Source organism: Phascolarctos cinereus, unplaced genomic scaffold (assembly GCF_003287225.1).
Source record: "Phascolarctos cinereus isolate Bilbo 61053 unplaced genomic scaffold, phaCin_HiC Scaffold_4;HRSCAF=312, whole genome shotgun sequence".
NCBI lineage: Eukaryota > Metazoa > Chordata > Mammalia > Diprotodontia > Phascolarctidae > Phascolarctos > Phascolarctos cinereus.
This window is the reverse complement of record NW_027555847.1, coordinates 614,477,870-614,766,227: the sequence shown is the minus strand read 5'-3', so window position 1 is coordinate 614,766,227 and position 288,358 is coordinate 614,477,870. Positions and strand designations below refer to the sequence as shown.

General features: G+C 38.1%; 2 protein-coding genes and 2 pseudogenes across 2 annotated transcripts; 1 reads left to right on the top strand and 3 right to left on the bottom strand.

The window, feature by feature from the left end:
* Positions 1 to 60,036: 60,036 nt before the first annotated feature.
* On the bottom strand, positions 60,037 to 70,308 carry UTP23 (UTP23 small subunit processome component). The gene is made up of 3 exons (XM_020965436.2): positions 69,891 to 70,308; positions 65,829 to 66,003; positions 60,037 to 64,012 (listed from the first exon to the last, which is right to left on the bottom strand). The coding sequence occupies exons 1-3, from the start codon at positions 70,076 to 70,078 to the stop codon at positions 63,602 to 63,604; spliced, it is 774 nt and encodes a 257-aa protein (XP_020821095.1). The 5' UTR covers positions 70,079 to 70,308; the 3' UTR covers positions 60,037 to 63,601.
* Positions 70,309 to 82,325: 12,017 nt separating this feature from the next.
* LOC144456582 (solute carrier family 2, facilitated glucose transporter member 8 pseudogene) lies at positions 82,326 to 88,748 on the bottom strand (annotated as a pseudogene).
* A 9,282-nt stretch (positions 88,749 to 98,030) lies between these two features.
* Positions 98,031 to 194,836, top strand: EIF3H (eukaryotic translation initiation factor 3 subunit H). Its single transcript, XM_020965433.2, has 8 exons — positions 98,031 to 98,195; positions 117,749 to 117,905; positions 174,700 to 174,867; positions 176,378 to 176,477; positions 177,788 to 177,937; positions 189,771 to 189,891; positions 192,865 to 192,997; positions 194,550 to 194,836. The coding sequence occupies exons 1-8, from the start codon at positions 98,061 to 98,063 to the stop codon at positions 194,645 to 194,647; spliced, it is 1,062 nt and encodes a 353-aa protein (XP_020821092.1). The 5' UTR covers positions 98,031 to 98,060; the 3' UTR covers positions 194,648 to 194,836.
* LOC110193571 (large ribosomal subunit protein eL28 pseudogene) lies at positions 158,888 to 159,289 on the bottom strand (annotated as a pseudogene).
* Positions 194,837 to 288,358: the final 93,522 nt, after the last annotated feature.

Here is a 288,358-nt window from a genome sequence, read left to right as displayed (position 1 = left end):
ATAGCAAGAACCAAAATATGAAAACATCTCTCTTGAAAAGGAGGTACTGTCTCCCTTCTATATACCCATTCAGTCCTTAGGGAGAGTAAAACTCAAAATTAAATGTTTGCTACAAAACATTCTCTCCATCTCTGCCACCCTTCCACTAATCCACAGAGGGGTGTACTTTCTGGCATTGAGAGTCCTTTTCTCCTTCAAGGTGTCCCCACCAAGTTCTTTGCTTGCAGCACATGGTATCTCAGTCAAGTCAGTTGTTTCTAATTAAACTATTGCTGCTACTGGCTCTGGTTTCTGAGACCTTTGACAGCTTTTCTGAGCTTTCAAAGCTCACAGAATCATAACTTAACCCATCTCAGCTCCACTCCTTACCCGCCAGACTTCTCTGCCACTTATGTATCTTCCTTGCCCCCATCCCCTACTTTCCAACTCCCTCTATGTGTTGTTTTTCCCCTCAGGATAGAAGTTCCTTAAGGGTAGGATGTCTTTTTCTTACTGAATTTGTATCCTAAGCACTTAGTGCAGTTTGGGACACATAGTAAATGCTTTAAAATGCTTTATCTAGTTATCTATCTCCAATACTCATTCACCCAAGGTGGGGAAAGAATAAACAAAACAGAGATAGAAGAAACAGAGGTGTCAAGAGTCCATGGCCACATGGTAGCCAGGTGGAGAGACTGGGCAGGCCATTGCCACACTCTTAGCTGTTACCTCTACCTGCTCAAAGGCCCACAACATTTCTTTCTCTTCACTCAAAAGTTGCCAGGGAAAAGAAGGATAATGCATCCATTCGATTTTGTATATGCACTCAGTTCTGGCTCTGTAACCGATGAAAAGGTTTTTAACATTATTGTACAGTAAGCCAACAGGTCACGGTTAAAGAATACATTTATGTGCTTTAATGTGGGAAAGGAATCCCCATCAATCTCTCATTTCCAGAAACAGACCTCACTAAGCCCCTTCCAATTACATTAAGGTTTGTTCTTGGGTCATCTTGGAAAAAGTTCAAAGAAGAGAGACTTGTGGTCAAGGTCAATCCAAGCTCAACATGACCTTTGTGCTTACAACTCATTTTCTTTTTTTATAAAATGGCAAAAGTTGATAGATGGCCACAATAGGGGGGCCTACAAGAATTGGATGATTAAATTCTTTAATCACTTGACACTTTCACCTGTCACAGCTAGAGAAAGCACCAAAGGAGTCAGAAAGAATAAGAGGAAGAACTAAGATGATACAAATCATATTCTCTAAGCATAAAAGCAGATGCGAAGGCAGGGGATTAAGCCAACCCTGCCAAAATGCAAAGACGCTTCAACAAGAAAGGAGGTAGTATTTAAAGCTATTTAACTGATACGAAAAGTCATTTTAGAGGCAGCTCCTAGGGAAGGATGGCTAAGAGGTGACTCTGTCCTCTACAAAGCCTTGAAAAGACAAGTTTAGTCCCCAAAGCCCAGTAAGATTTGTTCCTGGTGGGAGCTATCAAGTCAGAGTGAAACTTCAGGGTTTTTGACAGTTTATCAAGCCTGAAAGGAAGGCCCAATGTCTCTGGTGATCCAGGAGTTAAATTACATTCTCAGATCTGTCAAGTGGAGTCCCCACTGGGAAGGGGTGACATTTGCTCTTTTCTCTGAAGTACTTGTGGCTCTAGTGTTGGTGTTCTTTCTCTGTTCTCTGTGATCATGACAGATACTTACAGGAGATGTAACTTTAATGAAATGAAGCTATTGTTGTGTGACTACCTCGCAAGCCCCCAATACCAGAGATTATGCATGCAAATCAATCGACTTTAAGAGTAGGCATATTGGTCAACATCAAAGCACTGGCTTTTTGGGGATGGCTTTCAGAGCCCCACCACAAAACTAGCATTGGAGTCCTGGAGAAACAAGAAACAAATGGAAGAGGGGGAAGGAAGTGTGTCACATCTGATTCTTACAACAACCCTGAGACGTAGGTGCTATTATGATCCCCTTTGATAGACGGCAAGACTGAGATTCAGACTGATTAAGTGACTTCTGCAGGATTACATAGCTAAAGGCAACCATGTAGTGTAATGGTTAGAGCACCAGGACTAGAGTTAAGGAGGACCTGAGTTCAAATCTGGCCTCAGATATTGAACAGCTGTGTGACCCTGGGCAAGTCACTTAGCCTCTGTTTGCCACAGTTTCTTTATCTGCAAAATGGAGACAATAATAGCCCCTACCTCCCAGGTTTATTGTTAGGATCAAATGGCATGTAGCAAGTACTATACAGATGTTAGCTATCATTATTATTATCACTGTCTGAAACAAGATCACAAATACTGTCACAGCCCTTTAAATGATCGGTTCTGCAGGACAAAGTGCTAGTTTCCCTAACCTGCTAACAGTATTGTCTCTATGCTTCTCTATGCTGTGGGGTTGTTGTTTTCAGTTGCATCCAACTCTTCATGACCCCATTGTGGTTTTCTTGGCCAAGATACCACTGGAGTGGTTTGCCATTTCCTTCTCCAGCTCATTTTACAGATGAGCAAACTGAGGCTACCAGGGTTAAATGACTTGCTCAGGGTCACACAACTATTAAGTATCTGAGGCCGGATTTGAACTCAGGAAGATGAATCTTCCTGACCCCAGGCCCTGCACTCTATTCACTGCGCCATCTAGCTGCCATGCTGTGGGGAGAAAAGGAGAAATCCACAGTAATTCATTTTCTAGGGAAGATGAATATGTCACCGAGGGCACTGATGACTCATGTCAAGCCCATCCTAACTTCCACCCCCACATAGCTCCATATATGAGTGGAATATATATTCCACTGATTACACATGTACTCAGTGAGTACATAGTCACCTGGTTTTTGTTCTCCCATTTTTGACTACATACTTCCTGTTATGTAACTCTGTCCTTTAATGTTGTAACATTTGTCCCTCCTGAGCTGGGACTACTTGGAAAGCCCTGAAATGCCCATAAAAAAGTAGCGTTTTCATGCTACTTTTGGCACAATCTCTCCCATCACTGTCTCCTCACCCTACATATTCAAATTTTAATCCATCTGTTATCCACCCAGCCCCTCAACTTTTCCAATTTCAGACTGGATAATTGTCTGTGTCTGGGTTGGGTTTTTCCTATTAATTGAGGTGTACGGGGTATTAAGGGAGGAGTAGTACCTCTGGTGTGAGGGCTGCTGAGCCTTTTTCAGAGCTGCTTTGGTGCTGACCTGCTACTCTCCTCTCACCTGTGGCTCTAAGAAGCTGTAGCATATATACAGTGGCCACACCATGGTAAAATCATTTTGGCAAATGGGCTAAACCAGATTGAAGATAACCTATGGACTTCACACCTTGGTGAATTAGGGAGGGTGTCTACCCCAAGCATGTGAAAACTTCCTGCGTGTGATAGGTGGATGTAAACAGGTTATTCCAACAGGCCATGAAGGCAGCTGAAGCAGGCACTACGGAGTGCTTAGAGTTTGGTTAGAAAGAAGACCCTAAGGTTATCCACTGCCTTCAGAGCCATTGCCAGTCATCTTGACTTTGTCTTGCCACTGAACTCCAACAACTCTGGGGGACAGAATGAGGCCTATGGCTTCTCACAACTCTACTTCACTTAGATCCAATTTTTGCACAAGTCAAAAGATATCACCCACACCATTTTGCCGTTTTATCTACCTCAAAGTCCTGTGGTAATAGGCAAGTGACAAAGCAGGTGCGGATACCCTGGGAATTGTAGACACAACCCTGCACAAAGGTGGCCCAGGGCACAGGGTTGTCCTCTCACTGAAGTGAAGCAGCAGCAGGATTCAGCAGCCCTCTGGGTATCTGAGCAGCCTTTTTGGAGGACCACACTGCTCAACTCCTGGTGTGAGGAAGGGGCTAAGAAAGATGCCCTAAAAATTATCTGCTTTACCTAACCTAACCCTTGCCTGCTTAGCCTGGCAGATGGAGATTCTACCCTGTGGTTGAAACACAAAAGAATGTACAAAAACTTTTGCAAAGATGATTCCACTCATCATTGGTACATGGAATGTGCACACACTTGTGGACAACACAAAATCCAGTAGACCTGAAAGACAAAGAGCTCCTATTGTGAGAGAACGCAGCAAGTACCACATTTAAAAGCATTTCTGAGTGAAACAAGGCTGGCAAATGAAGGCCAGCCTATTAAAGTCAGAGCTGGATACGTGTTTTTCTGGAGTGGTCACTGAAACTGGCATAGGTTTTGCAGTCAAGTCTAATCTAGTCAACAAACCTGTACTCCTACCAAAAGGAGTGAATGATAGGCTTATGACGATGCAATCACCACTTGCAGGAAAATGACACATCACCATCATCAATGCATATGCTCTCACCATGACGAACCCTGGTGAGGTCAAAGAAAAATTTAATGAAGACCTGGAGACCCTCATCATCAATGTGGACAAGGACAAGCTTATAAATTCTGAGTGACTTTAATGCCAGAGTATTAGCAGTAACAAACTATCTATCAGATGTAGCAGGGAGTCCATGGGGGAAATGGAGTCAGAAACAGCAATAGCCATGGTCACTTACTGCTGAAGACTTGCGTGTTTCATGACCTTCTCATCACCAACATTGTCTTCCATTTGCCTAAATGCAATAAAACTTCATGGATGCATCCTTGAAGCAAACATTGGCGTTTAATAGACCATGCCATTATAAGGAGAAGAGACAGGATGTGAGAGTGACTAAGGCAGTGTGTGATGCAGAGTGCTGGACTGATCATAGACTTATCCTCTCTAAGCTAGACATTTCATTCCACAAAAGTGGCAGCTCCAAGGCCAGACAACTACCAGAAGACTTAATGTCAAGACATTAGAGCAGTTATCCATGCATGAACAATTTGTTGCTAAAACATTTGCTTGAAAGACTATTTTATGGAGAACTCACACAAGGCAAGTACTCACATGGAGGTCAGAAGAAGCATTACAAGAACACTTTCAAGGTCTCTCTGAAGAACTTTGGAATCAATTGTGAGACATATATATGCCCACATCAAAGAAGGTGCTGTGCTCTAAGAGCAAAGCAGAATTGCAATAGCTCAAAAGAAATGTAAGATGCACAAATTTAGAGACATCTCCATTCTAAATGTTCATATGGACTATTTGTGCCCCAACCTGTGGTAAAGCCTTCCAAGCTTGTATTGGTCCGAAGAGCCACAGTTGGACACACTATACATCAACCCCAATATAGTGATGTCATTTTGGTCCTCTTCAAGAACTAAGGACAAGAACCAACCATTAATCACCCTCAGTTCTTGCCTGTGAACTTCCTTCCATCCATTCAGTGTATGAGCTTTAGGGAAAAGTTGGTGTCCTCATCTCATCCAGTTTTGGATCCTGATATATCCTTGTTCCCCTTGGTCAGATCACCCTGGCATCAACCTCTACTTTGCATAGACAAGAGTTTTGTGATGAATGGAAAGTCTGAGATACATAATTTCTGGGTAATTAATAATCGATTTATGAATTATGGCTGGCAAATAATTAATAAAATGAGGTCAGTGGCACTCCTGGAAGCTGAAGAAAAACCTTGGGGGAGGGGGCCTTCTGAGAGTTTAAATACCCTTGGAAGAGTGGGTGTGCTCAGAAGGTAAAAGTCAAGTCTGATTGATTAACAATTAAAGAGGGGAAGAATATCATAATGAAAGTGGGCCTATTCTAATGAGGGGCTGGGTCTGTGACTCAGAGACTCATTTCTACACCCAGACTATAGCCACCTCGGACAGTCTAAACAAAAGGATCTGCCTCCACCCATGCCACAAATGAACAATGAGCCAGAATACATCTAGATTAGGCATGTCGCCTAATATCTCCTTACCCTTTAATCAGAACTAAGCTTTCCTAGTTGGGTGCAGAGAATGTCTCATTGCCAGCTCTGTCTTTCACAAGGACTGGGCTTTTAATGAAAAAATAGAAAGGGAAAAAAATCCCAGGATTTCCACACTGCCCCCCCATATTTGTAATTGATTATGAATAATTACTTCTCTCAGTTTGACCAAGCCCAGAATTAGTCAATTATAATACCTTCATTCTGGTCCCTCCATCTCAGCTGTGCTTTCTGCATCACCATTGGAGTTATGTAGATACTAGCAAATTATATCATCTCTCTGAGCCTGCATTTTTCCATCCATAAAGCAGAAACTATATTATCCATAGAAGCTACATTAGAGGGTTCTTGTGAGGATCAAATGAGATGATGTCTGTAAAACACTTTGTAAACCTTAAAGAATTACATAAGGTCAACTGGTCAAAAGTCGGTCAATAAGTATTTATGAAAACCTCTACTGCTGCCAGGAACTGGGCTAAGGGCTGTGGACACTGTTCTTATGCATTTGTTTCAGTCACATTTGACTTTGCAACCCCATTTAGGGTTTTCTTGGTAAAGATACCATTTCCTTCTTCTGCTCATTTTATAGATGAGGAACTGAGGTAAATGAGGTTAATTGACTTGCCCGGGGTCAAATGGCTAGTCAGTATCTGAGGCCAGATTTGAACTTAGGAAAATGAGTCTTCCTGACTCCAGGCCTAGTGCTCTATCCACTTCATTGCCTAGCTGCTGAGGATACAGAGTGGCAAAAGACAGACCCTACCCCTCAAGGAGCTCATAATCCAGTTGGAGAGGCAGTATGCAAGACACATACAGGATAAGCTGGAACTCCTATTTAACTCAGCTACTATTTAAGCTATTTTGGTCTGGATCTATGATTGTGTGGGTAGAGAATTCCAACTGCAAAAACTCTGCACCAATACGAACAGGCAACTTCTCTGTAGCTCATAGTCTAAGAGATTTGCCTGGGACCCTGGGAAATTATGTACCTTGTCCCTTGTCACGCAGCCTGCATGGATCAGAAGTGGGACTTGAACCTAGATCTTCCTGACTTAACATTCATCATAGTTCTCATCAGTCACTATCAATGTTATGATTATCACCACATGCTCTTCTGACCCGGTCTGTCTCTTCAGGAAAGTCCCAGGACTCCTCCTAGTCGAGCCTAAGTGATCCTGACCCAAATTCAGGCAACAAGTCTCATGGGTCGTGCCATTTTTGACCCAAAATACAGTAACACAACTTGGTTATCAATCGTAGTCACCAAAATTAGACTGGATTGTCCCTCGTATGGGCACCATCTGATCTAAGGCCTTTGCTACAGTGGCCCCATCTGACATTGTCAACATTATATCAATGATATAGTGTATCAATACCCTCAGGAAGGAGGTCTATGCCTACCGTGATGTGGCAATATGAATGAGAGTTCAGGTAGCCCCAGAGAGGCATGGTGAAGGTATATTGAACTACTTCCCAGCTGAAACCAAACTGTTCCTAACTAGTCTCCAACATAGAAATGGAAAAAAAAATAGCATGGCAAGGTACATAGCTTCATATCACTCACCCTGGGCCTGGGCTACCCACTGTACAACACTGATGAGGTCAGGAACAGCTATAGAGATAGGCATGGTGACATTGCTGGACACTATAAGCTACCAAGTGCCGTCTGCCTTCTTTACAGGTGACACAGGATTGTTGTAAAGGTAACTGGCATAATGAAGTACTCCAGCTTTCTTCATCTTCATCATTAAGAAAAGAAATATCCTTCACCCCTTCACAGACAGGATGTTGTATGGTGTTAATTACGAGGGAGGGGTCTGGTAACCCTAAGGGTTTCCACCCGGCCATCCTAAGGGCCCCCACAGTTACTGAGCCCATAAAATACCTTCGCTCCATGGACTTCTCCCTATAGGACCTAAATGGAGCAGGAGCTTTAGAGGAGATCTCAGGCTCGGCTGAGGGTAACGAGAACTTAGTGCCCTGAAGCTGAATTTCTCTGTACAGTTTTACTAGCACCCCACGGCGGTCTGGCCATCAATTTGCATCCTTAGCTAATCCACACTTAAGCCTCTCTCCTATCTAACAAGGCAGAGGGCTCTTTGTCTCTCCCTCACCCCACCCCCCATTCCCAGAATGCCTATTCAAACAGATGACAGTATTCACAACTTCATAGCTTCCAGCTCAAATTTTACCAATTTGATCAGCCCACACCTGTATGGAGACCCATAGCTAAAATCTGAAGCCGTTCAGGTGGGGCTCCTCCCAGAAGGCAAGATCTAATTGCCCCAGAGAAAGACTGGATATAGTGAGTGGCAGGTCATAGGGGCTGAGAAAGGAGGTGCTGCATAAATCCAATTTATCGTATTGATTTCCTTTAGGAACTTCAGGCCCTATCTGAGAGCTGGTGAGCTGGCTAGAAGAGGAATCCATTTCCACAAAGTTGGGTGAGAACAATTCCCCATCTCAACCACCTAAAAAGGGACAAAGAACACTTCCCCTCTGGAGCCTCTCATAAATATAGTTGACTCTATGAAAGTAAGATGTACTTTTATTCAGAGAATTCCTCCATGACAGAGAACTCCATTAGAACCATTCCTTCAGGGACCCCTCAGATTTCTGTCTGAACTTCCCCAACCACCTAGCCCCTGCTCCCTCAGTGCAAAGGGTCGCCCTTCTTGTCTTCTTGAGGATAGTGACAGGATAAGCTCGAAGCATTCCTACCCTGAGTGGGAATTTCTCAGTCTGCCCCAATTTTGCTCTCCTCTGGTCTCTTGGCTCCTATCACATTTTGAACCTGAATTTCTGGGTCAGAGATGATAGACAGTTTTTGCTTTATGTAAATTCACATTATGTAAATTCGACTTCAGTAAAGAATTCTGAAAGAAATCTGAATTCAAAAAAAAAAACTATGTTAACTTTTCTGTACGGTACTACGCTCTCCACTCCTGCCCCTCAGCTCCATGGCCTCCCACCATCCCCACCCCACACCCTCACCAAAAAAAAAAGATAAAGAAAATAAAACCACCCTCTGAGTGAAACCGAATAATGAGGGCTTGGCTTGAGACCTCCTGTGCAGAGAGGAGACCTTTGCCCCACTCTGCCTACCCACCCCAGTGTCCACTATGACGTGAATGTCTTCCACCCATCTGCCCTTGGGTGCCACGTGTCTGCCTCTAGCCCCCGTGTCGCCTGTTGCCTTGTGTCCTCTCGGGTCTGTGTCCACATCTGACCCCCACGACTGCCCTCCTCCCCGCCCCCCACCATCTTCCTCTATGTTCAAGCCCCAGGCCCTGTGTGGCTGGCCTTGACCCAACGTGTTCCTCCTCCTGCTCTCCCTCCTCTCTGTTCCTGACACAGTACTGCCTCTAAATATCACCTTCCTGAGAGGTCTGTGCAACTGTCCATTTATATGAAGCAGAAACTGTCTGTAAAAGGTGGGTTCCTGGATTGAACCCTTCAGTCCTCAGCCATATCAAGATATACACACTTCATCTGTATAATCACCTGCTCCACTGGATGCCCTCGGGTCCCTGAAAGCTGATAGCTTTATTTCTAGCTACTTAAGGGGCTTGTACAGGTCTTTGTATTATTATGCCCACATTCCAACTTATTCAGAAGTCAACAACCTGGAAATGCTGGTTGGTGTTTTTTTTTAACCTTTTCGGGCACCCTTTTCCAGTATATCCACTGAGCCAATTCCTTTGCCTGAGTAGGGGGCCTGTTTCCTGTGCCACAGAGAAGCCTCTGGAGGCCTGATATGGAAGGCTTTGGTGACAGGGAGACATACAGTGTCCTGTCATCTGACCATGCCACCCTCCTCTGTATTGATAAGGCTCTTCCCCCAACTCAACCATGACACGAGAGCCGCGAAGTTTATCTTGTCTCTGCTTGGCAAAATCATACCAAAGGTGGGCCCCATTTCTTCACCTCTAAAAAGACAGAGTTGAACTAGAAGGCCTTGAAGGTGTAGGTTTCTATGCCTCTGTAGAAAATGGGGTACTACTATGCCCTAGCTTTGAGGAAAACAAGGTTCTGCCACCTGAATCTTTTGAAAATAATTTGAAAAACATTAAGGCCTTAACCAATTTCTCTCTCTATAAAAACATGCTCACTTAAAATGGTCCCTGTTGGCATTCCCTTTCCACCCACAGTCTTGTTTTTATTAATGGTCTCACAGACAGCAATCACACTCTAATTAGGGTCCAACTCTGCCCTCCTGTCACTTTTACTGATTGCCTGCAAAAAAAGGGCAAACTTGGAAGGAAGCAAAGAGCAATCCCCCTACTGTATGACAGCAGCAAACTGCCATTTCACAGTCTGTGACAACATTTGTGGACAGCGGAATTATCCACAGTGGCTCACGTTGCAGAGAAATTTAGCAATAATCAGATTCTCTTTCACTATACCCCATTATGTTCTCTTTTCAATAATCACGTATAAATTGAAAGGAAGGCCCTTTGGTGAGATGAAATCATGACCCAGGACAGCCCCTGAAAAAGTGTTCCTGACAGGTTTCCACTGCTGCTTGGATTACTTTCTAGTTCTACCATCCAGGGGATGAGAGCTATAGGCCCTGGAGCTCAAAGGGCCTAGGGAAATAATCCAATCAAACCAAATAACTTTTACAGATGAAAAAACTTAAATTCAAAGAGAATCACATTTAATAACTGTCTTGATCCCCCCACCCTGCCCTGAACTATACCTCCTCCTGGAAATTACTAAAATGCAAATCTGACTATGTATCTCCTCCCCTCTTTTCTCCTCCCCCCCACCCCCCAACACTTCCCTACTAAGTGAACTCCAGTGGCTCCCTACTGCTCAGCTCATATCCTATTATCTGCAAGTGGCCTTCCCCAGTCCACCCACCCCAAACCCCTACCTCTCATTTAGACTGTGTATTCCTTGTATGTATAGAGTTGTTCACGGATTATCTCTTCCATTAGAATTTGAGCTCAATTTAATAATTTAGAAAGAGAAGAGAGATGAAGACAGAGCCTTGGAGTCAAGTGTTGAACTGTTCTTCCATTTGGTTTATTGCTTTGTTGATTGTCTGGACTTAAGAAAGTAATGGAGAAAATGTTAATAATAAGATCAAACTTTAAAATGTGTGAGTACTTTTTTTGAGATCTGGTTGTTAGACATTTGCCAGTACACTCCTCTTTGGGGTTGGAAGTGGGGAATACCTGGAGTTGTTAGATGAAAATCTAGTAAAGGAGTCTAGGAAGGAGCAGTCCAATAGGTAGGAAGAGAACCAGGAGAGACCAGTATCATGGAAACCCAGAGAGGAGAAAGTATCCAGAAAGAAATGAGGATTAACAATCTCAAATTCAGAAGAGAAGTTAAGAAGGTTGAGGATTGAAAAAAAGGTCATTCGATTTGGCAATTTAGATCATTGTGACTTTGGAGAGGGCAGTTTCAAATGAATAATGAAGCCAGATTGCAGAGGTTTTAAAGGTAAGATGAGAGGAAATGGAGGCATCTAGTGTAGATGACTTTCTCAAGAAATATAATCAAAATAGGAGGAGAAATGGGTTATAGCTAGCAGGAATAATCAAATCAAGAAAGAATGGAGGATGCTTGGATGTATTTGTAGCCAGCAGGGAAGGAGCAATAGATAATGAGAGACTGACTGAAGATTAGCAAAACAGGGCAGGCTGAGCCAATAAATAAATGACAACAACAATACTACCTTTATTTATTTATCCAAGGAAAAAAATGAAATTAATTTATTGGACCAAAATGTCAACAATCTCAAGGGAAAAAAAATTTTTTAAAGGGGAAGGAAGAAGGCCTAGCAGTCCTAGATCTCAAAATTTTCTACAAAGGAATAATAATCAAAATTATTTGGTACTGGTTAAAAAATAGTGAGGTTGATCAATGGTGTAGCTTAGGTATACGACATACGTAAGCAAATGAACAGAGTACCTTAGCATTCAATATGCCCCAAAGCCTCAGCCACTGAGTATGGATAACAAAATCTGCTGGGGAAACTGGAAAGCAGTCTGGCAGAAATTGGATTTAGATCACCAGTTCTCACCATATACAAGATTAGCTCCAGATGAATACATGGTTTAGATCAGGGGTGGGGAACCTGGGGCCTCAAGGCCACACGGGGCCTTCTACGTCCTCAAACATGGCCTTTGACTAAATCCAAACTTCACAGAACAAATCCCCTTAATGAAAGGATTTGTTCTGTAAAACTTGGACTCAGTCAAAAGGCCGAACCCAAGGACCTAAAAGGCCATATGTGGCCTCAAAGCCACAGGTTCCCCATCCCTGGTTTAGATAGAAAAGGTTACATCATAAACAAATTGGAGAAGCAAGGAAGAAATTACCTTTCAGATATATGGATAGGGGAAGAGTTCATGACCAAACTGGATATAAAAGATCACAAAAGATAAAGTGGACATTTTTGATAAAATAAAATTTAAAAGATTTTTGCAAAAACCAAATCAATACAGCTAAAATTAGAAGGGAAACAATTAACTGGAGGGAAATATCTACAGCCAGTTTCTCTGATAAAGAGCTCATTCCTAAGACATATAAGGAAATGATTAAAATTTATAAGAATAAGAGCCGTTCTCCAATTGATAAGAGATCAAAGAATATTAATAGGTAATTTTCAAAGAAAGAACTTCAAGCTATCAACAGCAATACTTAAAAAATGTTCCAGATCACTAATAATTACAAACAATGGAAATTAAAGCAACTTTGAGGTTCTCCTTCACACCCATCAGACTGGCAAAGATGACAAAAAAAGGAATATGGCAATTGTTGGAAGGACTTCGAAGGAAATGTACATATTAATGTATTGTTAACTGAGCTGTCAACTGGTCCCGCCACTCTGGAAAGCAATTGGGAACTATGCTCCAAAAGTTATTAAACTGCCCGTATTCTTTTGATGCTACTACTAGGTCTATACCCCCCAAAGAGGTCAAAGAAAGAGAAAAGGGTCCATATGCACAAAAATATTTATAATAGCTCCTTTGTGATGGTAAAGAATTGGAAGCAAAGGCTATACTCATCAACTGGGAATAACTGAACAAATTAAGTTACATGGATGTAATGAATGAAACTGTGCCATTAGAAATTATGAAAGAGATGATTTCAGGGAAACCTGGGAAGATGAGTACGAACTGATACAGAGTTAAATGAACAGAACCAGGAGAAAAACACACAAAACAACATTGTCAAGATAAATGATTTTGAAACATTTAAGAACTCTGATCAATGAAATGATGAACTGTGATTCCACGAGTCAGATTATGATACATGCTACCTATCTCCTGAGAGAGGTGATGGACTCAAGAAGCAGAATGAACTATATATTTTTGGATGTGGGCAACGGTGGGGGAGGGGAAAGGCCTATGGGAGAGTGGGAGGATTTGTTTTACTTGACTATGTATTTATGTTACAAAGATTTTTCTTTTTTTTTTCTTTTCCATGGGGGTGGGGGAGGCAGAGTGGAGGGGAAAGTAGTGAAGAAAGAGCCACGTGATTTTGCCAGTCCTTTAAGTCAGAGCCAGGCTAAGAAAACTGTTCTGCTAAAGAAAGAGAGAAAGCCAAGGTTGAGAAGGAAATGTATTCGTCTTCAGCAACAGACAAATTAAAAAATTAAACTTTGGCAGCCTAGAGAAAATCATCGGCAGTAGATTTTTGTTGTTTTTGCTGTTGTTGAACTAGGCCCTAAGAAATATGAACCATTTGCCCTGAGATTACAAACAATGACATGAGAGATGGCAAGGGTCTCTGATTTCATAGCCCTGCAAAACAACCCACATAAACAAGGCACCTGTAAATCCTCACCAGCTTAGCCTGCCATTGAAAGGGAGTGTAGAATTCATAATATTTCATCCTTTAATCTAACCTTCTTCTATCCCAGAATCTCTGTGGAGCAGCAAAAGTTTAATGAAATAGGGCCTCCTGTGTTCAGAACAACAACACAAAAAAAAATCTGCATTTGCAAGAACCTAATTGGAAGGCAAAAGGAATGATGAAGCCACGTGTTTACTGAGTTTCAGCAAGATATGAATGTGATATGGAAATTCATAGGCTGAGTACACAGGGTATGTGTACTCAAATCATTTTCTCTCCTAAGTGGCTTTTATGGTGCAGTTAAATACAGGCGAGGAAATTATCATTTAAAATAATCTCTTTGGGATCATAATTGCTGCAGTGTTTTGCAACCTGCTAAATTGGATCTTCAGTCTCAAGGCTTCAATAAGTAGATCCAAATCCCAGGGGTGGTGGTGGGGGAGGTTAGCAGGGGAGAAAGGTCGATTGTAGTGGGAAGGGTGCCAGGGAAAAGAGACAGAAACACAAGTCCTTTCTTACAGACTGAAGGACACCTATCAGGTCACACTCCATCATCATGTACTGGGCTTCCACAGCATGGTTGGTATCATTTGAGGTTTTTGCATCCAGAGAACCAGGAGCTGCTCTTTTCTTGGCATAGTGGGGTTCGTGTAAACTTTGTGAGGTCCACTACTCCTTATTTATACAGTGGAAGTGGCACTTCAGCTGAAAAGTCCGCTAACAACTACCAGCCAGAAGCAGAGTGGTAGGAAGCAGCAGAACCTGGCCCCCAGGGAGGAGGGGCCCTGCAGCACCAAAGGCCCGAGTTGTCCCTCCGTGCATGGGCACTAAGTACGTGTGTTCACCGGGGCCTGGGTGGCTCTCCTGTGTGATCTCTTTTCCAGTTCACGCTTCCAACAGATGGTGCATTTATTTGTGGAAGTGTGCCCCAGCTTGATGAGGGGAACGTTCTATAGCCACTTGTCTTATTTTTCATTAAAGGCTTTTGTTTGGAGCTAATTGTATCTTCTGACTAACGAGTAAAAGAAAGCACAACCAAGCAGCTGGAGAGCTCTGATTTTGAGTAGATACAGTCGCAGAATACCTTGAACGCTAGATAGCTTTATATTTTGGGGGGGAGGAGAGCATATGTAAGAAGAGAAGTTCCCTAGCTGGTATATTTGCACAACATATACGTACACATAACACAGCATCCTAGTACCACCTCTCTCTCTCCCCCTCTCCCTCATTCCTCTCTCCCTGCCTTGCTCTTTTGTCTGTGCCTCTGGGCACAGGGGAGAAGGGCAGCCGTTTTCCATTCTCTCCTCTGAGTGGGTTGGGATGTTTTCTTTCTGCTGAGTCCTAGGGCCAGGCACACAGGAGACAGGCCAGGAATGGGTTTCATACTATATGACATTTAAATCAGCTCTGGGGTTTGCTTTACTGCTTACCAGCATACCTCCCTTCCCTTGGTAAGCAGTTTGTGATCTGAGGGAGCCAGTTCTCCCTTCGTTCTCCCTTCCAGCTTCCTCTGCACTCCTCCTCCCCAGGTTGGTCCTCTCTTCTCTCATTCCTTATCCTTTCATCTTTCAGGCTATTTCTCTTTTCCCCTCCCACCTCCAAATTCAACTTCTCTACTCAGCTTTTCTCTTCTCATGGTCCATTTCTACCATATGGCTGAAGGAATAAGGAGCCAATCAGTAAGTCTCAAGACCTTGTTTTACTATTGAACTAACACAAAAGGCAATAACGGATAGGGGTTCTGGGGGACCTGGGTCAGGCATTTAGCTCATCTCATGGGTAGTGATAATAATGATGGCCCTTGCATAACACTTTACATACATCATCTCATTTTATCCTTACAACACCTTGGGGCAGGTAATGAAGGAAATTATTTTATAGGCCTACATATTTATTGGCATGGGGAACTCAGCAGAGAAAATAACCCTCCCAAAGCAGACTGACTTCTGTCTTAAACTTATAGCATTGGGAGATTAGGTAACATGTCTAGGGTGATACACTCAGTATGTGGAAGCAGGACCTGAACTCAGGTCATCTTGACTCTAAGTCTAGCTCTCTATCCATCACACTTCCTTTCTACTGCTAATGATATGACAACATATGATTATCACCATTTTTACAGATGAGGAAACTGAGCCTCAGAAAGATTAAATGACTTGCCCAGTCACACAGGAAGTCAGGAAGACCTGGGTCCAAATGCCACCTCTGGCAGCTAATAGCTATGTGACCACAGACAAGTTCCCCAACTTCTGTGGACCTCAAGCAACAATCGAGGACATTAAGTTACAGATGAACTGCAATCTGTATGGGTGGATGGAGTTCTCATACTGGGAGTTCCCAAACTGAAACAAACATATAGGTTCTTTATGTATTGATGTATTAAGCCAAGACACATTTCTTAGGCTTCTGACAAAGCTCAGGCTTCCTTTGGAGGCTTATGAGGCAAGGGTACCAGTAAGATGGCTGAAATTATCATCCAAATGCATCGTTCTTCCTTTACATCGTGCTCTTCTGGTGCCAGGTCTCCCTATACCACACTCCATCCCAACCAAGAAACCTCTCCTCTGCTCTGGACGTGAATGTCTGTGAATCTCGGCTCTGTTACTTACTTCTTGTGTGAATTCAGACAAACCACTAACCCTCTCAGGGCCTCATCATGATATTCAGAGTAGAGTTTGCAGGACAGATGGGAGATCTGCTCCTGTGGAGGGAGATTCCTAGCTAGGAATTCTCCACAACAATAAAATTACAGGCCTGGTCCAAAAAAGAAAACAAAAGAAAAGAAAGAAACCCTTTTTATAGAAGAGATACTACAGATGCTACAGGTATGTTTTCTGTAAAATAAGGGGATTGAATTAGATGATTTCTGAGGTCCTTTCTAGCTCTGAATACTTTGATCCTAACCTAGATTGTACTAAGGCAGGCAACTGAGCCAGCTTCCCTGGATTCTTCACGTGTCTTCACTCTAAGGGCTGACACAGATCTCTCTTTAGGTCAGAAAAGATCCCAGGTCTCACCCACCCACTGGCGTGAAGGTAAACATTTAGTAATTGGCTCTCAGGTGGGGGATTTTGCAACAGACACATTCAGTTTTGATCTGCAATATTAACATTCTCTCATCACTTTCTTAAGTCTAGATAATCAACAAGACAATAAATTAAGCCGTTTTTTGTAGATTGATCAGTTTCCAAGGTATAAAAGCTCACACTGAAACAGCAGCCACCTCAGTCTGGACCTGCTTCCTCACTAACAAAGAAATATTTGAGGGAAAAAAATCTGCCTCTGAGGTACAGGAAGGGAAGTCAATCCTGAGGCAGCCACCCACCCCTTTGCACTGCTCAGTTTTTTATCATTCTTATCTCATGTCAACCACACAGAACCCTTTTGGCCCCTGCACACCCACTTCGCCTGGCTGCCTCTCTCTCTAGGACTCCAGCAGAACTGTCACATCTCGTCTTGAGCATCAATCCACACTGATGGACACCTATTTAAGTTCTTGCAGTTAAACATCCACACATTCCCTTGCCTGATCCCTGTTTTCCTCACTCCTTTATTTCCCCTCTTTTGTAACTGGCGCCAACTGAAAACAATGCCATCTTCCGCTCCCCATCCTCTCTCCATTAGCACAGCTCAGGACTTCTCTTTTGTCGTTGGTCGTCGGTACCAATCACGAGGCTGTCATCTCTTTTTCCCCAACTACAGCCCCCTAGTGGCTAGATTCGGAAATGCTGTACCATGACATTTTGCTCTTTCATTAACAGACTAACGTTTGGAGATGCTCCGGTAACCGCAAGATTCTTAACACCCTTTGCCTCTTTCCCCTCTACTCTGTCACTGTCACCAAGGAAGTAAAAGGGAGCTACACAGGACATACTCTCCCTCCTCATCTCTAGCTTCTAGCTACCCTGACTTCCTTCAAGATTCAGTTCTAATCTTACTTTCTCCCAGAAGCCCTTTCCCAGTCCCTCCTCAACCCCTCCCCAGCTAATACCTTACCTCTGAGATGACATTCTATTCATACTGAATATCTATTGTATGTGCATAGCTTTTGGCATGTTATCTCCCTGGTAGAATATAGGCCCATGGTTTTTCTTTTTCATTTAATATATTTTATTTTTTCCCCAATTACATATTAAAACAATTTTTAAACATTTTTTAAAATTTTGAATTCCAAATTCTATACCTCCCTCCCTCTCATCCTCTTACCCCTCCCTGAGACAGTAAGCAATCAGATATAGATTATACATGTATAATCATGTAAAACATTTCCATATTAGTCATTTCACATAAGAAGATTCAAATAAAAGAAAAAGAATGAAATAAAAGAAAGAGAAAATGGCATGCTTCAGTCTATATTCAAACAATATCAGTTCTTTCTCTGGAGGTGGATAGCATGCTTCATCATTAGTCCTTTGGGATTGTCTTGGATCATTGTATTAAGGCCTATGGTTTTTTGCCTTTCTTTATGTCCACAGTGCCTAGCACAAGGCCTGGAACATAGTAAAACTTCATGAATGCTTTCTGACTGACATATTTTTCTTTATTTCATGATATTAGAAGGCCAAAGTATTCATCACCTAATAATAATTGGCATTAAGCAAGGCATTCTATCCATGTGATCTCACTTGAGCCTCATAACAACCCTACAAACAGTATATAAGCCTCATTTTCCAGGTGAAGAAACTGAACCTCAGAGAGGCTATGATTTGCTCAAGGTCTCACCCAGTGAGGACATGCGACAGGCAACATTTGAACTGAGTTTTTCCTGACTTCAAATCCAACACTCTCTCCATGATACCACCCTGACTTAACTAACAGTGTCCACCCTTTTGGGTGATGAGCCTCTCATCACTAGTCAGGCTAGTCCTTGGCCAGGAAACACAGTCTGTCTATGGACCCATACATGAAGCCTTTCTGGCTCAGTAGGACCTGCTAGAGATTATATTCTGCTGGCCTTGACTTCAGGAATCAATGGTCACCCTCTCCCACCATGACAAGGCATCAGAGGATTCCTGGGGAAGCCTCATTTATTTATATTTGTTGAGTCTCTGATGCACCCAAGGCACACCTTGTTGGGGTCTGTGAGAGAGCCACATGAGAGGTATGGACTGTCCACAGTACAGACAGAGAGCCTCCCTCCTAAACACTCCATCAGATCCATGCTCCATTCGGGGAATCTATGGATGGGATTCATCATGATCACTTTCCCTGTTTAGTGATATGACCAAACTCTAGTGAATCCCTGCTCCTGGCAGGACTCTTAACAAAGGACCTAACCACAGCAGAATAAAATAAGATGAACACTTCCCTCACTCTATCTGTGATCATCGCTGAATACTAGAGGAATTGGTATATGGAAGTGGGAATAGACTTATATTGTTTGGTCCAAAAAGGTGGAGGTAGAACCAGTGGCTGAAAGTTACAGAGATACAGATTTTGTCTCAATACAAGGAAAAATTTCCTGAAAATTAGAGCAGTCTAAAAATGGAATGAGCTTACTCTGGAGGAGTTCAAGAAGGGGGTAGATAAACCTTGTCAAGTACATGTTGAGGCGAAGGATAGGCCTGGAATGAGGACCACTGAGATCCTTGCTAATTCTGAGATTCTGTAATTCTATGATTCAGAGACAACATCCAGCTCGGTCACTTTGAGATACTCCCGAGCATTGCGACTAAATGGTGCAGTAGATAGAATATTGTACTCAGAGGCAGGAAGCCCTCTTGCCTCAGCTTTGTGATCCTAAGCAAGTCACTTAACTGCTGTCTGCCTCAGTTTCCTTATCTGGAAAAAAAATCTGATTGTAACATTAGAATATTAATAGCATCTACCTCCCTGTGTTATTGCGAGGATTAAATAAGGCAGTGTTTATAAAGCTATATAAACGCTAGTTATTATTATTACTATTCTCATTCTCATTCCATTCAGTAATGGAATTATAGGGACAGAAGGGCTATCCAATTTAATTTTATTAACAAGTACTTGTTGACCTTCTGACATAACACTACAGATTACAACTGTGACCAGAAAGGGATAAGTGCACAAATATTCCTGAAGAGTGAAAAAGTAATCATAACAATAACTAAAAAAAATAGCCTAGTGTATAATAATCTAGACATTTATACAGCAAAGTCCTTCCAGACATCATTTCATTTGAGCTTCACGACAATCCTGTGAGACAGGTGTCACAGGCCTTACTAATGCCACCTAGGCAGTTAGTGGTACAGTGGACAGAGTCAGAAAGATCTGAATTCAAGTCACTTAACCTCTGCTTGCCTCAGTTTCCTCATTTGTAATGTGGGGGATGATAATAGCACCCACCTGTGAGGGTTATTGTGAGGATAAAATGAAATAGTATTTGCAAAGCACAGTGCCTGGCAAACAGAAGGTGCTTAATAAATGTATGTTTTTAAAAATATATATATATTTTTTGCAGATGAGAAAATTTTTTTTGCAGACTTTTTTTTGCAAAATTTTTTTTTCAAAGAATTTTGCAGATGAGAAAATTGAAAGCCAGAGAGGTTTGGTGATTTGTCCATGGTCACCCAACTAAGAAGCATCAGTGGTGGGATTTGAGGGGAGCTCTTCTTGACTCTAAGTCAACCTTCTCTCCACTAATGTAGCCTCACTCTATGAGGCATGAGATAATGGTCCAAGGAGCCACATCTCAGACTACTTGGCTATTTCTACAACCTCAAATAACCCTTCCCCTCCTTCCTCTGTTGAAAAAGGAGCCACAGTAATCATTCCCATTCTGTGCTTGTGTCATCGTCCTCTTTCTTGTCTCCTTAGAAATCAGTCAACACATTTCTACTCAAATCAAAACTCCTAGGGAGTTCACATTAGATTTATCCAATTTTAAGGTCACCAAGGACTGGGTCACTGCTGGTTTCTGTGCCTCAGGGAGGAGTCATCCCCCTGTTCTTGGAAGGTAAGGAGAGCAGAAGGTCAATGCTGACCAGAACCGCTACCTTTCAAGGCAGGGGTTGTGATAAATTGTTGCATTGATCCATGGCCAGTGTGCTAATCAAACACATTGCAATAAAAGCATAGCAGGAAACATCCTGTCTCCTTGCCAAGGTATCCCTTGGCCTTTCTGTCGCCATTTGAAATACTCTTCTAAAATTAATCAGCTCTTCTTTTTCATCTGCAACTTGAGTATTACTTTTGGTTCCTTAGAGCAATCAAACTCTCCTGCTCCTGGAATTGGGCCTGTGTATCTAGTCCGGAGACTGCCAAATCAACGGGGGAAAAAAATGGACTCAATTGCTGTCCTCCAACAACCTAGGGTTATGGGGAAGTGAGAGTGGTGATGGGCTAAATATGGAAAACTAACGCCATTGTTGTACTGGGAAAGCCAAAAGTTTTCATGTAGATGGAAAGGAAATGTTTCAACTTTTCCCTCTCCTTTGTCTTGGTTACAAAAAGGGACTCACTAGGATTATTCACTCTGAGGGCAACCAGCAAATATAAAGTACAGCTTAAAGGACACCTTCTGGGTTCTCTCCTCACTTCTCAAACTGCTTCTGGTACAGGTTAGTGCAGGGGAATGATTTGAAGCCAGAGGACCTTGTTCTGAAAATCTGTGTGACCTTGGGAAAGTCATTAACCTCTCTGGGCCTCAGTTTTCTCACCTGCAAAACTGTGCAGTGTATTGCTTGACCTTCATGCTCAACCAGGACCTGCTAATGGTGAAACATAAAAATTAGGTTCTTGCTTAACATCCCCGGGTCTTAATTTCCACATCTACAAATGGATGACGTCTGAGTTCCCTGAAAGCTCTAACGACCATGATCCTACAATCTTCTTGGTCATGGTTTCCAAACTTTTTGAACCACTTTATCTAAGGCAAAGATCCAGCACACTGGCGAGCTTTATCTCACACTCAGTTGTCGTGGAGAAAAAAGGCAACAAAATTATCTTTCCGCAGCAGGAGGGCTAGAAGGTAAGAGATGGATAGTGGGTATCAGGGCTTAGGGTTATAGGATAATAGAATTTAGCACTGAAAGAGGTTTTAGGGATTGCAATGAAACCAGATTCTGCTCAGTGCAGTTAGGATACCATTGATGAATTCCCATCAGAAAACTTCCTTGTTCCTCAGTAAGTGAACATTTGGTAAGCACCTACTTTGTTCAAGTCTCTGTGTCAGGCATGAGGGATAGAAGATAAATAAAATACAGTTGAGTTTTCAAGGATGAGCTATGAGGCCCAATATAAATAGTTCCCAACCCCCTCCTATTTTCTCCTATTCTCTCTCGTTTTCTGACCCTTAGCCTTCTCTGCCCCTATGAACCATGCTGAAGAACATACTTACAGAATCCCACTCAACCATCCTGACCCTCCTCACAATGAAAGTTATCCAAAAATGGAAGTAGCTCTTTCAAGAGAAGTATTACAGCCCCTGTCTTTGGAATTGCTCAATCAGAGAAGGGATGACAATTCGTTAGGGATGTGTTAGAAAGTGTGGTACAGAATAAATTAATTCAGCCTGAATGGGGAGCTCAGACCAACTGGAATTATTGAATCTTTTCAATCTTCTCTCTAGATGCTCCTTCTTGGTGATTTCATCAGCTTCCATCAGTTCAGCTATCATCACCAACCTTGTTCTTATTTTTGGGCTCCAGGCCCACATCACCAACTATCTCATAGACATTTCCAACTGGATGTCCCATAGGCTTTTGAAACTCCTCAAGTCCAAACAAAATGCATTATCTTTCCTCGATACTCTTCCCTCTTTCCAATTTTCCTCTTTCTGTTGAAGGCCTCACCATCCTTCCAGTAGCTTGGGTCTGCAACCTTGGAATTATGCTTGATTATTCACTCTCTCACACTCCCTCCCACCTGCTGCCATCCAAGCAGTTGCCAAATCTTATTGAATCTTTCACAATGCCTCTAGTACCTATCCTCTTTTCTCGGCCCACTCTGCTACCATTCTAGCTCAGACTCTCATCACATGTTGCCTGGGCTACTTGAAGTGCCTCCCAGTTGGCCTTTCTGCCTCATCTCTTCCCTCTTCAGTCTATTCTCCAGACAGCTGCTAAATGCATATTCCTAAAAGACAGGCCTGACAAGTTTCCTGCACTACACCAAAAGCTTCAGTGGCCTTCTGTTGTTTCTAGATAAAGTACCAGCACCTCTGTTTGCTATTAAAGCTCATAATAATCTGACCCTGGTCTGTCTTTCCAAGTTTTTTGCATCTTCATACTTCATATGCTCAGTGTTTCAGCCAGGCTGGGCTGCTAGCTGTTTCTCACACACAAAATCCAATCTCCCATTTCCATGCTTTTGCTCCAGCTGTCCTTTGTAACTGGAATGCTGTCCCTATTCACCCTCATCTCTTAGGTGCCTTAGCTTCTTTCATGGCTCAGCCTAACTGCTACCTCCTACGCAAAACCTCTCCTAATTTCACCTGTTGCTGCTAGTGGACTCCCCACACCTCCAAATTACTTTTATTTCTATTTTATGTCAAGGATGGCCATTTCAAATGTGGACAGATTTGCTGATGGAAACAGAGAGCTGCGGAAAAAAAAGCATCAGCACAGAGAAGAGGAACTTAGGATAAGGAGAGACAAAGTGTCCTATTTCTAGCGTCTAATTTGCATACAACTGGCATGAGGACTTTGAAGGTAATAAGTGAGAAGCCTTGCTTCCTAGAACTACTTGGTGACTAAGGAACAATTGCATATTAATTAGTTTTGGGGTAGGTGGTAAAAAATTAGTGTTTTTGTTTAGATAGAAGTGAATCATCTCACTAAAGATTTCCTGCTTTGAAGCCGCAGGGTTGCTAAGCAGAGCCCCTGTAGAAGAGCTCAGAGCTGAAAGCTGATCTCATCAGAGGCCTCTGGTCAGGTCTGGGAAGAGACTTTACACTAGTACCGCCACCTGCTGCTAGGTAGAGCTGACCAGAGGAGGAAAAGGAAAAAACTTCGGGTTTTGCTTTTCCCTGAATGGCCATCTACTTGAGAGGCGGGAAATCCTCAGAATCCAGCCAAGAAGCTGACCTTAAAAGTTCTGCAGATCACAGGCTTAGGGTTTTTGCTTTTTCTGAAAAGCATAGCACTACCTCTGTACTCTACAAGAGGAGCGTCCTAAGCAGAGCAGCCAACAGAGAAGGGTCCTTCCCCCCATCATTGAATTATTGTGCAGACATCGAGGCCCTTGGTCCAGTTGTGAGCTCCTTTAGACACATCTTTCCTGTATATATGTCTCTCTAATGGTTCTGAAATGCTGTGCCCATTGTTTTCTTCATGGACATGCTGCATGGCAGTGGGAGAGTGTTTACAAGTGCAATGCTATGCTGTGAGCCTTATTTTTGTCTTCTATTTAGTAAATATTTCTTATTAAGAAATAGAGTTATGGAACTTAATGGAGTTCGGCTAGATGTGCTGTCAAATAGAAAGCATATTAGTGGGGGCCCACTTTAAGGGTTGTAAAAAGCTTTATAAATATTATCTCATTTTATCCTCACAACAACCTTGAGAGATAGGTGCTATTCCTATTAATCCCTAATTTACAGATGAGGAAACTGAGACTGATAGAAATTAATTGACTTACCATGATTACACAGCTAAGCATCTGAAGCCAGATTTGAATTCAAATCTTACTGACTCCAACTCCAATGCTCTATCCACTGGGCAACCTATTAGCCCCGGAAAGCACAGTTATCAGTTAGGTAGAAGATCAGTTCCATGAAGCCAAGGCTTCTGGCATAGCTCCTAACATGTAAAGAAGACACTATAAATGTTTATAGAGTTCTGGAATTAACCCTAATGTAGCTAAAGAAAATACAGAAAACATTTACTTAGCTAAGATCAATCAAAAGTTTGAAGCGTTTATTTGTTGTTCAGTCATTCTAGTCGTGTCCAACTCTTCATGACCCTATTTGGGTTTTTCTTGGCAAAGATACTAGAGTGGTTTGTCATTTCGTTCTCCAGCTCATCTTACAGATGAGGAAATTGAGGTCAACAGGGTTAAGTGACTTGCCCAGGATCACACAGCTGGTAAGTGTCTGAGGCCAGATGTGAACTCAGGGAGAGGGGTCCTCCTGACTCCGGATCCAGCCATTTATCCACTGCACCACCACTAAAACAACTTTGTACATTTCCGCTTGTGCTCCTAAACCTCTCTGACTGGTTGGCTAATATTAGTACTTGTTTCACTTTGGGTGCCAATTATGACAATTTCTGTTAATCATTGTGCCTCATTAGTTTAAATTCTTTTGCTTTATTTGGTTCTTCACAGGCAAATCAATTCACATTGCAGTGGCCACAGCTGTTTGCAACTTTGATCTCTCCCAGTGCTACCCTGATACACCATTTCATCAGAAGAGTCCCAGTGGTAAGCTCTGTGAGGCCAGACATAGCTCATTCATCCGGGGTCCCCAGAGAACCAGAACAAGTCCTTTCAAGCATAATCGTTTATTTTTACATTATCTCATTTGATCTTCACAGCATTCTTGTGATGTATTGCTATTATCCCCACTTTACAGATAAACAAAATGAGGCTAAGGTTAAGAAACCAGCCCCTGGGTTACACAGCTAAAAAGAATTAGAGGGTAGACTTGACCCAGATCTTTCAGACTCCAAATTCAGTACTCTATATGCTATGTCACTTCAGTGCTCAATCAACATTTATTAAATTGAAATGAATCAAACTGCATACTTGTGTGAGACAGAGAGCTATAGCTAATCGGCACCCCTGGGCTTCTCTGCCAAACAAGCAGAGAAAGGGGGTGAGTGGATATGTTTGCAAATGAGGCCAGCACCTGGACAAACAGGGCTAGGGCTCCTCAGGTCCAAGGGCAATATTACTTTTCAGGATCATTTTACCATCTACAACCATTACCATCTAAATGAAGAAATTCCTTCCAAACCCAGCATTGGTGAATCCCAAGAATTTTTCCTCTTCCAAAACAAATGAAAAGCAACAGAGCTGGTAAAATAGACTTTGAAAAGGCTTTGTATGATTGAAAGCCACTCAAATGACAGTCTCCTCCAATAATTTCTCTATGTGCTTGGCTTCTAGAACCAGATCTCCACTTCTGCAAATCCCACAGAACTTATTCTCTATGGGTGGTTAATTAGAGCTCCGACCTTTCCCTTGAAATCCACCTCCTGGCTGCAAAATGATCAAGGAAGATACTTAAGAGCCTGAACCCACAAAGCTAGAGGGAAATCTTCCTCTCCTGTCCCCCACCTATATCCACAAAGCTAATGAGGCCCTAGTAGGAAATATAGACCTTATTTTTTTTTTTTAGGTGAAGCTTTGAATGAGAAGAAAGTCACAGAGAGGGCAAGAGATTATGGAAGTACAGTGACATCTTAATTAGCAAATTCTCAGGGAACAAAGGTCCTTTGAACAAACTCAGCCTAAGAGTAGAGCAGGGATTAGAGAAGTTATCCATCTTTAGGGCTATCTGGTGACTGAGAGAAAGTAAGCAGGCCTGCCTCAAGGATGGATGTCTAGTGGGTAAGACCAGGTCTGACTTGAGGGCAGGACCACCTCTGGGACTTACACTGCCCAGCCACCTGGCTGGGGTGACTGTCCTGGCTCTCTGGGGAAAGATGGGACTGAACCTCCATACTCTGAAAATGTTCGAGAGTCAGTCTCATTTGGAAGGAGATGTCTGGCTCCTACTTTCTGACAAATGGATCCCTTTTGCCAGAAGCTGAAAGTTGTCAAGGCATCGTATACTGGCCATCCTGATATACCAGATATAACCAGAGGACTTCACTTTCCACAATGCTCGGGACCAAGAAAACACTTCCTAGAGGTCTGTGCATAATGCCATAGCACAATAATATTCCCAGGCAAGGACTCTCTCTGATTGGTCAAGAAGATCTAAGGAAAGGGAGGTTTATAAAGTTTGTTTATGAACCCTAAGTGGATAAAAGTGGAAAGACATGGAGTTAACGTTAGGGTGGACAGAGAAGGGATGACTTCAAGAATCCTAGTGTTAGGAACCTCGATGACTTTTATGGACAATGATGATGACCTCAGAGCCAGGGTGTCAGCTTTTGGCTATCCTCCAGGTTGCCCCCAAAGGAAACCTAGGAAAAACTCCCCAAAATAGACTACACTAAAACTCTCTAAGTTTCTACCACTCCGACTCTAAATCTGAGGACACAGTCACTTTGTGACTCTCCAGACAATTTCCCAGTGACTTCCCCTAGTAGAGCTACTCTGAAAAGAGAGGTTTCTAGTTTACGGGGACTACATTTAAAAGAAATCTATGCCAAAACACACACTATTAGTAATAATAATAACTAGCATTTATATAGTGCCTACTATGTGCCAGGCCCGATGCTAAATGCTACAAATATCTCATTTTATCCTTACAACAACCTCAGGAGATTGATGTTATTATTATTCCATTTTATAATTGGAAATTGAGGCAGACAGTGGTGAAAAGACTTAACCAGGTTCACACAGACAATAAGTATCTGAGGCAGGATGGTTCTCATGATCTCAGACCAACTGCTCTATCTGTTGAACCACCTCATTGCTTTTGCTGTGTCCCACCTCCAGCACTGGAAGATCCAGCGATAATCCACATACCCCGTGATCAGAATGGTCTATAAAGACCACTTTGCTGGAATAAGCTGGGCGAGTATGAGGGAAACAATACCATGCAGCCCAAGGTGGCATTCTTATCCAAGGAAACGAACAGAACTGTAGGACGATAGAATGAGAGAGATGAAAGGGACTTTAGTGGTCCTCTAGTCCAAGAAGCCCCATTTTACCTGTAAGACACTGCCCCCTTTCTAACGCAGACATTTTATTTGCTGAAAGGGGCAGAAAAGAACATTTCATATGAAACCGAGAAAATTACCAGCTTGAACAGAAACAGACAGTGTTGAGAGAAAAGCACCCCTTCAAATAAAGGTTCTTAAGGACCTGAGAGAGAACAGCTCTTCAAAGGGAAAGTCAAAAATAATGATGACGATGATGATAATGGTGATAGTAATAATTATTATAACAACTAGTATTTATGTTTTGCTTTAATGTTTGCAAAGCACTTTACAAATATTTTCTCATTTGATCTTCACATTGACCCTGTAAGGTAGGTGCTATTATTATCCTCATTTTACAGATGGGGAAACTGAGGTTCAGAGAAGTTAAGTGACTTGCCCAGGTCACACAGCTAATAAATATCTGAGGCAAGATTTGAAATCAGGTCTCCCTGACTCTATCCAATACTCTATATAATAGTCCAACGCTCTATCCAGTACTGAGTGATTATAGAGATGGCCGCAGCAATTTTAGTGTGATTGAAGGACTTTGAAGTTTACTGCTGGTAATCCAAAATGTTGGGAAGGCTATGGAAAAAATTTGCATCCCATCTAACAACAAATGTGGATTTTTAGTTTTTCAACCTAAATTAGAGGTTGAGAATGTCCTAGTCTACACATGAAGTGGCCCTGACTTTAAGCATTAGATGCCAGATCAGAGTCAAGGGACTGAAGAAGCTCCATGCAGAAGAAATGTCAAAGGTAAAAGATACATCAGAAACAACCCCTGCACCTGGAGAGCTGGGAAGCTGCTGAGCCCAGGACCAACAAGCTGCTGATGGGCAGGCTCTGCTATTGACACAGGAGCTAACCTGATCGGAGGAGAGCTCTGCTGCTGGCAAGAGTAGTACGAATCCTTTTTAGTAGGGGAAGAGCTAGCTGGAGAAAGGTTGCCTTGCTCTCCAGGGCCATCAATAGCTCAAAAGAGGGGAGGCCCTTTGAAGGAGATCTGCACTGCTTTTACCGATCCCCTGGATGTGTGGATGTTCAGGAGGACTAGCACCTCTGATGTGAGGGCTTGCCAAGCCCTTGGTGTCCACCTGGTCATCCAGCTCTCACCTCCAACAAACTGTAGCATGCACAGTGGCCACACTCCAGTAAAACCATCTACCCGGTTGGGGTAACCAGCAGGCCTCAAATCCGTAGGTGAATTAGGGGAGTGTCTACCCCAACCATGCAAAGACTTCCCCCAGAGGAATGGGTGGATGAGAACAATTTCTTCCAATGGCCATGAAGGCAGCTGAAGCAGGCACTATCTCTGAGAACTTAGAGCTTGGTCATACATCAAAGATGCCAATCCTGGACTATTGCCAGTTATCTTTGTCTTGTCTTGCCCCTGGACTCTGATGACTCTGGAAGAGAGAGCGAGGCTAATGGCTTTGTGCAGCTCTACCTCACTTAAATCCAGTTCAGGCTGGACATCATCTGTGATGTCTTTGCTCCTTTTTTGAAAATGAAGGACAAAACAAAACAAAACTGCCCCTCTGTGGCTCAGAAAGGGAAAACCACTGGTGGTGTGCTGGTAAATGGTTAACAGCTGGCTCTCAGAGAAAATAAAATGCACCCACAACACACTTCAAAATTTGATCTTCATTATTAGCACTTTCTCCATCATTCTCTTAAGTCTAGACAATCAGCAATCTAATAAATCAAATCCTGATGAGTAACATTGACCAGTTTTCAAGATGTCAATGCTCACACTGAAAATGCAACAATCAGCATCACAAGCTGGGTGGAGCTGGCTCTGGCATGTCCTGGAAATTATTCAAAGCCTACTGAGATCAAGACCTGACTGGCACTGCAGATCTGAGGATTAAAGAGAATTGCTTTTCATTGTGTCATTGCCTCAGTGCCTGGCCAAGGGGACAAACTCCAGGCTTATGATTGCCATTAGCTACTTCAGTGGCCTAAGGATCACTGAAAAGCAGCTTCATTCAGCAAAAGGGTAGCACAGAGACTCACAAGTGGAGCAGTCTCAACCAGCAGGCGACACATGGTATGGACTATTCATAAAAAGACCATGGACATCCAAACTTACAGTCTAGAGTCTTGAGTGCCCCCAGGTACTTGGGTTTCACTACTCATATATATCATTGCTAGGTTTCTGTAAGTTCCCTTCCCTAGGCACACATACCTCTATGGACACTCTCCATTGGTGGGAAAGTATAATCAGGTATATGAATGGACTGTTATATTTTGATTATTCCTCCTTTGACTTTCTTTTTAGTATTCTAATTAGTCTGCTTAGTAAATATCATGTTATGATTATTCTTGCTTTTGTCTTCTCATTTAGTAAACGCTTTATGCTTAAGAGTTGATGAAGTCATTATTATTGACTTGTGTAAATGGGAAGCACGCTGGAGGGGGCTCATTAGCTACAGTCACGCATGTAGGCTTGTATTTCTCCCACACCAGGGTTATCTCTAGAACCCTGAGATTGAATTGTAACAGCATAACCACCTGTTCCTCCCCATAACTCCCAGAGAAAAACCCTGAAACCTACCAGAATGACTATAGATTGGGATGATTGAGCTGGCCCAAAAAGAGAAAAGGGAAGTGGGTCTTGTCATGTGGCCCACCCATTCTATACCCACTAAAAACAGGTGAGTAAACTGAGGCACAGAGAAGTGAAATAGCTTCACCAAGGTAATGGTGAGTAGTAAGTAGAAGAGCCAGGGTCAAACCTTTCTGACTCCAAACCCAGTGCTATTTCTTCCGTCGTGCATACTTCAAACTTAGACTGACCATGGCTTAATGTGATGTCTATTATGGTAACTGAAATTGACAATGGAGTTTCATGAACTGTGGCATCTCATAAACAACCCATGCTGGCCTACATTCTCTCTAGCCAGGGACACCCTTACACAAGGTCTCCGGATGGAAGGAGAGCCCTAGGGTTCCCCACACAGTTTTGGCTACTTAAAAGTTACCCTACCTCATCTGTGACACCTATGAAACAGAAACAGATCTGAGGAGGGTCTGTGCTTGTGTTCCAGCCAGCAGGGGTGTGCTGGGGCCAACTCTAACCGGCTTCTAAGAGCAGCTTATTGTTAAATTTTCAGTGTGGCCATTTATAACTCAAAAATTGCTAAAAATTGAGGCTTGTTTTATTCTTAAGTGTTAATAATATAGATTAAACAAGGGGGCATCAGTGGATAGAGCTCTGGCCTTGGAGTCAGGAGGACCTGAGTTCAAATCCGGCCTCAGACACTTGACACTAGCTGTGTGACCCTGGGCAAGTCACTTGACCCTGATCGCCTCACAAAAAAAAAGGCAAAAAAAATATATAGATAGATAGGTAGGTAGAGATAGATAGATAGATAGATCAAACTAAAAGTATATGTGCATGATTTTTTTTTATTCAAAGAGCCAGGTTGTTAACATTTACCTTCATGTCAGTGATTCCATGACTAATTGCCCCACTACAAGATTCAAGAAGGGCAAAATGGCCAGATTCCACACCTGCAGAACTGTTCTTCAGGATTCTGCTTATCAGTGTCTATTCAACAGGGTATCTCTTCCTGCCCATGCACTACAAACTCCCAGATCACCCTGTGCTCTAGGTTATATAGGTAATTATCTACCCTGGGGGCATGGGGAACATTATGATATAGGCCCTACGCTGACTCAAGGAGAACAACTTTAGGTATGTCCCCCCCAAGCAATTCCTATGGTGTTAATAATGAATGAATGCTACAGAGGTTTTGTTTTTCTTTTCCCAGTGAGGGAGGGGAAATGGGAGGCAGGAAAAAAATGCTTGATAACTGAAAAACAAATTTTAAAAAGATGAATGTTACTAATCATTCAGATTCATACGGGGCTTTAAGGTTTACAAAGCAATTTCTTTACAGTAACCGGTGAGGAAGGTATTAGAAGTATTATTCTCCCTTTTTTAAATAAGGAAATTCACATTTCATATGGTTAAGCAGCAAAGACTCAAACTCTAATCCAAGGCTCCTGATTCCAAGTCCAGTTCTCGCTTTGTACTATAATATACTGCAATGATTGGTGCTTCTGTTCAGCCAAACCAAGCCCTATAATCCATGAGACATGTATAACCATCGAGGGCCCAAACTGGCACTGTTAGTAATTAAAGGGGCATTCAAAGCCTCATGGCATATAGAAGGGGCCGGGCACCAATCATTATCAAAGGAGATCACTGGAACCTCTAATACTTCCAGCCTAGAAGGTCTTAAAAAAGAGTTGCTGCCTGCTGCGGAGACTTTTGTCCTCCTAATAAGTGTGTTAGCCTCTCAGTTATTTCTTTGGCACTCTGTGCTCTCCAGATTCCTTAGCTTTCCCTCTTACGTGTCTTTTAAGGTTGATTCTTTCTCTGTGTAACCATAGGATTAAAACTAAATGTTTGGACAAAGAAAGTTGTCAAATGAATCTAAAAGCTCACAAGGGCGTTGTGTTCCTGCTTCTCTGTATGACAGGGAAAAAACTCATGAGCAAGTCATAAAAGGCTGCCATTTTACCCTGGTGAAGCAATCATCTGCCATAGGCCTGTTTTAATTGCAAACACATGGAGACATAAGCTAGAAGCTTCCTGGGGTTGGTGGAGGAGGGCCCAGGCCTAACGCAGAGGGATCCCAGGGTCATTTGGCAAAGCCACCGCTTCCTGGAGTTCTTTAAACTGTTTCAGATGAAATGGCTGTAGCTCTTGGCTATTCTGGCTCAGCCAACCTGTGGTGAAAGAGGCTAAAAGGGGGCATAATCATGCCAATATTATCAAAGATCTCTGAAAAGCAGCTGCTTGTTTTTGTTCTTCCTGATCTGGCCACCCTCACCTGTTCCCTGTCACAGTGGTGACCCCCGATGGACTGCTCAAATAAGTATAGGCTAGGATGCATCCATGGAAGCGAAGAGGAAAACTGGGCCCATGGTTCAGATAATTTGGACCCGAAAAGTATCCTTACCTTATTTTTCACATATTACTATTACTGTTGTTGTTGTTGTTGTTGTTATAAAGAGCCTTAGCAAGTTAATAATCATTTGGGGAAAAGCATATGTTTAGCAAAGCAATTTGGAGGAATTCACATTCTAACAGAGCTTGTATCTGGGATGGGTCCACCTTCTGTTTATATCTTCTCTCTTTTGGCACAGGGCTTTGCAAGGCTTTGAAAGGTCAGTGGAACAGAGGTTCAGTGATGGGACCTGATACCAATCAATCAACATTTATTGTTGTACGTGGCACTCTGCTAAGCACAAAAAGAGGCAAAAGACAGCCCTTGCCTTCAAGGAATTCACAATCTAATGGAGAGAACATGCAAACAACTATGTATGTATGTATGTATGTGTATATATATATACACATATATATGGACAAATATGTGTGTATATGCATATGCATATATATCCTCACACACATATACCAATATATACACATGTAGACATAATCCAAATTATATTTTGAAGTTCGATTTGACAGGTGAGTGGAAGATAGACTAGAGTAAGAGAAGACCAACTAGAAGGCTATTACAATAGTCCAGATGTGAGGTAATGAGGGCTGCACCAGGATGGCAGTGTCAGAGGAGAGAAGGTGATATAGTCAAGAGATGTTACAAAGGTAGAGTCTACAGGACTTGGCAACAAATTAGAAATGGTGATGGGGTTTGAGATTGAGGAGTTAAGGATGATATCTAGATTGCCAATTATCTAGATATCTAGAGCCTAGGTGCCTGGGAGGATAGTGGTAATCTTAACAGTACTGGAGAAGTTAGGAAAAGGAGAGGGAATGATAATGAGTTCAGTCTGAGATACATTGTGTTTAAGATGTCCAATACATAGTCATAGAAGCAAGACAGGACATCAGAAGAGAGTTTAGGGATAGATAAGTCGATCTGAGAATCATCAGCATAGAAATAATAATTGATTCCATGAGATCTGATGAATGAAATAGCACAGAGAGGAAGAGAAGAAAGCCCAGGACAGAGACTTGGGAAATATCCATGATTATCTGTGGGCATGACCTGGATGAAGATTGAGCAAAGGTATCTAAGGAGTGGTGCAATAGGTAGGAAGAGACCCTGGAGAGAGTAGTGTCAAGGAAACCTAAAGAGAAGACGATAGCAGGAGAAGAGAATGATTGATAATATCAAAGGCTGCAGAGAGACAAAGAAGGATGAAGAATGAGAAAAGGCCATTAGATTTGGCAATTAAGAGATCATTGGTAATTTTGGAGAGAATGATTGCATGATGAGATCAGAAGCCAAACTGCTTTAAAAAAAAAAAAGAGAGGAAAGGAAGTGGAGGCATCAATTGTGGGATCTGAAGAAATTTAACCACAAAAGTAAGAGCAATATAGGGAGATAATTCTCACAGATGGACAGCTCAGGTGAGGGTATTTTGAGAATGAAGGGAACTGAGCATGTTTGTAGGCAAAAGAAGCAATCAAGGCAGAGACTGAATATTAGTGAGAAAGTAGGGGTAAAAAGGTTTGGAAAAGCCACTGTGGTGAGTAGGATAGTGAGGTTTTTTTTTTTGAGGCAATGGGGGTTAAGTAACTTGCCCAGGGTCACACAGCTAATAAGTGTCTGAGTTCAAATTTGAACTCAAGACCTCCTGATTCCAATGCTGGTGCTCTATTGCGCCTCCTAGTGACCCCCAGGATAGTGAATTAAGGAGATGTGAAAGGATTGCCTTTCTGCAGTAAGGAAGCTTCCGTTTGAAATCATGTAATATGAATTTGTAATGGGTATGGTCAGCAATCATAGTTTTATGATTTTCTCCATCATGATTTTCATTCACAATCAGGTGAGTAGGAGTGAAGGAAGCAGAAAGTGGGAGTAATTCAAAGCTAAGGCTTGTCAGGAGAAGATGTACAATAGGAAGGGAGCAAGGGATTTGAGTGTAGAGTTGATTTGATTCACCAAGGGGTCAAAATGGAAAAGGGAAGAGAGTGCAGCTAGCACAGGGGTGAAGGCCTGGGAAAGAACTGGCAGGTGAAAGAAATGGAGGTTGTGATGAATACAAAGAATAGGATTAAGGTTGCAAAGCCGAGGGAGAGGTAGAATGACAAGAGATTGTGATTAGATAAAGGAATTTTAGAGTTCATGTACACGGAATCATTTGTGGGTAATGGCAAAATCAAGGACATGACCATTCATGCATGTAGCTGAGGTAGAGCAGACGAGTAGGAAACAGGCAAATTGAGGAACTGGATGGTTAGGGTGTTCGAGAGCATTATTAATGTGTGTGTGGAAGTAGAGAGTAGAGTGCTTTGTCTCTTTCCTTTACTCGTCTCCTTCTATCTTGCATCATATTTGTCTATGTTATTGTCAGATTCCCCATATTAAGTTATAAATTCACTGGGAACAAGAACTGAGTCATTTTTTTATCTTTGTATCTCCAGCACCTAGCATAGTACCTTGAACATTGCATGAAGTAAGTTGAATAATTGCAGGGTCCGGACAAGAACCCAGATCTCCCAACTTTCAGGTTTAATGTTTTATTTTTAGAAAAATACTGATTTGTTTTGTTTTTACTATGATGTAAAAAAAAATTATAGAATATTCCCACTTTGCAAGAGGTATCTTGTAACAAAGTAAAATAGTTAAATGAAACTATTATTTTGGTGACCTCATCTCAAAGTGCATGAAATATTCCATGTCTGTCGCTCCCACCAACCACTTCCCTACTTAAAAAAAAAAAAACAGAAATCTATTTTATCTTCCTCTCATTCCCAACTCCATTGGAAAAAAATTTCTTGTAACAAAAATACATTGTCAAGCAAAATAAATTCCTTGATGGAGATACACACACACAATACATGTTTATGTGTATATGTATATAAATACAAAGATCCATATATATGTATGTGTGCATATATGTATACATACATTTCTCATCCTGCACCCTAAATCTATCCCATCTTTGTAATGGATAGCAAGTACATGAAGGGAGAAGGGGTAAAAAAAAATCTCAAAGGAAATAATGAAAAGAAATACAAAAGAAGGGGATCTTAGCAGTGCCAAATTTCAAGCTATACAAAAAAACAGCAATTATTAAAATAATTTGGCAGAGATCAATCAGATTAGGTACACAACATACAAAAGTAAACATATCTAGCACCCTAGTATTTGATAATTACTAAGACTTCAGTCACTGGGAGAGGAACTATTTGGCAAAAACTGCTTGTAAAATTAGCTGGTAGTATAGAAGAAATTAAATAGAGACCAATACTTCACATCTTATAAAAAGATAAATTTCACATGGGTACATGACCTAGAGACAAAAAGCTTATGATAAACAAATTAGAAAAACATTTTTAATTACCTATCAGAGATCTACAGATGGAAAAAAAGCTCATGACCAAACAGGGAATAGAGAGGGTCACAGAAGATAAAAGGGACACTTTTGATTGCATAAAATTTTAAACGTTTTACACAAACAAATTTAATAAACCTAAGATCATAAGGGAAACAATTAAATGGGAAAAAATTTTGTAGCAAGTTTCTCTGATAAAGGTCTCATTTCCGAGATAAATGAGAAACTGATTCTAATTTATAAGAAAAAAGAGCCATTCCCCAATTAATAAATAGTTTATAGAAATGAACAGAATTTCTTTAGGAAACAAACCCAGGCTATCTATAGCCATATGAAAAAATGTTCCAAATCACTACAAATTAGAGATATGTAAATTAAAGTAATTCTGAAATCCCATCTCCTACATGTAATATAAATTATGAGTTATGGGTTTCCAGAGTAAACTACTCAAAGATTAAGTAGATAGGAAAGGAACTCTAGGTATATCCCTATAAAGGATCCAACAGCACCTGTGTGATCCACATGACCAGCATTTCTCTCTCCCAGCTTCTTCTTGAGCTTTGGTTCATAAGAAATATCTATTCTGTAAACCCAGGGCAGGGTTGTTTTACTTGGGGTCTAGGAACTTTAAAAAAAAAATATTTTGATAACTGCATTTCAGTATAACTGGTTTCCTTCGTAATGCTATGTATTTTATTTAAGCATTTAAAAACATTCTGAAAAGGACTTCATAAGTTTCATGATACTCCTGAAAAAGGTTGAGAACCCCTGACCTAGATTATAATGATTCTCTTCAGGTTATATTTGTTCTTTGCTTACCAAGACCCCAACTAATCTCCTTGAAATGGCTAAAGAATATCACAGCACAATCACACTTGTGAATTACACGCCTCGGGTGGAGATTAGTACTGGGCCATTTTCTACCCAGTACCTCATACTTGGTGCTAGATAGATCCTCTACTTTCTCCTAGATTGCCCAATTTCTCAAACCTCTATCTCCTTGGCCAACATTAAGCATGAAACAAAGGTTAGTGGCCACTAATTTCTTTTATATAAAAGGGAGTAGACAATATAATAAAGGGGGAAAAGCGAAAGAACAAAAAGAAGACGGTTGGATAAATGGTAGCCAGCTCCAGGAACTTCTGACAGCAAAAGCAGAAATATCTTTTCTGCTTAGACACCTTCTTCCCCTTTTCCTCCCCCACTGCGGGGGGAAGGGAGGCGGGGAGGAGAGAGAGAGAGAGAGAGAGAGAGAGAGAGAGAGAGAGAGAGAGAGAGAGAGAGAGAGAGAGATAAACTTAAAAGATTTTCTCAGGTAGAGGAGTAGAGTTTTTTCCTTACTCCAAAGCAGGAATGATGGATAATATCTGTCAAGGTTGCTTACATTAGCTCACCAATTATTGTCCCTATCAATGCAACAAGCACCTTCATTGGCTTCAGCCTTGGAAAATTCCATGGCTGACCATAGTATTTTTGAAGGAAAAATCTGGGGGAAGGGAGAAGGGAAACTCCAGGACACCCCAGCATCTCCCACATGGTGCCAAGATGGAGGCCAATACATGTACTCCAAACCTGGTTCCTTGCTCCTTCCTTTAAGACATCTTTCTCCCAGAATTTTCCTTGAAGCAGCACTACCACCCACCTACCCCCATTCCACAATATCATTGCTATTGAATTCTGGGTGCAGCATCTGCATGGCAACACCAGGCTGCATTTTCACTTCATGATGGTCTAACCCTTAACAGAACTTAGAGGATAATAATAGCTTACATTGTAAGGTGTGCAAGGTGCTTTATAATCTGTGCATTATTTCATTTGATCCTTACAACCATCTTACGAGTTCAGTACTAATGCTATGCCCATTTTATAGAAGAACACATATTTCAGGTTAAGTGACTTGCTTACTGATAGTCAGCTGAGGCAAGAGTTAAGCCCAGGGCTTTCTAACTCTAAATCCAATACTATAACCACTATGGCACACTATTTTAGGAGGAATTAATGAATAATTCTGTTTTATATAAAAATATTTTACAAAATGTAAAACATGATATATACGTACATATGCATGATATGTGTGTATACATATACATATGTGTGTACATACAGGTATGAGTGTGTGTGTGTGTGTGTGTGTGTCTCTCTCTTCTCTAGGGTCATCAGGGCCAATTTGGAGCCTCTGTTACTTTTAATCATGGAAATTTGAAAGCATCCTTAGAATTCCCAGCAATTTATTTCCTACCCTGGAGAGGTAAACAATGGAAAGGATTCCCCTCTCACTTTTAATCCTGTAGTAAAGGGACATGCATTTGTCAAAGTATACCCCTGCACCATTCAGCTCTTCCCTGGGGACTGAAGCATAGATGAGAGAAAGGAAAATGATGAGCAACAGTGGAATCTAAAAGGGTCCATGAGGTGGAGCAGTGGGCCTAGACTTCTTTCACTGTACTAGGCACTGTAGATACAGAGACAAAATAAATTGGTCCCTACCCTCAGCCCTAGCCCAGAGAAAGGAAAGGATGTGTTGATCACAATGACGTTTAATACTACACACTGTGAAGAGACACATCAAATAAAGAGCCAGCTGAAAGCCCTGTCCTTTGGGCAAACTACAGGTGAAACATCTGTGAAAGACATTCAGACATGCAGAGCTTTAATAGAAAGTCCAGGCATGGAGACATTTGCTGAGAGATTGAAAACCCCACAGAGGTCATCTGAGCTTTGGCTATGCCCAGAGCAGCACAGCAGAGGTAAGGTTAGGCTTTTCTTTTGGCAAGTCCTGGGCTCATACTGCAGCTTTCCTATTGACTACTCGGGTGATCTTCATCAAATCACTTCTCCTCTTTGGGTCTCTCAATCTTCCCCTGAAAAAGGAGGGGGCTACAGGCAGCTAGGTGGTGCAGTGGATAGAGCACCAACCCTGGATTCAGAGGACCAGAGTTCCAATCCAGCCTCAGACACATAACACTTACTAGTTGTGTGACCCTGGGCAAGTCACTTAACCCTATGGCCTAGCCCCACCCCCCAAAATGAGGGGGCTGGACTAAAATGGCCTCTAATATCCCCTAAATTAAAGATCCCATGACTCTCAGGCTTGTCACTAAAATTCTTTGAGTTTCACTTTCCTATCTACAGACTAGGGAAGTGATATTATCCCTATGGAGTTGTTGTCAAGATCAAATAAGGCAATGTATATAAATGTTCTGGGGCTGTAAAGTACTAGACTGAAATCAGCTATTATCTCATGCCTGTGGTTCTTCTTGTACCAGGGGCCTGGCCAGTGAGACTGGGAACAACATGAAGTTTGTCTCTTTGCATCTGGGCCAAGGTCTGACCCCTTCTTTGCACAGTAGCCCTTCGATTATTCGAAGATGGTGATCATATCTCACTGAGTCTTCTTCTTCCCAGGCTTCCCAGGCTTCCCCATTTCCTTCAACAGGTCCTCATCTGACATGGACTCAAAGCATTCTGGTTGCCCTCCCCCAGACACTGTCCAGCTTATTAAAGTACTTAAATGGTAGCACCCAAAACTGAACCCAGTACTCCACATAAGGTCTGATGAAAGCAGAAGACAGGGGTAACCACACTGGGCCTCAATTCCCTCACTGTCAAAGGATGAGGTTGGACTAGATGATCGCTCAGGCCCTTTCGAGTTCTGAAATGTTCAGGACAACATTGTCCTGGTATTCACAAGTTGCCTAGAACTGAAAACCTTGCCTCACCTTCCCCCATAGGCTCCTCACTGTGGAAGCTCACTCTGCCCCCAAACTTGTCACACTGGAAGTACACTCCACCCTAAAGCTCCTACTGATGATTCCTTCCACAGCCTCCATTTCAAGGGCACAATTCAGTCATATCTTCTTTCTTCTCTGGCCACTTCTCCTGACTCTATAGACTTTCTTTTCTATGTCCCAGCTCAGGTACCTTCTTTGGCACCCTCCACCCCCACCCCCAATCAGCTTCCTTCTGTGTTCTATCTTCTGCCATTAGAAGGTAAGGTCCTCGAAGGAACAGATAATCTTTCTTTCTGCTTGTATTGGTATTCTCAGCACTTAGCACAGTACCTGGCACATAGCAGGCGCTTAATAAATGCTTGCTAGTCGACTTGGGAAAGAAAAAAAAACAGATTGGAATGACTTGGAATACTGAAGGATTACATCAGCTACACACTGGGGCCAACTTGTCACTGACCTGATATTGGAATGTCTGATGCATCCAGGGTCTGAGTTGGGAAGCTGATTGATGGAGCTGAGTTGAGCTCATTTTGGTTCCTTTGCTTCTTGGAAGCTACACGCCCCTGAAAATAAATACAGCAAGCTTGTCAAGGTCAGTGTGACAGCACCTATCCATCAAGATCGCTGCTGATGACAGCTAGGGATTAAATACTGTTATGGTCAAACAATGCATCTCAGACTGCAGCTGAATCCATTTTGAGGCAACAAATGGATGAAGATAGGTTCTCTATTCAATTCATCCTTCAGTTTGGCTTTGTCAGTAAATTTAATAGCACAAATCTTCAAAAAGGTGTCAGAGCAACACGAATACCCCAAATAGTTTATTTTCCCATCGCCTGCAGTTTTTCCAAAACCAAAATGAAATGAGGTTCTTGAATGACTGGACTTTTATAAAATTCAACTAAGATTGAAGTCCCAGGCTCCCCAGTGCATGCTGCCTGGTTTAAGATGATTCTATCACAGCCAGAAGGAGCTGTGCCTAAATCTATGTGCAGTTCAATACAATACCTTGTACATTATCCTCATTCTAGGTTTACTAATTCAAATGTCTCCGATGGAGGAGTCACTGTCAGATCTTTTCACCCATACTTAGCTCTAGCCAGGAGTTCATAATGGTCCAGGGGTGGGGAACCTGTGACCTAAGCTTTTGTGTGTGTGTCCTGGATCCTTCTGTCAGTCTAGTGAAGTCTATGGGCCCTTTCTCCAAATACTATTTTTTAATGTGCATAATATATAAGATTACAAAGGAAACCAATTATACTAAAATGCAGTTATCAATTTTTTTAAAACCTTTGTTTCATGCTTAATGTTGGCCAAGGAGATAGAGGTTTGAGAAATTGGGCAATCTAGGAGAAAGTAGAGGATCTATCTAGCACTCAACTTCTTCCAAACAACTTATTATGAATATAGACCAGCAACCAGTACATCTCTGCTTGTGATTTTTAGTAAAAACAGAATAGACCAAGAAAAATGTTTTTGTGTGTCTTTCATGTAGGTTTAGGATGTGAATTTTTAGGATGTAGATTTTCTTGAGGCCAGAAATTGTCTTTAAAGCCATGGTTGTTTGATGGACAAGCCAATCAGAATTTCAATTCAAATTAAGTGATGCATGGAGTGATGGCTACATAAAAGACTTACAACTGTGGAATGACAGAAGGTTCATTGCAGGCATAAATAGCAACAATTGTCAACCATCAGCATCATTGCAGTTAGTGCAATTCCATGCAAAGCTTGGAATGGTATCACCCCAGATCCTGGATCCCAGATTCCCAATTACTAGGCACATGATGGACCAGTCAATAGACAACTGGGATTGCAATAGGGACAAACACTGAGTGACTCCAACACCAGGGGCAAGGTTTTTATACCCCTCAGGGTCTATATAGAAAAGTCCTGGGTAGAAAAGAGTTTGATGAGTTTTCTTATTTTTCAATGGCACTTGTTTCCACAGGGTAGGTGCTGCTAAACCTATGATTTGGGGTTTGGGGGTTTGTGATGGTTTAAGCATGAAGTCCTTCCTAGCTAGCCACATGCAAAGTGAAGGCCAGGGAGAATCAGAAGAGCTGGGAGCAAGCTGTACTGCTTTCTCTCTCTCTAGGTGGGGAAAGCTAAGATCTGAGATAACGCTAATTCTTGTAAAAGAGAAATTTGAGCAGAAAAGGAAAACTCAAGACAGGAAAATGTAATGATCTCACAAAATATTGCTGGAGACAAGGAATTAGCAGAAGGTTGTATACCAAAGAAAGAAAAAGCAAAGGATCTCTTATGGGTCCAGCTAAAATAGTAACTGGTGTCTGACCTTGGCCATTGGAATTATGTTCCCCTACTCAGCCAGATAGTGCTTTGAACCTGCTCAGATAAACTTCCTGATCCGTAACTGCCTAGAGATCTACAGGAATTTCATCTAGACAGGTGGTCTAATAAAAGGCACCACCCCAATTCTCCTCCTTGAAGCAGTTATTCTTACGAGCCAGGCTTGCTGGGAGGTTTCCACAGCAATTGTGCGGGTCTTTCCTAGGTCTTCCCCTTACTACTGGAAATTGGAACTTATCCCTAAGTAAATCTTTTGGTAACTCTCAAAAGGGCTACGAGCCAAAGTGTGCTGGAGCCAGCTTGAACTAGCTCAAGAGAGTCAATTGTTAAATATTCAGGGTGAGCATTTACACCTCAGAAATCAGTAAATGTTACAAATCAGGGTTTGGTTGTTTTCTTGATTGTCTGCTTAAGAAAGTGACAGAGAAGGGCAGCTAGGAGGCACAGGGGACAGAGCACTGGCCCTGGAATCACGAGGACCTGAGTTTAAATCTGATCTTGGACACTTGACACTTACTAGCTGTGTGACCCTGGGCAAGTCATTTAACCCTGATTGTCTCAAAAAAAAAAGTGATGAAGCATATGTTAATAACGCTGATTTAACTTGTAAATATGTCATTTGTACTTTTTTTTTTCTTTCTGGAGAGTCAATTGTTAAGTATTCACTAGCACACCTCTGACTATAAATGTCTTATTTCATATCAGTCTCAGGTCTGACCTACACATGTTGTAGTTCTTGCTGAACTGGTGTCCCATGATTCCAACTTACTCTCCAAGAATCATGTAAGTAAATAGAGTTAATATGGGGCTTTCAAGTTGATTTGTGGACCATTTTTAAAAGTGCTGTCTTCTGCCATGGCATGGTATCATGGATTAATTTATGGTGCCTCAATAAATGTGACCTTCAAAATGACTTTATGAAACTCTGCCCAATACTGCCATAAGGGAGGAGGGGGTGCGATCTCACCCTTCTGTGTATTTCCAAAAGACTTTGTGCAATGTTATTTATTTGTTTTTATTTTGAATTTACCCAAAAAAGCATCCTCATATGCTTTTTGTGTTATGAACAGACTGGGAATCTTTGCACCACTTGATTTTTTTTAAGAAGCATGTAATAAATAGTATATAACTAAGTATATAATAAAATATAAAAATACATTTCAAAATGGTCCTGCTTTATCTGTGCTTACTTCTGAACTTCCTTCTGTTTCCTTGTGGTTTGGCTCCTCTCTTAGAGCACTCATAATCTGCTTTATTTTTATAACAGGGTGATGTCTGTCCTGGCTGTTCTGGCCCCTTTCCATGGCCTGATTAGTCTCCATGTATCTCTGAAACAGGGATTATGTCAAAGAAGGCTGGTAATTGAGTAAGGAAGAGCTGCCCAATTTGTGGGCTATAAGAAATGAAGGGAAACTTCAAGGCAAGCTCTTGATTGAGATGCAGCCAATGACAGTTCTTCCTTAGACCCACAACAAGGTAAGGGGAAGCAATCTCTCTCCCATTCTCACCCCTTCTCCTCCCCATCTGCAACCCAGGGACAAGAAGCAGTGACATTTATTGTCACACACATGGCAGCAAGAACGCCTGCTTGAGAAAACATTAGTAAAGAGTACTTTGCAAAACCTTAGCCTCTTCATAATAGCTGGCATTTATTTAGCACCTTCTATGTGCCAGGTGCTTTATAAATGTTGTTTCATTTGATCCTTACAACCACCCTAGGATGTAGGTGCTATTAGTATCCTCATTGTACAAATGAGGTAATCGAGGCAAACAGCATTAAAGGAACTTACCCAGGGTCACAGAGATCATTTCTAAGGCCAGATTTGAACTCATGTCTTCCTGACAGCAGGCCCAGCACTTTATTAGCTGTGCCACCTCACTGTCTACTGTGACACCTACCTGCCCACTGTGCCACTTAGCTATATAACAGAACTATAACATGCTACATAGATGCTACCTGTTATAATTACTCATATCAGGTGAGCCTAAGACTTCACCTCAAGGCCCTGGCTGCTTGTTTTGTTTTGTGTTTCTTTCTTTGAGGTCCCTAAACAATGTTCCTTAGAAACAGATGTTTCTGGCCCTATTGGTAGCCTCATGAGTTTGAGAGGTCTGAGACGGTTACCTATCAGGAGACATTTTCTCAGAAGAGAAGGGCACTCCCACTAGAAGTTTCCTGAATGGAAAGAACATGTGTGACCAGAAGATCTGTGAGTTGCTAATATAGTACAGATACAAGATCAATTTGAATTATGTATTGAGCAGTCCTGCAAAGTAGTCTTTACTTTACTAGGAGAGTGGAATAAAAATATAAGGTTACTATTTAATGTTTTATCTTTTTGTTAACATGTACTTATTGGTATTTTGTGTATGAGTTTCAACCCAAGCCACAGACACCCAGGGCAGCCCAAGTTGCAGAGATACTTTTAAATAGTAAGATCTGGAACATTTTACTCCATATCTCCAAGGTAAGCTGATTTCTACCTTATGAAGAAGGCCTTGACTGGGTTCTCATTGCTTCATTCTCCTCTCTCCAAGAGGGGCCTTGGGTTAGATCTGTATCTACCACACACCAGATATTTGGAGTCTAGGTGTAGGATGCTCTTTTAGGGCTTGCTGTTCACTTTGAATGCAAAGTGGTCCCATCCAACACTGGGAGGATGATGGTGAACTTACCCTCAGCCAGCTAAGCTCTTTGTTACACAAAAGACAATAACAGAGAGCAGGCAAACATTTGTCCAAGGAAGTAGTAAAACAGAAACCAGGGGAGATACACAGATTAATTGATACAAGCAAATACATAAAAGAAAAAGGAATCTTCAATTCAGGATTGAGATAAAATCTCATCTCGAACAAGGAGAAAACAATTTCACCAAACAAATCTGCTCTTAGTGATCTCTGGGGATGCAAATGCTAGGAATCAAGGGACCTGTTAGGGTGCTGGCTTTCTTCACATGCCTGTGGCACTGGGAACTCCTTTTATCTATTTAAAAGTTGAGATACATGTATCTCTTGCCCAGTCTCTCTCTGATTCTTCTCAGAAGTTATCTCCACATTATCACAGGCTCAGAGGTCTCAGCCAATCTGAAAGTAAGTCTCCCTCCATATACACAGCACACAGCGTCACAGAATAGTACTTCAGGGAACTGCCCCTAATCCCTCTTCCAATGGTATGTCAAGTGTTTTAAGCATTTTTTTCTGATGAAGGAAATAAGTAACTGTCCCATACATGATATCTACTTTGTATATTGAGAATTTTTTCTATAAGGGGGATACTCATACCCTTTTAGAAACAATCGTTGGAGTGAGCCATTATCTAACCTTTGCTTTAAAAGATAATTCCTTGAATTATAGGCTAGGGGTAATGAATGTGTGAGAAAAGTCTTTTCCCCTCTCTTTGGGTTCAGGTTCCCCACCCCTAACCCCTGCCAAAGAATGAACCTAGTCCACTTAAGCCCAGAGCTGGAGCTCTGAGGGAGAGATGACACATAAGGATATATAAAAATTTAACACATGAGCAAATCTATCCTCAGCAGATAAAGCAAGCAGGGTCAAACCTGTTTAAGAGGCTCTGGACTTTAACCAAACTTTTAGGGTTTATGGTATTGGTGATATTGTCATGCAGAATCTTTGTGGCTGTTCTTCAGAGGCTGGAAAGGACTCTGGAATTAAAATTTCAGAGTAAGAAGTCTCAGAGGTGCTCACAGAAACACATAAAACCAATGAGCTTTCCCTCTTAGAATCAGGTGACTTACCCCAAGTTTCACTCTAAGTAGTGATATCAAGCTCCTCAAATTCTCTTTGAAGGTTTTTAATGAATTTAATGAACTTTAAGCATTCTATCAAGAGTTGCCCTCTCTGTTGATATAAAAGGTGATATGTTGTCCCATTCTACATTAATTAGTAGATAACACAGTCCCTAATAGTTTCTGGTAAGAATTTCTACTAATAATATAGAGGACTATATCTTTATGAACATATAATTGTTTAACATCAATAAAATATGAGAGACAGTATGGGTAGAAGGCTAGCCTTAAGAGTTAGAAAGACCTAGATTCAAATCCTGCCTCTTGCACATATTAGCTGTGTGACCATCGACAAGTCGCTTAACCACTCAGTGCCTTAGGCTATTCAGATGAAGTTATAGACAAATTGCTTGCATCGATAGACAGAGTTTACATATAAAGGTGCTACCCATAAAGTTGGTCAACTATATAGTCATTTAAGTTTCCCCCAAGTGCTTTCCTGGGTTGGTAGCCTATCTTACTTTGCCTTTTTCCATGCTTAAGAGCTGTCTTCTTACTCTAGATCCAAACAATCATATGACTGAAATTCTGGTAGCCTCTGGTAGTCTGATTTTGTCACTGAGTGTTAGGAAGGTACCAGCAATGAAACTGTCTCCTGCTTTTTCACCTCATTATATCTGCTGGAAATTCAGTAATAACTTTGGTATCTAGACTGGATGGTAATTAATAAAATGGATCATGTCTGTTGAAGTCACTAAGAGTCCTACTAATCTATTTCCCCTCAATATAGAACAAATACTTTCAGAGAATTTGCTTAGATTATCATCCTGACTGCAGGATTAGTCATTCTGCATTATAAATGCTGTTTCATTTAGCTTTTCAGTTCTCAGTGGACTGTAACCTGTCTGAGCCGGTCAGATAATGGCAAGAGATAGACATTTCCCCCAAATAGAGTTATTTCTTCAATATTGTATGATTATATGAAATGCACTAAGATGCAGACTATAAATGCAATTAATTCTTCAGGCCTAGATTTGATATTGTCTTATAAGTGAATCTTCAGTGACAGAAATAATTGACTTCTCTTTTTTTCTTGGTTAAACCCTTGGAAGTACCCATTTAAAACATAATCACTATTTTTCCCAGTGACTAAAAAGAATTTCCATTACACTTAACCCCTTGATTCAGTTCAGAAGTCACTGACTCTGTTCTGGAGCCCCAGGTACATTATTTTTTTTTCTTCTTTGCTCTATTTGTACAGAGTTTGTGAGTAATGTGAAAAACACCTGAAAAAACATGCCACTGAAAAGCATTAAAATAATTTGGATTAATGAGTTCTTTTCTGTTCTTTTCAATCAAATCAATAAATATTTGCTGAGTTCCTCCTGTGTATCAGCAAAATGGCAAGTGCTTTGGGGGATACCTAAGAGGACTAAAGGACCGTTTCTAACATCCCAGGAAGCTTATGACATAGGTAGGAGATAAGGCATAAACAGGTGGAAGCTTAAATAACAACAAACAATCTTTTAATAAGTTAAAGCTAAAATGGTCAAGGCCTAACTAGGCAACACGTGATATATTTCCAAATGAATGCAAACTGTATTTGCTATTTCCAACTAATTTGATTAATCCTACTGTTATTTTCTCTCCTAATATTTTAGTAGTCAGGTGTTACTAGCCTTTAATCTGGTGTTTTGCTCATATTTTCTATGAATTTTTTTATGATTTTTTGATGAAAAATATGTTTTAACTTTTAGTGAATTTCCTTGTGATAGCTCACAAACTATACTTCATAATTATTGTGTCAATCAGATCCAGAACCTGTCAATAGAGACCAGGATTCACCTTGGGAGTATCTCTAACAAATTTCTTTTGGCTCATACCCCCAAAGTTTCCCCTGGTAACATTGGAAGTTAGTGCATACATTTCTAAAAGAAGACCCTTAGCTCACATGCAAGCATTCAGGTTAACAAAACATAAAATACAGAACAGGTTTTCTTTAACATGACAGAAAACACAAAGAATAATAGAAGTAGTCAGTCCAGCTATCTACTCTGGAAAACCCTACCTCTCTCAGGAACCTATACAGTAACTCAGACTTACAAAAGCTTAGATTCATAGATTCGTAGAATGCTGGAACTGAGTCTGGAGGGGGTAGGGTAAGGAAAGGAATAAGCATTTATATAGTACCTACTATTTGCTGTGCACTATGGTAAGTGCTTTACAAATACCTCATTTCATCCTCACAACAACCCTGCAAAATAAGTGCTGTTTTTATCCTCTATTTAAGATGATGGAACTGAGAGTCACACAACTAATAAATGTCTGAGGCCAGATTTGAACTCAGGTCTTCCTGACTTCGAGCCCTACTTTATTACTTGGATGAAGGTCCAGCAAAGGAGCAGTCAGATAAGTAAGAGGGGAACCAGGACAGAGCAGGGAGAAAAGAGTATCAAGGAGAAGAGGACGGTCAACAGTGTCAGAGCCTGCAGGGAGGTCGAGGATGAAGACCCTCTTATTAGAGATCAAGCGCCTCTGAAATGAACCTGGTCCAAATATCATGCTCATAGAACAGGGAGTGCTGATATTGCCCCAGGCCTTGTAGACCACCAGCACTTCCTCAGGATTAAAGTTTAACGGTACTACTTTGTTGCAAGGAAAAGATTCTGCGGGAGGATGGAAGGAGGGTTACTGGAAAACTTCGATGACACTGAAAAACCATCAATAGAGCATTTTTAAAAGTAAAAAATTAATCAGAGATTTAGATCTGGAAGGGATCTTAAAGGTTCTCTAGCCTAACCTCCTTACTTTAATACTCTAATTTTTAAAAAAAAGAAATTATTTTAGTAGTGCTGTAATTAAATTTTATAAAATCTATTTTTTTTAACCATTTATAAGAATCAGAAAGCTATGATTATGGAAATTATCGCATTGAATTCAAATTTTTTACTTTCTCTTTCGCTCTCTGATCACTCTGCCTCCTTTGTCTAGATCTTTTTTTTTTCCTATGTCTGTCCTCTCTCTGTCTCTTCTCCATCTCTCTGTGTCTGTCTTTTGTCGGTTTCTCCCTCTTCTCTATCTGTCCTTTCAATCTGTCTGTTTTCATCTCTCTCATCTTCTCATCACCATTTCTGTCTTTATATTTGTCTTTCTGTGTTTCTTGCTCTATGTCTCTGTCTGACTCTTTCCCTGTTTCTGGCTGTCCCTGTTTCTGTCCCTGTTCTTATATATCTAGAGATATATTAATAAATTATATATTCAGTGACTTTAATTATATGTAATTATATATCTCTAGAGATATGTAGCTTTATCTCTAGAGGTATATATTTATAAATCCCTTAATCTCTTAGAATTAAATGACTATTAAAGCTACTAAATATATATTTATTAATAATTAAAAACAATAACAAATTTATTATTTACAATGTTTTACCTGTGAGAATGATCATGGTCAAAATCACTTCAAACCTTTACTACAAAGCAGATGATTTCTCTTCCATTGTGAAAACACAGTACCAACTCCTTTTAGCTTTACATGGGATAACCAAGGTACTATTGCCATTAGATTCCTCTTTATCCTCTTCACAAGATGAAAGTTACATCGGTATCATAAAGGAAGAAGATAGCCAACTTCTTTCTCTCTGTTTTCCTTCATTCAGTTCTGCTCTCAGAAGTGCCTCTCCAGACTCCCTCCATATAAAATTGTCTTTATGATGTTTCTTTAGAAAATAACAGTTAGGACAACTCTAACAATACGCAAGTTTCTCCTCACCTTCTTTTCCTCTTTTCACATAGATCCTCAAAGATCAAAATTAAGCCCCACCCTTACCATTAACTCGACTAGGAGTCATTTCACTGAATGACAGTTACAATGGTAATTCCTTGCTTCTATGATCTTAAAGAGATAGTAACAGCTACTCTAACTTCTGTAGAGCAAGCTTTTGAATGACGTTTTATATCTCAGTCAATCAATCAATATTTACTAAGCATCTACTATGTGAAAAGCATTGTGCTAAGCATGCTGGAGATACAAAGAGAGGCAAAAGACAGTTCCTGCCCTCAAGGAGCTTGAAATCTAATAGAGGGGAAAACATGCAAACAAATGTATACAAAGCAAGCTATATACAGGATAAATAGTTAATCATTAAAAGAGGAAAGGCATTAGAATTAATCCAGATTGGATTAATCCAGTAGAAGGTGGGATTTTATTTGGGACTTAATGGAAGCCAGGGAGGTCAGTAGTTGGAACAGAGGTAGGAGTACATTCCAGATAAGAGGGAGAGCCAGAGAAAATGCCCAGAGCTGAGAGATGGGAGTTACTTGTTCATGGAACAGTCAGGAGGCCAGTGTCTGGGGAGGTAGAAGGGGGCTAGGTTATAAAGGGCTATGAATGTCCCCCCCCCAAAGAAAAAGCATTTTGTATTTGATCCTGGAGAAGATCAGGAGCCACTGGAGTTTACTGAGTAGAGGGGTGGCATGATCAGGCTGGACCTTTAGGAAAATCACTTTAGTGGCTGAGTGGAATGGATTGGAGCGCGGAGACTTGAGACAGACAGACTCACCAGCAGTAATTGCAATAATTGCAATAATCCAGACAGGAAGTATGGACAGTGTCAGAGGAAATAAGGGGACACATTCAAGAGATGTTGCAAAGGTGAAATCAACAGGCCTTGGCAACAGATCAGATGTAGGAGGTGAGAGATAATGGATGACTCCTAGGTTGTGACTCAGAATGACTGGGAGAATGGTGTAGTAATAAGGAGAGTGGAGAAGGTGGTGGAGAGAGTATGGGGGAAAGATCACAGTTCTATTTTGGACATATTCCATTTAAGATGTCTATAGGACATCCAATACAAGATGTCTGAAAAGCCCTTGAAGATGTGAGATTAGAGATGAGAAGAGTTTGGGGCTAGATAGGTAGATTTGAGACTCAGCAGAGAGATGGTAATTAAATTCATGGGAGCTGATGAAATCACCAAGTAAAGTAGTTAAAGCAGTACAGAGGGTGAAGAGAATGGGGCCCAGGACAGAACTCTTGTGTTTAACAACTATGATTAGCAGGCATGTTCTGGATGAAGATCCAGCAGAGGATACTAAGAAAGAAGAAGAGATAAGTAGGATAAGAAAGGGGAAGACCAGGAGAAAGTGGTGACCCCAAACCCTAGAAATCTGTGTGAATCTTTATGTTTCAAATGCATTTCCTATAAACAATGTGTGTTGGATACTGGTTTCTTATCCATTTTGCTACCCTCATTCCTTTTACAGATGAATTTTTCCCATTCCCATTCCTAGTTATGATCATACATTCTGTTTTTCCCATCATCACATACTCTTATACTTTTTTCCTTTCCTTGCTCTTAATCCCTCTTTAAAAAAAAAAAGAAAGAAAAAAGGTGGTGAAACAAAAGAAATGTGATCAACACTAATAATTTGAAATGAAAGTGATCAAATCCCATACCTCTTCCCCTCCTGTCTTCACCTAGTCTGTGTCCTAATCACTGATTGTTACACTATCTTGCTCTACTTTTTAGGTCAAAATGGTTTAAGTAGTTACAGATTTCTTCTAGGAGGCTCTGTAGGAGGGACAATCTTGGATCTTGAGATTGTCTTCTAGTGAACTTACTACCCCTCTCAGCTTTGTGGAACCTGCAGATTTGAGAAGCATGCTGTTGATGTCATTGTCCAAGTCACTAAGAAAATGTTAATAAGTTCAGGGTCAAGATGGATCTCTGAAGCATTCCAAAAAGACTTTCCAAGTTGCCACAGGGCCATTAATAATGACTATTCTTTGGATCCATCCCTTCAACCAGTTCCAAATTTATCTAATTGCTCTATTGTCCTGCTCACATGTATTTCTCTCTTTCGCAAAAAAATAGTATAAGAAACCTTATCTGTCACACAAAGAATAAATACTAACAAAAATACCTATACCATTATAAAAGAGCTGGTCCTTGAAAGCTCAGGGCCTACTGACAGAGAAGGGGTCTAAAGCAAGGAGATAAGCTAATTGTAAAAATGTGTCCAGACCTAGTGATCCGTGTATTGGGAGCAAACAAATCCCCTTAAGTGGATTAAAAAGGATGCAAATCAAGTCAGCCATTCCAAGTGGCAGTCACATTTGAAGAGAATCCCAGTTTTCATCCACATCTTCAGAAGATTTATAGAATGGAATGCCCATGTCTGGAGGTGGCATCTGGAGCTGAGAGAGCAGAATCGCAAGTAGAGGCAGGTGTCCCAAAGAAAGGGCCTGGACTCTATGAGTGACATTTCTTCTGCTGATTGTCACCAAACAACTTCATTCCTGGAGTTGGAGGGCTTTCTGCTTTACCTGCTCCATATGATTTTTCATGACCTCCCCTTCTTCAGCACCTATATTTTCTGCATGTCTCATCAGGAACTGGGTTCCTTTTGTATTTTGTTTCTGAACTGACTAAACTGACTTTTGAATGTCAGTGCCCAATCATTGTTCATCCTATGCCTTGTTTCTTCCTTTCCTGGGATTTGTTCACACTTCATAAATGGATCAAATTTTCATGATTAGTTGAACACCTCTTTATCCCCCTTTTCTGGGATTTGGTACTGGTCTTTCAAGGACCAAGTCCCTTATGCCATGATATACATATCCCAGAACTTGAGATTCCAATCAGTCATACTTGGAACACCATAGAGAGTGGAAAGAGCATTGGCTTGAGAATCAGAAAATCTAAGCTCAAATCTTTATGACCTTGGATTCTTAATTTCTCTTTGATTCACTCAGTCAGTAAATATTTATTAAAGGTTCACTATGTGCCAGGCACTATGCTAAGTGCTGGGGACACAAACAGAGGCTAAAGACATTCTCTGCACTCAAGGAGCTCACAGTCTAATGAGGGAAACAACGTACAAGCCAGTAGGTACAAATAAGCTATATACAGGATAAATTAGAAATAAACAACAGAGGGAAGACACTAGCACTAAGGAGGACTTGGTTTCTTCACCTCTAAAATGTGAGTTAGACTATATGATGTCTGAGGTATCTTCCAGCTCTAAATCTATGAACCTTGTAATTTGTTTTTCTAAGCTTTATTCACTTCTCTGCTAATAATTATATATATTTATTGATTTAACTTATGAAAGATGAGAATTGAAGTATTATTTTGAATGTTATTACTTCAGTAAACTACATAGTACCAGAGCAGCTTAAATTAATTCATTTCCCAATGAACCTGACATCCTTCTGACCTATCATTTCCAACATTTGAATTCATCTAATATATAAGGGCAGCTAGGTGGTGCAGTGGATAGAATGCCAGGGCCTGGAGTCAAGAAGACCTAAGCTCAAATCTGGCCTCAGACATTTACCAGCTATGTGACCCTGGGCAAGTCACTTAACACTGTTTGCCTCTGTTTCCTCATCTGTAAAATTATCTGGAGAAGGGAATGGCAAACTACTGCAGTATATTTGCCAAAAAAAAAACCCAAATGAAGTCATGAAGAATCAGACAAGACTGAAAACAACTTAATAACAAATATATGAGGATTATAAGGACCATAGATTTAAAGCTGAAAGGAATCTTAGAGGCTATCTCATCCATTCTTTAGAGATTGAGGTACTTTATAAAAATATTGACTTTTAAACAGAGATAGCAACAGCTACAAAATGTTACTCCAAAGATAGTTTTTAAGCAAAGCAAGTTAACATCCTGAATAGGTACCACCTGTAGAAAGACACACTGTAATAGACTGGCTGGCAAAAGATGACAGATAGCATCTTTCTGACATTATCACGGACTGGACAGTTAACACTAGCAAAGGGCCACTGGCATTTACTTCGTGGAGAAAAGTAAACTGAGATATTGGTACTTGAACTGCTTACCAGCAGCAAAATATTACTCATTTCTTAAAATTTTGTTCAAAATACAAAGATATTTTCTTTAGGTATTTTTCAGGCATTCATTAATTTTAGGCATTAAACTACCTCTAAAGACCTGATCTGTGTTTTGATCCAACTGCTCAGTTACATGATTTGAATCAATTAGTAAGTACTTATTTTATATTTGTTATGTGCCTGGTACCATATTAACCACTTTTGGAAGTGAGGACCTTCCCTTAAAGGGTGCCAAAAGATTATAAATTAATTCTCAAGGGAGTAAAGTCAAAGAGGAAAAAAAAAAATTACACACACACACACACACACACACACACACACACACACACATTTGGTTTACAATCTCAAAGCAAAATCTGAACAAGGACATAAAATAAGTGCTAAGTTGTTACCCAGTAGCTGACTGGGAGTGTGATGGAGGTAGTATTGAAAGACAATTAAACAGTGTAGACTAAGCTGGCACAATTTGGAAGTTGAGTTCTCCAAGGATCTCTACTTCACCTTGTGCTTTTTCATATTTTTATCATTTATTTAAATGAAGCATAGATGGCATGCTTCTCAAATTTACATGTTGCACAAAGTTGGGAGGAATGTTGTTGCTGTCATTTAGTTGTTCAGTCACATCTGACTGTGACCCCATTTGGGGTTTTCTTGGCAATGATACTGGAGTGGCTTGCCATTTCCTTCTCTGGCTCATTTTACAAATGAGAAAATTGAGGCAAACAGGGTTAAGTGACTTTCCCAGTGTCACACAGCTAGTAAGTATCTGAGACAGGATTTGAATTCACAAAGACAAGCTTTCCTGACTCCAGGCCCAGCACTCTATCCACTGCCTTTTGGGAGGAATACTTAATGCATTGGATAATATAGAGTCAGAATTCTAAAAGCCCGGGCTAGAACAGTGGGCTGAACCAAATGATATGAAAGACTGGACTGAGTGATACAGCTTCAAGAAATAAAAAGGCAATAGCCCTCATATACTTAGTTCTGTTCAGACATATCAAGATTGTTGTGTTTAGCGCTGGGTTCCATAGCCAAGGAAGCTTGGCTTGGCTATGGAAAAGCTTAAGAGTGGTCCAGAGGAAGTGGACTCACCAGCTAGCATAGTGGGTGGCCTTGAGATCTTGGCATATGAGGACTGGTTAAAGGAATTGGACATGTTTGACCTGGAGAAGAATAGACTTAAGCAAGACATTATATTACTAACTCTCTCATTGGACTGTGAGGGCAGGGACCATATTTTGTCTTTCTAACACCAGAACTTAGCACAGTGACTGGCACATAGTGGGTGCTTAATAAATGCTTGTTAACTTATTGACTTATCTGTCTTCAAGTATTTAAAAGGCTGGAAGATGGATAAAACTTATCCTGCTTGGTCCCAAAAAACAGATGGAGAAATGGGAGAAATTGCTAAGTTGCTAAGAGGAAAATTTAGGCTTAATGAAAAACAGTGAAAACTATTACAAAGCTAAGTGGGCTGCTTCAGGAGACAGTTGGTTCCCCTCCTCCCCCATTGGAGGTCTTCAAGCAAATGCTGCATGACTACTTAAAAAAAAAAATTCAACATTTTAATTTAAAGTTTTGAGTTCCAAATTCTATACCTTCCTGCCTCCCTTCTCTCCACCCTCCCTAAGACAGTAAGCTATCAGATACAGGTTATACATGTGCAGTTATGTAAAACATTCCTATATTAGTCATTTGGTACAAGAAGACTCAAAAGAAAAAAATAAAATAAAGTGAAAAATAGCATGCTTCAGTCTATATTCAAACAACATCAGTTCTTTCTCTGGAGGCAGATAGTATGCTTCATCATTAGTTCTTTGGGATTGTCTTGGATCATTGTATTGCTGAGAATAGATAAGTCATTCACAGGTCTTCATTGAATAATATTGCTGTTACTGTATACAATGTTCTCCTGGTTTTGTTCACTTCACTTTGTATCAGTTCATGTAAGTCTTTACAGGTTATTCTGAAATGTCATTTCTTATAGCACAATAATATTCCATTACAATCATATATCACAACATGTTCAGCCATTCCCCAATTGATGAGTATCCCTTTGATTTGCAATTCTTAGTCACCACAAAAAGAGTTGCTATAAATATTTTTGTATGAATAGGTCCTTCCCCCCCCCTTTTTTTAAGATGACATGACAACTTTTTAAAGTATGTTGTAGAGAGAATTATTTTCAGGTATGTGTTGGACTAGATGGACACTGAGTTCTCTTCTAACTCTGAAATTCTGTGATTTTATAACTCAGTAGAGTGTGAAAGACAGACAAAGGAACTTGCTACTTGGATTGCTGCAAGTATAATGAGTTCAATATTGGTACACTGTCATCAACTTTTGTTCTTCCTGATTTCCAAAGAAGTGTCAGATGGATACCATTGGAGATAAGAGTAGGAAAGGAGACTCGTCCTCCCCTTTCTCTCTCCTCAGTATACCTGGACCCTGAAGTGATCCATTCAATTACTGAGTGAGAACCTCATTGCCACCTGACTCGGGGACCACAGAGCACCCAACAGTAGGGAAATTGCTGGTCCAAATTCTGAGAGAGCGACAAGGGAAATCCAACTGTTCTCCACAGAGTAGCAAGATGAGCTAGGAGAGAGTGTGGCAGCCCTCAGGCAGGACAGAGTAGTTCAGCTTCTGTCCCCACTATTTTCCAAGTAGTCTCTGTAGTTATATATGAATAAAAATGGTAATGCATCATTTTGCAGTTGGACCTTCCAGTGAGGACGAGGAGGTCAGTTCCCATCTTCTCCTTCTTGTATCAGTGGGTACAGATCTTCGTTTGGTGCCACAGAGAAATGACTCCTGGGAGGTGGAGCAGGTTGATAGCAATTATAAAAACCTTGCCTTCCTAGCCCCAATACCATTCAGCACCTGTTGCTGTCAAAGAGTAATAGAATTTCAGAGGAGGAAGGGAAATTTAAATCTCATGTAATCAAACACCTCATTTTAAAGACAGAAAGTTCCATGCTCAGAACTGTATCTAAGAATTTTTGCACCTGTGCCAAATGCTCATGGTAAGTGGCATGAAGATCAGGTGTTGAAGATACGAAGAGACTTCAACCCAGCCCACCATAGAGGTGCTACTATCAAGGCTTTTGGTTCTATGATATGTAAGTCCCAGACAAAATCCAGACCTCCACAGATCCAGACTAGCAGAACATCAAAAAGTGCTGATAGCTTTGAGATGACTTGGATATTAATGAACTAACTTAGATAGGAATTGGTTGTTTCCAAAAAAAAAACACTATAAAAGTGAGACATCAAACCCCTGCCCCTCCCATCCTACCCCAGCACTCTTCCATTGGGTCCATGCTGCCTCCAGCTCCCATCTACGGGCACCAAACAGAAAAGCCTCAGGTAAGATGGAGCAACTGAGAAGTTCCTTGAGGTCAAGGTGGGGAGAGAATGAGTTCCATAAATGAGACATCACTTATGAAAAGGCCCAAAGGAAACAGTTGGAATGTCAGGCTGGAAACAGAGGTAGCAGTCATATTGTTAATGGCTTTAAATGACAAACTGAACATTTTGTGTTTCTTCCTAAAGGCAATAGGAAGCCATTGAAGATTTTTGAATGACCTGGGTGACATAGCCAGATTTGTGTTTTACGATTATCAATTTGGCAGCTGTGAGAAAGAGGTACTATTAGAAAACAAAGAAACTGGGGCAAAGAATACCAATTAGCAAGCTATTGCAGTAGTCCAGGCAAGAGATAATATTGGTAGGTTTTGTTTATAACATAAATCATTCCCTGAACATCTGCTGGCAGCATTAAGTAGATGAGCTAATCAAGGGCCACTATAATTTGTGATTATGACTCACTCAAGGCATTGTGAGAAAAAGATAAATATATCTTTTAAATTCTTCCCACAAAGATGTTTCTCTGCCAATCTATCAAAACTTTTTCATTATGCTTATGCTTGTATTGGAAGATTAGAAGACTCAACATTTTGTTATCTATTGCAATTTGTGTGGCTTTCTGAACCAGTCTGAGAGTGCAGAAGTGATGCTCATGAATACAATGTGACTTGTCAGCTGATTTGGTGAATTTGGGGCATTTAAGTAGGTAAGGAACATACTGAGGAAAAAAAAATAGTTCAGTACAATTGTCTACAGAAAGCATAAGACACAGATTAACCACCATTGTGGTATGGTGTGACTGGACTAGATCAATTGTTGAAACATCTAAGGGCACTCTGCAGCATCACCAAAAACAAACAAACAAATAAACAAAAAACCTCAGCTCAGAAACCAGAAATCCAACAGAGAGTAAAACAGCATTTAATAGTCATAACCATTGTTCCTCCTACCTAAGAAGTAATGTGTTCATAGTTAGTGTAAGCCAGCATTCCAAGCTTCTAAAAGTTGATATGTAGCTGCCTAGAGAAATTATACTTTTGGTTTTGTGACATTTTTATACATTGGAATATACTATTGCCCCTGTGTGTGAAGTGTTAACCACAACTACATCCTAAGTAGTTGGTTCAAATTTATTTCTTGACTGCCTTGTAATGGTAGGCAAGGACAGGGGTGGGATGTCAGCTGGCCAAGAATGCTAAGTTCATCACACCATGAGAGACGTGATAAGAGAACTGTGCTGAACATTAAGGTCACGTTGCCATGGGAGAGAGAAAAGAGAGAAGACACATGAGAATAATCACCTTCACATGAAAGAGGTCAAGGAGAAAGGTCAAAGGATTCTGGTGATTATTGGAAATTAGTTGTATTGATAGTATTATATGTGTGAGCTGGCATACACACTTATTAGTGATTAGTGATTAGCAAATGAACATCGAAGCATAGCCAACTAGAAACTAAAAGCAAATCATGATCCCATATGTTATGCTTATATCCAGTCAGCCGTATAGAAGGTTGCTTTGGGGGAGGTAAGATAAGCCTCATTCAGGGCTCTCGCACACTCTCTCTCTCTCTCTCTCTCTCTCTCTCTCTCTCAGATAAGATAGTGAACTTTGAATGAACAGGAGCAATAAGCCATGGCAATCATGGAATCTTAAAGCTGGAAAGATTAACTAGTTCACCTTTCCACCCAATACATGGATCTCCTCTACGACATTCCCAATAAGGGGTCAGTTAATGCTTAAAGAATTTCAATGATGGAGAATTCAGTACCTTATGAGTCTGCCTATAATTTTGGATAGTACCAATTGTTAGGAAGTTCTACCACACATTGAGCTGAAAGTTGCCTCCTTGTCGCTTCTACTCATTTGTCCCATTTCTCTTCCCTCTTTGGAGCTACATAAATCTAATCCTTCTTATTGAGACAATTAGGTGGCACAGTGGGTAGAGGACTGGGCTCAGAGTCAGAAAGACTTGAGTTTGCATCCAGCCTCAAAAACTATTAGCTGTGTGATCCTCAGCAAGTCACTCAACCTCTCTCTAACTCAGTTTCCTCCACTGTAAAGTAGGGATAATAATAGCACCTACCTCACAAGGTTGTTGGATGACTCAGATATTTGTAAAGTGCTTAGCACAGTGCCTGGCACATAGTATGTGCTTTTAAAATGCTTATTCCCTGCCCTTTCCCTTTCTTATTTATTTTTCAAACATCTGTAGAGAGCTATTAATAATGAACAGCTAATTTTACATAGCGCTTTAAGGTTTACAAAGAACTTTAAACACTTCATCTCATTTAATCCTCATGACTCTAGAAGATGGATGCTATTATTATACCCATTTTACAGATGAGGAGACTGAGGGAGGTCTCCCTGACTCCAAGCTTAGTGCTCTAATCATTAGGCACTGCTCTTCCTCCTAGGTCTTTACATAGTAATCATAGTAATTCAAATTCGTGTAACACTTCAAAGTTTTCAAAGTATTCATCTCATGTAACCGATAGCCTTAAGGCTGACGTGTATACAACTCTCCCCTTTTCCTGTGCTCTGCTTGTGTAGATGGTGGGAAGTTTTCTGGCCTTTGATGTGCAAGGACACTTTCAACCTCTAATTTCTCCCCCACCCCACACTGAGCATCAGGAGGCAGCTACTGGGCAAGTGCAATAGTTCCTAAGGCAAATTAAGTTGGATATGGCAGGGAGATAGTACAACCTGGAGCCATAGGGGAGAAAAGCTAATTGCACACTGACTTGTCACACAGACATGAATAGGGAAAGCAGGCCATTTGATCTAGAGAAAAACTAAGCTCACGCCTCCACTACAGCAATCATGAATTTGAAGAAGCCTATGTCCCAAAACATTTGCTGGGCAATGATACTTCACCTATTTTGGAACATTGCTAAATTGCTTTTGTTGCCATACTATTTTACTTCTCTGATTAAATACTTCACTTTTTCAGTGCTATTCCTTGACTGGGTCTGTTATCACAATGAACAAATGAATATGTAGAAGTTTCCAGTTTTTTCTCACCAGTGGAGACAAAACAAGCCAAATTACTATTGAAGCCCCCTTGACTCAAACCTACCACATTGAACAATTTTTACAACTCCTATGCACACCTAAAATCCTTTCATATTTAATGTAACCATACAAGTCAAAATGACAAAATCACTCATAATGTTACTTTTTAAGATTGGTAGCTGCTTAAATTTTCACAAATCGGGGTTTCTCAATTTTCTTAAGAATTTTTTCTCATAATTCTCAAGAAATTTCTCAAATTCTTATTTGTTGTTAGGTAATAGCTAAAAGAGTGCATGAGTTCCATGAACTTGTTTTAATATTTTGACAACTGCATTTTAATATGGTTTCCTTTATTTTATACATTTCAGATCATTATTCTGAGAAAGATTCCATAAGCTCTACCAGATTGCCAAAGGGGTCCACAACACACAAAAAAGTTAATAACCCCTGATCTAAAAGGATTGATTTGCACCTAGGCTAAAACACTAGATAAAACAACAGTACAATTAAATGAAGAGTGAATTTGTACCAGGAATTCAAGATTGGCTCAATATTAAAATCATAAACATAATGCCATATAAAAATAATAAAAACCATGATTGTATCAATAGATGCTGAAAAAGCTTTTGATAAAATACACCTCATTTAAAAAACAAAAACCAAACTGAACTTTTGGAATAAATGTACTTTTTCTTCAGATGTTAGGGAAAAGGAACAAGCATTTAAGCATCTACAATGTGCCAAGCCCTGTGCTAAGCCCTTTATAAATATCTCATTTGATTATGATTGACAATTCTATTAATATCATATTAGTACAGAAGCAGCATAATGTAGTAGATAGCAAGCTGGCCTTGTAATCAGAAGACCTGGGTTCAGATCCTGCCTCTGACTATGGGCACTTTTAATATCCCCAGAACTTTTTAAAAAGTTTTTTATTTATTGTTTTTAAGAATGGAGGGTTGGGAAGTAGGATACATTAGGAAGTGTAGGTGATTTTTTTTAAAAGGCTATCAATACTTATTAAAGTTTTATATATATAGTATATATATATATATATATATATATATATATATATACATACATGCGTATATATATACACATGTATGTGTATGTATATATATAATGTATATATACATGTGTATGTATATATAATGTATATATGTATGTATATACATGTATATATACATATATACATGTATATATGTATGTGTGTATATGTATATGTATATATATGTGTGTATATACACACATATATATACATATACATATATATATATATAGGCTAGGCAAGGGGTTAAATGCCTTGCTCAGGGTCACACAGCTAGTGTTATGTGTCTGAGGCCGCATTTGAACTCAGGTCCTCTTGAATTCAGGGCCGGCGCTTTATCCACTGTGCCGCCTAGCTGCCCCCAATAAAATATATTTTTTAAAATTTAGTGCTGTAAGGAGTTCTCTAAGACTAGAAGTAAGAGAAAAGTTGCTGTTTTGCATACTGGAGGGCTTCCCAATGGGCAATGAAATCAAAGATTAGCACTCCTCTAAAATTCACTTATTCATTCAATAAACATGCATTAAGCACCTGCTATGTACCAAGCACTGTGCTAAACACTGGGGTCACATGTAATATAATATAGCTTTTCCACAGCCGCATTTGAATTTAAGGCTGACAAACTCTGATTAAGATAACCTTTAAGAAACAAACATAAACACAATTTGTCTGCAAAAGCAAGAGAAAAGGTACAAGTTTGATCTGATACTCATCTTCATTACGTAAAGGTACTTCAGTGTTAATTAGTGTTATAGTATTAAAAATACTTAGTGTATGAATAAGAGAAACAAAAGGAGTCTGAGCCATTTTTCAAACATTTATGGCAGACTCAGGCACTTTGACAGTTCTTGATGAAAAGGATCATTACATCATCCTCTCCATCTCCACTCCCCCTAATAGTCTAGTTATCAGCAAATTTAAAGTAAAAATGGGTGATGGGAACATTTTTCAGCTTCTAAAAAGAAGAGCAAAAAATTTTAAGTAAATAAAACTGGTGACTGATCTATTAGACTCACCAAGAACAAATTATTGGAAGAACTCTATCTGAAAATAGCTCAAAAAACTGGAAAGCATTTTGGCACAAATTAGAGCAACATTTTATATCACATACCACAACAAGCTCTAAATGGATGAGTTGAATATAAGATTACATCATTTTAGAAAAAAATTATCGAGCATGAGTAATTTTTCACAATCAGCAAAAGGGAGAGAATAATCATAAAAGACAAAGTAAACTGTTATTTACTTAAAATCAAAAAGCTTTTGCACAATTTTAATGTAAATTGAATAAAAAGTCAAACTGTTGAGCAAGCTAAATCTTTGCATTTGATATCCCCGATAACCAAAGTCTAAGATCCAGGATAGATAGGGAACTGATACTAACATATAAAACCACAGCCATTCCGCAATAGGCAAGTGACCAAAGAATATGAAGTTTTCAAAACTGCAAATGATAAACCTTCTGAAAACAGGATCTAAATCACTGAAAAATGCAAAATAAAACAATTCTGAGGTTTCACTTCACAACCTGCAAACTGGCAGGTAAGATATAAATGGTAATGGTTAATATTCCTGAGCATGGGAAAAAATGGCATGCTAATACTCTGTTGATGCAGCTGTAAACTGGCCCAACTGCTCTGGAAAAAAAGTTGAAAATGATACAAGTGACTAAGGGGCTCACAGGTGCTTTGACCCAGCAATTCTATCCTTAAGCAGGAGGTGAAAAAACAAATAAAATATAAATCAAAAAAAAGTTTTAAAACAAAGTGGGTATCCATTGATTTAGGAAACAGCTGAAAAACTGGCACATAAATATAATTGATCATAGTGAAGAAATGACAAATTCAATGAAATCTGGAACAACACATATGAACTGATGGAGAGTAAGATAAGCAAACTCAGTATAACAAATATGACTCTAACAATGTAAGTGAATAAATCACTAAGAGGAAGTCAAAGACCTTTCTAATTCAGAAACCAGTAATAAGCCAGGTGAACACACAATGAAACCTGCCCCTCTTGACTGAGAAAAAGGGGATCACAATGGCAGTATGTTGCATACATTGTCTGATATGATCCCTTAACTGTTTTTCTTTGCTATAAGGGCTAAATTTGAGGGTGGATAGGATGAGGGTAAAGGTAAATCCAGAGACAATGGTGATGTAAAATGAAAAGGCATCATTTGAACTCATTTAGGAAAAACAAAACTATCATTAAATTGAGGGCTATCGTGTATAAAATTATTATGAAATATTTTCATGCTATGAAATTTTAAGACTATTTTTAGAGGAAACCAATAAAACAATACAAAATAATTATGTACACATATTAAATCTGACATCTCATTTTTCCAAAGTCAGTCATTTAACCCAACTCCCAATCTAAGGGTAAATGAAGAACAATGACTTAATTTAATAGGTATAAATGTTACTAATCTGGTGCACCAGGCATGAGGTAAAATCTCTATTACCTATTTATTTTTAAGTCATATTTGTGTTTTGAACTTCCAACTCACAATAAACTCTTAACATTTCCAATACACTGGTTCAGAGATGCTAATTCCACAGCAACAATGAATCAAAGGAAATACTAATAACTTAACAAGAATGAGTAGGGGAGCTAAGGAGGTAAGAAAAAAGGAGGCCAGGGTAGAACTGTCATTAACTACTGTATTCAATTCTTGTTCATTCTTTGATTTTTCAGGTAACAATCAACAGACCCAGGCAAATCTATGGAGATGTCTTTAAATTTTCATCACATACACTGACACAAATCATAAACACAAATAAAGAGTTTAGTCAGTCTCTAAAAACTTTTCAGTTCAATTAATCCATAGGGTTGCATTGTACTTCTTCACTCTGTTTCACTGATGGCACAGAAAGTGCTTCCGTTCTATTTCTGTTACGAATTCTTTTCCTTCTTTTCTTTTCAGGGGCAGAAGACTGGTTTGAATCTTGCACCTTCTTCTTTTTCTTCAGACAGCTAAGAGGATTGGGACCACTCACACCTTTGCGTTTCCTCTTCTTCTTCTGTTGAGGGGTTTTCACTAGACCTTGTTCTTCTTTGAGTTTCTTGATGCTCTGTTTCTGATGAACAGAGACAAGATGCTCTGATTCTGTTGCTTTGACAAAGGCAGTTGTTTTGGAAGAAGGTTTGTCCAAAACAACAGTGTTCTGAATGATAAACAAGAGAGGAACTCCAGGTGTTTTCTTTACTTGAAGGGATAAATTCTGGTCCTATGAAAAACACAAACATTAATCAGGTATTATTCAGGAGCACACTACAACCTACCAATACAACTGACGACCTCTGAAGGAAATTCTTTCTAAATACTTAATATCATTAAAACTGAAAGAGTCTTAGTTTTATTTCTCAGATTATTATGTGCCAGCGCAGAAGGCACTTATCAAACATCTAAAACAAAGATGAGGATGACAATGGGATTAATGGATGCTTTAAGGTTGGGAAAAGTAGATGGAAGTAAATGCTAGACAGGATAAATATCTTGTTTCAGTCAGCTGAATTGCTGAAGCTATTGAAAAGCAAAAATGTTTAACAAAAGCAGCATAAAACAATGTAAAAGAATATTTTAAATGAATTACGAGGAATTCAGAGGAACAAGGAAAGATGAATGCAGAGTGATGTAGGTGAAATTTGATAAACTTCAATGACCAATCTCATTCCCAAAGAACAGATTTGCCTCCTATCAGTACAGAGATAGTAAAGAGGTAAGAAGGCCACATGGCCATAGCTTCAGCTCGGGGGCCTCAGCGTGGAGCTGCTCTGACTGCAGGGACTCCAGGCACTGAAACTGCCCCAGCTGAAGGGGCTGTAGAGCCCAGGAGGGGGACAGGGCCATGCAGAGCCCCGCAACTCCCAAGGGAGGAAGAAGTCTGCAGCATGGTCCACTTCTGTTAAGTGTCTGGCTGTATAAGAATGTATAAGGCTGTATAAGAGCACTTGCTATCAGATGGAATGATTCTGTCAGCTGGTTGGACAGGTAAAAACTGGTTTGAGCAGTGTGGCTTCAACCCCCTAGGATGCATAAAGGCCCCCTAGGATGCACTAAAGCTAATCAACCCAGAGACTGGGTATTACTTCCATATCCCTCTCCCACCCAAATCTCTTGTTGGATGACACAGTTAAATTATTCCTTGCATCCTTATTCCTCATCAGGCAATTTAGAAAATCCCTCATTTCATCAGTGCAGCTATATTATTCTCTCTCTCTTTCTCTTTGGGTGAGGCAATTGAGGTTAAGTGCCTTGCCCAGAGTCACCCAACTAGTAAGTGTTATGTGTCTGAGGCTGCATTTGAACTCAGGTACTCCTGAATCCAGAGCTCTATTCACTGTGACACCTAACTGCCCCTATATTACTCTCTTGCCCTGAAGATGACAGAGCAGTCTCCTACTTGTGCTTTGCTGGCTCTTTTTCTAAAACTCTACATAGTTTGGGCCCTGAGGGCTTTGAGCCTTCAACCACAGTACAAAAGCCTAAATGGTGCTACATCCAGAAACCATCCTTCCATGAGTGAGAGCAGTGGAGGCTGCACATTGAGACTGTTCCCCGTTGACATATACTCCTGTTCCCCTTCTGAGTAGTAATAAAGTTGTGTTAACTGCTATTCCTATGCAGAGGGGCTAGGTAGTACAGTGGATAAAGTGCTGGGCCTAGGGTCAAAAAGACTTATCTTTCGAGTTCAAATCTCGCCTCAGACATTTACTAGCTGTGAAACCCTGGGCAAGTCACTTAATTCTGTTTGCCTCAGTTTCTTCATCTAGAAATGGAAATGGAAAACCACTCCAGTTATCTTTGCCAAGAAAACCCCAAATGGGTTCACGAAGAGTTGGAGGCAGTTGAAAAAAAAGACTGAACAACCAATTCCTATGTACCAATCCTGCTCTTCATCCAAAGTCTCTGGCACTATAGCTGGTCTTGCTTAATTGTTTTATTTTAAGGGAGGTTTCAATGGGAAGATGCATATTTGGAAGTTACTGTGGTATTTTTTTAAAAAAAGCAAAGCATCGATTATTTTTTATAGGCAATATTACCTGTGTTGCAACAAAAAAATGGTGAGGATTTCCATCTTCAATCATGGATAACAGACATTCAGCACCACTGACTGCATCTTTGAAATGGGAACAACTTCGAAGCTGACATCTTTGTGCAATTAGTTTTGCACCATATAACTCCTTCCCCAATGATTCTAATTCCTTTAACACACATCTGAAAAAAAAATTTGACTTTTAAATATTGGTAAGCATTTATAAGAGAAAGTTCTTTTAGACATATGACATTTTCAGGTCATATTTAGAATGTATTTTTTTTTCAAATAAAAGGTGTTAAAATTATACTTTTAGTCATAAATGCTATATGGTAAATCCAAACAAAAAATGAACTTAAAATGTTAACTTCCACCACCCCCATCCAAAAGAGAAAACCCTAGTTAAAAAAAAGTCAATCAACAAGGATTTATTAAACACCTACTTATTATGTGCCAGGAACTATGCTAGGCACTGTGGATACAAAGAAAAAAAGGAAAGTCACTACCTCAAAATACAGTCTATCAAGGAAAATAACAAGTACATCAAAGCAGACACAAAATAACCTTGGATGGGAAGGCATTAGCAGCTGCCAGGACCCAGCAGAGGATAGGGCTTGAACTGAAAAGCCTGGGACTACAGGAAGCTAGAAGACAAGGCACTGGATGTGTAGGGAACAGTAAGTAGCCAGTTACGGCTATACGTGGGGGTGGGAGGGAAGTTTTAAATATCAATCAGAGGAGTTTATATTTGATCCCATTAGTAAGAGGAAAGTACCAAAGTTTGTTGAGTGGGGGAGGGGAGGGAGAATGACAGATCAACATTCCACAAAAATTACTTTAGTGGTTGTGTGACAGGATGGACTGGAGTAGCAAGAAGCTCGAGGCAGAGAGACAAATCAATCAAACTCAAAAGCATTTATTAAGCACCTACTATATTCTGGGCATTGTGCTTGCAGCTAAAAATGTAAATACAAAGAATAAATAATCCATACTCACAAGAAGCTAAGTAATTAGTAGGCTATGCAACAGTCTGGAGACAGTTGACTAGAGTTTGAAGCAAAGCGGTGGTAGTGTGAATGGAGAGAAGGGGATGATTGCAAAAGATGTCACATAATTAGAAATGGTAAGATCTGATAACTGATTAGATATGTGGAGTGTCTAACAGTTAGAAGTCAAGGATGATAAAAAGTTTGTGAATGTGGTTGACTAGGATAGCAGTATACTGGGCCAAAAATATGGAAATTAGTTCAAAAGACAAGAGAGTAGGAGAGGATATGTAAGTTCTGTTTTGGACGCATTAAGTTTGAGATGATTATGAGATATCCAAGTTGAAATATCCAATAGATAGTTAGTAATGAGTGATTGGAGGTCAGAACTGAGACTTACTCGCAAAGAAATCATCTTTGAAACCATGTAAGCTAATTGGTCACTAAGTGAGAGAGTACAGAAAGACACCCCCCCCCGAAAAAAGAGTGCCTTGAGATACATCTACAATTAATGGATATGACATAAACAATGAACCAGTTAAAGTGTACTGAGAAGGTACAGTCAGGTAGGAGAACAAAGAGTGTGATAAAAAACCCAGTGAGAAGAGATCTAAGAGGTAAGGTGGAATAGTGTCAAATGCCAAAAAGAAATCAGAACAAATGAGAAAAACCTTGGATTTGGCAAATAGGTAACTAGTAATTTGAGCATAATAGTTTTAAATAAGTGACAGGGTTGGAAGCCAGAATGCATGGGGGAAAAACGTATCAAACAGAAAGATGAACATGAATACAAATTAGGTGAAACTAAATGCTTATATATTTTATATGTAATGTATATGTTAGATATACATATATAGATATACAAGAACATTCTATGAAAACATGAGATAGGAACAAGCAGGCTTTCAAACAGACCACATCTTTACCATTTCATAGTTATGTCAAAGATGTGGGGACTACAAGATCTCATTGTGCTTATTATTTGTCAATTACAAAACACTGCCTTTATAGGCTCTTTTACAAGGTGTCACTCATCTATAAATGATAAATTACCTTATTCAATGACTCTGATAAGGCAAGGCATACAAAAGGGAGATTTATAATTGTCCAAGGTGTTATTAACACTGTGTTGGAGAAGATCTAGTGCAGAGTATAAGTCAAGGAGGGATTCCCTAGATAGTAAAGTTCTCCAGATGCTCCTGTAGAGGGAAACATTGTGTTGGATTGCCAATACGATATCATCCTTGATCAAATTCTTATTTTCTTCAAATTTGATATTGTTCTTGTCTTTGCTCTAATAGGAATATATGTATGTGTGTGTAAGATAAGAAGTTCAAATGGAAAATGAGTTGAGCCCACAACTAAACAGGAGGAGGAAAACAGAATGGATTGAAAAGCTTCTTTAATGACCTCAAACTTCCCCTAGAAATAAAGGCTCTCCTTTTAAATAATATTCTACCCATAACTAATGCTATGAGTAACATTACAGTTTCTGGAGATTCATAAATGGTTATCACACAAAAGGTAATGGAAAGGCAAATGATGGGTGAGGATAGGTAATTTATACTAAAACTTTAAGTCACTAAATCTAACTGGACCTATTTTCCTCTCTAAAATGAAGTGGGTAGACTACATGCTCTTTGGAATGTTATTTTTCTCATTCCAACTCTAACGGTAAGACAGTGTACCCTCATATACAGATAAGGAACAATAAAACTCAAATTACATGTGAGTTCATTTGAGAGAAGGGAAATAAAGTGCTTTGTGAGATACAAGGAGAAAAAAAATTATCACCACAAAGAAACCTATTGGAAGGCTTCATCAAGAAGGGTCACTTGAGTTGGGATTTAAAGAATGGGTAGAAATACAAGCTAATTGGAAGAAGAACATTCCAGGAATAAGGTCCACGAAAGCAGAAACCTCTTATCTAAAGTATGTATATTTCCAATTGTCTAGTAGAGTCCTCAGAAAGTGTCTAATGAATGTGCAAAATGAATGCAAGAAATGATCTGTCCCTAACCACAAACAGCTTAATTTCCTATGCTACAAATATTACAGAATAGTCAACAAGACCTGAAATTTCATCTCTTTTCAGACTGTCATTTATATGCCTCAGTAGGCTGTTTCTATAGCAAAAATAAACTCTTAGATTATCTCACTTTAAGAAATGCCTGTTGATCAACTGACTCATGGCTAAACTTCTGGCGATATGCCTCTTTGCACTCAAGTAAGCCCATCCTAAGAAAAAAACTTTTTAAAGGGAGCTAAGTGGAGCAATACATGGAGTGCTAGATTTGGAGTCAGAAAGATCCAAGTTCAAATCCTGCCTCACTTAGTAGAAATGTGATGCTGGGCAAGTCCCTTAACCTCTCTTGGTTCCAGTGTTACCAACTCTAAAGTGCAAACAGTAACAGCCTTGCCTCACTGGGTCGCTGAGGCACTTCGGTTTCTCTGCCTCAGTTTCCCAATCAGTAAAAGGATAAAAAGATAAAAAAGATAAAAAGGATCAAAAATCAGTAAAAGCATGGGGGGGTAGTGAGGATCAAATGAGATAACGTCTCCCTTCGAAGATATGAAAGCGCTACACAAACACTAGGTTTGGGTTCCTCCGTCAGAGTCTTTACAGAATTCGATGTAAACTCTGAGCCAAAATGAGATAACGGGGGAGACTTCGGTGGATGCATGGATTAGGCCAGAGAGATGGCTCTCTGGGCTGGAGGAGGATGCTGTCAATTCAAATACACGCCCCGCCCCCCTCCCCATTCCCGGCCCCAACCTTCCTACCACTTAAGTTAGAGGACAACTGTCCTCCAGCACAGTAAATAACACTTCAACGTTTCCAGTTGGTACAGCTCTTTATGGTTGACAAAGCCCCATCCTCACACAGAGCCTGGTAATATCGTCATCCCCATTTTAGAGATGAGGAAACTGAGGCTGGGAGAGGAGGGCGACTCGCGCAGCGTCACACACAGAGGCAGGCGAGCCCGGAACCCCGGGTGCTGACCTTCCCCCACACCCGCACGCCCCCCCCCCGGCGCCTCCCCGCTGCCCCGCGGCCTCCAGGGCCCGCCGCCCGGGCCGACCTGGTGGTGCAGAGCTGCGTCTCCCCCATGAGGTAGCGGGGCAGCTGCTCACGGAGCTGGATGCGGCCCCGCAGCGCCGCCTGACAGAACGTGCCGTCCAGCAGCAGCTGGTACGGCTCCCGGACGCCGAAGTTGTAGCGGAAGAAGCCGAGGTGCTTCTTCGCGTGCTTCTGCCGCGTGATCTTCATGGCTGCTCGGCCGCGCGCTCACAGGAGAGAGGCAGAGACGGCCGCCCCGCCTCAGGAGCCGAGAGCCGGGAGTCGCCACACCAACAACGGCCAGACCCGGCTTCAGCAGGAAGCGAAGCTCGTGCCTCACGTTTCCGGCCGGCCGGAAGCTCCGCGAGAAAACTTGCCATACACTAGCCCTCATCCCGAAGCGCGCTTCTTTTGCGACTGCGCGCTGCCGAAAGGACGGGGCGTCTAGGAGGGCGGAGCTTGAATCTTGAAGCGCCGCGCGCTGATTGCGCAAGCGCAGTCTTTTTACATCCTTCCCTTCTGCGGGGGCAGGGCGTCACTGGTCCTGGCTTTGGCTCTGACCCTGGGGTATTAGTGAGTTAATAGTAACTGGGGTGTGAGTGCTTCCACCGCCAAACAACGTACTCATGTGCAAACGTACATTAGGGTTAGAGATCATAGGATCATAGGTCTAGAACTGGAAAAGGAGTTTAGAATCAAGTTAAGTCAACAAGTATTTATTGCTTGTGGGTAGACACTTAAATGCTTGTTGATCATCTGATTGATGGCCAAACTTCAGGTGTTGTGCCTCTTTGCTCTCAAGCTCTCAAGATCCTAAGAAAAAAAGAAGTCCTTTAAAGCCAGCTAGGTGGAGTAGTGCATGAAGTGCTAGATTTGTAGTAAGAAAGACCTGGGTTCAAATCCTGTCTGCCGGACACTGTTAAGGGGTGAGGATACAAAGAATGAAATGGTTCCTACTCCCAAGAAGTTCCCTAATGATAGACAACATGCAGCAACTATGTTCTGTCTGTCTGTCTATCTATCTATCTATCTATCTATCTATATCTACAGGATAAATTGGAGATAATTTCAGATCTAGCATAAAGGGAGACGGGAAAGATTTCTTGCACAAGATTGGTTTTTAGCAGAGATTTATAGGAAGCCAGGAAAGCTGGGAGGCAGAGATGCAGAGGGACAGAATTCCAGGCAGGGGGGACACCCGGTGAAAATAATCTGCATCTGGAGATAGAGTGTCTTGTGTGAGGAACAGCAAGGAGGGACAATGTCACTGGTGGAGGGCAGGGAGGAGAGTGAAGTGTAAGATGATTGGAAGTGTAGGAAGGCTTTAAATACCAAATAGAATATTTTATATTTGATCCTGAGAGAGCCAATAGAGTTTATTGATTAGGAAGGTGACATGGCCAGACCTTCTTTTTAGAAGGTCAGTTTGACAGGTGAGCATGGACCAGAGGGAGAGAAACTTCGGACAGGGAGTACAATTAGAAGGCTATTCTAATAGTCCAGATATGAGGTAAGGAGGACCTGCCCCAGGGTGACAGATGTGTGAGAAGGGTGTATATAAGGAGAGATGTCAAGGCATAAATAAAGAGATTTGGCAAACCATTGGCTGTATGGGGGGAGTAAGACTGAGAAGTCAAGGATGACACCTATGCTGTGAGCTTACATCATTGGGACATTTGATGGTGGTAAGTTAGGAAGAGGAGAAGGTTTTGGAGGAAAGATGAGTTCAGTTTTGGACTCGTTGAATTTAAGATCTATAAGACATCCAGCTTGAGATGTCCAATGGGTATATGTATATGAGTGCATATATGCACATGTATGTGTGTATATGTATCTATACACACATACATATTTGCAAACATATAAATAAATCATAAGATTAGAGCTGGAGAGGTTAATAAGGTCAGAGATCTAGCTTGAAAGGGAGTTTAGAGATCATTTAACAAAAGCCTCTCATTTTATAAATAAAGTAACTAAGGCACGGAGATGCTGAGAGATTTGCCCAATGTGGGCAAAGTACTTAGTAAGCTGGTAGTAAGTGGCAAAATTAGTAATGAGAACCCAGAATCAGCGTTTAAACCCAAGTCAGATGATTTTCCAAATATAGGGCTCTTTCTACTTCAAATAAGAATATGTTTGTAAAGCACTTAGTACAATGTCTAGCATGTAATAGGCACTGTACAAGTGCATGTTCCCTTCTCTTCTCCCCACTTCACCAAGTTGCCTCCATCATACAATATGAATGGAATAGAATGTCAGCTTATTTAATATTTTGGGTTTTGTCCTTGCATCTCCTGCACTTAAAACATTCCTGGCATATAGAAGGAGGCACCTAATAATGCTTATTGGATTGGATTAAATTAAATATAAATTAAATTATATGAATTAAGTATGAATACCTGTTCTTCCACTTCTACTACGCATAAAGGTTTGATTTTTAATAATGAAAGCTGACATTTATTTAGTACTTTGTATTCATTGTCTCATTTGTTCCATATAACAACCCTGCCAGGTGGGCGCTGTTGTTGTCTCCAGTTTGCAAGTAAAGAAACTGAGACTGAAAGGTTAATTGATTAGCCAGGGTCATATAGTTACTAGGTATCTGAGGCAGAATTCAAACCATGCTTTTATAATCCTAAATCTTATTCTCTATCCAGTATGCAACACTGCCTTTTTAAAGACATGCAGTTGTGGTATAATGAAAAAAACTTTAGAATGACAGGCAAACGTCCTCTGCTTCAATCTGGACTGCCAGATATACTCTGCGTCTGTCTGTCTATCTGTCTGTCTGTCTCAGGGGGTAGGGGATGGGAATTGTGACCAGGAACTTGGGCAGGTTATCTTTCTGAACCTCACTTTCCTCACTTGTAAATGATGCAGTTGGGTTACTCTATAACAATTCATCCTTCAAAAGGAAGTATGGGGCTCCTCCAAATTTAAGAATTTGTTTTTTACATACACACACATACACACACACACACGTGTATATACATACACTTATGTATATTCACACGTATATACACACACATATATATGCAGGTGTATATATATGTGTGTGCGCGTGTGTGTGTGTGTGTGTGTGTGTGTGTGTATACATGCACATACATATAAAAATATAAATACACACATTTACTAGACCTGATATTTTATCAGTATACAGAAGATGCCCTTATGGAAATTCCTCTACCTATTCAGATTAATACCTGCAGTTTAATTGTCTTAGAATTTACTATAGTTAGTGAGAAGTTATGTTACTTGACTATGCTCACCTGACCAGTATTTGCTAAATGTAGAACTTGAACCCAGGGCTTTCTGACTCCAGGGAAACCTTTCTAGTCCCTGTACCATAATGCCTCTCAGAAATAATAAGAATTTATATGGAACTTTATAGTTTACAAAATGATTTTCTTAACAGCAATACTCTGAAATAAATGGTACAAGTAATAATTATTGCACTTATAAAAATTGTTACAGATCTATTTACTGCCGCCCTGGCAGTCACACCATTACCACTTGTTTCATTCACACCCCAGATTCTGGGTCTACTTGTATCTCCTAAAGCATTCTTTCCTTATCCAAAATCACAGAGGTCTCAAAAGTATGGCATTTACAAAGGGAAATCTTGTCTAGATAAGAGGATAGAGAGAGACAGAGAGAGGAAGAAGAAGGTGAAGGAGGAGGAAGAAGAGGGGAGAGGGAGAGAAGGAAGGAAAAGAGGAAAGAAGGCAGGAAGAAAGGGAGGAAGGGAGGGAGGAAGGAAGGGAAGAATGGAAGATCAAAAGTACAGAGGCTGTACTGACTTTCTCATTCATTATTGCTCCTCAAAATTATTACTCTTTTATGAAGGTGGCTACGACCTAGAGTCTGTAAACAATTTCTCAAGTCATTATGAGCCAGTAGTCTTAATACTTAACTGGAATATTCAGACTTCGTTGTTATTATTTCCCAAATATGATATGGCCATGAAGGAAGAGAGTAGGACCCAGAACCTGCATACTGTCCCTCAGGCCTTTGGTGCATAGAGGGCTAGGTGTGTCTGTATTCACTAGTAATATAAAGGTCTCATAACATTGTGACTGTCACTCTCTAGTAAGAGAAGGACAGTGTGGTATAATGTGTATCATAGTGAACTTGGGAAAAGCTGGGTTCAAACTACAGCTCTGACATTTCCTAGCTGTGCCTAGCTGTGTAACCATATTCAAGTTATTTCACCTGTCTAAGCCTCAGTTCTCTGATTTCTAGAATGAGGGAACTGGGTCCAAATAACCCCTAAAATCCCTTCCAGCTCTAAACCTGCGATCCTAGTACTGCCCTCAAGTCCAGGTTTAGCTCCCCTATTGGAGACTCACATGATTCAACCTCTCTGACCTGTTTTCACCTCACCCCAGACTCATTCCTTTCCAGATGGCACCCTGGATTTCCTCACCTCCTTTTCCCACTTATTTTGAAGCCTGGCTGAAACCCTAGAATTTACACATGAGAGAAACTCACCCCCACTCCTGCAGATGCTCTTTCCCTCTCTTTCATTGGATGCCTCCTCCTCTTAAGGACTTCCACTTAAGGTGGGTGCCCAGACCAGCCATGTCTCATTCCTCTGCAGGCTCCCCAATCTCCAGACTTTCTCCACTCAAAGCACCCAAGTACCTTCTCCTACTGTTACCATTGTCAACTTCCTTTTCTATGCTGTCTTCCCTCACTAGAATGTATGCTTCTGATGGCTGGGACTTGTTATTTTTCTGTTTGTAAGTGTATTTCCAACAGTTAGCAAAGTTCTTGGCACATAGTAAGCGTTTAATAAATGCTTGCTGACTTGACTAGTGGAAAGAATCATGGATTCTTATTGGTGGAGATGAATCCCTTGCCCTGAATGAGGAGTGGGGCAGTGTTGACAACAGCAAGAAAGCTCCAGCCTTCTTCAGTTCTTTTTGTGACTCTTCAAGCTTTGAGTCACTTCAGGTGTTTCTGGCTTCCAGCTTTGAGAAGGAAGATGGAATAGGTCAACCCCATTCCAGGTTGCTGAAGGAAAAGACTCAGGGAAGACATGTGAGGAGCTGACATGTTGGCCCTGTCCCCAGATTGCTTTTCCTCTTGAATGAGATCAAGAACAGTCTCTCTTGGTTGAGTTATCTCATTCCCAATAGAAAAGCTCTTACATTCTGTATTATCTGATATGTATCTTCTCTGTTTTGCTATGATTTGGATCAGGGGTAGGGAACCTGAGGCCTCAAGGCCGTATGTGGCCTTCTAGGTCCTTGGGTGTGGCCTTTTGACTGAGTCCAAGTTTTACAGAACAAATCCTTTTATTAAGGATTAATTATAAGATGTCGCAAGTTCCCCACTCCTGACTTAGAGAAATGGGTTTCTTTGCTATTTGCTATATGTATTTGTTGTGGAAAAGGTCATAGGAAGAGAAGGGGTCAAGCCTTGGATATAGAGCTTGGGATAATGATGACAGAGAATTCAGAAGTCAGATTGAACCAAATCATACTCCCTAGACTAATAATATTTAAGGAAACAGATAGATATAATTCTAGTCTAGTACCTCCTCTCTCTGAGGAGAGCAGAGTGGCCTCTGACCCCAACTCCCTGCTTCCCCTCCTGGCAAAAATTAAAGTCTCCCTTAGAGAGGGGTGTGTCAGTAAAAAGCTGGAGATGTCTATTCTGCCTCCCTTTGCGCTACAGGTATGACAACCCTCACTACCAGTGGACCTCTCTACACTTAATGGCCTTTCCCTACAGAAATATTTCCCTATTACATTTTAATCTACTTCAGGGACACTCAGAAGTGTTGTGGGCTGTATGTAGCCAACAGGCTACTGTGAGTTTGACACCTCTGAGCTAAGAGTCCTAGGTACTAGTACCAGCCTTGCCTGGTACTAGTGTACAGGGTACTAGTACCATTTCCTATGTGACTTTGGACACACTTAAAATCTCTGAGTCTCAGGGTTTACTGAAATGGGGGGAGAAGAGTCATGTGCCAGGTCCAGGGTCAGAAATGGAGAATAAACAGAAATCCAGAGAAAAGTAGGTACTATAGCCAAATCAGAGTGATCATTGCCCATTTCAGTAAGGAGTGGAGTGCCCCAGAACTGAGGTAGAGGAAGAATACTATTAGTAGGAGCCAATCAGAGTCTTCAGTGTCTAGCCTAGACAGGGGACTCCAGGAGTGCCATGAGTCCTCCCGTCCTTGCAGGAGGTGGAAAGGGATGTTTGGGAATTGGAGCACCTCAACTTTGTTTCCTTGAACTTGAGGGTTTTGATTCACTTACAGAGTGGGGGTTGGTGATGCCTGGTCTATGAAGAAATCACAGACTCCCTGCCCATAGGAGTTTCTTAGATGTATTTGGCTTTATTTCTTTCTAGTATTGTGATTAAAAAACCACGTACAATTTATACCTTTGCATATGATTTAAGCTGAAGTATAACAAGGACAGCAAAAGGGTATGGTTTTCCAAAGTGTAAAGTAGAAACAAGGAGCCAAGAGCCTGTTGAATAAATCTACATTAAACCTTTAGTCCAGAGTTCTCAACCTAGAGTCTATGGCCTGGGATATGGGGATAGATTTCAGGAGTTCCATGAATTTGGAGAGGAAAAAAATCGTATCTTTAGTTTCACTAACCTTTAACTGAAATTTACCATGTCCCTCCATTATTTAATTTTTAAAAAAAATTATTCTGAGAAGAGGTCCACAGGCTTCACTAGACTGCCAAAGGGTCCATGACAAAAAAACAAAACAAAACACCAAAAAAAAAAAAACCCAATAAACCTATCTGTTTTAGACTAACAAGCTTAACACTGCCAAACCCCAAAAAAGTACAGCAAGGAGTGAGAAAACTAGCTCTTAGCTACAAAGAGCTTGATTTTACCTTAGGGAGCCCTCTGGCATTAGATGAAGCAGAGAACGATTAAGGTGAGGATTAAGTTGAAAACTTTTGGTCCTTATCACTGAGAAAGATCAGGCAACTAGTCATCAGTGGTCTTTAATGATTAAATTTTTTTAAGCCCTAAGCCTGTATTAGTAATATATGTGACTTTCCTGTGTTAAAGAAATAGTTGGAGAGGCAATTGAGTAGTGAGTGATTTTCTAGATATATCTGAAATAGGTTATTTACTGATCTAACCATTTTCAGCATTATCATTTCCAGAATTACTTAATTTTTTTTTCTTTGTGGGTTGTCATGACCAGAGGATTCACCACTAAGTGAATTCCAAGTCATTGAAGGGGCATGGGAGAAAACTATGGTGGGCACTGAGTAGGTTACAACAGTAGGTTGCAACAATGAATTGCATAGCTGAAGCAGGGTAGAGGATGCCATCAGAAGGTTGTACAACCAAAAAAGGAGGTAATAAGTGTTATACCGAGAAATTAGTGAGTTGACCCAGACTAATTTAAATTGTGGACTTTATTATATTAGTGCGCGGCTGCCAGGGGTATTCACATCCAAATCAAGCAGCCCCCATCAGGGGTCGAGCTAGGGTTTATATAGGGAGTATCCAGGACAGGCAGGGGGATGGATCTTTGAAGTCTGGCAAGAGGAAGAGTTTTTGGGCTGGTCAAGGACACCCCTCTCCCTCTGTCTACACATGATAATGCTCTGCAACAAAGGAAAAAACTTTCTCACAATGGAGGCTTCCAGAGATATGATCTGAGGGCTGGGGCCTGAGCAGCCAGATAAGGGTCGTGCTGAGGCCCATGCATGAATACTGCTAGGCACAGTGTCCTTGGGCTGGGGAGTGGTTGTCAGAGACAGTGTTTCTGAGACTAGGGAGGCATTTTGGGGGCAAAAGTATAAGCACAAGCACCCGAGCACCCCATCATTACAGGTCAGGGATCACACAAACCAGACCAGGTGTCCTGGTCTCTGGTGTAAACATAATTATCTAAAGCCATTATGTTGCAAGTTTTCTTATCCATTTGCGTTGGAGGTATGGGCTATGCTTAAGCTATGCAAGAGTACATTTCACTATTGTTTAGATTTAGGAGGAAAGAGGTCTGGGGCAAGATTAAGCAGCAACTTCTGCTTTCCATGGCCTAAAGGGTCCTACTACCTAAATGGTAAAATAGTGTTCTGCATTACAGTAAGAGCAAGGGATAACCAGTGACCAATCTCTAGGCTCCATTGGTATCCATGCAATGCCAAGATATTTAGAAAAATGCCCCCGTATTGAGCAGCATCTTGTGACTGTTTTATAGGAAGACATGAATAAGATTTTCAAAGGATAAGAAGGCTTGGATATATTTCAATGTGTACTATTGAAAGGAGAACCCATATCTATGTGGGATCACAGATCAATAGTACTTAGTAGTAGATAAGTTTAAGACAATCCTTCCTTCTATTAAGAGATTGAAATTTAGTGACTTTTATTGATTCACTCCTTTTAAGCTTTGCTTTAGGCACTGGCAATAATCATCCCTATTGCTTTGTAGGTTATTAATTTGTATAGAAAATTAATAATCTATGAAGCACATGAATTTATTTTTAATGGCACTGGGGATAAAATTGTGGAGAGAGTTGTGTGGACACCCGAGTCACTCCTAAGCCAAATTATGTATCTGAATATTGTTATTGGAATCCCTTTATCTCCTCCTACTTCCAATGATATCTTCTCCAAATTCCCTTCTGTCTCTTCTCCCCACATCCTCTATTCTATCCTGCCTCGTCTTTCTACTTATCCCTACTAATTTGTTGAGTTGTGGCTAACAGTGAATAAAATCTGGCCCTTCCTTGTGGTATTTTGAATAGGAGCTCTACCAGTTTATTGCCCAAACTCAGTTTATAAGGCAGTTAGTTCTATAAAGAGTTCTTTATTGTTTTTCCTTGAATAGGGTCCAAGGTGAACAAATTTTGACCTATATTGAATAAGGTTTTCAAGGAAGATATAATCTAGATATTGAGCATTCATTCTTATCACAAAATCACCAAACATTTAACACAGTTCATTATGCTTGGCTAAAGCAAAAGGCCAGAAAGCAGACTTGAGTTTTATTGGTAAATGTGTTTGGAAAAAAATGCCCGTGGTCCTGGAGAAGGGGCGTCTGGAGACCTGGGCTCCAAGCCTGGCTTTTTTACTTTCTACCTGTGGTTCTTTATCAAATCACTTCAGTGCTGTGGGTCTCCATTTTCTCATTTATAAAATGAGAGGCTTGAACTGCATAACTTCCATTGTCCCTTCTAGCTCTAAATTTATAAATACTATATTTTCCATTTCTCAGAGCCTTATTCTATGTACTTTCTCACAAAGATAGTGGGGAATGGGAACTCAAATCATTTTCAAGGTAAAGCTAACCAAATCCTCTTTATATTCTATAAGAATTCTTTTGACATTTAAGCTTTTCTTTCTTTTGAAAATATAAAAGATAAGACTGATTTCAGGATGACAGTTGGAGACATCTATTGGAAAAGGCTAGTTAACAACTGGGCTCCCAGCTCCATGGCCAAAAAACAACAAGGACATGTTCATGTCAGCCAGTTGTCAATTAAGGAAAGTGAGTTGAGTATCTGCATATTGGTGAGACGAATATAAAAGATGTTTTTCCCCCAAGGCAAATGACAACTACTAAGAAATGCCTTTCTGAGAAGAGGATTCAAGGGATTTCTGTTTGCCAAAGACACCTCTAACCCAGACAGGAATGAAAGCAATACTTGCCAGTTAGGACATAGTCAATAAGTTGCCTGGCTATAAATTCAGGCTAGCAAATCTGTTTGGCACGATGGATGGGTGAAACAGTAAGTGCAGAGAACATCTGTTGTTATCAGGTTAGTTGAACAGTATTCAGTACACTGTAACTAATTTGAACAATGTTTTGCATTGGAACTGTATTGCAGGATACTTAGTGGAGTTAATTAATGTGGTGAAAATAAAAAAAATGGTAGCATAGGGAGAGGAAAATTAAGAAATGGAAGCAACAGGGGAAATATGCCTTAATATGTTGTTTGGGATGTGATTGAGCATCGTAGATAAAATTGGCATAAAGGTTCATTCTGTGCAAAGTCTTTAATTTAGAGATCATTAAAACATTTCAGAGACACTAAGTCATTAGCTGACTCCTATTGGATAAACAAATATTTTTGTTTGGTTATTTTGAATAGGTAAAAAAAAGTTTAAGATGGTAGAATAGGTTTAAAATGGATTTTCTGAAAAGAAAACTTTTTGAGGCAAGGGAATCAGATCGATGTTTTTATTGGTATAGGGAATTCCTGATGAGGAAAGTCCATCTACCGTTGCAGTAATATCTGCTATGCAATTTACTGTCTTAAGTAGTAGCTTGCAGCACCAAAAGGTTAAGTGATTTGCCTAAGGTCACACAGTCAGTATGTGTCAGAGTTCCTGTCTCTAAGGATAGCTCTTTATCCACTGGGCCTCACTGCTTCTCAGCTACTTAATGAGGGGGGCGGATGAGGGAATCTCAAAAACCAATTTCTTTATGCATTATTTTACCCTTTTAAAAGTAGTTGGCATATTCCAGTTTTTGTCTGCAAAAATTGGGATTCCTAGATGCAAGAAGTTTTACATATTTTTTAATAATCTAGCTGAATATAATTTTTAAGTCTATTTTTTGTAATTGGATCACACAGCAGCATTAGATACATGATTTTATGCAAAATAAAAGTGCAAGTTAATACCTTCACAAATGTTTCTGATGCAAAATCATTTTAATGCTATTTTGAAATCCATAAATCAAAAGATCTGTAGGAAAATGTCATCTGCTTTATTTTATGTGTTACAGCAAATGTAAGGACTTTGCAGTGGTTGATACTTTATCCTTTCTCCTTTCATCTAGCTCTACAAAATGAAATTTCTAATAGCCTCCTTTTGCACCTATACCTTGACTGTAACCTTGTGGTACCTTGGTTATATCTTAAGTTGTTGTTCTTGTTGTTTGTCCTTAGTTCTTGAAGAGGACCATGACATCAGGGAGGTGATGCCATGACATGCAAGTGAATTGGATTTAAATGAGGGAGGGCTGTATAAGTAAACAGAATTCATAAAAGTAAATGAAAAATAGTTATGCTATGGCATAGAGATGTTATGAGGATCAAATGTGATATTTGCACAGTGCCTGGTACACAGTAGACATTTACTAAGTGTCCCTTCTCCCTTCCCCATCCAAGAGATTAGTGCTGTCCAAGAGTTTCCTTCTTTTGCTAGAAGTCTGGGTTCCAGAACTCTTAAAATTTAGAATTGTTAGTGAGAAAACTCAGAGGACAGTGTGGCCCAAGAAATCTCACTTTTCTTGCTAGAAGGCTGGATTTGGGGATTGAACTGCTCAGGAACCCTCCCCTATTTTACCCAGGAACCTGTTGTTCCTAATCTCTAGATGAGTCTTTGTTAAACTGGTGTTCAGGACCTCTTATCACTAATACCATGTGATTACTCTCTCCATTTGGCTGCCAAATGGTTGAGATCATGTGGGCCTCTGCCACTGCCTCTAATGGACTCATTCCTGGCATTTAGAATTCGGGAACTTTGGGTCTCCTCTAAGGCCATAGATATAAGAGCACATGCAACTCTTGTACTTTTCTGCCCATAGCCATTAGTGGATCCCAGGGGAGAACTGTTCCACTTACCCTCACTGCCAGTCCAGGGCTCAGTTCTTCTCTTAGCTCTGTTACTCACTTAGGCTCTTACAAAGAGCACAAGGAGAAAAGGACAACCCTATAATTGATTCCCCCCTAACCCCCACCAACCCTAGCACCTTGTAAAAAGCCTCATCTCCTTCCACAAGTATAAGTGGGTATACTTGGATATACAACAACAGTATAAGACAACCAATTTCATCTTCAAATAATTGACACGGTGGGTAAAATGCGCAACTTCACACTTTTTTCTTTTATTTTCAACATCAAATCTTTATTTGAAGGAAACAAATATATTTTTATTCTTGATTAGACTGTTGTCCCAGATAAAAGTCATCTGGACAGGAATCAATTCCTAAAATCCTTTGCTAGTCTGAAGAGGAGGAAATAGAAGCAATATTTGAGTCCCACTTCTTTCATTCCACAAAAGAAAATGGATGGATGCATGAAGAGACTAATGTTGAGACCTCAAGGTTCTTGTAGTTTTTTTTTCTTATAACAAGTCAATCCAGAATTGATTAGGAATAGATTCCAACTGGATCCCTGTATCCAACACAATTGTACTGACAGCTACCCAAGAATCAGGACATATGGGGTCTTATGGAGATGGTCTGGGGAGGGGGAGGAATACCTACCTGGACTAGACTTAGCAGCATATAAAATTTTGTTTTCACAGATATTCTATATTGACTCTCTCAGTTCCAAATAAGGCCTAGAATTCCAGATAGAGATTTATTTATTCCAGATAGATTCCAGAGATTATTCCAGATAGAGTTTATTGGGAGATACAGAAGGACTCCATTTTTAATCACCATTCTCCTTTCATTATTGTCAGATAGTCTATCCTTGCCAGGGCAAGGAAACTCTCAATCAGGTTATCACCTCCTTTGAACATCATCTTCAATTTGCTCCAAAGTCTTTCCCTTTGTTTCATGAACACAGAGTAATATGAAAATCACACCAAAGACGCCAGAAAGTCAGAAAGTTTCATGTGGAGTAAGAACATCCATGAAACTGTTGAATTCTCTTTAAAAAAAACAAACAAACAAAAAAACAAACAAAACACCATAATCCTGCTGGTCAGAACATAGACTCTACTGGCTACACCCTTAACTTGGAGAGAGAATATTTCTGACATCCCTAGCCAAGGGATGGGACCTAAGCCTAAAGAAAACCTATGAGGAAGAATCCCATGCTAAACCCCTCTGGTCACAGCAGTCCGGAGTTGACTCCTACAGACTCTGTGTTCAAGTATATGAGGAGATCAGGATGTGAAGAGTTGTTAGGAATATGAAGATTAATTTTAAAGTAGACACCAAACATCATGGAGCTGAGATCCATGATAACTTCTGACAGCACCAGGAGTAGCTTCCAGCCAGCTCTGTCCATGCAGCTAAGTCAATGAAGACCACCTAGAGGATCTCCACATTGACTGAGACAAAGATACTCTCCTTAAAGTTGGCTTCTTCAAAAGTGGTCTCTGTATAAAACAACATTGCACTGATACCTGAGAATTGCTGGAAAGCCATTAGTAACATATTGATGAGAAATGATTTGCAAGTAGCTGGGTTCTTCAAATCTGCCAAAGGAAATCTGTGGTCCATGTGACTATACTTCTGTTTCACTTCCTGCTTATGTTGTCCTTCCTGTCCTGATCTAGCCCCTTCTGAATCATTGTTGCAACCATTACTTCCTGTTTCTTAGGCATAGTCAGCAGGAACCTTGCTTGGGGGTTTAGGCATGAAACACATGAACAGTAGCATAAAGAAAGGTGGGAGGCAGTCAAGCATGGCCAGAGAACATCATTCCAGGCTTAGCTCTGCAACTGAGGTCACAGTGGTGGCTATCAGCTGTACACATGAGCCAAGCATTCCTTCCTTAGATTTCTGGTAGGATATTTTAGATGTATGCCAGAAAAACAAGGGACGTGACCCCTCCCTGGCTATGCCTGTGAGAAGGCAACCCCTGTATGGAATCCATATATATTCTGGGCCCCAACCACCATGTTGAAGACACCAACAAAAGACACTATTCAGAACATCAGGGTCAACTTCTTTTCAGCCTTGTCTATTAGCCAGCCACCTAGTATACCTCCTACAGCAGCTCTCTGAGTCCCTATGAACCCAAACCAGGAGGCCTTGGCATCCAGGTAGAGGGCTGGGTCCTGACAACTGTAGGCTTGAGATGTCTGAAGAGCTATAGCCTAGGGCTAAGGTGAAGTTGACAGGACCCAGGGAAGTAGCAAAGATGGCCAGGAAGAAGCCCCACAACCAAGGGATCTCAGGCCTTGCTCCCCTGTCCTGAATCCAGGGCACGTAACCATCCAGCACATCCAGCAGCCCACCAGACTGGCTGCTACATTTAGGAACCCAGGGGCCAGATGGAGCTTCTGTAGGAGAAGACCTAGTCCATACTTTTTACAGAGTGATTTCTTTTCCTTCCTTCCTTCCTCTTCCTTCCTTCCTTCCTTCCTTCCTTCCTTCCTTTTCCTTCCTTCTTCCTTCCTCTTCCTTCCTTCCTTCCTTCCTCTCTGTCTCTCTTTCTCTCCTCCTCCTCCTCTTTCTCCTCCTCCTCTTCCTCCTCCTCCTCCTCCTCCTCTTTCTTCTTCTTCTCTCTGTTTCTGTAAAATCATGTTAACTCTGAAACTCATACCTACTCAATATCGCTGGCCCTGTGACTCCACAGTGGTGGACATTGGAGTTTCCTCTCAGATCAGTCATTTAAGGAGGGAGCCCATCTCATAACTGCCCATCCAGCTGCAAGATTCCATAGCCCTACATACCCTCCTGCCATTCCCCCCACCTCTTTTTATGTGGTCTCCCTCATTAGATCGTGAGCTCCCTGAGGGAAAGGACTGGATTTTTCTTTTTGTTTGTCTTTTGTTTTTTTGTTTGTTTTGCTTATGTATCCTTAGCACTTAGCACAGAGCCTGGCATGTGTAGACACTTAATAAATGTTGATTGACTGATTGAATAATTCCTACATTTTTCAGTCACTGTAGTTCTTTGTCAATAGAGTGCTAGATATCAACCTAATATACTTGTGTTTTTAATTTTGTGTTTTTAAGAATGTATATTGCTCCCAAGGAAATATGTGAAAGTTGTAATTCCTTGAGAGCCCATTTCAATGACTGTTAGAAATTGCAATGGCTGTAGGTATGGGGACGTCAAGTATTTCAAGAATCATTTATGCCCACAGAATCAGATACATCGAATCATAAAAGTGTGTTAAAAAAAAAAGTTTAAAACATGCCAAGAACTCACAAATGATTGGTACAAAACAGCATAATTAATTCTCAGGAAAAAACAGCAAAGTCCCTTCAGAAGGACATGGCAACCAGAGTGATCACTGCTAGTTCTTCTACAATATAGCATAAATTTCTAGAAGTTGGAAGAACGGTGAAAACCAGCAAAAAGGATAGCTGCTAACTGTTGCTGTGCAAAAAAAAAGAAAAGAAAAGAAAGAAAATATGGGTAAGGAAACACAAAGACTGAAGAATGAAGATTGGGAAAAAGGTAATTTTTACCAATGAAACCCACTTTTTTTCATTCGGGGCTGTACAGGAAACTTGTCAAAAGTCCAGTTGAACCTATACTATCTGGGCATTTTCATCACATTGTTAAAATACCCACACCCAAAAATGTGTAACCCAGTATTTTCCTGCAGAAGCCACCCTATAAGGCAACAGCATTGATATTATTGAACGGGAATGGGGTTGGGAGGAATGTGGGACTGTTTTATGGAGAATTCTGGGGAAAGATGCTGGAATGAAAAGCAAGTGAGAGGCTGGAGTTTTGTTCTCCATCTTGACACCATGTGTAGTTATTTTCAGATTTGAGCAATTAGCCTGCCACTGATTTGTGCTCCTTTAGGCTTCCCTGCAAAGACTGAGAGGCAGCTGTGGTTACTGCTCCCATTAATAATGCTGCTGACACTGGGTTGAGAGGAACAGGTTTGATGAGATGACCTTAACTGCCCCTTAGAGACAATGTCCATCCCCTGTGACTGAGAGAAGAAAGCAGCAGTCAGTTCTCTGTTGTGGCTGGCAGTGTTCCTTCTGTGAATCTATCTGATTTAAGTCACATTGAAATGGGCTATAATCAAGGCTAGACCTGGAAAAATGAACTTTCTATAAAAGGGGTGTGTGTGTATGTGTATGTGTATACATATATATGTATATATATATATATATACATATATGTATGTATATATGATGTCAAGTGTGATGAGTGGTTTCATAGTGAAAAATTAAATAATGTGTCATAATCTTGTGAACTCAATACTGATTTGTATAAAGCACATGGTTGCAGCCAAAAAAAAGCATGGTACATATTAAAAGTTTTAAAAGATAAAAAATTTAGAAGATTTACTGTATAAGTCAATATAATTATTTTACTTTGTTTCTATTAATTCATCATAAAGAGGGTTTATCCAAGCCTATTTTATTCAATTAGTATTTCAGGTGGTAGTTGGAATAGAGGGCCTCTGAAATCTTTTCCAACTCTAAGATTCGATTGTATGATTCCATGAGTCAGTTTGATAAAACTCAGCCAAAATTATGTGCAAGGTACTATGCCAGGTGCTATAGGGTGTACAAAGTTACCTCATATCCCTGTCCTGAGGGGACATGTGCATATAAAAATAATGTAAGGCAGAATACAAGTGCTATTAGAGAACACAGAAGGAGGAAGAGATATTCTTCCAGGGGCTGAGAAAAAAGCATAAATGGAAAGCCTTTATTATTAGGGGTTTTTTTTGTTCCAAAGATAATAAAGTATTGGGCATACAAATGGAAAAATCAAGATATTCCCTGTTCTCAGGGTGCTTACTTTCTGAGTGAGACAACAAGAAGAGGAAGGTTCTGTTTCATGGAACATGAAATCTTCAATGGAAGATTGAAAGATCGAACGATATTTAGAGTTTAGCAGCTGAAGCACTGGTTCAAATGGCAAAGCCAAGGTTTGGGGGAAGTAATTATGGAGCAGATTCCAATGACTGTTGGAAAGATGATAGTAGGTCCAAAGATCAGAGTGGAGTGTGGATCTCCTTAAAACTGGCAGAGGTGGGGATGATAAAATAAGCATTTGAACAAGAACTAGTGCTTAACACCTAATAGGACCTGGACAATGGATGTTGGATTAGGGAAGGGGAAAATCCTTGGCACCTTTTGCTTTACCTCTACATTCCTCCAAAAGGTTGCTGGGCTGTTCATCAATGGCAGACTAGGCTGAAGGAGGGAAAGGAATAGAGCTCCCTATTGGTATTGGTTTGTTGGTGGCAGCTTATTGGGGAAATATGACAAATAGGATTAGGGCTAGGCTTTGAAGGAGAGGAAAGGAAGCATCCTAGAACGCTAGGAAGAAACATGGTTCTTAAGTCAAAGGATTTGTATGAAGATTCTGCCTCCAGCACTTACTTCCTATATGACTTGATACAGGTCACTTTGAGATTTAGTTTATTTATTTGCAGAATAAGGTAGAAGGATTTCTGCTCATCTTGACCCATTGGTGAACCAATTCAACTCTACATTGTCCTCCTCTCTTGAATCCTTAGTTTCCTTATAATATCACCAGTTCTCATCCAAGCCTCACCCTTGGATTACTCCAACCAAATGCTGCCTTTGCTTCTACACATGTGTTGCTGAACAAAGGTGGAGAAAATCATGTGACCATTCTGACTGGGTCCACTAGTCATTTTGCCTTGGGGTTGCTGCTTTTCTTGTATATGAATATTTAGTTTGGAGAGGATGTCTTTGATCAGTCCAGCACTCTGTGCCACACATCACCTTTGACACTCTCACATCCTGTCTGTCTCTTCTCCTTACAATGACATAGTCTATTAAATGTCAGTGTTCGCTGCAAGGGTGCATCCATGAAATTTTGTTGTGTTTAGCAAATGGATGTGACATATAAAAGGTTTGAGAGATGTCGTTTCTGGGTAATTAATCATTTTATTAATGGTGCTAGCATATAATTAATAAAAGAGGATCAGTGACATTCTTAAATGCCAAAGACCCTTCATGGAACCCACTCAAGACTTATATGCCCTTGAAAGAGTTGGTGTTCCTCAGGATGGCAATCAACTCTGATTAGCTACAATTTATGAGTAGAATGAATATTATAATGAGAGGTGGACCTATTCTAATGAGGGGCTGATGATATCATTTATTTTCCAGCCACACCCAGCCTTGGCCAATCTAGGCAAAGGATCTACACTCCCTGCCCCCCCCAATCTGTCTGAGTGAACACAATGGGTCAGAATTCACCTTAGATTAAATTCTTCTTAAGGTTTTCTAGTTGGGTGGTGCAACAGCTCCATCTAGATAAGGTAGTTTATGTGGGAAAAAATTTTGGGAGAGGTCAAGGATCTTCCCAATAATTTATTATTTAATAATAATTTCTCTTATGGAAGACAGTGTTGATGATGAGAAGGTCATGAGACATACAAATCTTTAGTAGTAAGTGACCACGGCTGTTGCTGTTTCCAACTCCATTTCTCTCAAAGATTCCCTGCCATATCTGATAGTCTATGCCTACTCTGGCATTAAAGTCACCTAGAATTACAAGCTTGTTTTCTTTTGGCATATTGATGATAAGAGTCTCCAGGTCATCATAAAATTTTTCTTTGACCTCATTAGGTGGGAGCACATGCACTGATAATGGTAGTGTGGTGCTCTCCTGCAGGCGGCAATCATATTGCCTTGAGCCTGTCCTTCACTCCTTTTGGTAGGCATACAAACTTGTTGACTAGATTAGTTTAGATTATGAAACCTGCACAAGCTTCACAGTGCTCCTCTTCACTGTGGCCGCTCCAGAAAAATGTGTATCTAGTTTCGACTTTGATAAGTTGGACTTCCTTTGCCAGCTTTGTTTCACTCAGGGATGCTGTTTGGATGTGATATGTACTGAGTTCTTTTACAACAAGAGCTGTTTGTCTTTCAGGTCTACTGGATTTCATGTTGTCTATGAGTGTGCTCACATTCCACGTCCTGATGATCAGTGAATCATCTTTGCAAAAGTTTTTGTACATTTCTTTTGTGTTTCAATTTCAAGGTGGGATCCCTGCTTGCCAAGCTAAGCAGGCCAGGTTTGGGTGAAGCAGAGAATTTTTAGGGCACTTCTTCTAGCTCCTTCCTCACCAGGAGGTGAGCAGTGTGGTCCTTCAAAAAAGTGGTTCAGACACCCTGGGGGCTGCTGAATTCCACCACTGCTGCAGTCCAGTGACCGTATGACTTGGGCCATCTGTGTGCAGGGTTGTGACAGCTCCCAGTGTATCCACATCTTCTCCTTTGTCACTTGCATGTTACCACAGTGATGAGGGTCAGATTGTGTTGTGGCAGGGTTGTCTCAAAAGAATTCACAGACTCAGACTGTCTCCAAACCAAGCAAAGGCATTTATTGTGGTTTTGAGGTTTCACACTTTGGTAAGTGGGCTAAGTTCCTCATTGGAGCTAGTGATTTCAGTAAGGCAAGACAGGCAATTTTATAGACTATATGATGCTAATTATACAACAGAAAATATGAATATGAACATAGAAGATATTAATATTACAAGGCAGGAGGGGTTTGTTAAAGGATTAGGCAATGGGGGAGGAGTCCCAACCGTGGTGAAACTGTATGTGTGATTTCCCATAATGCATTCAGAAAAACCCAAACTGTATTGGGGGCATTATATATGATAATGATATTATAATAAGCCTCTCTATGTCATAAGTTTACTTTAGGCTAGTTCTTTACTATTACTGTGCAAGTGCCATCTTAGGAAACCATTCTTGGTTTAGTGGTAAAGCATCCTGATCTGCATCCTGGGGGTGCTGATTTCTGATTGGCTGGCTCTTGTGGTCCTGTTTGGGCAAGACATTGCTGGATATTGTGGTCCTGTCAGGGGCTAAATGGATGATGTGGTCAGGTGATGTGGGGCATGTGAGGAAGTTAGAGTATTTAGTCTGGGGTTAGAATTCCATCAATAAGACTTTGAGGTAGTTAAAAATGGTAAAATGGTATGGATGATGTGTTTTGATTCTCACATAAATTGGATTTAATTGATACAGAATTGCACAAAGACTTCACTCTTTCTTCCAGAGTCACTGGATTCCATTGACAAGACAGACACAAGAAAAATGGTGGTAGCTCAGGATACAGTGGGTGACCTTGGCATTTTTGATGTCTAACCAAGCTCTAAGCACTCTACAGCATCTGATTCAGGGACCTTCATGGACATTGGAATAAATTATTCTCATCTGCCATTCCACTAGGGGGAAATCTTCATAATCTCAGGGTAGACACCCCTCTCACTCACCAAAGGGTTTGACCTTTCAGTTGCCCTCAACATGGTTTAGCCTGTCTGCCAACATGGTTTACCAGGGTGTGGCCCCTGCACAAGCTAAAGCTTCTTGGAGCCACAGTTGAGAGTTTGGTGAATCAGGTGGACACCAAAGATGTAAAGCAGCCCCGAAAAGGGCTTGGCAGCCCTCACACCAGAGGGACCAGTCTTCCCTGAATGCACCCTATGCTCCAGGGAAACTATATTATGATAAAAAGTATCATAGATAATGAAGTAATATCAATACTAAACTTATGCACCAAATGCTATAGCATCTAGATTTTTAAAGGAAAAGTTAAATGAATTACAGATGGAAATAGATAGTAAAATTGTAATACTGGCAGACTTCAATCTTTTCCTCTCAGAACTAGATAAATCTAACCAAAAAAGAAATAACTAAAAAGTCAAAGACATGAATAGAATCTTAGATAAGCTAGATATGATAGATGTCTGGAGAGAATGTAATAGGAATAGAAAGGAATACACCTTTTGCTCAGCAGTACATGGCACTTTACAAAAATTGACCATATATTAAGGCATAAAAATTTCACAGTTAAATGCAGAAAAGCAGAAATACTAAATGCATCCTTTTCAGAGCATGATGCAATAAAATTATATTTAATAGGGGGCCATGGAAACACAGATTAAAAATTAATCAGAGACTAAATAACCTAATCTTAAAGAATGAGTAGGTTAAAGAACAACAAATAACTTTATTAAAGAGAATGACAACAATATCATATCATATCAAAACCTATGGGATACATTAAAAGCAGTAATCAGAAGAAAATTCATATCTCTAAATGCTTACATCAACAAAATAGAGAAAGAGCAGACCAATGATTTGAGTATGCAATTTAAAAAAATAGAAAAAGAACAAAGTAAAAATTCTAAATTAAACACCAAATTGGAAAGCCTAAAAATTAAAAATGAAATTAATAAAATTGAATGTAAGAAAACCATTGAATTAATGAATAAAACAAGAAGTTGGTTTTGTAAAAAGAAATTGATAAACCATTAGTTAATATGATTTTTAAAAAAGAGAAGAAAACCAAATTACTAGAATCAAAAATGAAAAGGGTAAATATGTTGCTAATGAAGATGAAATCAAGGCAATTATTAGGATTTATTTTCCTCAATTATATGCCAATAAATTTAACAATTAAGTGACATGGAAGAATATTCACAAAATATAAACTACCTAAATTAACAGAAGAGAAAGCATATGTATTGTGATGTTTAAAAAATTTGCAAGACATAATTTCTGGGTAATCAATCATTTTATTAATAATGCTAGCATATTACCAATAAAATGAGTCAGTGATACTCTCAAATGCCAAAGATAAATTATTGCAGTGGGTTCACAGTTTAAAAGGCCTTTGAAGAATGGGTGTTCCTGAGGGTGACAACCAACTCTTATTGGTTAACAATGAGAGAGAATGAATATTACAATGACAGGTTGACCTATTGTAATGAGGGGGCTAGGGGTGGAAAATGTAACTTCCATATGTCATTTACTTCTAAATTGTCCAGTCTTGGGCAATCTAATCAAAGAATTTATTACCACCCATACCTATGTAGAACATCTTTGATTAAATTCCTTATGAGGTTGGATGAGGTCTGAACAAGATTGAGAAGAAAGTTAATTCAATCTCATTATCAGCAGTGTCCTTCAGAGACTGAACACCCTACAGGCTTCTGAAAAAACCCTGGTGCTAATTCAGTAATTAATAATCAATTATTAATAGGAGGGAGAAATAATCATTTCTCTCAATATAAATAAATTTTTCCTTAAAATGATAAGAACCATCTACCTAAAACTGTCAGCAAGCATTATTTTTAATGGGGGTAGGCTAAAAGCTTTCCCAATAAGATCAAGAGTGAAACAAAGATGCCCATTATCACCAAGATTAATTAATATTGTAGTGGAAATGTTACCAATAACAGTAAGAGAAGAAAAAGAAATTGAAGGAATTAAAATGAGCAATGAAGTAATAACACTATCTCTTTATAGATGATATGATGATATACTTGGAAAATACTAGAGATTTAACTGAACAGTTAGTTGAAACAATAATTTTAGCAAAGTAATAGGATATAAAATAAACCTACATAAATCATTAGCATTTCTACATATCACCAACAAAACCCTGAAAGAAGGGATATTAAGAGATATCTCATTTAAAATAACTGTAGACTGTATAAAATACCTGGGAGCATATCTGCCAAGACAAACCCAGGAAGTATATGAACATAATTATAAAACACTTTTTATACAAATAAAGCCAGATTTAATAATTGGAGAAATATTCATTTTTTTTGGCAGGGGCGGGGCTAGGCAATAGTGTCAAGTGACTTGCCCAAGGTCACACAGCTAGGAAGTGGTATATGTCTGAGGCCAGATTTGAACTCAGGTCCTCCTGAATCTAGGGCCAGTGCTCTATCCACTGCACCACTTAGCTGCCTCCTGAGAAATAGTCATTGTTTATGGGTGGATAGAGCCAATAAACTAAAAATGACAGTTCTACCTGATCTACCTACTCAATGCCATCCCAATTAAATTATGAAAAAATTATTTTATTGAGCTAGGAAAAAAATCATTTGGAAGAACAAAAGATCAAGAATATCAAAGGAATTGATAAAAAAAATATAAAGGAAGGAGGTTTAACAGTACCAGATCTTAAACTATATTATAAGGTAATAATTATTAAAGTTATCTGGTACTGGCCTTGAAATAGAAAGGTGGATTAGTGGAAGAGAGTAGACATAACATACACAGTAGTAAATGATTATGGTAACCTTGTGTTTGACAAATATAAAGATTTAAACTTTGTGGATAAGAATAAATTATTTGGTTAAAAAAATGTTGAGAAAATTGTAAAGAAGTCTGGCAGAAATTGGGTATAGATCAATATCTTATACCATTTAAGATAAGGTCAAAATGGGTAAATGACCTAGATATAAAAGGAAATATCACAAGAAGACTAGAACAACTTGGAACACATTACCTATCAGACTTATGGATAGAAGAATTTATGAACAAGAAATACAGAGTATTATGAGATGTAAAATGGATAATTTTGAGTACATTAAATTAAAAAGTTTTTGCACAAATAAAATAGATGTAGCCAAGATTAGAAGGAAAGCAGAAAGCTGGGGGAAATTTTGTAGACAGTTTGTCAGATAAAGGTCTCATATCTCAAATCTATAGAGAACTATGTAAAATTTATAAGAAAATGAGTCATTCTCCAATTGATAAATGGTCAAAGGATATGGTCAGGCAGTTTTTCTATGAGGAAATAAAAACTATATATAGTCATATGAAAAATGCTCTAAATTGTTATTGATTAGAGAAATGCAAATTAAAATAACTTTGAGATATCATCTCACACCTACCAGATTGGCTAAAATGATAGAAGGAGAAATGACAAATGTTGGAGGGGATGTGGAAGAACTGGGACATTAATATACTGTTGGTGAAACTGTGAACTGATCTAATCATCTTGAAGAACAATCTGGAATTATGCCCAAAGAGTTATAAAACTGTATATCTTTTGACCCAGAAATACTACTATTACATGTGTTTTCCAAGGTGATCACGGAAAAAGGAAAAGAACCTATATGTTCTAACATGCTTATAGTAGCTCTCTTTGTGGTGGCAAAGAACTGAAAAATGAGAAGCTGCCCATCAATTGGGGAATGGCTAAACAAGTTGTGATATATGATTGGGATGGCACATCACTGTGTTGTAAAAAATGATGAGCTGGTTGATTTTAGAAAAACATGGAAAAAGTTGCATGAAATAATAAAAAGTGAAGTGAGCAGAACCAAGAGAATGTTGTATACAGTCATAGCAATATAGTTTGAAGAATAATTGTGAACAAACAAGTTATTCTTAAGTACTATAAATATTCAAATCAACTATAAAGGACCTACAAAGGAGGATGCTATTTACCTCCAGAGAAAGAATTGATAAATATAAGTATGCATAGTTTGGTTTCATATATATTTATAAATCTGTTTCAAATGGTGGTTTTTCTCTCTAGTGCGGGGAGGGAGGGAGACATTTTGGAATTTAAAATAAAACAATGAATAAATAAATAAGTAAATAAATAAAATTCATAGCTCATGGCTACTAGAACTCTCTCTCTCTCTCTCTCTCTCTCTCTCTCTCTCTCTCTCTCTCTCTCTCTGGAGTCATCACGGACGTTTCCTTTAGGTTGAAATATAGAAGATGATATCAACAACTGCTGATCCCCGGGGTACTGATAACATTGCTGCTGATGCCACTAGGAACTACAGATATTTCAATCTTGAAGGTTCAGGTCATCACCTTCTCCATAGGGGTTGGGAGTAGAAATAAAGAGAGAAACTTTATGTTGCCCCCACTCCAGTGGGCAGGTACCACTTAGGACTCCTTTACCATTGGATTTAACCTTTACTAGACTCATTATTGCTTGAAACTATGTATTGGCTTGATTTGTTATATATTTTATTTATTTATTGGCAATTGGGGTTAAGTGACTTGCCTAGGGTCACACAGCTAGTAAGTGTCAAATGTTTGGTCTGAGGCTGGATTTGAACTCAGGTACTCCTGACTTCAGGGCTGGTGCTCTATCCACTGCACCACCTAGCTTACCCCTTGATGTGTTATAGATAGGACCAGAGATGGAACTGATTCTTTCAGTCAAGCACAAAGTATTTTCTGTCTAACTGTCCTCTCTTTTTATCCAATGATCAAAGAAATTTATTCCTCCTAAAATGAACAAGGACTAGTTCACACCTTTGATTGATTGATTCAATTAAAACAAAGAGCAGGGCCTTCTATGTTTACATCAGTGGGGATATGTGTGTGTGTGTGTGTGTGTGTGTGTGTGTGTGTGTGTGTGTGAGATAGAGAGAGAGAAACTCTCATCCTTGCATTTGTTTTTACCTTTTATTCAGCCCAATGTTCTAAGCTACTAAGATCTTTTAAAATTTTGACTACGTCATCCAGCATGTCAGCTGTTCCTCATAGTTTTGTGTCATCTGCAAAAATCTGTTAAGTACATAATCTATGCCTTTTTCTAAATCATTGATAAAAATATTAAGCAGTACAGGATCACTCAGGTACTTCATCTTTTTTTTTCAGAATTATATTGAATAGCTGTTGAATACTTTGAATCTGCCCATTTAGCTGATTCTGACCCACCTAACTATATTATTATCTATTCTATATCCTTTTCATCTTATCCCTCAAAATAGCAGGGAAACTGCGAAATACTTTACTAAAATTTAGGTAATCTATATCTATAGTACTCCCTTGATCTACCTGTCTGTTGTTGACTCATTTCAGCCATGTCCTACTCTTCCTGACTCCATTTGGGGTTTTCTTGGCAAAGATTCCGGAGCAGTTTACCATTTCCTTCTCCAGCTCATTTTACAGATGAGGGAAATGAGGCCAATAGGGTTAAGTGATTTGCCCAGGTTCACACAGCTAGTGTCTGAGGCCACAACTGAACTCAGGAAGTGGAGTCTTCTTGACTCCAGGCCTGGCGCTCTATTCACTGTGCCCCCTAGCTGACCTGAGTTTTAGTGTAGCAAGCACTTAATAAATGTTTGTTGCCTTGACTTGATATTCAAAAAGCATTTATTGAGCACTTATTATATTCAAGGCACTGGGAATAAAAAGACAGTATATGAAAGTCCCTGATTTCAAGGTGCTTACATTCTTTTGAAGGGGAGGGAATATAATCTGTACATAGATAAATCCACATAAAAATACAAATTATAGAAACACACATATACATACATATAATACATAAACACATATATACATATATATAATGCAAAGCAATTTTTTAAAGAGGAGATCACTAATAATGGGGAGATTGGAAAAGGCCTTATATTGGAAGTGATACCTAAACTGATCTTTTTCTCTCAGCCTCTGTGGAACTCTTTTGCCATTGGTAAGTTTCTCCTGGAACTTCCATCATCCTCCACTCTCCAGTCTTTGCCACTAAGTTCCTGAGCTGTTCTGTGTCCTTTCCCCTCCTTTTAGCTTCTTTGTATGTATTATCTTCCCCAATTAGAATGTAAATTCCTAGAAGGGAGGGATTTATATTCCTAGCACTTACCTCAGTGCTTAGCATATAACAAGTTCTTAAGAAATATGTATTTAGGTTTTCTGATGACATTCTGGAAAGCAAGATAGAGAAATGTGGGCAAAATAATGGATTTGGGACTGTTTGAATGACTGGACCCAGTATTGTTTATAGTTATTTATCCATAATTTAAGACTAACCAATTCCTTTTTATTTCACTTCATGTTTTTAAAATTCATTTTCATTTCCCTTTTTTCAGTGAATTTATTGTCTATTTGTTCTAGCTTGAGAAAAAATTCTAGTTTGTTTCTGATGCCTCTGTTTGTGAAAGCTGAGCATATTTTTCTTTCAGTTAGTGTTTTCCATGTCTGCTTCTTTTAAATATTATTTACTCATATTTTCTTAATATTAGTTTGTTGGTAGCTTTGAGAGTTAAATTTTTTTGAGGGTTTTTTTTTTAATTCTTGGCTTTTCTATTGCTGTTTTGGAGTAACTGAACTTCTTTTAGATTTTTATTCCCTCACTTTCAAGGAAGTTAGGTTGAGTGCAACTTCTGGGTCCTTAGTACATTGAATTCCCAAAGTTTTTGGTTTCAGGACCTGTTTACACTATAAAAAATTATTGAGGACCCCTCAAAGAGCTTTTGCCTGTGTAGGCTTTATTTATTCCTATTCGCCATATTAGAAGTTAAAATATTTTAGTATTCTTATGAAAAGTTTTCCCCTCACGGGCTCCCTAAAAGGGTCTCAGGACTCCTTTTTCTGAACACACACTTTGAGAACCGCTGTTCTAGGGAAAAGATTCAGGGATCTGTCCAAGGTCCTAAGCTATTTAACTTTTTTTAAATTCATGATATGGACAAGGCATGGATAGCACTCTCATCAAATTTACAAATCATATGGAACAGGTAGCCAAAGTTAAAACACTGGACGACGGAATCGGGGTTGAGAAGATCTCACCACAAAAATCATCTGAGCAGTCTTCACCTTAGTTTTTTAATCTGATAAATTAAGAATTTGGACAGCTAAGATACCTTCCAAATTCAAATTCTCTATGATCTTAGATCAAGAGAGATTCAAGAGAAGAAAAGCTCCGGGCAAGGAACATTTTTTCATGAACTACATTTCATTAGAATATGAGTTCCTTGATGGCAGGGGCCGTTTTAGGGTGTTTTTTCTTTGAATCCCTTCGCGTGAAGGTAAGCATTAATGCTGGGGTTGGCAGGAGCTTATGGAGTTCACAATTGCTTACAGAAGAGGCCAATAAGTTCTCCAATTAAGAGGGAAGGTGCTGTTCAAAAGAATGGATTCCAAATCTCAATGTTTTTAGGTTCACAGATTATTGAAACTAGACGGTCCCTTAGATCATTTAGTAGCACAGTGCCTGGCAAACAGGGGATGCTTAATAAATGATTGTTGAATTAAGTTGGCAGGCATTTACAAATTACTTAAAACCTAAAATTCAGTTGTTAGCATAATAATATAACAACGTACTAAATTATTAAAGAGATCCTTTGCAAACGGACAGGTTTCTCCTTGCAAATTTTTAATTGCTGACGGAATCTCTTATGCTATCCCACTTGAAAGAGGTAATACAGTGGAGAGGACAGAGTTGAAGTGGGAGTTAGACGTGGGTTCAAATCTTATCTTTGATACGGCTTTGCTGTGGGACCATTGAATTTAATCTCTTTAATCTATTTGAATTGCATCATTTTCTACATCTGTAAAATGCGTATTATACTGTAATACCTCACAGGCTCTGGTGAGGATCAAGTGCTTTGTAAACTACATGCCTGTCGGCCGTCATTACTGATGAGTGTTCTTATCAGTAAGGGAAGAGGCTGGAAGACTTGTGGTTGACAATACTGTAGAGGACATCCTTGTTGAGGTCGGAGCCGGACTACCGGACCCTGGCTCATGACAGACCGGGAGGATCCCAGAAGGGTGGAAAGCTTTACCTGATAGCAAAGGTAAAAGGCGTGGTCGGGGAAGTCTTCCCCACCCATTCTCAGCCCCACCCAGTCGTTCTCCGCCCCCGCCCCGCTTCGCCATCAACCGCGCAGGCGCAAATTTCCGTCCTCCAGTCCGTCCTCCCAAGCCTTCCAGAGCCCACACCTTCTTTAGCGATTTCGTAGTTCTACGACGCGCCGAAGGCTTACATCCGGTTCCGGTCTCTCATGTTTCTCTTTCCTCCGGTCCTTCCACTAAGATGGCGTCCCGTAAAGAGGGTACCGGTTCTGGCTCCACCAGTTCGACTTCTGCAACCGGCGCGGCCTCGGGCAAAGGAAAAGGCAAAGGCGGCTCGGGAGATTCGGCCGTGAAGCAAGTGCAGATCGACGGCCTGGTAAGTGAGGAGCCCTCCGGACCCACGTGGACGGGCGCTTCTCCGAGCACTCCCCGCGCCCAGCGCCTGAGCCTACATTCGGCTCTGATGTTGTCAGGCCTTTGCTCCCCTGGGCTCCGTGAGGGAGGCGAGGGCGGTCTCGTTCTTCTCTCTCTTCCTCCATTTGTCTGGGTGCGCGTCTAGACTGCGTGTCTCTGACACCTTTTGAGGAAGAGTCGGAGCGTGGGTGAAGAAGAGCTTGGCAGGCAGAGAAATGGCCAAAATTGGGGCTTGGCATTTTAAAAAGTAGCTTGTATCGATACCTTTGTTTTTATGTAGCCTATTATTTCGCCTGTATCTTGCCTTCCCAGAGTCATCTCAAATAATAAAGAACTTTTTTAGGGGGAAAAATATAAACCAACCCATTAAAAAAACCTGACAAAATATGCCATTATTTTCACTCATATCTCCTCCGACTTTTCTCCTCTCCCCATTTCTACGAAAGGTGGGAGGGAGAGATCTTTTCATCTTTTCTTTGGGGCCAAACTTGTTTTTCTTAATTTAGCCACATTAACTTGTTTGTCGTGGTGATTCTTTCCATTAACATTGTCATAGTTATTATGTCCACTGTTTGTTTTTTCTCATTCTGCTTATTTTTTGCATCAGTTCACTTAAGTCTTCCCAAACGTCATCCAAAAGATCTTTGGTACTCTCTTCTCTCTAGGTTTACTGGATACTACTGTCTCCTGGTTCTTCTCCAGTCTGTCTGACTGTTCTTTTTCAGTCTTTGCTAGGTTTTCATCCAGATCACACCCACTAACCTTGGGTTTCCCAGAGGGCTCAGTCCTGGGCCGCCATCTCTTCTTTTATGCTTCTTCACTTGGTGATCTTTATCAGCTCCCATAGCATTCAGTTATCATCTCAGTGCTGCTGATTCTTAAATCTACTTATTCAGGCCTAACTTTTCTGCTGACCTTTTATCTCCAAATCTTATATTTAATGTCATATCTCTAATTGCCTATTAGAAAACTCAAACTGGGTCTTCAACATGTCTAAAACGGAACTCATCATTCCCTTCTCCCTTTCCCCACCTCCCCCAAATCAGTAAACTCATGTGACTCTCTTGACTTTCAGGGAGTCTTCCAGTCTTCTCACATCTCACTTAACTGCTACATGCTCTGAGATCTTGTGACATTGGCCTCCTTGCCATTCCTCCTACAGGACATTCTCACCTTGGGGTGTTTTCATTAGCCCTCTCATCTCCACCTTTTGGCTTCCTTCTTTAGCTGAAATTCTACCTTCTGTGAGAAGCAGCCTTTCCCAGTTCCTCTTAGTGTTACTGCCTACACTCTGTTGATTATCTCCAGTTTATCCTGTGTATATCTTGTTTTTAGATAGTTGTTTCATGTTTTCACCTTTAGACCGAGCTTCTTGCAGTTAGAGACTGTTTTAGCCTTTGTATTCCTAGTTTAGCACAGAGCTTTGCACATTTATAGATGCTTTAATAATCATAAGACTGTCTAAGTTTAGTGAAACTCAAGTGGATTATGTTTATAAGCATAAGACTTGGCTATATAGCTTGTTTGCATATAGCTTTTTTTTTGCATTTTGTTTCCCCTATTGTGAACTGCTTGAGGGTATCTGCCTTTCTTTCTTTTTCTTTTCTTTGTTTTTTCTTTTTCTTTTTGTGTGTGAGGCAATTAAAGTTAAGTGATTTGCCTGGAGTTACACAGTGAGTATTACGAGTCTGAGATTGGATTTGAACTCAGGTCTGACTCCAGGGTCAGTACTTTATTCACTGTTTTCTGCCTTTCTTTGTATCCCAAGCCCTTAGCACAGTTCCTGGCACATTATAGGTACTTATTAAATGCTTATTGACTATCAGATTGGCAAAGATGACAGAAATGGAAAATTACAGTTGTGAGAGGGACTGGAGGAAGACAGGCACACTAATGTGCAGTTGGAGTTGTGAATTTTGGTTCAGCCTTATTAGGAAACAGTTTGGAACTCTGCCCCAAATTGAACATACCCTTTGACCCAGCTTTACCACTAATAGGCCCATACTCCAAAAAAGAAGAAAAAGACTTATGTCTTTTTACAAATATTTATGACAGATCTTTTTGTTGTAGAAAAGACTCAGAAAAAATTGGGTAATAGATTTATGGATATAATCAAATAGTATTATGCTATAAGAGATAATGAAAGGGGTGGCTTCAGAGAATCTGGGAAGACTTGTACACATTGATGCAGAGTCAAATGAGCAGATCAGTTTATACAGTAAGAACATACTGTAAAGAATATAACTTTGAAAGATCTAAACAATCTGATCAGTGCAGCTGCCAGACAATTCCAGAGGAGTCATCATAGGAAGACTATTTAATATTTAAAAATAAATATTACAATTACAGGATGGAGAAATGAAGCTAGATAGTACAGCATTATGCTGTTACTGCTAAAAAAGTTGATAGGATCTTAGATTGCATTGATAAAACTAGTGTGTTCAGAGTAAAGGAGGTAATAGGCTTATTCCGTCCTGTCTTGTGTTCAGTTTCCAGTGACACATTTTAAGAGGAGCATCAAATTGTATCTAAAAAAGTGCATACAGAGGAGGGTCACCAGGGACTTAAGGAGACTCAGAGAGTCATGACATAGGAGGGTTGATTGAAGGAATAGTGATTTTTAGCTTGGAGAAGAAATGCTATCTAATTTTTTCAGCGTCTGTCATTGGGTAAAGAGATTAGAAGTAGATGGATTGAAGGTAGAAGACATATTTCAGTGAGTAGAAAGAAAACTTTTTTTTTTGGGTGAGGCAATCTGGGTTAAGAGACTTGCCCAGGGTCACACAGCTAGTAAGTGTCAAGTGTCTGAAAGAAAACTTTTCTAACAGCTGTCAGAAAATGTCTTGATGTTGGTATTATTGGGGGATTTCATGTATCCTTGAAGAGGTTGGACTGGATGACCTTTAAGGTCCATTTAATATTTAACGTTCTTTAGTTAAGATAACCAAGACATGTTTCCTGCCCTCAGAGTGATTTTAGAAAAGATTGCAAATCTTTGACTTCAGTTCCTCATCATAGTGATTCCCACTATTCCTCATCTACAAAGTAAGGGGTTAGGATTAGATGACCTTTAAAATCCCTTCTAGCTTTAAATATGTGATGCTATGAAGATATGCACAAGTTTTTATCATAAAGGCAGAATTTGACCTGTTATAAAAGACGCAATGTTATGGTATTACAGTATTAGATCAGATAGTTTCTTGATTTGACTGGAAATTTAGGGAAGGCTTCATATTGAGGTAGAATATGAGTTAACTCTTGAAGGAATTTGAATCGTTGGGGAAGTGTTATAGGTAGCCAGAAAGTAGGCTGAGTAAATTGGTGTAGTGGGACTGTAATGCCTGATGTGGAATCCCTTGAATGTTGTACAGAATAGTTGAGACTTTATTTTGTAAGTAGGGGGGAACCACTGAAGATTTGTTGTTGTTTTTAAACTAGGTAAGTGACTACCTAATTTTACAAAAGGGCAGCTAGGTGGTGCAGTGAATAGAGTGCTGGGCCTAGACTCAGGAAGACTTCTTGAGCCTGGCCTCAGACACTTACTAGCTCTGTGACTCTGGATATGTCACTCAGTCCTGTTGATCTTACTTTCCTCATCTGTAAAATGAGCTGGAGAAGGAAATGACAAACTATTGCAGTATCTTTACAGTATCTGAAATGGGGTCACAAAGAACTGAAATGACTGAAAAAAACAAAATTTTAAAGATGAAGAAACTAAGGCCTAGAGAAATTGTGACTTCTAATGTTCCCTTCAGAGCTACAACTTGGAAACTTTCCCTTCATGGATGATTTCCTTATTTTGGCTCATCTCTCTAGTTAGTTTTTGATTTCTCAGTAGAAGAGACCTGGATACCTTGCATGAGTAGAGCAGTGGTGTGCTGGTAAATGTTTAACAGCTGGCTCTGACACAATCTGAATTTTCTCCCTCACCTTAAGTCTAAACAAGGAACAAAACAATCAAGCCCTGATTTGTAGTGTTTGCTGATTTCTGGCATATAAATGCTCCTACTGAAAACTTAACAGTTGGACAAGTCAGTTCTTTTGCTTCGGTATACTTCTGGCTCTAAATCTCTTTCTGTCTTTTTTCCTTGACTGGCCACCAGGTCTTATTTCACATCTTTTGTTTGCTACCTATATTTAAGATATCTTCCACAAATCTGTTTAATTTCATGTGACCTGTAAAACAGATTTTGCTGAATTTTTTTTTAAACAGCCTATAATTTTATTGGCACAAAATGGTGATTCTAGGAAATGCCCTGAAAAAAGAAGGCAGCTAATTTTTTCTTTTTGAGTTTCCATATGTGGAAAATCATTATGTAAGATCGATTATCTCAATCAACTAGTATTTATCAAGTGCTTATTATGTGCCAGGCATTATGCTAAACACTGAGGATACAAAGGCAAAAACAGTGCCTGCCTCCAGGAAGCTCACAACCTAGTGGGGGAAGAGAGACTGCAGAAACTATGTACAAACAATATATAGACAGGATAAACTGGGTGTAATCTGAGATTAAGGAGAACTATGAAGGCTTTTTGCAGAAGGTTGGACTTTAGCTGGGATTTGAAAGATTTTAGGGAAGCCAGACTGAAATGAGAGATTGATCCATAGAGAACTGATGTGATTCCCACTAAAGGATACAAGGTAAGTACTATAATAAACTATACTACCTTGTAACTGCACCAAGACTGTTGGGACACCTCCATGACCATATATTTGTTTGGTAACAAACTGAACATATTTCATTGAAGCTGAATAGATTAAAATGAAAACAGTAGTTGGAAGTATCTAAACTATAATAGTATTTTTTGATTTTTCAGTTATAGGTGTCAAATCCCAAGTCATAGACAGAATACATTTTAAATGAGTAATAATGTTAATTTAATAACATCTTTATAGAAATATAAATTCCTGAGCCTGCATAATAACTGTATTTTGAAATGATGAAGCTTTTCATTTTCTTAAGCTAGTAGGTAAGCTAGTCTTTGAGTAGTCAAGTGACTGCCCTTTAAAGGCATAGTATCTTGCAGTTAAATGAAATTTATTTTGCATACCTCTGTGCCAGCAATTGTTGTTTTTCAGTCATTCAGTCGTGTCCAGCTCTTGATGACCCTATGGACCATACGTAGTATGCCAGGGCCTTCTGTCCTCCACTATTTCCTGAAATCTGTCTAAGCTGGCGTTTGTTGTTTTCATGACACTCTCTGTCCTCATTTACTACTGTCCCCTTCTCCTTTTGCTTTCAGTCTTTTCCAATGAGGGCCAAAGTATTTAAACTGCAGTATTTGACCTTCCATTGAATAACCTGAATTTAAGTATTGACTGATTTGATTTCCTTGACGTCCAGGGGACTCTCAAAAGTCTTCTCCAGCACCATAATTCGAAAGTGTCAATTCTGTGGCACTCAGCTTTCCTTATGGTCCAGTTCTCACAGCCATACATTACTACTAGAAAAATCATAGCTTTGACTTTATGGACCTTTGTTGGCAAAGTGACATGTCTGCTTTTTACTGTCCATATTTGCCGTAGCTTTCTTTCCAAGGAGCAAGCGTCTTTTAATTTCATGGTTGTAGTTGCCATCTTCAGTGATCTTTGAGCTCAAGAATTTAAAATCTGACACTGCTTCCATTTTTTTCTCCCTGTATTTGCCAGGAAATGATGGGACTAGATGTCACAATCTTAGTTTTTTAAATATTAAGCTACAAGCCAGCTTTTGCACTCTTTTACCCTCATCAAGAGGCTTAATTCCTCTTCACTTTCTTCGGAGTGCTATCATCTGCATATCTGAAATTGTTGATATTTCTCCCTGTAGTCTTAATTTTGGTTTTTAATTTGTCCTGCCTGGCATTTTGCATGACGTACTCTGCATATAAGTTAAATAAGGTGATTATGCAGCCTTGTTGTACCCAATCTTGAACCAGTCAGCTGTCCCACATTCAATTCTAACTGTTGCTTCTTGACCCACATACAGGTTCTTCAGGAGACAAGTAAGAGAATCTGATACTCCCATTTCTTTGAGGACTTGCTGTAATTTGTTGTAATTCACCCAGTCAAGCTTTAATGTAGTCAGTGAAGCGGAAGTAAATGTTTTTCTGGAACTCCTTTGCTTTCTCCATAATCCAGTGAATGTTGGCAATGTGGTCTCTAGTTCCTCTCCCTGTTTGAAAACCAGCCTGCACTTTTGGTAATTCTTGGTTCATATATTGTTGAAGCTTAGCTTGCAGAATCTTAAGCATAATTTGCTGCTGTATGAAATGAGCACAATTGTTCGATAGTTTGAACATTCTTTGGCATTGCTCTTCTTTAGGATTGGCATATAAACTGATCTTTTCCAGTCCAGTAGCCGCTGTTAAGTTTTCCAAATTTGATGACATATTCAGTGTATCATCTTTTAGGAGTTTAAACAATTTAACTGGTATTCCATCCCTTCCACTAGCCTTATTGTTAGTAAGCTTACTAAGGCTCACTTGACTTCACTTTCTAGGATGTATGTCTCTAGGTCAGTAACCACACCATCATGGTTATCAGTAATGTTAAAATCTTTCTTATCCAGTTCCATATATTCTTGCCACTGTTTCTTAATCTTTTCTACATCTGTTAAGTCCCTACCATTTTTGCCTTTTATTATGCGCATTTTGCATGAAACATTCCCTTGATGTCTCTGATTTTCCTGAAGAGATATCTTGTCTTTCCCGTTCTTTTGTTTTCTTCTATTTCTTTCCACTGCTTATTTAGGAAAACCTTCTTTTATCTCCTTGCTGTTCCCTGGAATTCTGCATTCAGTTGGGTATATCCTTCCATTTCTCCTTTCCCTTTAGTTTTCCTTCTTTCCTCAGCTATTTGTAAAGCCTCATCAGATAGCCATTTTGCTTTCTTGCTCTTTTTCTTTGGAATGTTTTTTGTTGCTGCCTTCCGTCCAATATTGTGAACCTCTGTTCATAGTTCTTTAGGCTCTCCATTTTCCAGGTCTGATCCCTTAAATGTTTTCATCACCTCCACTATATATTCATAAGGGATGTTAATGAGGTCAGACCTATACATCTGATGATTTTCGCTACTTTCTTCAATTTAAGTCCAAATTTTGCAGTAAGAAACTCATGATCTAAGCCAAAGTCAGCTCTGGGTCTTGTTCTCACTGACTGTATAATAGAGTTCCTGTGCCTTTGGCTTCAAAGTATATAATCTGTTTGTCATCTGTCTATATGTAGAGTCACCTCATACAAATACTCATACAAAGAGTATTTGCTGTGACCAACAAGTTATCATCTAGACAGAACTCTTAGTGTCTGCTTTGCAGATCCCATGCTTTGCAATCCCATGAGGCATTGCTACAGTTAACAGATGTGAGCTGAACGAAAATCTAGTAAATGGGACTGAAATGGAGCATTTAATTAGGTAGAAGAGAACCAGGAGAAAGTAGTGTCATAAAAACCTGGAGAGAAGAGAGTAAGATAAAGAAGGGTGACGTTTGAGTAAAGGCCTTTAGATTTGGCAATTAAGTGGTCCTTGGTAACTTTGAAGAGAGAAATTTCTCTTGAATGATGAGGTCAGAAGTCTGACTGTAGAGAGTTAAAGAGAGAAAGAAGAAAGGAAGTGAAGATATCATTAGGCAGAGTTAATTTTTGTTCATATAAACTGTATTTTTTCAAAGTACATATTTACAAATACCTAAAATTCTAAGTAAAAATGAATGTTTAATGTGAGAAAATTGTCATTATTAATTGAGCGACTGTTGTTATAACTGTAGATAAAATATTGATAAAAATGCAAAAGATTGTGTTAGAATTAAGTAGATTTGGTGGACATGTGAAAGAGTGGTGTAAGGGACTCTTAAATTGATGAAAATGAACTGAAGGTGGTAGGTTGTAAACTAATTAAAGTCATTGCATCTCATGCACAGATAGGACTTTTTCTTTTCCAGAATAGCAAGTAAATGATTTTTTCTTTTGAGCAGTCTCTAAATTTGATAAATATTTGATAATATGAATTATATTGTGCTATATTTTTTACGCTCATAGTAGTTTTTTCCCCTCTTAAATTTCTTGTGGTTATTTCCATTTTTTTTTTACATATTTGCACTTTATTTAACTTAATTTTGGACCACCAGTGATGCTGAATATCTTCATTAAAATGAAATATATTACAGAAATTACATTGATTAAGTGTAGTGAAGCATTTTAACTAGTACAATATGTGTCAGAAACAAAATACCATTTTTGTGTTATTGCAAACTTCACATTCTTTCATATCAGAACTTTATAGTTGTGATTTAAATCCTGTTTATTACTTGACTTAGCTATTTATGAAATGGAACCTTGTCCCAATTGAGCCATAAAATGTGTTTTATTAAAGACTAATATGGCTCTCTGTTTTTCAAATTTATATTCTGGCAATAACTGCTTTCTTTGTTCAGTGTCAGAAAAACGATCTAGGCTTACTCAAATAAGAAAACTGCCAAGGTCACAGATCAGTCATTACAAGAAGCCAGAATTAAATGAAAGCTTAGATATTGCCTTTACAGAATATGCTAGGGGGAGATATTGTGGCATTACAATTTCTTTGAAAATTAAATTGATCTAAAATAATAGCTTCTCTGAGGTTGATTGATATAAATTTCAGGCTCTGGGTCTTTAGCTCCCAGAATTTCTGAGATTGGTTTAAATAAGCCAAGTAGAAGTTGTCCATCCGATCCTGTCTGACTTTTTTTCCTACTGTCTGATAGCTATGAAATTGTATCTTTGCCATTTTTACTTCACTTCTTTTAAGAAACATTTTGAATGGGCCTAGGGCTCATTCTACATAAGTGGCATTGATATATCAGAGGGAAATTACATTTATAAACAGTATATTTTATTTTAGAGTTTCTGAGTGTGTGGTTAGTCTTGAGACATGGTTCACGTTTATGCAGATCTTTCAACAATTCAATTATTTTTAAGTGCCATTTATTTTATCAAATGCTTGTTACATGCAAGGCACTGTACTAGACGCAGAGGGGGTTACAAGACAAAAATATGACCATCCTTGACTTCAAAGAGATAACATTCTATTGGTGATGGGGTGATTAACCCTTTGCAGAGAGAAATGAGTATATACAAAGGAATTTTGTGAGGGAAGAGAGTATTAACAACTAGGCTTCTCCTAGGAGTGGATTGCCTAAGTTGAAAAGTGTTGGGGATTCCAAGAGGTGAAGTGAAGGGAAGAGAGAGCATCACAGGTATAGAGGACAGACTCTATAAAGGCAGGGAAAAAGAAGATTGTGTAAGGGAAATGGCAAGCAGACTAGTTTCATTATACATAGGGTATGTAAGAGGTAATAATCCTGTAAAGACAGGATAGATCCAAATTGTGAAAGACTTTGAAATGTTAAATAGAGAAACTTGTGTTTTATCTTAGAGACATGAAGGGGGCATTGAAGGTTCTTGAACAGGTGAATGACATAGTAGTTAGTACCCTGGAGACACAATAGGTATCTGTCCTGTGCCCTCTTTCTTTCCTTTTTCTCCTATCTTCTTTGATGATCTCATCTGTCTCCTGTGTGTTCAGTTATTATTTCTTTGTAGATGATTCCCAGATCTGTATATCCAGTCCTAATCTCTTTCAACTCCTTTTCTATATCACCTTTATCTCCTTTTGGACATCTCAAACTGAGTATGTCCAAAACAGAACAATTCTTCTTTTCCCCCAAATACTTGCCCTCTACCAGGCTTCCCTGTACAGGCACCACTATTTTCCTAGCCATCTAGTCTTCTCACTCCCACTCATCCCACTCAAGTGGCTCACTGTTACCTCCAGGATCAAATATAAAATCCTCTGTTGGTTCTTAAATCCCTTCAAAATCTTACCCCTTTCTACTTTTCCAGTCTTGTTGTACTTCTCAGCCATACTGGCCTTGCTTTTCCTCTCACATTTGGTTTCTCAATAGCTGAATGGACAGGAGTGTGAGAAAGAGGGAAGAGTGATTATTATGAACGAAAGGTGACTGGAAGGAATAAAAATAATAAAATAAAAGTTATCACCATCCAGAGTAGGATGGCATGAACCTCAAGGAGTCTCTCTCTTTTTTTTTTGTGAGGCAATTGCGGGTAAGTGAGTTACTCAGGGTCACACAGGTACTAAGTGTCAAGTGTCTGAGGCCAGATTGGGGCCTTGAAGTAGATAATGTACCTATTTTAGATCTTAAGACTTTTTCCATCCATCCCATGCTACTTCTCGTATGTACCAGTTATTATAAGATTTTCAGACATTATTAAATATGAGAGGTAATGTGCATCTTCTACCTGGTTCTGAACTTGGGCCAAACAGAACAAGGTTAATCCCTCCTCCGAATGACAGCCCTCAGATACTTGAAGACATCAAGTATCATTTCCCCATTGTGTCTTTTTTCATGTATTTATTTACCTGATACTCATGTCATGGATTCATGGGCCTTTCACTATTCTGGTTGCCCTCTTCTGGACACCTTCCAGTTTATCAATTTCTTTCTTAAACTGTGGTGACCAGAATTGAGGAATATGAGGAATATGAACAGTTTAGTCACTTTTCTCATATGATTCCAAATTGTTTTGCACAAGTGTTCGACTGATTCACAGTGCCACCAGCAGTGTATTAGTGTGTCATTTTCCTCATAGGCCTCCCAACACTGATTTTTTTCCTCTTTTACCATCTTTACCGGTATGCTGGATGTGAGGTGCAAGAGGTACAACATTCTTTCCTGATGGATTTTTTTATTTTGGAAGAAATAGAAATGAGTGGTTGGCAACTAACAGATGATGCTATGTATCTGCATTTAATTTCTCTGCATGCATTTTGTAATTTTTTTGAATAATATTTTATTTTTTCCAATTACACATGTAAAGTTTTTAATATTTAAAACTTTTATTTTGAATTCCAAATTCTGTCCTTTCCTCCCTTCCTTACATTCCCTCCCTGAGACTGTAAGCAATTTAATATAGGTTGTACATGTACAGTCATGCAAAACATTTCATACTAGTCATGTTGTGAAAGAAAACACAGACCAAAAAAAAAAGTGAAAAATAGTATGCTTTCAATGTGCATTTATACTTCATCAATTCTTTCTCAGGAGGCAGATAGCTTTTTTTATCATGAGTCCTTTGGAATTGCTTGGATCATTGTATTGCTGAGAATAGCTAAGTCATTCACAGTTCTTCTTTGAACAGTATTGCTGTTACTGTGTACAATATTCTTCTGATTCTGCTCACTGCACTCTGTATCCATTCATTTAAGTCTTTCCAGGTTTTTCTGAAAGCATCCTGCTCATCATTTCTTATAGCACAATAGTATTGCATTACAGTCATACCACAATGTGTTCAGTCATTCCCCAATTGATGGGCATCCCCTCAATTTCCAGTTCTTTGCCACCAGTAAAAGAGCTGCTATAAATATTTTTGTTCAAATAGGTCCTTTTCTTTTGATCCCTTTGAGATACAGACCTAGTAATGGTATTTCTGTCAAAGGGTATGCACATATTTATAGCCTTTTTGGGCATATTTCCAAATTGCTCTCCATAATGGTTAGATCAGTTCACAGTTCTACCAACAGTGCATCAGTGTCCCAATTTTTCCACATCCCCTCCAATGTTTGTCATTTCCCATTTCTATAATTTTAGCCGTTCTGGTAGTTGTGAGATGATAACTCAGAGTTGTTTTAATTTTCATTTCTCTATTCAGTAGTGATTTAGGGCATTTTTCATGTGACCGTACATAGCTTTGATTTCTTCTTCTGAAAACTGCCTGTTTGTATCGTTTGCCCATTTATCAGTTGAAGGAATGACATGTATTCCTATAAATTTGACTTAGTTCTTATATTTGAGAAATGAGACCTTTATCAGAGACCCCTGCTGTAAAATATCTTTTCCCCAGCTTTCTGCTTTCCTTCTAATCTTGGCTGCATTGCTTTTGTTTGTGCAAAACCTTTTAAATTTAATATAACCAAAAGTTTCCACTTTATATCCCATAATTCTCTTTTTCTTGTTTGGTCATAAATTCTTCCCTTTCAGTAGGTCTGACAGGTAAATTATTCCATGCTCCTCTAATTTGCTTGTGGTATCACCCATTATGTCTAAACCGTGTACCAATTTTGACCTTATCATGGCATATGATGTGAAATGTTGGTCTATACCTAGTTTCTGCCAAATTGTTTTCCCAGCAGTTTTTGTTAGATAGTGTGTTCTTGTCCCAAAACTTGGCTCTTTGGGTTTATTAAACACTGGATTACTCTGTTCATTTACTATTTCATATTGTGTACCTAATCTATTCCACTGATCTACCACTCTTATTTCTTAGCCAGTACCAGATAGTTTAGATGATAACCACTTTGTAATACAGTTTGAGATCTGATATGGCTAGACGACCTTCCTTCACATTCAGTTTGTAATTCTTTAATGGGAATTTGCTATTTGGAGACATTGGAGTATTTTAAATCAACTTTTTTTGATGCTTAAAAAAAAAGCCCTGTTCAGTTCTTTTTTTTTTTGCCTTTAAATTCTTTTGTTGAGCTCAGCATGTCCTAATAGTTTTCTTTTTTGCCTCTTGACTGGTCTTGAGCAGGCAAGATCAGAATGCCTTTCTTTTGAGACTAGAAAATGGCTTTCTTTCAGTGTGTGCGCCTGCTAATTTCTTTTAATAATTCTGTGGGAAATAGTTTTTTCTCTACTCCTTCACTAAGTATGAGCATGTGGAATTAAAATGTCATATCTTTTTTATAGCTTCAATTGAAAGTTTTTTCTCTTTATTCACTGTCAGTATCTTAGAGTTGCTAACTTTGTGACATTTATTTCAATTCTTTTCAAACATAAGAATATTCCTGGCTTTCTTGAATCATTTCTTATAGCCAATATAATAATGTTTCATCCTATCTGATAAGTAACCTATATAAATAGAAAAGCATTTCTCCCTTCGACCATGCAGGGGATAGAGTGCTGGGCCTTGAGTCAGGAAGACCAGAGTTCACATTTGGCCTCATAACTTATTAGCTATATGATCTTGGGCAAGTCACTTGACCTCTGTTGGCCTCAATTTCCTCATCTGTAAAATGGGGACAATAATTGCACCCACTTCCTTGAGGAGTTGTGAAGCTCTAATGAATGATAATTGTAAAGCGCTTTAGCAGTGTGCCTGGCACATGGTAACTTCTATATAAAAATTAGCTATGATTATGGTTGGCAGAGGACAGGTTTGCTTTTCTTTCATATAGTAGTAACTTACGTGTATGTATAGTACTTCAGAGTTTACAGTGACCTTTCTTTCACCACCTGACTGTGATGAGGCTCAAGAGTTATCCTGTCCTGTAGTTGACAGACTGTTGAGTTTCAAGTCAGGCAGACCCTCTGTTCAGATTCTGCCTCAAGTGGGTGCCTAATAATGTGATTGTGGGCAAAGGAGTTAGCTTCTTTCATTCTCAGTTTTCTCATCTGCAAAACAGTAATGGGTAAATAAACAAGATATCTTCGGTAGTCAAAAGAGATAATTTATGTAAGGCACATCCTTGCAAGTCACTGGAATAATTCCCCCAGTTTATTAGTAAACTAAATAAACTAAATAAGTTAAGGAAAATTATCTAGTAGCTTCCTCTGAAAGCTCTTGGGACAACACTCTGCACATTTGAAATTGGGCTCCCTGATTCTAGGACTAATTTTTTAACTTCTTACTTTAAATTCATCACTCTGCCCCAACTCGGAAAAATGAGATTGCTATATTCCAGTTTTATTATAGCTACACTTGGGAAATTAGAGATGAGGCAGACTTTGTTTACAAATGGAAATTTCCCAAGTCTTCAGCTATTTTTGCTTTGCTGCAGGTGCTTGCTTTAATTCACTGGATCTTTATCGGATAATAATGATAATCATAATGGCCAAAACTGTAATAATAATAGTTCTTTAAAGCTTTCAAAGCACTTTGCGTAATCTCATTTGATCCATATGACAGAATTGCAAGGTAGATATTACAGGTATTTTGTATAGTCCCGTTTTATAGGTGAAGAAACTAGAGGCTTAGGAAGGAAGGAAACAAGTGTTTAGTAAATGTTTATCATATGCCAGGTGCTTTACAAATATATTATCTGATCCTCACAAAAGCCCTGGGAGGTAAGTGCTTTTGTTATCCCCATTTCACAGTTGTAGAAACTAGAACAGGCAAAGGTTAAAGTTAATTGCCTAGGGTCCAGAAGTAAGTATCTTAGGTTGGATTTGATTTAGCTGCTCCTTAGTGCCTTGTTTAGAATCAGATTTGAAATATCAGTATCTAAACTAATTTTTGTAGATAATCCAAAAACTGTGATTCTTAGCATTCTTAGCACCCTTTCCCAACACTGCCAGAAGCAGAAAGAGGCAGTACTAGACTAAGATATTTTGTATTTCTTTGTTTCCTAGGTTGCCAAGGTCAAATAATTCATCATATAATAGTCAACCTAATGATATTGAGTCTCATTGAACTTAGGTAGGCTGGTCTGTAGAGAGTAGATACATAGCCTGTTGCTAGGTGCATCTTTGAAGCTTTTCTGGCAGGAGACCTTATGAGTAAATAATATTTCATCAATTACTTCCTCTTGGTCCTAACACGGATTTTGGAGCAGCTATTTCTGAATTCCAGTGCCACAGTCAGTTGTACTTTGTTAATAACTCTTTGTATTTAGAGAAATGGTGAAAGAAAAAGAGCTAGAATTATTTACAACAGGATTTGTATTATGTGAAATTTTTCTAAAGAAGTATTTGAGTAAATTTTCATATAGCAGAAATTAATCCCTAGATTAGACTATTTTAAGCTTTGGTATATTCAATAATATCATTATATATATTGCTGATTTTTTAAAAGTTTTATTGTTATCTCTTTTATACTGTAGTTTTTTCTTGATTTTTCATTTCCTCGAGTATCTCTAACTTCCTAGAAAACTAGTTAAGGAAAATGAAACAACAGTGGGGTCTTAATAGGATATGTAACATTTTGCACTGAAAGTGTGGAAAAAAGTGTTTCTTCATGTGATTTTTTTTTTTTTTTGGGGGACTATGAGGAATGAAAAAACCTGAGAGACAGAGTTTCTGGGTAATTAAGAATCACTTAGTAAGGCTAGCTAATAATAAATTGATGGTTGCTGGTTTCTCTTGGCAACCAAAGACCCCCAGTGGGGACGCTGAATGCCTTAAATACCTTTGTAAAAAGGAATGCTCCTGACAAGTGAAAATCTGCCCTGATTGGTTGACATTTAATGAGGAGGTGAGCCTAAAGTCTTCCACTTCTGCTGAGGAAGCTCAGCTGCCTCCAGCAGTCTGGACACAGGAGTCCTCCAACCAGAGTACTCTAAACTGTAATGGGGGTGGGATGGTGTTAATGAACTGGCCTAGAATGGATTTTCTTTACATTTTAAGCTGAAGTAAGATCTCCTAGTTGGGTGGGGTCCTATTCAGAATCAAAGAGAACCTTACTTGAGGGTTTGGGGTAATCTCAATCTGCCATGTTCTTCAGAGGCTCACCTTCTGTAGGAGCTGGACTTCAATGAAGAAATAAAGGAGAAAATCCTGGATCCTAATTTATAATTGGTTATTAATATAATAGAAGAATTTCTCTAATCTGAGTTTGCCTTTTAGTTTTGCATTTCTGACATTACCATATTCATTGAATATGCTTTGTTATCTGACTGGTTACTTCACTCTGCTTGATTTATGGAAGTCTCCTCGAGTTTCTCCAAGTTCTACATGTTTTTTGTTGATTAATGCTAAACTGTAATTTGCCCAGCCATTCCTGAATTGGCATCCCCTGGATTTCAGGTTTATTGATACGGCAAAGGGACCTTTCCTTCTGTTTGACTTCCTTGGGCTGTATACCTACCTAGTTTGGAGATCAGCTAGGTCAAAGGATATGAACAATTTCCTTTTTCTACATAATTCAAGATTGTTTTTCAGCATTGTTGGTCCAGTTCACTACTCTACCACCATAAATTACTGGGTCTGTCTTCCCATAGCCCCTTCAGTATTGACCAATTTCTCTTTTATGATCTTTGCAGTTTTCTTCATGTGAACAGAAAATTCAGAGCAAATTTGCATTTCTATTAGTGATCTGGAGCATTTATTCATGTTTTGTGTGGATAGTTTGCAGTTTTTCTTTTGAAAACTGTCTTGTCTATGGCGAATGGCTCTTGGTCTTATATAAGGTATCCCAAAAGTCTTAAGTGCAGTTTTAAGCTTTAATTACATAGCTTATGACTATATTTACTACTTAAAAAGCTTTAATAAGTTTTAATAGCTTAAAACTGCACTAAAAACTTTAGGGACAGCCTGTATTTGTGTGAATTCCTCACATATCTTGTGTCATACTTTTTTCCTGAAATATACAAAGATCTATTTTTCTATTGACAATCTCATTCTAACTACTTTGATTTTGTTTTTGCAAAAACTTTTATATTTTATCTAATCAGAATTATTTATGCTCACTTTTATTCCTTCATTCTTTCCCTAACCACTGTTGTTACAATTCTAATATTTTTTGGTTGTGACTTTTATATACAGGTAGCCTCTATTGCTAGTGTATTGTGGTAGATTATATAAAGTACAGGTCTAAATCTATTTTCTGCCAATTTTTTCTAGTTTTGTAGGAAATGTGGATTGACTTTCAAAAAATAAATTATTGTTGAAGTCCTTTTCAGCCAACCTGCCTTCTAGTAAACATGACTGTTCGTAAAAGCACATGGGCTGTTTAGCTACATTTAAAGAAATAACAACTACACCAGTATTTCCATCCCTTAGGATGTAAACTTGGTAGAGTAAGCTGGTAGAAGCCAAAGGAACAAAAACCTAACATGGAATAAGTTTTTCAAAGCTTTCTGCATAATCTTTGAGGGAACATTTTAAAGCACATATTTAAAGACAAAATTGAAACAAAATTCATTTTAAAAATACGATTATTCTAGGCTTCTTTTATGAAATTGACAATTCATGGTATGAGTTTGACAGATCATTCTTAGAGGTTATGCCAACAAGAACAAGATTCTTTGCTTTTCATTTAGCCAAACTACTTTGTTTCTTCAGGGGCCCTCAGTTCACAAGCAATCTATCTAGGATAGTTACAGCTTGATTTTTGTATATACATACAATTACAGTTTATCTTGCCGCTATTGAATTAAGAATTGTATTCTAGTATCCCTTCTTGTTTGCTTCTTATTTTCATCCTTTGGGAAAAGGAAGATTCAAAGAAAGGGCCAACCAAGTGAATTTCTATTTTAAAGAATCAAATGATTCTTCCTGATGCTATGTCATTAGAGTCGTCTTAGGCTGTGTCTATACTGAATAATAAAGAATAGAAATAAAAATAGCTCCATGTAGCATCATCTCAGAAGACAACATCTGGTTGGCTTCTTGCAGTTTGGGATTTCTTGCTGAGACTCTTCCAACTGAGAACAGTTAAACCTCAGGAGAATGTGGTGACTATATTTTAGGAAACATTACCATGTAAGATGGTGTGCCAGTGGGAGTAGGAATGAGACAAAGTATAAGAAGTTCAGAGCAATTTACCTTATCGGCCAACTTATTTAATGACCTTTTGTGGCATCTTCACATAGTTTATGGAAGTATCTTTGTTTATTTAACCAAGCTTCTGGAAAAAGGAAAATATTCAGTAAAATTTCAAATCTGATCATTAGCATGGGGTCAATACAGAAGTGCTTGAAGTGTTAGCCATTTTATTCTGTAAAGTCTCCAAGGAAAAAGTCTCCCTTTCCTCTAGTTTTCTCTTATTACTGAGGACTAATAAACCTTCAGGAAAGACTTGAGTCCCTTTAGCACAACTGGGAAACCTTTCTTTTGGGATCACTGATCTTCAAAAGAGAAGGAGTCCAGAGAGAGAAGTTAAAAAAGTTTTGAGAGAAATATGTAATATTCCATTTGCTTTCTTTTTACATAATCAACATGAAACAATGATAGTAAATAAAATTCTTAATTTCTGTATTATTCACAGTTAAAAGGACAGAGGAAGAAAGAAATGTAGACAGCAAAGTATGTGCTTCACTGTGAAGCAAGTTATCGGGTAAAAAGATATAGGTTTGTTTCCTACTTCAGCTACTTAACTACTATGTGACCTTGGGCAGATCACTTCACTCTGAGCCCTTCACTCTGAGCTCTTCTTTCTTATGTAAAATGAACATTTTGGTTTAGGTGGTTCCTTCAGCCCTATGATCCTAATACCGATAGAAGACCTGCATAGAGAGACAATCTTTCATTGGGGTAACATCTCCATCTTGTGGTTTCGATGGACATTGCCATTAAAGGCCTAAAGCTCTATTGCATTTTTGTAACTAAAAATCTCCCAAGGAAAGTATCATGCAGATCAGTGTTGCCTTTCTGTCCTCTGATAGAACTCTCCACCCTTATCCCACGAACTTGTGGTTGAAATCCCCCACTCTCAATAGCCTTATTCTCATACTGCCTCTTGTGGGAGATAAAGAGTCTCCATTCCTTCTACTAGGACTGGGGTGGCAGGGAAGAAAGGAGCTTTTACTCTTCCATCACCTCTCTGGCTTCCCTGAACCTCAAATGAGAGAGGAGCTGTTGGCCTTCTTTCTGCTTCCCAAGACCTGGTTGGCCCCTGCTCTGGCTGAGAAGAATGTCTGTCAAGCTACATTTCTGAATACTTTTCCATAGATTCCACCGTAGGAAAAAGGAGTGTCTTAAGCATTTCTAACAAGTACTCTGTTCTAAACTTGTAAATTGCATTTCTAGTTAATAGATTTAAATGAATACTATAACTTTTCAATGTTAGAGGGACCTACAGGGTATTTCCTTCATCAGTCAGATCAGTCAAGCTCAGTTTAGGATTTAGTCAGCCCTATTAGGGAGTTGCCTGATGCCATGCAGTTAAGAGTCATAGGGGAGATTTCAACCCAGGTCTCCGAATTCAGATCTTTAGCTGGCATTGTGCCTCTACCATACAACACAAAACACATACTATCAAGAAGATGGTACTATAAAGAAGGGGATGCCAGCCCTTGGAGGTGCTATGGAGTTATCTATCTCTACTATGGCCAAAATATAATTTGTTACTTCTCTGTGTTTCATGCCCCCCCATTCGAAATTTCAATCCAAAATAAAGGTTAGTAACTGAGCAGCTAATTGATAATTGAATAGTTATTTTGTATCTAAAGGCAATAATGACAAGTGAAAACCTATTCTCAAACTTAAGATTAAACTAGACAGTTTTTCTGAGTTACTATGGCTAAAAAATAATAATAATAATGGTCTTATCAGCCTTTTGACTGTTAAGTGTCTGAACTTATTAGCCAGGACATACACATTCTTTCTCTCCCTTTCCTTCTCCCACCCCTCTTTCCTTGAGCTCTCTGTCTTTGTCTCTCTCATCAGTGTACTCTTCTATATTAATTACATTTTATTACTGCTTCTGATTGTTTTAATCAGTTGAATTCAGTAGCATTGCAATCTACTTAATTCATTTTCTTTCAGATAAAAGGTTTTGGAACTCTACAAATAGCTGTAAAATTATTTATATGGTTTCTTTTAGGTTGTTTTGAAAATAATTAAACATTATCAAGAAGAAGGACAGGGGAATGAAGTTGTCCAGGGAGTACTTTTGGGTCTGGTGGTAGAAGACAGACTTGAAATCACCAATTGTTTTCCCTTTCCCCAACACACTGAGGATGATGCTGATTTTGATGAAGGTAATGGTGTTTCTCTCATATGCCTTTTCAGTACTCTTAAATTAGCTGACATTTCAGGAACGTTCTCTACAGCAGATTTTCATTTTCTGTTATAAGAATTGATTTGATGTCACTTTTTTGTCAATCTTTTTGTAAAAAGCAGATGGGTGCTTTGGCTATATGCTTTAAAATCTACAGTAAAACTTGATTTGGCTTTATCTACCTTGGCATTTGTGATAATTTGGGAAAGTACTAAATGAAGCTTTTCCATAAAGAAAATGATTTCTAAGCTTATCATTTACAAGTTTTCCTTGGGATGTTGTTACCTATTTAGGAAAACGATCTGTTTCCTAGTATTTTAGAAGAGCATTTTTTATACTGTGACATTATAATTGTTGTGTTTGGGTGGAGGAAGGTAAGTAGTTGGGGCATTGATGTATTAATCACAAATCATTCTAATCTATTTATTAAAATATGCTTTTATATGGCACTGCTTAGCGTCTGTGTTTCAGGTATTTTTCTTTCTTAAACATATTTAGCAATTCATACTTCACCAATCAAAAATCATTCAGTCCAGAGGTGTAAAACCATGGGGTGGAGGTTGGTGCTGCATACTGGCCCACAACATTCTGGAGGCCAGACCACATTAAAATGTAATTGGGAAATATTTAGTAAAATAAAATACAATAAAACATAGATAATGTTATAAGGTAGTATGTGCCTGTAGGGAGTTTCTATTTGAGTTTGACACCACTGATCTAGTCTGTTCCCTTCACATTTTTGATTTTGTATTCTATAGCTTTCCCCTCCCCTCCAGATCCTCTTCTTCCAGATTCCCCTTCCCCTTAGCAACTCAAGGAGCTCATAATCTAATGAGGGAGAAATAAATTACTACATACAGCTGTATACTAAATAAGTAGGAAATAATGAACAAAGGGAAGGCACTAGAATTAAGAGAGGTTGGGAAAGACTTCCTGGAGAAGATGGGACTTCAGTTGGGTCTTAAAAGATGCCAAGGAAGTCAGTAGGCAGAGATGAGAAGGGAGAGCATTCCTGTTCTGGGGAGAGATTTGAGGCAGGTAGACCCACCAACAGGCTATTGTAATAGTCTAGGTGTGAAATGATGAGAAACTGCATCAGAATATGACAGTGTCAGAGGAGAGAAGGGAGTGTGTTCGTAGATGTGCAAAGGGGAAATTGACAGGCTTTGGCAACTGATTGGAAATGGGGGAGGTGAGAGATAGTGAGGAATCTGGGATGATTCCTGGGTTGTGAGCCTGAGGGAGTAGGAGGATGGTGATACCTTCAACAGTAATAGGAAGGTAGGAAGAGAGGGAAGATTTAGGTGGAAGATAAGAGAGTTTGGTTCCTTCCCCTTCCATTTTCCTTTTTTTTAAACATCTCAATTACTTTCCTTCCTCTCTAAGAAAAAAAAACTAAGCAAAATTAATTACATATTGACCTAGTCTGATATCTTATGGGACATTCCTTAGCCATCTAGGGAAGTGCATTGTCTTAACTGCTCTGTGGGGCAATAATTGGTCATTATTATTTCATTGTTCAGCCTCCTTTTATTCTTTTCATTTACATTTTTATAGTTACGTATATTTGTATGTATTTTGGTTGTATATATTATTTATATTGCATAATTTCATAAAGTCTTCCTCTGTTTTTCGGAATTCCTCTTATGGCACGGTAATAATACAGTTGTTTAGCCATTCCATAGTTAGGGTACCGACTTTATTTCTCTCTGTTGCTACCACAAAAAAAATGCTGTAACGATTTTTAAAAAAACGTAATATGGGACCTTTCTTTTTACTTGTTCTCCTTGGAATATATACCCACCAGTATAACCTTAATAGGAGGATTATACAGTTATCTAGTTCATTTCATTTTACAAATGAGGAAATTGAGTATCAGACAGGTGAATTGCTGGAAGCCACTTAGAAAGCTTAACTTGCTTTTTTTTTTTTTGCACCGATTCAGAGGGTTTGAACACTTTTTTGAGGGGACATTATCTTGATGTCTTTACGAGCTGTGATTATTCTAGAATCTAGGCAGCCAAAAAAGTTAATGTGACCTTGGGCCATTTTATTATGTCTAAGGTATTGGAAGTCATAGTCTTCTGTGTAGTTTGCTGGCTAGATGACTTCTTAAGCATTATTTTTCATGCTAGGTGTCACATTTTAGGAGAAACATCATTGAGGAAGCTGAAACTTGTCTAGAGGAGAGTGACTGATAACAAGGGATTTTGGAAGTGTAACTTATGCAGGTTGGTTGAAGGGACTAGGAACATTGTTTAGATAGCCTGGTATTTGATAGTGCACTGGACTTGGAATCAGTAAGACCTAGGTTAGAATCTTGCCTCACATACTTTACTTTTTTTATAACCCTAGGTCAGGGATTGTTTCTTTCAGCCTTATTTGTAAAATGAGATAGTTGAACTCAGTGATCTTTTAATAGTGATCTTTTTAAGACTTTTCAGCTCCAGATCCATGTTCTTATAATTTTATAAGAGACTTACTTAAGTATGTGTTGTGGGTATGGCAAGAATATGATTCCTGCCTTTAAATATTTGAAAATTGTCTTATGGAAGAAGGATTAGATTTATTCTGTGTGGTTCCAGAGAGGATGAGTAGTAGTAATATATGGAAGTATTTACAGAGAAGTAGGCTTTAGCTCAGTATAAGAAAATAGGGATAAAGATTGGGACTAGGTATGTGATTTTTCTGGCAAGGAAGTACTTAATATTTTCAGAGAAAACAGACAGTCTCAGAAACAGTTTCTCATCACTGGAGGGAAAACTTGTATCAGGTAGAAGATTGGACTTAGTAACAAACGAGGTCCCTTCTGAATCTGATTTATATCTGCCTTTCTGCAAAAGTCCTCCCCATTAGTCTGAATTAGTGTGTTTTATTTTACCTGAAGTTTTTGTTTCTCATTCAGGATTATAGTGGAGCTGACAATTGCAGTTTAAAAAAAATTTGCACACACACACACACACACACACACGGTGGGAAAGGGGTGCAGTCTTAAAATGAACCCAACATGTTCATTTCTCCTGGCATACCTGAGGTTAGGTTTCATAGAACTGTAGAATTTCAGGCTTTATACTGTTCTTTCACTCATTTTAAATTCAGAAACTTTTTTTTTTAGGCAGTTGGGGTTAAGTGACTTGCCTAGGGTCGCACAGCTAGTTAAGTATCAAGAGTTTGGTCTGAGGCTGCATTTGAACTCAGATCCTCCTGACTTCAGGGCTCTTGCTCTATCCACTGCACCACCTAGCTGCCCCCAAATTCAGAAACTTTTAAGGAGTGTAGTTTAGAGGAGTTGTAGTTTGTCACATTTCCCTATGTCTCTATCCAACATTTTCACAAGCCGCTTCTATTTAAATTGTGTTTATATGCGGAAGCAAACATGTTACTCAGAGGGACATGGTGTCTTAGGGGGAAAAGAAAAACAGCCAGTTTATCCCATATCTGTATATAATTTATTTCAGCTTTGCCTTCATTTCTGTTTGTAAGATGTAATCCTAGTCAATTTTAATAGGTATCAGTGACTACCTAGATACTCATATTTTATATACCTTCAAAATGATAATTATGTATTATGTGAGTGTATCTCTCATTAATAGATAGATGGTATATAACCTTCTTGAGCTCATGGATTATTTGTGTTTTTGTGTATCCCCAGACCTTAGCAGAGAGTTTATCATGTGCAAGGTACCATGTTAGGTTTCAAGGATGTACATCAAAACTAAAGAGTTCATGTTTTTTAATTGAATTATGTTTTAAATTCACTAAAGAAGCTTATATGACTATTGTTGTGACCAGAAACTTGAATATTCTGAGCAGAATTGAATCTTAAAGATAGCTAGTTTAAGCTCTCTTCTTATAGATAAGGAAACTGAGGCTCAGGGAGAGAAAATGAAATAAACTCAAGAACACCAGCTAAAGGAAATCCTCAAGACAGTTGGAGACCTACAGAACGGATATCAGAAGCAACCCGAAGCAGTAGTGACCAGTTTGGTGTGCCAGCATTCTTAGTAGCACTCAGAGTGGAATATTCTAGACCCTTGAGCCTTTGGGTTCCCTAGCACTCTTGTACTAAGATACCATAGAGGGCCCTGAAGATCCAGTGCAATGTACCTCAAAGGTAAGGGCTTGGGAATATGGGGGTGAGAGTAAGCACAGAAACACAGGTGATCCATGTTAAGATCTACTACAGCCTACTATTCCACCCAAAAGCAGGAGGTGGAAGGAACCTTTCTCTGGCACAAAATCCCAGTTCAGAAACTAAGGACAGGAGATGAGTAAATTGAAGAAAATAACTGACCACTCTGAAGAATTCTTGTAGATCCAGAAATATCTACAATTTCAACTTAGTTAACTCCTTAATAACTACAACAGGATTCAAAAGAAAAACAGATTTTTTTTTGCAGGAAGTATATAAGAAATGAAGCAAGTGGGGCAGCTAGGTGGTGCAGTGGATAGAGTACTGGCCCTGGAGTCAGGAGGACCTGAGTTCAAATCCAGCCTCAGACACATAATACTTCCTAGCTGTGTGGCCCTTGACAAGTCACTTAACCCCAGTTGCCTCACTAAAAAAAAAAAAAAGAAAGAAATGAAACAAGAGATAAACTAATGAAATTAAAGTTCTGGCAGAAGAGAATTGGAAGGAGAATAAATAGATTAGAAAAGAAAGTGATAAGCTTTGTCCAAGTAAAATAAAAGACTCCTTGTAATTCAGATAAATCAGACAAATCACAAAACAGCAAGAAATAATTAAACAAAGCCAAAAAATTGAAAAAAAATAGAAGAAAATTTAAATTATCAGCTTTAAAAAGAACTTACTTTGGAAGCAGGTAAAGGAAAGATAATTTAAGAATCATTATACTCCCTAAAAGCTGATTTGAAGAAAAAAAACCACCTAAATACTGTGTTTCAAAAAATCATGAATGAAAACTCCATATTAGAATCAGTGGGTAAAGTGAAGATAGAATCAACTGATCATGTTCTGAGAGAAGATCCAGAAGGAAAAAATCTCAAAAACATTATAGCCAAAATCTAGAGCTCCATTGTAAAGGAAAAAAATTCAGAAATAGCAGTTCAGATACCAAGGGACCGCAGTCAAGATTACACAGGACCTGGCAGGTTCTGTGATAAGTGAGAGGTGGTCCTGTAATGCAAATCCTAAAAGGAAAAAAAGGTGATATACTTACCACCAAGAATAACTAGCCCCCCAAAGCTGAGTATAACTCCTGGAGGGGGAAAAATGGATTTTTAATGGAATATAGAACTTTCAAATGTTTCTAATGAAAAAAAAATAAAAACACAGTTGAGTAGGAACTTTGAAGTGCAAGTGGAAGAGTCATGCGAAACCTGGAAAGGCAAATGTATTTGGATGGGGTTGTATGTTGTAGTGCTAATATTCCAATGATGGAGAAGAAACAAATGGCTCCTTTATAATCCTGATGTCTTCAAATGATATTGAGAGGGAATTAAATTAAAAAAATAGAACTTTGAGATGTATTGTTCTTGGTATGGGAGTATGAAGAAGGAAAAAAGGGAATATAAAAGATAATACAAGAAAAGATCAAGAAGGGGGTAATCAAAAAGGAAGATATCACTTTTTTCTTATAATTGGGGGCATGTGAGAATACTAAAGAAACATTGAGAAAAGGGGTAGGGAAGCAGCCTCTGCTGAACTTCACTCTTCTCTGAATCACACAAAGGAGTCTTTGAACACATAAACACATGCATGCAACCTTGTGTGCGTGCGTACACACACAATGTTAGAGTTAGATGGAAATATATGAAACTCAACAGGGAAAGGGTGTGAATTGTGAGAGGGGTGGTGGAGTGGATAGAGGCTTAAACTTAGAGTCAAGAAGACTTGAGTTCAAATATGATCTCAGACGCTTGCTGGGTGTGTGACCTGGACAAGTCACTTAACCCTGTTTGCCTCAGTTTCCTCATCTGTGAAAAGATGGGAATGGCAAACCACTCCAGTGTCTGCCAAAAAAACATCCGGAGTGAGATCAGGAAGAGTTGGACTGGATTATCAGAGGGGTTAAGAGGAGATTAAAAGAAAAGAAGATAAGATCTCATGATGAGAGAAGTACCTATCACTTGAAGAATGGCTGGCTAAATTGTAGCTTATGAATATAATGAATTATTTTTATACTATAAAAAATGAAGAATCAGGCAAACAACAAGCATTTAAGTGCTTACTGTGTGCCAGGTATTGTACTAAGTGATGGGGACACAAAGGAAAACAAAGATGGGTCCTGCCTTCAAGTAGCTCACATTGAAATGTGGGAGACAATCAAAAAGAAACTTTCAAAACAAGTATGTACAAATAGACATAAGCAGGATAAATTGAAGATAATCAGCAGAAAGACAGCAGTAGTGTTAAGGTGGGTCAGGAAAAGTGAGATTTGTAGAAGGTGGGATTTTTATCTGAGATTTAAAGGAAGCAGGAGGCTGAGATGAGAAGAAAGTGTATTCTAGGAATGGGGGACAGCCAGTGAAAATGCACAGAATTAGGGAGATGATCGAGTGTCTTGTGCTAGGAAAGGCAAGAAGGCTTTGGATCACAGAAATGGTGGGGAGGAGGGTATTTCTATGAGCAAATAAAATGTGAGAAGACTAAGTGTGGTGATGAGGACTTATACCAGGATGGAGAAGAGAAGAGGCTGTAGACAGATGTAATAAAAGTAAAATGAATAAGATTTGCTAACACATTGGATATGGGATGAAGGTGAGAGAATGAGGAATTGAGAATGACACCTAGGTTTCAGTCCTGGGTGATGGTCAGTCTGGTGGAATCCTTTACAATAGTAAGAAAGTTTGGAAGTCGAAATAGTTGGTATGGAAAGATAATGATTGCAGTTTTGGAAATGCTCTTTTTTTTAGTGTTCAGTTAAGAATTATTAAAAATAAGTAAAAAGAACATTGAAAAGTTTGTTATGGGAATTCTTATGAATGCAAGTCTATATAAAAGAGTGCTGATGGTGAGCCTTTTCATTTGAGAGGCAGTGAGAGAGTCAGTGGGAAGTGACAAGGATGTCATAAAACATCATTAAAATATATATTTTTAAAAGAACACTTGATTCAGAATCAGGCTCTACCATTAACTACCCTTGTGATTTTAGCCAAGCTAAAATTTCAAGTCTCAGCTTCTGTATCAATAATGTGTGATAATAATACCTGGCTCACCCTACTGTATTAGGGCTGTTGGAAAGATCATTTGAAATAATGTTTATGAAAACGCCTTGAACAGCACAGAACCTTGCATGACTGGGAATTGCTTTTTTTTGGTTTATTTTTGAAGTTTATGTTTTTGTGTTTTGGTTACTAGTACAACACACACATAATCATACCCAGAGGCTGGTATGTTAAACTATACTTATTTTAGCACTTAGTCTTACACAAGAATAACTATGTCTGCCTCATTTTGTTTAAGGCTTTTCCATGTCTTTTCCCTGTCTTCTCAGGTAGATGAACAGTTGCTGGAAGGTAGAAGGAAGAACTAGATTGCATTCATTCATTCATTTATTTATTTAAAGCTTTTTTTTAGGGGATTATCTAATAGGTCAGTAGATACTGAAAGTTCATGATACATATGAGCAAATTGGAAAATTTGATTGAAGAACTGAATTTTGAGGTTCATGTGGCTCTTAAAGAATTCAGTCTATATACAGCATATATTTATTTTAATGTCACCATGGTTTTATAGATAATGAAATTAAAGCACAGGTAGGTGACATCCAGACTCACAGAAATCATAAATGGAAGAGCCAAGGTTTGAACTCAAGTTCTTTGAATCCAAATTTTTTTTTTAGTTTTGTATTTATAAATTCAGAACATATCTATTTTTTTCTGCCATTTGAACTTCCTTAGATCAAAATAAGTTTTTGCTGTAGTTTACTAGCTGGAAAATGAAATTTTAGTTGTTTATTTTAATTTAGCATGACCTGTTATTTTTTTGAACAAAAGTTTACTGATGCCTTTTAATGCTATATTACCAGTGCTGCTTCTTCCTCATAGAACTCTTCCTTTTATATTAAAAAAATTAAATTTATTTGACATTTTACAGAAAACCTTTTCCAAAATGCCTCTTTCCTCTTCCCCTCCTAGAGAACCATCTCCTATGAGAAAAAGAAATTTAAAAAAAGGGGGAAAAAACAGTCCAGTGAATAACCAGCTAATTCATTGAAAAAGTTTTTTCAACATTCTATCCAGTGTTTTACATCTATATAGTCTCACTTCTGCAAAGGGGTGTGTGTTGTAGCTTGTGTCTTTGGGGACTGGCTCAGTCATGGTAATTTCACAGTATTCATTGTTACTGTTTTGCAATTCTTTGTATTTTTATTGTTGCCATGTATACCATTTCTGCTTATTTCACTTTGCATCATGTCACTTAAGCATTTCTGGTGCTTTTCTTTGTTTGTATTCATCATTTCTTACAGCATAGCAGTGGTCCATTGCATTCATGTACCATAACTTGCTTAGCCTTCTCCATTTGATCAGTAACTACTTTTTGCCAGTTCTTTGCTACTTATGTAAAGTGCTTTTCCATATTTTACTGTATATGAGGTCTTTCTTTTGATGATTTAACTCCTTTTAGGAATGTGCCTAGCATTGAGATCTCAATTAAAGTTATGGACATTGTTGTTATTTTCTTAGCATGAGTCCAGGACCCTATTACGGTAGAGGGCAATCCCATCCCCTCAGTCTTTCAAGCTCACAATCTAGGAGTCATCCTGGATTCCTCACCATCTCTTGTTCTCCATATCCATTTGTTGCCAAGGCCTGTCCATGTTACCTTTTAACATCTCTTGAATATGTCCCCTTCTCTCCTCTGGTACTGCCACTATTCTAGTGCAGGCCCTCATCAACTGTCATGTGCTTGCTGGTGGTTTCTAATATACCTTCCATTCAGCCACCAGTGTAATTTTCCTAAAGCTCAGGTCTGACCATGGGGCACACCTTTACTCAATAAATGCCAGTGGTTCCTTGACGTTTATAGGATCAAATACAACATCTTCTGTTTGGCATTCAAAGCCCTTTGTGACTTAGCCCCTTTTTACCTTTCCATTCTTCTTACACCTTACTTCCAACCACATACTCTCCAGTCCAGTGATGCTGACCTCCTGGCTATTCTAGGAACAAGACCCTCCATCTGTAGGTTGCAGGCAGGGCATTTTCTCTGCCAGTCCTGGAATGATCACCCTCCTCATCTGTGACTACTACCCTCTCTGGCTTCCTTTAAGTCCTAACTAAAATCCCATCTTCTTCAAGAAATCTTTTCCAACCCCTCTCGATTCTAGTACCTTCTTTTTATTAATTATTTCCTATTTATATTGTATATAATTTGTTCATATTTGTTTTTGCATTGTCTCCCCTTTTAGATTGTGAGCTTCTTGAGGGTGGTGACTGACTTTTGCCTGTTTTTATATATCCAGTGCTTAGCACAGTGCCTGGCACACAGTGGATGCTTAATAAATATTTGGCTGACTGATTCCAGGAACCTTTCCTTTAGCAAAGAAGGATATTCCATACCCAAAGTCTACCACTTCACTGCCAAGAGGAGACAAATGTTTTCCTATAGGTGCTCTTGAACCAATAGCATTTGTTGTGTTTAATTTGAATTCTCATAGCTTTTAGTGTTGTTTACTTTATTATCATTAATGTATATGTTTCTTCCTGTATCGATTTATGTAAATCTGGGGCATTTTAAACACTCTTTCTTGATAGCTTCATTTGGATTAAAAACTAGATTAATATTTCATTGTCGTTTAATTAGTCTTGCAGTTCTAGTTATTCACATTAACAATGGTTTCATATTGTATCTGTACATTTAATGTGAAGAGATTACCCAAATGAAGTTTTTTGCTTAACAGAATGTGGACATTGGGTATTGTAGTTTTTATAGTTTCACTAAGAAGAGTCAGAAGTAGATTCTTTTGTTTTTTGACTGATGCAAATGAGATTTTAAAATTTTGTTTTTATTAACTGTTATGCTGTCTGAGGAGAGATGCCACAGAATTCAAAGTGAGTTGAATAGGAATGTGGAAGGGATCTGGACCTTAGAGATCAAGTACAGTAATCTCATTTTACAAATCAGGACACTGAGGTCTGTAAAGGTAATTTTTCCCAGTAATAGAGCTGATATTGGAACCTTGGTCTTCTGACTCCAGTTGTGTGCCCTTTCTTTGTACTGTGCCCAGTCTGCCCTTGAAAAAGAAGGAAATGGTTAAAATTTTGGCATATGATCACAGGCTTCTATGCTGTCTTCAAATCTGGTGCTTCACGGAAGGCAAACTGAATTCATGATATGTTCCACACAAGAATTGTTACTTGATTTTAACTGTTAACTTGTTCTGGGCTGTTAGTATTTATGATGGGTACATGTTTTAAAAAATTGATGTTGCGTATAGTTTTCCTCTTCCCTCCGAGTTCTTCCTGACTCTCTGCATGTTTTTGTCTTGGAATGTTGGCTTTCCTTAAATCTTATTTTTTTTTAAACCTGGTCTTGAACGTACTTATCTGTGAATTAAAACTGGCTGTATTAAAAGATATTTGGTTTAAAAATTGGTTGAAGAACTCACTAACTTTCCCATTAGGGGGCACTATTATCAAGCTTAGGCGAACCAGGGACTAATTTGTTTTCTGAGACATGCAACCTGAGGTTTACAAAAAGGGAAAAAAAAAGTTCATCTGATAAGATTCAGATATTGTTTTATACAACTGAATTCCTAAAATGTTAGAAAGTACACTGAATTAAGTATAGATCCAATAACTCATTGTCTTGTTTTTCATCAGACTAATTTTAATATTGCAGGTGCTAAAAGGCCATAACTTGTATGATCTGCTTCAGATCAAAATAAACGGTTTTCATACAGTGGTTTTTTTTTGTTGTTGTTGGGGGGTGGGGGGGAATGGAAGGGAGAGGGAAGAGAAGGAGCAATGGATTTAGATTTTGCTTTGGTCATTACTTGACTTGAGAAAATGAATGAATCTTGGTTTATCTAAGTAGGTTCCTTCTCAAAAAGAAGCATGAAGATGTTACGTGTCTTTCCAGTCTTTCCAGACTGCATATTAATAGGTGCTGCCTGTCGAGATTTTGGTTTTAAAGTTTTTAGCCTATTTCTTCAGTGTATCAGTGTCTAATGATTAATTTTAAAAGATTTAAAGAAATACAGCATACTATTTCATTTCACAAAATCTTATGCTTATTTTAATATATATGTAGGTTTTAAAAGATCAGATATTATAGTACTAACATCTTTTTGTTTCTATATTTAGGGTTAAAAAAATGTTAGACTGTGGTAGAGGAAAGTAGAAGTAGTATGTTTCTTCTGTGTATAATATCCCAAAATGTTAAAATTTTGTTCTGTTGGGGGAGTGAGGAAGGGGATATACTATATAATAAAAGCTACATGAAGAAACAATGCTTAACATCTTGAATTCTTTCTCTCTGCTTAATCACTTTCCTTTGATGCTTTACTTTCCTTGCTATTACTTGGAGTTTGCTTAAAGGCTACAATAGGAATAAAGCTTTTGGGGACTCTAGAAAAGATTTGAGAGAATTTTTTTATTGTGTTTGAGTTAAAGTTGTTGCTTTGTATCTATCACTTTGGTTATACTGAGATGAGCTGTTTTGTGCTAGAATGGTTTAAGTTACCAAACTATCGGGATAGAAGACCTGGAAAACTTTGCTATTCCTTATCCTCTTTAACCAGTGTGACTTAATTATTTTATAAGTATAAGTTATTTGGAGCATTTTAAGTAATTTTCTATTCTTCATAACTATTCCCTACCCTTATTTAATACAAGTCAGCTATTTCATCATCTTGTTGAGTGGATTTTTTTTTCAAAAACTACTTCTTTTTCCCAGTTACCTTTTTAAGAGAAATGAGATATGAAACATTTAAAACATATAGGAATTTTTAAGGTTTTAAAATTGTGATCAGTAAAAAACTTACTAGAAAAGAACAGCTTATGCTTATAGTTGAAACACTAGATAGTAAGTCACAAGTCTAGAATGATCTTTGCTTTAATATAACTATTGGTGAGTAATTTTGATCCATTGACTCGTTTTGTTATTTTAGGTATCTTGAGTAACAAATAGAAATGTTTTAAGGGTCCACAAATAATTGATTTTATAGATATTGGTTTATGGTGCTTGCTCAAAAGCAGACTGAATTTATGAATAATTGATTTGGAAAACTCACTGCTGTGAATTTTGACCTTGTGGCCTGGCACTGGGGAACAAAAATAAAACACGGGCATTGCTGTCTCCAGATATAATGGAGACATTGTTTTGATCAGTATGATATTTTAAAATTAGAATGTAGGTAGCTTTCCCTATACTCATTTTTCAAGTTTCCTAACATTTATATTAAAGAAATTGTAGTTACTGTTCTGGTAGCAAAGATATCAGGTTGTTTGGTGTGTTTGGAAAGAAAGCTATAACATCAGTATCAACTTCTATGTTTAATAAAAATTCAGTAACGGAATTGGCACTTAACCCTATTTAAATTGTTTAATTAACATTTAAAAATAAACATGCAAGGACTTTATAAAATGAATTTTGTTATAAATCTTCAGGCTATCGTAATTGCATTGTTGTTCATGGAAATGTTTTGAAGGTGTTAAAATTTTCCCATATATTGATTTTTTTTCCTCTGAGCATTTGCAGTCATAAAGTTGTAGATTTTACCTCACTTGATAATCTGATCATCCAGAGGTCTTTGATTAATAAAAAACAAAATATTTTAGTTTTTTAAAAAAATCTGTTGATAAGAACTAAAACTGATGTATGAAGGAAACACATTTTGATATTTTAATATATTTCATTCTCTTATGGTGTAGGGTCTGAAAATACAAAATTAATTTCTTTCACATATTTTTAGGGGCAAACTTTTTGTTTTTTACTTTGGAAAAGTGCATATGCATATATGAATCTACAGTTGAAAATGTGGTTAAGATAAAAGATTTTCTGCTTAAAGAAATTGAAGAGTTTTGTACTGTAACCTCCCTTGGTCCCCAAACTTTAAGTGCTATGGTTTGGAATGAGTCCAAATAAAACCTGTTCAAATTTTGAGCAGACTTAAAATAATACTTTAAGATTTGAAAATTGCAGGTGGATACATTATTTAAGCAGTATTTAAAATTCCTGGTTTTAAAGTCTAAAGAAATAATCCTTAAATTACTATTCCCAACAGTTTAGATTTCAGATTTTATACATATAAATGTATACATATTTAACTTATATGGAATGAGAATAATTTCTTATTTCTCTTAAGATAATATATTAAATAATAAATTGGCTTGCTATTAGTCCAATTTAAAATTTTTAATTTTATATGTAAACAAAGAACAATTTAACTGGTCACTTATTTTTATTTCCTTTAAATTGTCTTGGTCCTTTGGAAGTTTAGCTTCTGGGCTACTCTGTCTCCTAATTTATTTAAATTATATAGCATGGCCAGCAGATATATATTCTTACTTATTATCTTATCTTGGTGGTTAATTCTGCTAATTTGTCACATAATTACGATCTCCTTTAATTTATACCTATTGTTTTTTCCAGTGAAGCTTTTTGTCCTTGCTTTTCTACTCGTCCTTAGGTGAATTTTTCATAACTCAGGAGGCTTCTTTCTGTTTTGGGGTTGATTGCTTGTCCCATTTTGGCTTTGTGGCTTAACTACATCCATTTTAGAGTGGGGTTTCCACTTCCTTTTTTGGAGGAAAGAGGGAAGGAGGGGCAGGTTTGAGGTTTGTATCCCTTTTCTTGTGGTAGTACTCTAACTTTTATTTAGTAAATTTTAGATGACTACTTGGACAAGAGTGGAAAAGCAGTGCTTAAAATTTTAGCTTATGTCACTACTTGATTTACAATGTAGTTTTTTAAATAAATCTTTTAGGTTTTTTTTTACCTTCATCACAAATATCATATACTAGTAATTTTCAGTCTTTATTTTCTGCTTATTTCAGTGACATGTACAGAAATGTACAATGATTACTGTTTGGGATTTATAAAATTGGGAAAGTAATGAGTTTATTCAAATGGCTTTGCAGATATATTCAGCTTGTTATATACACAGATATATATATATATGTATAATTGTGTATATTTATATAATTTCTATGATATGTGTACATATACATACAAATAAATACTCAGGGTCATGCTGTTTACATTCCTAAAAGTAATGGAACTGTCAAGTTATTCCCTCAGCCACTTTTCTGTCAGGGTTCAGTTTTAATTTGCCATTGATCATTGGTTGATGTTAATGTGTGTTTGACTGAAGACATTTTGAGGCACTACTGTATTAGTCCAATACAGATATAGGCTGCAACCCTAAAATGAGATTCCTTTGAACAGTGAAAAAAAACAACAACCCCCAAACCAACCCTATAAGTAAAAACTGAGAAGTGCAGCCTATATTTAAACCAAGAACTATTTAAGAAAGTCAGATTCAGTATATTATACATGAAGGTGGGGGTGGGGCTGCCTGGAGCTGCAAACTTCAGGTGGATGATTTATGTCAGGGGCATAGTATAAAATGCTGAGTTTGTGAATTATACTCCTAGATAAGAGGCTGGAAATTATTTTGTAGACTTGTAAATTCTCTGTAGTTATTTGCAGTGCTACTATCAGAGAATTTTCAGACTGCCTAGCTTGACAAATATAAAAGTTGCATTAGACAGTGATAGAAAATGTATGTTATGTGCTTTATAGAAATTTCATTCCTGAAAAGTTGTATTTAAATTTCTTGACTTACCTTTTCATTCCAGAGATACTTTTTTAAATTGAAAGCCTAATATTCCAAGCAGTTGCTCTTTTGTGGTAAATGGTTAATAATCTATAAATATGACTGATTTTTTTTTTAAAAGGAAGAACTTTTGTAATCTGGATAACCTTTCCAGTTTTAAAAAATTAAATCAGATTTCATTAGGTAGATTTTCACTTTCTCTTGTGCTCTCTGGGTTATGAGAACATTTTTCCAGGCAGTCAAATAGAACCTGAAATTTAGAAGTCTGAATTCCACTCAGTTCCTGGCCTAAGTAGTGCCATTTATCACTGCATGTTTGCTGATATCTGTGGTTCATTTATTTTCTGTCAGGGTTTGTAACTAGGCCCAAAGTATTGAAGAGGTAGTCTGAAAACTAATAAAATTAGGTGGTTTTGGTATTTTTAGTTTGTCTGATTCTGGAAAATGTGAATATGCAAAGTACAGCAAAAATAATAAGGTTTCTGAAGCTGTAGATCACCTATACTTCATTTGCCTATGTAGAAAAAAAAACTGGTTTAAGGAAACCAAATATTTCAAACACAGTGCATAAGTTTTGGCTAAATTCTTGTAGACAGCATTTTAAAAGTTGGGTTGATTTACTGAAGAGGTTCTCAGTTCTTAATCTCAATCAACTTTTGATTGTTAAGGATACTAACATGTTTGTTGAAGCTATAATCTCATATACTAAAGAAAAGTTTTTTGAATTGTTCTTGAAGTGTTGAATACACTGGAGATCATTGAATTGCTAGAGTGCTCTTAAGAGAACTCTAAATTTCAACCTAACAATCTGACATTATACATGGTAATGAAGATGGATTTGTTGTTAAACTCTTTTTCTGTTATCACAGACTTAACTAAGGGAAGTAGTTATTTGAAGGGTAATAGGGCCCAGCATCTTTTAAATCAAGATACTAGTGATGTATAATAGTGAGATTCATAAGTAGATGCATGAAGAAACCATTAAATTAGTAGTGGTCACATGCTTCCTAGAATACTGTTAAGTTTCAGACTCTAAGTTATAGGGTACTTTGAATATGTTTAGATACATATTCTGATTCTTAGAGCATCTTCCTAGTTCTCCTTTAAAATCTTATAATTAACTAGGACTCAAAAGAAAAATGAACATCAACAGGCCTGTTCAGGTCTCCTCTATCAGTCATTCTTGCATTTTTACATTTCTGCAATTTTTGCTTCCAAAGAAACAAATGAAACTTCATTATAGGCACTTCTTCCTTTTCATTGCTTTACAGTGTTCATTGGGTATCATTTAATAGCTCAGTCCTCATTTTCTGAACATAATATTTTATGTAGTGCTTTATAGTTACACAGTGTTCTACATCATTGAATCATTAAGCATTTATTTAGTGCCTACTGTGTCTCTGGCATACTGGTGATCCATTGTACAGATAGTATTCTTAATCTCAATTCCCTAAGCATTTTTAAATGTCTATTATATGTCAGGTACTCCTTAGGTTCGATGGCTGTAAAGATAAATACCATTCTGCTTTCTCTTCAGGCACTGTTTTCTGGACATGTTCAGACAAATGCATGTGTGCTAATTTCGATTTAAAATGCCTTTTTGTGCTCCCAAGAACACTTTTTGTCACAAAAGTTGGGACCATCTATATTAAAATTTATCATAAAATAAATACTTAGAAAGCATGGCTTATGAAGGAGGAGGTTGCGGGAAGTTTTCATGAACTGTTTTGTTTGAGAAATTTAATTACAGGGTAAGACTTGCCTATTTCTTAGCTCTTGGCACATTGTTTAGGCTCAGTAGGAGACACAAATAGTGAGGTTCTGGTTTCTTGTTAGAACCCAGACTTAAAATTCATTTTCAAGTTTTGATGTGATGTATGTCTACCATTATATTCCCTCTGTTCATCCTGGAGGCATCTCAATAATACTAATAGTCTATTATTTTTACCTGTATTTACTTGCTAAAATGACTCATTTGATGTTCTTGTTTACCAATAGCTCAATTGTTGCCTTATGCTAGAATGCTAAAATTTCCATAAAATGATTTTTAAAATCTTAATCTAATTCTGATTTTAAAAAAAAAAGAAAACTGAAAGGTTTGTCATAGTAAGAAAAGAAATGTGAGGGAAAGTTATTATGGTCTGTAGTCTGGGAGACTAGCAGTAAACCTTTAACATTTCATAAGTATTAAGTAAAATTAATGTAAAATTGTGGCCTTTAAGGTAGAAAAGTATTGTTATGTGGATATTTAGTAGCTGTGCCATGATAACAGGTCAGATGCCTTAATACCAGTTAACTTCTATAAATCAATATTTGTAAATCAGTGTTGTTTAGAGCATCTTATGTTAATAATAATGGTTAATATTTATATAGCACTTATGTGCCAAGTGTTACAGTAAGGACTTTACTATTATTTCATTTCATCCTCACAGCGGTCTTGGGAGGTAGGTATTATTATTATCCCCTTTAAACAGATGAAGAAGCTGAGGCAAACACAGGTCAAGTGACTTGCCCAGGGTCATGAAGATAGTGTCTGAGTCTGGATTTGAATTTAGGTCTTTCTCACTCAGCCTGATGCTCTCTTGATTGTGTAACTTTAGCTGCTCCCACATCATGTACTAAATCAATTTAACAATGTTGGTAAAACTGAGAATTTCAGAAAAAATTTAATTCTTGTTGCCATATTAAGGACCAGTGAATAGAGTTCCAAATGATGGTTTTAAATAGATGACTTCGTTTGACTTACATATAAATATGATTGGTTAAATACCACAATTTTGCTGGAATTGAAGATGTTTTCATTGCTTTGCAGATGACTTAATCAGACAATACTGATAAAGCCTGTCATGCAAGTTTCCTACTTTACTGAGTACACAGTATGGTTAAATGGTACATTGTGCAGTGTTAGCAATCTGCTGTGAATACCATCTGGGAGAGCAGAATGAAAGAAAATGAAAAGGGAAATCTATTTGAACACTGGGTGCCACTCCTAAAATGCTTGAGCAGTTAAGATGAAATCTTTTAGAACCAAAACAACAAACCGTCTTTAAAATCAAACTCTTATTATAAGTACAACTTAGGAAATTTTCATCAGTTGGACATAGAGATGGTTGTATGATCGTTGAGACAAACCATTAAAAGCTAGGAGGAATGACTAAGTCAGGTCTGGGATATTTTTATTTTATTTTTTGCTAATATTGCTTTATACATAATTCTACATTTGATTTTTTTTGTATTGTATGTGTGATACTTATGAATTTATTGGTGCTAAAATAAGAGCAATGAATTTAATAATCTCAGCATTTTTACCACTTTTGATAGTGATTCTTTGGTAAGATAAACTTTGTTAAGAAACATTGCTATCATAAACATTTTTGATTCTTTAAAAGAGAATGACATTGAGAACTATATATGTGGAAAGACAGTCTTTTAAATAATGTAAGTTGTAACAAAAGTATTTGAATTAGTGCGCATTATACCTTGGGCACGATTTGAGTGATGGAAAAGTTGTATATGGCTAAGGGACATTAGATAGCAAAATCACCACATATCCTACTTGTCATTTGATCAGTTTCCTATTTGTATGTCAGGTTTGTAACTTTGTACAACAGTTTTCTTTTATGTATGCCTTTTAAAAAATTCTTTTGGAGTTAACATTAGCCCATTGGAAGCCATGGTGAGCATGAGTTTATTTGCTCCCTTTGTTTAGACTGGTCTGATATTTGTTGTTGCTTAGATGTTTCCATAGTATCTGACTCTTTGTGACCACTTTGAGGTTTTCCTAGCAAAGATACTTGAGTGTTTTGCCATTTCCTCCATTAGCTCATTTTGCAGGTGAGGAAACTGAGGCAAATGGTTTAAGTGACTTGCCTGTGGTCACCCAGCTAATAAGTTTCTCAGGCTGGATTTGGACTCAGGTCTTCCTGATTCCAGGCCTCGAACTGAATCCACTGTGCTACCTAGCTGCCCCTCATGGCCTGGTTTTTAACATTTGTGGCTATAGGTCTAAAACTTTTGAAGTGAGACTTTTCCATGTTTTAGTTTTTCTTCGGACAAAAAGGTGTCTTATCAGAAAGCTGACATAACTTAACCAGGTCCATAAATGGAGTAATTAAAAACAGAAACCTTTTGTTGACACCAGGAAATCGATTAAATAGGGCAATTGAGGTAATAAGGACCGTATATATGATATGTCCCAGCCACCTGGGTTTTATTAGGCTGCTTGATACTTTGATCACAATATTATTTCAAGGCTTGTCTATTTAAATTGCTAAGGTTCCTTGTCATCTCAGTGTTTTAAACTTTAATTTGGTATAATTCAGAAAGGATCTAGGAAAAAAGAAAAAGCCTTGCTCAAACTACAAGTAAAAGCACAACAGTTATTCTATCTTTAAAACAAAAAACCTCTTAAAAGATTAAAACCTTGCCAGTAGAGCAATTGGTCAAGTTCAGTTGACCATGCTTCTTTCTCTTTGTTTGAGTTTTATTTGTGTGTCTTTTGTGTAATTAGTGTTCTAAAAGGAAAACTGAGGATGCAGTTCTGTGCTGTCACTATTTTGTCATTTTATGTGTGTGTATATATATATATGGCTATATGTGTGTGTACACGAGTATATTATATACAACCAAACATCTAATGCAACTGAATGAATGAATATGAGGTTTCATGAGGATACAACATTGCCATTTATTTAGTGTTCCTTCAAATGGCAGTAAGTGGTTTTGACAAATTTCTTTGAGGTATTTAGCTTCCTTAATAGTTAATACCTGAATTATACTAATCACAAAATTCATCATACTTTGATAAACTATCTTGTTTTGACTTTTAACTTGAAGTGTAGTTATTTAAGCCCGATGTTTCAGTCTGATTAATACTGATAAATGGAAATAGTGTGGTGATTTAATACTACAAAAGCATTAAGAAGAGATTCTTTCTTATTAATAAAATTTTGCATGTAGTCTTCCTTCAGAGATATTAAATGGTTTTTCTAATTGAATTTCTTGTATATAAGGATACTTGTATTAGTTTTGCAGAGTAAATACTCCTAGAAAATAGGAGGCTGAGGAAAAATGCAGTGTATGTGTAGGTCCCAATGTGATAAAAATGCATTTTTGACAAGTTATGTATAAATAATTTTTTTTACTATTTAAACCATTTTTTCCATTGATTTGATGTTTTCAATATATTTTATCTTAATTTCTTGTTGATTTTAAATTGACCAATAGCTCCTCACATCTTATTTCTCTGCTTAGAGTTGTGAAGTGGTTCTCTTGTTACATAGTGTCATAGAGTATGGTAAAGATCAACTTTGAAGTCCCAAGTAGCTAGCTTCATATCTTGACCTTGCTACTACTCTGAGGTGTTTTGGGGGAAGTTATTTAACTTTTTTGAGATGATTTGTAAGATGATGAATCTGTATTAGATGACCTCTAAGGACCTTCTCCCAGCCCTAAGTCTATGATTCTGTGATCTCTATAAAATGCATATACTAAGGGAGTCAAGGAATAGAAATTTTTATTTGTTATACAGGTAATGAATTCCTAATAATGTTCTTTCTCTCACATATATTTAAAGTACTAATACTTTTGTTTAAAAAACAAAAACTTGTATTAAAATTTAAACTAATGGTATCTGTCTGTCTGTCTGTCTGTCTCTGTTTCTCAATCATGTATATACTTTGTCAGTACAAGATTTGGGGTTGTGTCCCAGTATATGTATTTAGCAGTTATATGCATGTACTACTGTACTAATATGTTTGTACATTATAAAACATACACAAATTTAGAAATTTTAAAAGGTGAAATAAACAATATTTTCAATTAAATTTTGCTTTTAGTGATACAAACCCTTTTTGCTCTCATTTTGGAAAGTTACTGTTAATAGCATACCATATATGACATGTGACTGTTAAACATGGACCAAATAAGGTTGCTCTTGTCATTCTGTATATTTACTATTAGCAAAACTTAATTTTTTTTTACAAACCCTTAAAACTGGGTAGTTTGACATACTTATCTAATGACTATCTAATGAGTTAGTCATCATGATTATTTCTCTTAAAAAATCCTTCTGTTTGTTCTTGGGGATAGGGTAGACAGGCAATTTTTAAAAAAGTAATTGATTTTTCAGATAATTTAATCAATGTAAATTGCAAAGCATGTGAATTTCAGTACTGAAAAGACTTCCTCTCACTAATAAATGAGACACTGCCATGTGGTGATCTGGGGGAAGTGGTAATGAATTTTCCCTTTGGCATTGGGTTGTGATTATAACCTGGATTAGCTGGTGTAGAAAGTCTATGAGTAACTAGTGTCTTCAGTTTCATAGATGCAGAAGGGAAGAAGTTTGTCACCTTAACTGGCAGCAGTTAGGAGTAGTGGTGATAATGAGTGAAGAAGGTGGTGGAATTGTGCTAGAGACATCTGGTGATTTAATTGTTCATGGGTGTGATCGGACTGATATTCTGATTGATTAGTCCCAAACCCCTAGTGATTCGCCACAGTTCAGTCTACTTTAGAAACCACTGATTTACATGAAGAAACATCTTGTGAGTGATTTCTTTTCCCACTGATAAGACAGAAGGAAAAGCACTTAAAGCAGCAAAGATTTAGACGTTAGAGAAACTATGACTTAACTTTTTAAGAATTGGAAAACATTGAATAGAATTACTTAGTTTTTTTCTTGACATTCAAGAAATGAGAACTGTCACCAGAAAGTGACAGAAGGAGTTTTGATAAGCTTAGTGATTTCCTGTTAAAGTTTGTGGTATCGATGCTTTTAGATGTTAAATGGAGGAGAGAAGAGTTTCTCTGTTACTAAAAGGAAATGATCAAAATAATATATTTGGCAGTGTGTCTTTTTGTTACTGAAGCAGTCTAGGACAGTCTATATGTATGTGACAGCTAATGTAGTCTCCAGTTTTGGTACCACTTGGTATTATTATGTGGCAATGTCCATGATTTTGTATTGAGTATGAATTTCTTCCCATTTGGCCAGTTCTGCTTTTTAAGCAGTTATTTTTCATCATTGAAATTTTGTAACTTTTCTGTTTTTTAAGATTTTTTTCCCCTTTATGCCTCTTACCAAGATGTTAATTGTCTTTTCATAATTTTCTTCCTTTGCTCTCATTTCTTTACCTAATTTTTTTCTCTATACTTATTTGATTTTTAAAATAATTTTTTAACTCTTCTAGGAATTCTTGTTGGGCTTGTGTCTAGTCACATTTTTTCTTTGAGGCTTTGCTTGTAGCTGTTTAGATTTTATTGCCTTCTTGTATCTTGCTCTTCCCTGTCACCATAGCACCTTTTTATGATAAGGTTCTTTTGTTGTTGTTTGCTCATTTTCCCACATGATTTTTTGATTTTGAACTTTATGTTAAAGTTGGGCACTGCTCCTGGTGTTGGGGAGGGAGAAGGACACTGTCTCCAGCTTTCAGGCCTTATCACACTGCTGTTTTCAGAGCTATTGGGAGTTTTTGGTGTTTTCAAGGTGGTGGGATATGGGGAGAGGTCTTTACTCTGGTCCTTAACCAGGAAGGGCCCTTAATCCCTTGGGATTATAATCAGTACTGCCCCCTCAGGAGCCCTGCTCCATGAAGTGATATTACTATTCCTCAGGCTCCATCATTCTTTGTGACCAAAAGCAATTGCTCCTGCTTCCTCTTAACCCAAAGTGCTCCTCACCACCCTTGAATTATGATCCATAAGTGGGTATAGGCAGTGGATTTGCCAAATAGCATCTGCTCCTGAGTCCAGTGCTGGCCCAAGGTTCTCTCTAATCTCTTTCTGATTGTTTGCTGGGTCCCTTTACCATCTCTAGCTTGAGAGCTCCCAAATCTGCAGTTGCTTCTGTCTCCACCCCTAGTCCTGCCACTGGTGATTTGTCTATGTGGGCTCGGGGCCATTCCCCATCTCTCTGTCAGAGATCTCTCTTTCTGACCCCCTACATTGTCTATCTCACATTGACCTTTTGTTGGCTCTGCCACTCCAGAATTTGATTTGAAGTATTTTAAAGTTGTTTGGAGGGGAATGTTGAGATGAGTTCATTCTCTATGTCATTGCCATCATGGCTCCACCCCAGGAAGTTTGTTTTGCATAGACTAGTTCTTCCCTCATATTATCTCTCCTTTCCCACCCCCATGTCCCTTCTTTCCCTTCCCCTCCCTTCCATATATTTCCAGTCTGTGTGTTTAACACTGCTTTCTTCATATCAGAGTTTCGTCTGTTGACTCTTTACCACTTTCTCCTTATTTGTATATTCTTTACATCTTTTCCAGTTATGAGAAATACCAGGTCTCCAAACCCCCCCCCAGTTCTTCTTCCCAGTAGTATATTTCTTTTCTTTTCCTTCCTTCCTTCCTTCCTTCCTTCCTTCCTTCCTTCCTTCCTTCCTTCCTTCCTTCCTTCCTTCCTTCCTTCCTTCCTTCCTTCCTTCCTTCCTTCCTTCCTTCCCAGCTTCCTTCCTTCCCAGGGTCACAGAGGTACCTACTAAGTGTCTGAGGCAGGATTTGAACTCAGATCCTCCTGACTCCAGGGCCAGTGCTCTATCCACTGCACCATCTAGCTGCCCACTCTTTTTTCTCTTTTCAGGCCCTCAGAACTGAGCCAGTGAACCCTTAGAACCTCTTTTCCCTCAATACCCTTTGAAGATATTGAAGTTCTAGAACATTTGTTTGTTCTCCCTCTATTAGAATGTTAACATTACATCATCATTAGCCTTTCTGGTTGCTTAAAGAAATTTACTTTCTAAGTTTCTCTTGATTCTTGTTTTTGTATTTCAAAGTTCCTGTTTAACTCTGGTCAGAAAAGCTTAAAAATCCCATTCCACTAAAAGTGTCTTCTGCCCCACCATACCCTCATTATACTTAATTTTTTAGGGTAAGTTATTTTTGGTTGTGAGACTAAATCTTTTGCCTTTTGGAATATTGTATTCCGGGATCTTTTTTTTCAAATATGTATCAAAGAGGGGTGTGTGTGTATGTGTGTGTATGTGTTTCAAGAAACACACTTGAAATATAAAATTCATGCTGAATTAAATAAGGGACTGCAGCAAAATCTATCGCCTCAATTGAACTTTAAAAAGGTACCTCACAGAGGTAGCAGTCATTATTTTAGACAAAGAAATCGCAAAAATAAACTTAATTGGAGGCAGAGCCAAGATGGTAAAATATCAGAAAGTGTGGTGAGCTTCCCTCTTGTCCTTAACAGTTCTTCTAAATGGATCTAGAAAATGTATCATACTGAAGCTTGATCAGGAATTCTGGAAAAAATTCATGAACCATTTTTCCTGCCTAAATAGGCACAGGGAGGCAGAGCGAGGTCTGTGGACTCTAAGGACAAGATCTGGCCAGGAGCATCCAACCCATACTTTCCCTCCAGAAGTATGCAGAGTCCAGCCCTAACATAAAATCCAAAGCAAGAAAGTAGGTTGGAAGAATATGCAAAGTATCTCACCATAAAACAGAACAAAACAAACTATTCTAGTGATAGAGACATTGAAGAAAGATCAAGCGTAGAAAAAGATGACAGCACCAAAATATCTACAAGCAAAATCTCAAAGAAAAAGACAGGTTGGGCACAAATCAAACTACAACACCAGGAAGAAATGATTCGAAGAATTTTTTTAAAGACTAATTTTTTTTTTTATAAATGAAATGAAAGCACTGGAAGAAAGAATTGTAAAGGAAATTAATAGGCTGACATAAGTGATACAAAACTTTGCCCAGACATCAAATTCCATGAAGATTAGAATGGACTGGATAAAAGCTGTTGACTTCATGAGACAACAGAAGTCTTAAAACAAATGCAGATTACTTGACTAACAAAAGAGAGTGTAACATACCTCATAGCAAAAACAACTGTTCGAGAGGACAGAGAATTTGAGTATTAGTATACTACCTGAAATCCATGGCCAAAAAAAGAGCCTACACATTATATTTCAAGAACTCATAAAAGAAAACTGTTCCGATATCTTAGATCCATAGGGCAAAGTGTATTCACCCCCAAGAGAGACAGAAAGAAACAAACTCACCAACTCCTAGGAACATTATAGCCCAAATCTATAGCTTCTCAATCAAAGGCTGATTGTAGGCAGCCAGAAACAAGAATTCAGGTATTGAGTAACTACTGTAAGGATCATGCATAATTTAGTAGCCAGCACTTTAAAGGAATAAAGAACTTAGAATACGGTTTTTCAGAAGACAAGACTTACAGGCAAGAATAACTTACCAAGCCAAACTGAGTATAGTCCTGTAAGGGAGAATATGATGAAATTTAATGCAATAGAAGACTTCAAAGTATTTCTGATGACAAGACTAAAGCTGAGTAGAAACTTTGAAATGAAAACAGTAAAGTCAAGAGAAACATAAAAAGTTAATATGAGCCAGCAATCATATGGGACTAAACAATGATTGACTCTATATTCTACAATGAGGAGATGCTGAGGCTGCTTCCAAACCCTATTATCAGGGTTCATAGAGGAAGTCTAATTAGACAGAAGGCATAAGAGTCTTGATCTTAAATGAAGAATGGAAAAATTGGGGAAGAGAAACAAAATACATTGGAGCTGGAAAGGCAGAGGAAGGTTAAGGAAAATTTTCCCACACGATCAAGGCATACAAGTAGAATTCTATGCAAACAAAAAAGGAAGAAATGGGGGATTGGTTGACATTTGAACCTCGCTCTTATCTGAACTGATTAAAAATGGGAAGAAGAATACACATACACATTGAAGAAATGATTAAAAATTATCTGGTGACTAAATAACTTAATAATAAAGATTTGGTGTGTCCAAGAACAAATCATAGATAATTACAGTGAGTTAACATGCCAGAATTTTGGACATGCAGCAAAAGTATTACTTAAACAAAAATGTCTATTTCTTGACTCATTTATCAGCAAAAGATAGGTCACTGAACTGCATACGCAACTTAATCTAGAAAACCAGCATGTTAAAGAAAAATGAGAATACACATCTTTTAAAAAGAACAAATATGAACAAAATAGAAAGCAAACTCACTGAATTAATAAAAGTAGGAGGTAAATTTTTCAAAAGGCCAATACAGTAGAAAAACCATTAGCTGATTTGATTTTTTTAAAAGATTTTTGAAGAAAAACCAAATTATGAGCTGCAAAGACAAATGGAATGTAAAACCATAGGCCTTTTTTAGAGCTAGGCAGATCAGACTAAAAAAACAAGTAAGAAAGAAGCTCAGGACCTGAATGCAATTTTAGAAAGGTTCAAAATTCACAAGTGTAGGGTATCGTTAAAAACAATTTTTTCCAATTATTTGTCATTGAAAGCAACAACTTAAAATTGACAAATATTTACAAAAATGTGAAGTGCTCAGATTAACAGAATAAGGAACAGAGAATTTAAACAGCCAAATGTAGAAAAGGTGAACAAGGCATAAATCAGCCTTTCAAAGGGTGAGGAGGGTGGGAAGTCACTGGGTGTAGATGGATTTACATGCACATTCTATTAAAAACTAAAGAACAATTAACAGTATTATATAGATTGCCAAAGTAGAAAAAAGTGATTTCTACCAAGTTTTGTATATGCCTTTATTTTTATGCATGTTTCTTGTAATCAATAGATTGTAGTGTTTTGTTTTTTTACCCCATTTGTCACTTTTTTGTTTTATTGAATTGTTTAATCTATTTACATTTAAAATTATGAGTTAAATTTACATTTCTCCATCTGTCTTTAATATTGTTTTTTTTCCAAGTTATGATTTTCCTACCTCATATGTAAACACAATACTATGTTCTTTTAGCTACTTTACCTTAATCTTTTTTAGGTGGCCCTATTGTCTCTCTTCTCTCACTCTTGATCCTCTTCTCTGATTTGTTACCCCTTTCCTTTTGGAATTTTGATTTGTTTCTTTTTCTTGTGCTTTATCTGGTTATATAATTTTTCCTTTTTTTCCTACTCCTCCATGCTTTTGCTCATGTGAACCACTGCCAAATTCTGTGTTACAAATATGTAAGTACCTATGTACATACCCATGTGATAGGGACAAAGTAGAATACTTTCCAGTAAGATCAGGGGTAAAGTTCCTTTGTTACCACTGCTATTATAGAGCTAGAAATTCTAGCCATAACAATAAAAGAAGAAAGAACTTGAATTAAGAAACAAATAAATAAATAAGAAACAAAACTATTGATTTTTGCAGAGAGTCAACTGAAAATTAATTGAAACAATAACTTAACCAATATTTCAGGATACAAATCATCTTTTCTGTATTACCAATAACCCCCAGTAGGAAGATAGGAAAATTCTATTTAAAATAACTACAGAATATATAAGATATTTGAGAATAGAAGAAACACATGGGAGATATGAATACAACTGCAAAACACTGTTAATGGAAGCACAGACTTGAATAACTAGAAAAATATTAATTGTTCATGGATAGGCTGAGCTGGTATAATAGTGGTGACCATACTACTTAAATTTATTTATTCGTTGTCATACCCATCAAACTACTAAAGGTTTACTCTGTAAAACTAGGGGAGAATTATGAAATTCATTTGGAGGAACAAAAGCTCCTAGGCACTTAAGGGAAATAATGAAAAAAAAAAGTGAGATGGAAGGTGGCCTTGCAGTATCAGATTTGAAAATTATGCTACAAAGCAGTAATTATCAAAAGAATTTGGTCTTGTTGTAAAAATACAGAGCTCTATCAGTAGGGCAGATTAAGTATATAATACACAGAAGCAAATGAACGTTGTAGCCTCGTGTTTGATAAACCCAAAGCCCCAGCTACTGGTTTAATGATCATGACAAAAATTGCTAGAAAATGGGTAATAGATACCTCACAAGACATACCCAGTAAGCTCCAAATGGATACATGCCCTAGATGTAAAAGATGACATTTAATAAATTCTTGGTTGATTGATTAGGTCATGAGCTTTCTTGTAGGGTTGAGCTACTTAACAACAATTTCTTTCTGTTAGTCTCTTGACTTTGAACTTTATTCTAACTCCTGCTTATTTTTATCTGAGTGCCTTAATATTTAAAATAATATGATTTTCTTTTAGTGTATACCATCTAAATTATTTTTATAAATAGTAATTGTAATTCCAAAAACTTTTGTTATTAATTTTGTTTTCAAACAATAAAGATTCAAGAAAATTCAATGAGTTCGTTTTCTGTGTTGATGACTTCCTGGGTTTGATGGTAGGATTAGTTTGTAATTTGTATTCTCTTTCCAATGTGAGTAGGGTTCACTGCATTAATAATACTAAGTAAAATCTAGTGTCTCTTTCATCAGTACTAATGGAAGTAGCTGATAGTGTGAGATGATGGAAACATTTTATTTCTAAACACTTCAGTTTGCAGTTGATTTCAATTACTCCAGAGAACTGATCTTTCACAGCTGTTGTAAAACAAGTGGGTTTTTCCTCCTGCTGTGCAGACTTTTCCTTGGTTTTTGAACCCTTCATGGCACAATCGGGACTTTTAAAAATGTCACAAATGCAAAGCAATATATGTTGGTAGCAAGCATAACATTTTGTTGTGGTTATTTATGGCTCTAAATGGAAGGCTAAGAAGTAAATGTAGAAAAAAGATTTTTGAATATGAAAGCTCACTTTGAGTTTTTAGTAATGTGGTTTTTACTGCTTAGATTTTTTGGTCTTAAGATTGATTTTATTTTTCTTCTAGGTTCTTAGTTGATTCTTACTGGCAGCCACTAGTCTTGATTAATTTTAATTATGTTTTATAAATAGATTAATCAATTACTGATTATTTCTTAAAAGTATTCTCCTGATTGGCTGCATATTAGAAATGAGCTACATAGTAGAAATGATGTAATGGAACACTGTAATCTTTACTCCCATTGTATAAAGATGGCTCAGATTCCTAAGGATAATATACTTTTTAATAGCATAAATTTCTTACCTTAAGTCATACTTGTACAGCTTCATATGAAGCATATAGCTGTCACATTGGAATACTGATTTCAGTAGCAGATGTGAGCCTAAAGCTTATTACATGTTTCACCAGATGTTTCATTTATCTTTAGGGTAACTTTTTGTTTCACATATCAAACACTATAAGAAATCAGAATTTGAAGTTTGTTTTAAACATATTAAGGTTGTTTATAGATAAGAGGAAAATGTCCCTAGCCCTTTCATAAGCTGAAGGAGAAAGGACTCTCTTGCATAATATTAAGTAAGCTGTTGCTACAAATATCCTGATATGTTCCATAAACATTTTGCTGTTTGATATTTCTTGTCCATTCTACCCCAAAAAATGGTAAATGAGCAAATATTTAAGGAAAAATGTTTTATGACAAAGAAAACATATAAAACTATTAATAAATACTGGTTTTTAAAAAGAGGGGAGAAGTGAACAAGCTAAAATTAATGTGTTGTTTACTTTGCTAGATACATTAGACTGTTAATTTGGTTATCATAAACCCTTTATAATTGAACAAATTGTAGGTATTCTTAATGATAATATCTTCAGAATACTAACCTTAAAAAACGCTGTGAAATGGGATGTTGTTTTCATGCTGTGCACATTGCCTATAGTCTGTGGGTTCAGTTCAAAAGCATTATTGTCTTATCTGCTTCATTCAGTCTTTGGTTTCTTAAAATAGTCATAATTCTGAGTTTCTGGAAGAAAGATTCCTTGATATCTTTTTATTAATTCCTTTTGTTTTTATATCACAGTTATTTCTTTATCTCCCAAGAAATTCTTATGATAAAGAAAAAAGTCGAGTAAAATGAACTAATCATTGACTCTTTTGATAATATTGTATCTAATATTTCAACCTGAAAACTCTTTTCATCCAGTTACTTTCCAAAATCTCATAAATGAGTAGATAAATATATTATTTTTATAGCTTATAGTAGAAGTAAGAAGTAGAAGAAGAGAGCTTTGTGATCAGCACTTTCCATAACACTTAGGCTGTGGAGAGAAGCCATTAGTTTATTCCTTTGAGATTTATTTATTTCTTGAACTAGAAGGGGCAATAGGGGTAATCTACTTTATTTTTCTTCCAGCATCCTATCTTTCTGCCTGTGTTTTTCAGTAAATCAGTCTTCGAGAATTTATCTAATGCTGTGATATTGCTGAAAATTGGTTATCCAGGTTCCATTTGTCCTCTTCCAAGGATTGGGAGGTCAAAATCTAAAAAAGGGCAACCCTATTCCATATTTGATAGCCAAAAATACGAGAAAAATTGTTTTCTTTTCCATGCCATGTAATTTTTCAGATAGAGGAAGGGGAAAGAATAAGTACTTATTAAGCTCCTACTGTGTGCTAGACACTATACTAAGTGTTTTACAGTTGTGGTTTCATCTTTTGATATTTGAAGATAATTCTTATGTACCACACAGCCCCTCCCATTTCTTTTATCTAGGTCAGATTCCTTTGGCCATTCCCCCCCACCCCTGGCCATTATTTTGAGTTTTCTCACTATGCTAGTTGTCCTCCAGGGACAGTTTGTCAGGTCCCCAAATTGAGCCCAGGACTAAACGCAGCATTGCGCAAGTGGTTTGACCAATGTAGAGTAAAAGGGACTGTTGTGTCTTTATTTTTCTTTTTTACTTTATACTTCTAATAATGCAGTCCAAGAACATACTTGATATCTATGTAACAGTTGGCATGTCCATGCCCTTGAAAAAAAACAAACACAAAAAACCCATGATCTGCTGTTGAGTCACATCTCACCTACTGAGTTTTTCTGACTTACATGCAGGACCTTGCTTGCATTTCTTCTTTTAAATTTCATTGTATTTATCTTCCATTGTCTTCAGTATTCACATACTTGACAAGCATGCTTTCTGTGTCTTTATCGAGTAGATATTGATGGGACATGTCACAAGAGACCTTTAAATCTACATTTCCTTATCATATCCACAAAAGATTTCCTGAGAGGAATCGTCAAAATAAGAAACCATGTTAATTTGTCTTGAATTGATATTAGTGACTCTTAGTAATTTGCGCTTGTTATTGTTAACATTTAGGATTTATCTGTTCTTTAAATATATCACATGTCCATATCAAGGTCACTAATTTGTAGTATTCTGAATCTTTCTCTTCTCCTCTTTTGAGGGACATTGTCCAGTGTCAAGTCTTCTGCCACTGTTCCTTTTATCCATGATGCCCCCCAGTTGGTCATAGTACTGATTGTTTCATTATTGTGGGATGTAATTCGTTTGGATTAGAAGACCTGAAATTATTTGATAACAGTGAAGTGTTTTTCTTCCTACTTTTTTGACTAGGTACCCAAACCAGGGGAGGTAGATGGTACAGTGGATAGAGCCCTAAGTCTGAACTCGAGGACTTCTAAGTTCAAATCTGGCCTCAGATACTAGCTGTGTGACTCTGGCCAATCATCTACCTTAGTTTCCTCATCTGTAAAATGAACTGAAGAAGGAAATGGCAAACCATTCTAGTGTCTTTGCCAAGAAATCCGTAAATGGGGTCAGGAAGAGTCAGACATGACTGAAAAGACTGAACAGCAGCAGCAATGGCAGCAAACCTGGACCACAAAATGTTCAATTTAATGTAAATTCTTTAAATTTATTCATAGTCACTTCTTATTAAAGATATATTTGATAAAAATATTTGTTTTCTGTAGAATGACAGAGAATCTGTAGACTCAACGATGGCCAGACACTTTTGAGATTCATTCATTCATTCATTCATTCATTCATTCATTCATTCATTCATTCATTTATTTATTTATTTAGTTTTGTTTTTAGGCAATTGGGGTTAAGTGACTTGTCCAGTAAGTGTCAAGTGTTTGGTCTGAGACCGAATTTAAGCTCAGGTCCTCCTGACTTCAGGGCTGGTGCTTTATCCACTGTGCCACCTAACTGCCCCTAGATATATATATTTTAATGTTTTTTAATCAACATTTGAACATTTGTTGTAATTTTCTTTGAATAAAAATCTAACATTCATTATGTTACAGTGAAAGCAGAGTTTTCATTAATGTGGATTATGTTAACAATTTAAAAAACTGCATTTAGGTAATCCTTTATAGTTTACAAATGGCTTTCGGATTCTCATGCCCATTTGATCCCTACAATAACCTTGTTAGCAGTTTTAACTTTTTAAGAATAATCCTAAAACCAAAGCTCAGAGAAATTATTTGATTTTATGTTCAGAGTTGTTCATATAGCCTAACCTTTTGATTCTTACATCTTCTGGTTCTTATATCAGTTATATTTCCCAGTGTATTCCTTTTTCCATCTTAGCCAGGCAGCCATTGCTACCTTTTTGTCCTACTTTTAAGGTTTCCAAAGCACTTTGCATCATTTGATATTCACAACAACCCTTTGAAGTAGGAAAAGAAAGGTCTGCAAAACTAAGCCCTGTATTAAAAAAAAAATGCTAATGTTACATGTAGTATCCCATACACATAGACCCCAGTTTCTAAAAAGAAATAGGGAGAATTGTTTTCTTATATGTCTTCTTTGGGTCCCAGCTTAGTCGTTCAAATTCCGCAGTATTACATTGTTTTTGTTTTTTCTGCCTCCTCTGCCTCCTTCTCGTTAGCCATTTGTATGTTGTTTTCTTGATTCTACTTTGCTTTGCATCTGTTCCATGTAAGTCTTTCCATGCTTCACTTATTTATGTTGTTTCTTTACAGCCCAGTAATATTCTAATACATTCATGTGCCACACTTCATTTAGCTATTCTCCAATCAAATAGCATCTACTTTGTTTTTTGTTATTTGGTCCCAGAAAAAATGTGCTTCTATAATTATTGGGTTGTATATTGGGAAGGGGCGGGGGGGGGGGTTGAGGTATCATCAAAGCCTGTGGACATTTTAGTCACTTTTTTACTTTATTTGAGCATCATGGTGTTGGAAATAGAAATCTATCCAACCTTTCTTTTTTGACACTTTACAAACATTAATCAGTCCTTAGGTCATTGGGTATCTTGCTAAATGTTGGAGATAGAATGAAAGGCAAAAATAGACCCTGCCCTTTAGGAGTTCACTTTCTAATGGGGGAAGGATAAGGTAGATCTAAGGTTAAGGATTCAGTTTGTGATTTCATGAATATAGGGGAGTTACTTAGTGAGAACCTGAACCAGCGCAGGTTGGTACCTTGTATATAGTCTTAGACATTTGCCTGGAGGTTAAATAATTTGTCCAGGGTCACACAGCCAGTATGTGTCAGCAGTGATTGAATTCCAGGTCTTCTTGGCTATCCCTCTATCCAGTTTGTCAGGAGACATAGTAAACAAATTAGGTACATAAAAGTAAAGGAGGTCCCAAAAGTCTTGATGCAATTTTAAGCTGGTAAAACTTAAATAATATATTACACTCTTTATATACAGAATAAGCCTCTCAGAAGAGAAGACATAGCATATGGATCAGGAAAGGCCCCTTGCAGAAGGTGGATTTGAGCTGATTCTTGAAGGGGAGCCAGGGGAGCTAAGAAGTAGAGAAATTTAGATTTTTCTAATTATTTCTTGGTAGTTTTTAAAAAATCTTAATAGTAAAGTCTCCTTTTTGCTTTTGTTACAAAGTTGGAGCTGACCTAAACACCGGGGCTTACTTAAAAAAATGGGTGGAATTTGTTTTACACCTGTGAGATACTGTTATAGGTCTAGAAGATCTATTCATTAGAATAGAATGAGGTAATATCTATTCAACTTTTTCTGGGGAAAAAAAATCCTTAAATGGGATACCTGCACAGTTTCATTTAAAATATTCCTTACTAAAGGATATTAGGAGATAGACACACAAAGGAAGATGCACTATGTGTGCAGTAATACCAAATAAAGTGAAAGGTCTTAACAGACCATGAATAAGTACTTAGTAGTATTTTTTAAACATTCTGAAATAGATTCATTTCAATCATACTCTTGACCTCAGAATTTAGCCAGATTGCCAAGCTTCCTTTTCTAAGTAAAATGCTTGAGGAAGTGGTCTTCTCATCTTTCTTATTCCTTCTTACACTGCAATACCCTCAACTGATTTCAATTTGAGTTTTGCTTGAAGCTTAGTGTGTCTTGATCCCTTTCACATAATGGACAATTCTGTAGCTGATGGTTCCTCCTTTTATTCTCTTTGATCTAAGTAGCCTTTGACATTATGGGTTTCTGTCTCCTGGACCCTCTGCCTTAGCTTTATATAGAAACATCTGGTACACCTCCTGAAATTCTAAACTCCTCTTATTACTAAACTTTTCAAACCTCTTACATGGCTTTCTTTCTCCTAATCTTATCAGTATCTTTAAACTTAACTACCACTTTTGAGAGCATGTGAATTTTGTTATGAATTAGAGAACAGAATGTACTCTCTTTGAACTCATAGTCCTGGTAATATTTTTCTTTATCTTTGAAATTTTTTTGATGTGTTCATGAAATTATTTCTAGTGCTGAAAATACCAGTTGATTCTCAGCCTATTGAGGCTAATCAAGTGTAGATGTTAGCAAGATCTGAAAACTTTACGATAACATTGAGATCACCTGTTTTAAATATATTGGTGTGATTGACTCAAATAAGTTTTTAGATTTCTTTTTTTCAGGTAGTATTACTTGAACATCTGTATTGCATGTATGTAAATACTAAGTAAAGTTTTTTCATAAAGATTGCTTGACTCAGCATTTTGAAAGTTTGACAACCAAAAAACATTCTTGCTCTTGTATGGTACAAGCCCAGGGAACTATAATATATTGAAATTTCAAGGTATTCATATTATAAAGAACCTTAATTACTCTCTAGAAGGGATACATTCTAAGTGAAAAAAAATTTTTCTTTTTAGTAACTTTCAATGTATTACAGGAGTAGTGCTCAAATTTTTTGGTTTCAGGACTATGATTTTCTTGAATCATTGAAGACTCCGCTTACCCTCAGTAGCTTTAGTTTGTGTGGGTTATATATCTGTATTTACTGTATTGGAAATTAAAATATCTTTGTATTATTATGAAAATTGTCTTGACTTCACATCTCTTGAAAAGGTCTTGAAGATCCCAGGACACACTTTGAGAACCTTCACCATTGAATCAAGACAAATCTTTACTGATTTTCTTAAGCAGAATACCTCTTATTCTGAATTGATATTCTCACCTCCTATTTAGAATATTGAGGTCATCTGACCTTGAATTCCTTTAGCTTTCTTTTGGATTTTTCTAACCTCTTCTCTCTTAATGGTTTTCACCCATTTTTTTCCCTTTCCTGTCTGCCTCCTTAAGTTTAACTCCTTCGTGTGTATCTTTGGTCCTCTCCTGTCTCCTCCTCCATAATTTTACTAGATTGATCTTGTGTGATATATCTTCAGTTTACTGTGTCTTTTCCTGGCTGTTACATGAGCAAGATACGCCATCTCTGCGCACTGGGCATTCTGTCTGACTGTCCCCCATTTCTGGAATACTCTTCCTCCTCAACTTCAACTACTAAGTCCCACTAAAATCTCATCTTTTACAGGAATTCTTCTCTAACCTTCTTAATTCTAGTGCCTTCCTTCTGCTAATTATTTCTTGTTTATCCTGTGTATAGCTTGCCTTGTACATATTTGTTTGCATGTTGTTCCCTTCATCCAGTTGTAAGTTCCTTAAGGTCAGAAGTCTTTTTTTTCCTTCCTTCCTTCCTTCCTTCCTTCCTTCCTTCCTTCCTTCCTTCCTTCCTTCCTTCCTTCCTTCCTTCCTTTCTCCCCATCTTCCTTCCTTCCTTCTTTCCTCCCTCCCTCCATCCCTGTCTCCCTCCAATAAGTGTGAACTTATTGGAACAAAATAATTAAATTTATTGACATATATAATAACTGCGTTATACTTTACATCTTTAAAAAACTTTGAATACGCGATGTTTTCCTTTTACTGCAATCACTTGTTTTACATGACTTGTTATTGAATTCACAAGATTTTGACAGTTTTTGGATTCTTTGTCATGAAACCACTTTTTATGATATTGTATATTAAGCATGCTTTTGGCGAATTGTCCATTTTTTAAAGACTAGCTTTGATTATAGCCCATGTGTTTTCAATGGGGTTTAAATCAGTTGAGTTCTCTGATCATCAGAGCATGTTTGTCTCCATCTCCTGGATGCCTTTTTTAAAGTTTTAATGACATGTGGCCTGTTGCACTGTTGCCATCTTCCATCTCCATTTGGGAACTTGATTAACTCCAAAGCAATTGTATTTTTCAGTATATCAAATTTTAAACCATGTTCATCATTCCCTCATTAGGAATAAGACTCCTAGGCCTACTGGAAATTAAAAAAAAAAAAAAGATTCCCCAAACTGGGGTAGTGGTGATTTATTTATTTTGTGGTCTGATGAAAAATACTGAACTCTTACAGGCTTACCTGGACTTTTTTGGGGGGGGGGGCCCTAGGCGATGGGGTTAAGTGGCTTGCCCAGGGTCACACAGCTAGTGTTATGTGTCTGAGGCTGGATTTGAACTCAGGTCCTCCTGAATCCAGGGCCAGTGCTCTATCCACTGTGCCACCTAGCTGCCCCTTACCTGGACTTTTACTAATGATTTTCTTATAGCCTTGAGTGAAAAATATGAGTTTCATTACTAAACATTACTTTTTCCAACCTTGAGTGTGTTGGAGTGTATTGTCCTGCTTACAAGAAGCATATTTTCTTCTTCGCAACAATTAGTTAATGTTTTGGAAGGGGCTAGTCTTCCAACTTCTGATAGTCTATACTGCACATTGCACTCTGTTAGAGTCAGTGAGTCAGCAAACATTTAAGTGCCTACTGTTTGCCAAAACTTTCCTAAGCTCTGAGAATACAAGGCAGAAACAAAACAAAAAAGTAAAACAGTAAGCCCTCAAGGGACTTACAGTCTAATGAGACACAACATGCAAATAACTATGCACACATAAGATGGATATCGATTCGCACATATATGTGTATATGTGTGTGTGTATATATATATGAGAGAAATTGGAAATAACAAAGCGAAGGTACTAGCATCAAAAGAGATTGGAAAGATTTACTATAGAAGATGGGATTTTAGCCAGGATTTGAAGGTGGGTAGGGAAGCCAAGTGATGGTATTGATGAGAAAGGAGAGAATTCTGGACATGGAAGATAGCCAGTAAAAATTAGCCCAGAGTCTGGAGATGAAGTGTATCTTGTGCAAGGAATAGCAAGGAGGCCGCTGTCACTGAATTTCAGAATACATAGGGGATGAGAAGTGTACGAAAACTGGAAAGGTTGGAGGGGGCCAGGTTATGAATGTCTTTGAATGCCTAAGTGATTTATATTTGATCCTTGTGGTGATAGGGCCACACTGAAGTTTACTGAATGGAATGCAAGGGGCAGTGACATGGTCAGACTTGGCACTTTAAGAAGATTCTTTTGAACAGCAGAGTGGAGAATGTTCTATAGCAGGGAAGGGAGAAGCAGGGAGACCAGCCAACAGGCTCTTATAATAGTCTATGTGTGAGGTCATGATGAAGACCTGCACTAGGGTAGTAACAATGTTAGAGGAAAGGGGCATATGTGAGAGATGTAACTAATGTAAAATAGATGTGCCTTGGCAACACTTTGGATATGGGAGGTGAGAGAGGCAGAGAGGGGGGAAAGGCAGGGAGGAGGGAGAAAGAGGAGAGGAGTGAACGATGCAAGCTTGAATACCTGGGAGGAAGGTGGTACCTTTGACAATAATAGGAAACTTAGAAGGAGGGCATAGTTTTGGAGGAAACATAATGAGCTTAGCTTTGGATTTATTGAATTTAAGACATCTATAGGATATCCAGTTTGAGTTGTCCAGTAGGCAGTCGGAGAAGGGAAACTCTGGTCATTGAATAGGGAGTTGGGAGACTGGTAATATGGTTAGACGTGTTTTAAAAAGATTAGTTTCATAGATGAGGATATAATAGAGTGGATAGAGATTTGAGGCTGGAAGACCAACTGAAAGACTGTTGCAGTAGTCCAGGTACGAGGTGATGAGGATCTGCACCTGAGTGGCAGCTGTATTAGAGGAAATAAGGGAGTGTATATAGGAGAGATGTTGTCCAAGGTTAAAACGACAAGTTTTGAGAAATGATTGAGCAAGAGTGAGGAGCCATAGGATGTGAGCTTTGGAGATGGAAAGGGAGGGAAGGTAATGGTGCTTTGGACAGCGGAAGTTAGGAAGAGGGAAACTTTGGGGTGTTTTTGTGTGTGTGTATCTGGGGAAGGTTTGTTTGTTTGTGAAGGAGTGAAGATAATAAATTCAGTTTTGGATTTGTTGAGCTTAAGCTGTCTATAGGTTATCCACTTTGAGGAGTCCAGTAGGCAGTTGGAGATAGAAAACTGGAGGTCAGGAGAGATGTTAGGGCTGGATAAGTAGATCTGGGAAACATCAATGTAGAGTTGATAGTTCTAGAACTGATGACTTCTAAGAGCATGTGGCAAACCCCTAATACAGAGTGTTTGGGCATAAGGCAAAGGGAAGATAGTACAGATGATAAACCAATAAAGACGACCTAGGTGTCTTATAGGTAGAAAGAGAACTAGGTCAGATTACTTTCAGAAGGAGGGTATAGTTTAACAGTGGCAAATGCTACATGGCTGTTGGATTTAGTAATAAAGGGATGGATCCCTGGTGACCTTTCAGAGAAGAGTTTTGGTTGAGTGGTAAAGATGAAAGCCAGATTGCAAGTGATTGAGAATTGAGGAGATATGAGAAAGTAGAGGCAAGGAATGCAGTGTGTCTGTCTGTCTCCCCTTAAACACCTACCCTCCCTCAAGCATTTCCATATACACAGATGGTAGAACAAAAAAAGGATTCTGTATGAAGCTGCATCCCCATTTCATACCACTTACTTTTAAATATATGCATTTATAACAAATTCCACATGTTGCTTTCAAAACTACTGTGCTTGTTTGTCTTCTGTATCTGTTCTCTTTTGTGCATAAAAAAAAATTTCAGTGGTACTCTCTCACTATATGTGTGTGTGTGTGTGTGTATCCCTCCCTATCTCCCTTTCTTCCCCTTGCTCTTTCCCTCATTACTATTACTAACCCCTTCTTCCCAAACTGCCACTCTCATTACAAAAAAAAGAGAAAAATGTAACAAATAAGCATAGTTAAGAAAAATGAATGAATCCACATAAAAAAAAAGCGCCTTTCATTCTTTAGTCCTTCACCTCTGTTATGAAGAGGGTAAACTTCATCATGGACCCTCTGGAAACACAGTTGATAATTAGATTGATCATTGTTGTTAAGTCTTTCACAGTTGTTTTTCTTTACATTGTGCTGTCCTTGTATAAATTGCTCCCCAGGTTCTGCTCACTACCTTCTGCAACGCCTCATACTACTAAGAATTCTCTGAAATTGTCTCGTTCATCATTTCTTACAGGTACAGTAATAATCTACTACATTTACATACCACAGTTTGACTATTCTTTATTGTCTATGAGGCCGTCTGAGACTTTCCCTTAGATTCTGTTTCAGTTACATCATCTAGCTATTTGACTTTTTGCTTCTTCCTCATGTGACCATTCACCTTCTGCTACCATGCATTTGAGATGATTGTTCACCATTCCTGAAATGTTGTATCTTCTCCCTATTGCTTCTTGGAGTACTTATTTTTTCAAGACTCATATCAAGAAACACCTTCTATCAGAGTCCTTTCATGGCCCTCTAAGATTACCTTCTATCAGCTTTGTATGCATTTTGTTTATACTTGCATGTACATGTTGTCTTCCTCTGTGGAATGTAAACTCCTTAAGGGCAGACAGTCTTTGTATTCTCAGGGTCTAGCACAGTGCCTGATACATTGTTGTTTTTTGCATGCTTGATTAAATCCTGTGGTCTCTTGACTTAGTAGAAATCCTATTTGTGGTGCCAGAAATAGTATTCTACATAAATTCCATTTGCTGAACTAATAATACCAGATATATTTAAAATCGTGTTACACTGGCAGCAGTACACACATGAGCCAGTCAGGTGGTTTGTTTACATTTCTTTTCAGTATTTCAGATTTAATGTAACTTTGAGGCAGTATCTAGTATAATGATACTTTTTTTTGTAATGTCACCCTTTAAGTTTAATGGCTTTTATTTAAGTTCCTTGAGTTACATTGATAGTTCTTAAGATAAAAAGCCTGGCCTTGATTTTCAAACTGGTTCTCAGATCAGTTTCCCAGAGATAGTATGTCTTTACTCTAAATACTTCCTTACGGCTGCACAAGTTACCATATTATTTTCATTGGGAAGTTCTAAGCCTTTGCCAGTTACAAATTGGCACTCTCATTTTGGTTTTAGTTTCTACAGTGTTAGATATGTGAAGTTTTCATCTTTGTCGATCATTTTCTCAGAACAGTTTTATAACTTAAAATCATTTTCATGTTTTAAGGGTGTCTATGTTGTACTGCTGATGTTGTGTAACCATAACTCATGACAGCATCCTTGTTATTTTATTTTTAGTGGTCCTATTTCAGCAGCTATGTTTGTGTCTGGTGTTAAAACTTTCATTGAACTGATTATTTCATCAAAGGGACAATCAAAGATTGATTAAATGAAGATGTCAGAGTTAAACTTTATAAATTTTAAATTTGCTATTTATTCCATTTCCCAAATTTGCTAAGATATCCTTGGGATCTGTCCAGTTGTACTTTTATAGATGTCTTGTATCTTGTTGGTAAATGCTCTTAAAATTTTTTATATAAATTACCAAATAATGTATACATTTTATTTTCTTAGATGTAATTTGTATTATGCTTGTTTCAGTCCTTTTCCTAATTTATGAGAAGTCAACTATAAAATAGTTATCAGTCATGCCTGTTTTTTTTTTTAACATATCTCTTAGAGTAGGACTTTTGAAAGAAGGAATGAGCATATTTTCAGAATGGCACTGATAGGATTCTAAATATTTTTAATTATAAAACTTAACTATTTAAAGATTTGATTGACGTCTTTAAAGAACACCCCCAAATCTTAATAAAGATTATAATTTTGTTGTTCACTAATTTTGAGTGTCCAACTCTTTCCCAGAACCCATTTGGGGTTTTCTTTGCAAAGATGCTGCAGTGATTTTATCATTTTCTTCTCCAGCTCATTTTACAGATAAGGAACTGAGGCAAATAGGGTTAAATGACTTGTTGTGGCTCATATAGCTAGTAAGTGTCAGAAGCCATATTTGAACTGAGGAAGATAAGTCTTCCAGACTTAAGGCCTGGGGCACTGCCCATTGCCTCACTGCCCAGGATTTTGCCTTTGGTTTTTTTTTTTCCAGGTTGGGCAGTCTGACTTTATTAGCCAAAGGCAGGCTGGGTACCTCAGGTGCTCTTGGGTGAGCGAGTTCACTTCTTCACCACCACCACTGGCTTCTGGTGCTGCAGGATGGCGCTGGCCCGGCGCAGAGCAGCCATGTGGAGATCTTTCTGGTATTTATTGTTGCGGATAATGTGTTGGACGCTGTTGAGGGTGGCCTGAGCATTTTTGTTGATTGTGGTCCTTACGTAGGAAGTGGCAGGCTTCCTCTGACTTGCCTGGCGCTTCAGCACCACCATGATGCCCTTTCCGTCAGCGGCCGGCTCGATGCCCACCGTCTTCCAGTGGATCAGCCCGTTGTAGTGGAATGAGTTTCGGGCCTTGAGGTTGTTGGGCTCGGTGCTGTACGTCTGCTTGTTGCGCTTGATCAGGAAGCTGGAGCAGTTCCAAAGAACCATCCACTGCAGGTGGGCTGACGTGGTGGCGGGGGGCTGCTCCCATGGCAGCTCCCAGAGACGGAAAGGCGATTTTGTCATTTAATAAATAAAAATTAAACAGTTCACTAAATGAATATTTTTCTGTTGATTCATGGATATTGCTTTTGTTCTGTGACCAATTTTGACATAATTTCATACTTTTTAAATTAATTTTTTTATTCTGAACTTGAAACACCAAATAAAATGAGCATTTATATATGAAATACAAGAGAAAAAGAGAACTGGTATGAAGCAATGAATCTTATATATAGTATATCCTTTTTCTTTTAAATATTTTAAAATTCCTACATGTAACTTTTAAAGCTGTTGTGCTTATCTGTTTATTCTTCAAGCCTTCTCTCTCTTTGCATTAAGGTAAATCCTTCAGTAACTTTCTCCCTTCCACCTTCCTTCCTCCTTTCCTTTCCCCTATTGGGAAAAAAAGAAGAGGAAAAGCACTGTAACATATGTGTAGTCAAACAAAACAATTTCTTATTTTGAATGTTTGCAAAAGTGTATCATCTTCAAGTTTCAGTGCTTCCTGAAGGTATATGTGAGAGATGATAAAATTGAAATCAGTTCTTCCCTTTCCTAAACTGTGCTCTGTTTCCATCCATGCAGTCTATACAGGTTAATTCTGTTTTAGATATGTGGCAGGACTGATCCTGCTAATTGCTTAACATATTTCTTTGTTCTTTACTTGTGACTTCAAACATCTTTGTGTAGTGTTATGTATAGTAGTGCTTAGTGTAGCCTTCTTAGTGTCTATGCCATATGCATAAAAAGGAATAATTATAGTACGGCAGTTAATCACTGTATAGTAATTAATGTCTTTTAAACAACAAAAATTATAGAAGTAATTTTTGAGGAAGTTAGGTTAAATTTAAAGCAACATGAAAGTCTTCAGCCTTAAAAATATTCCTCATTTGGCTCCATTTCATTATTGAAGGTAATTCTTTTTGCATGTGTTTTCCATTCAGGTGGCAACCAACCTTAGTGCTGCTAGAAAGTAGCAGGTACTTACATTCTCCCAATGAATGTTTTGGTCTTGAAGTGTCTCAGTTTTACCGTCTCTGTGTGTGTGTGTGTGTGTGTGTGTGTGTGTGAGAGAGAGAGAGAGAGAGAGAGAGAGAGAGAGAGAGAGAGAGAGAGAGAGAGAGAGAGAGAGAAGCTTAGAAGGGCTGATGATAATCTTTTCTTAATGGGGTAGTTGAAGAGCACATATGAGTAGTGCCATCTGTTCTGGTTTTTGTATCATCCTGAAGAACTTGTTAAAAATATATAATTATGAAAGTCACTTCTTAAAATACAGTACATATGTGGGCATACAGTAGAAAAATTAAGAATCTCTATTACTAACTTAAAAGCACTTAATCCATTTACCTTTCTCCTTCCACTCAGTATGTGGAATTGGAAGGGAGGGTCTGAAAGGAAGTGGTAGAGATTGTGCTTTGTATAAACTCTAATTTCATGAATCCAATTACAGATCAGAGTTATGCAATGAGGAATTTATTTTTGGAGTTGTAGCCCTTACTAACTCTGTTTTACTTAAGGGAATAAAATGGATTATCATCAAAGAAAATTCCATATTGTGGATATTTACAAGCTCATTTATTAATCCTAAAGTTGTCCGCTTGTTATGGTATAGGATCTGAGTACTCTTCAATGATACATTTAGTTTTAGACATTTTATATGTATATAATTAAAAAAATGTATTGATGTTTTAGAATTTTATACTTTATAAATTTTTAATTTGTTAGAATAGTATTTAGCTGCTAGATGCTATGGAAATATATTCTTTCAGTGTATGAAATTGAAATAAAAAAATATTTATATAACTTTGTCCTAATTCACAATATTTTTCTGCTCGGTAATTATGCTTATCTTTGTTTTAAATGTTCAAGAAGATACACCCTTCACTTGGAATTTCTATAATTATACATTTAAATATTAAGATGGTATTTCTTAGGTTATGACATATTTTAAGTATTATCTTTATGTTAATATGCTTTGTAGGTTTTTCCTTTGTCCTACATTTTCCTCTTGAACACTCTATTTTCCCTTCCTTTCTAACTCTAAAGACCTTGATGAGCTAACCTGCTTTATTAGCTTCTTTGTTGAAGTTCTAAATCATTTATGCAACTCATTTTGGAACTTAATCTTGCATTGTCTTCTGTAACGGTGCTGTAGCCACCAAGTGGCTAAACCAGAGTTTAATTAACCATTCTGTTAGTCTTTTCTCCTTTGATTAGTAAGTTCTTTGAAGTGAGAGCTAGTTTATACTTTTTAATTCATATAGTTGGTATTACCTTCAGAGCCCATTAAATTCAACTGTTTACTCATTTCTCTAAGTTACACTGCATTTGATTGGTAAAAATGTTTTCAAAATCATCAGTATACTTTATTATTGATTTACTTTCATCTCTTAATTTCAGAATCTTTGTCATTAGTGAAAATCTTAATAAAACTGCATCTCACTTATTCATTGTGAAGTAGAGACTAGAATCATTCATTTACTTTATCCTTTAATTGATACTTTTAAAAATGAACAGTACATCTTTTTAGTCTTAGATGATTTTCCTGCTGTGGATATCTCCTTATGTGTTCCATTTTCACAATCACCTCTCCTTTTCATATTTCCTGTGCTATTTATAGTTTTTTTTTTTAGTGTTTTGAGCACTTGACTTAGAATAAAAAGCCTAGGATTGAAGTCTGCCTCCTATTCTTATTAAATATATGTGGCCCTATGCAAGTCATTTAACCTTTCTTATCCTTAGTTTCCTCAACTGTAAAGTGGGGGTAAAAATAGAAACTAGTTCACATGATAGTGAGACCTTCTAGGTAGTAATAATGAGCCATTACTAATGGTATTTGAAAGATCGCAGATAACAGTAGAGGTAGTGTAAGTTTGTAGAAGGACAAATACGATTTGGATGTTCAGTCTGTAAACTATAGGTCAGTGTACTTCCATTCCTGAGAAAATTCTAGATGAGATCATTAAATAGATAGTTAGTGAACATCTTGAAAGGGAAGCATGGATTTCAGAGTTACCATGGGTTCATCAAAAACAGATCATGCCAGGTTAACCTTTTGTTAACCTTTTTTGGAAGGTATTACTGAACTTGTTTTAACAAAGTTCTTGATAAAATGTCTTAAACTTGTATAGAAGATGGAGAGATATGGATGAATTCAAAACTGAATAGTCAGATTGAAAGAATAATTGTTAATGGTTCAATGTCAGTGTGACAGAAACTATATAGTACAATACCTTAGGTATCTGTTATTGACCCTGTGTTGTTTAGCATTTGAATTAATGACTTGACTAAAGGCATAAATGATGGGCTGTAGGTAATACTAAACTTGAAGAAATAGCCAACATATTGGATGATAGTAGGGATACAAAGGGAACTTGATGGAGCATTGAACTGAATCTAAGAAGATAAAATTCAGTATTTGAAATTCCATTTCTTACATTTGGGTTAAGAAAACCAAACTCTTTAGTAAAAGATGAGGGAAGGCATGATTTAGCCTGAAGTTTGAAAAAGATCTGGGTATTCTAGTTGCCTGCAAGCTTAATATCAGCTGTTTAACATATAGTAGCCAAAAAAGCTAATGGAGTCTTGGGAGATGCCTTGAAAGGGAAGAGTAAGTCCTTGTATACTTTGCCCATACCAGAATTCATCTGTGGCATTGTGTTCATTCAGTTCAGGAAGGACATTGATAAGGCATTAGAGTTATTTTTAAAAAATTTTTTATTTTTTAAATAAATTGTGCCTCTAATTCTTGTTTTACTCTACGTCACTTCATAGAGATCTTCCCAGTTTTCTTTGAAACTATCCATTTCATCATGTCTTGTTAGTAATATTCCATTTCAGTCATGTTTCATAATTGGTTTAATGGAGTATCTTACCTTTTAGAAACTTCTTAAACACATTTCCAGGTTTTTTGTTTTTTACTATGAAAAAAGCCATCAAATATTTTTTAAATATGAGTCTTTTTCCTTTATTTTTGGATGGGGGGAATCTAGTAGTGTAATGCTAGATTTTCAAAAGGTATATGCAGGTTAGTAACTTTTGAGAGCGTGTTTCCAAATTGCTTCCCGGTACAACTGTACCAATTCTCATAAAAGTATGCTTGATTTCTGTCCACCTCTGAGTGTGGAGATTTGTTCTACTTTTCATTTCTGTAATTATTAGTGATTTGGAGAGGTTTTTACATATATACATACATATATATCCTACAAAACAACTTCCTTCCTTTTTAAAATCTTGTACTACAGCCACCTAGAGCAGGGGGTCTAAATAGATATCAGAAGGTCCATGAACATGGATAGGAGGGAAAATGATATCATTATTTACATTAAGATTTAACTGAAATTTTACATTTCCTTCAATTATTTAAAAACATTGTCTTGAGAAAGGATCATTAGGTTTCACCAGATTACTAAAGGAGTCCATACATTAAAAAAAAAAAGTTAAAAAATCTATGGTTTAGAGCAGGGGGAGTGACTTGTTACAGACATGCTGAGTTTAACTTGTTTCCAGGACATCCAGTTTGAAATATCCAATTGCTGATGCATGGCAGAAGATTAAGGGAGAGACTAGGGCTGGAAAGCTCAAGATTCCTTAAAACTGCTAAAACTTTGGGGATACCTTGTATGCTTGAGTCACCTGAATAAAGATGATAATCAAACCCTTGGAATTGAGTGAGAATATAGAGGGGAGATTAGAGAGAACCTAGGACAGAATCCTGGGAAATAGCCACAATTTAGAACAGTGACATGGATAATGAGCTAGTACATTCCAGGTGAGCCTGGAAAGACAGTTTCATGAAACCTAAAAAGGAGAGAGTTATTCATGAAGAGAAAGTGGTTAGCAGTATCAAATGAAGTAGGATGAGGATTGAGCACGGACAACCAGACTTAACAATTAAGAAAACTTTGGTAGCCAAGATATATAGAAAACAGATAGACCAAAAGCATTTTCCCAGTAGATAAGTGGTCAAAAGATTTGGATAAAATTCTCAAAAGAATAACTGCAAACTATTAAAAATCATAAAAAGAATGTTCCAAATAATTACAATAAGAGAAATGCAAACCAAAACAAGCCAGCAAACTGATGACAGGATAGTCAGCGCTGAAGGGAAAGTAGAAAAATAGGCATACGAGTGCATTTTTGTTGGCATTGTAAAATCAGTACACCCATTTTGGAAAGAAATTTAGAATTATGTAAATATAATAACCAAAACATCTATATACTTTGATCCAAAGATTCCTTTACTAGAATTATACTTAAAGGAAATCATTAATAAGGAAAAAAGCACCCTTGTACACCAAAATGTTTATAGCAGTGTTCTTTGTGGTAAAGGAGCTAAAGTTATAATACCTATCAATCATGTAAATTGGATTATGTAAGTATATGCCCATCATTTGGGGAATGGCTAAAGAAATTGTGGTACAAGAATATAATGGAATATTATTGTGCTGTAAGTAATGATGAATATGTTGAAAACGGGGAAACACAAAAAGATTTCCATGATCTGATGCAGAGGGAATAGCCACCCTCCCCCCCTTTTTCCTTATTTTCATATGATTTTTGATAGCTTGGATATTTTTCCTTTAAAATTTGCCTGTACATAACCGTTGATTACTTCCTTTATTAGAGAATAGATTTTATTCTTCTAAATTTTAATGTTTCCTCTGTATCTTAAAAATGAGAATTTTATCAGCAAAATTTGCTGCAAAGATTTTTTCCCCCATTTTCCTTCTCATTTTAGTGACATTGGTTTTATTTGTGCACGAACATGAATTATGTGTAATCAAAATGGTCCATTTTACCTGAAACATAGTTAGCTTGGTTTTCTATAAATGAGAGCTCTCCATGGTAAGTGAAGTCCTTGTTTCCTGTGTTCCCTAGGTGGAATTTCAGCATTGAAATTGAGTGAAGGAACAGATCTCAAATGACATTTTTAATGTCCCAACTTAAAGTAAATTTTTCATTTCATCCTTTTACCTACTCATTTACTTTCATAATTGACAGCAATAAATTTGTAGCTTTAACACCAGTAGCTAAAATGAAATAGATTTTCAGGGATATCTTGAGTTATTTGCTTTGAAAAAGCTCAGTATGAATCTCTTGCAATATTTACATAACACATAATATTTATGTCTTGAGAAGGATCCAACTTGGAAACAACTACAAAAAACTCTTTCACTTCTGATATTTTTTCAGAACTTTTAAAAATGGAATTTGAGATACAAAATCCCCTCCTCTTGTCCTGCAAAATATAAGTGAAGCATAATTTGCTGTCCATATTGCTTGCTATTTGGCAAGTGGATTATTTGTCAGAACTCATTAACACTTTAAAGGAGAATTATTCAGGAACAAAATAAAATTCTTTTTCTAAAAATGTTTTGTAGGTCCACTAGTGTTATAGCAGAAAGTCTGTATTTATGATGCTTGTTGAATGGAATGACTAATTACCTAGGTACATGAGAATTTGTGTGGGATATTTTAATGAGAAACAGTGAATGCTTAATAAATTTCTTAGGCAATCATATGGGTGGCATTAATAACAGATGTATTTATTTATTTGGGGTGAATTAATGAATATTTGATGCGTACTGGTGGACAGAATGCAGACGTTTTAAATAATCTGTACACATCATAGTTCTGAGTGTACAGAGAACCCATTTTAACTTATTTTCAAATGCAAAAGATGTTTGCCTCAATCTGCTTCTTCCAAATTCTACTTGCCTTCAACATTGTCTGAAATATGTGAGGTTTGGCAAACATCCTATTAGAAGAATAGCACAGTGAAAGTTTTGTCCAAGTAAATGAAGGACCAGGGCCTTCATGCTGGTTGTCACATGGCACTGTTATAAAAGAGGGATGGAAGCATTCTCTAGGAAATGCTGCTTGTTGACACCGATGCCAGAACAGAGGCCTAAAACTTGTATATACTTAGGTGTTTGCCAAACCTATTGAATTCAGTAATAGATTTCAAAGGACATTTTCTCCCTACTGGCCTCCTTACTGTCTTCCCTCAATCCTCCCTCTATATTCTCTCTTCCCACAGCAGCCACCTGAATATTCTGACTGAGTCAGTATCCCTTAATGAGAGCTATTCATCTTCTTCCTGACCTTCACAGTCATCTTTAATCCCAGTCGATATTTAGCAACAGAGTAGTCCTGTTAAAAATATCACCATAGCACAAGATGTTTTCCTTTTAGGGAAACATTTGAACTTTATTAACCTAGGATTCTTAAAATTACTCATCATATTACTGGAATAAAAGTTCCTCCAAACCAGGAAATAAATTGTCTATTATTTCTCATGCCCAGCACTTTAACTTATATTTAATAGTCATTTAATAAGAATTCATTGATGCATACTTTCATCGTTTAAAACTCTTATCTTGGTAGAGTTGTTACTGATAACATATATATTTGGTCCCATAGGAAACTACAATTGTTGTAGAACAGTATCTGTTTTCAGAGTTTCAAAAGGAAGCTGTTCAAGTTTTGTTAAAATGAGCCATTAATAGTGAAGCATTTCTATTGGACAGGCTGTCAACATGTATTGCTTTTCTCTTACTTATTATTGATAATTTAAAGATTATATTGCTTTCTATTAGTATTTATTTTCATGTCACCTAGAGTCAGCTAGGTGATTCCGTCGCTAGAGGGCTGGGCCTGGAGTCGGGAAGACCTAAGTTCACATATGGCCTCAGGCACTTGCTTAACTGTGTGCAATTTGCCTCAGTTTCCTCAACTATAAAATGGAGGTAATAATAATACCTACCTCACAGAGTTGTTGTGAGGATCGAATGATATATTTAAATAAGGCCAGCACAGTACCTGACATATAGTAGGCACTTAATAAATTCAATTTAATAAAAGCTTTTAAATAAAATTCATACAGTAACCAAATATGACAATATATTTATTACACATTTCTTTTCTGAATAAGTTTGGTTCATTTTTTATAAAATTAGATCAATATGCATAGATTTCATTAATTTATTTACAAATTTTAAAATAACTCAGTATCACTTACCTTATACAAATACTGAATTCTTAAAATTGATTGAGGTTCTAAAGAAGTAACCTGTAAAACATAGCTTACTTCCTTGCTTGTCTTTGACTCCCATATGTTTTATAGATGTTCAGTCTGGGGTAGCCCTTTCCTCCAGTCTAGGAGAGCATCTCCAGTGTTGATTAACTGCCACTATGCTTTCCTAGTTTAGTGGGTGTTGTCTTTTTTTTTCCCCCCTTCAGATTGAGCCAGGTATTTGTAGCAGTTTCTCCCTACTTCATAGTAAGAAAATGTTTTTCTGAAGTAGATGTATTAGGGAAATAGAGTAAAAGAAGGGAGACGTTTTTCCTTTCTGATTTTGAAGTATGTCTTTTGGATGGGAATGTAGTAAAAGGAAGAAAAGGGCAGAGCAAGGGGGTAAGATGGTACAAAGTTGCTTGCGGAAAGAGGCTTCAAGTTTCTTTTTACGTAAGTGAAGATAAAGTTTTCTCATTTGAAGTTTCTAATTCTGTGTCTTAAAGTGATTATTAGGTGGTTGATCATATAGGTTCATTGAGTGCTCTTGTATTTACATAAGATACATTTATTAAAACTTAAATTTTAAAAGTGTTCAAATTTGTGTCTTAAAAGAAGACAATTTTCCCCAAATAGGTTTTTCCTCCAGAAAGAAGTAGTTATTGAGTGGCCAGTTTTTTTTTTTAAACAAATCCAGGTTCATTTAAATTGATTTTAGCCCTAGGAACGTTTAAAAAATTTACTGTTTGGCAAAGAATATATCTGCAGTTGTTTTTTTGGAAAAAGTGCATATGAATATCCTGGTGCCAAGCTATGAAAAGTTATTCAGTGTCGTAAACCAGTTACTTCTTTGCTTAGTATAGGGTTAGCTAATTAAGATGCTTGTAGAGGTTGAAGGTTGAGGTAAAACTGAAGCTCATTTTTAAAGCCCTTCTAATTTTTTCAGTACTTACTCAGTGCTTCTAAATACTGCTTTGTATTCATAATATGAATTGGTTCAGTGATAGTGACCAGTTTGTTTTTGCAGTTCATTCACTTACTTGCTCTTTCTCCTTTAGTGGGGAGATTTTAATTCTTAAGTTTTTAACTTACACCAGCAGGACAGTTTCCTACTCTTGAACACTAACAATTTGGCTTTATAGAATGTAATATAATAAATTTGAAGCCACAGTTTTCTGGAAAAGATTTGTTTTGTAATTTGTCTTTAGCCTAATAGTTTTTTCTTTCCATTTCTAAATAGTCTTTCACTTTAGTAATTTTTGTCGTTAATTCATATTCACATATGAATAGTGAAAATTGCTAATAGACACTGTGTTAGGTAAGAGGACATTATTAGGATGCAAGATCCTTGTTCATAGCGTCAAGATACCTTTGCAAAGTTGTCTGTGACCTCTTATGTGTACTTCCAGGGAACAATCATTGGTACAGATTAATTCAAAAAGTAATTTGTGTACTTTCTGTGAAAATTTCTTTCTTCTTTTTGTTTGTGTTTGCCTTCCTTTTGCTCTTGTTTCTGCCCATCTGTTCTTTTTAATTACATTTTATTTCTTAATCAACAAGCATTTATTTTCTCTCCCACCTGGTTCCCCATGTTTTTCTTCCCCTGTCCATCCTCTCTTCTGCCCCCCCCCCTTGGGGGGTGGTAGTGACTGATGTTAACCTTGTAACACATTTGTATAGTCAAAAGAAAACAAGTCCCCCACTGTTAGTGTTCAGAATATTGGTTAGTGTCTCTGCGTTTTAATCCATCACTTCCACGTTAAATGGAACGTATTTCATCATCAGTTCTGTGGAATTATAGCTGGTCGTTACCTTGATCAGCTTAGGTCTTTCAGAGTTCATCATTTCTTACCTATAAATATTTTTGTTCTTTTCCTCCTCTTTGATCTCTCTGAGGAATAGGCCTACTAATAGTTGTTGTTGCTCATCCTTCATTTTGCAAGAGAACCAATTACATAACAGTGTTGGGGTCGGAGTACGTACAGTCTGACTGGCTGATCAGTCGAACAGGAAATTTGGAAGGTTCTGTCCCAAGTCGGGCACAAGTAGTCCGTTAGAATATTTGAGATGGAGATGTCTCTGAATTTGTGCACTTCATGTTTCCTTTATGCTACTGCTATTCGGCTTTGCTCATGGAGTACAGTGCCTTCTTTGATGTGGGTATGCTGTGCTGGGCCGTCCTGTGCCAGCATCTCCCATGTCTCACAATCAATACTAAATTTTTCAGAGAGATCTTGAGAGTGTCCCTGTACCACTTCTGATCACCGTGTGAGCGCTTGCCTTGTTTGAATTCTCAATAAAATAGTCTTATAGGTGAGCGTGCATTTGGCATTTGGGCTATGTGGCCAGCCCATCAGAGTTGTACTCTCTGCCATAATGTTTGAGTGCTTGGCAGTTCACCTCAAGAGAGGAGCTCAGTGTCTGTACCTTAGCTTACTAGGTAATCTACAGAATCATTCTAAGACAATTCAAGTGGAAGCAGTTCAGTTTTTTGGCCTGGCACTGATAGATTGTCCAGGTTTCACAGGCGTATAACAGTGAAGTCAGCACAATGGCCCTGTAGACCTTTAGGATCAAGAATGCCTTCATTGTCCAACTCTACTAGTAGCATCAAAGGATATGCCCATTTTAGTAACTTCTTGGGTATAGTTTCCCATTTATTCTCCAAGGTCAATACCAAGTAGACATTTGGAAATAGATGGCCACAATTTCTCCTGAATATGCCTTTCTACTTAAGTTGTAACAGTTTGGAAACAGTTGAAACTATCTCTGCTGATACTGTCACATAATCACCACTATCTCAGAAAAAGGAGGCAGCACTTATTTATTGCCCCAGTTACTTTGAAATGCCACTTCCCTGAATATAGAGTAGAACAGGGATAGAAACTCTCAGTAGGTAAGAGCCAAGACTTGCTCTCAGTTGTGTAGTGGTCCAGAAGACATCTGCCCATTCCTTTCATTGCAAAAATGCTACTTTGTGAAAAATAGTGTTTTACCATTTTGGGGAGGGGGGCGGGGATGAGGGAGAAGAATGGCTTACGGATCTTGGAATTCTCTGAAAATAGCACTTGGAAGGAACCTTAGAGGTTCCCTCTGGTCCAATCTCATTTTATAGGAAACAGAGGATGAGAGAGATTAAAGTTAACAATTTGCCCAAGGCTTCACAGCTTTTAAGTCGTTTAGCTGGGATTTGAACTCAGGCTCTAATTCTCAAAATCTAGCATGCTTTTTTCACTATACTAAATTTCTGAAGGACAAGATCAGGGGCAAGAAGAGCTCCATACAAGCACTTGAAAAGGTATCTGATGCTTCCATATAAAAATATGGCTCATGTTTCTTAGCATGATATTTATAGTGGATTTAAAGATCCTTTTCCTCTGTTAAATCCAAGGAACTTCTGAAAGCATATTCACATCGGAACTTTGTTATGCCACACCGTATCATTGTATCTGTCACCATAGGTCACTATGGGTAAAAATCACTTTTACCCTTCAAGAGTCACTTTTTCAGACCCTTTAATTTCTAGGGGGAGGCCCACTGAGAATAGGATGTTTAAGAAAATGATTGTTTGGTGGTGGGGATTGTGTGGAATGGGTCAGCAGCTCTCTTTTGGACTCCTAATAGCAGGGAGTTGATATGGGTCCTTGTTTAAAGTTTATACAAGACACCAGGTGTTTAACCCTTTTGTGGTATAATATATAACCTTTGATTCAGGGGAAGACTCCAGTGTATTTAGATCTTCAAACTACATTTACCAAGACATTGGCAGCTTCATTTTAGCCTGTAAATATTTGCATTTATATACACTATTTTGGGTATAGAATTTTATGGAGGCAAAATAGGCTATAACCAAGCATAGTTAGGTTAATTTGGCGAAAATGTACATGCTAGGGCAATGTAGTGGCATTGAGGTGGGAGCAGGTGGTTAAGGCAGAAATAACTCCCAACTAGGAAAAAAGAAAGGGTAGGTAATGTCGAAAAGTATCATATCAGAATATTTCTCTGCCTCTATTTCCACCTTAATTTGCCATTTAGCATTGGAAGGGCTTAGATATAAGTGAAAATCACTTTTGTACGTAGGTGCATAATGTTGCAATAAATAAAGGGATAATTTCACTGAATTGTGGAAATGGCTTGGCTGAATTGGCTAACAACTTGATATATAGCTACTTACTAGCTGTTTGTGAACAAATTATTTCGCCCCTCTGAGCTTCAGTTTCCTCATTTAAGTGAACATAATGAAAATATGTTGTACAAAACAGTGGGGTACAGTTACATAGGAAAAATTTATTTTAATTCTTCCATGAATCTATGACCTCTTGGGTTTTGATGACTCAGATTCACGTAACAGCTTTGTTTCTGATTAGCAATCATTTCATTCATGGGCCTCAATTTCCTTGCCTAAATAGACACAAAAACTTACACTCCTTAATTCTCAGAGTGAGAAAAGTGCTTTGTAAATTGTGTAATGTATACATAAATGTTAGTTGTAATCTTAGATTATTTTGAAATTTATGGGCTATTTTTAAATTTTACATATTTAAGTGTATTTTAATTCTCTCTCTCTCTCTCTCTCTCTCTCTCTCTCTCTCTCTATATATATATATATATATATATCTATATATATATATATCTATATATCTATATCTAAATTTAGTGTTGGACATGCAGGCTGGAAGACCTGGGTTCAAATCCAGCCAATAACATTATTCATTGGGTTTGTGATCATAGATGGGCAAATAAGTCTCTTAAGCTCTCAGTTTCAGGCAACTCCTAAGACTAAATTATAGACATCTAGGTGAAGAGTTCCTATGTAAAGCCCTGAAATTGAACATTTTCAGGTACAAACCAGAGCATTTCTTAGTAGAGACGCTGCTTTAAGTCTCTTCTAGCTCCTAACATTTTAGAAGAGAAAAATGATTTGTAGTTAGACCATCAAAGTAATGATAAACTAAACTCTGTTTACATTGTAATTACTGGGTTTGTATATGAATGGGTTAATTAGAAGTACTGAGGAGGTTTGGTAAGTTTAAAAATTTTCCTATATATCTTTTTTTAACCGTTATTTGTTTGAATTGTCGCTAGTTCTCTAATTTTAATTTAATCTTTCTGAAACTGATTGTTAATTTTATTATATGTGCTAAAGTACAGCATCATTCCTGCATTAATTGAACTGTCTAGAATTATAGAATTATCAGGCCATTTGAAAATTTCCTCTTCCTCAAAAAGACAAATTTTTGTTATGTTAGTGAAGTTGTGTCAACATGATTACAAACACTGCTATTTTGGGTATAGATTTATTTATGTGTGAAATATAGCAAAAAGTAGACTTCATATAGCTGAAGACAAAACATTAACTGATGTATTATCTTGAAATAAGTTTTTATTGATATCTTCTGTTTCTTATATCATTGTAGTTATACCCAGCTTCCTTTTCCCTCTCCCACCTAGATAGCCATCCCATATAACAAATGGTATTTTTAAGAGGAAAAAAATTGGTACAAATAATTGATACCTTGGGGAGAAAAATGTAGGTGTAATAACTATGGACTTCCCACCTTCAGCAAAGAGGAATGGGGTTGGGGATATCTTTTCCTGTCTCTTCCTTTGAGTCATATTTGATCATTATAATTTTGTTACAGTCACTTTTGCTTTTTTTTTGGGGGGGTAATGTTCTTTCTGTTTACATTGTTGTAGTTATTCTGAATATTGTTTTCTTGGCTCTGCATACTTTGCATCAATTTATGTAGGTATTTTCTCTGTAGTTATTATGTTTATCAGTTCATAAAGCACATTAATATTCTGTTATATTCATGTACCATTGTGAATTTAGCCATTCCCCAATCAATGGGCATCTACTTTGTTTCTAATTCTTTCTATCGCAAAAAAGGCTGCTATGAATATTTTGGAATATATGGGGACTTCATTCTTTTGATAGCTTCCTTTGGGATATAGACCAGTTAATGGAGTCTTTTGTTCAAAGGGCATAGTTATGTATTAATTTTTTAGAAAAAAATACCCATATTCGGAGTTAGGAACATTTGAGTTTGGGAAATTTTTAGCTAAGTCTCTATCCCTTTGATAAACACTATAGTAGATAGCATCCTCACGTGAAGTCAACTGGAAGTGACAAATCTGAAATCTTTGTCGTAGCCTGACGGGTCAGAGAGGCTTTAAAATCTCTGACAGTAGAACTTTTTTTTTAATAAGTAACAAAGGAATGCCTTTTAAAATAGTAATGTACATTTTATACTCAAGTAATTCAGTGAATTGACTAGGAAATTTCAAGAAGCAGATTTTTAGCCTTTATTATCTAGTGGGGAAGTGTTTAAAAAAAAATAAGAATTTTCCACTCTAGAGAGAGGTTTTTCATGTCATTTAGGGCATTCTTCAATTTTTTTATCCTCCAGAACCAGTCACCAGTCTAAAGGGTTTTAGGAGCAAATTGTTTTTTTCTTTGACTCCAGTGTTATATAGCCTTAGCAAAACTTTCCAAGTAAATTGAAGAAGTAAACATGATCAAAATTTAGGCTTGGTACATTTAGAAGTTAATAAAAATATTTATTTTACAACCTTAGATTATTTTTCTTAGTGAATTTAAAGAATGTGAATTGTAATTTTGAACTAACCAATTTTTGATTCTTGAAACTATTGATTCTTAACTAAGAATAATAATAATAAGTAGGCATTGATTATATAAAGACTTAAAATGTCTGTATGAAATATTTTCTTGGTTATTGTATTCAGATCAGTTAGTAGTTTTCTTTTATTCTTTATAACTTGTTACACTGAAGAGCACACAGTAAGGAAAATGAAGGGTTTTTAAAAATCTGTATATACAGTAGGGGGCACCAGATGAAGACAAAAAGGAATTCTGATATTTTTAATCTGCTTCAATCAGCATAGTATATATTGCTTCCTCTTATGGTTTCAGCTTTTCTGTTTTACAGTAGATAGTGGGGGGGGGAAATCAGGTAGAACTCATTTATAACCTTAAATGAAACTTACCAGTAACCCTTTGAATAGATAGAAGTTAATTTTATACATGCATCTGTAAGTATTGAATTATTTACGTCAGATTATTTAGAATCAAGTTAACTGGTCTAACAATTGTGGTACTTTATCACATTAATATTATATATAGTATTCATTACTTTTTTTTAAAAAGAAACTAGGTTGTCAGTAAAGTAATAAGAAATTCAAAGGTATTCAGTTATTTTTGTCAAGTGTATCAAATGAGTTGATTTTTAAAAAAGATCTGGAAATGTATAGTACTGCTATGAATATTTAATTTAATTTCTTCAGTGGTTTTGTGTAATGTGGTTGCCTTTCTGAATGGTTTAAAATTTAACTATTTGTCTTTTTTATTTAGTCCAATATCAGATGGAAATGATGCGCAGTCTTCGTCATGTAAATATTGATCATCTTCATGTTGGTTGGTACCAGTCTACATACTATGGCTCTTTTGTTACCCGTGCTCTCCTGGATTCCCAATTCAGTTACCAACATGCAATTGAAGAGTCTGTAGTTCTCATTTATGGTTCGTAGAAGTTTTTCTTTATTATTCTTTTCTCCCTTAATATTATTACTACTATTTTTGCATTCTGTCTTTTTTGTCTATAAGAGTAAGCCTGGCAGGCCCTCTCAAGTAAATACCAACCCTGTGTCTGCAGCAGCCTCAGCAGCAGCTAAGTCTAGACAGGGTTTCCTTCTTTCTGTTTATTTTTCTTGCTATCAGAGCCCTGATGTGTATGTTTTGGAATGCTGGAGTAGCTGCTTCATTTTTATTCCTCCATCTCCCCTCCCTTGTTGAAGGGGCTAGTGGAACTAGACCAGATGTCTAACAAACCCCGATTGCTAGAGTGTCTGGCTCTGTACGTGACTGACCAATCATAACACAACTTGCCAAGATTTTTTTTTAGTACCTCTGACAGGAGTGTACAAAACCTGGACTGTTTCTTAGCACAAAGATTTTTTTCTTTTCTGCCTATTTAATGGTGTTTCCTCAAGCTCTCCAGACCAGATGTTCTGTGCTGTATCAGAACCGTAGGCAATTTAACAGCTTTATAGCCTCCCCCTCCCCAAACACTCACAGTTTGCCATATCTGGCAGACTTGCATATAGTTTCCAGCTGAGAAGTAAATGTAACGTCCTGAGTATCTGTCAGAAAAAATACTAATGAATACGATCAATCTTATGAGCTGCCCCAAAATTGTTTCAGTATGTTAACAATTGGATTACAGTAAAGAACAAGTTGTTAAAGTGTACTTATATTGGCTGGAAACATTGCATCATCAGACCTTGATGAATTTTCCACTTGTTTCAGTCTATTTTGGTTTTCATTTTATCACCTATTGCTAAAAGTTTCACTGTGTTAAGTTTCAGACAACATGAATGTTAACACAGGTTTTAGTCTAATATTGGCTTGCCCGAGCCGTTATCATGCTCCAAGTGTTAAGCTTCCTTATTGTAGGAGTTTTTAAACAGTTACTTTTAACAAAATTACTTTCCCCCAATGTAAAGAGACAGTGTCAAGACAGCACTCTTAATCTCTGTGATCTGTGGTCTGAAATCACTTTCATCTAAGCAATGTAGATAGGGACTTTACTGAGGAGAAAAATGTTCAAGAGATACTGAGCAGCACGCATAAATTTGGGTCCAAATTATTTTTTAAAGAACTATTCACCATAATTTTCATATGTTAGTTGATTTTCTTCTAACCTTTTCTTTATAATGAAAATAATGCATCTTGAAAAGTGACATTTCAGAAAGCTGTAAATTCAAATGATATTAGGTTCTTAGTTTTTCTTTCTACACAAAGATATTTTGCTCCATTTATATATCTTATACGTTGTAATTTTCAGTTATTCCATACTTGCTTATTGATTTGTTGTTATTGACATGTATCTATTCTAAATTATGATCAGATTAGTGTCTCATTTTGCATATCTACTTTACAAAAAAAACTATGGAAAGTAGTAAAATTCGTTTAGAATGAATCAAAGAGTGATGAAAGATTTTTTTCATAATTATTCTTTTTCTTATTCGAGATCCCATAAAAACTGCTCAAGGGTCTTTATCATTGAAGGCATATAGGCTGACTCCTAAGCTGATGGAAGTTTGTAAAGAGAAAGATTTTTCTCCTGAAGCGTAAGTACTTTTGCTCTTTTGAAAAGGGATTAAAAAAAATTAGTTTCTGGAATATTTTGACGAAATTCACCCCAAGCCCCCTAGTTCCCTCCAGGTGTTAATTTGATGTACTGTTTGCTTACATATAGTGCAGAGGCTGTCAAAATTACCTAGTCCAAACTAAGAAGATTTAACATCTTCTTCACAGAATGCCTCTCCTAGTAAGGATTTCAGTTAATTAAAATTAAGTTATATATTTGGAGAAACAAATAATTCAGTAAATGGAGATGTAAAGAAAGACCAGACTTTGTCAATAAGTTATATGTCTTTTCTTGTGTGTTGATCTCCTTCTGGGAGGGGTAAGGGGGTGGAAGAAAGCATAAAATGATCTTTCAAAAGAATATTGTGTATTGGAAGCTTCGTAGAGAATTTTTTAAACCAGATTGGTGGTTGGAGTAGGAATTAGCATCTCAATATTGGTGTTTTGTCATTCCACTTAATTAGTCATAGCATTCTGTTGCATTGTCCATTAGACCATTTTTCCTATTTTCACATATTTTTGTCTTAGTACTCATAATGTATCTTCTGGCCTGTATTCCCCCACCCCTTCCAGAATAGTGAAGTTTTTGCAAATTATATAATTTATTTCTTGACTTAATAGTTTAATCTTAATATGGGGGAAAATTATACAGCCTCCAAGATAGTGAAGAGGTATCAATAGATTTTATAATATCAGTTAGCTCTTAGAGAAATTAAGATTGAAAGAATTTGAAAAGAAAAGCATGCTTAAGAAATACTGTTACAACTTTTCCTTAATACTGTACTGATAGTATTCTCAACCATTTTATATCTAATTTCTAAGTACTTAGTCTTTCTATTAGTTGTTAATCTCTTTTCCTTTCATAAGCTTTTAAGATTAAATTACTGACTGTTTCTCCTTATGTAAAAATAATTTAGGTTTTTTTTTCCATGTTGTAAGTATAGACTGTTAAGTGTAAGTGACTATGAAATTAAGATTTTATTATTCCTGGCACTATTTTAAGGATATCTATTAGTTGGGAAGGGAAGAACTAAATAAATAAAATTGCTTAGAGTGTTATTTGCTAGGTTTATAACTGAATATTCTAATAGTCTAATATTTAATTATCCTAACAATTTGCCTTTTGATTGGCCTGCAAAATAATCCCTACCCATTTTGGGGGTGGTAATGTAACCAACTTATTAACCCCAAGGGATACCAACACAAATGGAATAAAGATATATAAAACACAAGCAATTTCAACATTTATTTATGACCTTAAATACTGAAATATTTTTAATTTGTTTCACAGATTGAAAAAGGCAAACATCACCTTTGAGCACATGTTTGAAGAAGTGCCGATTATAATTAAAAATTCACATCTGATCAACGTACTAATGTGGGAACTAGAAAAGAAATCAGCTGTGGCAGATAAACATGAATTGCTCAGTCTAGCCAGCAGGTAAGTGGGCCTGTCTAATTTAATGGAAATTTTATGTGTTCTTTGCCACTTTTCTGGAAAGGATACTTTTGCTCAGTCTTCACCTCCCTTAAAGGAAATGATTTTCCCATAACACTAGGCAGTTACTGAAATACATAAAAACTTGTTAGCAGGAGCCTGCATATGCTAGCAGTCCTTTCTAAACTTTTCTAAGGAGTAGGAATAGAAAAGCATTCAGCTGATAAGTGTTGGGACTTCAGTCATTACTATCCAAATGATCCTTTCCTAATATGCTTTCTTGTTTGATTTGTGGTTTGATAACACAAATGCCTCAGGAGGGGTAGTGATTTAAAATTTGACATAGCTTTGTTGTGCAATGGCCTCATACTTAAGGAGCCATCTAGACAGTAAATAATTCTCTGGAGAAATATACTTCTTTTATCAAAGCAAAATTTTCACTTTATTTTCGTTCACCTGAGCTTGGGACAAGAGATTCTATTCCTGCGGTGAGTTATTAGTTTGTCTTCTTGGTCTTCAGCTAAAATAATTTTTTTTTTTAAAGCTCAGTAAGTGACATAATTTCCCCAAATGTGACTACTTTATTTGCTAGCAATTTTTTAAAAAAAGTATTCTTAATTTACAAAGAAATGTCTTTAAGAGGAAACTGTAATTTTAAAATAAAGAAATACAGAAAATAAAACAAATTTAAGTGAGAACAATGAATGTCTCCTGTTCGTATTCATTTATGATCAGTTTTTGGTTTATTTTTCAAGGAAGCAGCAGGTTGGAGAGCTGTAGAGTGGAATAGGGTGTTGCTCTTAGAAGCACACGGCTTGGTTTTCATTGTCATGGTTCCAGTGATTCCAAAAATAATGTCAGAATAATAGGCACAAAAGAGCACCTTGGTATGGGAGTCAGAAAACACAAATACAATGAGAGTAATGAGAGTGGCAGGCTCTCCCTCCCCCATTCTTTCTGCTGTGACTTTTGGGCTGAAGTTGATTTATATAGGAAGTTCCTTGTTCCATTCCCTCTCAGTCCTTCAGTAAGTTTTAATGACCAGCTATAAGAGTGGGAATCAAAAAGCAGAGTAAAAAGACTTTAAGGATTGTAAAGAGAGTTTAGCACCAGTGACTCAGTTTCCTAGGAAAATTCTGAGCACTGGACTATTTATGACTGGTGCTAAAATACTCACACACAAATATTCATTCTCTGACTCATTTTTTAAAAATAAAATTTTTTGGTTACGTTTTAAGTTCCAAAATGTTTCCCTCCTTTCCCACCTACCCTGCACTAGAGAAGGCCACCATTTGTCCTAGATTTACAAATTTATTTAAAACCAAACTGTGCAGACTTCTAATCAGTTCTTTCTCTGGAGGTGGATAGCATCTTCCTTTATAGTTTATTTGAGTATTTATAATACTCAGAATAACTTGGTTGTTCACAATTATTCTTCAAGTAATATTGTTGTTACTGTATACAGTGTTCTCTTGGTTCTGCTCACTTCACTTTTCATTATCGCATGCAAATCTTTCCATGTTTTTCTAAAGTCGACCAATTCATTATTTCTTACAGCATAGTAGTATTCTGTCACAGTCATATACCGCAACTTGTTCAGCCCTTCTGCAACTGATGAGCATCCCCTCAATTTCCAATTCTTTGCCAACACAAAGAAAACTGCTGTAAATATTTTAGAACACATAGGTTCTTTTCCTTTTTCCCTGATCACCTTGGGAAACAGACCCAATAGTTGTGTGGTTGGGTCAAAAGGTATTCAGTTTCTTCACTCTTTGGACATTATTCCAGATTGCTGTCCAAAATGGTTGGATCAGTTCACAGTTCTACCAGCAGTGTATTAATCTTTGTTTTTCCACATCCCCTCCATCATTTGTCATTTTCCCCCTTCTGTCATTTTAGCCAGTCTGGTAGGTGTGAGAGGATATCTCAAAGTTGTTTATTTGCATTTTTCATTAATGATGTAGAACATTTTTTCATATGCTATATATAGTTTTGATTTCATCATCGAAAAACTGTTCATATCCTCTGACCATTTATCAGTTGAGGAATAACTTACATTCTTATTGATTTGACAGTATTCTCTGGATTTGAGGTATGAGACCTTTATCTAAGAAACTCTATAAAAATTTTCCCCCAATTTTCTGCTTTCTTTCTAATCTTGGTTGCATTGGTTTTATTTGTACAAAACCCTTTTAATTTAATGTAATCAAAATTAACCATTTTATATCTCACAGTATTCTGTATCTCTTGTTTATTCATAAATCTGGTAATGTGTTCCATGTTCTGGTTTTCTTGTGGTATCTCCCTTTATATCTAGGTCATGTATCCATTTTGACCGTATCTTGTTAAATGGTGTAAGATGCTCATCTATACTCAGTTTCTGCCAGACTGCTTTCCAGTTTTCTCAATAATTTTTGCAAATAGTGTATTCTTACCCTCAAAGCTTACGTCTTTACATATGTGAAATACAAGGTTACTATAATTTACAGCTGGGTTTGTTATGTCTACTCTGTTCTACTGAACCACCTTTCTATTTCAAGGCCAGTACCAGATAGTTTTGATAATTACTGCCTTGTAGTATAGTTTAAGATTTGGTACTGCTAAACTTCCTTCTTTTACATTTTATTTTCATTAATTCCTTTCATATTCTTGACCTTTTGTTCTTCCAAATGAATTTTATTATTTTCTACCTTAATAAAATAACGTTTTGGTAATTTAATTGGGTTGGCATTAAATAAGTAAATTGTTTTGGATAGAATTGTAATTTTTATTATATTGCCTCTGCTCATCCATGAGTAAGGAATATTTCTTTAATTATTTAAATCTGACTTTATTTGTATAAAAAGCATTTTATGATTATGTTCATGTGGTTCCTGGGTTTTTCTTGGTAGGTATACTCTCAGATAACTTATACAGTCTACAGTTATTTTAAATGGGATATCTCTTATTATCTCTTCTTACAGGGTATTATTGGTGATAGATAGATAGATAGATAGATAGATAGATAGATAGATAGATAGATAGATAGATAGATAGATAGATAGACGTAAAACATAAATGCATATGATTTGTGTGGGTTTATTTTGTATCCTGCTACTTGGCTAAAAATTGTTTTGTCTGACTTTTTAGGTGAATCTCTAGGATTTTCCAAGCATATCATCATATTGTTTGCAGAGAGGGACAGTTATTACTTCATTTCCCATTCTGATTCCTTTCATTTCTTTTTCTTATTGCTGTCGCTAGCATTTCTCATACAATATTGAATACTATTGGTGATACTGGGCATGCTTCTTTTACACCTCATCTTACTGGAAAGGCTTCTCATTTGTCCCCATCACGAATAATGATTGCTGATGGTTTTAGGTGGATTTTTCTTATTTTAAGGAAAAATCCATTTATTTTTGTTACTGATATAGTCAATTACATTAATAGTTTTCCTTATGTTTTTTTTCTTAAGTTTAGATTCACCTGTATGTAGAACAGGTTAAAATTTGATGTAGAATACATAATTTTTTTTCCCTTTATGTCATTTTACTTACCTGACAGAGTTTGCTTGTAAATTTCATGTTCTCACCATTTTTCAGTTCCTTTCATAAAGTATGTATACAATAAACATAACCTTTTTTTTCCCTCTCAAATAACTAGTGAGCTAGTACATAAAATCTCTGTTCAAAGTGGCACTTCATAATGGCCAACAAAATGTTCGCTGTTCACTGAAGCAACAAAGATCTAGGCAGAAATGTTTATTTCAGTTTTCATCTTCTGCATTTCATTTTACATGAAATAAGGAGTGGGCCTCTTGCTTTCCACATGAAGCTGTTTAAAGATTCAATTGGTCTTTTTGTTGCAAGAACAAATGAAACAACATTGAAGCTGAAAATATAATGGACCATTGAATTTAACAGAGTTACATGTATTTTTTTAAATTGCAGCATTGTTGCTGTACATTTCACTTTCCTTATTAGTAACTTCACTTAGTGTGCTGATTCGTTGTGCCACTTGCCATAATATTTTCATAAATTCATCAAGAATCATAGTTAAGCAATTCCTTAAGCATTTTGCTTGGGCCCTGCTTTTCATCACTCACAAGTGGATAAGGGTACCCAGTGATTTGATTTACATGACAATTTGTTACTTGACTAAAGCGTAGTAACAGACTTTATTCCTTTAAAAAATAGTGCTATATTTTTATTTTATTAGGTAAAATTGTCAGTTACAGTTACTTCATAAAAGCTTTTATTATTGGATAAAGGGGAATGATGCAAGCCTGCAACTTTACGTACATGAAAAATAATTGTGATTTTTTTTCCAGTCCATTTTAAAATTAAAGTGAGACTAAGTGTGGGGAATCAGGCACCAAAGATGATAAGGAGAACTAGACTACAGTCTACTTACTACTTTGTTTCTCTGTTCACATCTGTTTAAGTTATCTGTTTTCAGTTCTTTGTTTCCTTGGCAATGAAAGCAAACATTTATATTACTGCAACTTCTAGCAATAACTCCCTGTCTCATTACTCTGGTGAACTAGTCCTGAAGAGGTTCACATAAAATCAATCTCTATGCCTGATCTGATTTCCTGTGAATGTTATCTGTAATAGAATTGTGAATTTGTTAGACATGATGTCCTTTGAAGTCAGTATTGTTAAAGTTTTTTAGTATTCCTGATACAGTTCAACTCTAATGAATTTCATTGTGCTACGAATTCTATAAAAAAGCTCATTGTCACCTTATAATAGATTTATGCTTGTCATAACATTCAGCGTAGCACATATCACACGACTATCACAGGTAAACCCTCTATGTTAGGATAGTTTTCAAAGGCTTCCTTTAGTGGTGTCTTTCTGTATTGGAATCATATTTATAATGTGTGCCTATATCTCAAAAGAGATGGCATATCATAAATGCAACTTGATATATATGGTGTCTTCAAAGTCTTAGTGCAGTTTTAAGCTTTTTAAAGCTTATGAGCAGTTAAAGCTTAAAACTTTGGGGACAGTGTATACATGTGTATACACATATAGTCAGTTATCAGACATGGGTTTTTTTTTGTTTTTTGCTTTGTGTTTTTGGTGAGGCAGTTGGGGTTAAGTGACTTTCCCATGGTCACACAGCTAGAATATGTCAAATGTCTGAGGTTGGATTTGAAATCAGGTCCTCCTGACTCCAGGGCCAGCACACTATCCACTGTGCCACCTAGCTGCCTATCGGACTAGTTTTTGAAGGAGTATAAATAATTTCAGAAAAATAATGTTAAGTTGAGAACAGTTTAATTGTAGAAAGTAAAACAATATGAAATATTTCAGGTGTCATTTTTGCCATTTTCCCTGATTTTTCACCTCCCATTCTCTTAAGCTGTTCTGATTTCTACAGCATCCCCCAGGCACATTTCCATCACTCCATTGTACAGAAACTTTACACTGAAAGGTTACTAATGATTTCCTCATTGGCAAAGACATCACCATTTTCTCAGTCTTTATTTTCTTTATAAATATATTAGTACTGTTGAACTTTCTGAGATTGTTCTTTGCTTTTTCTTCCTGGACACTTACTATACTGGTTCTCTTTCTATCTTTTCTATTTCCTTTAGTGATTCTTCCTTATATTCTTTGAACTCATGCTATTTCTCAAGGCCCAGTCCTGGGTCTCACATATAATCTCTGTGCCTTTTTTCCATTGAATTGTGTCAGTTCCTCTGCTCTTCTACTAATGCAGTTGGAAACCCTCATGTTGAATGATATTTTTTCTTTTTGACCTTCCTCTCCGTTCATCTATAGATGTTGCATCCAGCACCATGGGGGTATTGACTCCCTAATTTTCTATAAATTTTGTAATTATTAAAGTGGAATGCCCCTTTCCATGTTGTCTCTTGGATTTTGTTATACTTCCATAGGCTGTTGATTTTAGTGGTTTTATTTTATAGTCTGCAAATTTACCAAAGCTGTTCATTGTCTTAATTAGTTTTTTTGTTGATTTCCTAGGATTTTTAATGTAAACCATTATAACATCAGCATATAGGAATAGTTTTATCTTTTCCCCATATTTATACCTTTAATTTCTTCCTCTCATTTCTTATTGCTATTGCTAGCATTTCTACTATATCAAATAAAGAAATCCTTTATTACTTTGAAAATTTTTTGGGAAAAAAAATGGAATTGTTTACATTGGGAGGACACTGGAAGGTTCCGAATAAATACAGGGGCAAAGCAAGAATGCCATTTATGCAACGATTATTTGATGTAATTCTAAAAATGCTAGCTATGGCAATAAGAAATAAAAAAGTAATTAAAGAAATGAACTTAGATAAAAAATGGGGACCAAATTTGCTGATGGCATGATTTTATTTAAAAATTGAGAAAATTAATAGTGTTAAAAAAGTAGCATCAATAAACCCACAAAGGTCAGTATTTCTATTTAGCAGTAATAATTTATGTGGAAATAATAAAACTAGAAATCCCATTCAAAATAACTATGAAATGTATGAAGGCATACATACCAGGGCATGCTTAAGATTACATAAATGCAATTATAGAACATTTTGAAGAAATTAAAAAAGTCTGAAATGATTGGTGGTGTATTTGTTGCCAGTAGTAGGACTTTATCAATTTTATGCTACCAAAATTAATTAATAGCTTTAGTGTTAAAAGAATTAAACTCCAAAGGAAATTCATTATTGCACCTGGATGAATAATACCAGTGATACCTCCGTATTCCTGGTATTATAGTGTTTTTGTTTTTTGTTTCTTTTTTCCTGGAAAAATAGAAATATAAATATGTTTTTACCCAATAAAGGGGGTCTTCAGCTCCTCAGCAAGCAAAAAGACTTTGAAGGCAGATCGATCACTTTTATAGTTTTTTACAAAAAAACCCTAAAATTTACAAAGAAATAAGAAAAAAAGGAAGAACAAAAGGGAAATTGCACTTTCAAACCTTATTATGTTAAAAAGTGTTAATCAGTAGTTTTAATAAAATAGAAAATATGATCAATGGAACAGACTGGATAAGGAAAATTTGGAAACAGTTGAATTCTAACCCATTTAAAAATATAAATCCATAGCAATATTTATAATTTAACACAGACTTCCTGAAAAACTAGAAAGTAGTTTGGCAGAAATTATCTCAACATCTTAATCTGGATGCCATAGTGACCTGATTTCTAAAATATCACAGTGGCAGAATTTGAATGAACCACAGTGATATTTCATCCAACATAAACGTGGAAGTTATCTCTACTGTAACATACTAATAAACACATGGTCATCTTGCACCTTGAGTCCCCCATTCTCTTTTTGGGAGTGTAATCATTATGAAGGTTTTCCTAACAAAGTACTTAGGAAACTAATAAAATTTGAGGCCAGTAGCCTACCCCTCAGTAGACTTGAGGTCAAAAAGTGTGAGCAAACCATTCTTAAAAAAAGAACTGCAAATTAAATCTTTACTAATTAAGAGAAATGCAAATGCAGACAATTTTCAGGCTCTATATTACACTCAATAAATTTGTATTGTTATGATCAAAATTAGCATAAACTAAGGCACAAAGTTCTGAGCATGTTCAATTTATTGGCAAGGATAGCATTTACCAATAAAGGTGGTCTTTAGCTCCTCAGCAAGCAAAAGGAGGAACATCCAAAAGCTGGAAGGCATACATGGGAAAACAATATGATTGGCTGGAAATTCCTTGAAGGATAACCAGTGTTGCAAAGATAACTGACCAGACTCCCTGGCAGTCACCTGCATCCTTCAAGGATAACAGATTTCCTTTATATAAGAATAGAACATCAGTTAGCAGGAAAACTGATCTTATAAACTTAAAATTAATTTAAAGGGGAAAGCTTAACTTCTGAATTTAACTAAGAGACAAACACAACTTAGGCAATATACAAAATGTTGGCAGTGGTACAGATTAGAATCAATTTGATTTTCTCAGTAACGATGACAAAAGATAGGAATAGTAAGTGTTGGAGGAACTGTGGAAAGATATACCAATATACAATTGATGTTTTTATTTGTTAGTCCAATCATTGTAGAAAGCACTTCTGAATTAAGCTAAAGAAGTGACCAAGACCAAGTGAACCAGAGGTCCTTTAAGTATTTTGTTAATTGACTAACTATAGGGCTGGTGGAGCCAAATAAGAATTTCGTATATTGTTTGTTTCACTAACTTTCCCTGCCAGTCTTTAGGAATTCATTCTCATTCAATGATAATCAATAGTACAAAATTTGCTATGTCACTGATTGTCACAGTGAACATGATGGGGTGACAAAATAAAAATAATTGGGCTGGACAGGGAAAAAAAGCCCTTTTAACCCACCATCATAAGTTGCTAATAAGTTTCATTAGGCTGAAAACTTATGTGTGCCTGTGGGTATTTAGAGTTGTAGATCTTCTAATCCAGTGGATTTTATAGATTGGGAAACAGTTTGGTAAGTGACATCTCATGTCTGTTTATTGCTAGGGTCAGAACTAGAATCCTGATCTACTTATTAGTCTAATAGTCTTTCTGCCATGTAGTCATAGTAAAAATAATCATTATTCATTAAATGAGTGTCTTTCAATATACTTGGTTGGCACTTTAGATGATACAAAGAAGTGTACAATTTGTTGGAGCTTAGTCTAGAGTGAGGAGGTAACCTGAAGTGACCTAAACAGCCACCATGTGTGACTGAACCTAATGTAGAAAACAGTGGATTTTTAGTAAGAGAAGATTTTGATTCAAATTTAGTTGACAGTTGACTAGCTATATGACCACAGGCAAATTACTTCACTTTTGAGTGTCAAATTCCTAAAGCAAAATAAGGATAATGACTGCTTACTTACTTAACTTTAACAAACTGCATCCTATGGTGGTTTGGGGGAAAAGAACTTTGTAAGCCTTGAGACACCTTAAATGTGAGTTTCGTTTTTCTTTATGTAGAATTTTAACCAGTGTGGTCATCAGGTTTTTAATCTTACAGCAGAAGATTAGAAATAGGAAACTTAAGAGAGGGAGGCTGTTATAGATAGGCACATTATGTTAACAGCATTTTAGGTGGGATGATGAAAAAAAAAAGAAGACAGTAAAATTATAAAAACTAATCACAAGAACTACTATAAAATAGACCAGTACAAACAGCTTAAACACATGGACTTTAAAAGGTGTTATTGGTAGCAGACAGACATGTGTATTGTTGTATTGTATGTAAGGGTGGTATTCACAATAATGGTCCTAAGTCATTAAAAATTTTTATCTAGTATGTCTAGTGCATAGGTTTCCAAAGTGAGTGATACCGCTCTGTAGGGGGCACTGGAACAAACCAGAGGGCGGTAAACAGCCTGGGGTGTAGTTAGAGGGTGTTGAATAAAAATAAGGGGTGGTGGAAGCATAAAGAAGAGTTGGTAAGAAAATTTGTTTCATCTGTTATGTAATAGAGTTAAAGTCATAGTGATTATATTATTTTCAAAATAAACTCACAAAATGCAGGTTATAACCAATCAATAGTCAAATCTGCTGATGGGTTTTAATAAGCATATTGAACATTGTTGGGAAGTCCAGCATGCATCAGCAGGAATATGTGCATGTAATAATTTATTTACAATATGATATTATATGGTTGCATGGTGCAATATTAATTACATCATCAAAATGTGAATGTGGGGGAAAACCACAAATTTACAATAAATTATTAAATTTAAAAAGATCAAAAATACTTTTTTTAAATGCGAATTTTAAAAAACTGTTAAAGGTTTAGAGAAGGTAGATTTCTAGGAGAGCGCTGAATAATTAATAAACTTCTGATCTAGTGTCTTACCAATGAGTGTACTCCCTTCAGCAGTACCAATCTCAGCCCATCCACATACTCTCAGAAATGCCCCCTACTTTGGAATCCATTACTCCTTCTCTTAGCCCTCATTCCCCTGTCTAACATCAGATGTGAATCACTTCTACTTTTTGCCTCCTCACATGCTACTGAACAGAGTTAGAGAAAGTTATATAATTGTGCTAGCTGTGTATGTTATACATTCAGATTATCCAGCTTCAATTAGGGAAGGCCTCACTACAGCAAGTCAATCATTTTATTTCTCTCTAATTGGTTCCCTAACTCACTTCCTTTGGAAGCTATTCCAGATCTTTTCTTTTGTCCTCAGGCCTCCACACCTTAATTGAGGACCTTATCAAACTTTCTGGTTTCTTAAAAATTGAGGACCCCACTTCAAAGATCTTATATTTGTCAGTTATATCTAAATATAAATGTGTTTACTGGATTAAAAATTAAAATGTTTTAGTATTATTATAAAAAGATTTTGACCTCAAAAAGACCTCCCGAAAGATTCTCAGGAACCAGCCATCATCCCTGGGCTACTCTTAGAGATCTGCTGCACCATGTTATCTTGTTTAGTGATTTCATCAGCTTCTAACAGTGAATTTATCATCTATATGCAGATGACTCACAGATCTCCATATCCAGTCCCAGTTTCTCCTCTGAGCTTCATTCTCATGTCCTTAACTGCCTGTTGGATATTTCAAACTCATTATCCTTCTCCAAGCTTACCCTGCTTTCAAACTAATGTGTTTCTGTTGAATGCACTAGAATTCTTTTAGCGTATCCCCATTGATAACCTTGGTGTTATCTGTGATTTCTTACTCTCCATTAATATTGCATTTTTTACTCCCTCAATATTTTTCGTATCTGACCTTTCTATTTAAAGAACTGCTACCTTAGTTCAGGCTCTCTTCACCTCTTGACTAGACTATTATAATGACCTCCTAATTGGTTTTCTTGCCTCACGTCTCTGCTTTCAAGTTTATCATCCACAAAGTTGTCAAAATGCCTTTCCTTAAGTGTATATTTCTTTATGCCTCTTCCCTACCTATTAAACTCCAATGGCTCCTTATTGCCTCTAGGATAAAATATAAAGTGGTCTGTTTAGTTTTTACAACCCTTTACTTCCTGTCCCCAAACTCTCTTTTCCAGCATCATTACATATTACTCCCCGATCTCTACACTCTGAGATCCGTCCATAATGGCCTTCTCTCTGTTCCTCACATATGACACTCCATCTTTCTTCTCAGTGCCTTTGAATTGGCCATACTCTATCCTTGGAATGTACCACCTTTGGCTTGTGCCTCATAGAATCTCTCATCCCCACGTTCTCACCAAAAACAAACAAACAAACAAACAAAAAACCCTGAAAGTGTTTTTTGTCCATAACTACCTTACATTCATTTGCATATATTTTCTTTATATTTCTCATATGTATATACTTATGTGTGTACATGTCCCCCCATTAAAATGTCAACTTCTTGATTATAGGGGTTATTCTGTTCTTGGTATTTTTGGTTAATTTGATGAGTCATTGGATTAGGGTGTGTGTGGGCATGAGAGAGAGATTGATTCACAACAGTATCATCTTTATCCTTTCATGTTCATTCACTAGTTGCAAAATCTTGCTATTTATTTTTCCTGCTCTTGTATCCCTCCCATTTTCTTCACTTCTGCTTGGAGATGGAGATGGGGATGACAAAGAATTGAGGGAGGATTTGGGCAGAAAAAAAAGAAGGACCTTAAGGGAAAGAATAGCCTTAATATTTAAAAGCATTTCCACTGAAGGAAACTCTTTCACGTTTCATGTAAGTACATTTTTGGATCCTAAGTAAGATTTACATGGCATAGCAATTCTTTCTGTGTAAGGCTTTCATAATTATGAAATTTACTCTCAGCATCCAGAGAACTAATTGATTTTGAACCCCGGTAGAGGGAAATGTTAGCATCACCAATAGAATTTCCCCATCTCTTGTCCTTTACTCCTTGCAAAATCATAATGATGCCATAAATAAATATGTTTTGCTTTGCATTCCAGTAATCATCTGGGGAAGAGTCTGCAATTGTTGATGGACAGAGTGGATGAAATGAGTCAAGATATTGTTAAATATAACACCTATATGAGAAACACCAGTAAGCAGCAGCAACAGAAACATCAGGTAGGTATTGTGGAGAGATTTAACAAAGACTAACAGGTATGTTTGGAATATTCTATTTCATGAAGTTGCATTCATTAAAACTTACATTATTTCTGGGGAAGCATTGAATGTAAACTGATAGCTATTAAAAGTTTATAAGGCTTGCTTGTTTTTAATGTTGTATTTTCAAGCAGTTGTTAGTAGTGATTGTCCCCTTTAAAAGAGATGGTAACATCAACTGGCATACGTGGCTGAGATTTCACTGCAATGCAAATAACAGGGACGCATTTACTTGGAAAAGAGTTTCCAGAGTTTCACACCTCATTTCATTACTAACTATAATTGTTTTAGTAGTGACTCATAGCTGCATAGTTAGCAAGTCTTTACTTCATTTTAAAAAACAAGCAATTGTGATTAAGAACAAGCAGTTGTAGGAAATAATAAGCCAACTATTGAGAAGCGGAAGATTATAGTGCAAAGAGGGAGGGAGAAAATTACCTGAATATTTTTTTATGCTCATATACATAGAAAGGATATTTAACTTTTGCTTTAGTAGTATCACCTGAAGGCCACACATACTTGTTCTACATTGCTATAAAATGTTCTAAGCATTTGATTCCTAGAGAAGATGATTCAAATCAGATTATGTCTTTGAAAGATAGTGTATCTTTGACTACTAGACCTTCATGAAGTATTTTAAACTGAGTTATATTGGCATTTTTAAGCAATTCCCCTCATCCCCACTCCCTCCATAATAAGGTAGTTTTTTCTCATTTTAATTTTTTGATAAATCAGGTTTTAGTAAATCAAGATGTAGTTCCCCCCATTTAAACATTTTTAGAAACTATGGTTACATTCTTGATCCAGGCCATAAATTTCCATAATATGCTTCAAATACAGTACAACTCTGACTGAGAGTGGGTCTCCTTATCTTAAGGCAAGGCATAGGGATTATAACAGAGGGAGTACTGGTTGCACCAAGGTGCCTGACATAAATATTCCTAGGCCCTAAAAATTGGTCCATTTCTGTTGCTACCTCTGTCTCTTGTTGCAGCTGACCATTGTAATATCTCACTTCTTGGCTTATGCAGAATAAATTTATGTATACAGTGCTTTTGTGGTCTTCTGAAGGTGTCCTCTCCCCCATCTGTATTTCAGAGAACATTCTCAGGCCTTCTTAGACTTCATAGTCATTGAAGTTAGATTCAGAAGTTTTAGAATGAAGACTAGGACTAGACTTGTGGAAGTTGTGGGATTGGTATTATGTAGAATGAGATTATACCCTTTGATCCAGACAGTCTCCTTCTAGGCCTATAACCCAAGAAGGCCATTGGCCAAAAAAGGCCCCACCAAATATATTTACTTACTTACTTATTTTGGTGGGGCCTTAGAAACTTGGAAACAAAGTAGATTGAGTGGGGACTTTCTAAACAAATTGTGGTACATAAATAAAATAAATATTAATGTGCCTTAGGAAACAGTGGACGTAATAAATACATAGAATGTAGAATATGTAGACAGATTTACGTGAACTGATACAAAGTGAAGGAAGAAGACTCAGGAAAACAGTATACTCAATGATTTGAACCACCACAATCAATTAAAACTGAATAGTACAAAATTAGAAAGAACAAGCTTGGTCCTAAAGAAGAAATATAAAATTGAACAGGCAATTCTCATTCAATGGGCATCTATCTACTTTGTTTCCAAGTTTCCAAGGCCCCACCAATATATATATATTTTTGGTAGGGCCTTTTTTGGCCAATGGCCTTGTTGGGTTATAGGCCTAGAAGTAGACTCTCTGGGTCAAAGGGTATAGTCTCATTCTACATAATGTATTGTTAAATGTTAAAAATGTATTACCCTGCTGGGACCCTCATTACAAGTGAATGTGAATTTAGGCTGTTTCTTGAAACAGCCTACATTATCCATCACTGGACCCTTTCTCTAGGCCTAGTGGCCAATTTGGCAGATGCTTCCAGAGCTTGGAGCTTTTGAGAACACAGATCATCTGTACACTTCAGTGGATGATTTTATTCCTTGAGCAGTATCAAAGATTGTTGAAATGGCTCCAGATTTTATGAATTGACAATAAGCTGGTATTTAAAAGACTGTTATAATTTCTCTCCTTGATTGTTTTAAGTAATCTTCATTCTTTCAGAACTTGTTTTCTGGCTTGTGATTAGGCTATTCTTGCATATTCTTCTTGAGTCATCATAAAATCATAGACAACAATATATTCAAAGAACTTCAAGAGGTCTAGTTACCTGGTTCAGGCAAATATAAGTTCACCCAGGATAAATGGTTTTCTATCCGATTCCTTTGGGTCTTTGGGAATAGTCATAACCTGTCAGGTAATTCTTAAGGACTGAACTTGTCAGGCATTTTTTCCCTTTTTAAATAGGAAGCATATTTGCCCCATTTCAGTATCAAGCCTCTTGTCTCTTTGTTAAAAAATCTGATTGTATTTTATACAAAAATTACTACATAATATGGTAATTGAGGGTTTTTTCCTCCGTTTTTCATTTTGGGCATAAATTTTTCTGCCTTTTCCAGCCAGTCATAACTCAGCCTCTTTATGACCGGAATGGTCTTAGAGAATGTAGTCTAACACAAATACATGTCCTTTTGACCCAATGCTATTACTGTCTTTTTCTATTAAAATGATATAGTTTTTATGCTGTACTTTATACTGACAAAATTCTTTGAAATAATTTTCAGCTGTTCAGGACACCTGTCAGGTGAAGGGATATTTTTCTTCATGTTTTTACAATTTTACCAGGGTCATGTAGTCAGTATACAACTAGGATTAGAATTGAAAGCCTTAAAATGATTAAGAAAGTGGGGGAGGGAATGTGGTAGGTTATTGGGGGGGGGTAATCCAGAGCCTTTCCAGAATCATTGCCTATTGCATAAATCATGGAGATAATTTTTTTCTCAAGCTAGTGACTAATCTGACTGATAATGCAAACATGGTTTTCCTCTCACTTCCAGTATCAGCAGCGCCGTCAGCAGGAGAATCTACAGCGCCAGAGCAGAGGAGAACCTCCCCTCCCTGAAGAGGACATGTCTAAACTCTTCAAACCTCCTCAGCCACCTGCTAGGATGGATTCACTCCTTATTGCAGGTATTATCTCTTTCCTGGTGTCAACATTTTGCAGTTCCTCACTTCTATTGATAGAAAATAGAAGAAAAGGAAAATGGGGAAAGGAAAAAAAAACATAAATTGGTTGAGGAGGAATGAAAAATAATTAAAAAGGATATGTGGTAATGAATTACCTTCCAATGTACTAATGCTTTAACCCTGGATTAATAATAGTTTAATTGGTCTTTTTAAAAATAATAATAAATCAAATGTATTCCTTTTTCTGGAGTCCCACAATTCTTTTAAGGTGAAATGGTTTTATTTTAGCTGTACATATCTATCCTTTCAATAATGCTTTCTCAGAATACATCTAAACTTAAAACATTTTAAATAAGGCATCATTGCATTTTTAGATTCTTTACAATTTCGTGGTTTTATGTGAGGCCTTTCTCAAATTTAGCAAGAAAACAATTACACTCTAATAAGAAACATGTTTATATTCTCTTTCGTTTTAAACATGTGGCAATAAGTACCATTCTCTTAATGTGGACTTAAATTTGGGCTAAAGAATATAATTCTTGACTGATTTGCCTAAACTCTTTCAACCTTTAAATAATGGGATATAATCTTGATCTGTTAATATTATTAATGTAAAATAAATCATGGTTTTTACTTTATTATAATGAATTCATAAAAATGTGATTAGCATGTGGTTTGAGTCAGTATATCTTTTGTCTGTGGGAAATTCATAATGCCCACAGAAAGTGCTTTCAGAGTTTCCATTCAAATGACATAGCACTGTATTTTGTAGTGAGTAAAAAATGCAAATGTCATAAAATAATCTTGTATATAATAGCTCACAAATTGAATATAAGTCTCATAAATTGATTACCATGTGGTTTAGATACAAATAGTGTTTCTAGTGAATTCTAGAAATAAAAATAAACTATGGGATTATATACTTAAGAAAGACTGAAATTTTTGTCATGTGGTCATTATATTTATGTGAAGTCTTACTAAGTCAGTTCTTGGACCAAAATGGGCAAGTGCCATTTGTCCATTCAGCTTAGAATGGTCCCAGCCGTATTCCTGAATAGTCAGCAAACTTTGATTGATGATACTAAAGTTTACTTGTTGTTAACAACTTTCTTAGCAGTATTTTCCCTTTCCTTTGGTAACACTATATAGTAGAAGTATTTTGACTAAAATTTGAATTTGTTTTTAAAAGAACTCTTATGTTTAGCCTTCATGTCAGGAACAACAATTAGAGTTGTAAAAAAGTAGAATGATCTACTTTTAGAAGTGTCATGAACTTTCTTCTTGGAGGTTTTCAAGCAGAAGCTAGGTAGTTGAATGTGTGATCTTGGGGATTCTTTTAGTGTATTAGTTGAACTATCTGGTTGCCAGGGTCCTTTCCAACTCTCAAATTCTGTGACTAATATTCTTCTTTTGTACCATTAAAAAAATAGAATATTTTGTTATAAGCATCATAATTGATGAAAATGGTTCTTTCATTCTAATTTTTTTATTGTGGTAGGTGTTTACTTCCTTCACTTCATATAGCTCATGGCACTTTTATTTCCTTCATTGATAGGCCAAATTAACACTTACTGCCAAAACATCAAAGAGTTCACTGCACAGAACTTGGGCAAACTCTTCATGGCTCAGGCTCTCCAAGAATACAACAACTAGAAAGAGGAAACCCGTGACTTCTGGTTTGTTTCCAGATAAGGTGCTGATACTTACTCTGAGATCACCTGCGGACAGCTCTTCCAAGAGATAGAATTTTCTTAATGAAAATGACAGTACTCATTTGATATAATTGACTCACTTTGGCAGTAAAATTGTTCGTATGAAAAAATAAAATTTGTTTTTAATATTCTTGCTGTTTCCTGATTTGGTCCTTAGTCTGATCTGCAACTGAATTGCTTCTTGTGCCTAACATGCATACAGAAAACACTGGATAGAGTTTCCCCGGATCTCTGGCCTCATACCCTGAGTTCACATCTTAATTTCAAAGCACTTCATTTTAGTCACAACGCTTCAACTTTGTTAGCCCCAAACCTGATCATGGAACACTTCCCACAATGTTACAGGCTTTGGATTAAAAGGCTTGTCCTGTAATTCATGGTGAGGCTCCCCAACCCCAAATCTCCTAACCCCCAAAACAGACCCCATAATTCTAATTCAGTGAACCTTAAGGTTGTTGGTTGGTCAACAAGGAAAGCTCATGGAATTACATACCACTGTGTCCTTACAGGAATTTCAAGAGCTCACAGATAGTGAAATAAATGTTCAGTGCTGTATTTTTTGAACTTTTGGGGATAGTGGACTTGGAATTGTTATGTGGTGCTTGACTGATAGGCACCCTGACATATTAACCCCAAAATGAAGGTAGTGATAGTAATTTTGCCAAACTTTTACATGTGGCATTAAATCTTTTTTTCCTTTTAAGGTCAGACTATCATTGATTGGAAATTAGCCTGTAGGCTATACTATACTCAGAAACCTGTAATAGTAAATGTGTACCTTTCTAGTGAAAGATTTCAATGGTTTTGAATAACAAAGGTTTATTACAGGATCATAGATCTACCAGAAGAGAAAGAGTCCTTAGAGGTTTTCTAGTCCAAAGCCTATCATTGTGTTGATGTGGAAACTGGGCTGAAGTCACACAAAGTAGAATTGGTAGATTTGGCCATTCTTTTAGACTCCAAGCATTCTTTACATTGTACTTTATCTATAAAAACTATAAAGATGAAATCTCAAAACAGTGTCTATTATAAACATTTTCTTGTATTCAAAATTGAAGTGACTGGTACTCTAAAGACAGTTTTAGTAATACATGCCATTGGTTTATCTACAGATATTTTCAGTTTCTTCAGGTCAAAATCAAAACGAAAAGAAAAACCTTAAAAGTAAAATACTAATTCTAATAAAGCATTTTATCCAAAGTTTATAAAAATGAGAATAACAGGGTAAGACTAGTATGTTAAACTAGGGAGATGCATAAGTCTGAGGAAAACCCCTTGATAATTACTTAAACAAAAGGGTAGAACATGTTTGGCATTGTATTGCAACTTTTTATTGCCTAGATAAGGCTTATAAAAAGAGATAAAATGTTAAACTAGAGTATTTTGTTTTGTTTGTTTTTGGTGGGGCAATCCGGTTAAGCAACTTGCCCAGAGTCACACAGCTAGTGTCAAATATCTGAGGCTGGAGTTGAATTCAGGTCCTTCTGACTCCAGTGCTGGTACTCTATCCATTGTGCCACCTAGCTGCCCCCTAAATTAGATTTTTACATAAGAATATTTCAGGGATTCTTTGAAACACTTCAGCACTGCTTAAAATATCTGTCACAACAAAGTTGGTATAAACTGATCACTGTTCTTTTCATTGAGAGCTTTGAAACCAGGATGTAGTTGCCAAATTTTAGTTGAATATTGAAGCATGGAATAAACATTGAACTTTTGCATTCAGATATTTATTTATTTCGCTTAAAATTCTATTTTCTCCCTTTCCCTTTGTTGGAAAAAAAAGAAAAAAATGCTTGTAATATACATAGTTAAACAAAACAAAATATTACATTATCAGTGGCCCCAAAAAAATGTCTCATTAGGGGTCCTCTGCCAGAATCTATCACCTCTGAGAAAAATTTTCTTATTAATAACAAATTTTATATATGGGACCCAAAGATCTTTTTGATTATTAATAACAATTAGTAGTAGTTAGAATTTTTTTTTTCTATTTTTACTTTTTCATCCAAAGCCCAGTCTGTGGAGGGCTAGGCTGATCAATTGAGACATTCTCTTCAATCTTGGGTGGGACCCCACCCAACTGGGAGAGTTAATTTCTGATTAAAGGGTAAAGAGAATCTAATCTAGATGAATTCTGGCCCATTGGTTCTACAACTTAAGTGGTCTGAGTGGAGGTGGATCCCTTTGTCCAGATTGCTGGAGGCAGCTGAGTCTCATCAAGCCACATCCTGCCTGAGGAGCTAAAGAGTTTTTGCCAACCTCTCATTAATTGTTAACCAATCAGAGTTGATTTTCACCCCCAGGAACACCCCCTTTTTCCAAAGGTTTTTCCAAACATTCAACGACCTCCATGTGCAGTCTTTGGTTACACCAGAGAGACCACTGACCAACAATGTATTGATTAATTGCTAGCCTAATCAATAAATTTAATTCTCTCAGGATTTTCATTTTTCTCCTCTCTCTGTTATATAAAGCATATTTTCACCTGGAATCCTAGTTGGCCATTGTATTGCTCAGATTTATATTTTTTAATTTAACAAAAATATATAACAAATATGCATACTCAAAGCAATTTACCACATTAGCCATTTTTTAAAAAAATATATTCCACTTCAGAATTCTATTACCATTCTGCCATCATTGTTCTTCTGGAATAATGGTTAGTTTGCTACTACAAAAAGATCTGCTATAAATATTTTTGTGCATATGGATTTCTTTTCCTCTTTGGTCCCTGGGTTATTCTTTTTAGTGTCATAACTGGGTCAAAGATAGGAACAATTTAGTAATTCGCTTTTCCAAAATGACTGGACCAATTTACAGGTTTACTAATAGTGCATGTTAATGCCTGTTTCCCAGAGGTCCTCCAACATTTGTCAGTTTTTTTGGTCAACTTTACCAATCTGGTGGTACCAATCTGGTGGTGTACTTTACAAAATGTAAAGTAATCTCAGAGCTGCTTTAGTTTACATTTTCTTAATTATTAGTGGTTTAGAACCTTTTTTTTGTTATGGCTATTGATAGATTGGATTTCCCTTAAAGTGTCTTGGTACCATGCTTTTTCATAAGCCCATTTTAGTTTTGACTTTTGAATCACACTGGCATTAGTTCTTTGGTACAGGGAGCATAATTCCCCTGGGGAGTGGGGGGGGACTTTTGATTTGGTAAAGCTTGAATTTAATGTATAATAGTCCAGCCCTTTTCTATGTAACAACATATGTTTGTGTCTGACTCCATTTTTTTTAGCTTTACTCCATGCTAGAATTTTTATGCTTCCTTCATTCTGTACTGCACATGAATATTTTGAAATTCACCGGGCCATCTGAAGAGAGAGGATGTCCATATAACTACTGGAGAAAATTTGCAATTGTGGGGAAGAAAGAGGAATCAGTGGCTAAAAAAAAAATGTGTTTTTAGATAGAATGGGAGAGTATGGAGTAGGTGTTTGCAATAAAATAGGAATGTACTGACTCACACCAGTTGGTAACTTCACTGTCCAGCAAGGATCGAAGGACTACATCCTAAAGGGAATTAAGGTCATCTAGAACAATCTGCTCAATTTGTGGGTAAGAAAATAGTTCCAAATAGATTAAGGGACTTTCCCAAAGGTCATACAAGTAGCAACCATTAGAGAAGAGACTCAACTCAGAAAGCCCTGAGCCAGGGCTTTCTCCATCCGACCCAACTGACTTAGGTTGTTTAGAGCAGTGAGAATGTGTCGAAATTGTGTTCCAAACTGGTGGGTAAATGGCATTATATGAATAACTTAAGGAGATAAGCACTTTCCTAGCTGGCGTCTGCATGTGGAAGAAGTCAAAAGTTGCAAACAAAACTTCTCCAGAACACTCTAGGAAGGACTTAGTCATGTGTTGTGTTGCCTTAATTAACGATGAGAGAAAATTGTCCCAAATAAATGTTCTGTCTTCCCTTCTTGTTCCCTCTCCCCCTTCATTGATCAGGCATTGGACTCTTTGTGACCCCATTTGGGGTTTTCTTGACAAAGATAGTGGAGTGGTTTGCCATTTCCTTCTCCAGCTCCTTTACAGACAGGGAAAGTGAGGCAAACAGGATTATGTGACTTGCCCAAGTTCACACAGCTAGGAAGTAAGTGTTCAAGGCTTCCTGACTCCAGGCCCAGCACTCTATCCACTGTGCCACAGCATCTTTGTTTAAGGAACTACAAGGAGACCAGTGTCACCATACTGTAAGTGGAGTGGAGTAAGGAGGATTGGAAAGGTAGGAAGGGGCCAGGTTATGAATTTTATGTGTGATCTTGGAGGTAATAGGAAGTCACTGGAAATTATTGAGTAGGTAGGTAGGTGTACCATGGACAGGTCTGCACTTTAGGAATGTCAGTTTGACAACTGAGTGGAGGATGGACTGGAGTGGGGAAAGATGAGGTAAAGAGACCGACCTCCTAGCTGTTGTAATAAGTCAGCCATCAGGATGATGACAGTCATTATAGTGTTGCCCGTTTTTGAGGAAAGTGGGAGGCATATAGGACCAATATGGGAAGGTAGAGTTGATAGGAATTAGCAACAGATTGGCTATGGTGGGTGAGAGAGAGTGAGGAGTTAAGGATAACACCAAGTTTTGAGCCTAGATGATGGAGGGTGCCTATGGAAGTTAGGAAGGTTGGAAGCTTTTGGGCAAAAGACAATGAGTTTGGTTTTGGACATGCTGAATTTTTTTTTTATTCTTTTTTTTTACATGTGCAATTAGTAAAAGAGTTCCATATTAGTGGCTTTGTACAGGAAGACTCAAAAGAAAAAGAAAGTGAAAAATAGCATGCTTCAGTCTATATTGTCAATGTCAGTTCTTTCTCTAGAGTCAGATAATATGCTTCATCATTAGTCCTTTGGGATTGTCTTGGATCAATAGCTATGTCATTCACAGTTCTTCATCAAACAACTTCTGTTCCTGTGTACAATGTTCTCCTCGTTCTGTTTACTTCACTAGGCACCAGTTCATATTAAGTCTTTCCAGGTTTTTCAGAAATTATCCTGCTTGTCATTTCTTATAGCACAGGAATATTCCATTACAGTCATAAACCACAGCTTGTTTAGCCATTCCCCAGTTGATAGGCATCCCTTTGATTTCCAGTTCCTAGCTGTGACAAGAAGAACTGTTATAAATATTTTTGTACAAATAGGTCCTCTTCCGTTTTTTGGGTGTCTTTTGGATACAGGCCTAGCAGTGCTTTTGCTAGATCAAAGGCTATGCGTATGTACAGTTTTATGGCCCTTTGGGCATAGTTCCTAATTGTTCTCCAGAATGGTTGGATCAGTTCACAACTCTACCAATGATGCGTTAGGTTCCCAGTTTTCCCACATCCCCTCCAACATCCAGTATTTTCCTTATTTATCATATTAGCCACTCTGATAGGTGTGAGGTGGTACCTCAGAGTTGTTTTAATTTGCATTTCTCTAATCAATAATGATTTAGAGCATTTTTTCACATGACCATAGATAGCTTTACTTTCTTGGACATGTTAAATTTAAGATGCCCTAATGCATTATAAACTCCTCAGGTGCAGAGACTTTTCCATTTTGTATCACTTGTGCTATGTATTATGTACTTAGCACATAAAGTACATAATATTTATTGAATAGAACTCTTCTTTTAAAACTTGATTTCAAGTATTAAATTGCCTTAATAAGTATGATTAATGTCTGTTATTGATTTTAGAGTCTTTATACCTCCAGCTCATCATTCTGACTCTTAAATTACCATTGTTAGGACTATTGATCATGATAGAGGTTGGGTTGCCTCTGTAGTGACCCCAGGATGTACTGCTTGAAGGAAATGTTTTGAGCAGTTATCTCTCATGATCTTTGCCCCTTTCAACTAAACAAGCAAAACACAGAAAAAATAATTTCAGTCAACTGAGTTTTTACACTGATGGAAATTAAAGAGCATTAAAAATGAGGTATTGGCACAGATTTCCGGGTTTCCTTTACTCTGTAACTGAAAAAATAAAAAGCCTAATTTTTTGTACTTCACAGAAAGAAAGAGATTGCTTTTTTAAAGACAATAGTTTCTCAATTGCACTTTAACAAAATAAAATAAGATGACCTGTACTTAAATGATCCTATAATCCTAAGTAGGTTCATTTTTATAGTTGAATTAATCACAATAGTAAAACACTTGGGCAGCTAGGTGGCACAATGGATAGAGAGTTGGGCCTAGACTCATCTTCCTGAATTCAAATCTGGCTTCAGACACTTAGAAGCTGGGTGACCCTGGGCAAATCACATAACCCCATTTGCCTCAGTTTCCTCAGCTGTAAAATGAGTTGGAGAAGGAAATGGCAAACCACTCCAGCATCTCTGCCAAGAAAACCCACAAGGGGTCACAAGGAGTCAGATATGATGAAAAAATTACTGAACAGCAAGAAAAACACTTTCATTAACCCCAAGGTTTTCAACAATTAGAAGGGAGGAAGTAAATTCAGGTATCACTCAGATATTAAGAAATTTTTTTTTCCATTGGTCCTTTTCCAGGGTATGTATTTCTCTAGCATTTTCTTCCCACCCACCTCCATGGACATGAGCAAGGAAGTTTTGTTTAGTTTTTAGCAGTGTTGACTCCTGGCCAATAAATGGTTCTTGATTTCTCTTCTGAGCCCTGTGACCTCTAGCATTGATTTCTTGTTCTCTGTAAGTTGGTTTTTAATTCTGACCCCATGGGTAATTTTCCTCCCCACCTTTGTCTTGTTTTTTGCCTTTTACTTTTTCTTTTCTAATTGATTCTTCAATTTCCATATTTGCCCTTTGTGTTAAGAGGGTTTTATTTTCATAAGTGAATCCTTCTAAGTTGACTGACTAGACAGTTACATGTCCCAGTAACCTCTTGAGTGACATCACAGTAGTGACATCTGTTTTTCTCTTTGATTCCAGTAACTCCTGTTGTAGGTTAATGAAGACTTCCATGTATGTTATGGGAAAATTAAACCTGTAATGAGATGAAAGGAGAAAGTGCAGCTGATAATTTCAGCTTCAGGCTGATAATATGGCGGCAGAAATACACTATCAATAGGTAGTGGTCCAAAGAAAGGCCATGTACTTATATCACAGACAAGTAACTGGTTCAAGTTTAATGAGTGATTATGTAATGTTTTGGTTGACATTCTCTGTGTACTACTTCCCCTGCCAAAGGTGACATCTGTCATGGAAAGCCTGAGCAAAATATTTAGAGAAGAAAGGAATTGGATTGGTTGTATCCTTGTCTTCCATAAAAGAACATATGCCCACACTTGAGGGCAATTAGTGATTGCAAAAGTGGAATGGTTTGGTTTGGGACACATGCATATAGTCACATGGCTTTTAAAGGAGTACTTAGAACAGTGTCTTTAGAAGGGTGGTTTGGACCAATGGGGAAAGTACAGATCCAAGAGGTTAATTAGGTGGATTAAGAAGGGTAAACATTTTGCAAAAAAGCTCATCAGTTCATTTAAATTAAGAGCTTGAAGGGAATTTAGAGGTCATCTACTCCAACCTGATCATTTTATGGATGAGGAAATTGAGGCTGAGGTGGCCAAATGACATGCCCCAAGGGGATCCCAGCCAATCATTAGCATGACCAGGACTAGAACCCCGAGGTCTTACAACCCTACCATTCTGCTTCTCAAAATACTTATGGCTGCACCAGGGTTCTTTAACTGACCTACATGCAAGGAGCCTTTGTTCTTCAGTGAAGCCCCTTAGAGCCAGTGTCTGTTTTCAGACAACTGGAGTACAGAGGTGTTATGTGACTCACTCAAGATGGAACAGGAAATCAGTGGCAGATCCCAGCTCCCTTGAGCCTCCCTGCAGTTTTGGCTGGCCTTGTTGGAAGGTGGATGGAAGGGGTCAGCTATATTGCCTTCGGATGGAAGGTAGAGGGTTCTGGGATTGTAAGCAGGTGGTGGTGGTAGTGGTGATGGTTGATGATTCTAAGCTCGGCCTGAGTCTGAAACATTTCAAGCAGACCAAATTACATTAAACTTTTTCAACAGTGAAACATTTCTTTGAAAATGCAGATGTCAGTTTTATTAAAGTGTAAACTAGCATTGGAAAGCTCTTAGGAGTGATTTTTAGAGCTCTTGAAAGTAAACTTTTTTTTGGAGGCGGGGAGAGAAACATTTATATAAGTATATAAGTGTGTGTATGTGTTTATTTATGTGTATGAAAACTCAGTCAACTCATCTCATCCTTCAATTTGGCCTTTCAAATTTATGCCTATGCGGAGTCAGTTCACTCATTTCTATGGAAATAGGAGAGACTAAAACAATTTATAAAGAACAGAAAATTTTGCACTTCTTATGTTCTAACCATTCTATTCCTGTTTCTAAGAACCCACAAACTTACAGAAATTCAGGACCCTTTCTGGGGGCTGGGAGTGGAATGGGAAAGGGGTTATTTTACATTTTGATGAAGCAAGCCCTGATGTGGCAAATCACTGATGACACTCTCCCTAGAGCTGCAGATATTTTATGATCAGGCCTTTGCCAGAATGAGCAAGAATCATTTGGGGGGCTCCATTTAGAAGTTATTAGAGGCCGCTGATGCAAATCATAGCTGTATCCCGAGTGTCTGCAGTATCAGCATTACTTTTCAGTTAAAGCACACTTCAAAGTAAAGATTTACCAACCCTGTGTTGGTAACTCCAAGCATTTTCTTTGCCATTAGCCTCGGCTACTGTGACTCCTTCCTGCTTTTCCTTCAACTTAAAAAAAAAAATTTAAGTATGTTTATAATGTAACAGTAACAGCAGTATTGTTTTAAGAATGACTTTGAGTGAATAAGTTATTTTGACTATTGGGTATTATAAATGCCCAAATTAACTATAAAAGACATATGAAGGAAGATGCTATCTACATCCAGAGAAAGAACTAATTAACAGAAGTATGTATAAAATGATTTTACATATTATATGTGTGTGTGTGTGTATATATATATACACACACATATATGTACATATATTTGTGTCTAATGGTAACCATCTCTAAGGTGAGGGGGTAGGGAAGGGAAAAAAGGGCAAAAAAGGAATTTACATGATAATATTTGAAAGGAATAGCAAGTGGTGCATGGTAGATTTGCAGTTTCATGTACAATCATCTTTTTTATTATACTTGGTTTGGAAATGCTTGTTTTATTCCATAAATTAAAAGTAATTTTTTTTAAAAGAGCATGCTTATATAGCCTTTAAAGGCTTACAAAATGTTTTAATATGCTTTGTCTCACACTAATTCTGTGAGGTAAGTGCTATTGTTGACCTTCTTTTTCACAAATGAGAAAGCCCAGGCTCATACAGGTTAGGTGATTCACCCAGGGTCACACAGCTAGTAAGTATCTGAGTCAGAATTTGAACCCTGTCTTCTTGGCTTTGGGCACAACTTTTTAGACTACACATTACACTGTCTCTCAAAAAGTGCTAAAAAGGATAAAGACAAACAATGCTGAAAGATTTAAGAGCTTTGATCAGGCAATGACCAACGACAGTTCCAAAGGACTTGTGATGGAACACGCCACCCTGCTGACGAGATGGGCTCCGGGTACAGATGGAGGCATGGGTTTTTTTCTTTTTTTTGGACGTTGCTAATGTAGGAATTTGTTTTACTTGACTATCCATGTTTGTTACAATGGTTTTGTTTTTCTTTTTTCTTTTTTCAATTGGAGTGGGAGGTACAAAGAAAGTATGAGAAAATAGATTTTTGTTCATTGAAAAAAAATTTTTTTAAGCACTGAAAAGGTTCCTGCTGAGCGATGAAAAGAATCATTCCTGTCTTTAATCTGTTCCTGTTAGTGGATATGAAAAGAGTGAGCTGTTATCAACCACTAGCTTTTGTCCTGTTCCAAATTGTGATTCACCCGTATTTCCACCCAGATTTTCAGCTGTATATCTAGGTTTATATCAAAGCAGGGCCTTTGTTTTGCTTATGTTTGTTTGACTGGACAGATTGTTGTTGACATAATTCATCATGCACTGAGTAGTGACAAATGCTTTTGCACCGGTAAGGATGACAAACTTGACTATGCAGAAATTTGGTACCAGGGCAGTAAATTAGCCACATTATTTCTGAATTCATGCATGTATATGAATGTGTATATAAATACTTGACATGCACATATATTCTTATTTATATATAAACACATATATAGCTGGATTTGAGTATGTACATACATACATACATATACATATGCACGTGCTGCACATACATATGTGTATGTATTTATGTTCATGTTGAAATCCATCCAATGGAAGGCAGAAGAATGGTAAAAGTCAGTCTGCTGGCCCCACCCTTAACCTTTTTCTGGTTAGGGTCAGGGAGTTGGAGGTGGGAAGAAAGGAAAGCTGAAAAAATTAGAATGTGTGCTGTTTTTCCAGCAAAAATACAATTATGAAGTACAAGACTCATAATTCATAATATGAAAAGAATGTTGGCACTGAAAAAAGTCACTCTTAACATTCTGTCTCCGTCTAGATTTTCAATCTACTGATCAATCCCAATTTTGTTTGGGGTGATATCCCTGAAACATGACACATTAAGTCTTTTTGAGTGAATATTTTTTCCGTGTTTGAACACTGTAATATAGGGTTACACCAAAGCAAGCAATATTTTCAACGTTCGATGAAGTGATTTCATCTTGAGTGCCTTAATAAAACTGGCCGGGAGAATTTCACTTCAGCAAGCTGCCAAACAGCGCTGCCCTGAGAGGCCCATTCAGAGACAGCAACCACGGCAGGCTCCTCTGACTGCATTAGGGGTTTACATACCCGCATACATTGCGACAATTGAAAACAAGTCATTGGAAGATTTAACAGAACAGTTCGTGTCTCCATCGCAGCTGATATTTCTGCCCCTCCTCTCGACTTTGTTGTCAATGTTTTCTGAAATATGAGTTTTAAAAAAGCATATAGAGATTTAGATTTAATTTGGTACAGCTTGCATTTAAAACTCTGGGAAAATGAGAAGTAATTGGAAGATAACACTAGCAGCTGCCTAGCCAGTTGTTTCAAAATATGGCAATAAAATATTAAACTCAGAACTTGCTATTTTTGTGCATGGATGTCTGTCACTGGTTATGATAGATTTCCAACCTCCATATCAAGTTATTTTTTTTATAGGGTATGGGGCAGGAGGAAGAGGACGGAAGCACCTTTATGATAAGTTGTAGATTTTTATTGCTTTTCCAAAAAATCTAGTAACATAGTAGGGCTCTCTTGCAGTAAACTTAATTCGCTGTGCGTATACACACACACACACACACACAAAATCCTTATTTTTAAAATTCTAAACATGTATTGCACTGTCTGAATATAAATGGACTCACATGAAAAGGCAACCCCATCTTTAGGTTACCATTCTTGGTAGAAAGGCCCACGATGATTCTGCATATGAATGCAGAGAATACTTGCTCTTGGGGGAGAAGCAACAGAATTGTTGAGATATGGAGTGTATTTTTAAAAAATGAATAAGGATTGTTTTGGTTTTAAACACATTGGTCCACATTGATATATAACTTCCCATAAATAGAATTGTCCAATTTTAGCTGCTCAATCTAGTTTAATCAACACCAGAGCTATAACTATGAATCTCGACACCGAGGGCAGTGGCATAAAATCAACTTTGTAATTTCTGATATGAAAAAAATGCAAGAAATACCAAAATGGGAAGGGTACTTAATTACAACAGCAGCATCTACTCTGCTAAAGGGATAGTGTCAATTTTTTAACATACATTTACATTTTGTGCCCTGGGAACAAGGCCCCAGTTGCCTGACCTTAGTTAAAGCTTGTGGGAAATGAAATTTTACTTACCAAAGGAGTCCTTTGCAAATAATATTTGCAAAATAACATTTGTGTGGTTCTGGGCAAGTTACTTGGTCTTTCAGTGTCGCAGTGAACTCTCTAAGGGTATCAAGTGCTCAACAGGTGCGTCGTATATCTACATTGATTAAAGGAGGTTTTTTTTTCTTTTTCTGAGAATTCTCTATATTAATGAAGTCACCAAAAAAAGGAGCCTTTTGACTTTGGTATAATGTTTCTTAGATTGGGGATGGCTAGGAGTTTTGGGGGAGATTTCAGTGGGGGTACAGGCAATGGCCCTGCCAAGTTGTCTGGAGAGAATGGAGAATGGTTAAACCTGCAAGATGAGCTTCAGGAAGGCAACAAATTTGTTCATTGATCGTTGGTTAAATACTAGGCACAAGGCATTGTGTGGAATATGTAAAGGGCACAGTATGATAATGAAGTTGGTGCTGTACTAGTCTAATTAATATGTAGAGGGAGGTAGCGTAGGGTAATGGAAGGAACTCCCTGGTAACAACATCCTAATCTAAAGAAATTTAGGTTATGACTCCTGCCTGGCTCTTAACTTGGCAATTAGCCAGTCCCCCAGTCTACTCGACTTCCATGACCTGTTCCTTGACTCCACTTTAGTTAAAGACTTGGATGATTATCCTGCCCATCCTCTACAAGTGTTCCATTTCCATGTTCAAGAATTCAAAAACCAATGTGTTTTGTAATCTTTTATCTTATCTCTTTATGTCTTTCTACTCTTAAATTTTTTTTTTTTGGTCCTTAATGTGACCTCCAGTCCCCTTACCCCTCAGTACTTTCTGAGGCATAACTCTGCTCCCTTCCGACACTTGTTTTTTTGTTAGTTGTTTTAGTCATGTGTGATTCTCTGTAATTCCGTTTGGGGTTTTCTTGGCAAAGATCAACTGGAGTGGTTTTCCATTATTTTCTCCAGCTCATTTTACAGATGAGGAAACTGAGGCAAACCAGATTAAGTGATTGTCCGGGGTCACAGAGCGAGTAAGTGGCAGAGGCCAGATTTGAACTCAGGGAACTCCAGGCCCAGCACTCTATCCACCGAGCCGCATGGCTGCCCTCTCTTAAACTTGACCCTTCATTAAGCTACTTCAACTCTATAATCTGTTTTTCAGTCACTTGATACCACGCTCTCTCGTGGCTCATTCCCTGACAAAACGCAACCCTGGTTACTTCCACCATTGGACTTTTGCTCTTGCTCATGTACTGCTGAACAGAGCTGGAGGACATCATGAAGCTGAGTCCATTATAATTTATGTTATCTCAACTGTGCCCTCACCGCACCAGGACAGTCCTTCTATTCCATCCTAGTTGGTTCTTCATCCCATTTGCCAGAGAAACTGTTCTAGACCTTCTAGGTTCTCCTTAAGCCTCCGTGTAGCCCCCTTTCTTGCCCCCTTAGCATAATGCCTGGCACATTTTTGTTGTTGTTTAGTCATTTTAGTCATGACCCCATTTGGGGTTTTCTTGAGTGGTTTGCCATTTCCTTTTCCAGTTCATTTTACAGATGAGGAAACTGAGGCAAATAGGGTTGAGTGACTTGTCCAGGATCATATAGCTAGCAAGTGTCTGAGGCCAGATTCAAACTCAGAAGATGAGTCTTCCTGACTTAAGGCCTGTCACTCTATCCTCTGTGCCACCAAGCTGTCCACCTGGCACATAGTAAGCACTTAATAAATGCTTATTGGTAGATTGATTAATTCTACAGTCAGTTCTGCTATAACTGTTGTTTTGAAAATGCACATTTCTTCTGACGCAGTTGAGATGTTAAGGAACAATTAGAGCATAACTTGAATTTTGGGTTTGCTATTACATGATTTCATCCACAAGAAACAGCTGTGATGAAGAAAATTTCACTACCTCATAATGACTAATAAGCTGCAACCCTTTTGGTACCCACTTCTACAACCAAACTTCAGGTTTTTTTTCAAGGTGGAGTGCCATATTTATTGTATAGCTTCGGGCACAGTAAGAACTGTGGTTAGAGGAGAGCTGATCTGTACCCACATATTCAGTCCTTCCCCCCACCTTCAGTCATGGTTGTAGCCTAAGCTCTGCCCCTTCTCCCCACTTGCACCAGCTGAGACCATCCTCTCTTTAGCCTGTGACCGTGAGTTTTCCAGCCGGGTCTGAGGGACCCAGGGAGAAGCCAGGAGTCAGCCTGAGGCCATTAGTGCAGCCACTGTTTCTTCTAGTATTTATGTATTTCTTAACCATTTAGCATGTGATTGAGGTTACGTAAGAAATGAGGCAAAGAATGGCTTCTTTTACCTCGTCAAAAAAAAAAGAAAAAATCAGTCTGGTAGGGGAAGACCCTCAGGGTTTCTGGCCAAAACAGAAAGGATTGCTATTTACATTTACTCTGAGAGATGGGGCCCAAACAATAACCCTGTGGGCTTGGGTTGGGACCTATGTTGACCATCAATGAGAACCAGAGTCATTTTGAGTTTAAGGCATGGTCCTTAAGAAAGAAATCTAGCCTGTAAACCCCAGGATATCTTGAGAGGTTTCAGCAACAAATTCATATTCCTTTGGTCAGAGCCCTGAGCCCTGGGAAAGACCTTAGCTTAAAAAGGCCATGGTCTCCCACTGCACCCAGGTCATCTCCAGTTGTCCTCATTTATATCTTGCCACTTGACCCAGAGGGCTCTGGAGGCAAAGTGAGGTACAGCCCGCCTTCACTTAAATCCAATTGTCTTGCAAGTCATGGCATCACCTTCCTGTTGTCATGGGCCTCTTCGAGAATGAAGGACAAACAACACCACCAACATAATTAGGTTCCTGTCTTTTCTTTTAATGTGTCACTGATGAAGTTTTTGAGTGTTGTGCTTCTGTCTCCATTATTCCCATAGGCCCTGTGGTTTTTACTGAATGATTTTGCAAAGTGTGGTGATTTTTAGGAACCTATGTCTCATAGCAGAACTGACTGTAATTCCCCAAGGCCTCGGTGTACTCATAGGTCAAATAGGTTAGTCTTGCTTGTGCTGCCAAACTCAGACCATCATGAACATGGAATGAAGTGATAGATGATGGGTACACTTTGAAAAGTCATTTGTACTTTTCAAACAGAAAATAGCATCGTACAGAAACCATTTTTCAAACTGTGTTTTTGGGATCCGGTTATAGGCAGTTTTTAATAACAGTTATTTTCTTGGCTGAGCTAAAACCTAGTTTGAGCCATTAGGAACCTCTCAGCACATGGTAGTTGGTCATTCATCTATAGAAAACTTGCTGGTGAGTAGAATAGGAAGGGAGCAAGTAGGGAACGGGAGAGGGGTTAATAGGACCCAGAGCTGAAAGGGACCTTAGAGATCACCAGCTCTAACGTTCTTAATCCATTTTGTTTCCCAGGCCCTTTCTCCAGGCTGGTGAAGTCTATGGAGCCCTTTTCAAAATGTTTTGAAACGCGTAAAATAAAATGCATAGCATTTCAAGGAAAACCATTATCTTGAAATGCATTTATCAAAATATTTTTAAAAATTTTCATTCTCCAGATTAAGTGCAAACTCCTCACTTTACAGATGAGGAATCTGAAACCCAGAGAAGGTAAATGACTTGTCCAGGATCACATGGTATTAAGTAATAAAGCCTGGACTTGCATTATAGTTCTCTGATTATAAATCCAATACTTTTCCCACTAAACCATGTGCTTCTCTATAAGAATCCCATGAAAGGAGAATCTGGCTGGGGTTCGGTTTAGTATTTTAGAGTTTGCTCCAGTCCTTTGTCCAAGAATACTGCATTATTTTTATACAGCGTACAGCTTCTGTAGCCGCAGCTGTTTCCTGCACCTGGTTAATTTAGCCATGAGTGGCCACCACTCATTAAGTCTTCCTGAATCTCAAAACTGCATTTTATAGATGGGGAAACTGAGGGACTTACACTGACTATGGAATTGGCTTAGATTACAACTAACCAGTCACACAGCTAATTGGAGCCAAAAGTCTCAGTGAGGTCTCTATCCAGTGGATTGCCCCACCCTCAGGAACCACTGAGACTGGGGAGACCTCCCCAATTTATTAATTAAATTAATTAATTGCTTAATTAATTAAATCTTCCAAAACATGTGGGAGCCTCCAGATCTTTCTGGGAAAGAAACACAGTTTTCATGGAGGGGAGACTGGAATCAAGAACCCAGGTGCTGTTTCAGAGTAAAGGAATTTGGGGGATATCAGGGGAAAAAAAGAGCCAGCAGCCTTGGGTGCCGAAAAGAGGGAGCAAGGAGAGCTTACTATGAAAGCTATAACAATCTAGCCTCTGCTTGCTTTCTTCTATATGATGGTTAGTTGCCTGTTCAATTTTGTCAGTATTACCTACTTGTCAATCAAATGGATTTCATATGTTGCATTATCCTAGAACCCATCTTTTTCTTATCTGAACAATTGGGATATATTTTCCAGCTTTTTTTTTTTTAAATTTACTAAGCCCATCCAGAATTTGACACCCTTCTGAATTCAGGACCAAAGATGGCTTTTCGTTAGGAGAAATCAGTGAGGAATTTCCCCTTACCTTTTCTTCAGAAACGTTGTCTGACTGAAAGATGGTACCCTCCACCAGGGGCTTAGGGCCAAAGGTTCAGTAACACTGAGATTCAAAATAAACAAACTCAGATATTCATCCCCCTTTTCAAGCTGTGCCTTTCTTTCCCCTCCAGCCCCTCCCTTCCCATCAGGCAAAAGCCTCATTAAACAAATAAGCTTTGCGTCGGACCTACCTCACACACCAGAGTAATTTAAGTATTGATAGAGAGAAGACAGAATCACGAAGATGCCTGTGGGTCAAATCTCCAGCAGCCAAAAAGGATACTGAGAAAAGTCCCTGTTACTTTTCAGACAAGCAGGGGCATGAGATCTGGGCAGCTCAAAACTGACACCTTATTGAAAATGCTTGGATAATGACAACTCCCCTTTCTATTGCCTCCTAAGGTTTACAGTCACAACAACTTGGTATAGAGTACAAGTATTACTAGCCCCATTTTACAGATAGGGAAACAAACAGAGAAATTAGTCAATTGCCCAGTGCCAATAAATGGTTCAAACTCAGGCCCTCCACTTGCAGTCACACTTTCCACTATACCATACATCTCTTGATAATCAGTGAATGGTTTCCCATTTTCAAAGGCAAGATACTCCATGGAGAGCAGAAGTTGTGTGTTCTTCAAGCTTTTTATCTTTCCCATTGTGAACCCCAATTTATTTATTCTAAGAAAAACGAAATTGGGTGTGTGTATCCACACTTTAATTTCTCTCAAGCTGGCTTGACATGCATTGCATGGCAGTTCAGTCCAAAACTGGGCCCCTCTAAAGCGGGGGAGGGGTGCGTGTGTCTGTTCAGAACTGGCTTGGTTTGGGGATTTTGGGGTACATCCTTATATGCTCTTCGAAGAGTAGGCGTTCCCAAGGGGTGCCAATCAACTGTAATTGGTCAACATGCCAGGAGGTGGGATATATTAAAATGAGGTCTTGAGAGTGTGCCTTAGAACACTTAGTCCACCAGCCTCTTATCTCCTGCCAGCAAAGGAAATACCACCTCCAGTCTTGAGAGTCTGTCTGTATCCAAACCTGAGTAGGATAAAATCAATTCAGGCCTTGGTTGGAGTTTGACCAAGATAAGAAGATTCAATGCAATCCCATTATCAGAGATGTTCTTCTGAAGAACTCTGGCAGTCGGGGAGACTCCAAGACACAGATTACCAAGAGAAATCATTTTTCACACCATTAACAAAGATAGTACTCTGCACAGAAATAACGTTTAATGAATCAATAAGTAAGTCAAAATGCATTTATATTCCCTGGTGAGCTCTTCGTGAGGACGGGGAATGTCTTTTGACTCTTTTGTTATCCCCAGGACTTAGAATGATGCCTGGCACATCGTAGGTATTTAATAAATGTTTATTGATTGAATGATATATTGTTGACAGCCTTACCAACCATCTAGCCTCCAGGACCACAGGCCATGCCCTGGAGGTTTGAACGTGGGTTTCCAGAACCTCTCGCCTTAGGGCTTCATCTGGATCACTATTTCAGGCAAGTCCCCAGCAAGCTTCGCTTCATTCCCTGCTCTCTCCTACTCGATAGCCTTAACAGCCACCTTTCCACTGTGTGTGTGTACCTAGACCGGACCCCTCTCTCCCCTTCCCTCACCCATTTCCTCTCACCAGTCCTGGAACCATGATTGAACTGATTCTTTCATTGCTCCTGGAAGACATGGGGCATCGTGCTCCCCTCTGACCCTGATCACTATCCCTGTGCCTCTCCCTGGCTACCATTCCCTCATAAGTGTTGCCTCAATCCGTTAAAATGTGATTTCCTAAAGAGCAGGGACTGTCTTTATATTGGTTATCTGTTTCTGTTCTGTGATTAGCACACAGTAACTGCTTACTAAATGCTCATAGAGACAGCTAGGTGGCACAGTGGCTAGAGCACTGGACCTGAAGTGTGGAAGATGAGAGTTCAAATCCCACCTTAAACACTGAGTAGCAGTGTGACCCTAGGCAAGTCACTTAATTGCTTTCTCAGTTTCCTCAACTGTAGAATGAAGACAATAATAGCAACTTCCTCATCGAGTTGTTGTGAGGATCAAATGAAATATTTGTAAAGTGCGTAGCACATAGTAGGTGCTCAATACATGCTTGTATCCTTCCTACTTTCCTTCATTGTAATATAAGGACCTGCAAGGCTACATGATCTTGAATCCTTTCTTTAATTGGACCATTGTATGAGCTTGTAGGTAACCCTTAAGTCCAGAGTTTTAGGTACTGGCCCAAAGTAATATGTTTGAGGGCAGATAGGTAACACAATGAATAGAGAACAGGGCCTGTAGTCAGGAAGAGCTGAGTTCAGATCTGTCCTCTGACACTTACTGGGCTGTGTGATCCTGGGCAAATCACTTAACTTTTGTTTGCCTCAGTTTCCTCAACTGTAGAAGGGGAATAATAGCAGGGTTGTTTTGAAGATTAAATAATGTGTGTACAGTGCTTAGCACAGTGTCTGACACATAGTAGGCACTATATAAATGCTTATTCACATTGATTGATTCATTCATACTATGTGCTAGTCACCGTGCTTGACTACAGAGACAAAAAATCAATAGCTCTACTCCTCAAGTAGTTTGCATTCTATCTGATGTTCATTGTTTCAGTAGAGAGAAGACTCCAGCATGATCCTAAACCAGTAACATTCTGAGGTTATCACCCTAGCAATGATATTCTTTTAGATGGAGGCAATGCCTCTCAAGGTGGTTTCACATATCCCATCCCCAGTGCAACAGTACGTTATACAGTGAGCTTTCCAAAAAGTCACTGCGTACCTTTATCTTGCCTATCTTTTGAACAACCTTGTAGCACTTTGAGACAAAACCTTTCACAGATTAAGAGCATGGCTGCAGATTTTTATCCCCCTGAGAATTTGCACTCGTAGACCATGCCCCTTTGCCACCAGCTAGCCAATGGTGTTCTCAGTCATGATGAGAACAGGAGTATGAGTGATTTAGATCCAGTCAGAATGGAATCCTGGCTCTGATACTCATTACTTGATTTACCTAGGACAAAGCACTCTCACCTCGGTTTCCTCCTTTATAAAATAAGAGCACTCAAGGATCAAGGCTCGTTCTGACTTGAAATTCATTGATCCATTATCCAGACCTGTACAGTTCAAAAGCTATAATTTGGCCTTGGTTTCCTCATCTGTAGAATGAAAGTATTTCACTAGATCTGGGGTTCCCAACTGTACATATATCCTAGTACATACATTAAGGCAGCTGGGTGGCACAGTGGAGGAGCACTGGACCTGGAGTCAACAAAGACTCATCTTGCTGAGTTCAGACCTGGCCTCAGATACTTATTAGCAGGATGACACTGGTCAAGTCATTCCACCCCAAATGTTCACATGGACTATTTGTGCTTAACCTGTGGTAGAGCATTCTGAACTCGTAGTGGTCTGATCAGCCACAGTCAGATGCATTCTAACTTGACTCCAACACAGTGATATCATTTTGGTCCTCTTTGAGAATGAAGGACAACAACCATGCCTCAGTTCCTTGTCTGTAAAGTGAGGAGGAGAAGGAAATGGCACACCACTCCAGTATCCTTGCCAAGAAAACCCCAAATGGGGTCACAGAGACTCAGACATGATTGAAATGACTGAACAACAGCTATGTATAGACATACATACACACATATAGGGTATATATTACATATATACATACACATATACACACAAGAAACTTGTCAAGGAGGTACAGGAAATATTTGGTAAAGAATCATATTATCCTGTTGAAATATGGCAAAAATAGTAGCATTAGTGGCAAAAATTGTGAATTGGAGAGAAGATTGAGAAAGGAGGGTTGAGGTGTGAAAGGGCAGGAGCATTATAGTCCATCTGAATATTTTGTGACAGTTAAGGAGTAATTCCTCCTGACTGAAGTCAAATGAATGAGGTTTAGAGACAAAACCCTCTTCATGTTGATGTAGAAAAATAAATCAGCAACAATAACTCAGTGAAAGATGAGATAATTGAGCTCCACAATGATCTAAAACACTGAAAGTCAGTGTGGGATAACTTATATAAAGTAGTGTCAAACTTATATAAGAACAGGGTCCCACTAATCTATACATAAGGATCCCTGCAGGCCACATATTGACTTAGAAAACCACATTTTAACGTTACCTATGTTTTGTTGCATTTTTATTTGTTTTATTAAATATTTCCCAATTATACTTTATGTATGCTGGTTGGTGTCTCACTGGAAAGTGTTGTGGGAAGCAGGCAGCCAGTAGGGAGCATAACTGGCATCTCTGGGGTAGTAGGTAGAGGGCCAGCCTCAGAGCCAGAAGACCTTGGTCCAATTCTGCATCTGGCACATGCTGACCGTAGGACCTTGGCAGGTCACCTGACTTCTCAGCGTTCTAGGCTACTTAGATGCTAAGTTGCAGGAAAGGTGCTGACTTGCCTCGGTAGAGGAAGTTTGCTTGCTCGGGGGCTCTCTACGTGAACAAACTGCCAGGTCCAGTTCCTATTCCTGTCTCTGTCCACTAGATCCTAATAGACATTGTAGAAGTATACAGAATAAGAGACATAGTATTTGTCCTTAAGGGACTTCCACTCTAAATGGGGAAAAGAGACATAGATGTGTATACCTCACCTCCCCCTCCCCCGCCACACACACACAGTACACACATTACAATAAGTGATGTGTGTCAAATGACCAATAAGGAACAAAAAGGAACATAGAGTAATGGAAAGATCACTGAATTTGGAGTCAGGAGAGACTTGGGTTTTATTGTGTAAGCATTAATGAGGCATTTCGCCTTACCTTTTCTGAGCCTGCATTTTCCTCATCTGTAAAAGGGCAATAACAAAACCACAAAACCTCCCTCACGGTGGAATAGTACATGGAAAGCATGTAGTAAATGGTGATGCCAGGTGTGAATGTCGGTCACTATCATCTTTGCTTTTAGGAGGACGGAAAGCTTCCCTTCCTGAAAGTTGGGGCTGCTTCTTGGATCCGTGGCTAGACAATAGACTCGGACCTTATTATGCCTGGCAGACACCAATCGGGAGAATAAAAGGGGCTAAAGTGTGTCCTTAACACCTGACTTCCCAGATGGGTCCCCCTCTGACCTTCATTAAGAAGGGCACTTGGGTTGTGACTGTTGGTAAAAGCTGTCTCTGTGAAGTCCTGGAAGCAAAGCCATATGTTTAGGCAATAGAAGGTCCCTCCCATGTTAGGCTTTGACATTTCCTGTACTTGGTTAGTTCCAGCTACCCTGTGAGGAATGAACTCTCCAAGCCATCCCCCCCCCACTCTCCAACACCCACCCTCATCTCCACTTCCCCAGCTTAAAATATATTAGGAACACACTTAAATCTCAGAGGTCTACTCTTTGAGAAGAATTATGTTCCTAATATTGTTTAAAAGAAATAAATTCTGTAAGATGAAGGGTTCAATTCTATTTTCTGAACCAGGCATATAGCGGAAGAATTATTCTTATTAGATTAGAATATATCTACAACTATATTAGCATTTAATGTTTTATTTGCTCTTTATAGCAAAAGGATTACTCCCTCCCACGCACCCTCAGTAGCTCATTTCTAAGTCAGTACATCTAATTGTACATCTGCTGTTGCTGTACCAAGGCCTGAATAGCCGCTGACATTGATTGGCAGAAAAGTGTTTCCAAGAATATTAAAAAAAAAAAAGCCCAACAAAAAAAAGAAGTTTTGCTGAAGAATGACAAAAACAACATCAACAAATAGGCTTCTGCTCCCTTAATATGATTGATTGTATGAACCAAGACGCCGGCCCTTTGAATTACAGCTCCCAGCTGGCATTCTCTGCATCACCCATATGACACCCTTATTTGGAGCCGATAAATTTGATATCCAAAGTGCTGACACTGGTATTTCTGGTTTGCATTCTCTAGCCCCTGCTGTTCTTCCCTTCTCTTACAGCCCAACTCAATGCTCCAGGGGCCTAAAAAGAGAAAAGAGAGTGAGGGTAGGAGACAGAGACAGCACGGGCGAGGCAGACAGTGGGGAAAAATGTCCCCAGACTTTTTCATAGCTTGTGAATTTATGGCTGACCCCTGGAAGGTGAGTGTGCTAGATGCTTCCTTTGCTCCCTCTTACCTAGTCTTTGTCACATTTCCCCTCCCGCCACCATTGTTTCCCTGTTCAAGAGGAATGTCTTTTTAGGAATATGTCTACAATTGAGGAATGAAGAAGTAAGTCAATTATCTGGATGATTCAGGTTCCCAACCCCTTGGCCTCAGTTACACAGTTGGTTTTATTGGGTTTTTTTTGGAGAGGGTTGGATGAGAGAATTTTGTGTCTTGTCAACATAACCATTTTAATTTTATTTTTTTGGATTATCAACCAAACAACCAATCAATAAACATTTATAGAAGGGTAGAGGTGTACATTTGTACTGGTGTACAAAATAAGAGACATAGTACTTGTCTTCAAGGAGCTGCCAGTTTAAATGGGAAGAAGAGACATATATGTGTACAATTCTTCTCCCCCCCCCCCACCCCCACCCCCAAGACATTATACAGCAGTGTGTGACCTGTGTCAAATGACCTAGAAAAAACAATCAGGAACATAGTGTAAGGGAAAGCTCACTGGGCTTGGAATCAGGAGAGACTTGGCTTTTATTGTGTCAGCATTAGTGAGGCATTTCACCTTACCTTCTCTGAGCCCCATTTTCCTCATCTGTAAAAGGGCAATAGCAATAACCACAATACTTCTGATTAAAATGTATATGTATAGCACTTTTTAAATGCTAATGCCAAGTATAAAAGAGCCCACTGTGTGCCAGGCACTGTGCTAAGCACTGATCTAGACAGTGATTTTGTTGGCATAGGTAACTCCTGATTGTCAATATAAAATGCTAACTGCTCTGCAATTATAATCTTGGAGTCACCTATAGCACTGAGTGGTTAAGTGACTTATCCAGGGTCACACAGTCATTTTATGTCAGAGTATGAACTTGAATCAAAGTCTTTCTGGCAAGCTATCTATTTAGTAGCAACACTGCTTTTCATTGGTATAATTACCACTGTGAAGAGATATAGCATGGTGTAATGGAAAGGGTCATAGTATAAATTTAGAGCTGGAGGAACTTTAGAAGCCATTAAATCTAATCCCTTCATTGTGACAGATAAGGAAACTGAGGCACAGAGTGATTAAGTGATTTAACCAAGGTCATACAACTAGTAAGTATTTGAAGTGGATTTGAATCCAGGCCCTGAGGCCCATGTTTGGAATTGATGACCCCAAAACCTAGACTTCTGTTTTTATCAGGGGTGCCAGCCATGCTCACTTCACTCCTAGCTGAATTCACTCTCTAGCCTTCTCACTACTAGCCTTCCTACCTAAGAGATAATTCCACCCTGAGGCCCACTGTCAGATTTGTCGACTCCTTAGATGAGAACACCATTTCATGAAGGGCCTTAGCCCTACTTACTTCATTCCATCTTCAGGTCATTCTCTGAATTTCACTACTTTCTTGCCATCTTGCAGGTACCTTCTCTTCTCCCTATTTAATAGCTCCCCTTTATGAGTTATTTCTCCATTAGAATATAAGCTTCTTGGGGGTTAGGAACTGTTTTATTTGTTGGTATTTGCATCACCGACGCTTGGCATAGTACATGGAACATAGTATATACTTAATAAATGCCACATCACATCATATCACATTCTATCTATCAATCAATCTATCTATCTATCTATCTGTCTGTCTGTCTGTCTGTCTGTCTATCTATCTATCTATCTATCTATCTATCTATCTATCTATCTATCTATCTATCTATCTATCTTTCATCTCTCATCCAATGCCCTATTTACTCCATTTGGGTTTGAATCCCAATTGTGGCACTTGCTAATTTTACAACAATGGACTAATGACTTTACCCCTCCAAGCCCCCGATTTTCTCATCTTTAAAGCCAGGAATAAGAATATTTGCACTAGCTCACCTCTCAGGGTGATTGGGAGGGAAGCAATGTAAACCTTAAAGTATTTTCTAATAATGTAGGATATTGTCAACATATAATCACTGAATTGTGATAGAGAGGTCTCCCTATAGAGTGACTTCTTTGGTTATCCCTCTGCTAACTTGTGGTCCAAGAGTATTTGGGGACTAGGTAAAGGAGGAAGGAAAAGCAAGGGATAGGAGCCAAGCTGTGCGTTCCTTGTAGTTTTCACATCATCATGTCAATTTCATGCCACTTTTGACAAGGTTCACTCGTCTGGGCTGAGGCTAAAAGGCTTCTTCGCTGTGTGTGGGATGTTAATGGTGCCCCTCATTAGTGGTAACGGGAATTATGGAAAAGCCCTTTCTGTAAAGCAGAGACCTAGACCCTTAGGTTGCCACCTCATTATAGGTTTTGTGGCTTAGTTCCCGCATAGTGCTTCCTGAGCCCAGCTGCCATGGTAACCCACAGTATTATCCTGTTGCTCCTGGAGAACCCTTGTTCTTAGGAAGTTATTGAAATCATTCTGCAGGTCTGTGGATAAGATCTCCCTTTTGTGCGTCTCCCCAAGGTGGATGGTGGCACTTGTCTGCCTCCTGGCTTTAATATGATTCTTACCAGCTGGGACAAGGAGTTTTAATCAGGGCCTCTGAATGTTGTTTAGGGGGCACAGGCCTTGATTTCCAGACTCTCAGCTCACCAGTGTCTTCATTATTTCACACTCCAAATACTCATAACTGCTGTTGGGTCACCCTCGGCTCACTGCAATTAACCATTGGTTTTGAAAATCCAGCTGTGTTCAGCATTTCACTGCTGATTATGGATGCAGGAGAAGAGGTTGGAGCTTTCAAGACAGCCAGTTTATGTTGGAAGAGAGAGAAAGGGAAGGAGACAGAGGAAGGAAGTGAGCACATAGGTTTGATGGGTGGGAGGGGATTGAATTGGGAGATGTTTGTAGTGGGAAGTGCAGGGTGTGGAAGTGATGACCTTGGGCCTTGAGTGAGTAAAAGGACAAGGAGAAAGAAAGACCTTGGCAAAAAAAAGAGACATAGGAGGAATAAGGAAAGGATGGTGGTTTTAGGGGATGGACGGCAAAGGTGAAGGAGGATCATAAAGACATGGAGACATTCTAGACAGGAAGAAAAGCTTTACAGCCCAGTAATTTGGGTAACTTCCCCTTTCAAGGCTTCAGTATCTTCAGCTGTAAAATGAAGGGGTTGGAATCTGTGACCCCAAAGGTCTCTATCAGCTGTAAATCCTAAGCATCATAGACTCAAGGTGACAGAGCTGTTTTTTCAGTCAGGTAGCAAATGTCTGTGCCCACATCTCTTTCCTCATTCACACCAATATACCTGCTTGTGCCCTTCAATGTGGGAAATCACCAACAACATTCAATTTCTATCAGGGCAGTGACCTGGTTTGTCTAATAGATGGATTGTGCTCAGTCTCCAGAAACGCAAGTTAAAAGGAAAGATGGACTTAAGATGTTTCCAGTAAAGAACAGTATTTTTTAAAAAGACACAGAATAGTTATTCAGACAAGACAAAATAAAACTCACCATCTCTTAGCAAAAAAAAAAAAGAAAAGTTGCATGATAAGAGTAGAGATTAATTAGTGTTTGTGATTCTTTCTGGTTATTTCTGCACTTTAATTTTCAGAAAGGAAAGCCTTCTGCGCTCCTATTAACAATGATAATGAGTGATGTTTATATTAAGAATTAATATTTACAAAATACTTTACATACATTATCTCATTTTGATGCTCACAACAGCCTTATGAGTTAGACACTGTCAACACGGACAAGATGTTTTTTATAGAAGCAAACAAGGGGAATTTACTGCTCCTGAATCTATGGTCTTCTCATTGGTATCCAGGTAGATAAGATGAAAGAATATGCTGGTTGCAATTGCATGGCAGCTGGAAAAAAATAGTTCTACATAATTAAGCTTGCATATGCAAGCCTTTTAAATGGAGATAGCACATCATAGAATCTTAGGGAAAGGACCTTAGGTGAAAATAACCTTAGGAGTTATTTTCAGAGGCAAAGGAGAGGGTGAACGTGATTGAGTAAAAGGAGAGGATCTTATAAGACTCTCCTTTCTTTCTACTTATGAGACTGTATAAGTGAAGCCAAAATCATTTTTTTTATGTCCCCACAAATCATAGTACTAAGAAGTCACTTTCTGAAATAGCTTACCTGCCTGCTTGCCCATTCGTTCAGGACATCCTGCCAGTAAGAGGATGTTGAACACCTAGGACATTGTCAACAAAAAGCAGATCTTTAATACTATCACTAATCTAGCCATCATCATCATAGCTAACATTTATACAGCACCTTCCAGTGTGCAAAGTGCTTTTGCAAATACTGTCTCATTTGATTTTCACAATAACCTTGGGATGTAGGTGCTATTAATATCCCCATTTACAGATGAGGCAACTGAGGCAGACAGATGTTAAGTGACTTGTCCAGGGTCGCACAACTAGTTAGGTGTCTAAGGCAGAATCTGAACTCACGTCTTCCTGATTTTAAGTCTAGTGCTCTGTCTACTGTACTACTTAGCTGCTGCCAAGCATTTATTGAGTATCATTCAGTGCCTACTATATGCGAACATTGTGGATACAAAGTGAAAAACCAGGCCAACCTCAAGGAGTTTATATTTTACCCAGGCCTAATTAGTGATATATCATGTCAGATAAAGATTGGTTGAAAGAACTAGGAATTTTTGATCTGGAGAAGAGAAGATGTGGGTATGGAGCTTGGTAGAGAAACATGATTGCTATTTTTAAAGATGTGAATTTCTGCCAAATGGAAAAGGGATTAGGTGCATTTTGTGTAACTTTGGAGGTCAGGGATTTAGATCAACAGAGGGACATTATATGGATATGGATTTAGCTCAGTATAGAGAAGAAATTTCTAATATTTTGAACTATCCAGCAATCTTGATGGCCTAGAATCCTCATAGATACTTGGAGATCTAAGAGGTCTTAGTGATGGATCATTTATTTGTTGAATGTAAATAGCAATTGTTTCTGTTTTGTCCAGAAACCCTGAGGGTCTTCCTCTCCTAGATTGAGTTTTTTCTTTGACCAGATAAAAGAGGTCATTCTTTGCCTCATTTCTCCTCTAATTTGCTTATGATAACACCCTTTATGTCTAAATCATGTGTCCATTTTGAGCATATCTTGGCATATGTTGTGAGATGGTGGTCTATGCTTATTTTCCAATTTTCCCAGCAGTTCTTGTCAAATACTAGTTCTTTCCCCAATAGGAGGAATCTTCAGGTTTATGAAACACTAGGTTACTGTGCATATTTACTTCTGCATATTATGTACCTAATTTATTCCATTGACCAACCACTCTATTTCTTATACAATGCCAAAATGTTTTGATGTTTATTATTTTGTAGTCTAGTTTGAGATCTGGTACTGCTAGACCCCCTTCTTCCCATTTTTTCATTGATTCCCTTGATATTCTTGACCTTTTGTTTCTCCAGGCAAATTTTGTTATGATTTTTTCCAACTCTCTAAAGTAATTTTTGGTAGTCTGATTGGAACAGCATTCAATAAATAAATTAATTTAGGTAGAATTATAAAGACCTACTTTGAAAGATATGTGGTCTTCATCAATGTGGGTTATCCCTGAAACAAAGAAGATCACTACCTCTCTACCTCTGTAGACTCACAAGCTGCAATAGCCAAAAAGAACTCCACCATCTGCTGTCCAACCTTTTCATAATGAAGATCTCCACAGGTAAGCTAATCTGTGGAAGATAGCTATGCTGCTCTTTGCTGGGCCCATACCTAAAGCCTTTTCTGCCTTGTAGGAGCTCACAGAGCTTGTGTTTTCTTGCCATAGTCTTTGAGAAAACAGAGTTCTCATGACTTGAGCTTCAGGGCAGATATCTAAAGAAACAGAGGGGGTAATATCAGGATCTCTTTCCATCAGGTTTCCCCAAACATGATATAAAAGATGAGTCTCTGCCTTGGGGACTAATAGTCTGACTCATAATAAGGAAATGAAAAGTACAGAAGATATATAGGAAACTCTCTCCCCAACCCCCTCCAAATCTACAGCTCCCATATCTTAAATGACTTTTGGGAGTTCTAGGCTGACGGATCATAAAGTTAGAATGGGAAAAAATTAAGACAATAATAAATCCTCTAGGAGATCTGCCTATAAATCTGGGAAGAGTGGTCTTTTGGGTGACATATGGCATAACCTTCAACTGCTAATAGTCTAAAAAGTGTTTGCATCTGACCATTCAGAGTTCCTAAGTGGTTTCCATTTAAACACTGTCATTTATCTTGTGATATTTACTTAATTGTGGTAAGTTGTGATTCTTTTTTCTTTAGTGAGCCTCCGATAAAATAAACTCACTGTAGGAAAATGAATGCCAACTTTTTAATGAGCTTCACATATAAAAGAGTGGGAAAGACGTGCAGGACAATTAATAGGCATGTGAGTTTTGTGTTTCTGAGTTTCCACATGGGATAGCAGAACATTTGTAAACACATGCACATGTACTATCTTCTTAGAGCTTTGTCAGTGGCAGACATCCAAATTCTAGCCCTACCCTGGATGAGATTGGGAAGTGGGGAATGTCTGTATTAGTACAGTACTCCTCCTGTGCAGACCACCTCCTGGCCAGGGCTTCTTCTCTCCTTCCAAACTTCTCGGGTGCCTAATGCCTTCATTTTTTCTTCCTGAGTTTCAGGGCCTCCCCTCTCTTCTTCCTCATTTAGACTTGCCCTTTCTTAGTAGTTCTAAGTGGTACACATTTCTGTCTTCCTTCCCTCAAATCTAAATGTGTTTGTCTTATATCCTATTTCCTCTGGGATCTTTAGAACTGAAAGTGTCTGCTAGCGGGTATTATTGGATTAAGATAGTATACTCTTTAGGCACATTTACATTTTAACAGGGACCTCTTTAAGACAATACCTTAACCCAAAGGAGAGGCTTTAAATCAGACATGGTGGCAGGTCTATATGGCAGGGAGATACTTTAAGACAGGAAGACATTTCATCACCCTGTAATCATACTAAGCCTGTGGCTGCCTATCCTGTCCATTTGGATATTTTTAGATTCTGCCCTGTCTAGATACTCTTATAATTGAACATATGATATGTTTTTGACATTTTCTGCCACTTTGTTATTTGGGACTTTTAACTGTGTCCACACAGAACCTTTTGATTTTCTCCTGGCATTATGTCTTTTAGTTCAGGTAGCTGCCACTGGGTGAGGTAGTACCTGACTATAGTCATAGGATCCCAAGGACTCAATTTCCCTTAGCCATGAATAACGAGTCAAAAGTATCAAGAATATACCTTTTTATATAACTATGATTTTCCTTTTAAAATACGCTATATTTTACACTTAGATGCTATCTTCATTATCTCCAGTGCACAGTATAGTAAACTCTACTCTCTGTGGCCAAGCAAGCAAGATCTAATCCTTCTACTTAACAGCTTTTCACATACTTGAAAACAAGCATCTCAACCTCCCCTAACTCTTTTTTCCTCCAGACTAAACACCCCAAGTTTCTTAAACTGATCTTCACATAACATGGTATACACTATCTTGGTTGTCCTCTTTTGAACGTACTCCAGCTAATCAATATCCTTCTTAAAATGTGGTTCTGAACAGCAAAATTATCAAAGAAAGAGGAAAGGGACCCATATGTAAAAACATTTATAGAAGCTCTTTTTTTTTTTGAGTGTCAAAGAACTAATGGGGTTGCTAATCACTTGGGGAAAGGCTGAATGAATTATGGCATATAAATATATAGTGGAATACTATGCTGTTGTAAGAAAAGATTGTTTTCTGAGAAACTTGGGAAGACTTGAATGAACTGGTGCAGAATGAAGTGAACTAGGAGAACAATTTATGTTATACCAATGACACTGCAAAAAGGATCAACTTTAGAAGGTTTTAGAACTCTGATCAATGTGTTGACCAATCATAATTCCAGAGGACTGATGTCGAAGAATGCAACCCACCTTCTGATATAGAGGTGATGTATTAAATACAAAGAATGAGACCCATGTTTTTGGACATGGCCAATGTGGGAATTTGATTTTCTTGACCCTGTTTGTTACATAGAGTTTTGTTTTTTGTTTTCCTTTTTTTTTTTCCAGTGGGGAGGAGATTGGAGGAGAGAGAGAGAAAACGCATTTTTGTTAATTGAAAAAAATAAAATTTAAGAATAATAAAAAGAAATGTGACTCTCAGAACTGAACACAATGCCCCAAATATTATCTGACCAGGGCAAAGTGTAGCAAAATTATAAGATCTCTTGTTCTGGACACCGTGTGCCTCCACACAGCCTGAGGTCAGATTAGCTTTCTAGCTACCATAACACACTGTTGACTCGTATTGATCTTGCACTTCACTAAACCCCTCATATCTTCTTTCATTGGAACTGTTGTCCAGTCTAATTCATTAAGCATTTATTAAATGTGCTCAATATGGAAAGCCCTGAGCTAGCTAGGTAGTGCAACAGAAGGGTAAGTAGAATGATGATAGTCATTAAAATAGTAATCCTATCTCCCTCCAGCTCCAGCCAGGATGGTGAAGTGCCTTTGGTCCATAACATGTAAGGATCACTTGACAGAGCTGGGTGTGTTTAGCCTGGGGAAAAGAAGACTCAAGGGGCACATGAGAGCTATCTTTAGGCAACTAGGTGACACAATGGATAGAGTGCTAGGCCTGGAGTCAGCAAGACTTGAGTTCAGATGTGATCTCAGACACTAGGCTGTGTGATCTTGGGCAAGTCACTTAACCTCTCTTTGCCTAAATTTCCTCAAATGTAAAATGGGGATGTTAACAGCACCTACCTTGCAGAGTTGTTGAGGATCAAATGGGAACAATATCTGCAAAGTGCTTAGCACAGTGACTGGCACGTAGTAGGAGCTTTATCAATACATTTTCTCTTCCCTCTTCCCTTCTAGTACTTGGAGGACTGTTATCAGGAAGAACAATTGTTCTTTTTGGCCTCAGAGGGCACAGCCATTGTCAGTGGGTGGGAGTTGCAGAGAGGCAAATTTTGGCTTGATGTCCGGAAAATCTTGATTGGAGCTATCCAAAGTGGAATGGGCTGCCTTGAGGGATGGAGTTTCCTCCTCCTTGGAGGGCTTCTGGTAGGGGCCACATATCTACATGGCTGCTGAGCTTCCTTCCAACTCTCAAATTCTGTAATTCTGATCTCATATTTATGGACTGGATTTTTTTGGTAGGACTTTACCTTTATCTCCTTTAAATTTCATCTCTATAGATGCAGGTTGCTATTCCAGCCCCTTAAGCCATCCCTATATTAAAAAAAAAAAGGCCACGTAGGAGCATCTTTCCTATTGCAAACATTCTACACATTCTTTTAACTCTATTGTCTTGAGTACAAAGATATTAGTGATAATCATAATGATAGTTAATATTTTACAACTTACAAAGCCGTTTCCTTACATTACTCTCATGAGCTTTACTACCCTTATTTTACAGAGGAGGATATTGGTTTGCCCAATATCACATAGCCAATTAGTGATAGATGTGGGGCTAAGATACAGGACTTCTGCTTACCAGTCAAATGGTCTTTCCATTCTTTGGTGTCGCCTCTCATTTACTCTCTCTCCAAACTCATCCTCACCTGCCCGCCAGCTGAAAATACACAGCACACTGATGCTTAAGTGCTCACTAAACTTCTTATCCTCAAAAGTGTGTTTATTCAGCTCACTCAGTGGACAAACACACAAATGTACATACAAGCTATTAGCAAGTGTAGATTCCATCAGGCCATATCTCCATGTAGGGATTGAGCTAGCTTGTAGCTTGTGACCAATTCTCTCTTTCCATCTGACTGCTCAGTGGATAGTGATACCAATCCCCCCAGCTGAATCGATCATGTTGCAATGCGCAGGGGTTATCAGGACAGATGAAATGAATGGATAGTTGTGCTTTGGTCCATTCCTTTTGCATGCAGGGACATGGCTGGAGATGTGAGAGTCCATCTTGGTAGAATAAAAGATATCACATTACCCGCCTTTTCTGCAGTTGGCCAGAGGGAAGGCAGGGGGGTGGTCATGCACTAGCTCACAAACTTCTTCTACAAAATGGTTATTAAGTGAGACCACATGCAAATTCCAGCTGTGAGCATGTGGCCAGCCCTTCATCAGTTTGTATATATTGGATTTTCACATGGATCTCTGCTCCCTGTAGTCCTTCTCACTAACGCTTCTCAAACCGGCTGCAAGGCAGATGGGGGACATTGAAATGTGTTCTGTAGTCTGCGTCCTGACCCCCATTAATGTTCCACAAAAAACTGGAGAGCACCTGGCCACTCAAGAGACAGAACTGAGACTTAGAAAACAAAGCTGCTTTCAGGCAAACATAAATTTCCACTGATTAGTCGATAACCCCAAATTATCTGGAACCTAAAAATCTGTAGGCCAAGTCAGTTTAAATCCTTGGAAATGGTAAAACTATTTAACAATAAAAGCTTCAGGGATAGTGGATCTTGATAGAAACATAGAGTATGGAGCTATCATTCAAATAAAAAATGTGTTTAAGTGGCTACTAAGCGGGTGGTTTGGGGCTGGCACTATGTACTAGGAGGCAGTGTGCTGGGGGCTAGGTTCCTTTTTTAATCTAACCACTTATCCTATTGTTCTGCCCAAGTGTCAGAAGCAAAGGTAAAGTGAGAGTGGGGGAGAGAGAAAGAAAATGAGGGGAAAGAAAATGGGTTCAGTAACCTTCCTTATAGAGAATCTTTATCCAAGAACCAGGAACTCCTTCTTCCCTTACATTCAGAGTTACTTTTCAAAGCGCTTTTACATCTAACTCATTTTATCCTCAAAACAATCCTGTGTGGTAAGTAGTAGATAGAAAACTAATGGTCAATCCAAAGACTGGAATTTGTACCTGACTCTGATGCTTACTAGTTATTCAACCTGGGGCAAGTTCCTTAACCTCTTTGAACTTCAGGGTTCTTTGTGAAAGTGGAATGATGATGTCTGTCATCAGAGGGTGGTGGCTGTTCTGGTGGCCCAGGGGTTAAACGACTGGCTGATGGCTGGACTTGCACAGCAGACTAGAGGGAAAATGGACTCAGGTCCAAAGACACAGAGTTTGACAATGTACCTAGTGTTTTAGGGGAAGCTATGAAAACTCTTCTTCCATTCCCTCCCAAGAGAAGGAGGGTGGTACAGTGAGTTACAAGAGACTCAGGCCCTGAAATCAAGAGTCTTGAGTTTAAAGCCTGATTTTGATGCTAACTGCAACTGCAATCTTGGATAAATAATTTAATCTCCTGGGGTCTCGGCCTCTTCACCTACAAGACAAGGAAATTGAACTATGGTGGCCTTGGAAGTTCCTTATAGCTCAAAATCTATGAAACTCTGTGTGGTTTATGTGACATCCTAGGGGTGTTAGAACTCACCGTGTCCCTTGAGTCCACACTTTTGTATTTTCTTTGCTATGTCCTCAGGAAAAGTCAGCATTAATAGAAGCGGAAAGAAATAGCAAGAAAGAAAAACATTTAAATATCAGAATTTTTCCTCCTCCTTGAATGTCTGCCCTTGGCTTTCTTCTGGCTAATCCTTGATTTCAAGCTATTTGCCTGCTTTCCAGTTTAGAAATAAACCTGACTCCACACTAGAATGCCTGCCACATCCCATTCTGTGATGCACAGCAGATCCCTGATGGGGTCTGGGAGGATGAGATGTTGTGAGGGAAGAAAAGGAACGACTGTAGCTAGACAACTCGGAGCCCAGACTTTTGCCCCTCGAGCCTTACTCCGTTCCAACAAAGGAAGGGCCCATTAAGAATTAATCATCCCCAACCCTGGGACTGAGAGTTTTAAAATAAGAACGAGGGAGTGAAATGTTGCAAGAACTCCCTTTATAAACTTTCTGGGAGTTGCTGTGAGAGGAAAAGCAGGCAGGGGTGGTGAGGAAGTGAGACCAAGAGGAAGAATCCTCCTCTCACCTGCCAGGAGCCCTTGGCAGGGGTAGGCCATCTCCAGGGGGACGGGAAGAGACTCGAAAATGTTGTTATTGCTACAGTGTTCTGAGACACACTGCACGGCTTCCAAGGCTCACTTAATCCAATCCCTGGTGTTAAACAAAAGAATGAACAAAGGATTACGGTTGTATGGAGTGATATATTATAAAGGCAGGCTTTTATGTTCTCTCTTCCCCCGGAAAAAAGGCATAGATATATCTATCTAACTTTGCCCTTAAGCTATTTGCAGAGTTTGGAAACAGATGGAATGAGTAAATAACCGTGAAAGCCAGGAGGTAGGAGGTATGGTTGTGGGTAAGGGGGAGTTAAAAGATGATTCCTCTCACACTATCCCTGCCTAATACAGCTCTGATCTAATGCTCTAGCCAGGAGCATCAAGTCCTGACATCTCTACAAGGATGCAGGAGCATAGACTAGTAGAGTTGTTGGACATCGGGTACAAAGATATGGGGAGAATGAACATTTCTAGCTGCCCTTTTATTTTTCATTGAAGACTTTGACATCTGTAAACCCCAGAGTGATGAGTAACTATACTCGTTGTTGAACAAAATGGAGACAGAAGTCACGTTCGTACTTTGAGGTTGATATGTTACTCATATGGCACTTTCCAGTTTGCAAAGCACTTTTGTGTACATTAGCTCCTTTGATCCTCCTCCTGTGCTGTAAGCAGGGTGGAGGCTATTATGGAAAAAGAAATTGATGTCATAGAGGTTAAGAGCCTTGCTCCAGCTTGCACAACCCATAAGTGACACAATGGGGCCTGGAACTTGGGTGTTCTGATACTAAATCCAGTGCAGGGCTATATATATGCAGAGTTATAACTAGCCATTTAGAAACCTGGCACAAACTGTAAGAAATATAGCTGGGTAAAGCACAGTGAAATGAGCCATCAAATCAAATATGAAATTCTTGGGTTGAAAATAATAAAAGAAATAATTTAGAAATTCAATTGAGTGGGAGTGAGATTGGGGGGAAGGAGCATTTACCGTAATGGATCACAGATGGGTATTTATTAACAAGGTGGCTGATAGAGTAATTTCCTATTTTTACTCAATATTCTTGCTTAAGTATGTGTCAAACTCCTAGTCAGTAACTAAGAATTTCTATGATGCTGAAAGAATGTGTGCTTTCAATGTCCGTACCCCCTAAATTCCAGGGTCTCTGGGGCAAAGTACCAGTCACCTTTCCCTAGTTATGGCTTTCTATTTATGCCATAGTCTTTGGGTCTGTCTCTTTTCAGACTGCACTGTATGTTGGAAACCATCTGAAGGTAACAGATGTTGGACTTTTATTCCTCCTCTTTTCATGTACGCATTTATTTCAATACTTTACTTGGTATATATTTAACCATTTTAGCTGAATGTTGCCTGTCATGATTGTCAGTTTCCTATGTAATATATCTTTCCTGTGTTTTATTCTCCTACCATATAGGGCCTTAATGGGAACCAGAAACCATGCTAGTTGTCAAGCCCAAGTATTGAATGAATGAATGAATGAATGAATGAAAGAATTTCAAGGTTATGGGGGAAAGCTCATAAGGTTATTAATCCAAGTATCTTGTCAGTGAGCTGGCCAGGGTGGTGAGCTCTGCATTGAATACATTTCCAGAGAGTAATACAGGAAGCATAGTTATCCACCAGAAGGCTACATTGTCAACAAACATTTATGAAGTGCCTCGCTGAAAAATGATATTGTTCTTCCATTCAATCAGTTTACAACCTAGTAGTAGGTTGAAATGTGTACATATCCATAACTATAATACAAGCTATAAAATGAATCACAATGATAATAATAATAGCCACTTAAAGTTTGCTAAAATACTTTTCATACATTTTCTTATTTTATTCTCAAAACAATCCCATGTGGCTGGTATTACAGATATTATTGTCTCTATTTTCTTGATGAGGAAACCAAGGCTGAGGAAGGCTGATTTGCCCATGGTCACATAGTTAGTGAGTATCTGAGGTAGAATTTGAAGCCAGGTCTTTCTGACTCCAAGTTTAGCATTCTAATTTTTATACTGTGCTGCCGCTCTCAAATTATTAAGCATAAATTCAAAAAGAGTGGCCTGATGGGGTTCAAGAATGAGTGATCAATGAAGTTGGGGTAGTGATATAAGGACTGGATTTTGAATTATATACCTGGGTTTGAATAGTAAGTAGTTCTGCTGTTTGCTATGTGTGTCACCAGGGGCAAATTTCATCATCTCTCTGGGCCTCATTTTTCTCATCCATAAAATGAGGGGGTTGGACTGGATAATAACAGCAATAGCTGGCATTTATATAGCACTTCAAAGTTTACAAAGTGCTCAGAAATTAAAGTAGGAAAGAGATAGTGATGGAAATATTCAGAGGCACAGAGGTAGAGATGTTGTTTTTTGTTCAGTCATTTTCAGTTGTGTCTGACTCTTTGTGACCCCATTTGGGGTTTCTTGGCGAAGATACTGGAGCGGTTTGCCATTTCTTCCCCAGCTCATTTTACTGATGAGGAAACTGAGTCAAAGAGGTCTAAGCGACTTGCCCAGGGTCACACAGCTAGTAAGTGTCTGATTTGAACTCGGGAAGATGAGTCTTTCTGACTTCAGGCCTGACACTCTATCCACTGTGCCAGAGATACTCATGTATCTATGAGACATGGAACACAGATATATAGAATCAAAAAGACCCATTGGTATCAGATTTGGTCCTATAAGAGGTTTTAGTAGCTCAAGCCTTGGTTGAATTAATTATGTCTCAAGCTAAGAGAAGTAGATTACATTAGAATGGAATGAAGTAGAAAGTAAGGGATGGAGGGGAGCTGGGGTCAGGAGAGATCTTTAGAGAGTGAATAAGAAGTCAGGGGGAGTAGAGACTTTAAAGATGGAAGGAAGGCTTCTGAAGCCAGCATTTGAAACACCGAAGTAAATATAGTGAGGCATATGAGATAATGAACATGAGGAAGGAACTTTTGTAGGCATCTGGACTTTCATGGTTGGCTCGAAGCTTGGTATTAGGAAGCAATTAACATTACCAGCTAGAGTTTGAATGAACCTCAGTATACATATGTTTATACACAATACAGTCTTTCTTATCTTGCTTCATTGTCTGGTTCTGCTGCAGTCACCAATAGGACTACTTTAACTGAGAGTGACATTTGGGACAGGGATTTTATCCAAATAGCTCAGGTCAAAAAACATTTATTCAGTGGCTTCTCTGTGCAAGGTCATATTTTTCTTGTACAGTGCTTTGCATGGAGTTATGGGCAATCAATCCCATAAAAAAATCAAGTGTTTTTTGATGGGCCCATAGTCTCAGCTGCCCCAAAGAACTTTTAACAGTCTCATCCTTTGGCCTGTGATTGACAGGAAATGGAGGAGAGAATTCCTTATGGAATAAGCAGCAACAAGAGTGACAGAGTAGCCGTAAGGATGTCTAGTGTTCAACATTGCTTCATAATGTTGACTTACAAGTAGGTGCTTAGCAAGTACTTGTTTAGGGATACAACACTTTTAGATATCATCTTAAAGAGAGAATTTTTTTTTTTTTGTGAATAAGTCAAAGCTAATGAAGAAATTCAAGGCAACCTACTTTTGGAGTATTGTAACTGAAGTTACCCAATAAAGGACATTTGATGTTTTCTAGACATTGAAGACTACTTATCTGTGAAACCAAATCAGATCCAGGTATTCCCTTTCTGAACTTGAAAAAACACAACAGGGTACCCTGAATGACAACTTTTGCAAAGTTGCTGTAGTCACAGAGGCAGGACAGTTGAGATATAAAATCAGGAAAGCAGGGGAGAGAGGGGGAGAGAGAGAGAGAGAGAGAGAGAGAGAGAGAGAGAGAGAGAGAGAGAGAGAGAGAGAGAGAAAGAGAGAGAGAGAGAGAGAGAGGCTGATGAGACATCTTTAAAGAAACCAGAGAAGCTTGGATAATTTGTTCTCCTGGAAGCCTTTCCCTGTTTATCTATAGTTGTATTCCCCTATATTATGTATGACTTTGGGGAAAGCTTTGTTTGAGATTTTAGGCACAAAATACACCCAAAATTTTGATGATGATGATCTGGATCGTAAAATTAGCTGTAGCTTTGTACCTTCTGAGTCCTCCTCTATGACATGTCTGTGACAGAGGTTATGGGACTCTTTTCAGTTAGCTCTTGAGGGACTTTGGCAGAAGAAGAGGTCAGATTAGATGATCTCTAAGGTTCCTTCCAATTCCAAAATGCTACAATTGTATGAACTTGGAAATTCATGAAATATTACATTTTGCTTTAGGAAGCATGGGGTTCTTAACCCTTTGCCCAATAGGTGCCCCCCTTTCCTGTTTCTTCAAACGAAGGTGTGAATGATGTGTCCCAGCAATCAGGGATAGTAATACCAGGTGAACTTCAAAATATACAATCCATGGCCCAGCAGGGAGTCAGTTCTTTATAGCCCTGTCTGGGGCTTTTCTTATTTCTATCCTCAAGGGAGGGAACAAAGACTTTTTACTTTTCCCTGTCCCCACCGCTACCCCCTAACCCCACAGGGTGACTTTTTAAAACTGATCACATTTCTGACTTTTGTAATAAACTGTTGAAGTCTTGTGGTCTTTCATTTATATAACTTTTAGCTCATATTAAAATTTCTAGCTCATTTAGATCTGTTTTAAACAGTTAAAGGTAACTTGGGATTTGACTTGTGTTGGAGGCTTCAGGTTTAAGCAAACATTAGAGTGATGACATTTACAGATAGAGAAATAATCAGTCTTCCATCAGAAGTTTCTAGTACCTATGGCAGTGTAAGCATCTTCTTTGATTAAAAAAAACCAACTAGGCAGATGGGATGTAGTATACTTAGTTGGGTAGGAAGATCACAGAACATTGGAGGTGAGGAAAGGTCCTCAGTGATCAACTGCAGCTAGGTAAGATGTTCCTTCTTCATGAGTTCAAATCCAGTCTTAGACACTTACTATGAGCTGTGTGACCCTGGGCAAGTCATTTAACCTTGTTTGCTTCAGTTCCTCATCTGTAAAACATGCTGGAGAAGGAAATGCAAACCACTCCAGTATCTTTGTCAAGAAAACCCCAAATGGAGTTGCAAAGGATAGTGACCATCTATAGAGGTGCAACCTATTCCGTTCTCACCCCCAAATCTCTACTATAACAAGCTGGACAAGTGATTGCTTAAAGATCTCCAGTGAGGGGGAACCCAGTCCCTCCCAAGGCAGCCCATTTCATTTTTGGGCAGTTCTAATTATTATGAAGTTTTCCCTGAAATCAAACTAAAATTTATCCCCTCTCCCATCCAAAAAACAAAAACCCAACAACCGAACAATAATGTGCTTTTCCTCCTCTAGAACTTAAAAGGAAAACAAAAAGGTTTAAAGGAGGGTTGAGGATGCTATGTGCAAAAAGAAAAATATGACAAGAGCACAATATTGTTATTTATCATTATCATTAATAAGCAACTCACATTTGTCTTGGACTTTGTAGTTTTCAAATGTTTTCTTCACAACTGTCTTGTGAGGTGAATAGAGCACGTATTGTTAGCCGCCATTTTGCAGATGAGGAAACTGATCCTCAGAGAGTTAAATGACTTGCCCATGGGTACACACCAAACACATGGTAGAGCTGGGTTTCAAAACCACATCTCTTAGAGCCAAATCCTATGTTCTTTCCATGTTGCCTCTCAATTACGTTCTAATTATGTACATTTATTTTTCTACCTCAAAACAATTGAGATGGATGCATGGTGAAGTGATCAGAATCAGGAGAACGTTGTCTACAGTAACAGCAATATTGTATGATGAAGAACTGTGAATGACTTAGCTATATTCTCAGCAATACAATGATCCAAGGCAATCCCAAGGGACTAATGATGAAAATACTATCTGCCTCCAGAGAAAGAACTGATACTGCTTAAATTTAGACTGAAGCATGTTATTTTTTTTCTTTTATTTGAGTCTTCTTATACCAAATGACTAACAGGGAAATGTTTTACATGATTGTATATTTATAACCCATATCTAATTGCTTACTGTCTCAGGGAGGGTGGAGAGTAGAAAGGGAAGAAGGGATAGAATTTGGAACTTGAAACTTTTTAAAAAATGTTAAAAATTTGTTTTAACATGTAATTGGGAAAAAATAAAATATATTAAATTAGAAAAAAATTATGACACCTCAACAAATCAAGTCTGTGATTTCCTTGGAATGGGAATGCCCTCTACCAAGGCAAATCACTCACCATGTAATTATGATTTGCAGTCTTAGAAATTGCCCAAGGCTCATTGAAGTTGTGACTAGCCCATGTTCACACAACTACTGTCAGCATCAAGATTTGAACCCAAATACACCTGAGTGTTTTCCAGTACAGAAATCTATAAATTTACAGTAATATGGAGGCAAGTTGTAGGGTTACATGGTACTTTTTTCTTTCTGTTCTTATTCTCGTCTTCTCTTTCTTGAAAAACTTGGAGGTGCTGACTGGAGACTGGATGCTCAGAAACTTTCTTCTTTTTTTTCATTGTGAACATGCATATCACTAGAAGCTTCCTTAGGATAATAATAAATAAAAATAATAACAACAATAATAATAGCTAATGCTTTCAGGCTTCCAGAGGAGTTTACAAATAATATTTCATTTGATACAACACGAGGAGATAGGTGCTATTATTATCGTCCCCATTTTACTAAATGAGGAAACTGAGGCAGGCAGAGGTTAAGTAGCTTGCCCAGGATTACACAGATGTTAAGTTTCTGAGGCCAGGTTTGAACTCAGGTCTTCCTAACTCCAGGTCCAGCCACTGAAGGTGGCAGCCAGGTACTACCATGAATGCTAGAATTCGTTTCAGGTGAGAGCTGGATTCAAAATATGCCTCAGCACTTAACACAGTGCTTGGTATGTAGTTCTTGTTGTTGAGTTGTTTCAGTTGTGTGTGGCTCTTTATGACCCCATTTGGGGTTTTCTTGGCAAAGATATTGCAGTGAATTTCCATTTCCTTCTCTGGCTCATTTTGCAGGTGAAAAACTGAAGCAAACAGAGTTAAGTGACTTGCCCAGGATCAGATAGCATAAACAAGTATCTGAGGCCAAATTTGAATTCGGGTCCTCCTGACTCCAGGCCTGGCTCTCTATTTGCTGTGCCACCTAGCTGCCCCCTACATAGTAGGCACTTAATAAATGCTTGTTGACTGATTGCCCGACTCTAGTTGTGTGAGCATAGGCAAGTCACAGCTGCTCAGAACCTCAATTTCCTTGTCTGTGAGATGGGGATAACAACATCTGTACTAGCTACCTTACAAGTTTGTTCTGAAGATCAAATGGGATTGTGAATGAAAAATCTTTGCAAATGTTAGAGGGTGTTAGTATTACTCAGAAGAAGGCCTGGGTGTTTCCACATTCTATAGAGAGGAGTCTCTAGAGACCTGTGTAGGCAGTAGCTACCTGAGGACCTTCCTGAGAGGCATTATCAAATTTTCATTGTGATCATTTTCACTTCAGAAGTCAGCAAAGGCTACAGATCAGGGTTTGACTCACTGTTCTATTGATTGTCTAGACTTAAGAAAGTGTTAACAATACAGATTCGAACTTTTTTTTTCCTGGAGAGAATAAGCCTATAAGTCTGCAGCCCTGCCCTTACTTATCGAACCTGGTTCACTCTGTCTCACACCAACTTAGACCCTGATTATAGTTGGTAGAAGGGTTGGTATCAAATGACCTAGGTTTGTATCTTGGCTCTGACACTTGTTTCCTTTGTAATGTTGATCAGTTGACTTCATTTCTCTGTGCCTTGGTTTCTTTATCTGTAAAATGAAAGAGTTGGGCTTGTTGATTTCTAAGGTTCCTTCTAACCCTAAATTCTGTGGGTCATTCTGATGTCGTTACTAGGGTTTAAAATTGTTCAAGTGCCACCTTCTACATAAAACCCTTCTTGACCCTCCCTGCTTCTCGTAAACTCACACCCCAAGTTACCTTGGGTTTATTTTGTTTAGTTTTATATATTTGTATGTCATCTCTCCTAATGGAATATACACGCCTTGAGAAGAGGGATTTGTATCCCTAAATGTTTAGTAATGTCTAGCACACAGTAGGTGCTTAATAAGTGCTTGCTTATACATATGAAGAAAGATGCTATCTGCATCCAGAGAAAGAACTGATAAATAGAAGTATGTACAGAATAATTTTACACACACACATACACACACATACATACACTATCTATCTATTCTATCTATCTATCTATCTATCTATCTATCTATCTATCTATCTATCTATCTATCTATCTATCTATCTGTGTCTTATGGTGGCCAGTTCTAGGGTGGGGGTGAGTAGGTGGGAAGGAAGGCAGAGAAAAAGAAAAAGAAAAAAAAAGAAATTTACATGATAACTTTGTTGTAAGGAATATCAAGTCGTACATAGTAGATTTGCAGCTTCACATGCAGTTATCTTTTTGCTATACCATGTTATGGGAATCCTTATTTTATTGCACAAATTAAAAATGAAATAAATTTTTAAAAAAGGTGTTTGCTGATTGAGAGATTAAGTGACTTGTCCATTATCACACACCTAGTAAATATCTAAAGTGGGATTTGAACCCAGGAAACTTTTCCCCAGGTCCATGCTATCTACTACACAATGCTGTCTTTTAAGCTAAGAAATATGGGTTAAATGTTCTTTAGTTAGTGCTGAGGACCAAGATTAAGCACCTTGGAAGTGAATCCAGAAAACTTTGTAGCTGCGAAGCTGTGCATATGTTTTGTAGCACCTCATTGCTCCTACCCACTAACCTCTCTGTAGGCATATTGTTTGAAGTGTTTCCTAGAACATCTTTAGAATATCTAAATATTATTGGGGTGCCAAAGAAAAGGGTGGGGAGGAAACACTGGACTTTTCTGTAGGGGTTTTGGTGTCAGTAAGACCTGGAAAATAAGGCAGGATGGAGGCAGTGGAAACTTAGTAGATGGCTGGGTCTTGAGGTAAAGTGAAAAGAAGGCAGATTTACAAGGCAGATGCACTGTGGGGAATCAGAGATGGCACCCAATTTGTGGTCCTAGATCTCATGAAATTATATTCTTTCTGAGGAATTTAATGAAGGACAAATATTTAAGCTAAAGGAATTAATTTTTTTTTAAATTTTTTTAGGCAATGGGGTTAAGTGACTTGCTCAGGGTCACACAGCTAGTAAGTGTCAAGTGTTTGGTCTGAAGCCAGATTTGAACTCAGGTAATCCTGAATCCTGGGCCGGTGCTCTATCCTGCGCCACCTAACTGCCCCAGGAATTAATTTTTAATGTAAAATTTTAAATTGTGTAATTCCAAGCATCACTGAGCCAATGGTGAAAGAATTTTGGGAGACAAAGTTACCCTGAGAGCAGCCACCCATTCCATTGATACAGAAGATTTGTCCTGTATGCTGCAAGTACTAGGAACTAGTAGCATTTATTCCCAATTCATTCCCAGTCCTATCATATAGTAAATATTTTATTGATTTCATTCATTCATTCAGAGTGGAGTGTAAACACCAGCTAGTTTTGTGTGTGAACAAAAGGCAGTCAGGTTGGGCTCCATGAAGTTCTGCTGGTGTGTCAATCAGTGAGCTGGTCAGTCCTTAGTGCTCACTGAGCTTCCACAATGAGCTGAGCTCATGCACTGGACTCCCTAGGCTCACATTTTTTACTGTTATCCATGAGCTTAGATGAGCTGCCCTGCTGACTCAATAGTTTTACTCTGTTATCTATCTTTTGAAGGTAAATGGAATGCTACCATGCCCTTGAAAACTGCATTTAATCTCAGATAAAGGGGTTAACAAGAAGTATATAGCCTCATGATCCTACAATATATTGGGTTTATGATGTCAGGTTAAGGGTGTTCTGATTTCTCTGCTCTATAAAACACCCCATATACTATAGAATGAAATATTTACTTTTTTACATAATGCACCCAGTGGGCAGAGTGAGACGATTTGGTAAATTTCCAAATACACGAGACATTTGGGATTCTGGTTTCATTCCACCTGATGTAATATGATACACTGTAAGCCCTATGCTGAACACATTTATGTACCTAAGTTATTCCTGGGAGGTGGGGGAGTGGTATGTTGAGAGGGTTGGGAGGGTGGAGAAGGTGGACAGGGGAGAAGGGGCTGGTGAGGGCATTGTACAGGAGGCTGCTAAGCAACCTCAGATGAAAGATAAGACTTGCTCCTTGAATATTGAAAAATGTTTTATTGATACCTTTTGTCTTGCCATCATAGTCATTTCTGGAAAGATCTCCCCTTTCCTACCTCCTCTCCTGATTGAATCATCTTTTGTAAAAAAAAAAAAGTTATCATTCCTTCAAAATTGAAAAAAGAGGGCACACAGAAAGAAAGAATGAGGAAGAGATAGAGAGAGAGGGAGGAATGTGTGTGCATATGAGAAAGAAAAGAATTCTTAAAAAAGTAAATTCTAAACCTCTACCTGTGGCCTGTAAGTTTGGGGAGTACCGTGAAAACAGGGGAGGAACCTGGTTAATGCCTAATTACAAGCTGATAGCTGGAGCTTGGAAGAAAAAAAAAGCCTGATTTTGATAAATTCAACAGAAAAGCCTCTGTTTCTGTTTTCCTCTCTGGCTCTTTCTCTGTTTCTGTGTCTTTGTCTCTCTCTCTCTATCTCTGTCTCTGTCTCTCTTTCACACACACATAGGGTAATTTACAGCTTCAAAGTGCAGTGTTTAAAGTCATTGTAGTGAATTATATGTCTCTGAAAAAGAAACTGTACCTATGAAAAATTATGTTTTTGGTTATACTTTCGACAATATTTTTTGGCAATGGCACCATATTAAGGTTATAAATAACGTACTTCTACTTTTACTAGATTAGCTAGTCGCCACTGGCTCCATTTTTTTTCCAATTTTTTTTTTGCTATAATTGAACTACATTCTGTTCAGCTGGAAATGTTCTGTCATTCATCTATGCTGTCATCTTGCAACAAATGTGTTAGGGTGTGATTTTCAGGCAAACCATTGGAAGCTGAAAGCCTCTGGGATGAAACAGTCTTTACTGTCCGGTCCAATGGACCACCTACCTTCTTGCTCACAGAGCTCCTCAATCCATCTCTGCAAAAAAAAGTGGTGGTCTGTTCATTATTCCTTATTTATTGATTTATCAGACATTTACTGAGTGCTTCCTTGTTGTTGAACCACTGTTCTAGGTACCTTGGGGAATATGAAGGAAAGAATAAGACATTGTCTCTTCCCTCAAAGAGTGTCTGGGTCTTTTTCATAGGCTTGTCATCAGCTATCCGTAGCAATGGGATTTGAGGTTCTTACAGTTTTACATTCCCAGGTTGGTGTTGATGTTTCTGATTGGAATCTCACTGGCAGGAATGAGAATCCAAGAGAATGATTGGAAATGTTGAGTAACATGGTAGTTCCATTGCTGTAGCAGTACCAAGTGTGTCTATTTAAGCTAAAATATCTATCTTTCCTATTTCCAACCCCTCAGGCAGAATTTAGTGCCTCTTAAATAGGAATGCTCAACTCCTCCTAAATTAAAATCACAGAAATAGTACTCTGTGGAAATCCTCCCTTGATATCCCCTCTGTGTGTCTCTGGGTGAAATTCTAAGTCCACAACAACTTGGAATTCTCCAGGCAACAAAGAGGGGTGTTATTCATCTTTGAAAAGAGTAAGAAAGTGACATTCATTTGTCTGGGTATAAGTCTCTGTAGAGTTCTAAGAGAAACAGTTTCTCTGACTCAAAGTTCTGAGATAGCAATTGCTCATTTTTGAACATGACAGGCTGTTGAATACTGAAGCAAGTGGAGAATATAGTATGCTTCAGTGATACGTATGAAAATTGAATAATTTTTTGGGTTAATAACCGAGGAAGTATAGATGGTAGGACCTTATAAGATAAATGCCAGTGAGCTGATATAGAAGAGAATTTGGTCACTAACTGTAATCTAAGGTGAGGTCATTAACAGAGAAGATTCAGAATCCAAACCCAGAAAGGTGAGAGATAAATGGATGAATTTCATAACGATATCAACTAAGCCTAAAGCTGGAAGTGATGAATAATGTAGTTGCTGTTGAGGAGTAAGTCCAGTGGAGCAGAGGAACAGCTTGGAAGGAGATAATCAAAGAAGCCATCAAGTGGATTTATTAGTTTGGCTGAGATGTCATGCCCATTGAAGTGTTAGTTAAGTACCAGGTGGATCAACTCAATTTATCAGTGGAAGCATCTGTTCAATACAGAATCTATTTTTGTCACTAAAGTTTTATGGGTAATTCCTAAGAAAGAAAAAGAACATTGAGACTTACAGTTCCAGAGTTATGAGTTACTCTGAGCATAAGGGATTTCCTCATTCATATTATTCTTGTCAGGTTTCTGAGTGTTCCCACTCTTCTCCTTCCCCCCCACCCTTTCTCTATACCACCCACCCTAGATCCTGAGTGCGTTGGTGGAAGTGTGAGATCCAGATTACCAAATGGGTGGTAAACTTTTCCCAATGTCTCACAGTCAGAAGGATTGACTTGAGTAAGCATCAGGGGCTATAAATCAGAGGAATTAGTCTTGCACCAGGAAATAAGTGCACTGTACAATAGAGGGAAATTTCCTAGACATTGAAAGCAACAGCAGAGAAGAGCACACATGATCACAAGTATCACAGAAAAGTTAACACACACACACAGATTCATAATCCCATGCTTCCTCCAATGTCGTAAGAGTTGAACAAATTTAGTTAAGCAGATTCATAATCTCATACATCCTGTAAGGAAAAACAAATGTAGTTAAAAGTCTCTATAGACAAACTAAGATTACAGATTAAACTACGTTTAGAAGGTTTACAATGGATTGATTGAGAGGAGAGTTTTACATGTCACTTAGGTAAGGGAATCTTATACACTCACTATACACACATATTATGTGTATGTATATATACATATATATGATATACGTGTACACATATGAAACTCAAGAAAGTGATTATTTTCCTAATTTCTAACGACTGATTTCTACTTTAGGATGGATTTACACTAGAAAGGATGAATAAGATAAAGCCTGATATGTGTGCATGTGTATGTCCCCCTTTGAGGATATGTATATGTAACACAGAATATATATATACATGTGTGTATATATATGTATATGTGTATCTAGTTGTATTATATGTATATATTTGAGGATATTATGTATATCTATTTATATACGTGATACACACATACACACATATGCAAAGTTGAATTTCCTACATACAGCAAATACATGATAGTTCATTCAAAATCCAGAAAAATGCTGGCTACTTACTAGAAATCAGATATCCATATCTAAAGGTGTTGCATTTTAACTCCTAAGGCAAAAGTAAAATCTTTAAATTTGGGATTGGTCAGTACTAAGACGGCCCAAAGGTATAACTTCTTTAATTGGTAGTCAGACACATTATCATGTAAATCACTTCTATACTGTAAGCAAACTTGTAAACACCCCCAACCTCCTCCCCCCTCCTCCTCCCACCCACCCACCCCGCCTCCATCTTTGGCTGTGATTTTTTCTGTTGTAGGAGGAGATCTTAATTTCTCGGTAAATCAATTCATTATTTTAGAAATTCATAACATTCTTTCAGCAAGGCTGATAAGGTTTTATGATCCTGTTGAAATAGAGGATCCCAAAGAACTTCACAGATAAGGACACTTTAGAAGGTCTGTGATACTTTTCCCCAATAACTTTTTCCCAAGAGTTATTATTGTTATCCATTTTAAAGCAAAATATACCCAATTAAATGCTTAACAGTTTTCAAACATTTTGCCCACATTCTTTAACAGATCAATTCGTAATCTAACAGCATCCAGATTAAAAGAGAAGCTAATTTTTCAAGATATAATTACATTACTCTATGGGTATCATTTTTTCAAATTAACAGCATTTCTTGTACAATGATTTCCTGAAAATCACAATGTAAGAAAAATTAGTAGCCTACCAACAACATAAACAATACTACAGATTTCTAAATCATGACACAAAACTTATTGCCAGTCAAATAATATAAATTCAGTTGAATGCATTTCTGAATCATCTTATGGAGAAAATAACTTCATTCATCTACCAATTTGTCTTTGTATACTAATTGTGTTAAAAAAACAATATAGATTAATTTAGAAGCAATTGTACTTTTAACTCTTATTCATGCAGTTTCTAAGCATATCACCTTAATGCCAGATATCAACTATGTTTTGCATTCTGTTCTACCTATAGGGGGTCAAACATTACAATTATCCAAATAGGTGAATACATCTCACTTCAAATGAGACTGTATTATAATTTAGTTTAGAACAAATAATCAAGTCAAATCTAGATTTACAATCACAAATGGTATCATTAAAAAAAATCTCACTTTTCCCAAGGGGGATTAGCTTCCAGCACCTCAAATTATAGAGCTCACTGCTTTCAGTTAGCTCAGTTCCAAAGATTTATGGTGGCAGTCACATTCTCATCTCCCTCTTTTGGGGCCCATGAGGCATAATGATATTATAACTATATCCCCCACATAAATATTGGAACATACATTCAAACTATAATTTAGAAATTTATGGTAAAGATATAATATTTCAGTTACAAATTTAGTGTCTAATTAGTGCATACTGCCACAAATTTCTACAAACCAGGGAAAAAGGTTTTCTTTTTTTTTATATTTCTATTTCTGAAATCTCAACCTAGCCAGGATTGAGAAGAGATAGTATCTTGCAGGTTTTCTTATTTTTCTGCCTATGTTAAATCCTTTTCTCCCCACATAGTCTGATCAAAAGGTCAGTGGAAGGCGAGTTTAGCATCAGACTTGAAATGTATTGCAGAGAGCTGGGAGATGTTTAAAAAGGCATGAAACTTCATTAATTAACTTAGCTGGCTCAGTTGGATTTTCCTTTTCAAAATCTCCTACATGAATATCACCGCATGTGCACAGGAGAGCTTTTAAAAGGGAAGCCCCAATTTTTCCAATGGTACTGCCTATTTATCTCTAATAATTATGGGAGAGAACTGAGGAGACAAATAGAGGGAGAGAAAGAAAAGGAGAAATAGAGAGAAAGATCTGCTGAAGGACAACCCAAATTTTAACCAATTGCAGTGCTGCCCCAGAGCCCTTAGGTGCCCAGTCCAAGAGGACTACTAATGTATATATCAAGGCAGCTAGGATGCTTCTAATTCAATAAAATCATTCCCTGGAGTAAGGCCAAACACAGCCTCCTAGCTTTCTGGACCCCTAGAGTCCTCATTTCTCAGACTTAATCTAGGGCCTTGACTGTGTTCAACCTGAATCCCAGGAGTCCTCACCGGTTTTTCCCTATGACAATTAATCCTGCATAGATTGCTTTCACTCTCATTAGATCTTGAGATCATGGAGATTGACTCAGTGTCCAAGAGCCTTAAGAACCTTTGGGTCCCATAGGCTCAACTATGAGGGATCCCACTTCTGACACCAAATTGTTGGTTGAGAACAAACCCAAACCTAAAAAAAAAGATGTTTAGAAGAAAATTAAATTATTCAGCAGAGAGCCAAAAAAGGTGTGGCCCACTCCCTCAACCTCTGAAAGTTTTACATTATAAAGAGTTCAAATAAAGAGAAAAGGGAACAAAAGCTGCGTGTAGGCAGTCTCTAGAAAAGGTAATTTCCAGTTAAGGTCCATGAGTTTTTTGAGATGTATATCAGCAGGTAATTCCAAACATTCTAAAAAAGGTTTGGCCAAGGTGTCTTCCTGACAATAAAGGTTATTACAATAATGTTTTCCCCCACAATGTTTAAGTTCAGTTCCCTATCACTTCTTCCATCCTTGCTATTTTGGCTATATCATACTATCTCTCATTCACTCACTTACCTGGTGGTAGGCATCTTCATGACATGTGATAAATTCCTCAAGTGTAGAGACTGTTCTATATTTTTCTTATCTTCCCATAGCGCTAGGCAGTCAGAGGGTATTTTAATAAGAAATATTTAGTTACTTAATTATAAATATGGACTACATGGGTCCTAAACCTTTTTTTACCTATGTCTCCAACTACAATCCACTTTCCATTTTCCTATCTGAGGCCTTTGCTTCATAGATTACAAAAAAAAAATCTAGACTAAGAATTCCCTCTGATAAGCCCTCTTCCTTATCTTACAATCCCTCAAAATAATTTTCTTTTTTTTTCTTCCTTTCTTTTTTTTTAGGTGAGGCAATTGTGGTTAAGTGACTTGCCCAGGGTCACACAGCGAATGAATGTCAAATGTGTGGTCTGAGACTGGATTTGAACTCACGTCCTCCTGACTCCAGGGCCAGTGTTCTATCCACTATGCCATCTAGCTGCCTGCATAATTTTCTCACTATATACTAGTATCCCCACTAACTGCTGTACTATATTTCTCTCCCCTTTCTGTCAAATTGTTTGAAAAAGTTATTTACACTTGGCACCTTCAGTTTCATCTCACTCTCTTTTTAATCCCTTGCAATTTTGTTTTTGGCCTAATCTCTCAACTAAAATGGCTTTATTAACAATCTCCTAACTGACAAACTATGTGACCTCTTCTCAATCCTCCTGCTCCGATGTCTCGGATGCATTTAATAATGTTGATCATTGTTTCCTCCTTTCTCCTTTCTAGAGTTAAAAGGGCACTGCTGTGTCTGAATGCTCTTTCTACCCATCCAATTGCTCTTTCTGAGCCTTCTTTGTGGATTCATCATCCATTTCACATTCACTAACTATCCCAGACTATTTTCTCTCTACATTTACTGTTGCTGAACTTCAGGAAGATGAGTCTTCCTGACTTCAGGCCCACCATTCTATCCACTGAGCCACCTACCTGCCCCAGACATATATCCAGATGTGCATATTCACTCTGTCTCTCTCTTGAACTGCATTCTTGCACCATCACCTGCTTATTAGACAAATTTAAATGTTATGTCCCACGGACATCTCAAACTAAACATGTCCAAAACAGATTCATTATCTTCTCATTTCCTTTTCCCCTTCTGCCCCAAACCCATCCAAATCTTCTTGTTTTTGTTTTCCCAACATAGTTTACATGGTCTTTTCCTTCTTACTCCCAGAGACACTATACTAATTAAGACTCTCATCACCTCTCTCCTGGAGTACTGCAATAGATTTTTATTTGGTTCCCCTGTCTCAAACTTCTCCCCACTAGTCTATCCTCCATCCAGCTGCCAAAATCACTTTCCTAAAGATCATATCTTATTTGATCATGTCTCTCCCTATCCTCTCAACTTAATAAAATCCAATGGCTCCTATTGCCTTGAAGGGCAAAAACAAGTTCTTCAGTTGGACATTTCCCCCCCTAAAACTTAAATACGCAATAAGAGAAGAAAAAGAAACATATTATAAGCTTAACTATTAAAACTTAAATACAAAATAAGAAAAAAAACGTGTCAAGTGCACAGCAGAACATGAGAGGATTCAAAATATATAGCAATAAATTTACATTTCAAGAAAGCCTATTTAATAGATACTATGTGTTGTGTTGAAAGCTAGCAATCTTTTCTTTGCTTCCTTGTAAATTTTGTTTTCCACTGTGCACTTTTTACTTTGTTTTTTTCCCCCTTTCTCTCTCCTCCCAGAAGGCTACAATTAAGCATGAGTATATCTATATATAAATATATACATAAACATATACATATACATATATGTATATACACATACATACATATATAGATACATACATACATAAACATATACTTTCCCTAACAAAATCTACTCCTGATCTTTGTTTTATGTTTGTGCATCTCTCTTATTTCCTGTCCCTCCTGACTCCTCTACTTTACTTCTACCCGATATACTGCCCTCCGATTACTTAATGGACCCCCCCCCAAGGATCCCTCCCATTCCCATAAATCTAAACATCCTTCTATACTCCCCTTTAACCTATTCCCTTACCCTCCCCTCTAGGGATTCCTCCCTTATCCTCTCCCCCCTCCCTATCCCCTTAGCATTTTAATTTCTTTCTGAATTTAGAAGACTTTTATACTCTTCTAGACATATATATGTATTATTCCCTCTTGAATCCATTCCCCATAAAAGTAAGTTTCCAGAACTAACAGCCCTTCTCCCCCATCTAATTCCCCTATGTTGGTTCTTCCTCTCTCACCTTATTTGTATAAGATAATTGTTTATTTTAGCTGTTCCTAAACAGTTTTACTTTTTGAAGTTGTATCATACTCAGGTCTACCCCAATCTTTCTTACACACTAGCCAATTACTAATAACAATCTTAGACATACATTTTACATTCATAAAAGGTAAAAAGTCTGTCCTTATTGAGTCTCTTATAATTAATCTTTGGCATATACCTTATATTTCTCTTGGATCTTGTATGTCAAATCTATTAAGTTCAGGTTTCTTTTTAACAAAGTCCTGAAAGTCTGACAATTCATTAAATATCCATTTTTTTTCCATTCAGGATTATGCTTAACTTTGCTGGATATGATATTTTTAGCTGGGGCCCCAGTTCTTTTGCTCTTCGATATATAGTGTTTCAAGACCTGAGAATTTTTAGTGTCGCTGCAAGTAGGTATTGTGTCATTCTAATTATGGCACTGATATATTTAAAATATCTTTTTCTTGTTGCCATAGTATTTTATCCTTGAGCTGTGGGTTTTGGAATTTGACCATAATATTCCTGTGGGTTTTCCTCATAGGATCTCTTTCAGGTGGTGATTAGTAGATTTTTTTTCTATTTCTATTTTTCCCTCTTGTTGTAATGTGAAGGACAATTTTCTTTAATTATTTCTTGACTATTGAGCCAAGATTCTTTTTTTGATCATAGCTTTCATGTAGTCTGATTATCTCATATTTTCTCTTCTTAATCTGTTTTCTAGATCAATTGTTTTTCTTATGAGATGTTTCACATTCTCTTCTATTTTTTTCATATTTTATATTTTGTTTTATTATTTCTTGATCTCTTATAACTGGGAACTTTTCCTTGCCCAATTCTGATTTTCAAGGAGTTGTTTTCTTCTTTAAGATTCTGCATCTCCTTTTCTATTTGGTTGACACTCTTTTCATAATCTTCTTGTTTTTCTTGTATTGTTCTTTTTTTTTTTAGCTTTTTCTCAGTCTCTCTCATTTGATTTTTAAAGTCTTTTTAAAGTTCTTTTATGAATCCTTTTTGGGCAGGTGACCATTTTTACCACTCTGAGTTTGCTCTGAGGTGCTGTTTTATCTCTTTTGTGGGGGAAAATCTTGAGAACTTGGAATTTTCTGACCTACTCTGTCATCTTCCCAGAATCCTCCCTTCAGCTGGACATTTAAAACTCTTTAGAACATGGTCCCTCCATATCTTTCCAGTCTTCTAACGCTTCACTCCTTTCCTCAAACTCTGTATTACAGCCATATTGGCCTATTTACTGTTCTATACTACATGAAGCTTCATCTTCCATCTCTCCGTCTTTGCTCTGTCCTAGACCAATATGGAAAGGGTGGGGATTGCCTAAATGGGGGAGGGGGCAGTCATGGCAGATGGTACCACAGTAGCTGGTGTGTACATGATCTGAGAGTGAAGCAAATTGTGGCTAGAGGCAAGGATTGAAGTAGTGGGTGACTGAGGCAAACACTGAGCAAGATTATGGGTCCCCAAGTATTGGAAATTTATTAGGTAATCTTTGTAATTTTATCACAGGAGCTAAATACTAGGGATTCTGGGGTTAAAGAACAGGCCTAGCCTTTGAGAGGGAGTTGAGCAAAGACATGGGACCAGAGCTGAGGAGGCTGCCTGGGAAATCAGAGCTGGAGTTGGGGGGAGAACAGTGGGAGAGGGAAAAGGAATGGAACATGCCCTTTTTAAGTACCTACTATGTGCCAGGCATTATACTAAGCACTTTACAAATGTTATTTCATTTAATCCTCACAACAACCCTGTGAAATAGATGCTATTATTGTCACCATTTTACAGATAAAGAATTATGACTGACAGAGCTGAAGTGACTTGTCCAGGGTCAAATGGCTATTTCCTGTCTGAGGCTGGATTTGAACTGACTTCAGGCCCAGCGCTCTCTCCAGTGTGCCATCTAGCTACTTCATCTGTTCTCTTTCCCCTTCTCCCTTCTCTTCCTTCCTAGTCAGATGTGTTACCATAGTTTATATCTAGTCCTACCTCGAAGTGAGAAGGGGATTAGGAACATTGCTTTCAGTTGGCCAAGAGGGATGGGGAGGGACAATGGGAAGGAAATCTCAAGCAGGGGCAGCAGATAAGGGGGTTGCTGTGGTCCTGTTATTCTAGGATGCAGATTCATTTCTAAAGAATTCCAGTTGGGCATTATATAAGCTAAGTTTATGTACATTGAGAGCTGCCTGTTCCCAAGCTGCAATCTTACAGGTATGGGTATAAATTTAACATTTATTTCCAGGCCCTAATGAAGTTTCAATATTTCATCCAAAGTTTAAATCCAATGTGTGCATTTCTTGCAGGGGGAAAAAATAAACCTTCCAGCATCTGTTGCTTAGAATTGTTCTGCATTTAATTAAGATTTTAAATTCAATGGTAAAAATTGGCATTTAAATAATAAGAATTTGGGAAAGTGACAAAGGTCAGAAAAAAACTAAAAGTTTTCTTTCTTCTTTAAAAATAAGAATATGATAGTGTGCTCTAATTTCACAGGACCTGTTATCTTCCCTCTTTGCTCATTTATCTGATGATACAGGGTGTATGTTATATGTCAGTATTAACTAATTGACACCTGCCTTACTTCCTTGGTTTCAGAGCTCAGAGAGAGTCAAGAGGATTCAGTAGTCTGATCCTCTTTGGCTGGCGAAGTATGCTTCACTGACATCTTTAACATGTTACAATATCTTATTTGATTTATACAACAACCCTGTGAGGTAGCTACTACAGATGTGATTCCCATTTTACAGATGTGGAAACCAAGACTCATCGAGGCTAGGCAATTTGCCCATAGTCATTGAGAAGTGTCAGGGCAGGATTTGAACCCACCTCTCTCCTGACTCCAAATTCATCCCCCTTTCTACTATGACATACCACTTCATGGAATGTTAGAGTTAAAAGGGACCTTAGAAATCATCTCATTCATAGGAGTATAAGCTTATAGATTTAGAACTAGAAGGGACCTTACAGATGATCTAGATCAGAGGTGTCAAACTTGAAGCCTGAGACAAAACTCTTGAGTGTGGCAGCCCAAACCAGATTAAAATGTAATTGGGAAATATTTAATAAAATAAGTAAAATACAATCCAACATAGATAATGTTAATTTGTTGTTTTCTAAATCACTGTGTGGCAGCAAGGATTTGTAGCTATTTGAGTTCGGTACCACTGATCTAGATCAACCCACTCATTTGACAGATGAGGAAATTAAGACCCAAGAGAAGGCAAATGATTTCTTCAAAGTCACAAGATGAATTGGGCAGAACCAGGCCTTAATGATTTTTTTTAACAAAGTTAATATTGATTTTGTTTTTATGTAGTCTAAAATTCTCCCTGTATCCTGTCCCTTCATTCTTCTAGAGAACCATTCCATACAACAACTTTTTTTTTTAGAAAAGAGAAAACATGATGAAGAGGGAAAATAAAAAAGCAAATCAACCAATAAATCAGAAAAAAATTATCAATATATGCCATACCCATGCCAATATATTCCACACCCATCGACTGCCCCTTCCATCTCTCCAAAGGAGTTGGGGGACATGTCCTCCTATAGTTCTTCTTTGGCCCAAGTTTGTTCTTTGTTATTTTGCAACATTCATTTTCCATTGTTTTGTGATTGCTGTTCTTTCCATTTACATTGTTGTAGTAATTATCAATTTGTTTTCTTGGCTCTGCTTACTTTTCTTTGCATCATCTCTGCCTCCTAGCTTCCCTGGCTTCCTCTGCTCAGCTGAAGTCTCACCTCCTGCAAAAAACTATTTCTAAGTCTTCTTAATTTTAGTGCCTTCCCTGTGAGATTAATTCTAGTTTTTCCTATACACATTTTACATATGCATACTTTTTTGCACATTGGTGTGTCCTCCATTAGATTATGAGATTCTATAGATCAGGGGCTGTTTTTTATGTTTGTATTCTCAGGGCTTAACAGTGCCTGGCACACAATAGGTGTTTAATAAGTGCCTATTTACTGACTGCATCATTTCATGTAAGTTCATATTTCTCTGTGTTAATCACATTTGTCATTTGTTATAGCACAGAAGTATTTAATTTCATCCATGTACCACAGTTTGTTTAGTCATTCCCCAAATGATGGACGTCTACTTTGTTTCCAATTCTTTCCTATCACAAAAAGTGCACTATAAATATTTTGATGTATATGGAGCCTGTCTTTTTCTTAATGACCTCTTTGAAGTATAAGCCTAGCAGTGAAATCTCAAGACAAAAGGGTATAGACAATTTGACCACTTTATTTGCAATTCCAAATTGCTTTCCAAATGGTTGTACTAATTCACAACTCTACCAACAATGTATTAATGAGTCTATCTTTCTACAAACCCCTTGTTAACTATCCTCATCTTTACCAACTTGCTGAATATGAAGTGAAGTTATTTTGATATACATTTCTCTTATTAGTGATTTGAATTATCCTTTCACACCATTATTCATAATTTGAAATTCTTTTTTGTTGCTTGTTTATATACCTTGATCATTTATTTTTTGGGGAATGGCTGTAGTGACTCTGTAGGACAGGGTTGTGAGGATCAAATGAAATTACATATAATTTTTATAACTTTAAGACATTAAAAAAGTCTGCTTTGCAAAACTCTTAGTAATAGAATCAAAATATTAGAGGAGGAAGGGACCTTTTATCCAACCTAATTTTCTTTAGAACTATGACAAGGAAGATGGCCTCAGAGTTAGTTTTCTTGCATGGATCCAGCAGTGGGCTCTTACACCATCCTTAACTCTCAAAGAACTACTGTCTTGGAGTGAATGAGATGTTATTCAATTTAGTTGCCAAAATCCTTCAATGAGAGGCAATGTGGTATACTGGATAGACCAATGAACTGGGGTTTGAATCCTGCCTCTTCATAAGTGAATTAGTTCTACAAAGTCAGTTTCTTCATCTGTAAAATGAGAAGAACAAGCTTATACTTTGCTTTGCAAACTTTAACATGCTATAGAAACATGAATCATTATTATTGGCGAAAGCACATTTGTAAAGTGCTTTAATTTAGGCAAAGCACTTTCCATACATCATCTGATCCTCACAACAACCCTATGAGATAACAGGATCAAGTGAGATGATGTATGGAAAGTGTTTTGCCTAAATTAAAGCACTTTATAAATGTCAGTTCTTATTAATACATTAGGAGCACTTTGCTAAGTTCAGGGGAAAACATAAAGGCATAATGAGACAAATTCCCATCTTTCGAGAGCCTAGGACATAGACATAAAGACTACAGCACAAAATAGGACAGGGAGAGAACAGTGAAGAGAAAGATCTTTACTCATGGGGATGGGGCTGTGCTGAGGGGAGGAAGTATCAGAGACTCATTTAGGATGGTTGCGTGATTCCTAGCCAGTTTCAGAAGACCTGAACTGCTCCTTTGGACTAGGTCTTTTAAAAGGGAACTGGACAGAGACAGAAAACCAGAGCTGAGAACCACTAAGAGGAGACAATCAACAAATAGGCTCAGATTCCAGGAGGAGAAACCTGTGTGTTTGTGAGGCTCCTCCACCTTCAGGAACCCCTCACCTGACTCACTATTAATCAAGGTGAGTTCTGGATTTGCTCTTCAGCTCTGGCTTTTGAACAGTATTAGACCTCCTTCAGCTAGTTTCAGGAAATCTTCCCCTTTTTCAGTTGTCCTGGTTCTCGACTTCCTTGTCTGGTCATCATGAGTTGCTTTTGACCACTGCCATTAATGTAACCATTCCATGCCTTCATAGGAAGATTCTTCCCTATCTGTAGTCTCTCGGCTCTGGTTCTCTCTAGGCCAATCCAAAGATATACTGGGTTCTCTGATACATTTTTGTGAGGGACATTTTTGGAGATCTGTGATCGATAAGATCACAGTGTGGAGAATTAGTGGTAAGAAAACGAACTCCTTTTACCAATGTAGATCTAGTCCCCTTTGGCAACTTAAAATCTTAGAGGGTTACTTGGGGGGCATTGAGTGGTCTGGGCACCCTTGCCCAGGTCACACAGCAAATATTTGTCAAAGTCAAGATATTAACTCCTCTACCAGGTTGTCTCTCATCCTTAATACTTTGATTCTAATGATAGTGTTAATGAGCCAGCTGGTACTCATGTCTAGCAGAGTTCATATGGCGTCAAAGAGATGCCATCAATGCTAGAACAGATTCTCAAACTTGGTGATAGTGGAGATGTTCATACCTGTAATAATAATAACAAATAGTTAGTATTTATATATCAACTTAAGGTTAGCAAAGCACTTTATATATGTTATTTCATTTGCTCCTAAATACAATCCTCTGGGATAGGTGTTATTATTATTCCCATTTTACAGATAAAGGAATTAAAGCAAAGGAGAGGTTAGGCAACTTTCCCAGTCACACAGTTAGTCATTGTGTGCAGCAGAAGTTGAAATCAGGACTTCCTTATTCCCAGTCCAGTGCTCTATGCAAGGACAAAGATCTCTTCCTTTAACCTTCTGAACCTTGACCAAGTTCTTCTTTGTCATACCCTCTATACTATTTTTATAATGGAAACCCAACCACTCAAAATTCATTTTTCCAAGATCCTAGCTATATCTCTGACTTCGGTGGGATATAGGGCAACCAATGCCTTGTTCTTTGTCAAGGCCACTTTTATAAAATGGACTTCTGACCATTCTTGCTCTCAATTCTGTATTGTGCAAATCTTCTTATTTTCAAGATAATTGACTGGAGTGGGCACTTTGCCTGTTGGGTGTGCAGAACGATGCCACCTCTTCCCAATTGCAGAGAAAACATTTGGAGCACATATTGCAAAGCACCTGAATTTGAAATGTTTATTTCTTGGCTGGCTTTTATTTTCTTCTATCAGAGGAACTCTGGCTGAAGTTAGTGCATTAATCACTTGTCTAATTTCATTTAAAAAAAACCTAGTTATTTTTAAATGATAAGTAACATGAGTTACTGCCCTTTTCCATTTAGAAACCTGTTCAAAATTCAGAGCTTTGCCTACTTCTTTGTTAGTATTCAGTTTGGATATGTCTTTTCTTTATAACAATTAAAAACACTTAGGGATTTTTAGTTTAAAATGGCATGTTATTGAATTATTGATATAGTTCATCAGCTCTGGATTATTTAATTTAGATACTTGCTGTTTCTAGTAAATTGTGTTATTTGATAATGTTCCTAAATAAATATTCTTACAACAATACTCTTGTACTTTCTGATAGGTTGAGATAAGACACTTAGTCTGTTTTTATTTTTTTCACTTATTCTTATAATATATTAATTCATCTTCCATTTGGAGGTGGTTAATCAATGCTTGGGGAATTGCATAGAACTGATGCTAGTATAGTTTAAGGAGTAATGGAAAGAATGTTGGACTGTACGTCAGAAGACCTGGGTTTACATCCTAGATGCAGTGTTTCACAGAAACAGAATTTCAGGGATGGAAGGCTCAGAAGGTCATCAATTTGAGCTGGAAGAGATCTTAGAGGTCACCTCCCTCATGTTACAAATGAGGAAACTGAGGCCCAAAGATGTTGAGTTAATTGCCCAAAGTTACTCAAATAGTAGGTAGCAGAGCAAGTATTTGAGCCAAGGTTCTCTGAATCCAGATTGAAGATTCATTCTACAACTTCTTTTAGCCTCAGTTTCCTCATCAGGAAAATGGTGACAATTTTACTGGTACTATCTGCTTCATGAAGTTATTGAGAGAATCATAGTTCTCAGAGTCAGAAGAGGCCTTAAACCTCATTATATCTTGTATTCTCTGCATCCCCAAAGCCTCTCTTTATTGTCACTCATCCTCTCCACAATTACTCCAATCTCAGAGGATGAGGGGGACCCATTCTTTACCAAGGCTAATTCTTCATCTGTGTCCTTGTTCTTAACTCCTCTGGGCCAATGTTCTGTTGATCTTCTCTCTCTCTCTCTCTCTCTCTCTCTCTCTCTCTCTCTCTCTCTCTCTCTCATTTTTACTCTCTCCTGCTCTATGTGCTTCTTCTTCTATTACAACACTATCTGAAAATATACTCAGGACTTCCCTTTTCTAATGAAACCTTCCCTTGACCTGCAACTCTCAAACTATGATCCCACATCTTATGCCCTGCACAATTAAACTGATGGAAAATGTAGTCTACATTCATTATCTTGCCTTTTTAAAAAAACCAACTATTTATTTCTTAGGTCCTTGAAATTTGGCTTTTTATTTTGTCACTCTCCTGGATTTATTCTCTCTGAGTAACCAATGAGCTCTTGGTTTCAAAACCCATTGGCTTTTTCACAGCCTTTTTTGATTTTGTTGCAGAATTTGATTTTCCTAGATATTCTTTCCTTCCTTCTATCAATAAACTATTTCTCTCTTGTGTGTATTCTTTTACCAGTTTAATTATTCGTTCTTGGTCTCTTTGCCAGTTCATATTCTTCTTCCAGCAACCTAAGTGTGGCTATCCCATCAGGCTCTCTTCTGCACTTTCTTCTCTTTCTATACTCCCTCTATAGGTCAAGAAGTCTTACTCTGAGGTCTGTAAACTTGTTTTTAGAAAACATTTTGATAACTATTTATTTGATAACTGTAATTTTAACATAAGGCAGCTAGGTGGAGCAATGGATAGAATGCTGGGCCTAGAGTCAGGTAAACTTGTCTTCCTGAGTTCAAATCAGACACTAGCAATATGGCTCTGGGCAAGTCATTTAAACCTATTTGCCTCAGTTTCCTCATCTATAAAATGAGCTGGAGAAAAAATGGCAAACCATTCCAGTATCTTTGCCAAGAAAACCACAAGTGGGGTCACAGAGTCAGATATGACTGAAGATGACTGAACAACAAATTCTAACACAATTGGTCTCATTTGTAATTCTTTGTATTTTATTTTTATACATTTACAAACGTGATTCTGAGAAAGTATCTATAAGCTTTATCAGACTGCCCGCAGGGGTTTATGACACTCAAAATGACTGATCCTCTTCCCTAGGTGATGTCCTTCATTCTCATAGAATCAGTGATCACCTTGATATAAATGGCCACAAAAATCTTTATATTTAGCTCTAGTTTCTCCTTTGAGCTACAGTTCCACTTATTGCCCTCTGTACATCTCTACTTGGATGCAACACTGTTATTAAATTCAATATGTCCTAGTTTGTATTCATCATATTGATATCTACCTCCCCCCCAAAAAAAACTGCCCTCCTTGAAATGTCCCCATTTCTGTTCATGGCACCCGCCCCCATTAGTTATGGTCCAACATCAGAATTGTCTTTCACTCTTTACTTTTCTTGTCTGTACCCCTGCCTCTACCCCAAATCTAAACTCTTGTTGAGTCCTATTGATTCAACTTCCACAATATCTCTCACAGCTATACTTTGTTTCCCACTTATACTAACACCACACTACATTAAGCCCTCCTCAAATTTTCCTAGATTATTTAATTAATTTATTTATTTGCTCATTCATCTATCTATCTATCTATCTATCTATCTATCTATCTATCTATCTATCTATTCATTCATTCATTCGTTTATTTATTTGTTTATTTGCTTATTTATTTATTCATTCATTTATTTATTTGCTTATTTATTTGTTCATTCATTCATTCATTATCTACTTATTTATTTACTTATTTATTTATTCATTTACTTATCTATCTATCTATCTATCTATCTATCTATCTATCTATCTATCTATCTATCTGTTTGTTCATTTTTAGGCAATTGGGGTTAAGTGACTTGCCCAGGGTCACACAGCTAGTAAGTGTTAAGTGTTTTGGTTTGAGGTCAAATTTGAACTCAGGTCCTCCTGACTTCAGGGCTGGTGGTCTATCCACTGCTCCACCTATCTTCCCCTTCCTAGATTACTTTAATAGCCTCTCAGCTGTTTTCTGTGCTTCCAATATTTCCCCTCTCCACTCTCTCCTTTATGTAACTGCCAAAATAATCTTCACAAGACATAGGTCTGACTGAGAAGCTGTATAGCATGGTGGAGAGCATGCTGGAATTAGAGTCAGGAAGACCTACATTTGAATCCTGCCCTTGATACTTACCAGTCGTATTGTGGTGGACAGGTCATTTGATGTCTTGGAGCCTCAGTTTCTGCATCCTGTAAAAGGGATGATGATGATGATGATGATGATGATGATGATGACAGTATCTACTTAACAGGGTTGTTATCAGACTCAAATATGAGATAAACAATGTCATTCCACTATTTAAAAACCTAGAATGCCTTGTACCTAGTAACAACCTATAAGATAAAATATTAATGTTCAGAATTACAGAATCTCAGGGTCAGAAGTGACCTGAGAGGCCATCTGGGCCAACCCATTCCTGAACAAGAATCCACTCAGTGACATAACTGGCCAGTGGTAATCCGACCTTGCTCAAAGACTTCCAAGTGTGTTTCCCGCTCTGTTTTTTGCTTAGCTCTTCTTGTTAGCAAATTTTTTCCTTCTATCAAGCATAAAGTTGCTACTTCACAACTTCCATTGATTACTTCTAGATCCAAGCACCAGCAGCACACATCTAAGACCTTTCATGCCCACCATCTTGTAGGTCTTATCTTCTTCATACTAAACCCTCTTAGTTATGGCAATCAATCCTTGCTTGACCACATTGGCCACTTTTCTTTGTATTCTTTCCATCTTATCAATGTCTTTCTTAAAATGTGGGGTGTGCAACAGTAGACAATAGTCTAGACATGGTCTGACCAGGGTAGAGTAGTGCAGAACTCCTGAGTCCTGGACATTCTGTCTCTCTTACTATAGCCTAAGAAATGCATGATAGGAAGAAAAGATGGGATGGTCACAGGGTAGGGGACAGGGAGGACAAGTAAATGACCTGAGTGCTCCATTTTTATCTGGGAAATGTCAAGAGAAAGTGAGGAAGGCCTCTAGCACATTGTTTGCCTGTCTTACCCCCTTCCCCCACCTTGCTCCATAGTGGTTTGGTTATAGTAGGCAATGGACCAGAATAGACCTGGTCAGGTTCTGATCTGCATCTTTGTAAAAAACACTCAATTCAATGGGAATCATACATTTGAGTATTTGAGTGGTTGATTGTTGTCTTTCATACTAAAGGACCAAAATGACATCACTCTGTCAGGTCTCACAGTGTATTTGACTGTGGCTGACCAGACCAATGTGAGCTCAGAAGGCTGTACCACAGGTCAGTCACAAATAGTCCATGTGAACATTTGGAGTGGAGATGTCTCAAAATTTGTGCATCTCACACATTTCTTTTGAGCTACTGCAGTTCTGCTTTGCTCATAGAACATAGCGCCTTTTTTGACATGGGCATCAAAGATGAGTATTTGAATACTGAGTGAGGGAACTCCCTCTGTAAAGTTTTGCAACTTAGCATCTTAGAAAATTGCCTGGAGGCATTGAGTGAAGAAGTTACTTGCCGAGGATCATATAGCCACTCTGTGTCAAAGGCAAGACTTGAACCCAAGCCTTTCTGACTCCAGGCTCACCTCTTTATATACTGTGCTACACTGTCTCTTCAATGAATGAAAGGTGGATAAGGTGAGGAGGGCTAGAAGAAAGGAATTTTTTTAAAAAGAGTTTGCTTTCAGCTGAGTTGGGAAAAATGAAGCCAAGTGTGGCACAACCAAACCGTGATTCTCGCCTCTCTGGAGACAGTTAGACCATAGATTCATTTTGAAAATGCAAGAGTAATTTTTTTCCCCATGATCAGCCAGAAGAGGATTATGGATGTTAAGATCATACCCCACTGTTGGAAAGGCCCCTCAATGGCTTGCATTGCAGTAGCTTACCCTGGGAAAAACATTAAAGAGATTCCCCTCCCTAATGTTTGCCTGTGGCAAACAGAAGGGCCGCTGGCAGGAGAGGAGGTAAGGATTCTTACAAATATCAGCAATGATTTGTGTATTATGGAGAAGAAACTGACAGGGAAAAAAGAGTCTGGCTTCCATTTGTAAGTTCTCTGTTCTGCCTTTTGTCAGAAAACCATTCGGTTCAATTATGTTACCCACTGTGTACAGAGTATGAGAGCATCAGGGGTGTCTTTGTCCCTCCCTCTTTTTTCTCTGTCCTTACTTCTTAAACAAAAGTTGCTGTTGAGGGAAGCCCATGGATTGATGCTCCAACTCTTGACCACTTAACCTGTCTGTGTCTCAGTTTCCTTATCTGTAAAATGAGGGGGTTGGACTCAGCGACCTCTAAGGCCCCTTTCAGCTCTTAATCTAGGACTCTCTTCATCAGATCAGCTTTCCTGCACCAGCTGAAGACACCCTCTCGTTGGGCAGTCCTCACTCCACTAGATGGCGCTAGTTATACCCAGAGGAGCTCTACAGCCAGGTAAGGGTAATACAATTTGACTCTTAAAGTTAGAAACACCTGGAAAAAGTGGGGGAGAATGGTGGTTGTGTCCACCTTCCCTTCTTCCCTATCTTGGACTGTAGAGGGAGACAGTCCCTTTTCCAAATTAGTTTTATTACAGCACAACTCTTACTATTCTCTGAATGAATCAGGATGTAGTATCTATACATCCACAATGCATATATTATATATGTATCATATATGGGTGTAAATATTTATAAGTCACTTATTTTATGTATATGTATATATTTGCTCATTGATTTTTGTTTGTGTACATATATGTGTGTTTATGCATATAAAGGCATATATATATATGTGCATGTGTGTATACCGACACACAAACATTTATATCTGTCTTGACTTGCAATTCTGTCCTCTCAGTGAACTTCCAGTGTGGAAAATTCCTCCATCAAGCCAAATTAGCAACACCGCTGTAACATATAGTCCTAGAGAATTTCTTGGAGTAAGAAAACAAAAGAAAAAAAATGACAAATGGTAGAACGTTGGAAAGATAAGTACACTAATGCATTGTTAGTGGAGTAGTGAATAGCTCAGCTGTTCTGGAAAATAATTTGGAATTATTTTAGAAAGGTGACCACATTATACATACTCTATGATGTGGTGATATTACTACTAGGCATATATCCTTATTAGGTTAAAGGCAGAGGAACAGCACTTTTTTTGTAGTAACTAGAAAAGTAGAAGCAAAGTACAGATTTATTTACTAGGAAATGATGGAATGAATGGTGATATAGTAATGTAATAGACTACTGAGCCATAAGAAAGACCAATAAAAAGAATGCATAGAAACCTGGGAAGACTTGTATGAACTGATGCAGAACGGAGAAAGCAATCTATATATATAGAGATATTATTAGCTTTATATAGAGCACACAGCTATTTTATATGTGTGTGTGTGTGTGTATATATATATATACACACACACACATAAAGAGGTGTTATTAGCTCTCTCTCCCTCCCCTGTGTGTGTGTGTGTGTGTGTGTGTGTATATATATATATACACACACACACACACACACACATATATACGGGAGAGAGAAAACAGAAATATACATGCGCACACATATATACATATATAGTCAGAGAGAATAAAAGAGCTAATAAAACATTTGTTTATTTATTTTTACAGTACAGGAGTTCCCTATGTTACTGGGAGATTAAGGAATTTGCTCATCACAAAGACAGTATGTTTTGGAGAGGTAGTGCTAGAACCCATGTCTTTCTCACTCTAAAGCTGGTCCCCTACCCATTACACTACACTGATTATGTATGTGTGTTTGCATAGACACAAAATATATCATATACAATTCTTCCTTATGTGAGTGTGGCATAAGGGATATAAAAAGCCAAACTCATTCGGTCATGAAGGTCAAGTATGGCCTCAGGCATGGCCTGAGTTCAGTGTGGCTTCTGACATCCATGTGTGACTTTCAGGGCCAACCCTTGCCCCCTGCCTCCCAACTCTCTAAGACCCAAAGTTGCAAAACAGTTATTGGTCTGCCTTGATTGAAAGTTTTCTCACCAAGAGTTCCCAATACCAATGAAATCATAGCAACCGAACCCCCAAACTCCTAACGTATGGAATAAGGAGGAACAGATTTATTATTAAGGGCAACGGCAAGGGAAACAGAAATAATAGCAGGCAAACACAATAATTATAGGATTTCCGAGCACACAATAACAGATCCTTCCCAATGCCTCCCACAGGCCTGGCGGGCTTCCTTGCTTCTCCAGGTCTCTGAGGCCTCTGGCCTATGACTCTTGTGGTCCCTGCTGTAAGTGCTGGGCCGGCTCCTCTGTGGTTCCTCCAGGCCCACACTGCAGTCCTGGGCACACAGCATGGGCCGCAGTAGCTTTAAACAAACATGGTTCGAAAGGGAAGAAGAGAGAGAGAGACATAAGAAGCCTTGTGTTCTCTCACAACAGGGCTCCTTGTGGCTATGCAGGGGGCTCACCCTCTGGCTGTACCAGTGTTCCAGCTCTAAGGCATTTCTCTTCCAAGAAAGCACTTTGCAAACTATACCTCAGACAACAGGGACAGTTTTGAGTCACCAAAGCACAGAGTAAGCCAAGGGCTTGGGAAAGTCCTTCACTGTTTGGTCAGAACAGGCTGATGCAGCCACTCCACCTGGGACTCAATGTTCTTGTGGTCTCCAGGTGTGGGCCATATGATGCTCTTTCCCCTTCTCTTCTCCCTTAGGAGAGCAATGGAGAGAGAAGTCATTTTGTTGGCAGCTGCCTGGAGAGCCAGGGAATTGTGGGGAGCTTTGAGCTTTTCCAGGCTAGATATCTGCCTAATTCATTCATCCTTTGTTTATAGAGCTAGAGCTGGAAGAAGCTTTAGAGGACGATAGATAATAATAATAAACAGTAACGATAACCAACATTTATGTAGTCCTTACTATATAACAGGTGCTTTGTAATTATTAACTCATTTGATCCTCACAAACAACCCTGGGAGGTAGGTGCTATTATTATCCCCATTTTACAGAGGAGGAAGCTGAGGCAAACAGGTTAAATGACTTGTTCAGGGTCATACAACTACTAAGTTTTGAAGGCCAGATTTGAATTTAGGTCTGCCTGACTGCAGACCCAGTGAGTGCTCTATCTACTGCTCTACTCAACTATCCGTCGATGAGGAAACCAAGGCCCTGTGAGGTGAGATGATTTGCCCAGATCACAAAGGCGGTAAGTGGCAGAGCTGAGATTTGAGCCCATACCCCCTGACTCCAACTCAAGCACCCTTTTCACCCTATCATTCTGCCTCCTTTATTTGAAATGTGCATTGAGCGTCTGCCCTGTCCATACTATTGTGGTATAGATACATGCATATGTATCTTAATACATGTGTAATAATTCCTAGCACATGGCACTTATATTATGAATGGATGGTCACAAAAGGAGTAAAAAGAAATATAATGCAAAGCCCCTTCCTTCAAGGGGTTTGGGACCAGGAATGTGCTGGAGCCAGGAGAGTTGACAAGTTTTCCATGTGAACATTTACATCTTAGAAATGGGCAAAAGCTGCAAATCTGTGCTTGAATTGTTGTTTTGTTGATTGTATGGATTTAAGAGAGTGATGGAAAAATGCTCATAAAGCATATGAAACTTAAAAGTGTATCGAGGGTCTATTTTTTATTTTCCTGGAAAGATGATTGTTAAACATTTAACTAGCATACCACTTAGGATCTACTTAGGAAAAGAAGACATTCACACAGAAGGAGGTCGAAGGCAAACAATTTAATTGCCAAGGGTGAGGCAGAAGCTAAATCATTCAGGAATTGAGAAGAGGAAAGGATCACTAGAGCAACAGGAAGGCTCCAATGAGAAATCTGGGTCTGGAGGGGTAGGTAGGCCTTAGGTCAGTAAAGAGGAGAGGTGTGGAACAGCGTTAACCTACAGCGAATAGGGGGATGTTGGGCAGATTAGTTTAACTGGAAAGAGGGGGTCATAGGAATCATAGGAACTCAGAGTTGGAAGGGACTTCTAGTATATACCCAAACAAGAATCCCACTCTGCAACGTCTCCAAAAGCTCATCTAGTGTCTGCTTGAAGACCACCAATGACAGAGAACTCACTACCCATAAAGATAGCACATTCCACTTTTATATGGCTTTTTTTCCATAAATGAAAAATTCCTTGGGTAAATACTAAGTGTAAAGTACTATATAAATGTGTTATTGGTATGGTGATTATTATTAGGCATGGAGATAGGAAGAGGGAGGAGTCAGCAGTGTCGCATTTTAATTCTGCCATGGATGAGTTTATTTGATTCTAAGGTCCTCCTATCCCATTTTTCTTCTTCCCTAAGGGAATGTAAGCTCTTTGAAGGCAGAGATTGTTTCATTTTTCTCTTTGTGTCCTAGGTGGCTCAGTGGATAGAGCATTGGGCCTGGAATCAGAGAGATCTGAGTTCAAATTTAGCTTCAGAGATTTACTAGCAGTGTGACCTTAGGCAAGTTACTTAATCTCTGTTTGCCTTAATCCACTGAAGAAGGAAATGGCAAATCACTGCAGTATCTTTGCCAAGAAAACCCCATGGACAGTGTCAGCATGCTATGTTCCATGGGGTCACGAAGAGTCAAACATGATTGAACGACAGTTCCCAGAGCTTGGAACAGGGCTTGTATCAGAGGAGGCATCTAATACATGCTTGAATTAAATTATACTCTCTGGGGCTCTGTCTCTCTATTTGAGGTTTGAATAAGTTCCTTTTCAGCTCTAAGGTCTCTGATATCATGATACCTACTGGCCGTGTGAGTGTGGAGAATTATTTGACCTTTCTGGACCCTAGTTTTTGTAAAAAAAGAGGGGACTAGATTAAGGTGCCATCTAACTCTTAGAGCCCTATGATCTGAGGATGAAGCCCTTGAGCCTGGGTGACTTGGAGAACTGAGTTACTGATGCAAGTAAGGAAGTGAGGAAAGGGAGTTTGTTTTTTGTGGAACCGATGAATTTAGCTTTAAAAGACTTAATTTGAGAAGATTGAAAGACATACAAATGGTAACTGTCCAGGAGATGGAGAGACAATAGTGGAGCTCAGGAGAAAGGTTGGGGTGGATGTAGATTGGGGAGCTATTTGCCTACAGAGGATAGTAGAAATCATGAGTGAATTAGTGTTCTGTAAGTGAAAGGTATCCAGAGAGAAGAGTAGAGGACCCAGGGCTTAACATGGGGAGCTACCTATAGTTAGGGGGAGAGAGGAGGAAGAGTAATCAGTAAAGGAGATGGAGAAGGAGCAGTCAAAGAAGAAAAGGTGACCCAGATAATGTGCAGCTGCTAGGAAGGACTGAGTTTCAAGAAGAAGGGGGTACTGAGTGGGGCCAAATGTCTCAGAGAGGTCAAAGAGATGAAGACTAAGAATGTCCATTAGATGTCTAAATTCTGTAAAATTTCCTTAGGTGAACAGGATTGTCATGGTCATGTTGCAGAACTGTTTGTGACCTCCTCTAGGTCCAAAGGGCCTTCTTTCTTTAGGCCACATGTCATGGTCAGGGTCAGTTCTGCCACTTTTGGTTTTTTTGCTCTGGACATTCTATGTAACTAATATTCAAAGATAATCTGGATCTCTCGCCAACCTCATTCTTATGACTTGGAGGGAAAAGTGGGGTTTGGGTAGGGAGTCAAGACTGAGGCACATGGGTGTATACCAGTTTAACCCAGACTCACACTAATTCCTACAAAAAGGAATTTTTTTAGAGGGTAGTTAGATGGTGCAGTGGGTAGAGCACTGGCCCTGAAGTCAGAAGGACCTGAGTTCAAATCTGGCTTCAGACCAAACACTTGACACTTACTAGCTGTGTGACCCTGGGCAAGTCACTTAGCCCCAATTGCCCCCCCCCAAAAACCAAACCAAGAATGTGCCTTTGAATTGTAGTTTGATTGCGTAATACATTCTGCTAGTTTTATTGTATATATTGTTACATTATAATAAATGCCAAATTGTATAATAGAGCTATACAAATGATAAAAACTGGTATTTATTCACGGCATGCATTCCTATTGCAGGGACAGGGGCAGATGGAAATGTTGTCATACTAGGAAGAAAGCCCACATCTTTTCTGGGGTATCACTGGTGATTGGCTGAGGGTGGGTCAAGGGAATAGTTCAAGGAAGTCACTGCCTAGTGGACAAATCATGTATTGCATTCTTATAATTAGTTAATTAAAAAAATAAATTTAGTTGTTTTAATTTCTTTAGTTTGATGAATATGAATCATGTCCTTTGTGATTGAATATTCAATAAATGTTTGCCTTTAAAAAATTCTCTTGATGCCTACCCTAATGAAATGGACCCTGGGATTTAATTGGTATAAGGAACTTCTGGCAAGGAAAATCATCCCCTAATGTGGATTAGCACCTGTTCTACAATTTATCAATTTAGAGAGTTTCCCTGGGTCCCTCAGAGGTTCAGTTGTTGAGGTCAGAATTGAGAGAGCGGTTCAGGGGTGAAAGAATTCACTTAGACTTCTCTTAGCTATTCATTAGAAGGTTTACTTAATATGTGAGCAACAGAGGTCTCCTTAGCAAGAAAGCTAAATGAGACTCTAATATTTGGGAGGAGTTATGCTTACATAGAGGTTTCAGAATGATGGGTAGTTTTAGGGGTTTTATGGGGTTTAAAGATAAGGATAAGAGGGAAAAAAAGCAATTCTTTTGGTACAAGTTAATGAGAAGTTTTATGGTATTTCAAGATAAGGGGAAAAGGACTTTAGGATGCCCTCAAGCTAAGGAGGGGGCCTCACAAAGTACTGGAAAAGCAACCCTTAATATTCTTTTTAACCCTTAGGGTATTGTTTATATCCACATCACAGTGACAAGCCTAGGGTTTTTCCAGAGGTGGTAATTGAACCCAGGTCTTTCTGGTACCTATCCTAGTCCACTATCCCACTGTTTAGTCACTTGTGGTAGCATATGATAAACTTTTGTCATATCTCGATCATTACTTCCTGAGCAATGCCTTTTTTTTCTCCTAAGGTTATCAAGATAAAGTTTCATCAACAATGGAATGAGAGTAGAGAAAGAATTAGCATCAATACAGGAGGCATACTTCCTACTTTCTCATACTTCCTACAAAAAGGCAAGAGAAATGAGGGAAATAGATGCATCGCAATCAATCAGCATTTATTATGTGCTTACTATGTGCAGAAGATAGTTCCTGCCCTCAAGGAGTTTACATTCTAATGTAAATGGATACGTACATATAAGATATCTAAGGTGCCCTTAGATCAGGGGTTCTTGATCTTTTTTAGTGTCATGGATTCCTTTAGCATTCTACGGAAACCTGTGGATCCTTTCTCAGAATAATGTGTTTAAATGCTCAAATAAAATACATAGGATTAGTCACTCAGCTAGCATTTATTAAACTACTACTATGTTCCAGGTGCCATGTTAAGCACAGAAGATACAAAGAAAGTAAAAAACAAATGAACAACGATGACAATAACAAAAAAACCCAATGTCTGCTCTCAAGGAGCTCACAGACCAATGGAGAAAACAACATGCAAACAGCTATGTTCAAGATATTTATGGGATAAATTGGGAGTACGCTGGGGGTCTGTATAGGATAAATAAGAGGGAAGGCACTAAGATTAAGAAAGACAGGGAAAGTCTTCTTGCAGAATGTGGGACTTTAGCTGAGACTTAAAGAAGTCAGAGAAGCTTGGTGGCAGAGATATGGAAGGACAGCTTGAGGCATGAGGGCCAGCCAGCCAAAAAGTTATCAGTTTGGAGATAGAATATGTAAACATACATATATGAATATATGTTTGTATATACATGTATATACACACCTGTAATATACATACACACATATATGTATATAAAATTTTATTAATCCTAGGTTTAGAACCCCCTTAGAGGGTGAGGCTTTGGAGAGGGTAGGGAAGAGAGGAGTGGAAATCATAAGGGAGAACATTCCAGGTCAAAGGCATGAAAGGGCCACGAAGACTGAGTGTTGTATATTAGGAATAACAAGTAGGCTATAGAATATGTGGAGGGAAGTAGAGTGTAAGACGACTGAAAGGTAGGAAGGAACCAGGTGTGGAAGAGTTTTAGATGCCAAACAAAAGATCCTTACAACAACCATGTATTTGATCCTGGAAACCAATATTTGATCCTGGAGGTAATAGGGAGCCACTGGAATTTATTGAGGGAAGAGGTGACAAGGCCAGACCTACACTTTAGAAAGAAAACTATGGCACCAGTGCAGTGGATGGATTGGAGAAAGACTTGAATCAAGGAGAAATGTTAGAAGGCTTGTTGCAACAGTACAATAGTACAAGAGAGATGATTTTTTTTGTTGTTCACTTGTGTCTGATTCTTCCTGACCCCATTTGGGGTTTTCTTGGCAAAGACACTGGAATAATTTGCCATTTCCTTCTCCAGCTCATTTGACAGATGAGGAAACTGAGGCAAGCAGGGTTAAGTGACTTGCCCAGGGTCACACATCTAGTAAGAGTCTGAGGCTATGTTTGAACTTAGGAAGATGAATCTTCCTGAATTCAGGCCAGGCATTCTATCCAGTGCTCCACATACCTGCCCTGTGTTAAAATACAGTTATCAAGATGTTTTTAAAAACAAGTTTACAGACCTCAGGTTAAGACTTCTTCACCTATAGAGATAGTGTAGAATGAGAAGAACATGTAGGAGATAGAGAGAGGAGACAGTAGCGCTGGTTGCTGGAAAAGGAATATGACCTGGGTAGGTTTGAATGCAGGTCTTCCTGACTCTAGGTCTGACATTCTATCCAGCGTGCCACCTAACTGCCCTAGAGAGAGGTGATAAAGATTGGAAATAGAGTGGTGACTGTATGAGTAGGGAGAAGGGGATGTATAAAGGAGATGTTGTGAAGGGAGAAACATAAGATTTGGCAACTGATTAGATATGCAGTAAAACTCTACTCATTGGGAATTCATGATCATGTAATTAGGTCTGGGCTTGGCTAAATGTTAGCTTTGTATTGCTATCTGTGGAAAAAAGAGGTTATTAAGCAAAATAGTATGGTAAACAGGCTTAAAGGAGGTTGTTTAATGCATGTGTGGGGGGCAGTTGTTTTTAATCACTCTCAACCACTTTAGCAATATCCATTTGCATACAACTAGATAAAATGCTAAGCACAGAAGATTCTCTGGAATTGCTTAAAGTAAGTCCAGAAACTTTTTTGATATTTATTTGCATTGTATTTGAAAAGAATAAAAATGCATTTAAAATGTATAATTCAGGCAGAACATTTATTCATCTTAGCCTCTACAATTACCTAAAATCAGTGTGGTTTTAATGTACTCTCACTTTGGGGAAGAATTAAATTCAGAAGAAGAAGGAAAAAAGGAAGAATACTTAGAAGTCCACTTACCTTTGGGGTCCTGTGGGTTAAATTATATGGTCCTTCATTTAAAAATTTTTTTATTAAAATACCTTTGAAATAGTTTTATGCTCCACTTGAGTCCCATTATGTATTTTTACATCAGGGCTGAGCAAGCTCCTGAATATAAAACTCAAACTGGGATTTACTCCTGGACAATATGAGGGGAAAAACAGATGTTTCTCTATGATTGTATTTGCGTTCCCTAGGAAAATATACCCTGAAACAAAATGCGTTTCATAAGAACTTGAGTGGGGGGTCCCCCTGTTCTGTTGTATAAGGTAGAATACAGGGTAAAGTCCAGCATCTTTAGCTTGACATTCAAGGCTATCTACCAACAGTCACTGACCTATGTTTTTACGCTTATTTCTCCCTCCTGCCTTACATGATCCCTCCATTCTACCATTTTCCTAAGGCACCTTGGCTTTTTTACTTCAATACCTTTGTATGTAACATTGCCCAGTTAGACTACCTCTCTTCCTCCATTCATCTATTCAAATCCTAACCACCCTTCAATAAATACCAAGCTAAAATCCTTGTTTTCTTTGTGGAGCCTTCTGAGATTACTTTAGCCAGAAGAGATCTCTTCATCCCCTGAATCCTCTAACATTTGTTTAGGATTTGTTAGCTACCCCCTTAACCTCCAAGTCTTCAAGGATAGGTGATTTTGTCTGCGTGGGTATTCCTCTCAGAAATTCAAGATCACCACCTCCCTGTGACTTAAGAGTTGGTCTTCAAGTGTTGCTGTGACCAGAGAAGTCACCATCTTGCGGCCAACCTCATGATGACCCATCTCTGGACTGAACTAGAATGATATTTATGTCATTGTTAGTATTTAGTCTGTATTTAAAGCCTCCTGAGTTTGGCAGAAACTTATGCTCAGCTGGCATAGCCTTTGAGAACTCAGGGTCATCACAAAGTGATGGTGAATCATTTGAGGAGCGCTTCAGTGAGGGGGAGGCATTATTAGTAGGTATACAACATGTTGTTGTTGAGTCCTTTTAGTTGTGTCCAACTCTCTGTGACCCTATTTGGGGTTTTCTTGGCAAAGATACTGGAGCGGTTTTCATTTCCTTTTCCAGCTTATTTTACAAATGAGGAAACTGGGGCAAACAGGGCCAAGTGGCTTGCCCAGGGCCACTTAAATTATCTAGGCGATATATTATAGCCAGCCCAGCTCGCAAGTGTCTGATGCCCCATTTGAACTCAGGTCCCCCTGACTCCAAGGCTAGCACTCTATCCGTTTTGCCACCTAGCTGCCTGCAATTATTTTTTCATGTGTATATACCTTTTCATCCTTATTAGATTGGATTGCAAGCAGCATAAAAGTAAGAGTGTTGTCCTATGCATCTTGGTTGCTCTCATAACAGCTATCACAATGTTTCGCACGTAAAAGGCACTCCATAAATAAAGTCAATGATAAGTAATGGGCAATATAACATGGGAAATATCAGAATCAAGCAGACCTTTGATTTCCCAACTCTCAAAGGTCAGAAGCCTCACATACCAGTTCTTATAAGGGTTACCTAGAGCCAAAGAATATAGATCTAAGAGATCTATGGAAGTATTGCTTGAGGATTAGGGTCAGTGGAAGAAACCATAATGGGATCTTAGAGATATCTGTTGCTGATATAATGGGAATATCAGACCACCCAAGATGGTGAAATCCACATGGACGATTCTAGAGATCTGCTTTGAGGAGACTAGAGGACTGAAGCAATTATGGACATTCTGCATTGGACTACTAGGGTTGGGAAGAGCCTTTTCTCATTGACAGTATAGCTGGAACTGTCTGAGACTTTAAATCAGCCTGACTCAGCCACTGCAGGGGCTTTTGCAGTGTGCTCAACTGAGGATGAAAGAATCCTTCAGTTAAATTGTGCAAGGTCTATTTCTTTGATGTTTTCATTTGTTCTTTTCTATTTTAGGTTTTGTATATGGAGCCTGATCCAGCTTGAGAGCATGAGCCACGGGGATCCAGGGTCCCAGGAATCTAGGTAAGATGTTATAGCCAGCCCAGCAATGATGCCCTGAGGAGCAAGGGTCAAGGACAACAGCATAGCAGAAGGTGGCACTGCAGCTTGAACTTGGTGGAATTAATGTTATGTAGGAACAGAGCTAAACTGTAGACCTAATCTCCTCCCTGAACCCCCTTTTCCAGAAACTGAGACAATATGTGTATGAGATTATGTCCTTAGGTCTTGGAGGAAATGTTTGCATATTTGTCCTTGCTATATCTTTGAAGTAAATGTTCCTTTGTAGAAGCTAATCAAATGTTAAGTGGTTAAATGGTACTGTGGTGCTAGTCGCTGGGGCCCTAAATGGGGGAACATAGTAGGTGCTTGTGGCAATGCTAGTGAAGAGAGACAAATCTCAAAGTCCTATGAATCCTGAGGTGGGGTGTAAACCCTGTTTATGTCCTCCCTGAAAAAGGAGGTAGACTCCACGGCTCTGAGAGTGGAAATGGATCAGCTTTGTTACATGGGTATTGCCTATTCGCAATTCATTCTCAATGAATTTGCAATTCAACTTCATTCGCAGTTAGGCTCACTCTCTGTACTTCTCACCAGCTGTCTTACCCTGGAGAAACCTCTATCCTGAGGCCCCATTCTCCTGTTCGGTAACTCCTTGTCTGGACCACTCTTTAAGAAGGGGACTTAAGCTGTGCTTTACCTCACTTATGACTTGCCTTTTCTCCCCCTTTTCCAACTACTTATTATGTGTTAACTTCCCCCACTAGAATGGAAGCTTCATGAGAGCAAGGATTGTCTTGTTTACTTTTGTGTAGGTATACACACATGTGTGTATACATATACAGATACACATATCTGAGTGTATGTGTATATCTCCAGTATTTGGCATATTGCCTTGCAACATAGCAAACACTTAATAAATGTTTTCTCTGTCTCTGTCTATAATTGTCAGTAGAGAAAAGTGAAGGCCTCAGGATGGCTCAAAGTGGAAGTGCGGGTATGCTGCTTATGAAAAGGCATCCAGGTTAGGGGTCCATATAACAGTCACTCATGTGTGGGAGCTCCCTATTGTACCAAAATGTCCCAATATGGGACTGAAAGAATTGTCTCCAAGTCTAGGTGCCAGAAAGCTTCCTACAAGGTATCCTCTAGTAGCTGGGAGGTGTGAATAGAATATTTTAATAATATTTTTTAACTCTTTCAGATCTAACTGATGGCGTGAAAACACAGTCTTCCGGAATTCTACACCTGAGGGCAGTTAGCTAGGTGGAACAGTGTATACAACAGCAGGCTGGAGTCAGGAAGACCTGATTTCAAATCTGGTCACAGACAATAGTTATGTGACTTAGTACAAGTCACTTAATAGCCATTTGCCTCAGTTTCTTCATCTTTAAAATGGAGATAATAATAGCACCTACTTCTTAAAACTGAGGATCAAATAAGATAATAATTGTAAAGTACTTCTTAGCACAGTGCCTGGCAAATAGTAAGTTCTAAATAAATGTTGGCTATTAATATTATTATTGATTGGTAATATTGTATTTATTGTTTCTATTTCTCTACAAACAATATGACCACTAGTTTATCCCACAGAGTTTTTATTCTGGTGTGAGGCTTTTGAGATCTGTCATGTTGCCATGAGTAGACTTAATTAGCTATTCTGGTGTGCAGGGAAGGAACCATGTAAGGTGCTTTTGAATCAAAATTTTAAGACAAATTTATCAAGGTGGCGTATAATAGCGGACACCTTAGGGAGATATTTGGGCCCTTGGAATACAACTTGAGGTGTTGGTAAATGCTTAACAACCAGGTTTCTTGGTAAAAAATGTAGCATGATACATTTTAAAGTTTAATCTGGGGAGGGCTGTAGGGTGAAATATCAAACTCTTCCCAATGCCTTCCTTTACAGAGAGCAGAAACTTGACTCTTAAAGCACTCCACCTTGTATCTGCCGTGCTACCTGGTTTCATCTCCACAGAATAAGATGCCCCCATGCTGTCTGTGTACCACCTTGTGTCCCACACTCTCCCTTCCCTTTCCAGCCTCCTTCTGTGTGTTGTCTTCCCCTCTAGATTGTAAGCTCATTGAGGGCAGAGTATGTCTTTCTTTTTAATTGTATCCAGTGCTTAGCACAATGCCTAGCACGTAGATGCCTAATATATGTTTATTTGATTAGATTATTGGATTGGATTGGGTGAAGGAGATAGTAGAAGGAGAAATCTGAGTAATAGGAATGGGGAAGAGGGGAGAAGAGGGAGACCAGGTTTTTTGGGGATAAAATACGAGGCGAAAAAAGTTTAATCTGCATTATTAACATTTTTTCATCACTTTCTTAAGTCTAGACCAGAGATGTCAAATTCAAACCGCAAATCTCTGAAGTGCTCGCTGAACCAGATTAAAATGTAATTGGGAATTGTTTAATAAAATAAATTTTAAAAATATACTATAACATGGATAATGTTAAGTGGTGGTTTTTAAAGTCAATATGTGTCCTGCAGGGATCCTTTTCTACATGAGTTTGACACCACTGGTATAGACACTAAAAAAAAATTAAGCTCTGATCTGTAGCATTTGCTGATTTCTGAGGTATAAATGCTCACATCGAAAATTTAACAATCAGGTGTCACAAACCTTTATGAACTGATTCCAGAACACTCCTGCACAATCTGTATGTGGGAGAATGAGGGATCTCAAGTCATACTCCTCTGAGAGCAGCAGGTGCTGGGCACAATGCCTGGGAAGGGAACACTTTGGATCCTAGGGCAGGTAGGATCTCACCTGAGATGTGGCTGTTGGAGAAGATAGAAGCTCTTCGGTAACTTCCTATTTTGATCATTTTCCCTAAGTAGGTACCCTTGTATCTTCCTGCTGGTGTGCACAAGTGCTGGTGCTCTGGGCATGCTCTCAATTTTGGCAGCCTTGGAAAAACCAATGTCATCCTGGGCTTGTTATGGTTCTGTCCATGAAATTTAACCAAGTATCTTCTTTTCTGCTGTCCCTGACCCTGATCTCTACTAAAATGTTAGCTCCTTGAACTCAGGGGGAAATGCCTTAGATACATATCTGTAACTTTTGAGCATCTAGTGGTATCTTTGCATTTTGTGGTTACTTAGTGAATTAAAAAAAAAATTATCATGCCACTACATACCATTTTCATACTTTGTGGCCCAGGTTTTATTGGAGTGTAGAACTTGATCCAGTAATGGAAATAGGGAAGTAAGAATAGGTATGCCTCACTGGAGCAGCTAGCTGGTGTGATGGATTGAGAGACAGGGCCTAGAGTCAGGAAGACCTGAGTTCAAATCCAGCCTCAGACTTACTAGCTGTGTGACCCTATGCAAATCACTTAACCCTGTGTGCCTCAGTTACTCATCTGTAAAATGAGCTGGAGAAGGAAATGGCAAAGCACTCTACTACCTCTGCCAAGAAAACCCCAAATCTGATCACAAAGAGTAGGACATGGCTGAAAATGAGTGAATGACATCAAAACCCCTTGGAAAAAGACAAAAGAAACAGATATCATGGTCCTTTTCTTTAGGGAGCTTACATTCTAAATGAGAAGAATAGGCATATATAACATAACATAACATAACATAACATAACATAACATAACATAACATAATAACATAACATAACATAACATAACATAACACAAAATAATATATGTATATACACATATACATACATATATAGGTATATATACATATATAAATGTGTGTTTATATACATTATATACATATACGTGTTTATGCATGTATATGTTTATATATACACCCACAAAGGGAAAATTATCATAGGAAAAATTATAATAAAAAATAGTTTTGAGGAACCCAATTAACTAAATAACCAATTTATATGCAACAGAATCATAGAAATAGAGGGACCTTAGGGAGCTAGTCCAACCCCTTTAAAGATTAAAAAAAAATTGAGGCCAGAGAGAGGAAGTACATTGCTTAAGTTGTATAAGTATTTAATAGAAGAGCCAGAACTAGAACCCAGATATGTGAGTCTAATGTCTTTTCAGCTACACCATACTGCCTTTCTAAAGGTCTCTCTGCTTTGAAAATCCACGTAGGAAAAAAAGGAACATTATGATTAACATCACTATTTTCATTTCTTTTCAAAAACAGACCACATGAAAGATGACTCATTAATAAGAATAGCACTTTATAATTCTATTAAGTGTTATAAATTACTGCAAAAAAGGTTATTCCATTGGAACATGCCTGGAGCTGAGTTGAGCTTTCCTTACTATGTGCTCAATACTAGAAAACTTTGGGATGATTCAGGAGTCCTTGGTGCTCATGATATGGGTGTGTGTGTAAGAGAGTATACGGTTTTGCCAAAGAAGATTGAAGCTTGAGCCAGGAAGAGCTGCCCACTAAGTAGATTTTGAAGAGAAAGACAACTTTCATTCTTCCTTTTTTTCTGAGTGTAAGGCAGGGATGTGCTAGAGCCAATTCTAACTGGCTTTCAGAACCACTGTTAAATTTTCAGTGAGACCATTTATACCTCAGAAATCAGCATTTGTTACAAATCAGGGCTTGACTGATTCTTTTGTTGATTGTCTACATTTAAGAAAGTGTTAATATTTCAGATTAAACTTTAAAAGTATGTGAATATATAGTTTTCTCGCCCCCCTTCACCTTTTTTTCGCCAAAAAGCCCAGGTTATTAAACATTTACCAGTCTGTCCCTGGTGTATGGGATCTTCAGACCTTGTGTGGAGTTGGAGAATATTCTCTTTGTGACCCCTAGAAGCTATGCAGGCTGTTCATATTGCAATGAGCACAAATGCTCCTTAGGCAAGTCTGAGCCTGGTCCTCTGTTGCTGGGCTACCTCCTTTTCTTTGTGTTACTTTTCCTGAACAAAGGTGACCGAACAGTGATCCTGAGATAGATGTTTCTGGACTTAGAGGTAACCTTGTGACTTTGAGAGCATGGAAACTCCCGAGTCCCTCAATCAGAGCTGACTGGTATCACGAGTTTCCACCAACTACTCCCTTTTTGAGAAGATTATTCCTGACAAGAGGATGATCCCAAGCCATGCTTGGCTGATCAGAAGACAAAGAATTTAAAGGGATTGTTTAGACAGTGCAGAGGGTAAGGTAAAAATGAGGCTATTCAGTAATACTACAAAATGTTTCAAATTAAATGTTTTAAGTATTAATTCTTTTGAAAGAGTATACTTGAAGTTATAGGTTACTATCTCATGTTTTAAGTCAATTTGTGCATATGAGTCTTGTGTTTTAAGTGTGTGTGTGTGTGTGTGTGTGTGTGTGTGTGTGTGTGTGTGTGTGTGTGTGAAATAAATAACTGTCCTATACCTGGTCTGTATTATACATTGAGTACCTTTCTGTTCTCTTTTAGGAAAACCCCAGACATGAGCCAAAACCTAAGCTTTAAATGATTTCTCCTGGGGCTCTGGGATGGAAAATAATGAATCAGATAAAAATCAAAAATTTGATATCTCTCTTTAGAGGCAAGGCTCTTCTAGAACTGAACCCAATACTGATTCAAGCTCAGAAATGAAGACCTCCTACTAGTAACAGATGTTCTTAGCTTAGCTCAGGATTTGTTGTTATGCAACCAACATCAATTTCTGCCACCTGAGACTCTCTTTCACTCTCACATTTTTTTGCTTTGTTTCACTTTATAGGGTAGAGGGGAAGGGGCTAGACACCTCTTTAAACTGATAAAGCCATTCATTTATGCCCTCACCAGTGCTGCACTTTCTCATAAGTTTATTTGGAAGTGAAAATAAGCCTGACAATCAAAGTTCCAACTGCTTCCTGGCTTGGTCATCAAAGTGAAAAGACCCAGAGTTGGGGCATAGCTCATCACATTTATTTCCCAGAAAACTGTCAGGTTTTCATTCCTACCCAATCTTTGCTTTTGTAGGTATGAGCTGCTTGGTCTAAATCAATTGAGTCCTATTCAAGATGCTCTTTAAGGTGCTCTCATTTCCTTCAAAACACATCCCAAGCAAAACCTCCTAAATGGATTCCTCCTGATCTGGTTGTGAGTACTCTCTCCCTCTTTTTTTTTTTTAATATTTTTAAAATATTGTTTTACTCTCTCCCTCTTGAAATGACTTTTTACACCTTTGTATATACTTTGCATTTACTTATATGTATACATGTTGAATCATACCCTCCAGTAGAAGGTAAGATTTTTGAGGCCAAGATTGGTTCATTTTTGTGTTTGTATTCTCAGTTCATACTACAGTGCCTCAAAAATATGCTCCATGAATATTTCTCAATGGAATTGAAATGTGGGGTTACCTTAAGCACTACATTAAGGACCATCTTTATGTAGAAGCCCATCCACTTCCTGATGGCCACTCTCATATGCTAGTGATCAGTTTATTGACCTTGTCCTAAATCTGTAGAATGTAAATTTCCTGAGGACAGGCACTCTTTCCATGTTAGTCTTTGTATCCCCAGTTTCTAGCTCAGTGCTTTTTCCCTCCTAGGCCCCTAATACACAGTGGTGGAATTAAAATAAATTGTTGGATTCAGGTAAGGCAGAGACCCCAGTGAGAATGCATAACACAGCTTGTCAGTGCTGTCCATCTTTTTGAGCAAGAGTCAATTACCAGCAGGGGTTGGAAGTCAACTTTGCCCTACACAAAAAGAACCCTAATTCTTACCCTTGAAATTTGAAAGTGGAATTGATGGAGTGGTTAAAGGGAGGAGGAAAGGAGAAAAAATCATTTTCCCACCAGTGACGTAAGGTCTCTTTCAGCTTGCCAGCATGTTTGATATGATAGACTAAAAGCACCATTTTCATTGTAAAACAAACACAGATTTCTTTCTAAAAACACCTTTTGATACTTTATGAGTGGGGCTGGTGTATGTAACCTATCAAGGCCTACATATGGCTTATTATGACATTTAGCTGATTAAAATAGTCTAGACATAAAATGGAGATTTCAGAAATGTTTAAGTAAGAAATACATTTTAATGTACAGTAGATGTATGCTTAGACCTAGGCCACCTGTATCCCTACAGGAATTATGGAACAGGAAGTACTTTTGACTCAAGAAGTGTGTCTGAAAATTAAGGTTGTAAATTAACAACAGCCTTGTCTATTAGAGTCTTTCAGCCATAAAGGATTCAGTATGTTTCAAAATGCTCATGATTTTCAATTCATTTCTGTTGCTCATTTTTTAATAAAGGGCAGTGCTGGGAATGGTTTTGGCTTTCAGGTCCACAAGCACATTTTTAGAAAATCCAAGAGAATAAATAGTAGCCACTAGTTAGTGGTAAAACACACCTGTGGCTAATGGAAAGGGGTAGAGAACCCAAAGTTTGACCCACCCATTGGCATGATGCTATCGGCTCGTCCTGGAGACAGTGCTGTGGTTTGTTGGTCTGTTGTGCTGAGCCTAGGCCTGGAGCTGGGTGCCAGGAACCCCAGGATTCCAATCTGAGCTCTGATTCTTCCTCTGGGGCCTTGGGGAAATCACTTAGCCTCCCCAGCTTTGTTTCTGGGTCTGTAAATTGTGGATAATGAGGCTTAATTAACACATAGGGATGCTCTGAGGATTAATTGGTTGATGTTTGGGGCAGAGCACTTTGAAGTATGGTGTGATTAGCTGTCAAGGACGGTCCTCCTGGCTCAACATAGCAGTGACTGGTAGGACTATTTTTTTGGTCACTGTGACCCTGAAGGCTTTGGAGGAGGAGACAGAAGAGAAGACAAGAGGCCTGATTGGAATACTGTCTCTCTATTCTCGGCTCCTTGGAGGGATTGAAGGAGTTTAGTTTCCCATGAGCCTGATCTGTATATATAGTTTAGGGAAGAAGTAGAGGTGGAGATACTAAGGTGAGACACAACTGAATGCTTGAGTTGGGTCTATCTCTTCTCATGACAAATTAACCATCTGACATTACTGTAGGAGACTCACAGTGATGGGGAGGAACATTAATCGTATTTCCTTACCACTATTGTGGACTAATCTTTGAATGTCGCCCTGCTGTTAATGTTTCATTTTCCAATTTATCCCAAGGATTATGAAGTGAAGGTAAAGGCAGAGGCAGCAAAGAAAGCAGGGTGTAGTTGTTGGGGGTTCAGGCCTGAAAATCAGAAAACTGCTAGTTTGACCTCTGATTTTATTATGTGCCTTTTGTAAGACATTTAACTTTTCTGTATCTTATCATCTCTCTCTCTCTCTGTCTCTCTCTCTCTGTCTCTCCCTCTCTGTCTCCCTCTCTCTGTTTCTCTCTCTCTCTCTCTCTCTCTCTCTCTCTCTCTTCTCTCTCTCTCTCTCTCTCTCTCTCTCTCTCTCTCTCCCTCTCTCCCTTTCCCCCCCCTCCCCCCCCCCGCCTCTCTGTTCCTTTCTTTCATATAAAAGAGGACAAACACATATCCCTAAGTTTAACACCTCGCCTGACAGATGAGCATATTGTTTACCAAATTATTGTTTGACAACTCGATTCTTCAGCATGGTTTTGTCATGGAGCCATGTGTAATTTTGATATAGGAGGAGTGAGAGATACCATTCAATTCAATTCAATAAACATTTATTAAGCACTTAAGTGCCAGGCATTGTGCTAAGTGCTTGGATACCGTATTTAAGGAGAGCTTGCAAAATTGCATTTTAACTGCTGGAATCAAATGTTTTCTTAGATTTATGGGAAAACATGGACAAGAATCACACAAGATAAGAAGATGAGAAGTCCTTATCTGCCTTAGTGAAGGGAATATTAACATCAAGGAACCACAAATACAGCATAAAAGGGGCATATTTCCTTGTTCAGATTTCTAATTGAAAAAAATCATGTTAATAATGTAAAATACCATTTGTTGTTGTTCAGTTCTGTCTGAGTCCTTGTGATCCCATTTGGGATTTTTTTTGGCAAAGATGGAGTGGTTTGCTATTTCCTTCTCCAGCTCCTTTTACAGATGAGGAAACTGAAGCAAACAGGGTTAAGTGACTTGCCCAAGGTCATACAGCTAGTAGATGTTTGAAGACTCAGATTCAAACTCAGTAAAAGGAGTCTTCATGGCTCCAAACCTGGTACTGTATCCACTGTGCCACTTAGCTGCTCTATGCTGTAGAGGCCTTTTATGTGCATTTGCCTTTTCTTCAGGCTTAAATGGCTAGGAGTCTCTTTTTACTCTAAAAGCCTTTTTGAGGTTAAATTTCTTAGTACTCTATGCTCCCTTGAAATGCGCTGGATTTAAATAAAAAAGAGAGAGAAAAAGCTGACTTTTATATAATATCTTAAAGTTTGTAGAGCACTTTACATAAATTATTCCATTTAATCCTCATAATAACCTTCTCAGTAGATACTACAGGCATTATTATACCCACTTTATGGATGAGAAAAATGAGTCTCAGAGTTGGCATTTTGTTCATGATCACATAGTTACTTTGTCAGAGGCAGAGTTTGAAAGTTGGATTTTCTGACTCCAGGTCTATTATGGTCTCCATTTCTCCAAGGCACCTCTACATATCTTGCATAACTTAAGAATATTTAACTTTAATCCTAATTGATGAAGAGGCCAGAAAACTGAGGCTTGAGAGTATAAGAGTTTTTGCTTCTTTGGGAGAAGGGAGGGAGAGTTGACATACTGAAGGGCCCCAGATTCCAGAGAGGAGGGGGAAAAGAACTATCTCTGTGGATCAGTTACTCATGTCTCTCAACACGGCATATTAAAATAATTAGCAAAAGCTCTGCTCAATGAAGGGATTTTCAGGGAAAATACAAATGTAAGTATACAGCATTCCTCTATTAGAGGGGAAAATAGTGAAGGATAAATTAAATACAGCTGGAATAAGCATAAGAAATAGATTAATTCTACTGGGATTTTTTTTCCTGTTCTTTACAAATTATAGGAGCTAGGAAAACTAGCACTTCTTAATTCCCTGCAGTATACAGGGTTTTAATCCTTTTTCTTCTTGGTCAGCATGCTGTCTAGCCTCATGTCAGACCATTCAGCCACACAGAGTGGATTCACAAAAAAACCCCCAAAGTCTAGTTCCCTATTAATTTCCCCCTCTTTTCCATTCCTCTCTCTTCCTCCTTACTTCCCTTCCTTACTTCAGCCCTGTGTGTGCCCTGGAAAATACTTTGCAAAACTGGTATTTGATTAATTTGTGTTATGCTTTGACATACAGTTGAGCAGAATCCAACATGGAAACCTGTCAGAGCGCCCATCAGGGTGGGTGGTACATGTTGGGTGATGAAGCTGATCTGAAACCCTGATGACTTTCCAACTCTTTGTGTTAGGAGGGTGTTCTGAGGGAAAGTTAGAAGAGATGTGTGTATGTGTATCATTACATTTGAGGAACTGTTTGCATGGGAGCCCGGGTGTAGTCATGAGTTTCCAATTAAAATAGTCACTTGAGAGCTTCCCAAAGTACATTTACTTTGCTGTAATATCAATGCTGGTTTCTACTGAGTGTTGGACAAAAGCATACTCTCAACCTTCGTAGATAAGCTAGATCACAGGCACTGATAGGTGATGAACTGTTATCATGAGCCTGTTACCAATCAATACACCTTGGCCTTACCAATGACAAATTTGTGTTCAGCGTATGATTTCTTGAGATATCCCCCCCACACACACACAACTGCTTTACAGTAGCAGGCAACTGTTTTGACAGGGCATTTATTATTTATAGTCCTGGACAAACATACGACTTTCCAAAAATTCATTATCATGTTATTGTTTAAGTAGCAAATGTGTTCTGGCTATGTTATTATCACGTTATTAATCACTGGCTACAATAATACAATAATAGTAATTTTAAAGCTGGTTGTGGTCGCTGCATTAGTTTAATAGCCCTGAGAAGGTCAGATTTATACCTGGTAAACATAAAACATACCATTTAAGTTTTCAGGGCAGTGGCTTTCAGGCAGAAAATATGCTGGAGGATGATGTACTTAAAATAATTTGGGACCATTTCTTTGTGGAACAAGTGGCTGGGGAGCATTTTTTTAAAAAGAAGATTTGACAAGAGTAGAGAGTGAATTTTCTGAAAAGGAAAAGAGAGGAGACTGTTTTTGGGTACTGATGTGGGGCATGGTCTCTGAAATGATAAAGAAGGGGGAAGATGATAAATATCAGTAGAACAAAGAATCCAGAAGGGAGTGAGTAGAAAAGCAAAATGCAAAAGGAAGGGTTCCATTTAAGTGCGTGCTATGTGTACTCTGCAAAATATAGGGATGCAAAGCAGCGCTCCCTCACTTAAATCTAAATCACTTGCATGCCACGACATCGCCTCCCTGACAGCATGGTCCTCTGAGAATGAAGGACAAACAGCAACAACAAGAATGGATGCAAAGACAAAAGAGGAAACAGTTCCTGGCCTCAAGGAGCTTGTATTCTAGAGAGGGAAAAATATGGAAAAGTGAAAGAAACAACGGAAGCAATCAGAGAGGCAGAATAGAAGAAGGAAAAGCTGCTGACTTTGGAGGCAGAAGATCTGGGTTCAAAACCTGCCTCTGTCATTTGCTACTTGTATGGCATTGGGCAAGTCATTTCAATTCTTAGAACCTCATTTTCCTCATCTGTAAAAAGGGAGGAGTTTGGACCAAATGGCCTTTAAGTTTTCTTTCAGCCCCCAATCTACAAGTCTGTCAGTAATTCAGAAGGATATTTAAATATACTATTGCTCCTACTCTTTGTCACTCAGATGTATAAAAGAAGGAGAATAATAAATTTACAAATGTTGTGCACATTTGAATTGCACAACCACCTGCAAAGGTGGGTTCTCCAGGCGTCATTATCCCTATTTTACAGATGAATAAATAGACTCAGAAAAGTTCAGTAACTTGTCCATGGTCACACAGCTAGTCAGGGAAAGAAGCACAATTCAAACCCGAGTCTTTCTGCTGTGAAGTCCAGTGTTCTATCTCCATTGCCTTCATTGATCCTCTTTCCCAAAGTGTTTCCATTTCTTTGATACCCAGGAGGCACCTTATCACTACCCACCTTCCCCACCTGTGCGTTGGAACTGGTTGTGGAGGGAGATCTTGGGATCGTGTGGGTGTGTGAGCATATGCGTGAGTACTTGTGGGAGAGATGAAAATGGTTAGAAAGGCAAGGCTTGCCTGTAACACCTCCCACACCCTGGGCTGAAGGGGCAAGCAGCTATTAACAGTGCAGCTAATTTGGACTTTCAGTTGCTAGCTCTTTTTCTACCTCTAGAAATTACTTTGTCTAAATTTGGATTCACTTTTCTGCATGTATTGGATCACGAGATTATAGCTTTGGGGCTGGAAAGGACCTCAGAATTCATCTAGTGTAGCCCCTTAGGTTAACAGAGGAAGCTAGGCAGAGAGGGTTATGGATCCAGTCAGGAAGAACTGAATTCAAATCCTGTTTCAGACACTAAATGACAGCAAATCTGGGAGATTCACTTAACTGCTGTCTGCCTCAGTTTCCTCAAATGTAAAAAGTGATTTATTCCATTTGTTCCGCAATGGTCTCAGATTATTTTCACCACATCATCCCTCCAGCTTATTTTCTGCCTGAAAGACATTGCCTGTAAATTTGAACAGTGTGTTTACGAGGTACAACTCTGATCTTCTCAGGATTATTAAACTAATGTAGAATGTACCTCCCAAGGTTGTTGTGATGATCAAATAAGACGATGCAGAGTGTCCCAAAAGTCTCAGTTCAGTTTCGAGCTATGAAAACTTAAATGTTAGCTGTTATAATAAATGAGGAGACTGAGGACCAGATAGGTTAAGTGACTTGCTCAAGGTCACACAGGTAATAATAAAGTTGAAATTCAAGTTCTTAAGCCAATTCTCTTTTCACTGAACCAGAAAGCAGATATGTTGTTTGTAGACTTTCTACAGAATGAAAGATCTTTGCCATCAGGACTGCTTCACTTAGGTCTTTGAATCCCCATGACCTGCACACAGTAGGTATTTAATGCATTTGTCAAGTTGTTTACTGAGTTAAATTTCATTCCTGCAGGCCGGCTTGCTGTTCTCCTCCCAAACCGTCCTCTTTCCTTCTCCCCTTATCCGGAAACCGCATCTAGTTTCCATCCCGGAATGACCCTCTAGGCCTCTTAAAAAAACCCAACCAAATCTCTGCCACATGGCATATACTACCTTCTGAAGTTATTTAGCATTTTGTAGTGATGGCCTATCTCCTTAATTATCTTGTAGGCCCCTTGAGAGCAGAGACTCTGCCTTATTTTTCTCTAGCCAGTGCTAACTAAGCTTGGTGCTCTGCTCACAGGAGAGGTTCACTACGTGGTAGATTGTGCTGATGCTGATGTCTTTCAAATTCTCTGCTTTTCGTGTTGTTCTCTGCTCAAAAGACTTCAGAGGCTCCCTGTAGTTTCTGTGATAAAGTACAAATATAGCAGGGCATTTAAAATCCTTAACAACCCAGTGCCAGACTGGCTTTGTGGGCTTTACAATCCAGGCAAACTGACCTATTTGCTGTTCCTCATCACATCCCATCTCCCACCTCCATGCTTTTGTATTGGCTGTCCACCATTCCTCATTTCTTGTTTCTATGCCTTAAAAATCAATAGCTACCTTCAAAATTGAGATCAATTGCCAGTTGCTACATGAGCCTTTTCCTATTCCCCTTCCCCCCCAGCTCTTAGTGCTTGTACCCCTCTTCCAAATAAATTATTAGTATTAACTTTGTGTATGTTCCATATTTACTTTTATGCATTCATGTTATTCCTTCCATGTAAGTAGGGCTTGTTTTTTTCTTTCCTTTTCTTTTCCCCCAAGCCTTGTGTAGTACCTTGCAAATAGAAGGTACTTAATACAAATGCTTGTTAATGCATTGAAAGTTAGATAGACTCAGAATGGAATATAGTCTTTTTATTCAGGGAGTGCCTTACAAATATTTGGAAGAAATTAATTTTCTGTGCATTTTCGACATCTTGAAACATCGTATGGGGAGCTTTCAGAATAAGTTTTACTTCCCTTCCTCTTTCACTTTAATATTTTCCCACTTTAAAACTCAGTTTAAAAAAATAATTTCATCTCATTTATAGCCTTCCCAGACAAAATGTTCAAGAATCTCCATGTCCTGAAACACAATATGGATAATTTTCTATGTATGACCTATTTATACTTTTAGATCAGAAAATAATCAGTTAAAAGATTTTGTACTTGAAAGCATGTTAAAGAATTAACTGCTGGCCTGAGATGTTATCTGCCAACTTGGAGCACAAAACACATTTTTATACCTGAGTTCAGTTTCAGAAAACAGGGACTTCCTAACTGAAGCAGAGATCTGATGTTATATGTGATAATATGCAGACAGGCAAAGCTATCAGAACAACAACAATAAAAACCTCAACTACAGAACGCTCTTGAGAACAGTAAAATGTGAAGAGACATTCCCTTTAAGTATCCCTCCTACACTAACCCTGAGGTGGATGAAGAAATCACTTACTCCCCCTTTCCAGGTATGTACTTCTTATCTTAATCTGAAAATTATACCATTCAAAATAATTCAAAAATGTTTTCACTGAAACAGCAACTCAGAGCTGTGATTGATGAGGGCCAACAGGCCTATATTTCAGTTGCAAAACTTAATGGTAGGACGTTATTTTTGTTTTTATAACTTGTGTTTTCTCTTCTTTTTCCTCCATGTTTTCCCCCCTCAAGCTAAATTATATCTTAGCCTTTTGAAATAGCATCAAAGTGAAAGCCTGAATTTTTAAAAATAACTCCATCTTCTCTGAAGGTGGGGTGTCCAAGTTTATTTCAGGTTTTTGAGGTAGGACAGTCCTTCCAGGCCACAGTCCTGGGGAAGTTTGCCTGACTGCCTTTAAAAAAAAATCCTTTCCCTTGTTCTTTTTACACATTGCCTCTTTTACAAGGTGCTCAAATTTTACTCCCTCCCAAATCTGTTTTCTTCATTTTAGGCTAATTATTTCCTAGATGGTTCCTCTTCAGTACTCACGGACTTTCCTTCCTTTGCCCCTAAATGGTTTTTTTTTTTTTTGCCACTCTCATGTTCTGTGCTATCTTACTTTTCTCTCATCCTGGACATCTTCACTGCTTATTATTCACTCCTGCCTCTTATTCTCCCCTCACTGCACCCTGGCCCCCCCAACCATGATTTTCCCTTCCTTGGGCCCAGCCAAGCACGGTCAGAGAGCTAATTTTGCAGGACCCTAGTGTGTTGAGCCAGATGAGGAGAAGCCCCACACACTGCCTGCTCCTCAGGCCTGGAGTGATGCCAGCAGCCCTGTAGTAAGGCCTAAGGAGGGAGGCAGACACAAGGTTTCTTGGCACAACCATCTCACATGGAGAAGGCCAGTAACCACCAGCCTTGAAATGAGCCCTTCCAAACAAACAAACAAACAAAAAAATGCAGAAGAAAACCACACACACTCAAAAATGACACAAAATAAAAAACGTAGGGGTGCTGCTGTCTGTCTGTGGCCGCGACGATGGACCATGTGCCTCATGTCCCTCCCTGGGAGCTGATGAAGGGGCTGGGTGGTTCTCGGGATTCCTGTGGTCTGAACACACACCCTACTCATCACCAAGATGTGCCTGGAAAAAAATGGTAATGAAAGAGGGCTCTGATTTATTTCCTGATAAAATAACCTTTAGTCTCCAAGGCGAAAATTCCAGCCCCAGCTTTCAGAGAACCAATCGTTATTCCTGTCCACTAAAGCCTTCTTCAAATTAGGTCATCCAGTCTGCGCCCCTGTCATCGCCAAGCTCCCCACCCACCTTGCCAGCACAACAGTCTTTCCTACATTATGTTTTCAAGGTTATGCCAAATGGCCTGGCTATGTGGAACACCGTAACATTCAAATGGTAAAATTTCTTTAAGATGGAAGGAATTCATTGTTGTTCCGAGCTGCAGAACATTTTGCTGATGAGAAGCCTTGATAAAGCATACTCCCTAGTCACCCCTCCTCCTTTTCTCCCTTGCCTCTGAATATCTTCTAAAAGTTCCCTTCTCCTTGAATGCTCATTCTGATCCACCTAAAGCTCCGGAAGATGACATGAGCCAATTAGAAGATATGATACATTCTTGATCACCTTGTCACAACACCACCCTTCTTTTTCCTTAATCCATGGGACTCAGCCTCTTTCATTCCCCACATTTTTCACACCCTGGAGTGAGGATGAGATTTCCAGAAGAAGGATGCAGAGAACAAATATAATGAGAGAGGGCATTAAACCTTGACTTCTTTCTAGTCCAAGCCCTGCCATTAACTAGATATTTGATTTTGAGCATATTATGTAATGTTGATGAGCCTCCATTTCCTCATCTGTAAAGGGAGGCAGTTGGACTATTGAATGCTAAAGTCCCTTCTAGCTTTAAATTTTTTGATGGAGAAGAGTCATAGCCAGGAATTCTGGCATCTGGCTCTAATTCAAGTGAGTTGGGGGTTATGCTGGGATGGGGGTCTAAGCTATGATCACTCCTAAGGATGACTGAGATAAACTGGAGACAGAGATCATAGGGATTGAGGATGCTGAGGATCTGGGATTGCAGGGTGTTTTAAAGGAGCAAGGATTGTTTTGGAGAAGTAGACTATGAGCTAGGGACAGGACTTATTGGCAAGGGGGGGAGTGTCCAGAAGCTCCGCGTATGATAGCGCTGAACATTTGAGTAGAATGGAATGAAATTTAAAGGAAGAGAGTGATGATGACAGAGCAAGGGTCTGAAAGTTCCAGTGGCGCAAAGAGAATGCCAACTCCTATTTCTTGTCCTAGGGTTTGGGGATGTGAGAAAAGGTGTAGGTATCCTTGATTAGGCTGCCAAGAGATGTGGTTTCTTCAGGAGAAATCAACTGTTTATGGGAGGATTGGAAGGAGTATGAAAGGAAGGGATTTAAGAAGAATAAGAATTTGTTGGGCCAGAGGGTGCAGTGGAAAGGGAGGGCAAAGGAGGATTGAGATTGGGTATGGCTAAGTCTGTTTACTGTGAGGAAAGGGAGAAATGATGACTGGTGTGTCAATTGGTATGATTGGAGGGAGAGCATTTAAGGAGAGAACTCAGGCCCACCTGCATCTACACTCCTTTGGACTCCTCCAGCATGCCCGTCGTTAGATTGTAATCTCTTTGAGGGCAGGGACTGTCTTCTTCATATCTGTATGCCCAATGCTTAACGCAGTGCCTGGCACACGGTAGGCACTTAATAAATATTTGTAGTTGTTTGTCCTTCATTCTTGAATAGGAAGGTGATATCATGACTTGCAAGTGGATTGGATTTTAGTGAAGCAGAACTATGCAAAGTCACCAGCCTCATTTTCTCTTCTGGAGCGACCTTAGACCTCAATAAATACTTATTGACTGACTGACCCTTCCCTGATGCCCCTGATCCTACTGACCCTGGGCGTAGAATCATGCTGGTCCTGGCCATCTGATGGGGCACGGATTCTCAGGCCATATTTCAATGTGGGGGAGGAGGACAATAAACTTTCACGAGAAGACAGACCTCAGGAGGGATGGCAACCCCAGCGGCTGTAGGAAGTGGGTCAGTCAGACCACTGATTCCAATGGGAGGGAGAAGTATGCTTCTCTTACAAATTCCTGCTTTATGATTAAGAGGTTTGGATAAAGTGAGGTGTTAACCATGAGGGTTCAAAGAAGAGAAAGGAAGTGCTGCTGCTGTGGTGGCTCTACTAATCAGCTATAACTCTGCTTATCTCAGGCAAGGAAGGTGCCTAACTCAATCTCTCCTCTCCTTATGGAGTCAGAAGAGTGGCTAGGTTCATCAAGACTTTACATACTGTATCTGAAAACAGCAGTGTTATCAGAAATAGAGAATAGTGACTTCTCTTAGTGAATAAGGACCATAAGTGTTTGGACTAATCCCATCTAAGTCCTTAAGGACAATAAATTGAAATAAAATTAGGGTACATTACCAGCTCCTGGACCAGTTGTAGCAGCTTGGGAGATGGACACCAAGCCCTAATGCTGAGCAAGGGGAAGTATGTTAGCTTTAGGAGGTTTTAGTTCCTGCCTCTGCAAATATGTTCTATAATATTTGCTATCCTCTAGCCCAGCACCACCTTGAGTTGTAAATTAAAGGGGCTGGGTCATTCTGTAAGGAGTCACAAAGATAGACTGCCTCTTGGCAGATAGCTCCCTCTAAGTAAAGGCAGCTGAGTTATACACTAAAGGGATGAAGCTCTGTCCTGAAACCTCC

Bases quoted from the DNA above. Each gene is read 5' to 3' on its own strand.
- EIF3H (XM_020965433.2), top strand. From the start codon at position 98,061: ATGGCGTCCCGTAAAGAGGGTACCGGTTCTGGCTCCACCAGTTCGACT. The intron at 174,868-176,377 runs GTTCGTAGAAGT...TTCTTATTCGAG, and splicing joins GTCTGTAGTTCTCATTTATG to ATCCCATAAAAACTGCTCAA. The intron at 177,938-189,770 runs GTAAGTGGGCCT...TTTGCATTCCAG, and splicing joins TTGCTCAGTCTAGCCAGCAG to TAATCATCTGGGGAAGAGTC.
- UTP23 (XM_020965436.2), bottom strand. From the start codon at position 70,078: ATGAAGATCACGCGGCAGAAGCACGCGAAGAAGCACCTCGGCTTCTTC. The intron at 66,004-69,890 runs GTCGGCCCGGGC...TTTTTTTTTCAG, and splicing joins ACGCAGCTCTGCACCACCAG to ATGTGTGTTAAAGGAATTAG. The intron at 64,013-65,828 runs GTAATATTGCCT...TGTTTTTCATAG, and splicing joins ATTTTTTTGTTGCAACACAG to GACCAGAATTTATCCCTTCA.